General features: G+C 39.9%; 1 long non-coding RNA gene across 2 annotated transcripts; it reads left to right on the forward strand.

Annotated features, from left to right (window-relative positions):
- Positions 1–23,824: 23,824 nt before the first annotated feature.
- On the forward strand, positions 23,825–157,268 carry LOC103278513 (uncharacterized). Of its 2 annotated transcripts, none has more exons than XR_010005974.1 (4): positions 23,825–24,002; positions 86,451–86,564; positions 91,262–91,420; positions 156,637–157,268. It is a non-coding gene; the product is annotated as an uncharacterized LOC103278513 (long non-coding RNA). The 2 variants fall into 2 exon arrangements; XR_506105.3 differs by lacking the exon at positions 156,637–157,268 and adding an exon at positions 122,013–123,059.
- The last annotated feature ends 114,799 nt before the right edge of the window (positions 157,269–272,067 follow it).

Here is a 272,067-nt window from a genome sequence, read left to right on the forward strand (position 1 = left end):
GTGCTTGGAACAAAATTTATTTCCACAGACAGGTTATGCTTTTTAATGGCAATTTTATGTACTCTTATATGTTACCATGGGTGTTGATGAGGTAATATCAGAGATAGCTTCCATTCTCATGACCATGAGACGTTGTAGGTGGGATTTTTTTCAGGGAGGTGGTGAGTTTTAAATGTAATTTTAAATGTATTTTAATTTTATAGCCATGCACAAATATTTAATTGTTTTTAATTTTTGTATGTGTTTTGTTTTAAATTGTTATTAAATTGTGTGATTGTTAGCTGCCTTGGGTCCCCATGAGGAGAAAGGTGGGATTTAAATAAAGTTAATAAGTAAAGGTAAAGGTTTTCCCCTGATGTTAAGTCCAGTCGTGACCAACTCTGCGGGATGGTGCTCATCTCCATTTCTAAGCTGAAGAGCCGGCATTGTCCGTAGACACCTCCAAGGTCATGTGGCTGGCATGACTGCATGGAGCGCCGTTACCTTCCCGCCTGAGTGGTACCTATTTATCTACTCACATTTGCATATTTTCAAACTGCTAGGCTGGCAGGAGCTGGGGCTAACAGTGGAAGCTCATTCCACTCCTGGGACCTTTCGGTCTGCAAGTTCAGCAGCTCACGCCACCACCAAGTTAATAATAGTCATAGTAATAATAACTATGAAAAGTAGTCTTGGGATTCAGAAATGGCTACTAGTTTCTTCTATGTATATCCTGCTCCTCACAAATACTTTCCTAAATAAGATTTTACCTACATACATGTTTTAAAAGAGAAAATGTATCATTTTAAGATGTAAAATGTATCTCCTCTTGCACTTTTATTGGAAACAGATTAGTGCATTTGACAACTAAGCTTATTAAGTGATAATTTCTTCCAGAAGAACTGAAACCTTAAATGAGTGGAATCTTAATGAACATCCATTTGGTGAAGCATGAGTGTGTAACTTGCATGGTGGATTTTCACTTGTTGAGGAACTACAAGTGATAGAGGTAATTCCTTGGTGTCCCTGTGCTCCAGCTGAAGGGTCTTATCAATTGTATCTGCAAGTAGCTGTTCAGATTCTGGGAGGGAGCCATTTTTGGGAGCAATAGGCTTTTCTGAAGTCTGACTCCTCTGCAATTGATTCCTTGAATTCCCCAGGTTGAGTTATGATCATAGAGATTCTTGTGTGCAGCACAGTAAACAATGACAATAGATTATTCTCCTGCTGGCAGGGCTTTTCACCCTGTTGGCGTGGCTATTGGTTCAGTGAAACAATTTGGTAAATCTAAGATGTATTTCAAACAAAGGATTTGCTAAACTGTTTACTGATGCATTACAATCCCTTGAAGAAGATACTTCTGTCTCATGAAAAATAACAACAATAAACCCTGAGACAAAATGTTTCATTTACTGATAGATGTTCACAGACAGAGAGATATTAAGTTCAGAATAATCCAAATCATTGTAGGTCAAACCCAGCAGCTTCAATTCAGAAGCAAATTGGTACAAGACCAGACATATGTGTCTTTACAACTCACACCAGGCAACAGTCTGGCTGCCACACAGTTAACTGTGAACAAAACTATTCTAACAAATATAAGTCATTACCCCTATATAGCATTGCTACGGCAGAGAGATTATAGAGCACAACTGGTGCTCTTTCAAAGCTGGTTGCATTTAAATCACTCCTTTATCAGAATGAATTAGGATACGAGGAAAACCTTGCACAGCTGAACAAGAAAAAGAACAAAGCTGTGAGAGATGGCTGGCATGCTGCCCAACGCATTGGTCTGAAAGATTAGCTTTGACTCTGCTAAGTCAAGGAGCAACTGGAATTCTGCTGTTTATCAAGAGAATGAGTGTGCCCAAATCCCTTGACTCTGTCTGACTTAGGCTGGGACATCAGGTCCCCTGTGTGCGCGGACCCATAAATATCCTCCTGATTTCCTTCAATAAGCATGAGCTGGAGGTTAATGCTGTGGGGATGTTTGATTCCCTGCTGTTTTAAATAATTTCATGGGAAACCTAATGCAGTAGGACACTAGTTTGGAGAGGTTATTACCCTCATCAGATTACAGCACTTTTTCCCTATTATTTTCTACCAATTTCCTGGCCTCATCGGTCCTCTCCCTTCATTTACCACAAATGATTCTTCAAAACGACATTCCGTGGTTGGGTGGAGACAGTATTGGAGAAAACTTAATCCCTAATCAGTGGCCTGTCCATGCTAGTAGTAGTGTGAATCTTTCTTCCACCTTCTGCTTGCTTGGATGTAGAAATTCATTGTGTTCTGTTGTCATTGAAAGCATATTTCCTGCCCTCTGGCTAAGATGTTCAGAAATGTAATCCATAGGAACATGGACAGCCAGCACAATATTGCTCAAGAGTGCACGTGAAGGCTTCAAAGCCTATCAATGGCCAGAGTGCCCTGGATAAAAGCAATGTGTAAAAAGCTGTGTGTATAAAGCAAAAAACAAAACAAAACAACAACCCCAGTACCTTTTTGGAGCTTTGAACTGTTACTTTTGTAGACCGTAACTCCTAGAATCCTTAATTCAGGATAGGTTTTCTGAATTGTAGTCCTCCAAAATGATGTCCCTCCCATCTACAAGCTCTGTAGATGTTGATTATTATAGTCTGCTATGTATAAGAGACCCAAATTTGGAGGCAATCAACATAGACAGCAGGATACATGTGTCAGCAGTCATTCACCTTCTAGCTGAGCTCTCAGCTATTCCACTGTGTTGGAAAACAGAACTAGATATGTCCCTTGGCTTATACTGGTTTTTCTAAACTGGCATGTGGGTCAAAGTACTGTAGAGGATGCAATCCCAGTCATATCAGTGTTGAAGTAAGATTCAACCACCTGGCCATTCAGTTTCATAACTTTGAAGAGAGACAGAGCAATTTTGTCCTTTGCCTTGGGCAGCAAACTGTCTTCAGCCCAGTCTTTTGAGAGATGTCAGACAAGGGAATCAACTTTGGCGACTCTTAAAAACCTTCCTGCCATGACCTTGTTGACCTGATTCCCCATCTTCAAGAAGTACTGGAGAAAGATTCTCCTCACTAACCTGAATCCCATTGTGCCAATATTTCTCCCACCCAAGGAGGTTAAATATGGCCATTTTTTAACCCCGAAGACACGGTCACAAAAACAGCCTCAGTTTTCTTACATGACCAGAGTCAATTATTTTTGGAACAGGCTCTTTTAACGAAAACACTTTTCACATTGATGTTGAAATTAGCCAGCCCATGGAACAGAGGCTCTGTTTCAAGCTCAGTGTGGGGTTCCTGGACACTAAAGTTATTAGGGGAAGCCGGAAAATGGTGGCACTGAAATTCCCCTGTCCTGCAGTCACAAGCAGGCGCTTGTAAACATGCATCCCTTTTACTATGTTCCTCTGCTGCTCTTTCTCTCCCTGCCTCTTTGGTTTAAGCGCACTGGACCACAGCTTTCAGCCCAGAGCCCTGGGCAGTTCAAAGACTATTATGGTTCCACAGTATTTACATGGTACTCACTCCGACAGCCACAGTGGGGGATCGATGCTGAAAGAGAGGGTGAGTGACCACATGGTGTCTTATAACAGAATCTTTATCTATAGTTACCACCCTCCAGACATGATGCTGCTTGACTGGAAGGTGCCCTCGCCTGGTCTGTCTGGGGACTCACCCAGACATCACCTTAATCTTTTGAAGACCTGTTGCTTCTACTAACACATGCCTTAAGGGTGATTTTTCCTAATGCATATAACTCTACCATTTCATCAACAGAAGTAACATCTGAGGCTGCTTCCAGTGATTTTCAATGTAATTTTCCCACTTAGTTATATGCATTCTAAAATCTTGCCTAGCTTTTCTAGACCTGGATTTTGTTTTACTTTGTTTAGCTTTGCTCAGCATTGGTCTTTCTTAACATCACTTAACTCTGTTTTACTGCTTTAGAATTTTGGTAGTGAACTTTCCATTTGGACCTGAACCTTCATAAAGCTGTGAACCTAAGAGTTGTGCTGGATCAGACCTAAGGCTCATTTCATTCACTATTCTGTTTCCAATCCAAAGATGTTTATGGAAAGTTGGCAAGCAAGACATGATTGCAATAGCTTTGCAACCTAATGTTCCCCAGCAAGTAGCATCGACAGAGACATACTGTAGTGCTTCTTAACCTGGAAGAAACAGACCAGGCTGTGGCACAGGCTGGTTAGTAGCCAGCTGCAATAAATCACTATGACCAAGAAGTCATGAGTTTGAGGCCAGCCTGTGTAGGAGTGAGCACCCGACAATTTAAAAATAAAAAATAGCCCTGCTCGTTGTTGACCTAAGCAACCCGAAAGACAGTTGCATTTGTCAAGTAGGAAAAATTAGGGGCCGCTTATGCCGGGAGGTTAATTTAACTGATTTACAACACTGGATGAGGAAGTATTCCATCAAAAAAGGACTTGTCATCACAGTGGATGATGAAGCAGCAGCTTCCCTCACAGAGCATACCCTCACAGAGCCAGAAGCTGGGAAGTTAAATAGCCTCTGTGTCTGTCTGTCTCTGTGTTGTTTGTCTAATGGCACTGAATGTTTGCCATATATGTACATTGTGATCCGCCCTGAGTCCCCTTCGAGGTGAGAAGGGCAGAATACAAATACTGTAAATAAATAAATAAATAAATAAATAAACATAACTAGTAGCCATTATTGGATGTATCTTCCATACATTTGACAAATTGGAGGACTACATATGTGATTAATAATAATTTTGATCCACATTCCATTGCGCTTCATGGTGCACATGTTTCCAGTAATTTCCAATGTGGAACGATGTAACATTCAAAAGAAATCTTGCATTTTACTGTTATAATTCAGGAAATATGAAGCTTTATACAATCGTTGAAATAATCCAGTGAGTGTGATGACTCATGGGCCTTGTAGTCCTGCTCATGACATTGTAATGCCTGATGAAGAAGAAAACTTGGGTTTTTTACCTTCCCAGTCAGAACTGGAATCTTCTCAGCCAGATCTTTCCCAGGCAGATCTGGGAACCTTGCACCTGCAAGAAAGTTGTGTCCCAGAAGTATGTCAAACAAACCCTGAGCCTACATCTCCCGTGTTCTCTCGCCATGAGTTTTGTAAACAACAGAGGGGTTTGGAAGCAGCTTCGCGCAGGAGTGCTAGAATAGCAGCTAAGAATGTAGCCAATTAAGCCTGCTTTTCGTGAGAATCTTTAAGGAGTCAAACATCTGGTCTCAGAGTTTAGCTTTCGTTTCTGGTTCCCAGAGAACTGCTTCGGCGGGAAAGTTAGACTCTATATAGGTGTTTTACCCGCGAAGTAACTTCGCGGAGTCAATTCGTCAGCCTCCGGAGCGAGTTGTGTCTGGACAGCGCGCTCCGTTTCAAGCCTCGTTCCTGCTCAAGCCTTGTCCTTGTTTCCAGCCTTCGCTCCTGTTTCCCAGCCTTTGTTTACCTACGGACCTTGCCTTGTTTCCCAGGACTAAACCTTGCCTTGTTTCACGGATTTTACCAAGTTATTCCACGGACCTAGTTCTTGTTCCTCGTTACCTTGTTCCACGATTCAAGCCTTGTTTCAAGTATCAAGTTATTTCCTAGCCTTGCTCAAGTTCATGGACTAAAGGACCTTGTCATCTCCCCTCACTTTGCCTGGCAAAGTGAGTGTTTCGGTTATTGGATTACAACTTTGGACCTTAATATTTCATATTGGACATTGTTTCCTTGGACTAATTTTGACCTTTCCTGAAAGGTCTGCTTCTGGACTAACTTTTACATTTGCTTTTATTAACTTTATATATTTCCTTAATAAAGATATTAGATAGAATCTGGTCTCTGCGTATGGTTATTGGTGCTCTGTAGCCTGGGTCGTGACAGTGAGCAACACCTCCATTCAGAAGGAAGAAAACAGGACATAGGGTAGTAATTGGTGTCTATTCTCATCTATAGTGTTCTTTGAAAAAAAATGTTTAAAAATCTCTTTTGATATTTTTTTCAGTCTTCTATTATTTCTCCTGACTTAATGTGTGGTTATAATGCTAGTAAGAAGATTACTAGCAAAGCACCAAAAATCTCTTTGATCCAGAGGAAATCTGTATGAATTCCACAAGGGGGTTGAGAAGCAAATGAAAAGTGGCGGGAGGGAACTCTCTGAAGTATGATTGCAAAAGCTGGTTACAATTAAATGATCTGAAATTTTTATGAGGTTCTACTTGGAGGGGCAAGGAAGAGGTGGGCCAAGCTAAACAACCACTCCCAAGTGGTATTAGTCAGAGGGAAAATGGGTGAAGATCTCTCCGACTGTTTTGCCTAAAGGCACATTTAACTGGCAATATTATATAAAGGGTATTTCATTGGCAGTACTTGCTGCAGTGTTAGAGCTGATACATAGAAGCAAAAATACTGCACTTTGAATACCACGAGGTTTTGCTCATAGGGAGTCACTTCTCTACCTATGATGAACCATATTTTCAAATGCATTAGGAGAGTTGAACTAATAATGTGAATGACATTCAGTGAGATTGCCAAATGCTGGTAATTTACTTTCATCTTCACATTAATGCAGGACCACCTGTGATGAATTGGGAACTAAATAAGCACATCAGTTCTAATTAGATATTGCAGAGGCTGGATTTTAGTTAAATAGAAGCATTCAGTTTTACCAAATTCTCAGCCCATTTTCTTCACAATGAAAACTTAAGTCACCTCTTCATGCACTTTTAAAAATTGAGCATCCACTTTCATTAAAACATACTTGGTATATATGCCAAAACAAATTAGTTATCTTCCAAAGTTCTTCCACAATCCTATTATACTCATGTTTGGGATGGCTAAAATATGTGACTTTATTATGTGATAGTTCATTGCATGATTTCATTTGGTTAGTTTCAAATTTGATCTTATCTTGTCACACGGTATCGTGACTCTCCTATTGTTATATTGCATTTCCATTATTATTGAATCACATATTTTCATTGACAGGAAAAAACTAATCAATAGTTCCAGTATCCCTGCTATTAACTAATATTTTGCTTGATGCAGTTGCTTTGTTCCACTGTAGTTCCAATCTTCCAGCACTCATGCGATGTGTGTGGGCATGGTTCTATACTTCTCCAACACCCTTATTTCAAAGCAGGGTGAAGTCACATTTTATTTATTTTTGGCCATAATTGCACAAATGCTCAAATGTGTGTTATGTGTATGAGAGGTCACAGCATGCTGTAATTATGCACTTAGGCAATTATGGCAGCACCCTCCATTTGCTATGCAATTGCAGCATAGAATGAAGGAAAAATTGAACTGGGTGCATATGCCATGTAAGGGCAGACATGGGTAAGAAGGTGAGGTCAAGTGTGGCATTGCAAGAATGTGTATCACTGAAGTGACACCATAGCACCATTGGAGAGAAAGTGTGAAAATGATTGTTTTCATACTTGTATGTTTCCGGTTGCTTAAACAATGTGTTTGCTGTGAGATAACAGACTGGTGTGATAAAACCCAGTCAGCATGTGGATTTGTTTCACATCACCAATGCATGTTCTGGGCAAAGTACTTGGTAATGATCATGCTCTTTGGATTAATAAGCAACGATGATACCAGTAGGTGTAGATGTCTGTTGCACCCCAAGGCAGCACGAACACTCGAAAACCAGACAAGAGCCAATATACTGAGCTAAAGGTCTGTCTCTTTGAAACAACCACTGAAGTTTATGGCCGGCTGCTTCTTGAGTGTCCTGAACTCCCCCAAGTGTTTCGAAGATGATCTAGGAATTCTCTGGCGGAGTTGATAGACAAAGACTGGGAATCGAAAAGTGCCATAGCCTATGCAGCGGCTGGTCCATCCAGGAGACTGTAAATCCAGGTCACTTTTAGATCTTCTTGAGGAAACTCTGCAGCCTGAGACTCAAGATAAGCCAAACACTGGTGCCGAAAAACTTGCACCTTTTGCGCTTCACCTGTGAACTTCGTAGGTAGCACCAAAGGGGGATCGCACAGCTCGATCCGTTAAGCTGTGGATCTCACCCTCTTGGACCCGGATCCGTGTCCCTTATTCTCCAGTATTCTTCTTGGGAGATTTGGTACTGGGGTACCGGTGCTGGTGGCGCTGCAGCTGCAGGTCGGTGGAGGCCTGGGCCTCTGCTTGATCCGTTATATTGGTTGTTAGTTTTCGAAGTGCTTATGTGGCGGTGTCAAACTGTTGCACCCCAAGGCAGCACAAACACTCGAAAACCAGACAAAAGCCAATATAACACACTATATTTTAAAGCAATTATATATCCAAAGGAAATCAGGTATAATGTCTGAGTAAGGAATAGTTCTTTTTAGAAAGTCAATGGTAGTTCCAAATGGGTAAAGGAAAAGGTCCGATATTATAATCCACAACGAGAACTCGATAGCTCTCCAAAGAAATCAAAGTGTCCATGAGTTGAAACAGAGAAACAAGGCTGGCAGAAAAAGAGTTCAATCCACTGGAAAAACTTCGTAGCAATCAAGGCAGCAAGGTTGTCAAGGCTGAGGCAAACTTGAATCAGGAACAAGGAATCAACTGAAGTAAAGTCAAGGTCTACTCGAGAGTCGTGACACGGCACGGCCCAACTGGAACTGGGAAACTTGGCATGGAAACAAATAAGAGATGGAGACGGAGAAAGGAAGAGCAACGTTGACACCGCAACAATTCTACTGATCGAAACACTTTTAACAGATTCCGGACTGTTCACAATTTAGGGAGTACGAACTCCCAAAACTTTCTCATGGGAACGCTACCCATTATCCCATCTATTTACCAGTCTCAGGCGAACCCCTTGTTTTGCACTTCTCTCTCTGGTCACAAAATCAGGATGATTTAAAAACCGCATTCCCAGGCGTCTCAGCAACATCTGGCTCTATCTGCAAGGGAGGAGTAGAAGAATCTTCCCCAATTAGTAAGTCTCCAAAGTCAATATCTTTGGGAACTTGCAGCTGCAAAGGCCCCTCCGTGGAGGGTGAAATGTCAGTATAATCCTCAGCATTATCTGTGTCAAAGTGCATGTCCTGAAACACTGCAGGCCCTGGTGCCATGGGTGGCTTGGATCTAACAATGTCGAGTAACAAAATGGTTTAAAACTTTCTGTTGATACAGACAATACAGTAACAAACCCAACTAGATCGGCTTAACAATGTGTCTGATACTTCAGCAAGAGGGATGGTGCATAAATATGGACTCAGAGCTATCAGGTAACTATTTTTTTGTTCAAATAGAATAATAATAATAATAATAATAATAATAATAATAATAATAATAATAATAATAATAATAATAATTTTATTTTTGTATCCCACCTCCATCTCCCCACAGGGACTCGGGGCAGCTAACATGGTGCTAAACCCAAATTACCACAATAAAACAAGATAAAATACATTCAGAACAAAAACAAGCAGATGTTTGTGACGAAAATCTGTTACTTACCCTCTGCAAGGTCACCGTGCTGATGAGTTTGTCCCATCTTTACACTTCTTGTGACCTATTATATGGTGATTAAGGGCAGGAAAGGATCTGGAAATATTTGCTCCAAACAAATGAAGTGAATCAAAGCTCAATATTCATTCACTTCATTTAGCTATATATTACAATGAATGGAGAATAGAAATCAAGGACCATACAAATGATTGTGTAAGCAGGACAGCTGCCTCCTCAGATATAGTTTTGCTAAAATGTGAAGTATCTCATAGGAAAGGCAATAACAACTGGAAGCTTTGAGACTGTACAAGGCTGTTTTCCATCAAAGTTGAAAAACTGCTTAGTGGGCTTGGAAAGCCAAAACATCTGAGATTACAGTGAAGTTGATACCATTGCTCTGGAATCTACTGTAGAGTGTCTTTATACAGAGGAAGAGCGGGTAAGCATTTCTTCTCCAAACATTTAATATGCAATCTTATGTGAAAAATTTCTATATATGGCCTTACATGAATATTGTATTTTCAAAGGTTGGGAAAAATTACGTATTGGGTTAAAACTGGCTTTACTAACTGAGGGATTTTGAGAGTTGTAACTCCAAAATAGTTTATGGTCTAAGGAGGGAAGGAGTGGCTGAGAGAGAGAAGAGAGAGAGAGGACCAATTGGATATTGCTTTATGTAGGCATGTTATGTTAGATGTTACATTATGCATATGTATGCATGGAGCCCATCAGTGTCCATAGTTTAAGTAAGTGTGTGAAACGAAATTGCCAAACCCTTCTACATCAATGTAGTCTAATATCATTTTCCTCTTAAATATCTTGTACCTAGAAATTCTTCTACATCTAAACATTGCAGTGCTGCCCTAATAACACAAGTGGATTCTTCTTTATGATTGTTCTCCAGAGAGCTACTGGCTTTCATCACTGAGAACTGAAGCATTGGTTAAAGGAACCACCTCTACCAGGTAGTTGGTAGAGCAAAGAGGCCCCTGTCTTAGCACTACATAAACTTACATCTACTAAATAAGAAGTAACATCCATCACTGGCATGAGACACACACACATTGGGCATTTCTTCCTGTTCATCTGGTTCACATTTAGGGTTTATCTACACAGTAGAATTAGTGCAGCTTAACACCACTTTAACTATCAAGTCTCAATGCTATGGAATCAAGGGAGTTGATACCAGAAAAGAAAGATATGCAATACTTGGAACTAAATACATGATTCTGAATAAAATTTCATGCAACAGCAGAATTGTGATTTCCTGACTCTGTACACGTGAAGAAACAGGCTTTTGTCCATGAAAACCTATGATAAATAAAACCTATAAGGATGTTATCCTATGGGTAACAGTGGAAGGAAGCAAGGGAAAGTGTGGGAAAGTGTTTGGAAGACTGGAGATTCATCTTCCACTGGAAAGGTTTGTCTTCGGGGATGGCCAGCCATCCCCATGTTTTTTCCCCATCTTCTCCCTGCTTCCTCCCATTTTCCCCCTCTTACTTCAATCAGAAATCAGGTAATACCCAACTCCTGAAAATGGGTAAGGCAGATTCCCATAGGCAGCCAACAGAAGTGGCCATGCATCATGGAATGCCCTTGATGGGTTTTGCCAGCGTGTGGTATCAGAGAAAATATGGGAGGAGGGGGCAATTTACATGGGATAAGGTCCTAAGTCTTTATTATGTCACAAAACTCTTTGTCATTTCTATTCTTTTAAGACAGCAATACCGACTCTTTGTGTAACAGTGGTGCATTTTAATGTTCATTGTGATATCTAACATGTTCAGTAAGAATCTATGCTGCAACAGAGCAGTTCAGTTTCCATCTAGTGCCGCATTTTTGCAGTTTGATGCTTATTGAATTGATGGTGATGGTGGTGGTGGTGCAATCATGTTTGTGGAAATAATGTCATTGGGTGGAATATGCACCATACTAGTTATGGGCTAGTGTATTGCTAATATCATCTATTCAGCAGTATGCAAACATTCATTTGTATGCTTGATAACCATCTGCATATAATGAGTGGCTATCATCACATTTTATGGCACTGAATTCCACATGCTTATTATGTGTTACACTGTCTTTCTCCAGTCTTAAGCCTACTACTAATAAAATTGTTGTAGTGTGACTCTGATTTTTTAGTATTAAGATGGAATATTGGACAGAAAACATCATTTTTTGTTCTCTTCATTATAATATTTGATACTATAGCATGACTATGCCTATCATAAGATCCTAATAAGTCTTTAGAGACTTATTGTCAAATAAGCACTACACTCGAAATCTGATTTGATAGCTTTATTGTCTAGTCAGTTAGTGCAGGACAAGTTATGTATTTGTTTCAATATTATCTGCACTATTTTAATTAAATGTATATTAGAGTAATTAGCCTAGATTCTAGAATGGGTCCTCTAAAATATATTTAAGTGTGTCTATGTACATGATACTAGTAATTTAAAGTATATCTTATTAGGATTGGATAAACATTTCGTCCTTATCTCAGTCCTGGTCCTTCTTCTGTTTTCCAAGTGAAAGCCCTTCTTTCAGATGCTTGAAGGTTTTAATGAAATTAGAAACAATCTTTTTACTCCACCTCTTACTTCTAGGGAATTTTTGTTTTGTTTTTACATGTGTGTCCAGAGCTCTGGATCAGGGTTAGGGTGGCTTCGAGAGGTTGGAGACAAGTTTGTGTTGTTTTGGCATCCTTGTTTCCCATGTGTGGTATTGTTGTTGTTGTTTGTGTTCAGTGTATGCATATGAATAAACAAAGAATTGAGATTCACTGCGGTCTGTCATATTTTATTAAACTCAATGAGGATTCAGTTCTGGGTTCTACTAAATATGTCTTGGATCAGATTGCACTTCTAAACCCATTTACTTGGATAAGAGTGCATTGTCACAGGCACTTATGACCAGATGAGAGCCAGAGAGAAAAGATGAATGCCCAATGCTTTTGTCCTATAGTGTGATTTTATGCAGTCTTTCGCAGAAGTAAGTCAAACTGAGTTCAGTGGAATTCCCAGGTAAGAGGGCATGTCTTACCAGGTAATTGAATATTTTGGACTTGGCAGAATATATGTTCAAAGAAGCATGGGGAGAATCGTGCTGGAATTTTGTAGGTCATGATGGATAGGTTTATGAACTTGTAGTTGCATTCTGTAGGTTTTTCTAAACAAACAATCCTATTAATCTTCAGGAAATATAATGTGGGAAAATTTTAAATGCCATGGCTTAAACTGAACGAGGAGGCATTTAATTCTCACAAACACATACATTTATACACACATACGGGATGGTTGTAGGGTATCAAAGAGAAGACAAAAGGAAAGGAAAGGGAACAAGAGAGCTTGGAGAGGAAACTAGGTAGAGGCCTGCCAATGGAAATACAAATCATGATGAGAATTACAAGAAAGCAAGAAAGGATTTGGGTTTATATGAAGATGTAGCTATATGTACAGGAAGTCCAAGTTATGAACAAGATAGGTTTTCTAGGTGTGCTCTAAAGTTGAATTTGTTTGTGAGTAGGAACAGTTGCATTTTTTAAAGTGCAACTCCAGCCAAAACTATATATATATTTAGCTTTGGATAGCATAAGTGTTTGTTTCTATCTATATCCCTGTTCAAAAGATTTCACCTCACTTTCTTTCACTGTGATAACTGGATTTTGAAAAAAAATGGCTTGTAGGAACATGGATTGGTGAGAAAGCTTCTTTCGAGACCCCTTTCCCTCATGATAACTCTTTCAGGAATGAATTTCCTTTCTGAGGGGTGGATTTCTCTCACTTCCTGTTTTCTCACCTCCTTCTTTAATTATGAGTGGCTTGTAAGTCAGATTGATAACTGGCAAATAGAGGGAAAAAATGTGGAGGCAGTGACAGACTTTATATTTCTAGGTGCGAAGATCACTGCAGATGCAGACTGCAGCCAGGAAATCAGAAGACATTCTCTTCTTGGGAGGAGAGCAATGGTGAAAAATAGTGAAAAGCAGAGACATCACACTGGCAATGAAGGTCCGCATAGTTAAAGCAATGGTATTCCCCATAGTAACCTATGGATGCGAGAGCTGGACCATAAGGAAGGCTGAATGAAGGAAGATAGACAGTTAGACACATTTGAACTGTGTTGTTGGAGGAAAATTCTAAGAGTGCTTTGGACCACAAGAAGATCCAACCATTCCATACTCCAGGAAATAAAGCCCAGCTGCTCACAGGAGGTTAGGATATAGGAGGCAAAGATGAAGTACTTTGGCCACATAATGAGAAGACAGGAAAGCTTGGAGAAGGCAATGATGCTGGGGAAAATGGAAGGAAAAAGGAAGAGGGGTCAACCAAAGGCAAGATGGATGGATGGTATCCTTGAAGTGACTGGCTTGATCTTGAAGGAGCTGGGGCCAGCAACAGGGAACTCTGGCATGGACTGGTCCATGAGGTCACAAAGAGTTGGAAACGACTGAGTGAATGAATAAGTAGTAAGTCAGGTGTTTGTAACTTAGAGACTGTGTGTATATCTGCATCCCATGTCAAGAAGAAAAAGAAATGTAGATGCTACTGTTGTGTGACCTATGAGAATTGGTGGCATGCTCCATTTTGCCACCCCTTTAAGCACAGAACCCGCCGGCTCCCATTACACTATGTACTACTACCTGCGGGGGTCTGTGCTTAATGCGACTGTGAAGAGGAAGCTTCCTGTGTTGTCTTGGAGTAACGTTTACTGCATTGGATTTGGAATGAGGGGAGCCAGATGGTCAACACTTGCCCTCGTGGAATCACCCAACAGTTAAGCCAGGCGATGCGGCACATGAGGTGACCCCACGCCCCCCGAAGGTGGTTGCCAGATTCGCCACAATGCAAGGTGATTCCAGGGGCCATTGTGATGAGGTCCCTAGAATAACCCAATTCAGTGGACAGGTGAGCACCCTTTTGTAGAAGCACCCTTTTGTGTGGGGGAGACTTTCAATACCACATTGAATTCAGGTTAAAATAGGCAAGTGATGTTAATGTTGTCAAAATGGGTATGATACTGCACACTGGAGTTGGGATATACCCCTCATGTGGATTCAGCCTGGAATGTGTTTTAGAGCATCATAGCATAAAAGATAATTACAACTGATTGGAACAGTTATTTAAAGATATAATCATTGAAATTTCAAATTTTTTTACCCATCTTCATTGGTAATTTGAGGTGCTATTGTATCTCATGGTGTTTTACATGGCACAAAGTCATCACCATCTTTCTTTTATCTCTCAGAAATAGGCTTGGCCTACTTATTGTGTAGAATAATTTCACTGCGTATTATGAGGGTCAGATGTATGTTACGGACAAAGATTTAAAAATAAAATCCACTTATACTATGCTTTGTGTATTACTAGTATTATAAATGAGCTTTACTTTAAAATGCCTTCTATCTGAATGAATACAAGTTCTCTAAGCAGAAATACATCATAGTCGATTTAGTACCCAGCACTCTCAGCTTTTCAATTAGAACTTTGAATCACATTCCTTGATTAGGAACAAGCAATCAATCATAATTAATTAGTTAAAATGTTCAACCGTTAAAATCATTACCATTAATTAAAATAATTATCTCTATTTTGGCTGCACTTCATTACCATTTCAGTGAATGCCTTGGTTAACAGTACCTTTTGTGAAATGAAGGATTATGCAGAATGAAAGGCACACTGTAGGTGGTGTAGTTACTCCCATTAGTGAGCTCTTAATATCAGGTGTCTGCTTGGTAGTTTTGTTTTATTATTAGTTCCATACTGAGTACAAGAAAATAAAAGCAACTCTATCCCGTTGAATAGAAAATTAATATAGCCCAGTACATTTTACTAACCTGTCATATTGTACTGTTTTCTCACACTATTTTAGAAACACTTTAACAACTTCTAGAATAGTCTCAGGAGTACAGTAGTTGTTAATATTGTTTTATAAAACATATTTATTAATGAGGTGATCTAAGTGCATGAAGCAAAGAAGAGTACGACAATACCCTTCCTCATTCTATATACAAAAGCCAACTGAACTGGCATTGGAATCCCACCTCTACACTGGTGATGAAACATTGGACTCATCCACAGTATACATGTATACTTTACGTATCTCATCTATAGCTTGCAAAATCCCCAGATCGTCTGTGTAGTGAAGAATAGAGAATGGTTTGCTAGAGACCTTTAGTGCTATAGTTGTGGAGTGATCTATAGTTGTATCTAGCAGAGAATCCTAAACACTCAAACTAAATATTCAAAGATTTTGTAGAAAGGAGCTATGATAGTTCAAGTGATAAGCACTTGGCTATACCTGCGTATTGTAAATACCTTCAGTAGCCCCCATACTTAAGGCTAGTTTAGGGAAGTACTGAACAGGCTATACAGAACACCCGGGTCCATTCTCTAAAATCTTGCCACTGCTTAGTATCCCATATTTCCCGAGGTGGCTGCCTCATTCTGTCTGGCATCCTTATTGCCTTGTGACTAAAAAGTAACCTGATATAGGTAACCTTATTACTTATAACATATTGCTTTTAAGCTCTGCAGAATGTACAGGTGATAAATCTTCTTAGGCTACCTCAAAGTTGGTTTTTAAACAACTGATTTTAAAGTGGAGATCATTGTTTTTTTGTGTTTATGTATATTTATAGTTTCTTTTATGTTCCAGTATTGAATGCTTGCCATATATATGTTGTGCTCCATCCTGAGTCCCCTTCAGAGTAAGAAGGGCGAAATATAAATGTTTTAAATAAGTAAATGAAATCTACACTGACAGTTAGATATGAGGTCAGTCTGAACCTCAGATGGGAAAGCACACAAAAGTTGGGATGGGATGTACCAATTTTATTTTTCCTGAGATTATTAGAAAGGGAAAAAATTGATCACCTCCTCTACTCCTCCACACCCTGAGTTCATTGAGTATGAACTACTTTTGCACTTTGACTTAGGACCCATCAGACAGGGGGAAAGTGTGGGAAAGTGGAGGGAGCCATCCTCCTTCATTTCCTACCATCTTTCCCTATCTTCTGGGATGGCCTCCCATCCCACGTGGTTTCTCATTCTTTCTCCTTCCTTTCTCGCTTTCTCTTCACTTTCTTTAATGAGGAATCTAGGGCTACCCAACTCCTCCAAAGTCATTCTGGGCTCTGTTTCTATACATTGTCAAAATGGAGCCCCACAGAGTCCTACCAGAACTTGCTCTGCATTGTATGATGGGCTCCATGGGACTCAGCATCGTGCAGAAACAAGGAGAAGACACGGAGAAGATTGCATTTGATAAGGTCTTTAGTTTGCAACAACTAAATTGAACTGAGGACAAAGGAAAAAACTGGGGGGTAGGAGAGATAAACTGGGATATTTGAAAAGTAGGTACAGAAATGGGATGGCAGAGGATTAATTGGGAATATTCTTATCAAATGAAGACAGTTGGGTGGGGGGGGGGTATGTAATATCCCAAGCATGAAGCTATAGAAGATGCACAAAAGTTGTAGGAATTTGTTTTTTTAGCATTGTCCATCTATGTTTGACTTCAGAAAGTTTTAAAATCACCACAGTACTAATGTCTGGTTTTCTGTGAGAATTACCGGACCCTAATTTGCACAATCAGTCTCCTTCTCTGATATTACAGAAAGAGAACAGAATTTGTGGCATTATGAGTCATGAACTTCATGTGTATATGTTTGACTTTTGAACAAGACTTAAGTAACTATCATTATAAATTACATCTAGATATTCTTGCATTCACTGTTTAGTTAGGACAAACGACCTTTGCAAAAAGGGTTTCAAACTTCATTTCCAGAACAAATGAATTCTGATCGCCCATCAAGGTCTTGATTTTATCAACATCAAAGTGTTTCTCAGTAAGACTGCCAGACTTTGTGCAATTCACCCTTCTTCCTCCAATGATCTTCACTCATTTTGACTTTGCAGAATACTGAAGATGAGAGATGGTTCAGGACCTGACATATACTTATTGTGAACTCAGAGAAATGCCTGAGCTGCCAGGCCCAGAACCTGTTTCAAATTTGTGGCCCTCCTTTTTTGAGAACTCTTCACAGTTCATCAAAATGACATTCTCCTATATGTGGCCACAGAAAATATTCCAAAGCCATTTATACGTCAAATGTGATAATATATATATGGATCACCTCCTTAGGAAGGAGAACATAACAGAAAAGTTGCTAAAAATTAGACTTGCCTATTAACTCAAGAATCAGAGGAGAAATCTGTGTTTTGATGACCCATATATATATATATATATATATATATGGGAGCAGGAGGCAAACTGTGGATTCTCTGGCTAAGTATAAGGGTCATCAAAACACAGATTTCTCCTCTGATTCTTGAGTTAATAGGCAAGTCTAATTTTTAGCAACTTTTCTGTTATGTTCTCCTTCCTAAGGAGGTGATCCATGCTGGATCAAACCAAGGCCAATCCAGTATCCTCTTCCCATAGTTGCCAAGCAGAGCCCACAGGGAGGACATGTGCTAGAGAGCAACATCCCACACATATTCCTAGCGACTAGTACTCAGAAGAACATTGAGAGATAGTACTGCCATTGATAGCTTTAGCCCCCATTAATTCTTCAAATACTGCTTTAAAGCCACCCTAGTTGGTGGCCTAGTTAGATAGCCAGCATGGTGCACATCCATCACTGAAACCCACCAGATGTCCTTGAATAAGTCACACTCTCTTCGCATCAGAAGAAGGCAAAAGCAAACCCCACTTTGAACAAATCTTGCCAATAAAACCTAGTGATAGGTTCACCATAAGTTGGAAATGACTTGAAGGCAACAGTTCATGACCATCCGTTATTACATTCCGTAGTAGCAGATTCCAGAGTTTAACAATCCATGCTCTCTGAAGAAATTATATGATCATTTGTTTATTCCTTTTTTCTTTTTGTCTGTCCTGAATTTCTCACTACTCAGCTTTTTTGGATACCAACAACTTATGATCAGCTTCACTTCAGCTGTGATTCCACCTACTTAGCTAGCTAAGTAGTGCCTCCCAACCTGATGCCCACCAATCCTCACTTTCCAGACAGTAGTCACTACAAGTAAGAGAGGTCTGTTCCACTGTCAATTGGGAAGCAGCTGATGAATGTTTCCATTCCCTCTTGCAAGTGATCTCTGGTATGATAATTAGAAGCAGGGTCCTTGCTGCAATTCCTCCTTGCATCAGATCTGGCCTCAGGTGGGAGGTGGAAACATCAGTAGGGATGATGATTAAGAACAAGTCATGAAATTGAAATAAGAGAAGGCACAAAAAAGCATAGACTTACTAAAAAAAGAGACAACACTTCAATTCCAGAGTATACCAAAGCTATCAAATATTTCCTAGAATCATAGAATCATAGAATAGTAGAGTTGGAAGAGACCTCATGGGCCATCTAGTCCAACCCCCTGCCAAGAAGCAGGAAATCGCATTCAAAGCACCCCCGACAGATGGCCATCCAGCCTCTGTTTAAAAGCCTCCAAAGAAGGAGCCTCCACCACAGTCTGGGGGAGAGAGTTCCACTGCCGAACAGCCCTCACAGTGAGGAAATTCTTCCTGATGTTCAGGTGGAATCTCCTTTCCTGTAGTTTGAAGCCATTGTTCCGTGTCCTAGTCTGCAGGGCAGCAGAAAACAAGCTTGCTCCCTCTTCCCTATGACTTCCCCTCACATATTTGTACATGGCTATCATGTCTCCTCTCAGCCTTCTCTTCTGCAGGCTAAACATGCCCAGTTCTTTAAGCCTCTCCTCATAGGGCTTGTTCTCCATTTGAAGAATTAGGAAAGGCAAACTCTTGCAGTACAGGATTTATGGGCATTTTCTTTCAACACATTGCTTGCCTTATTCTTCGTATTCTTGCTTGGAGATCCACAATGTTACACATTCATAAATAGGGAATCTCACCCCTCGTTTCCAAACTACCACCAAACATTTTTAGTTCCTTACTGTTAATTTTTCTTTGCAATAGTAACATGCTATTTTTAATGTCCAAAGGTATTCTCAGGGTCTGGTAAATGAAGAATTATTATACAGTTGGCCCTTAGTATCTGCAGGGTTTTGGTTTCAGGACCACCCCCTCCTCTTCATGCTTCCATAATGCATGAATGTTTAAGTAACAATAGAAATAATATCGTAATAAAATGGTACCCTTTAGATAAAATGGCAAAAGTCAAAGTTTGTCTTTTGGATTAAAAAATGAAGCAGTGGATGGTGGAATCCATGGCTACAGAATCCATAGATATAGTGGGCCAACTGTATATGTATTACTGCACTTGTATTCAGCTTTGAAGACTCTAGTACATTCACATCTATGTTTGGAAGGCTCATTTTGTTGAAAACCGGTGCTAGGCTATCTTTGTTTATTTCTGTGAAGTTGCTTTTAAACAAGAATCAGCTGTCACCATCACCTTCATCTTTCTCTTTCAATACTTTGTGAACTATCTCAGCAGACCCTCATATGTTACAGATGTTAACTTGATCCCACAAATTTCATTATTAGAGGTTTAAACATGACATGCTTTATAGCTCTGCTCATAGGGTTTGATGTATACGCTGTAATGAAAAGAGCTACTTGAAGAATTAAAAGTACTTGTGTGTCAGTCTATTAATTGAGCCTCATGTCATGAAGAGGCAAACTGTGAAGGTGACAATGGAATGAGAGTTTCATCTGTTCAACTCTGGATTATCAATGAAGAGACTGAAGTTCACTACACAGCCTGTTCTTTCCCAATTTTCAAAAAACCGAATAAAAGAAATTCACCACTATAATGGTAATTCTGTGTAGCATTAAATTAATAGTGAGAGGAATTTTTTCCCTTACAAACAAAACAAGAAGAACCTTTTGTGGGATCTTGAAGTAAATGAAGATGAAGTTAAACAAATATTCTAAATGCGGCAGGCATTGTTTCAGTACATATTATATGCCCTGCAAACAGATGTGCTGGGATGCTTGAACTTCAGACACATTCTCCACACTTCAAATGTTTCATCTGTCTTTCTCGTAAGAGGTTTTATAAAAACACAACTTTGTGGAGGTGAAATTGTCAAGCCACAAATATATGTTGACACATAAAATCACCTCTAGTCAACCATGTCATATAGTGACAATGACTTGTCTGTTTCAGTCAAAAAATCCCTTAATTTAAGGATTTTAGAAATTTTCTAACACAAAGTGACAAAGACCAGTGAAGTCCAAAAAGAAGGCTGCCATGTTGCCCTTGCCTTTCTGCCACTCCAAGAGAAATGTTTGCCCCTTTGGGGAGAAGGATTGCTGGAGTTTGAAATTGGGGCCCAGTGTGGAACTTCAGTAAATCAGTGATTGCATTAAAAACCTAACAGTTCTGTCTTATGGACATTTATTACGGATATAATAAAGACGAGATAAGCAGTATTCATTAACGATCTTTATCAGCTGGTGCAATGCTAGCTTCTATGAACAATATATCATATCAAACCATGAATGAAAAAGTAGGTTTGCTGTTAATTAGCTGTTCTAGGAACAAGGTGCACATTCATGGTACATAATACACACAGAAATGCAGGGATGAATTGAGTGGGACACAGAAAAAATTTGCATGCTCAAGGAAATAGATGAATATTTTGGAAGACAAAAACTCACAAACCATCCTCTTTGTTGAGTATGCTACACAAGAAATTTTTCAAGGAAGTTGACTTGTTAATATTAATCTCTCAGGCCCCTTCTAAACTGTCATATAAAAGTCCCCCCGGGTGAGAAAAGCGGGGTAAAAATGCTGTAAACAAACAAACAAAAACCAAATTATCTGATTTGTAATGGATTATATGGCAGTGTAGACTCAGATAATCCAGTTCAAAGCAGACAGTGTGGATTAATGGCTTTGATAATCTGGATTATATGGCAGCGTAGAAAGAGCCTCAGTCATGGCATCTCATTTTCCAAATACCAGCAGAAGGGATTCTACAAAAACGTCTTTCCCAGAAGAGGAGAGTAGAAGAGGAACTCATGAACACAATAATAATAATAAAAAAGGGGGGGGGGAGAGAAAAATATCTCTCTAGGCAAATGAAACAAACATCTTAGGGCCCTTCCACACAGCCATATAACCCAGAATATCAAGGCACAAAATCTCATAATATCTGCTTTGAACTGGGTTATCTAAGTCCATACTGCCATATATTCCAGTTCAAGTCAGAAAATGTGGGATTTTATTCAGCTGTGTGGAAGAGGCCTTAGAAACAGTAAGATGCAATGCAACAGTGAGTACAATTTGATGCAGAATCAAGGTTACCATCTGTGAACATTGATTCTGCATCCAATTAGAAGTTTACATCCACTCAGTAGTCCTATTCCGAATTTGCCATCATACTCTGATTCAGTTGGTTTTGGCTTTTTTGCATCTGTTGATCTCGCTGGCTCAGATTGGGTGTATTACTTTTTATATTTTTGTATTTTAAATGAATGTTAAGTGTTGTTTATAATATATATTTACTGTCTATTACGTTAGAAGTAGATAAATTGATTGCTTTATGTTTCTATCTATGTGTTGGATCTGGCATTGAATGTTCGTTGTCTTTTGTTGTAATCTGCCCTCAGTCCCTTGGGGAAGAGGGGGGCGGGATATAAATAAAGTTATTATTATTATTATTATTATTATTATTATTATTATTATTATTATCATCATCATCATCATCATCATCATCATCATCATCATTACTACTACTACTATTAGGGGAAACAGGGAAAGAGGAAGGCCATATTATAGGTGTATGTAATCATGGAAAACATGTGCCTGGATTTGTAAGACTTGAGCTAGGCTGTTAAAGATAGGGTGGTCTCTTACTCATAGCTTTGCCATAAATCAGTAAAGTATCTTGTAGTATATAGATTTTTCAAAAAGCTATAAAAGATTTTAGTTATTTTATTTAGTTATTTTCAAGAAAAATAAATGTAAAAAAATGCTTCAAAAATTCCAACTAATGGTAACTAATTACCGTACTTGGCCTTGGAACTACACCAGTAGATAGTTATTATTTTAAGAATGTCTCTCAAGGCTCCGACTTAGGCCCCTTCCACACAGCTATATAAAGTTCACATAGAATTATGTGTGAACTCAGGGCCTTTCCACACAGCCATATAACCCAGAATATCAAGGCAGAAAATCCCACAATATTTACTTTGAACTGGTTTTTCTGAGTCCACGCTGTCATATATTCCAGTTCAAAGCAGAAAATGTGGGATTTTATTCAACTGTGTGGGAGGGACCTCAGATAATCCCGTTCAAAGCAGATACCGTGGATTATCTGTCTTGATATTCTGGGTTATATGGCTGTGGGGAAGGGCTCTTACCTGGTATGAATGGGGTTAGCCCATGTTGACCATTTCTTATGCTTCTCTTGGTGACCTCATTTTTTGTTACTTCTGCTGTCTGTAAATATTTAGGGATCCATTAATTTCATCTTCTTGTGTCAAAATAGATGGGAAAGTCAGGGCCGTTCTGCACTGCCATATAATCCAGAATATCAAGGCAGATATTCCACATTATCTGCTTTCAACTGATTTATTTGAGTCTACACTTCCAGATAATTTAAGTCAAAACAGATAATTGGGATTTTATACAGATGTGTAGAACTGGCCTTAGATGCTGCTACAGACATTTTCCCCTTCCATACAGCTATATCAAACCCACACTGAACTGGATTATATGGCAGTGTGGACTCAGATAATCCAGTTCAAAGCAGATATTGTGGATTACCTGCCTTGATATTCTGGATTATATGGCTGTGTGGAAGGGCCTGTTTAGAAAATAATACTCATATATCTTTTCCTAATATGTACCAATATTTCCTATAATTAATTCAAACTAATGCATTTATATTTTGAAACATTCCTGAGAAAATCTTCACAAAATGTTAAAACAAAGTTGGCTATATCTGTATCTATATTGTGTGTTTGTATGTATGCCTACTTGTCTGTCCATTGAAGCAAAACTGTATTAGTAATGTCTTTAAGGCCACTTCACAAGTTGATTTTTTTTATTAAAAAAGTATGTGCTGTGACAGACAAGTGGATTGTAATATTCAAACAGGAAAGAAAATAAGTGGGCGGGTGCATATTGGAGTGAGTAGAACATTTTGTGCGGCAATGTGTTCCTCCTTGCTGAATTCACAATTCTTGAACAAATACTATAATTAACATATTGCCATTATCAATCAGTGTAACTGAATGCAGGATTAGAATAACTGGCAGAGTGACTGCATACTTGTATAGAGTCCAGGCCCAGCAAGTACAATATGGCTGTGTTGCCAAATGACCGTTACAGAGGGCAGAACTTGGTATTCTGGGTACGAGTCTTCTTTTTCCTCCTAAGCCCTTTGGTTTCTATTGATTCCATTGGCCTCCATTCAAGTTAAGTTGGCATGTGTTGTTGCTTAGCAACAGCATGCAGTCTACTTTTGTACTATCCCATGGAAATGCTGCCTGTCTGGAACGTGACATTCAACAGTATGGCTCTATTAAAGAGAACCTTTCAGGAGTACTTCCCACTTCCACCACTCGGGTGGCAGAACAATCTCCAGGTAGAGGCTGTTCTGTCATCGTGCCCTGAAATGACCCAGATGTGCAAACCAGGTAAGGCAACATCTGTTCTTGAAGCCTTCATCTATTAACTGGAGTAGGGGACATTGAAACTTAATCTTTGCAGTGGCAGACATTGGTTCAGCCTTCCCAAAATGAACATCCTCCAGATATGTGGGATGTAGCTTCCATCATCCCTAATGGCCCATGGTAGTTGGAAGATGCTGGAAGTTGCAACCCAAGACACCTGAAGGGAGAAGGCTATAGTAGTCTAATGGAAAGCACTGAGGGTATGACTATACTGTAGAAATAACACAGTTTGAAATCACTTTGACTGCAATGACTCATTGCTATGAATTTTTTTTTTACTGTGTCAGAAGTGACTTGAGAACATGCTGCAAGTTGTTTCTGGTATGAGAGAATTGGCCGTCTACAGAGATGTTGCCCAGTGGACATCCTGATAAGTTACTATCCTGCTGGAAGGCTTCTCTGAAATCATTGGGGTTGTAATTTTGCAAAATTTTCAGCCTTCTTTGCCAAAGAGTGCTTATGCCTCACCAAACTACAACACTCTTGTTGGCATCTTTGGATCAAGCCCAGTAGAAAAGAAGTTTTATATGACAGCTGAGACCATTTGGGACATCCATTCTGGCATTCAGCCATTGGCATAGAAGAACACTTGACACTTCAAAAGAAAACAAACATTTATCCAAACCTTTTTCTGGATTTAAAAAGAAATCCTTTCTGATTCTGTCAGGTATTTAGTTTCTCTGATTAAGTTGGCTATTGGAGAAGTCTTGATTCGTATGACAGCTTGGAATAATAAGGGTCTCCCTTCTTTTGAATACTTTGTTTTGAAAACTATTTCAAAGTTTGATAAAACACCATTACCAGTTACCGGAACTAAAATATTTTGTTTGTGAATTATGCAAATATTTAAAATAACAATATAATAGGTGATCTTGGATTATTATTTTTTTGAGAAAAACTGCAGGATTTGAGGTATCAAGTACTGGTTAGTCATTGCTTTTTGTTATCTTGTTTCTCTTTCTCTTTTCTGTACCTTTTCTATGTATCTTTTTGTTAAAATGTTTAAAAATAATTTTACAAATGAGAATAATGAAAACAATTTAAAAAGAAGATGGGCAACAAGGGTCCTTACACACTTTCCTCCATTTTAATGGCCATGGCAACATTGTATAGAGCAATGTGTCAAATCATGATAATATATTTTTTCTTGTAATCTCAGTCCCCTTCTACACCTCCATATAAAATCTAGATTATCTTCTTTGAACTGGATTATATGGCAGTGTACACTCATATAATCCCGTTCAATGTAGATAATGTGGAGTGTCTGATTTGATAATCTGGATTATATGGCAGTGCAGAAGGGCCTTAGACTCCAGACTGTGTTAAGACTGATCCTATGAACTACTTCTGGTTTAAGAGGTTCCATAATATTACCCTCCTCTTCACCTTTCTAGTTTTTATTTGCTTGCATTTTGAGCAGGAATGGGCTAACTTCAGCCTTCCAGGTATTTTGGACTCCAATTCCCAACTCCTTACCAGATGTTAGGAATTATGGGAGTTGAAGTTCAAAACGCTAGGAGAGCCAAAGTTTGCCCATGCCTGATCTAGAACGTCCTCAAAAAATGAAGCTCTCATAACCTGTAGTTCTCTTAGGTCCCTTCTACACTGCCATATCTGCTTTGAATTATCTGCTTTGAACTGGATTATCTGGCAGTGTAGACTCATATAATCCAATTCAAATCAGATAATCTGGGATCAGATCCTGGGATATAAGGCAGTGTAGATCCAGACTAAGATAGGGATGGGTAGATCTCAGTTTATCAGTATATACAGCAGGGGTCCCCAAACTTTTAAAGCAGAGGGCCGGTCTACAATCCTTCAAACTGTGGAGGGGCCGAATTATCATTTGGAAAAAAAACCGAACAAATTCCTGTGCACGCTGCACATGTCTTATTTGTAGTGCAAAACAACAACAATGAAAGAACAATATTATATTTAAAAATGAAAACAAGTGTAACCAACATAAACCTATCAGGATTTCAATGGGAAGTGTGGGCCTGCTTCTGGCCAATGAGATAGTCAAGTTAATTAGGATTGTTGTTGTTGTTGTTGTTGTTGTTGTTGTGTGCCTTCAAGTCATGTCAGACTTTGGCTGAGCCTAAGTCTAAAATTATTTATTCATCTACTACATTTATTTATTACATTTATATCCCCCCCTTCTTACCCCAAAGGGGACTATTGTATATTGTATATGTATATACAATATATGATATTATTAGCATAGCACAATATTAGCATTATACATTACTATATTGAACTATACCACTATACTGTAATACTATATGTAATATATAACATATAATTAATATTATTATATGGTATTATTATTAGTTCTGTATTATATTGTATAACATTATAATATTTTATCAATATTATATGTATATACAATATATTATATTATTAAAACGGATATAAAAATATATTATAAAACTGAGGGTGGGGGCCAGGTAAATGACCTTGGAGGGCCGCATCCGGCCCCCGGGACTTAGTTTGGGGACCCCTGATATACAGTAATCCAAACTGGAAAAACAATTTTGGAGTCTTGGAAATTTGGGGGTACAGTGTAAAAAAATAACTATTTCAAGTTCTATTCTTTGTTACACCAAACCTACTCCATTTCAGTTGTATAATATAATGTATATGGGGAATGGGGTCATTTTTGCTGTTATTTGTAAATGTGTATATCTGTTATCACATGTGGGAAACAATTTTGTGGATTCTCAGAAGCCAGAACATCCCATATTGCCTCCTGCAATTATGTGATTTGTCAATGCATATCTGTATCATCTAAATATATACTAAGCAAGGAGGAATGTTGAACAAATCCATGTGTTTGTGCTAGCAATGAGGAAAACATTGTTAATTCATAAACCCCTAAGTGACTCACAAAGGTTTTCTTCACGGGAAGGCTAAAGCTAACAGCTGTTCTATCACATTCCGTTTGCTCAAGTCAACAGACCTGTGTTAATAGTTTGTTGATTGTTGTCTATTTGGCCAATATTTGGGTGCTATTACTCTGTTTTCCATTTTATTACTCAGAATGACATTTTCCATTTGAGAGCTGTGAGATACTAAACTGGATAACCATTAACTAATGCTTCAGGATTTCTTATGTCTATTTGGTTACAGTGTTAGTAAAGTATGTCTTCTTGAGGTCTAGCGAGTATCATCAGCTGTCAGATGCATCTTCATGGGTTTTCTGTCCTCCATCTGTAATTTTCTTTCTGCCGTTACTTATGTTACTTATGGGACAAACATGTAAAACCCTATGAGAAACCAAGCATAGTGTGGCAGATAGAGAATTGGGCTAAGACTGGGAAGACCCAAATTTAAATACCCACCCACTCATGAATTTACTAAGTGACCTTGAGTTAGTTATCTTAAAACCTAACTTGTCTCACAGGAGTGTGGCTATTATGATGGAAACAGGAAGCCATATATACTATCTTGGCCTCTTTGGAAAATATAAAAGCTATCATCATTGACTGGGAGATTGGCCATAAAGTTCCACATAGGCAGAATTACAGAATGCATTCCTGCTCACCTCAGCTGACCTTTTACATGCTGTGGTTCCTACATAAAATGCCAATTTACTGGTTGATGGAGAGTCAGGGTGGAGCAGAAGAGCATCTAAGTACACTCCTAGAGCAAAATGCACCACAACAAGCCAGCCTCCTGGACTTCCAGGTTGCTTTTGATACCATCGACCATGGTATCCTTTTGGCTCATTTCACTGGGATGGGACTGGGAAGCACTGTCTTACAGTGGCTCTGATCTTCCTGGAGGGCCGCACCCATAAGGTGGTGCTGGGGGACTCTGTTTGAACCTTTGGCCGTTGACCTGTGGAGTTTCTCAGGGTTCCATTTTGTCCCCCATGCTGTTTAACATATACATGAAACCACTGGGAGAGGTGATCTGGAGTTTTGGAGTTTGTTGCCACCTATAACACCCAGGTCTACTACTCCTTTCCACCAAATGCCAAGGAAACTGTCTTGATCCTAAACCAGTGCCTGTCATCAGTAACGGGTTGGATGAGAGCAAACAAATTGAAACTTAATCCAGACAAGACTCCTGGTCAGTCAGAAGGCAGATCAGGGAATAGGAATTCAGCCTGTGCTGAATGGGCATTTGGTGTGAATTTGGTGTGATACTCCTTCTGAACACAAAGGTTTGCAATTTGGGGGTCCTTTTAGATTCAGCATTGAACCTGGAAGATCAGGTATTGGTGGTGGCCAGGAGGGCCTTTGCACAATTTAAACTTGTGTACCAACTGCACCCATTCCTTGAGAAGCCAGATATGGCCACGGTGGTACATTCTATAGTTATATCGCATCTGGATTACTGTAATGCGCTCTATACGGGGCTGCCTCTGAAGAGTGTTCAGAAACTTCAGCTGGTCTAAAGAGCTGCAGCCAGGTTGCTCACTGGGGCTGGCTACTGGGAACAGACAACCCTCTGTTGCAGTAGCTCCCTTGGCGGCCAGTCTGTTTCTGGGCACAATTCAAAGTGCTGGTTATGGCCTTTAAAGCCCTAGATCAGGGGTCCCGAAACTAAGGGCCGGGGGCCAGATACGGCCCTCCAAGGTCATTTACCTGGCCCCCACCCTCAGTTTTAGACTTAGGCTTGTCCAAAGTCTGAAATGACTTGAAGGTACACAACAACAGCTCCACTGCTGGTCCCAATTCAAGGTGCAGGTCATGACCTATATGGCTCGGGCCCAATCTATCTCTGTGATGGCATCTCTCCCTACTAACCGGCATGTGCTTTAAGATCCTCCAGAGGCTCTCTTGCTCCCACCACGGTTGGTGGGGACGAGGGAGAGGACCTTCTCGATTGTGATTCCCTGGCTCTGGAATGCCCTTCCTAGAGAGATTAGGCAAGCTTACTTTCATTTCGTAAGGAGCTGAAAACCTGGTGGTTTAAACAGATCAAATTGAATAGAGCTCCTTAGACTCTCTAGCTATGCCTCTGCTTAGCACTTTATCAATCCCTGACCACACTGTATTGGAATACCTGGCACGTCTAGCACTTTACAGTTGGCTGCTCCAATGTTAAATCCTATCCACTGTTTCCAGTTTTATCGATGGAACCCTATCATTAGGTTTTAACTTGGGTTATGTGTTTTATGATTATCGGTTTTAAGTATTCTTGGATATGTGTATAATGTTTTAATTGTTGTATGTTTTAAATTGACTATATTTCCTGGTATGCTGGAAATCGCTCTGAGTCCCTTGAGGAGATAGGACAGTATATAAATAAAGTTTTATTATTATTATATTATAACAACAACAATCCTAATTAACTTGATTATCTCATTGGCCAGAAACAGGTCCACACTTCCCATTGAAATCCCAATAAGTTTATGTTGGTTAAAATTGTTTTTATTTTTAAATATTGTATTGTTGCAAAGTGTGTTAAAGCACTGAGCTGCTGAACTTGCAGACCGAAAGGTCCCTGGTTCAAATCCTGGGAGCGGAGTGAGCGGCCACTATTAGCTCCAGCTTCTGCCAACCTAGCAGTTTGAAAACATGGCAATGTGAGTAGATCAATAGGTACCGCTCCGGCGGGAAGGTAACAGCGCTCCATGCAGTCATGCTGGCCACATGACCTTGGAGGTGTCTACGGACAATGCCGGCTCTTCGGCTTAGAAATGGTGATGAGCACCAACCCCCAGAGTCAGACATGACTGGACTTAACGTCAGGGGAAAACCTTTACCTTACCTATTGTTCTTTCATTGTTGTTGAGGTTTTTGTTGCACTAGAAATAAGACATGTGCAGTGTGCATAGGAATTTGTTTTGGTTTTTTTTCCAAATGATAATTTGGCCCCTCAATAGCCTGAGGGACCATGAACCGGCTCTCCACTTAAAAAGTTTGAGGATCCCTGCCCTAGATGGTTTAGGTCCAGGCCATTTGGTTGACCGCAACCCCTTGTACGAACCTGCTCAGGCCCTGAGTTCTTCAGGAGAGGCCCTTCTCTTGCTCCCACCTCCATCTCAAGCTCAGTTGGTGGGAACAAGAGAAAGGGCCTTCTCGGTGGCTGGCCCTCGACTCTGGAACTCAGTGCCCAGAAAAGCCAGAATGTCCCCTTCCCTGCTATCCTTCCAGCAGCAGGCCAAAACCTTTTTATTCAGACAGGCTTTTAAAGATGGTTTTAAAGATCAATTCAGGGGGTTCTGTGACTTTTAACTTAGAATTTGTTTTAATGGTTTTTAGCTGGGAATGTTTAAATACTGTTTATATTTAATCCCATTTTGATGTGTGTATATTTGTATATTTTAAATAGTTGTGCTGATGCTTTTATGTTAAGCTCCTTTGAGTCTCCTTCAGGGGAGATAAAGCGGGATATTATTATTATTAATAATAATAATAATAATAATAATAATAATAATAATAATGATAATAATAGTAATAATAGACTTCTGGAAGTCCTGGATGATTATGTTTGCCAATCTGCTATTTGCCACTAGCCAATGAATTGATGTTGGAAGAGCTACAGCAGCTAAAAGTGGAGTCTGGATATTGCATATAGGTGGTAGAGAATTCCAACCTCCACAATGAGAAAAAAGACTTATGCTGGTGTCGATTAAAGTCCAAAACACTTGGAGGATCAAAGGTTGGGAACCACTGCTCTAGCTAGAGAAAGGAGAGGATGAGGCAGTACAGAAAGCTTAAAGCAACATTGAAACTGTTTGTTATGCTTAGAGGCAGTATGGCCCTGAATTCCAGATATTGAAAGCCAGAAGGGAAAGAAAGCCATTAACTTGTTTCCATACTTGTGGACTTTCCAAAAGTATCTGATTGATTCACATTGGAAACAACATGCTGCATTAACATTGACTTTCATCTGATGGAGCACAGTTGCTCTTATCTTTATATTTTCTAACTTGCAGTGTTATTACTGTGTTCTAACTTCCAGAGAACATCTCAGATAACACTGATTCATTTCTGGTATTCCATATTGTGTCTTGGCACTAGAAGTCCTTAGATAGTTTAACTTCTGCCCTTGCTTGTGGTGTGACAGCTGCTTGTTCATTTCAGTCTGAAATTTAGCTGGACAGTTTCATTGAGGCCTTATCTTGCATTGGGCTGGTGCTAATTCCAGTGGTTGTGGCTCTAATTGGATATAAACAATGCTGAGGCAGGCCAGGCTATTTCCCAGTTGAGCTGAATGAATGAAAAAAATTAAAATTGGAAGATAGATAATTGTGGGGCGGGGCCACATTTGTCTTGGTGGAATGCTGGAGTTGTGCTGGAATTGGCATTGTTTTATGTGATGGGAGTAGTTTTTAACAGGAAACGTCTAGAACAAAACTGATTTGGGACACTTGCAGGTAAGCCACATATAATAGTTTTGTTTAACCTGGTGTCCTCTTGATTTATTGGGCTACTATTCCTTTTATTTCCAGCCCATGACCAGTGGTTTCTTAAATGCTTTTTCATGATGGCAGAGTGCAGAATGTTGATTTCCAGTTCTTACAGTCTTGCTTATCACAAGGCACCAAGAATATCTGATTTGTTTAGCTATTAAGAATCAGGCAAGGAAACATGGAGTGAGTGAACCGTCTTATTTATTTATTTATTTATTTATTTATTTATTTATTTATTTATTTATTTATTTACAGTATTTATATTCTGCCCTTCTCACCTTGAAGGGGACTCAGGGCGGATCACATTACACATATAAGGCAAACATTCAATGCCTTAACATATGCCAAGAATTGAAAAAAATGTAATAAAATGCCCATAACACTAACAAGTATAAACTCTGTTGCATAGTTCTGCCATGCTTATTGATGAGGAAATGTTGGTTCTGTTTGAGAGAAATTGAAAAGATGATCCATTACATGTTACCACTGAATCCAATAATAATAATGTTTTGCCATTAAAAGTTATAATGGACCAGAAGTTTGTTATTGTCTTCAATTTTTTCCTGAGTTATAGTTAGTCGTGACCCTATCACAGGGTTTTCTTGGTAAGATTTGTTCAGGGGAGGATTGTCATGACTAGTGCTGACAGTAAGGATGTGAGTAAAGGATTACTTCTCCCATCATTCAAGTTGGGCTTAAATACAGAGCAGCAACCCAGTGAAGAAACCACCACTTCCAAACAATAATAACAGCAACCCCAAATGGACAATGAAAAGCTTACTACTCCACAGGGTACAGAGCAAGGGCAAGATGAGGGCCTTGAGACAGAAGACCAGGAATTAAGTATTCCAGGCTGGCTATAATTAAGAACAGATAGTATTTAAGTGTTGTAGATCAAGTCATTTGGCTGAGAGAGGGCCAGCAAGTGGGATCACCTGAGAAATCTGCATAAATTGCTGGAGTTTGGAGTAGCTTGTTGCTGGTAATAACGTTGGTGTTGGGAGCTGCAGCCTGAAGTTCTGTGTGCTTACACTTGGATCTTAAATGATGGATTGTACCTTGGATGTTGGATTATGAATTATGGATTATACAGGCAGTTCCCAAGTTACAGACATCCAACTTACAAATGACTCATAATTAAGAATGAAGGTGAGACAACAGAAAGTGAGAGCAATCTACCCCTCGGAAGGGAAATTCACTCCTGGAAGAGTAATAATGGCTGGAGTTACTAAAAAAGTACCTGTTCTGACTTACATACAAATTCAACTTAATTATAAACCTAGAAAACCTATCTTGTTTGTAACTTGGGGACTGCCTGTACTTGGAAACCATATTGGTGAGATATCCTGACTTTAGAATATGGGAACAGATTTACAGTTTAGCCTCCTCCTTGTTTGGTTGAGTGATTAATGTGTTGACCTAAGTCTGCCTAAGATTACATTCATGTGCTTGGCTGAGTTACAAGAAACACTCTGGGCAGGACTCTGACAAGGATTGCCATTTTCTTCCTCAGAAGCTGAGGGACTATGACTTATATATGGCTCAGGTCTAGGCTATCTGGCTGATAGCATCTCCTCATATAAGCCTGCCTGGGCCCTGAGAGGCCCTTCTCTTAGTCTCATCTCCATTATGATCTTGGTTTGTGGAAATGAGAGAGCGGGCCTTTTCAATGGATGCCCCTCAACTCTGGAACTCCCTGCTCAGGGAAGCCAGAATGGCCTTTTCCCCTTTTGTCCTTCTGTTGGCAGGTTAAAATCTTTTTATTCAGGCAGGCTTTTAAAGAAGAAAGTTTTAAAGATCAAGTCTAGGGGTACTGTGGTTTTTAGCTTTGAATATGTTTTTATAGATTTTAACTGTAATCTAATGGATACCATTGTTATTTAATTCTGTTTTAATTTTTATATATATTTATAGATTTAAAATTGTATTGAAATGCTTTTAATGTAAGCTGTTTTGAGCCTCCTTGTGGAGAAAAAAGCAGGGTATAATGAAACATAAACACTATTATTATTATTATTATTATTATTATTATTATTATTATTATTATTATCCAAGATAACTTAATGATTTTCCATAATGACCAAGCAAGGATTTGAACTCTGGTCTTCTAGAGTCCTAGGGTGAGTCTACACAAGCTGGGAAATCCATGTCCTGTCTGATAATCTGGACTGGCCCTGAAGACAGCCGCAAGTATTCTGCTGTGTAGCAGTGGATTGGCATCTACATGGTCCAGCCATACCAGGATCACATCAGTCCTGCTAGATTATCACCTCACATTCCGTGCCACTGTCACTATTCCCAACTGGCCACAGAGCTTCATGCAAATTCTCTCCTCCTTCATGCCGACATCTCTGCTGATATTGCATGGAGCTTTCTTACTGCTAGGAGCAGTAATGGTGGTAACACAGACATAATCCGTCCAAGTGCTGATGACGGTGCCCTTTGTAAACAGCAGACTGTTCTGAATTGGACCAGATTCAGTTGTCCACATTGCCCCAAAGCCAGAGGATATTGGAGTTTCATGCAAACATTGAAGTATCCTCAAGTTTTCCTTGAATTGTATCAAAGGCAGTTTAACCAAGGATAACTCACAATACTCACAGGAAGTACAATAATACAGTGAAATCAGCCAGGAGCCAAGTCTATGTTTTATGCTCATATAGACTCACCCCTGCTGTAATCCTCAGACCACTGCACCATGTTGTCTTGATGGATTAGTGCATTTCTAATAACTGGGAGAAAAACTTACACTTCAATGAATACAGACTAAATACTGAGGATATGGAATACTGCTTATATGATAAACTTGTCTAGTTTCATTACAACAGAAGAAGAAAAATATTTTACAGAGAAGTAGTCTTTATTCATTACTGGAATGACAACTTCAAGATAAGTTTTGATCTATGTACATTGAATATAATATAATCTCTTTGGAATTACTAGTTCAAGTTTGTCTATCTTTTTGTGTATCAATATCAGTACAATCAGGGAAAATACAAACTTTGTTTGCTGTGGCTTCTGAAGACCTTCTCATCAACACCAGATTTATGGTAGTTACATTTTCATTCTTGCAACTATAAGAGATGTAATGATTTACTGTAATTAAATCTTCCTTTACTTGCTTTATCTTGGCACATCTCAACTATACATTTTCTCTTTTCCACTGTCTGCAAGGTGATGGAAGATGACAGAGAGGAAAGATATTGCTAGACAGTGGCACAAATGCCTGAAGGCATATTAATCTCAAATTAATCTGAAAAACATAAAAAATAATCTTGGCATCTAATGACTCAGTCTTTGAATCTGAACAGTGTAGGTAAGGTAAAGTATTTTCCCCAGAATAACTTTTGTTGCTGAAATATAAAGCATGTTTGTGAGTTCATACTAGGGTTTCAAATCTTCACTAATTTCATTCTCAAAGGAAGAAATGAAATTTTTTAGCAATTTTCTTCCCACAATTTACAATTTTTGACATATTCTGGTTAAATTGACACATGGTTTTCATATCTTACTTTCTACATAGAAAACGCTGTTTCCTTCACATAAAATGCTGTAGTAGTTTTATTTTATGCAAACATTTATGTAGTTTTTTTTGAGGTAGAGAACAGCATTGTCTATAAACAGCACATTTATGCAAGTGTTGTTTTTTGTATAGAAATTTATTTTTAAGGAGAGCCACTATAAATAATGAATGTGGAAAAATAGAAGATGACAACAAAAAAGATGAACAAGAGATCTTTTCCACAAAATCTGAGAAAACAAAGGGAATTTTAAATCAAGAGTGGTGATGCTTTACAACTAGAAAGGGAATCATGAATGTTGAAAACTGTTGATGGCAACATCTGAGCCTGGTGTTAGGTCTGAATAACACAGTGAGCTTTATTGTGCCTAATTGTGGTTATTGTTTTTCAACAATACTGCAAACTCTAGTGGCTAGTCTTATAAGGACAAATTTAGGGAGCTGGACAAATGATATCTACCTTTTGATATGTGAGGGTCCTTCTACACTGCCCTTTATTCCAGGACCTGATCTCGCGGTGGCGCAATGGGTTAAACCCTCGTGTCAGCAAGACTGCTGACTTGAAGGTTGGGTTGCTGATCTGAAGGTTGCTGGTTTGAATCCAGGGAGATGAGCTCTCTCTGTTAGCTCCAGTTCCCCACGTGGGAACATGAGGATGGTAAAACATCAAAAACATCTGGGCGTCCCCTGGGCAACATCCTTGCAGACAGCCAATTCTATCACACCAGAAGTGACTTGCAGTTTCTCAAGATGCTCCTGACATGAAAAAAAAATCCCAGATTATCTGCTTTAAACTGGAGCATATGAGTCCCCACTGTCAGATAACCTGGGATAAACAGATAAACTGGGATTAGATTCTGGGATAAAGGGCAGTGTGGAAGGGCCCTGGAGGAGTGTTATATAGAAGATACAATCAGCTTGTTTTCTGCTCTAAAAACTAGAACATGAACCAATGGATTCAAATGGCAAGAAAAAGGATTCCACCTAAACATTATGAAGATCTTTTATTACTATAAGAGTGGTTTGACAGAAGAATAGAAGGTTGTTTCTTTTCCAAGTCCCTAATTTTAAATGTTACCAGTCTGCTTTGCATTTGGAATTACATTCAAGACAGGATACAATAACAAAACTATTTTATTATAGAGGGTGAGGGGTTGTCAACTTTCCATCTTTGGAGTTCTTTAAATAGGATTTGGATTGGCATAGGGTTGGACTAGATGATCTTTTTGATCCCTTCCAACTTCAAAATTCTATGATTCTCTATGCCAGCTCAGGCCAATCATGTAGCTATACAAAAAGTACTGCTGAACCATTACATAATTAAGGAAAGTCTCATTTCCGTCCTCTGTGAACATAAAAGATGTAACATATAAGTTTGAGTAATTAATAAACAGCACATCATTTTCTCAGGGATCATGCTGTACCCAGGGAATGATAATTATAATGATTCAGGTGACATAAGGTACTGAATATGATCAACATTCTGGTGTACAAATTCATCAGCAAGGGGGGGGGGGAGACTTTTATTGCAACATTTCGAATTGAGATGTATCACTATATCAAAGTGCAACTAAGTAGCAACTGTAGCAAGCCATTATTACATTTTGTACTTTTAAAGGTAACTTGTTGCAATCATTCGGGCTATTTATATAATCCCACAATTCAATCAAGCCTCTTTGTTGTCAGTGTCATTGGGAAAGTATCCTTAATGTTACCTAAACTTACTTTTACATGTCAAAAACATGGCTAACATAGGAAAGTGTGTGTGTACAATTCAAAGTGCTGGTTATGACCTTTAAAGCCCTAGACTGCTCAGGTCCAGGCTATTTGACTGACCACATTTCCTTGTATGAACCTACCCGGGTCCTAAGATCTTCAGGAGAGGCCCTTCTCTCAGTCCCATCTCCATCTCAAGCTCGGTTGGTGGAAACGAGGGAGAGGGCCTTCTCGATGGCTACCCCTCGACTCTGCAACATAAAGAAGAAGGTTTTTAAAATCAAGTCAGGGGTTGCTGTGATTTTAGTTTTGAATATGTTTTATGGATTTTAACTGAATTTTTAAATACCAGTGATATTGAATTCTGTTTTAATGTTTGTGTATTTGTACTCTTTATGTAGTTGTGAACATATCACAGTGGAAGCTCCTAATTGTGGTTCTAAAAGTCAGAGCTGGGTATTGCTCTCAGAGGACTCCAAATGACCTATCCTGGACATTTGGTCAGTACGAAAGAATTTATTCTTGTTTGCAGATAACCAACCAACAATCTCATCACATTGAGAGGGGGAAAGCATGGTTGACCATTCCTTTAAGGTAGTGAATTTCCCCTCTTATATCATCAGCGGTCCCATTGTGCATTCTGCCTCCCCATCACACTCACATTCACATGTGGAAACTTGAGAGCTGGCAATACATTCATCTTACATTCATCACAGTATTACTTTTTTGTTTTTAATCAGGAGAAACAATACCCCAAAACCAAGAGATCCCTTGCCCTGTCCAAAGCCCATTACATTAAAGGAGACTGATGCCAGTTTAAAACCTCATCTTTCCATGGGAAGAATCTTGAGGATACACGAGGCAGTAATCTAGATTAAAACCATTGCTTCCCATAGGATCCTATTGTTCTGCATCGAGTCCCATAGGATACAAGAGACTGCTGATGGTTAGGACTGGAAACTTTTATGGTTCCTATCACACCTGTTTTTCAAATGTAAAGATGTGAATAAAGTGTGATAAGAGGTAGGAGCTCTGAACATGATTGCTGGCCCGTGTTCGGAGTTCCCCCCTTTAAGGACATTTCAGCCTCTTTTCAATCCTGGAACATGTAATAAGTTCAATGCCTCTCCATGCTAGAAAAGAGGCTGAAGTGTCCTACGTGGGGGAAATTTCTCAATGTGATGAGGTTGACTGCCAGAGTTCCCTCCTTTCAGGACACTTCTGCCTCTTTTCAGCCATGGTGGGCTATGCATGACTGCCAGAAGTAGTTTAACTCAAGTGACAAGCTCAGTGCCTCTCCATGTTTGAATAGAGGTGTAAGTGACCTACAACTGGGAAATTTCTCAATGTGATAAGGTGGCAAGTTAGCTGTGGTTCCCTGAAAATAAGGCTGTCCATAGATTCTTACTTTATAAAAGCCAGGTCTTGATTTCAGAAACTGTAAGAAGATAATCCTCTGTTTCAAGACATCCTACATCCAAATGCCAGCCCAGCTCACATGTATTTTAATGGGAAAGACCAGTAGGAAGGTAGAACAGAGGCCCTATCAAGAGTTGGGCCTTAGATATCAAACTGAGCAAGCATGCCAGTGCTTACCTGATTACTGCCTGACCCATTCTAGTGAGATGTTTTATATTGCTTTTAAAAATCGTTGTTGCTTCTAAAATTAGTGTCAGTCAAGTTATCTTGGGCAGAATGAGCAAAAAATCCTCTCCTCATCTCTAGCAGTACAAAAAGCAACAACAACATTGCTAACAAACAACAACTTGCCCTTTCAAGGCACCCCATATTTGCTGCCTATGATGGCTTCCTCACTCTTGTCTTGTGGACTGGTGATAAACATCTCACCACTATTCCCCTTTGGATTTACTGTTTTTCTATATTACAGTGATCTGGAAAAATGTGGTATTAATACCTTGGTTTCATTAATAATGATTTGCATGCCAGCTGTGGGGGTCAATGAGTGAAATGCAGGGATACAGACTGAGTTGTGTGTAACTTCTAGTGAGGTCAGTGATGTTTAAGTCTGAATAGACATAGATAAGCTCACATCCACCCTATTGAGGCAATACTTTCACAATGGACATGTGAAAGGAGGAGCAATGAGCCCTGCCCCTTCGAATGTCACTTTCTTCACATAGAAAGAGAGAAATCTGAAATGTAGTTCCTGTATGCATGGGGAGTCTCCATTCAAGCAAGAACCAAGATTTTCCAGTGTCTTTACTCACTTACTTCTCCCTATGAAGAGGACCCTCTTTAGACTGCTCTCTTTCCATACAAGGAAAAAGTGTTGGGAATTAGGAGATCTTAATATTTCTTATCTTTGCATGTTGATTGAAGTTGGATAAATAACATTTGAACATGGCTACTGTTACAGCCTAATATGTTGTCTATCCCTATCCCTGGCTTTCACCTGTGGACAAGCAAATATCAACTAAATACCTTTCATCTCTCAATCAGTTGTTTTCTAGCTAGCCAATGGTTGGAGATTCTGGAAATCAAACATTTTCCAAAACCCAGTTTTGGAAAGATGAAGAATTCTGCCTTCTTTACTCCTTTCCAGCTCTCTGAAAGCTCTTGCAAGGCAATTCTGAAACAGAGTATTGCTCAGTATCAATGTGCTGTTGACTACTGCTGCCTTGGATTCAGAAAAGAAGCTGTTCCTAATGTTAGAATGGATGGCGGTGGCAAATAAGCCTCTCTCCCTCCATGTTTATAAACAGGTGCATGCATGATATCCCTGTGCAACGTAGGTGGTATCCCACTGGTAATATAATGACTACAGCTGCTGTTCTAAATAGGAGCTAAGGGCAAAACCAGGGCAGAGGGACAAAGAGCCAAACACTGATACTACACACAGCAAAAATAAGATTGAAAAAATGCCAATAAGTGACTTTTGTTTAAACCAAGTTTTCCTCTATATAGATAATATAAACATTTAAAAATTTCAACCAAGATTTCTGTCTCTGTACATGCATTCATTCCTCCAGAAAGCCGAAGTACAGCTATTCTATGCATGTGGTTGTATTCCAATGGCAGATTGTGTTGTGTATGCACTCAGAAGGCTGACAGCACAGGCAGAAGAGCAAGCTTGGATACACATGCTTTCTGCTGTGGCTAACAGATAACCTGAACTACAACAAAAGTGTCTTTCTTTGAACTGTGCCCTGATGTATGTCGGAGCAAATTGCTTTCTCTTGTTGTGCCAAAAAGTTGTCCCCCTCCCACCTCCAAAGACGCCCTTTTCTTTTGCTTCATCTTCTTCTTCTTCTTCATGACAGACTAAAGAACTCACTGGGGTTATAATGAAAAGCAGACCACACTCCCTGTCATGTCAAGAACAGTGCAGTCGGGAAAGTCGACATGATTTCATGGCTAATGATTCACTCGCTAATATCAATGTGGGCTGCAGTGAGGATAACCAAGTTGAGCTGTCTTAGATCAAATGATTCAATTAGGCCAGCTGTCCCTATTTGTCATGGCTCAACTCGCTTTCAAATTACCTTTCCAAAGTGCATACGTGCCTTAGCATAGAACTTAACAGCTCGACTGTTTTTTTTAAAAAAGTAGTATTTAGGTTATTGCTGCCAGGGAATAGTGCTTCAACCAAAAATTCATGAAATTGACCCAGTAATTCAAGGAGAAAATGTTTCATTATCTCCCATCCCTATCAGTTTTAATCTCAGTTTTAATCTATAATCTCAGAAGGGATTCCCTCATAGTGCTATGTTTGTGCAAATTTTTTCACTATATAAGATCTTAGTCTGCTTGAAAAGCTAATGCATCCAGCAGGCCTGTAGCGAGGGGGCGGTTTTAGGGGTTCAACCCCCCCCCCCCCGAAATTTTTCAGGTTATAAAAAAAACCTGGTTTACTCATGAATTTTAACTGGTTAACCAAATCCCCATGCTAAGTCTATGAGACACAAAACATTAAGAGTCCCTCCAGGCATTATCTCAAGCAGATATTGACAGGTTTGTAGCGGGGAGGGGTGTGTGCTAGGGGTTAAACCCCCCCCCCCCCGAAAATTTCAAAACCCCACCCGAAATTTTTTTCTGGCTACGGCCCTGGCATCCAGTATATAGGCTACTTTGGCCTTGAAAGTTTGTGGGTGTCATATTGACATAACAGTTGTGCTGTTCTGTACAATAGTACTTGACGATTAATAATATCATACATACAGTTTCTGTTTGGCAATGGAATTTTATGATTGCAATACAAAGCAAATCATACTATTGTTCTTTGACAGGGTGGTAGGTAGAGGAATTACTTTCTCATTCCACTGCAGGAGAGTCAGGATTGGTTAATTTTCCTTTAGTATAATGAATGTTGATCTACTGAATGCTTAGAATTGGTTGGCAGCAGACTAACACAAAACACTGTATAGTGTGACAAGCATTAGTAAAGACTCTAAGACTCTTGCCCATCCCATACAAATTGTTTGTTTGGAAAAAGTATCAGATTCATCTCATACTGAGACCAAAATCTTTCGGTCAGTGCATTTTCCATGATCTGTAGTTGTACTGAACTATATTCAATAGCTTCAAAGTTCCACTGCTTGAGTCACTGGATAATTCTAACACGCATTCCAAACATGGACAAGAAGACCAACTATAAATCACCCAAACAACCTGAAACAAGATGGTCATATTTGCAGGAGACTTTTCTAAATTCTGGCATCATTGGGGGCATATTGGTTAGGAATGGAAGACTGGACTTTCTTGGTGGCTGCTCCCATGCTATGAAGCTCTATCAAGGGAGCCTAAGCTAGATACCTTTTTATTATGTTTTTGCCAGTGGGAAAAATACTTTTTCTGCTCAGACAGTCTTCTGCAATCCAGCTGGATTTTCCAAGCTAGCGAGCTGCTGTTTATTCTTTTCTGTCTGTATTTAATTGTGTTTTAATACTATTGTGCTGTAAAACCAACTGTTCATTCATTCAAATACTTCAAAAATATCCCTCTATAGCCAGGGCAGCATACAATATAAACAATTTAAACCAATTCCCTATAAAATGGGTTAAAAACATATTAAATACACTACCTGCTTAAAATGGCAAAAAAGGTTAAAACAGTTAAAACTATATACATGTACAACTTAAAAAGTAATAGGATTAGACCACCAAATGCTTATTTTTATTTTGTGAATCTTCACTGCTTTGAATGCAGTTGAGTAGAAAAATAAGATGTAAGCTTAATAAGAATACAATATTACCTTGCTTCACTTCTCCAGCATCTAGCAGATCTTACCTAAAGACCTCATCACATTGATATTTGTCCCCATGTTCTCTTCATTTTTGCACACTGGTGAAACGGAGTCCCTTGGAAGCCATCCCATGAGGCACAGCCAATTCCAGTGGCCACCCAAAAGACACTGTCTTGCCAGCGTGCTACAAGGAAGAGAAGACTCCCTTTTCAGGATTTGTTTGTTATCCAATTCCTGCTTCCAGAAAGTGGGGGAAACAAAAGAAAGCAAAAAGAAGACAGGGAAAAGTTGTGGGATGGCTGGCCATTCCCAAAGGTGAACCTTGCTGGGAACTGCCCATCTGATGAAGTCCTAAGTCCTTACTGATGGTTTTCCCCAGTGGCAGATAGTGGTATGGAATGAGTCTGGGGCCATAAAGATATTGGCACGTAGCAAACTGTAGTCAAAATGAAAGCCAGGTAGGACATAGCCATTTTCAAAGGCAGTTATAAATTAAGTGATAGCATCTTTCATAGATTTCAATATTGTTAATATTCAGAAGTCATGTGCAGGCCTTATAATCAGGAAAAATAGTTGTTCCTTGAGCCAGAGAATGGCTAATCATTGTAACAGATGGAGCAGAAACTGACATATCAACAGGCAAAATATGAAGAAGATTAAAAATCATGGTATATTTGGATGAGTATTAGGATAAGATAGGGAAATGCTATATACTGATAATAAAAAGGGAATCATTTTTGATTTGTTAATAATAGATGTATATTTAATTAAAAACAAAACAAAAATGAGGCTTGCCAAATGTGTATGATGGGATAAATCTTATCCTTAAGATTACTCTGCCAGGCATATCAATTCGCTCCACGAAGTATCTAGTGTGTTGTGACACTTTCCTATAGGCAATCCTACCTAAAAAAAGGTCTTTCAGAATCTTATGTGTTCATCATCTTCCTTGTGTTCTGGCAAGGGGGGGGGGGGGCAAGCAAGACTCACCTGGAGGCCAGCAAAAAATATGAAGCAAATATTTCCTATCTTGCCCACCTTTTAATAACTGCTCTGCATTTTTGGCTTCCTGGAAAATTGCCTTGCAATGGTTCTCCATGAGTTTTCTCACCCATTTTCTGTCTGATCCTGTGGGAAAAATGAAGAATAATAGAGATGAGCTTTGCTCAGAACAGCCTGATATGCAACAAAGGCAATACACATGAGGGCCTGACTTTCCCATTATGTAAAAGGTAAAGGTTTCCCCTGACGTTAAGTCCAGTCATGTCTGATTCTGGGGGTTGGTGCTCATCTCCATTTCTTAGCTGAAGAGTCGGCGTTGTCAGTAGACACCTCCAAGGTCATGTGGCCGGCATGACTGCATGGAGCGGCATTACCTTCCCGCCGGAGCAGTACCTATTGATCTACTCAGATTGGCATGTTTTCGAACTGCTAGGTTGGCAGAAGCTGGAGCGAACAGCGGGTGCTCACTCTGCTCCTGGGATTTGAACCTGGGACCTTTCGGTCTGCAAGTTCAGCAGCTCAGCAGCTCAGCGCTTTATCATACTTCGCCACCGGGCATTATGTAAAAGTGAATTTGCCTGGAAAGCAGTCTAGCCCGCAGGTAAAGAGGGACGGAGGAAGGGATCGGTGGACATACAGACAGATAATCCCCCCTTTCCCTGCAGCACAGGACACTGACTTTGGGATGGAACTATAATGTAGGTCATTGCAACCCATGAAGTTACCTATTGATTGCTCTTGTCTTCATTCCGATCCTGTTTAATCTTCTGCTTCTTGTGAATTCAGAGAGAGTTGTTTTTAAAAAGAAGGATATACAGAGCTATTTTCAGTCCACCCAAGGAGCTGGTTATGCTCAGTGAGAAGGTTCCTAACCTTCAGAAAACAGACTTCCGTGCTGTATTACAAACTGCCTTGGAGGCCTCTTTTTAGTTTCAGCAGTTTGCTATGGGGAGTTGGCACTGAAGAGATATCATGTCCCTTTGGGTACATGGAAGTAACAGCACCATTTATTGGACCCGGGCCAAAGACTGAATATTGATGCCTTTTTATTTTATTTTATTTTTGATCCTGGTGGACTCATGTTGCTCTTGCTGTCTTCACTACATAAAACCCTTTGCAAAGATTTTTTTTCTTTGCCCTGTCTCTTAGGAAGCACCATCCTCCTCCCTGGGAATCATAACTTGAAAGCCTGGCATGTCGGGTTTGGCATCTGCATGACAACAAGAGCTTGGAAAGTGCTAATGGTGTGTGTTATGCTGCATAAAGGCTTGCCTGCAAAGGCTGTACAAAGTGGAAGTGAAAAGTGTAAAAACAGCAAAAATATGAAAACTGTAAAGACATTTAATGTGCAAAAAGAACCAACGAATGTGTGCCAGCTCAGCCAGTTGCCTGCAGGCAAATCTCTGGATGGGATGGTGCTTCAGCTGTCAAGGTGCCTGAGTGGACTTGTGGTCATCATAATGATTGGCTGTGGACTGAGAGAGTGTGTTTCCACCTCCCTCCACCCCTCCCTCCCTCTCAGAAAAGGCAATAAACAGAAAAGGTCAAATTTATTCAAATGAATTGACCGCACATTTGGATAAAGACGCAGGCAGGCTCGTTAACTCGATTCACATCTTTTGTGTCAGGTTCCTAACATACCATACATCTGGAAAAATGTAGTGGTTTATAAAAGACCTCATAGGCAGCTTCTCTCAAGATTTTGTTTATAGGCTGTAATGAAATATGATGCCCCTTTTCACAGAGATGGACACATACAATTTGTTTAGTCCCATTATGAAAGTATCAGTCTGCTGGAGTGTGTTTGCCAACAGCAGTGGGGAGAATAACAGCAAGATAAACCAACTCAGAATTATGTTCACCCTGCATTTAACTAAAAGGAAAGCCTAGTCAAAATATACCTCTAAATATACTTGCCAGTATACTTAATTAATATACTCATAGGGAAATGAGATTTCTCTTGAACAAGCTGACTGTCAAGAGATTCTGAAGTAAGGGAAAATAGCTTTTCTGCAAGGAATGTACTGTACACACAGCTTTTGGTGTGACCTAAATAACCTAATTGCCGAAGCCACTGAAATGCAAACAAAAATGCCATCCTTATGGTGCCTTCAGAGCTGCTCTCAGCGGCTGTCTTCCATCTTCTCCCATGTTCTCTTATTGCTTCTGTTATGACTTTTCCGGGACCTTTGCCATTTAAAACATTCTGCAGGGGCTCTGACTACAGGATGGAGATTCATGATTCCTTGGGTGTATATGTGTGTTATATGCCATTAAATCAATATGCATTTATCATCAAATGATCTTATGATTCCCATCTTTTTCAGGTCTTGCAAACTCAGGACTCCAACTTTGTTGTTGAGTAAATCCATCCTTTATGTGATCTGTCCCTTTTCCTACAATTTCCCCCAGCGTTTTCCAAGGAGGGGGGAAGAAAATAGTGTAGTGGGACAAGATTCCTAGAGAAAAGCTCTTTCTGTTTCAAAGTCCTCAAGGCCAAAACTGAATCTTGTATTTCACAGTCTAAGATTCCATCAGCTTGCAATTATAACCATATTTTTTTTCTTTAAGGCTTCAAGAGCACTGAATGGAAATTGGCCCCATTCTCAGCTGTGCTGAACCAGTACTCCTATGTGGCCATAATGTAGCCCTGATCATTTCATACCAACTCGAAGCTAGATTATGTGCCTGTGTAGAACCAGGCTAAGTTTGGAAAAAGAGGTTGGAAAATTACTTTTTTGAACCAAAGAAAAAGAATGCTCATGTTTGCAAATGCCTTTAGCATACAGGTTGAACCAGCACAAAAAATTGACATACAGTAGAGTCTCACTAATTCAAGCCTCGCTTATCCAAGTCTCTGGATTATCCAAGCCATTTTTGTAGTCAATGTTTTCAATATATCGTGATATTTTGGTGCTAAATTCATAAATACAGTAATTACAGCATAACATTACTGTGTATTGAACTACTTTTTCTGTCAAATTTGTTGTATAACATGATGTTTTGATGCTTAATTTGTAAAATCATAACCTAATTTGATGTTTAATAGGCTTTTCCTTAATCCCTCCTTATTATCCAAGATATTCGCTTATCCAAGCTTCTGCCGACCCGTTTAGCTTGGATAAGTGAGACTCTACTGTATTTAAATTTTTAAGGCAGTTTTTGATTTAAAGTAGCCATAAAGGGACTTGATAATGGACTTTATCACATTGAATTCCAATTTGCGGGAGATAGCAGGAGGGGGATTTATTAGGCATGGTGGCAAATCTGGCGGGTACCCCGCATCACACCCCCCCACCCCCCAAATTGGTGCTTTTTCCATCCCACGGGAAAAGCGTTGCTGCCCTGCTTGTCTCCATTTTTATCAGTGAGAACACAGGAAGCTTCCTGTGTTCTCTGGGCAGTGTCCTAGGACACTTGGAGGACACTGGGAGGATGGAGACCCACTGGAAATTGTGCATAGTCTGGTGGGATCTAGCAGGCTCCATCCTCCCAGCATCTTCCAAGCATCCTAGGACGCTAAAGCTGTCTAATGTGATAAGGTCCTTAGACCGTTCTCCCATTATCTCCATGCCATGTCCACATTTCTGATTATGGGAATCATTTTCTTTTGCAGATGTTTCTTTGAGGTGCCAAAGGAATAGCAGCATTAGGTGCCATTTTAGTTTGCTTCTCATTAATTTTCAAAATAGTCCAATACCATGCACATTTCAATAAATTACATTCTCTCTTACTTATTTGTCTAGTACATAAATACAAATTGATTCTGCCTAATCAATCATTTTGTAAAGGATGCATGGGTTTATCTATGTGAGAGTACTATGAAGATACTGCCCCTCTAAATAAGAATTTACTCCACCATGAAATTTTCCTTCAACATTCCCTTGAAAATTTTTGCTTCCCCTTTAATTTTGGTGGCTAAGCAGTATCTGTAAATGTTTAACTGAAAATGTAAACTATTGCATTGGTATAAACGTGAGAACTGAATGAAAATTTCATGGCAAGGGCAGGATTCTTATTTGTGGGGGGCAATGCATCCATGCATCCCTGTAGCTAATCCCTGCTATAAGACTGAAGTGCTGAAATGGTGCTTAAAACTCCACTTAACCCACTCTTTTAGCTGATACAGATAGTCCTTCTTTTTGAAACCACCTTTGTTACCACATCCACTTGTATAAATCATCAGCAACATAGATAAAGATGAAAAAAAAAACTTTCACCTCTACCCCCTTTTTCTTTTTCTTTTATTCCCATGTACCCATAAGGTAGAGGCAAATATGACTGGTGGGTGGTCATTAGCAAATATTGTTCTCTAGGAACTTCACAACACTTGCAGACAGAACCCTGGCTTGGTAAATGTGTGTCTCAATATGTTTGATTTTTTTTCTTTAAATGAAGGCAGTTTTGCTTTATGTGTGTCTACATTTACTAGCAATGAAGAGGGGTGAACTATGGGATGGAATCAAAGAACCATTCCTTGTAAGCATCTGAAGTATTTTGGGGAAGCCCTGGTTATTGAAGGTCTCAGATCCTTCATTTAATTCTCTGGCTGACCTAACTCTTAAGATGCCATCATTGAGGATTCAGAGAATGCTGTGTTCCCCAAGCCACAGATGTCACATCACTAAGGAGTTAACAGGCAAATTATGTAAAGTATTAGTATTCTACCAAATGCAATGCGCATGTGAAACAGAGGGAGGGGGGAAAACAGGAGAAAAGATTATATTTGTCAGCTGTGCTGCCATATGTTCCTCTGGCAGAATCGCAACACAATGGTGACAATTTCTGTTTTATTGAATGAAGATCTGCTTTGAGTCCTATTCTTTGAGAGTGACTATTCTTTCTGCTGTTCCCATCAACACTCACCTTTAAACAAATGCTCACATCTGCAAGCTAACTTCACATGTGCTAGATTGTCGATCTAGCAGCAGCTTAACTTGGAGTGTAATAATACAAGATCTCATATAATTATCATTTGACTGCTTCGGCTTAAACCACACTTCTCATTTGAATTTGCTTAGGGTGTTGGTGATACTATGGATCAGAAAGGAAAACTCAGGCAAAGGTTTTATTTACTTATATTATTTATACTTTGAATTCACAGAGAGCATTATCTATCTATAAATAGCAAAATAAGTCACTTTTGGCCTCAGATTGTGCATAGTTTAAAACAATACAATATAAAAGAAAAAAGGGATGAGGAGAACCAGAGGCCCCCATCTCAATCTCAAGCATATATTCTTAATATTATGAGATAAATAATACAGTGTGACTGTTGTATCCATGGGGGATGTGTAAAACTGCAGATAATAGTGAACTCTTGTCAAATGAGGGGCTTCCAGCCCAAGAATACCATACAATTGCACTGGAGGATCTAGGAAATGCCTAGAGCGGACGTATTTTGTCAGACGTGGATAAATGAAATTTAGGTCTAGATCCTGAAGATATTGGGGTTGTACTGTGTTAATACTACTATAACGAAAAACACTTTAAAAATTAAAATATTTGAAATGTATTTTCAATAAAAGATTAAAAATGCAGCATACCTCTTTACACACACACACACTACTCTTCATAATCAAAATCCAGGAGGCCTGCCTGAATCAAAATATCCTCACTTGCTGGTGGAAAGAGAGCAATGAGGGCATCAACTGGACCTCCATGGGAGGAAGTTCCAGTCTAGGAGCAGTCATGGAGAAGGGTCTCTTTCAACCTAATTTATTGTCCACATGCGCACTGCTGCTGTCACCTTTCACATGTACTGTTGGGCTGTCCTTGTGTCACTGTTGCCACTGCCTCTTTGGCCAATAAGCTCCATGCAAAAACCTGCTCACCCTGGTCACATCTGCTGAGGTCAGATTAGAGTTTCCAACCATGTGGCCAACAAAGAAGGGGTTGCTCTATCCCCTCCATGTTGATCTAACGGATGCCCCATTATCATCTCAGCTGATGTGACCAGAATGGCCAGGCTCTTGCAAAAACGTCTTTGGCCAGCGATACATAGGAGAAGGAATGGGCAAGCAGGGCCCATGTGGTCTTGGCTCAGCTGGACTTCATTAAGGAAAGGGGAATAGGAGGCAGAATCTTATCATTCCCAGGAAGCTCAGCCAAATCAAACTATTGCAGCCTCTCCTAGCTTACATGGCATCCCTTAATGACTTTTGCCATCTTGATTACACTCTGATGTTTGGCCTGTTTTTCATCTGTGAAATGTTGGAGGGCATGAAGTTCCAGTACTATCAGTTTGAAACCAAATATTAAGCAAGAATCCCTATTGAAAATACTGTGTTATCACCATCTTTCTTCTGAGTTTCCTCATAATCAATTCATTACTTCTTCACCTCTTCTTCCTCCAGTCTCTTTCCCCATCTTTTCATTTTTTTTGTGACCCAGGTTATTTTGTCTGTCATCTTACAACTGTGTGAGAATTGAAACATAACCAAACTGAAAATTGCCCTTTCCTCAAGGAAGCTTGATGGCAAAAGCTTTGTTTTCTGAGCAGCTGAACATTCTGTGCTGCCACATTAGCTCAAGCTAATCAGCGTCAGAAGCTTTACCGTAATTTAATATAGATTGATTATTTGAAGCACTTTACATGCATTAACTCATGGCTGAGGAATGTGTGATTTTTGTATTGTTGGACTACAGTTCCAGACACTGCTGGACTGTGACTCCCGTCACCCTTAGCCAGCATAGACAATAGCAGGGAATGATGGGAAAGGCACTCTAGAGGCAGGGGAAGGCTAAGGCTCAAATCAAGGTTTCAACAAGATGCTTCTTGATTTACAGCTTGATTCACAGCTCCATTCTACTATTTATTTTATTGGTATCCAGTCAAAGAGGACAATAGCTACACTACACTATTGATTGTCCAAACAATTCTGTGAGAGAGAGATCAAAAGAAATACAGTAGAGTCTCACTTATCCAACATAAACAGGCCGGCAGAATGTTGGATAAGCAAATATGTTGGATAGTAAGGAGGCATTAAGGAAAAGCCTATTAAACATCAAATTAGGTTATGATTTTACAAATGAAGCACCAAAACATCATGTCAGACAACAAACTTGGCAGAAAAAGTAGTTCAATACGCAGTAATGCTACGTAGTAATTACTGTATGTATGAATTTAGCACCAAAATATCACGATATATTGAAAACATTGACTACAAAAATGTGTTGGATAATCCAGAACGTTGGATAAGCGAGTGTTGGATAAGTGAAACTCTACTTTATGTTGATCAGCTGAGGATCACCTTATAAGGTTTAGTGGGAATATGAACCTGACTCTCCTTGTTCAGCTCCAGTCTCTACCACACACAGAGAGTCAAACAGTTTGTCCTTTTCTTAGCTATAACCATTGCTTCTTGAATTTACAGTCAGTCCTAAATATCCACAGATTCTGTAGCCATGGATTCAATCATCCGTGGCTAGGAATTGTTTTCAAAAAAAGTATTTCAAAAGGCATTTTGCCATTTTATATAAGGAATGCCATTTTATCTCACCATGTATTTTGGTTTTCAAGGTGGGTCCTGGGACCAAACGCCTGTGGATACTAAGGGTCCATTGTACTATGCTTCCTTTTCTTTTTATTGACAGTCCGAGAATAAAGGGGGGCAGTGTAGTGCCTTCTCAGAAGCATTCATTTCTAGTTGCTGTTCTGTCTGTAGATCAGTTAAAAGAGATCATGTCATTCTGGCAGAGGGCAAAATACTAATTGAACTGCATAATTCCAGAATTTCCTGTCACATTCATTTTCAGTTTTAAAATTTACTTATTTTACTGCCACTGTACACTGAAAAGAGGCTTTAATTGGAATCTCCATAATGAGCTTAGATCTTTGACTAATTACTTTTTCCTGAATCTGAGCCATCTAATTTGGGATAAAATTCCTGCTAAATAGTTGGGGACATTATTAATAGCTATATCTCCGGTAGCTTCATTGGTGCCTTACTGAACTAATTAAATTCATTACTAAACTGAAATAATCTTTGAAAATTAAGCATGTAAGACATTGTGCAGTAAAAGTTAGACACAACTAAATCGTCCCTGAGAATAAAGTAGACAGCAAAAATTCATTAACTCCAGTGAGGGGCAGGCAGCAATCCTTTCATCACTTACCTGAGAACAGGTCCCATTGAATTCAGTGGGACATACTTCTGAGTAGATGTGCCATGTGTAAAAATGCACTGTTGTGATTAATTCTGTTTGCGTCAGTCCTTTGTTCAGACTGATACCTATTTTATCGTATGTTATATACCTGCAGTTCCAATTTGGTTCCGATATAGGAATAGAATGAATGCTTGTAACCATTCTCAGGTCTGGTATGCTGGGAAGCATACTAGGCCAGTAAGAAGTTTGCACCATTTGTCCTAGTGTTTGACATCACAAAATGTTGCAGAGGAATTCTTCTATGGAGAAAGGCAGGGGAGTTTTATTTTTGGACATACATACACCTCTCATCTTGTTTTCTGATCAGAAATTGGTTTTTTAGACAGAAAACATTCTAGAAAAGAAACACCTGCCCACTGCAAAAAGGCATGGTTGAGACCCTGCATTATCAGACTTCGCTGTGATGATGGAGGTCTATTATTGTAGCTATATCTAACAATGCAACTCTCTAAAAACCTATTTCTTAAATTAGATAGAGGCAAACCAAAAGGTTAGGTAAAGGTAAAGGTTTCCCCTGACATTAAGTCTAGTCATGTCCAACTCTGGCAGTTGGTGCTCATCTCCATTTCTAAGCTAAAGAGCTGGCATTGTCAGTAGACACCTCCAAGGTCATGTGGCCGGCATGACTGCAGGGAGCACCGTTATCTTCCCACAGAAGTGGTACCTATTGATCTACTCACATTTGTATGTTTTCGAACTGCTTCTTTGGCAGAAGCTGGAGCTAATAGTGGGAGCTCACTCCGCTCCCCGGATTCGAACTGCCAACCTTTCGGCTGGCAAGTTCAGCAGTGGTTTAACCCACTGCGCCACTGGGAGCTCCAACCAAAAGGTTATAATGCAGTTAATAAAACAATACACTGTACAAAATGTTTAAAGCATTAACCTATCTAATTAAAACGATTTCAATACATTACACACACATTAAGACATATTACAAATACACCACGGTTTATTTGAATGCTGTAACATTGTCTATCCTCAGACTTCTTTTAGCATGTGTCCATCAGAATGAGGGTCAATTGTAAGATCCCTTTGCATAATATGCTGCCTGTCTACAACATCATGTGATAATTTGCATGTACTGTATGGAAGAAACCCCCCCCCCTCAAAAATGCCATATTATTGCAAGTACCAGATAATCTGAATGATATGCCTAGAGATGTGTAAAGGTGTGAATCAATTTTATGCCAAGTTTCCTCTAGTCAATGCCACTTGAAATGGAATTGGTGCCTTCCCTTACGCATGTCAATATTGCATCGTTTCTCTGCTATGAGCTACCTGGCACATTTTTTTACAGTTGGCGATAGATACATTTTATATGCCTTCGGTTATCACAGTTCAAATTGGTATTTGAACCAGCAAGTATTAAATTTCATGAGCAAGTAGCAATTGACTAATCTGAACAAGAATAAATTGTGTGCTGTAGTGGCATAATCAAATAATTTTCCTCATGGCTGGTATAAGATAAATGTCAGTGTCTTTTGTGCTTGTGGTCACTTCAGGTTCCTCCTGCCCTTGCTATTTTTGGTTGTTGATTATGCCAGTTGACTATCCTATACTATCACTGTATGTTGAAGTAAAATGCTTTAGCTCAATCAATGCTGTATGTGTGCAAAAAAACAGAGAAAGAAGAGGATGGATTAAATAAATGGATTTGTGGTCCTGGAAATATACTGGTACTTTTTGGCAAATGAAAGAACTAATTGCGTCTAACATCCAAGCTGAGACCAACCTTGCTAAATATGGACTCAATGGGTCCTTTTACACTGCACAATTATACAAAGTTTTTGAAACAGTTTTTAAAAAATTAATCAGATTACAGTGGTGAAAGAAAGACACCTCCCATAATTCTGAACTTAGTGAGAATAAAAAAAAAATCAACAAAAGAGCAAAAAGCATCCTTATACACTACAAAACTGTAGCACTAGCAGTTAACTTTAACTGCTCTGGAAAGTCCTCTGGAATCAGATATTTGCAATCTATTAGAGAGAGAAATTTTGCATTTGGAGGGGGGGCGAGCTTAGCACAATAAGCTAAACCGCTGTGCTGCAGAAAATCCTGCCATTCGAAAGATCAATACTTCAAGCCTAGGTCGGGGTGAGCACCTGCCATCAGCCCCAGCTCACCTGCCCAACTAGCAGATCGAAAGCAGAAATGTAAGTAGATAAATAGGTACTGATTTAATTTAATTTATAGGAAGAAAATAAACTTATTTGAAATGTACAGCTGGAGGACAATTTCATGGATACCATGGACTGTCAAAAAGACAGTAAGTAAGTAAGTAACTTTCTTTTTCTATCCTGCCACCATCTCCCGACAGCCACTCGGGGTGGCTAACACGGGTCAGAGGCCTGAAAACAAAAAAAGTACAACAATTAAGACATATTACAATAAATAAAACAGTAAAATCAACATTATAAAAACAATACATTACATTAATCATAAAAACTCATTAAAAGCATAAAATGAGTAAAAAAAAAAAGAAATGAACCACAAGGTTGATGGAGGGGGATGGCGTGGAGGGGACATTTGAACTAAAGTGCAGTAATATAGTTATAGAGTGCTTTGGGGCAAACAACAAGATGAAAACATTTCTTAACCGTTTGATGGGTTAACCAAGACATTAAGGCCTTAAGACCTTACTGATGAGTACTGAATTTAAATGGAAATATTTGGATATCAGCGTAACTATGAAGATTGGTCAAAATGCATCCATAAATGTACATTCCAGAGGAAAATACAAAAATCTGGACTTTTTGAAGCTATGTAAAGTAGTTGATGAATCCGATCCAAAACCCTTATATGAACTTTGTTTTGGTCCCATTGCATAATACCAAATTTGATGGCCTTGTGATGAAGCAATGTGGTTTTGCATAGTACAGGGGTTGTTGGACCACAATTTGCAGTAACCAGAGGCAGTTCAACCGCCAAGCAAACCAGGCACTTGCCTGTGGCACCATTCTGTTGGGGGCGCAGTTGAGGTGCTTCCAGGTGCGCGCGCATGCGTACATGCATGCGCGTGCACCCCCACCTCCTCTTGGCTTTGGTTTGGGCCCGCTCGCAGGCCAAAGCCTAGTGGGCTGAGAGACCTTGGTTGGGAGGTGTTAGCTGGCCCTGATTGTTTCCTGTCTGGAATTCCCCCATTTTCAGAGTGTTGTTCTTTATTTAGGTTTTTCCTTAATCCCTCCTTATTATCCAACATTTTCGCTTATCCAGTGCTTTTATTTTTTAGTGATTGTTTTGGGGTAGGGGCACCAAAATTCTCTTGAAAATTGCCTTGGGCCTGCCCTGGCAGTAACCATAGTCAGCACCATGATTGTTGGATGGCATCTGTCAGGAATTCTGAGAGCTGCAATCCAACAATATCTGAGGACTGCATGATTTGCACCCCTGGTATGACATAAAAACATGGTTATGGACATACTGTACATATGGTCTCTGCATGCCATATTCACCAATTAAAAATCTCATGTGCCTGAGAATGTCATATTTTTAAACATATGTAACACCTAAGGTAGAAAACATAAATGTTCATATTAAAAGTGATTGGGTTTTGAGAAACAGGTATGTACATTCCTGTGTTTCAGAAGCAGGATTGTTTCCATTGGAAACTTCTTTATTACAATATAAATGAAATGGCCAAGTCCCAGTATATCTTCTGGAGTTAATATCCTCTTCCATATGAACCTTCCCGGGCCCATCTGTTTGGGGAAATTAGATCATATTACCCCTGGGGCAGGCCTTCTCAGTGGAGGCAATCATTGAACATTTTCCCCAAGGAGAGTCAACAGTATCAGCTGGATTGTCATAGCATTTGTGTTGCATTCTTTACTGGTGTTGGTGTGTTTAAGAAAAAAGAAACAAATAAAATACAAATACATTTTGGAGATCTTGTCTAGAGATCTTATAGGTGGTACTTAATAATAGGTATTTTTTTAAAAGTGAATTTTAAAGTTTAACTGCACATTCCTTGATAGCAAGACAAAAAGTTTGACTCTACTACACTCTAAGACAATCAAACTCAGCCACAAGTGATCACCTATGACACAATCTTAATTGACATTGTTCAATGCAACGGAATCCTGGGATTTGTAGTTTGGTGAGCCAACAGCATTCTTTGGCAGAGAAGGCTGTAAAACTACAACTTCCATGATTCCATGACATTGAGCCATGGCAGTTAAAGAGGTGTCAAAGTGTATCAATTCTGCAGTGTAAATGGATTCTAAATTAAATCCTTAGAAGAAAACTCCACTCTGCTCAGTGTGGGTTATTACGAGACAACCATAAGATTGCAAATGAGTCCCCATTCCCACCCCACACAATGAAGGCAATGACCTCAGTACAGTATAGATAAAGTTGATGACACCCCAGTGATATTACTCGAAGTTAAGATTTCCTTGTGTATATGCTTTCAAGTCACCTGTCAACTTACAGTGATCTCATTAATTTGATAGGAATTACTTACATAGGTGATTTTGCCAGTTTCTTTCTCATAACCTGTAGCACCTGCTATTTGATTAACTGTCTTGCTTCCAGGTATGACCCAGGGCTGACCCTGCTTAACTTACAAGACCAAGCATAACTTGCTTCCTTTGATAATCACTACTAATGTGTAGTTTCTTTCCAGTTGGATGCAAGTGTTGGTACTCCCTTCAGTTTGGAGGTTATCCTGGGTTTTGAGATCTCTGGTGGCTGTTTTGTGCTTGTTAACTGTATTAACTGATGAATGAACCACATGGCAAACCTACCATTTCATAAGAATGGGATATGAGTTACTTGCTTTTTAGTGTCTGCATCTAAACCCTCTTCATTTGACCGATATTCCCTTGACCAGCTTTGGACATCTCATGCAACAAACTCCTGATCAAAGAACAAAAGTAGTGAGTGCAGCACTGACCAATGTAGTGAGTAATATAATACACTCATGGGATATAATGAGTCTTCACTAATAAATGACCAGTGAATCACCTGCATAATGTTCTATTTGTTGGCATGATTAAGAACCTATTTCAGATCGTGGTATTAATAATTGTCATTTCGGAATAGCACATCATTAACTTCAACTTTGGGTTATTGCCTACTGTATAATGAGAGCAACATTTTTGTTATGTGGTCTTCTTCCTTCTGTTCAACTCTCAAGGTATCAACAAAAATAAATACAAATAAAATTATGAGAACACCTTTCCTTCTGCCAAGAGCCTGTTAAGAAATCAACATAAAGGTTGTGTGTGTGTGTGTGTATGTGTGTGTATACACATGCATATACACATTTTTAAAAAGTTGAGTATTGCAATTTACTGCTTTGTATCTCAAGCTTATTTTATAAATTATTTATTTTAATACATAGCATTTTATTTTATCTTTCAAAATAGAATCATTGTTGTGTGTTCCTCACTTTGTGGATCTTACACTGACTTTCCCAATCTTGCTTTAGGCCAGGAAACCTTATTTTAGGACCAAAATAAACAGAGCACTGGGTTTCATTTTGCAAAGTATCTCTTTGCAGTTCCTGTTTTATTTACTCCACTTGGCTGAAAAGTATGAAGCAGCACACATCTGGCAATGCATGTTTATTTCAGGTTCCAGTTGCCCTTATATCTCTTCTACAATCCTGCTGGTTATTATTCTGTTTTGTGACATGTTATTGTTTCTTGACCCTACCACAATGAGAGATTGGCTTCTTAGAAACACTCACCTTTCTTTGCAAAGTAAAGACTACATCTCGGGAATAATCATTCTGACCTTTCTGTCTAGTTGTGGCACCAAAAATTAAGAAGGAATTTGTATTACTTCAGTATGGCATTGTTTTGTAGCAGAGCTGTCAATAATCACACTCAGAAAGCAGTCTTTCTGGGTGAGCCAAGTCTGTTATGAGATCGATGAAGAGCTCACATTCCTATTTATGCATTCAATTCACTTTAATAGCTGCATGAATGTGAGATAAGAACAGGGCTATTGTCAAACACAGAAAGAGTTACAGATTAGTGAAGACACAATGAACTGGAATTCCTTTTTTGCATCTTCATTAGTACAAGGCATTATTGAGTCTAACTAACCACGTACTTGGGGCAGTGGGGGAATTGGAATAAAAACGGCGTTTCTTGGTGTGCTACTGGAAAGTTAGGAGACACCACCAAAAAGGATTTAGAATACAGTGAGCATTTTCGTTTAGTAATTAAAGTTCTGTTTTAGACTTTGAGTATTGTACTCACAAATTGCCAACCTTTTATAATAAAAATCAGACAATAAAATGTTAAAGAAATTGAAATTATCATGTTAAAGTAGTATAGAATTATTTAATAGGCATACAAAAGTTGAAAAATAAAGCCTCCACCTCAATGTGAGTGATTACATATTAAACAAAACATCTTTGTATGTGGACAAAAGGAGTCCAAGGAGCTAGTCATCATAGCCTTTCACAGAAAGAAAGTCCAAAGGTAGGAATAGCTACTTAGACCCCTTCCACATAGCTGTATAAAATACATTTTGAACTGGATTATATGGTAGTGTGGACTCAGATAATCCAGTTCAAAGCAGATATTGTGGATTATCTATCTTGATATTCTGAGTTATATGGCTGTATGGAAGGGCCTTAAGGGAGAGCTTATAGTCATAGGCAGAGTGATGGGATCACTGAAACAATTGATTTGGGGTTTCTTGAAAGACTAGAAATGATTGGAAGTCACTGTTGTATTATTATTCCCAAGGAAAGGTATCATTGGATTTTCTGCCTCAGCAGCCATGATAATACATAGTACCCAAAGCTGGTGAAATTTTCATCTGATTACTACTATTAGCAACAAATTTGTTTGGCAAAATGTTTGGCTATTCTGATAGTGAATTTATGCCATTGATAAACAAATTACAGTATAGACCAACACAGCAGCCATTTCTCCACCTTCATAGAATCATAGAATAGTAGAGTTGGAAGAGACCTCATGGGCCATCCAGTCCAACCCCCTGCCAAGTAGCAGGAAATCGCGTTCAAAGCACCCCTGACAGATGGCCATCCAGCCTCTGCTTAAAAGCCTCCAAAGAAGGAGCCTCCACCACAGTCCGGGGCAGAGAGTTCCACTGCCGGACAGCTCTCACAGTCAGGAAGTTCTTCCTAATGTTCAGATGGAATCTCCTTTCTTGTAGTTTGAAGCCATTGTTCCACGTCCTAGTCTGCAGGGCAGCAGAAAACAAGCTTGCTCCCTCCTCCCTATGACTTCCCTTCACATATTTGTATATGGCTATCATGTCTCCTCTCAGCCTTCTCTTCTGCAGGCTAAACCAGCCTAGTTCTTTAAGCCTCTCCTCATAGGGCTTGTTTTGTGTACTGCAGCAAAATACTTGCTTTGGAGAGGGCCATGGGGCTTTCTTATGGTGATGTTTTCCAGTTCTTCCCAATTCACTGCTGTATGTATAAATTAATTACACTAAGGTAAATCTTTTTCACTTGCGGATGAATGATAATGAACACTATTTCTGTAGTGTTCGGTCTCTGGCTACTTTTTCCTACATGAAAAGCATTGTTTGTGGTTGCAATCACAGATTGATAAACATGTGTGAAAAAATTCCTTATCAGAATTTTGTTTTAAACCTATCTAGCTTGCACATCTTGGGTTTATCATAACCTAGATCCCATTTCCTAAACAGAAAGCTAGCAACTGTCTGAGTCGAAACCAAGGAATCCAGGCAAGAGGCAACAAACAGCAGGGAATAACACCAGGGAAGCTGATAGTCCGTTCCAAGTTCCAAAGACGATTCCAACAGAGTTAAGAGTCAAGGGTTAATCCAAAAATCTGAATACCAGAGTCCAAGAGATAGTCCACAGTCCAGACATCACCAACAGCTGAAGTCAAAGCTCCAAACACTGAAGTTGCTGCCAGCAACAAGATACCATACTTGACCACATTTTAGTCTAGCTTCTCAGGTGTTGCTTATTGACAGCATGTTTCTCTGCTTATCTGGAGGACCTGTGAAGTTGAACCCTCTCCTCTTGCAGGTCCAAAAGAGCCAGAATACTTAGCCCTTCCTCTGCTTGCTCAGAAAAACTTACTTGTACTTATTCTGCAGGCTGAGAAGTGATAGTTTCCTCCATAGGCTTTTCTTCTGAGCTCGGCTCAGCTGGCTGCTGCTGGGATCCAGCTCAAATGCTGGCCTTTCAAACAGTATCTCCTCATCCTCACTATCAGAGCTATCCATGATAGGTTTGAAACTACCATACTAATTTTGATCTAATCTATAGCTATATGTTGGTTCTTAACTTGAAAATAGGACAGTTATGATGATGTAAACTGTCTTGTGTCAGAAGGGTGGGGTGGTGGATGATAGATAGATAATAATAATATGGTTGTATATATTAAAATAACCTGATTGTTGAAATTTCCATGTAACATTGATTCATACATCTGATATTTTCTGAGGTGGAATTTGAATGACCCAAAAATCATAGCACTTTTTGAGCCATAGCTGTTCATCTGGAAGCATTTCAGCTTATGACATTAATATGTACTATTATGACACCAAAATATAAACTGGTGAGGTAAAAGACAGCATCACCATAACCAGCACCATCAATAATGATACTTTTATTATCTTTGTTGTTTTAATTTTCATTATTTAACATAGTGCCAGAGAGATTTCATGAACTGGGGAGCAGAGAAAAGCTTTAAAAATGATCATTTCTTTAGTTTCTAGCTACTGCTTTAAAAACCACTTTATTTTCTTGAAACAAGCTGAAACTGTCAGGGGGAAGAGAGAAGGGGAGGAAATCCTTCCTTAGGTAACCTCGGAACAGAAGAACTTTGTGCATTATGCAGCCTAGGCCATGCCAAAATGCAATTTGGAGGGTGTCCAGCACTTCATTGGAAAGTAATGGTTTTCACTGAACTGAGTTATGACCAGCTGTTTACAGACAGTCTGTGACATACTGATAGAGCAGAACACCGTATGTTGCTTTCCAAATCAAATGATACAAGAAGTGTGACAGAGTGGAGAAACATCTGTCATTAGCAATTTTCAGCACGCTTCACTAATTCTGGACAAAATACGAGTAATGAACTTACCGCAGGAAACTTCAAATACTACCACTGCTGAAACAAGGATATAAACAGCTAGTTCTTTTAATGGTGTCTAATTTAATTCATTTGCAGTAAGAAACAAACAAAGTGGGTTATTTGCTTTTGATCGTGGGTTAGCAAGTGGATATGCTGATCAAAAACATACATTTTTCATCCATTTTTTTTAAAAGTATCAAGGACCTCAGCTTCCTTCAATCTTAAACAAAATTAGACCTGCTCTCAACTGTGGCTTGTGACTTTTTCTAAGTATGAGAGACAAACAGCAAAAGTAGGTCACACCAAGTTTTCTGGGATCTCATGCCTCTTAATCAGACTCCCTCAGTCCAGGGCCTGCCACTTGCTTTGGACTACAGCTGGGCACGATGGCCATTTTAGTCCAACAGATGGAAGGGTACCATGCTGAAGAACATTGCTGTTAATCACAGGTTTGTGAGGTTGTGTTGAACAGAACACATTGAAGAATAGCATGTTGAAGAAAGCTACTTTAAATCATGGGTTCTGATGAACAGACAGCTCTAAGAGGGAAAATGGTGGCCAGAGGAGCCTGGGTACATAGCCAGGCCTTTCCTTATCACTTATCAAACCAGAATGGGTTGTGAATTCTGTATTGTTGGTACTTCCTGATGTGGTGGGGTGGAAAACCAGCATGTCTTTGGCAGAAATGATCAAGGTGAATAACTGCCCTGGAAGTATACCGAAGCCTTGCTACATAAAGACATAAAAATAAAGGAATCACCAGAATGACCAGAGTGTTCGGATCAATGCTAAACACCATGAATTATAATAAGATTACAGTAATATAATATTAGACAGACATCTAGGACAAAAACTTTAAACTTGCTTATTCCTGTTCTGGAAAAACTCTTGTAATAAAAGCCCTTCTTGCATTATTCTATTTGACCCCCTTTGAAAATGCAGTAATGGCTTCTTTTTAAAAACAAAATAATGTGTGTGTTGGTGTATAATATGATAAGAGCATATTTCCCTTCAAAAACCTACATAGTGCAATTGGTTTCCTTACCAGTATATCTATGTGGCATTTGAAAGTCTAAATTGTTATGATTGAGCCTCATGGCTCTGTTACTGACAGACGTGGGCGTAAGACTCCTCGAGAGTCAGATACTCTCGAGGAGCGAGAGAGAAAAAGACTGCGAGACATATTTGCAGCACCATCTGACGAGGAGTCTTTCGAAGGGTTTACGGAGAGAATGGAGGAGGGGCTGGTTAGCTCAGAGGAGGATGAGATGGATTGGACTCGGGTAAGGGAGGAAGTGGGTGCCACTGGCCATGATGGGACAGAAGATGAATGGGGACCTTCAGGATTAGACCCATGGTTTAGCTGGAGGGATGGGACGGGATCCACAGCTGGAGATGCTGTTGGGCGTAGTCAGAGGTGTTCCAGCTCTGACGAGGAAAGTGATGAGGAAACGCCCGGGTTAAGGAGGACAGCTGACAGTGATGAAGATTTGTAACTGGCATAAAATGGGGCTTGAGAGCAATTGCAAATTGCGTTGGGCAAGGTAATCTGGGCAAACGCTTGGGATCCGTGTGTGTGTGGGACGTTTCCCTGAAGACTTGTGTGCTTTCCTGTGCTGTGACGTAAGTTGATTGGAATCCAGGGTCAGACGGCGGGAGGGATTGTGTGGGCATTTGTTTGTGCAAACCTGTGCTTACTCTTATTAGCTTGACCTTCCGTCGTCTTCTTGACGGACGCCATCTCCTGCTTTGAGAACTCGGACTGAACTGACCACGGCTTGTCTTCCCCCCTTCTTGGACTTGGAAAAACTACAAACGTCTGCTTCTGGCTTTGATCTACGGAACGGAACTGGTCTACTCAACTGCTACAATCCTTGGCTGATTTACTCGTGTTGGAGATCCTGTCTGCTGTGTGTGTGGGGGAGCGACGCAAGTTACTCTAAGCACAGTGTTGGCAGCAGAGAGGAATCTGCTGCCAATTAGTTGCATTCTTTGTATCTTTTGTTCCTTGGCTTTCGTTTCGTTTATACCCAGGCTGAAGCAAGCAGTTTGTTTTTACCCGGATTAAACTCCGGTTTAATCCGGTTTATCTTTTGAACATTTACTTTTGCCCCTTTTTGCTCCTAAAGGCAAAAACTGCCTGGCCCTTGTGTTTTACGGGCATTTTTGAGTTCTGTAATCTAATAAACTCTGTTACTTTGAATCTTGTGGCGTTCTGTCCTTGACAGATTGCCCAACGCCCATAAAAAGTTTATTGCAGCAATAAACCCGTCAGGAAGACGATGGATGAGTTAAGGGCCAAAGTAGACCAATTGCAAACGGCTTTTACCGTTATCCAAACAGCTCAGGCTGTGAAAGGACATGTTTTGACTCCTGAACGCTTTGACGGAACCAGGTGCAAGTTGCCAACCTTTTTGGCACAAGTGGAGCTTTATTTTTCTCAGCTCAGTGCTCATGCTTTTCCTACAGACACTAGCAAGGTGGCCTTTATTTTGAGTTTGTTGACCGGTCCCGCAGGACAATGGGCCACTAATTTAATTTTGGGAAATGACCCAGTCAAGGACAATTTGAATAATTTCAAAAAGTTGTTAACTGATACTTTTGGGGATCCTCTCCGCACGGAGAACGCTGGGTGGGCTCTGTATCGGTTGAAACAGGGAAAGGGGACTGTTTTGGATTACTTAAATAAGTTTAACCTGTATCGCCACCAGCTGGATTGGGGGGAAAATGCATTCATGCTTTTATTTACTGCCGGGTTAAGTGATATGCTCCAGGATGAATTAGCACGCTTGGAGCCGGCTGAAAGCTGGGACGCCTTAGTAGCTAAGGTGCTGCGTTTAGACGCAAGGTTCGAGGCTCGTAAACACTCAAAAGCAATGTGTGCGCCACCCATGCATGTAACCAGGGCACCTGTGGTGATGGGGGAAGAGCCCATGGAGCTTGGGGTCTTTAAAAAGCTGTCTACAGAGGAAAAGAGCCGTAGGAGGCAGCTGGGCTTGTGTTTGTACTGTGGGAATGCTGGGCATTTTGCCAAAAATTGTAATGTGAAACCTTCCCAGCTTTCGGGAAAAGGCCAGCCCTAGTGCGACGTGAGTCCAACGCACTAGGGCTCCTCAAGCAGTCAACTGAAGGGAGGAAGCATGTTTTCGTACCCATTACATTATCTGTTGGGGGAAGGGAACTTGTTTCTACTTTGGCACTGCTGGACTCAGGAGCTACGGTCTCCTATGTAGATATTGAGTTTGCTAAGAAGCATGGCATTCCTAGAGTGCGCAAGGCATGCGACGTGTGGGTGGAAGGAGCAGATGGGAGACTGCTGGAGACTGGGGTGGTTAACCATGAAACCTCAGCAGTAACGTGGGAGGTGCAGGGAGTAACGGGAACGTTTGTGTGGGATATTACGAGCTTGCCTAGATATGATGTGATCCTGGGGATGGATTGGCTAGCTGTAGTAAACCCACATGTAGATTGGGCAACACGTAAAGTGATCTTAAAGAGGCAGGATTGTTGCACTCTAAATGTTTCTCATTCTGATATGGAGGGAGTGCCTGCTGAGTATGGGGAGTTCTCTGATGTATTTTGTAAAAGAGAAGCGGACAAATTACCACCGCACAGGCCATATGATTGCGCCATCAAGTTGGCAGAAGGTGCGAAACTGCCAGCAGGGAGGCTGTATGCCTTGACTGTACCGGAAAGGCAAGCTTTGCGGGAGTTTTTAGATGAAAATTTAGCCAAGGGGTTTATTCGCCCATCTAGTTCTCCAACTGCGGCACCGGTATTCTTTGTAGCCAAAAAGACTGGGGAACTTAGGTTGGTCTGCGATTATCGGATCCTAAACAAATACACCATTCGGGATAGGTACCCGCTGCCTTTAATCTCGGAACTGTTATCAAGGGTGCAAGGGGCTAAGGTCTTTACCAAGCTTGACCTGCGGGGGGCCTATAACTTAATCCGTATACGGGAAGGGGATGAATGGAAGACGGCATTTAACACGTGTTTCGGATGCCACGAGTTCCGAGTCATGCCTTTTGGGCTTTGTAATGCTCCTGCGGTATTCCAGAGGTTCATGAACGATGTGTTCAGGGACCTAATTGACCAATTTTTAGTGATTTATTTGGATGATATCTTGATTTTTTCTAAGGACGAGAAAGAACATCGTCAACATGTCAAGCAGGTTCTGCACCGACTGCGGGCTAATGGGCTTTTCGCCAAGGCTTCCAAGTGCGTCTTTCATGTGCCTGAAGTGGAGTTCCTAGGTCATGTAGTGTCAGGTAGGGAACTTAAAATGGACCCACATAAGGTTGACGCCGTCAACTCATGGCAGGAGCTGAAGACTAAGAAGGATGTACAAAGGTTCTTGGGTTTCGCTAATTACTACCGGGAGTTTATTCCGAATTTTGCAAAGCTCACGGTACCTTTGACGCAGCTTCTGCGCAAGAAACAGCCATTTGTGTGGGGGCGGGAAGCTCACGAGGCGTTTCTACAACTAAAGTCTAGTTTTCAATCGGACAACATACTAACCCATCCTGATGTTGACAGACCGTTCGTGGTAGAAGCGGACGCTTCTAGCTACGCGTTGGGGGCTGTATTGTCTCAGAAGGATTCCTCAGGGACCTTGCGTCCCTGTGGATTTTACTCGCTGCAACTAACACCCTTCGAGCAGAACTATACCATATGGGAGAAGGAGTTGTTGGCGATTAAGGTGGCGTTTGAGGTGTGGCGGCACTGGCTTGAAGGGGCACGGCACCAGATCGTGGTCAGATCTGATCACAAGAACTTAGAGCACTTGCAAACAGCAAAGAAGTTAAACCAGCGTCAAATCCGCTGGGCTTTGTTTTTCTCCAGGTTTAACTTCAAGGTGCAGTTCGTGGAGGGGAAGGCAAACTTGCGGGCCGATGCTTTATCCCGCAAGCCGGAATTTAAGACCAATGAGCAGGTAGTATGTCAGACCATCTTGCCTACTGCCTCTCTGTGTGTTGTAGATAATGAGCTTGGGTTACATGACCAGATCCTTGAGGCTCAGAAGGATGATGTATGGACTCAGGAGCAACTGATGCTGCTCTCTGCAGGTAACCGTACCATACTGCCGCATCTCCAGGATCAAGACGGGGTATTGGTGCGTAGGGGGCAGGTTTACGTACCAGTAGGGACCCTCAGGTTGGAGGTGATTAGAGCCCACCATGACGAACCCATGGCTGGGCACTTTGGCAGGTTCAAGACCGTACAGCTTATCACCAGGAGCTACTGGTGGCCAAAGATGCGGCAAGACATTCTGCGCTTTTGTGACAGCTGCGCCGTTTGTCAGCAGAGTAAGACGCCTGTTGGGCGCCCTAGAGGGTTGTTATCGTCTTTACCTGTTCCGGAGAGGCCATGGCAAATCATTTCCATGGATTTTATTTCAGATTTGCCTAAGTCTGGGGGTTATACTTGTATTTGGGTGGTGGTGGATTTATTTAGTAAACTGGCTCATTTTATTCCTTGTTCAACCATTCCGGCGGCCCCTACGTTGGCCTTACTATTTACAAAGCACATCTATCGTTTGCACGGAGCACCCGAGGTGATTATTTCAGATAGGGCTCCGCAATTTGTGTCACGCTTTTGGAAACACTTCCATGAGTGTTTGGGGACTAAGTTAAACGTGTCTTCAGCTTTCCATCCGCAAACGGATGGACAGTCGGAACGGGTTAATGGGCTCTTAGAGCAGTATCTGCGTTGTTTTTGTTTAGATCAACCCACGGCTTGGGTAAAGTGGTTACCGGTGGCGGAATTTGCTTACAACAATGCGGTGCACACGTCTAGTCAGCATACGCCATTTGAGCTAACTTATGGTTTTCACCCACGGGGAGGTGTGGCGCCGTCGACCAATGTGGTCTCTTCGGACCCTGTGTACCGCTCTTCGGAAATGGCTGCATTGCATGATGTTGCCCGTCGCTTACTGTTAGAAGCTAAGGCAACGCAGAAGACTCAGGCTGACCGCCACAGGCAGGCAGGGGAGGAGTTGGAAGAAGGGGATTTGGTGTGGTTATCTTCCAAACATATTAAACAGGCTGGGGGAAAGTTTGCGCCTCGGTATTTGGGTCCCTTTCCTATCGTTAAAAAGATTTCTTCTGTTGCGTTTCGTTTGCGTTTACCGTCTAGTTTAAAGGTCCATCCAGTCTTTCATCGTTCGCTGTTGAAACTTGATACCTCTAGTCGTCGTGGTGCTATAGCGGAGGGTATCACTGCCACTTCTCCGCCATCGGGGGAGGAGGCCTTTGTGAGAGGGGATAGTGTTATGATTGAGCCTCATGGCTCTGTTACTGACAGACGTGGGCGTAAGACTCCTCGAGAGTCAGATACTCTCGAGGAGCGAGAGAGAAAAAGACTGCGAGACATATTTGCAGCACCATCTGACGAGGAGTCTTTCGAAGGGTTTACGGAGAGAATGGAGGAGGGGCTGGTTAGCTCAGAGGAGGATGAGATGGATTGGACTCGGGTAAGGGAGGAAGTGGGTGCCACTGGCCATGATGGGACAGAAGATGAATGGGGACCTTCAGGATTAGACCCATGGTTTAGCTGGAGGGATGGGACGGGATCCACAGCTGGAGATGCTGTTGGGCGTAGTCAGAGGTGTTCCAGCTCTGACGAGGAAAGTGATGAGGAAACGCCCGGGTTAAGGAGGACAGCTGACAGTGATGAAGATTTGTAACTGGCATAAAATGGGGCTTGAGAGCAATTGCAAATTGCGTTGGGCAAGGTAATCTGGGCAAACGCTTGGGATCCGTGTGTGTGTGGGACGTTTCCCTGAAGACTTGTGTGCTTTCCTGTGCTGTGACGTAAGTTGATTGGAATCCAGGGTCAGACGGCGGGAGGGATTGTGTGGGCATTTGTTTGTGCAAACCTGTGCTTACTCTTATTAGCTTGACCTTCCGTCGTCTTCTTGACGGACGCCATCTCCTGCTTTGAGAACTCGGACTGAACTGACCACGGCTTGTCTTCCCCCCTTCTTGGACTTGGAAAAACTACAAACGTCTGCTTCTGGCTTTGATCTACGGAACGGAACTGGTCTACTCAACTGCTACAATCCTTGGCTGATTTACTCGTGTTGGAGATCCTGTCTGCTGTGTGTGTGGGGGAGCGACGCAAGTTACTCTAAGCACAGTGTTGGCAGCAGAGAGGAATCTGCTGCCAATTAGTTGCATTCTTTGTATCTTTTGTTCCTTGGCTTTCGTTTCGTTTATACCCAGGCTGAAGCAAGCAGTTTGTTTTTACCCGGATTAAACTCCGGTTTAATCCGGTTTATCTTTTGAACATTTACTTTTGCCCCTTTTTGCTCCTAAAGGCAAAAACTGCCTGGCCCTTGTGTTTTACGGGCATTTTTGAGTTCTGTAATCTAATAAACTCTGTTACTTTGAATCTTGTGGCGTTCTGTCCTTGACATAAATAGAATAGTGCTGCTTTCTGATGGCTTACTTCTGTGGGGATACTGAAATCAGCTGAAGTGCCCTCCTTATTCAGAGTGTAGATTCCCCTCTATTATTGTTCTAATATAGTAGAAAACTGCTAGAGGATAAAAAGTAGAAAATATCAAATGATCGGTAGCAATGCAGTTTATCCGAACTTTCAACTAATGTTCACAAAAAGCCGTAATAGAAAATGCAGAGGGTAGATTTAGTTCAATCTATTGGTGTTCCACCTGGGGGACCTACTTTGGAATTTATCCCAGACCAGAGAGACTAGAAACCATTCAGAACTGATGACTGTAAAATGAGGGCAGGGGGATCTTTGAGTTGCTGCATAATTACAAAATTATTCATGATTTTTTTAAAAAAATGCTAATCCAGAAACCATCAGCTTTGGAGGGTAAGTTGAAGTGAGGCGCTGGAAATGCAAAAGCATCTGCCAGCGAATAGGAGTAAGACTGAAGGGAAATATAGGTGCTGAGGATGCCCACCAGTACATTTGATCTGGATAATAAAAGTAAGCAGACCCAAGCAATTCACTAACATGAGCGCTATTCTTTACATAAACAGTAAATGTTTAGATTTTCCTGTTCACTGACTAACAGCACACATATCATAAACACTAAGCTGTTAGAGTACGTTGCGTGTGTTGATTCACTTTAACAGTTGTTAGTGTGAAGACAGGAAAAGAAAAGTGGGTGTAATGAGACCATGTGCAGTATGCTGTGAAAACAGAGGCCCTTATTTGGCATAATGGGTTGCACCATAAGGGCCATAAAATTGTGCATGTGTTAGTATCATTTTAATTATTACGGGTGCCACATGTTAAGCAGAATAGCGGAACTACTAAAACAGCTTCAAAATCCTTACTGCTGATTGCTGCATTTAATTACAAATAGGAACATTTGGAGATAGGTCACCATAAAAACCCTTCTGTTGTCAAATGAGCTCAAATCTGATTTTTGTAATTATGTTCTTATACCACAGATCCTGTTGAATAACTGTAGGGAATAACATTTTAATAAGTGCTGATTAAACGTAGGTACATCTTGCTTCCCAAGAATATTTATGAATGTTCTTTGCCACTTAAATCAAAGCAACCTCATTGTTTTTGTGTCGGTCAGTACAGATCATTCAGATTTCATGCAAATAAACAGAATAACTTTATGTGCCATGAAATATTGGGCTTCTCCCTTGCATGAAGCGTAAAGGTACTATGTTTTCAGTTATTCATTCTGTTTGCTTATAAACCTTTGCAAGATCCCCGGTTCTGTGACACTTATTACGCTGCTACATGTCATCCACACAATAGTATGATAATTATTCTTCCTAAGGCAGAGTTTTATCCTAAGAGTGACACATTTTCTTGATCTCTCTTCTTTTTCTATTATAGCAACATGTTGCTGAGATTGCAGTGTAATGGAAAAACAATGTTCTCCATTAATAGCAAAATAAACAAGGTAAATATATCAAACTTTCAGCAAAAGATGGTAGAGTCCATTGAATAAAAGGAAATTAGGCACAATCTACTTTCAATTTAGACCCCACTTCTTTGGTTTTGCCATTGTGAACTCTGATGCTTTTAAAATGCTGAGAAGTTGATGATGTTGTTCAGATTAAATATGCAAATTAAAGACCCAATGTCATTAAATCTTCCTTAAGCAGGGAGATGTGCTGTGTATTTAGTTTTGTATCTCAGACATTGATAGTTATTACTATCTATGATCGAGATGGGGCTTACAGTGTAATGGACCTCTCTTCCTATGAAGTATCTACATAATACAATGGTGGCTTAATGCAATGGACTCAGGGAACTGTTTTCTGGCCAAGGATCCTTTGGACCCACATGGACTAGCAAAAATGTAAATAAAAAAACAAATAACCCCAAGGTGGTTGGAAGTCCCTTTCTATTGGTGAAATAAGGCTATTTGTTGAGTGTTTAGCTGGGTTGAGGACTGAAAAATAGCTGGGGAGGGGCTATATGTAGTCCTTTGGTTGTACTTTGCCCACCCTGGTTACATAAAAGAATGACAACTGGAGTATGGCTAGGGCAGGGCTCAGTTTGCACTGACTTTTCGTATTTTTCAAGTTAGTTGTGGGATGAATTTTCACTTTTTCTGACAAGAAAAAATGGACTGGGGATGAGAGACAGGGCCTTCTCAATGGTGGCTCCTCGGCTGTGGAACTCCCTCCCTAGTGACATCCGGCAGGCTCCATCCCTTTTGAATTTTAAAAATAAAGTGAAGACCTGGCTATGTGAGCAAGCATTCAAAGAATAAGTTTCGTTGGCTTCGACTCAGTCTGGACTAAGGTTTATGTACAATGTTTTGTGGATGAATGGCTCAAGTATTTTGTATTATTTTAAATCTGTATTTAATTGCTTATGTTTTATTCTTTTGTATTGCTGTGTATTGGCATTGAATTCTGCCAGTTGTGTAAGCCGCCCTGAGTCCCTTCGGGTGAGAAGAATGGGATAGAAACAATGGAAATAAATAATAAATAATAAATATTCTATCAACTATCAGGAGAATATCTCTCATTGTATAAGAATCCATTTGGTTCCACTGGTCTTATTGTAATTACCTTTGTATCAATGTTACAAATTGAGGATCTATATCAGTGATCCCCAAAGTGGGCGCTACCGCCCCCTGGTGGGCGCTGGAGCGATCCAGGGGGCGGTGATGGCACCTATTAGGACAAGGGGGCGGGGTCAGAGAAGGGGCGGGGCCTCTTCCCAAGTGCCAGAGACAGGGCTGAGCACCTGAGGCGCCTGTTAGGACACACAGGGGGTGGAGCTAGAGGAGTGGGCATGACTTCTTCCCAAGAGCCCGAGACAGGGCTGAGAATCTATACCTCTCCTGAGGCTCTTGTTGAGACACAGAGGGTAGAGCTAGGGAATGAGGCGGGGCCTCCTTCCAAGAGCCTGAGACAGAGCTGAACCTCTATACCTGTCCTGATAGGCCTTTTAGGACTAAAGGGCAGGGCTAGGGGTGGGGCAGGGCCTCTTCCCAAGAGCGTGAGACAGGGCTGAGCCTTTGTATACCTCCCCTGAGGTGCTTGTTAGAACACGGGGGCAGGGTATAGAGGTTCAGCCCAGTCAAGCACTTGGGAAGAGGCCCCGCCCCTCCTCTAGCCCCACCCTCTGTGTCCAGGACAGAGAGAGAAGCTCAGCCCTGCCTCAGAGCTCATAACTCCGCCCATCCCAGCCCTTGCAGCCCATTTGTGGCCCCGCCCACCTCCCCCTCCCATCCGTGCATCTTGGACTGGGGAGAGGTTCAGCCCCGCCCTCTTGAGCAGGAGCCACGCCCACCCCTCTAAGCCACGCCCCCTTTCAAGGGGGTGATGAGTAATATTTTTTCTGGAAAGGGAGTGTCAGGCCAAATAAGTTTGGGAGCCACTGATCTATATAATCCACATATGCAGTCTATTTTGATGAAAACTGTGAATTCAAAAGATACTATCACTTAATTGGACATTTGTTTACTTTAAAAGATAACATGGTCAACCTTCATTGGTGTTTCCACGAATATGCAGGTATAGACGTACACCAGAACCTGGAATATTACTTGTCTCATGCATCCTATTACACAACTTCCAAAAACTGTTTTTTTCTCCTCTTCACATGAAAATCTTTTTAGGAAATTGTTATATTCTTTGTACATTTTCATGTACATTTTATTTGTGTGTTATCATTGTTTTTGTGAAAAACACAAACTATATGAGTATTAAAATTGTGTGAAACATGGAAAAACTCTGTTCAAAGCACCTGCTAAAATGTAAAAAATGCTCTTAAAAGTAACTAAAATGAGAAAACATTACTTCTTATGTAAATAAAATAAGTACCACCATTCTTACTTGTTACATTATACTCTTACAGTAGAGTCTCACTTATCCAAGCTAAACAGGCCGGCAGAAGCTTGGATAAGCGAATATCTTGGATAATAAGGAGGGATTAAGGAAAAGCCTATTAAACATCAAATTAGGTTATGATTTTACAAATTAAACATCAAAACTTCATGTTATACAACAAATTTGACAGAAAAGGTAGTTCAATATGCAGTAATGTTATGTTGTAATTACTGTATTTACGAATTTAGCACCAAAATATCATGATATATTGAAAACATTGACTACAAAAATGGCTTGGATTATCCAGAGGCTTGGATAAGCAAGGCTTGGATTAGTGAGACTCTACTGTATTTCCAAACATGGAATAAATTAAATGGTGACTATGTTGCCTGTAACTTGCTCCTTCCAAAATTTCCATGTACACAACTGTATTTCATGTTCTTGCACATGTGCATAATACACTAAATCACACTGTATCTTCCTATATAAGAGCAACATTTTGTGGATTGTTGTTGTCCAGCTCTAAAAATTATCTGAGAGTTATTACTGTTAGTGCAGATAATATTGAATAGCAAGTGATATAGATGGACTATAGTTCGAGTCAGAGTGTGCAAAAATAAAACAGTTTTCAAAATCATATGAATGATTCATATTTCAAAGAAGCTGAGGAGAAGTATAGCATATCCACTACTTTGTTATTTGTGAAGAATCTTCTCATTCTCATCTTGCCAGGAACTACTGAAGAGTAAACACAGTTTTTTCCTTCAACCCTCCCTTATCCTTCCTTTTTGTGTTATATCTTCTTGCAATGTCAAACTATGGCAAGGCTTATGTCCTCTGTTGCCTTTCTAGGGTACTCATAACAAGTTGTTAGTGTTGAAAGAAGTATACATGATGACATGATCAACTGGCTGTCATCTTGTCCTATATTTATCATATCCATATATTGTCAAGTTCATCATGCTTACTGATTGAGTTACTAATTCACAACAGTTTTAAAGACATGCAAAATTGTATATTACGTTGGATAAAAAGGGGAATAAATGTACACACATGTATGCATACAAATTCTGTTAAGAGTTCCTCTCACTAGATGCCACATTTCCTTCTCCAAATACCACCACAGCCATGTCATGAAATGAAAACCCCAATTACCCTCTTATTTGGACCCAATCAAAGAGCCAGTTTCATGACGTGAAAGTGCCATTTCCCATCTAGGCTGCCTTGTAAAGAGATCGACTGCATGCATTATCCATGACTGTCATCAACTCTCAGTGAATAAACCTCATTAGTGACTTCCAGAATGTAAAGTGAATTTCCATGAGTATTTGTTGCCTACGACATTGTGCTCACTCTGAAGAATCTTGATGTTTGTGGAGACAGCTGATTGCTCAAATTCATTGTAGCTGTGTTTGCCAAAATACATCAGCAGCATTGCAATAACACTGCAGGTGATTTTAGTGTAAACTATAAATCTGTCATTTAGCTGCATCAGTAAAGCCATCCACAAATAAAAGAAATAGAAAACGTTTGTGATATTGCTGTACAGATTCCAATGGCAAATTTTGTCAGCTTTGTTGTCCTGGAAGCAACCCCATCTACCCCTTTGTCTAATATACTTAACAGTTTGTTGCATTCAGCATGTAAATGAAAGCTTAGCTCCACGACACCTTTTGGAATGGAAGTACATTTCTATAATCAGTTCTTCCACATCATCTTTTTCACTTTTGTCTATGGAAGCTTAAGGCACATATGAGTATGTGCGCATACATACACATATATTTTCTCTGCACAGTTGTCAGAAGAATATTTCTGTCACCTAGTAGATTTGAACATTTTATATGTTCTATTTTTTAACACTAAAAATGAATAAAAATGTCTGGCCTTCAATGAAATCCATGACAAGTTGGAATATGTGATAAGAATTGTGTTGCTGTTTGCTATACAGTGGGGCTGTGCAAACAGTTTGGCTGAATTTTGAATCACAAAATAGATCAAATGGATTAAGATCAATTTGTATATGCTTCAGATTGTAATAGGATGACTTTATTGGTTCCTGAAGTAGTATGGGCAGTATCTAAAGCACTCTGGAGGCCTGAGTGTCAAAAATAAGTGGGGAAAACCCAGACAGTGTCTCTCCGGCACCTTCCACACAGATTATATGGCAGTGTGGACTCAGATAACCCAATTCAAAGCAGATATTGTGGATTATCTGCCATGATATTCTGGTTATGTGGTTGTGCGAAAAGGCCCTCCCATATGTCCATATAAGGAAGATTCCAAGGTGATATGATGCAGAGGGGAAGGGGCTGGGCTTTGCTCATTTAAGGCTCTGAAAGGTGGCCACCAGCACTATCCAACCGCAGTACTCAAGAAACAATAATGTGAGAGACTGAGGCTTTATAAGTACTGCTGTGACAGGCAGTACATGGTTGCTGATTGTCATCCCAAAACTGCTGCACTGAAAACCAGTATGATAGTGCTTTTTTGAATCCCATCTGTATTATAATTTGAATGAAAGTCAATTAGATGAGGGACCTCAGACACTGAGCTGAGATGGTCATTTGGGGGGCCCCAATTTGATTTTCACCTCACCCACAGCCATCTTTCTTCTTTGAGCTCCTGGAGACTGAAGGAGCAGAAGAGCACCCATCCCTTCGCTCCAGCCCTCCATTTCCCCCAAATGGATCCCCCCCCCCCCCGCCTGACTTCCTGACACAATTTTTGCTCATCAGGAATATTGTGCAGAGGGGCCTATGCTGCCGGCAGGCCCCTCTGGTAAGTTTTTTTGGGGGAAAATGAGGGGGGGGGTTGGAGGAGGGTCACTGAATGCCATCCCAGATCACATCCCAAGGGAAAGCCCAGCATTTGGTTTGGAGATGGGGACAGAAATCCAGGAGGAAGCGGGTTATTTTAACCTGCTTCCTCCTGGGTTTCTACCATGTCTGACTGTCTTCCATTCCAAGATCAGGCACATCTTCTTTGAAAATATATTAGCCAAGAAGTTGCAATATTATGACACAGAACAATGAGCAAAGATTAAATTAATTATGAACCTCTAGTTTTGCCCCTTTTAATCCTGTTAGAGTTTGAGACTCCTTCTACAGTACCATATAAAATCCAGATTGTGTGCTTTAAACTGGATTATATGGCAGTGTAGACTCATAATCCAATTCAAAGCAGATAATGTGGATTATCTGCTTTGATAATCTGGATTATATGGCAGTGTCAGTTTCTTGGCTGTACTACACTATTATACAAAGTTGGGAACTAGCAGGTGCATGCATAAATACATGCATACAACTGCTTCTTATATAAGTAGGCATAAAATCATATGGAATTCCTTGAAAACTATGGTAATACAGGAAATAAAAAACTGCTTAGGTCACTGTTTATAGATAATGGCAATGATTTTTTAATGAGTTTAACTCTGAGTATTTTTATCCTATCCACTTTTGTATCATATTTGCAATAAGCAGAAAAGGTAGAATGGAAATAAACAAACAAACAAATAGCACTCATTGCTTCTTGGAGAAAAGTCAGGATATAAATGAAATAAATCAAATGAAATTTCCATAATCCAGATCTGTTTCTATCCCCTTTGCTATACATTTGATAATTGATATGAGAAATTAGAAGCCAAGTCTGGAATGCTATGCATATCTCATTGAGGGCAAACACCATTGATCTTAGTGAGACTTCCAAGTACGTATACAATTAATTGCTTAAAATGTCTCTACGAACGCGTGTTTAGCAAGATTTCTATAAACTGACTGACACTTTCTCTACAATTTTATCAGCGCATGGCATGCCAGGATTTCACCTCTCTCCCTCCCTTTTTATACTTTCATGTTTTTATTACATGATTCTTGTTTGTAAATGTAAAAAGACAGGAGGTGAGTTCACAGATGTGGGGGACCTGGAGACTAAAAGTCTGAGGTCATTTCAAAATTGTAAAGGTATTATTCTCACATGCACTTATTTCTTGCAGAGTGTGAAAAACAGCAACTCTTCAACCTGAGGTAGTGTGAAAAAGCTTCCCAAGAATGATGTGCAGACATATGTAGAAAGCCACTTATACAAGTCACAGGCGTGGGTTCTGTCCCTAATTTTATGAGCACTGAAAAGAAAAATGGGGTATTTTGAGAGAGAGAGAGGGAAGAATCCAAAATGTACGTACAATCAACAAAGCCTCTGACAGTGAAGCTCCTTTTTAAAAACATTTTATGTCCTCAGCCATACCTTTTCTTTGTCATTCTTCTCTAACTGGAAAGGGTATCCCACAGATATATTTATATACTCCACTTGCTTTACCACCATCAGATCCTGAATATGCCAGCCACAGATGCAGGCGAAATGTCAGAAGAAAATGCTGCTAGAACACGGCCATACAGCCCAGAAACCATACAACTCCCCAGTGTTTCTGACCATGAAATAATAATAATAATAATAATAATAATAATAATAATAATAATAATAATAATAAATAAGTGATGTTGACCGGCTATATCTGCCTAGAAGATCAGGTGGCAGAGGACTCTTACAAGTAAAACAAGCAGTCAAAGAAGAAGAACATGCCCTTGCAGAATATGTAAAGCAAAGTGAAGAACCTGCTTAGATTGAAATCAAAAATCAGAAACTCCTCAAAGCACAGCAGACAAAGAATCAGTACAAGAAAACCGCACTACAGACTAGAGCTGACAGCTGACACAACAAAACATTGCATGGAAAGTCGCATTGACGAAAAACAACAGGAAAAACTCAGCCGCTATCAGGACCTCAAGATTGAACTTCAAAGACTCTGGCAGAAACCAGTGTAGGTGGTCCCAGTGGTGATGGGCACACTGGGTGCAGTGCCAAAAGATCTCAACCAGCATTTGGAAACAATAGACATTGACAAAATTACAATCTGCTAACTGGAAAAGGCCACCCTACTGGGATCTGCTGCATCATCCGAAAATACACCAAACAGTCCTAGACACTTGGGAAGTGTTTGACTTGTGATTTTGTGATACGAAATCCAGCATATCTGTCTTGTTTGCTGTATCATAAAATAATAAATAATTTTAAAAAATCTTTATTTATATCCTGCTTTTCTCCTTCACGGGACCCAAAGTGGCCCACAACATATTAAAATCATATAAACGACAATCCAAATACATCGATAAAAAGTATGAAACATTATAAAATAAACAGTTGAAAAGAACAATTGTATACATTCACAGTCTTGTGGCATCGTGTCATATTATATTACACTTTGATCCAGTCCACAAGCATTATGGTGTTTCTTATCAGTCCAATTTAGTTTCCTTCACTAAAGGCCTGTCTGAACAGGAAGGTTTTTAATTGGTTCTTGAAGGAAGGGAAGGAGCTGTTTTGATTTCTATTGGGAGGGTGTTCTACAGGGTCAGGGCAGCCACTGAAACTGGCCTCTCCCTCATCGATGTCAGTCGCATTTGCGATGATGGTGGAAGTGAGAGTAGGGCCTCATCAGAAGATCTTAGAGAGTGGGCAAGTACCATATATACTTGAGTATAAGCCGACCCGAATATAAGCTGAGGCACCTAATTTTACCTTAAAAAACTGGGAAAACTTATTGACTCAAGTATAAGCTTGAGGGTGGGAAATGCAGCAGCTACTGGTAAATTTCAAAATAAAAATAGATACCAATAACATTACATTAATTGAGGCATTAATAGGTTAAATGTTTTTGAATATTTACCATATTTCAAAGAAAAACAGTAAACTAGACCTGTAAGTAGAAAAGTAGGGTCAACAAAAACAATATGGTATTAACAACAACAACAACAACAACAACAACAAAACTTCATTTGTATCCTGCCCTATCTCTCCATGGGGACTCAGGCCGGCTTCCAACATAGTAACAGGCAAACATTCAATGCCTATATAAACAATGCAGAGCTAGGTATAGATCTATGATTATATATACTAATTTCCCATATGCATTTGCCCCTGAAACATTTGCAAATTCTCTCTCTATATATGTGCATCCCCCCCTGCAATATTTGCAAGCCCTATCTATATTCATATATCTACCTATCTCGACATCTCTCTCTATATAGATAATTATATCTGTACAGGATTTGCAAAGACTTGCAAACATGTGAGGTGAAAATTCATATATAAAAATAATGTACAGTGTTCCCACACTTATCATGGGTTTTACATTGCAAGACCACCCATGAAAAGGGAAAATCTGCGAAGTAGGGATGCTATATTTATTTTAATATTTATTAAGTACTAGCTTGGGGACCCGGCGATGCCCGGGTCACTTGAGAATGGTATTATTTGTCTTTTAATGTTATGTATTCTGTTTGGAGTGGGTGAACTACAATTCCCAGAATGGTGACTGAATCCTACCCAAACCCTGCCAGTATTATAAGTTGTCCATTTTGGGCGTGTGTACCAGGTGTGGTGCAGTCCTGTCTGGATGGGGTGAACTACTGCAACTTCCAGATTTGGTCTGTTTGTTGTGCAGAGATTGGAAAGGAAAGGGCAGTAGGTGGGGCCATGCAAATTCCACAGCAATGGAAAACCCTGGGATGCCTGCCTGTGGTGGAAGAAAAAGCAAAAACTAGGATGAAATAGTCCCCAAAGGAAAGCATTCCTTGGGTGGTGGGCTGTAGTGTTTGGGAAGGACATTGGCAGGGGCTGGGCTGCATGTTCATGGCGCTCGCTGTAACCGAAATGTCAGTGGAAAAGAGTGACTTGCTAGATTCTTAACCCTGTGAAGTATAGCCTGTTTGTGGAGGCCGGAGGCTGTCTGTGTGAGTGGACACCTGTGTCACATACACATATACGGGTTTTCGCTTTTATTATGGATATAGATTTGCAAACATATGAGGGGAAATTTATATATAAAATTAATGTATATAGATAGATACAAATATTTAGGTACATAGGGATTACAAAGGCTTGCAGGGGGAAATGCATATATAATTGTAGTAAAGATTAACAAATATTAATGGGTATATATATATATTCTCCTGACTTGCAAGGGCTTCTTTCCATTTTCAAAACATTCTCTTGGTTTAGAGTGAGGGAGGCTATGGATAATAAAACACACTGATAAGGGGGGGGGGGGAGAGATAAATATATCACATATTGCAAGCAATGGCCTCCAGGCTCCACTCCCGGCTTGACCTTGATCCCATTATAAGCCGAGGGAGGCTTTTTCAGCTCATAAAAAGGGCTGAAAAGCTCGGCTTATATTTGAGTATATATGGTAAGTGAGTTGGACCTGAACCTTTTGTGGAAGGCTTATGTTACCTAGGTCATTCATTTCATATGTTCATATTGTTAGTTTTGAATAAAAAGTTTGCTAAACTGCTCTTCTTTGTGATATTCTTTTCATGTTTTTCCTGCCTCTGGTACCACATTTTCTGTTAATTGTGAACTAGATTGCATCCTAGTTACCCCATTCCAATATCGGATTATCCCATTGAAAATCAGGTCTTGGGGAATTCTGAAATTGCTATCAGTTTGAGCTCTGAACAAGCCCCCAAACACTGCAAGCCTGTTTTATTAGATTATCCTATTTCCATTGTATGTTGAATTAATTCAATTTTGAGATCTGGTTTCCACAAATGGATTAAAAAAATTCAAGGGAAATTTGAATGTTCTCCATCTGATCTCCCCACACAATTTATAGCATTGTTATGAAATTTTCCAGAGAGCCAGTGTGGTGTGGTTTGAGCATTTGACTATGATTCCAGCGACCAGGATTCAAATTCCTGCTCATCCATAGAAACACACCTTGGGTAAATCACACTCTCCCAGCCATAGAAAAAGCAAAAGCCCCCCCCCTCCCCCGAACAAAAATAAGGTTCATCTCAGGGTCATTATAAGTTGAAAATAATTTGAAGGTACACAACACTAACAACAACATGACATTTCTACAGAAGTTGTGGCTTTCCCTGAAGTACTCATCCAGAACTTGGAAAAATTATGTTTTTGCACTCCACCTCCCATAATTCCTTAAACAGTATGGAGGATTTTGGCAAATGTCACCCAAAAAACAAAATTTTCTCAAGCTCTGCAGTGGAAGTAGTGACTGATACACTATGCAGATCTTTGCCAGAGGAACAAAAGGCCAACTGGAAAGATTCCCTTATCAAGTTTGTCTATGCTGCCGCAACGCATATGCTCTGAAACTTGTATTTTGTGAGATTGCCACAATTGCCAATGCACATTACATCTGAACAATCTAGCCACAGCAGTTTCATCAAGTAGCCACAGAGGCAATGTAGACAGATGAACAAAAACAGATGAGAGAAGCTTATGAGCTGGCATCACAATGTCCTTGAACATCTGCTTTCCAGGCAGAGTGCTTTGTCATTGTGTCCTTAGTGAGGTTCTGGCCCCAGGTGATATGCACTGGCCAGGAATCCTTCAAACTGGGAAGAACCTGGCAAATTTTTAATTTATTAGGAAGATTTGTGAATATCTACCATGGTTTTAGAGAATTGGATGTTCCTATTTGTAACATGGAGGATGGAATATGTTAGAACCATCATAACTCATTTGTTCCATATAATTTATTGCATGCAGCTTTTAGCATCAGAATCCTCAAAAGAAAACCAGAATACTACCTTGAAACTGGATACCAGCAGAAGCATGCGAAGACAAATATTTTAACATTGCTTCTTACTTTTGACTCCAGTCATGTTAATGATGAATAAAAGGACTTGTGGCATGTCCTCTGGCCTCCACTGTGTGCTTTTAAGTGTGAGAAGGAAGCTTCCTGGGTGCTGCTTCCTTTTTTTGCTTATATATGCTCCTGGCTTGACGGTAGAGTCAGTGCTTTTGGGGACAATGCTTTGGTGACATTTTTATTAGCAGGGATGATGCTCCCCTTCAAACATCCCTGTTCTCTCTGACTCAGTTGTTGTTGTTGTTGTTGTTGTTGTTGTTGTTGTTGTTGTTGTTGTGTGTCTTCAAGCTGTTTCTTACTTAAGGCAACCCTTAGGGAAACTCTATCATGGGTTTTCTTGGCAAGATTTTTTTTTCAGAAGGGGATTTCCTTTGCCTTTGAGAGAGTAAGCTTGTTTTCTGCTGCCCTGGAGACTAGGATGCGGAACAATGGCTTCAAACTACAGGAAAGGAGATTCCACCTGAACATTAGGAAGAACTTCCTTACTGTGAGAGCAGTTTGACAGTGGAACTCTCTGACCAGGACTGTGGTGGAGGCTCCTTCTTTGGAGGCTTTTAAACAGAGGCTGGATGGCCATCTGTCGGGAGTGCTTTGAATGTGATTTTCCTGCTTCTTGGCAGGGGGTTGAACTGGATGGCCCGTGAGGTCTCTTCCAACTCTATGATTCTATGATTCTATGATGATGAAATGTTCAGTAGAGTGACCAGAACTAGGAAAAGATTTTTTGGGGGGTGGGAGCTGCAAGACCAATGGTTGTTCTGACTAGAAAATATTGGGCATTGTAGTCCAAACAAACAACATTTCCAAGCTCTGAGAGAAGGGCAAAACAAAATTTAATGGAGCAAGATGAATATGGAAAATTCTATATTGCCCATACAGAGAAAAATGTGAAGGAAATGATAAAACAAATATTTTATTTGATTAATACTAAACCATCTACTATTTGGAAGTGGGCAAAGAGGTGGGGAAACAGTAGCTTTTTGCATCCCATCTTTTGATGGGTAGTTGTGTGCTTGTGTCTTCATGAAAGAAAAACCCTGACTGGAGCCCTTTTTCCCTGTCTGGTCAGTTGGCAACCCTTGTGACGAGTAGTCTTGCAGTTACATTATTTTATTGTTTAGCCATGTGCTGGTCTATGTCAACACAGATTGTCAAAGTCATAGAATTTTATTGGACAATGTGAAAACTCATTTGCACATTTTATTGCCGTCCATCATTGCCTCCATTCACAGTCCAGAGGCCTTCCATTGTTGTGAATAACAACTGGGAACAATTTCTGGCTATGGTCAATATAGAGGTTGCATTCTTCCACCGACAGGTGTTCTTTGCTAATTGCTTCCATTAGTTCCTCTTTATTGCAAGGCTTCATCAGCCGATGAATGTAGTGCTTCAACAAATACCAAACTAGATCTATCAGCTACAGTATGTGGCATAGTAATCAGCGTTCTCTCGTCAAGCACCTCCCTAGTAAAATCCCCAAGTCAAATGCATAGCACTTACTGCACAACAAAAGATGCATTTTTATACAAAGCAATATTTCAGTCTGAAAAATGTATTGGTACACAATAGAGGGAGATGCATGAAACAAAACCCCCAGGAATTGACATTGTGTGAATGTGCAGAATGGATAAAGTTTCATTCCAGTGAAGAGAAGAACCACCTTTCTTAAAAGGAAGAGACATAAACAGATAGGGGACATCTATAAGCCATATAAATCTTTACCCACTCCTACTATTCTAATAGGTACCTTATAAAACTATTAGTGCCCTGGGAGCCTCATTGCAAATAGTATTGGATCCTCCTTAGAAACTCTTCAATTTATGCAAGTGGGAAACTTGCATCCAGATGTTGTTTCACCACAACTTCTGTCATCTCTGGCCGTTGGCCATGTTGATATGAGTTGATGAGAGCTGGAGTATTACAAAATCTGAAGAGCCAAAGTGTATGCTATATTCATGGACAGAGACAATGGGTCTTGATCAAACTAATCAATGGCCTTTGATCAAGCCCAAATTAGTCATGACTAAATCCCATTGGTGTTAATAGAAGAGCTAGTGTCAGGGTCATAGGTCCTGCCATACTTACTTGCCATGCTTCTGTGTATGCTTTGTTATACTGGATAATGGAATTTACTATACAGCTGGTGATGCTGGGGAAAGGGATTGCTTATCATTCATGGCTTGGGATACTGAGCAGATGTGTGGGGAGGAAAGTGAGCAGTGAAGTGCTAAGGTCATTCCTGTGAGAAACCTGGTATGAAGAGGAAGCCCTGGGAAGACAGAATTTTTTTTGGGCTGTTGACAAAACAGAGCAAAAGCCTACAAGCGGCTTTGCACTAGAGATATCTGTGTAATTTAGAGGCTTTTCACTCTCTGCTATGCTAGAAATTTGGGAATGGGAGGAAAGTTTCATTAGGGAAGCACACTTTTTATTTTTGAAGGGGCATTTTGTCCTCTCCATAACCACACCTTTGAGCTGAATGCATTAAAAATGATGAGTGTTTATTTCTGTCTTTAGTTAAAGCATCTGAAATTGTATTGAAATTGATATTTGTGTGAATCTTGAGAATTAAGGATGTGGTTTGCAACACTTCTCTTTCTGTAACACTCTCGTAGAAGCAGCCATAATCATCTTGTTTCCTTTATACCTAAAGCCAGGCCTGCCTGTATTCCTGATACTGAAATGACTGAAAGTCAGCCCATCTCCTTGATTTTGTGCATGCCAGGCGATACTCTGTTCATGTACTGGGGTGAGGTCGGCTGTGTTGCTTTCACTTACTGCCTCCTGTGCGACCACCTGCCAGAACGAGCCCTGCTTATCCAAATGCCGGCTGGCATAACTGGAGCATGAGGGGCACGGCTCCTCCCTGTGAAGGTGGGGTGTGTTGGCATGAAAGGACGACAGATCCTCTCCTGCTCCAATGTGGCTGGCACCCAGAATCAAAGCAGGAGGCATTTAGGCCAAGGAGTTTCAGCCAAGCCAAGTTTTGGGAACTTATTGTTCCTTCATTTTGATTACATGGTTGTTTGTACGGCAGAGAGGAAATCTTTTCAGGCTAAAACTCTTAGCAATGACATTAAGGAATAATGTGGGCTTGGTACCATGAGTGATCAATGCTGTTTTAATCTGTCTTTTATTTTCAGTTCATTTTAACGGTGTGATTTTAGGATAGGTTTTGAGCCAAAATCAGCAAAGCCTGTAATTCAGCCAAACACCGCAGTTCTATGTTGGGATTCGGATATATTCAGACAGCCATTTTGAAATTCTGCATTTTTTTGACAAATCTGCTTGAGTCTCGTGTCAAACAAACTGACACAATGCATCATTGAAACATTTGAATTATCAGAGTAAGTCCTCTCCCAAATGAATAAATAAACAACAACAAATAGTCTTAGGAAAATTGAATTTACTGCATACATTTGCCATCCAAGCTATATGTATATATGGATACAATATGATTTTCTGAGTTGTAAGAACTGACTTCAAAATTTTGAAGCTTGACCAACTATAATAAATACATTTCTCATGCAAGTTTAGATAAACTGTTCTGAAGTCATCTTTGAGATGCAAAGTGAACAATTAACTTCTTCATCTAACATAGCATGGATTTAAATTGCAGATTCAAGCTTTTGTACCTCATAATTAGGTTTTATCAACATTGTTTTATATGCTACTGGTAATGTGACACTTATGAAAATTGTTCCTTCTCCCAAATCACTGATAAAAAGATACTGCTCTAAAGGCCCTAACTGTTTGGGTTACATTTTTAAAAGTACAAATATTTTGTAAATACATCAATAGCACAAAAATACATTGGAAGAATAATAAAAGTTGGAATGAATCCAGGAAACATGTAAGAAATATTGAAATATTCCAATATCAGCTGGATATCTCATGCAATCTACTTGAAATCCTTTATACATTCAGTGTATGAGCTTGGTATACTTGATATACCTTCTGAAAGTCTCCTCTCTCTATTAACACATGAGCATAGTATGCCACATGCTAGATACTGGCTTTTTTTTTGGTTGTTTGAATTCCCCCACTCATTGAATTGGGCCTTAGAGTACAGGCAATCCCCAAATTACAAACAAGATAGGTTCTCTAGGTTTGTTCTTATGTTCAATTTGTTTGTAAGTCAGAATACTTCACAACCTCTCAGAATGCCTGCCGTAGATGTGGGCGAAACGTCAGGAGAGAATGTTTGTGTAATATGGCCATACAACCCAGAAAACACACAACAACCCTGTGATTCCTGTCATGAAAGCATTTGACATCAAAGTGTAACTTGTTTTGGATAACAAATCAAATATCCCTGTAGGTGTTTATGCCCCATTCTCCTCTGTCTGTGCCCCGTTCAGAGGATTTTGCCTCAATTTCTGTCCCTGTGATAATTGGATTTTGAAAAAATTGTCATGTTGTGGAAACTAGGATTAGTGACAAAGCTTCAGTGGAGACACCTTTTCCACATGCTAACTCTTGGAGGAGTGAATTTCCCTTCTGAGGGGTAGATTTCTCTCACTTCTTGTTGTCTCACCCCTGTTCTTAACGATGATCTGTTTGTATGTTTGTAAACATATTAATATAAAGATAACACCGAGAGTGAGAGTGAAAAAGTGCATTAATTCAATAGTATAGATCAGGCTTACACAAACTGCGGCCCTGCAAGTGTTTTGGAATTCAGCTGCCAGAATTCCTGGCCATTGGAACATCTGGATAAAGCTTCTGGGAGTTGGAGGCCCAAACATCTGGAGAGGCAAAGGTTGTGCAGAATTGGTATAGATGCAGCTCTTGTCAAAGACTTTTTAATGACACTTATTCAGAACATTTGCTATTGCCTTCTTGTTGGATGAAAGAGTGTTTCGTGTTCAATATCGCCCAGTGAGTTTTCATGGCTGAGCAGAGATTTGCAGCCTGGTCCTGCAAATCCTTATCCAATACTTAACCCACTATACCAGTGGTTGTCAACCTGTGGGTTCCTAGGTGTTTTGGCCTACAGGTCCCAGAAATCCCAGCCAGTTTACCAGCTGTTAGGATTTCTGGGAGTTGAAGGCCAAAAACATCTGTGGAACCCAGGTTGAGAACCACTGATTTAAAGACAAGGGCATGCAGGGAAAACTGCTGATAGTGAGAGGAAGTTAAATCTCATATTTGTCAAGCACAATAATGTGCAACTTGAATCTTACTGCTAGTCTCAACTAGAACTAGTTGAAGGCCAAAACATCTGGAGATCCACAGGTTGAGAACCACTGCACTATAACCACATTGGCCCTTTTCTAAAAAGGAATACTGTTGGTATTAAATGGGAAGGGATAGTCTGTCTCTGTGCATTAAAGCAGTGGTATTCATGCTTGTTTAATGTTGGAGGTTGTTAGTGGCAATATCTTCCAAGGATCAAGACCAACAGCAGGTTTGAGGGGTGCCAGGCACTCTCTTCTTTGGCAGGTCCCTCCTTCCCATTGAAGACAACAGTCAGTTTGCTGCAATTCTCCAGAAGGGACCTGGTGGTGGTATGTTTTTATTTTAATATCTCACTATGCCCCAGAGCGATGCTGTGTTGTGGACTCTGAATGGAATTCAAGTCCAGATGGCAGGTGCAGCTTTGAGACACAGGTCAGGCCTTTTATTTTAAAGGAGTATTTAAGGCAATAATAAATGTTGTCTGACCTGTCAAAGCATTGGGGCCATGGCTGCTATCAAAGGACGGCAACTACTAACACTGGCTATGCAAAGATGCATTTTTTTTCCGTGTCAGGAGCAACTTGAGAAACTGCAAGTCACTTCTGGTGTGAGAGAATTGGCTGTCTGCAAAGATATTGCCCAGGGGACACCTGGATATTTTGATGTTTTACCATTCTTGTGAGGGGCTTCTCTCATGTCCCCGCATGGAGCTGGAGCTGATAGAGGGAGCTCATCCACGCTTTCCCCGGATTGGATTTGAACCAGAAACCTTCATGTCAGCAACCCAACCTTCAAGACAGCAGTCCTGCTGTCACAAGGGTTCAATACACTGCACCATCGGGGGCTTCAAGATGCAATATGGGAGTGGCTTTTGGCATTACTACAGGGGCTTGTTCGACTAGCATTGTTTCTTGCTTTTCTGTTGGAGATCCTTGGGTTGCAATAACTTAAGGATGCCACGATGCTGAAATAATAGTGGTACAGAGAAGCGGGGGGAGGCAGAACCAAATATTAGCCTTTTTACTTTTTATATCACAATCCTCAGAATTCCTTAGTTAGAATCGCCGTGCTGGATTATCTTTTTTTTTTTCTTCAGAACTGTGTGGTGTAATTTATTTATATTAACCCCATTGAATTCAGTAGAATTTGTGGGGAGTTGGTATTGTGGGGAGTCTTCTTTGACTCTTTATAGACATGGGATTACACTGTTCATGAATTAATAATTTCCAACTGTTTTCTTTAGGTTACCTCTGAACATGAAACTAGAGAGCTCCAAAAATATGTCCATCAGAAGATGCAGGAATACATGGCGAGACATCTGTGAAGTTGGTATTTTTTTCTTGAGCTTATATTAATGGTGAGCAGCTTTCAACCAGTTTTCTAATCACTCATATAATCAGCAATACTTTGACAGAGACTCTGAAGACACCCTGCTTATTTAGACCGATAAAACAAGACAGCTGCCCATATGCTCCAGGGTCCTCAATATAACTAACGAAAATTATAGCCTAACTCTAACTGTTTAAGATAATTTTTTTCACAAATCTCCTTAGAAATAGAAGTCTGGCCATACTATACTGTATTCTAACACTTTTAAAGAAAAAAAGGACTAAGCAATACTAACCTACTAGGCAATGGGCTGAGAGGCCGTGGCATTTTATGCTTGCTTCTACTATTAGGCAGAGTGAAGTGATTGCTCAGTAGTACATGCTAGGGGACAAGCAATAACAGCTATGGCTTTCCATTGGAGAAGAGAGTTTGGGGTGTCTCACCAACCATGCCCATTTGGCAGTGACGTTTCCCCTCATTCCAGTCCATTATTGATGGCAGGCACTGGTTTAGGCCCAAAAAGCATCCTCAGCTTCTGGTGGAAAGGAAGAAGCCAGTATGGCTCAACTTCATTAAAGGGAGCAGTCAGGGGTGACTATTCCATGGACCTGTCCATTTCTTTATTCTAGAGGTTTATTTATTTATTTTCTGCATTTGTACCCCACCCTTCTCACCCCAAAGGGGACTTGGAGTGGCCTTACAACAGGCAACATTTCGATGCCATTCATTTATCTATTATAAAATAAATAAATACATTCAAATTTAAGCAGTTAAAAATATCAGTTATTAAAATATCAATTAAAATCACATGATCTGAATCATAATCCATTTGTCAATCATATTAATTCATATCCCTTATTGCACTGCTCAGATTTGTTGTCTGGACTTTGATATAATCACCTGTCTAGGCCCTCAGTGGTGCAATGGGTTAAATCCTTGTGCTGGCAGGACTGTTGACTGACAGATTGCTGGTTCGAATCCAGGGAGAGCAGGGGAGCTCCCTATGTTAGCTCCAGCTTCCCATGCAGGGCCATAAGAGAAGCCTCCCACAGGGATGGCAAAACATTAAACATCTGGGCGTCCCCTGGGCAACGTCCTTGCACACGGTCAATTCTCTCACACCAGAAGCGACTTGCATTTTCTCAAGTTGCTCCTGACACATACACACACACACACACACACACACAAAACCCATCTAGGCAGCACAAGGCTTCCCAAGCGCCATCACAAATTCATCCATATCCATAAGCCTTCTGGAACAGATAATCTTTACAGGTCCCCTACCTTGAATTTTAAGTGGATTCTTGAATTTATTTTTTAATTGCTTTTAATGATAATTATTTAATGCAACTGTTTATTTTAACTTACTGTATGATGTTTAGTACTGGCTTTTGTTTAAATTTTTTATAGTTTTTTGTTTACATAGGCATTGAATATTTGCCTGTTACTGTGTTGTAAGCTGCCTGAGTCCTCATGGAGTGATAGGACAGGATACAAATAAAGTTTTCTATTTAGTATTATTATAAAATAGATACTATTGTTGCAATAACACAATTGTGAATACAAAGCTGTGTTAATATGGAGGGGTGTATAACTCTAGTTTATAAATCTGTAAGTTCAATCTGGTGATAAATGCAGGAGAAAATCATATTAAGAGTGCTTTTCAGGAATGTGCAAATCTCATGTTTAAATATGTATTTCACTGAGATTCTTATGCCACGGTTGCAAGTTACTGTCTTGCAGAGTCCCTTACCTCATGGAGTTGTTGTGAGGTTAAAGGCTGCTCTGGGTATTTTGGAGGACAAGTGGACTGTAACAGTAAGAAATCCATATTGCAAATTTATGTCATACTTGGGGAAGGGGGGTGAAGCTGAAAGAAATCACTCTGCCTCAAAGATTGTCTTGGCAACACCTTGAATGCCTTCTGGAGTTTTAAAAAATAGCCATATGTCAGGTAGAAAGTGGTTTAGTTCAGTAGAGTCCATGGCATGAAGGACTTTAAAGGTGAAAAGCAACACCTGAGACAATATATGTTAAGTCAAAACACAGCTGACTCTCATCGGCTTACCAAGAACCCGGCATCTTCCTTCAAGGTTGCTCATTAAACCACATTTCTCTATCATTGAACCACAGTATTTAGTTTCTGGAAATATGATTCTTTCCTCAGAAATGGCTAATTGTTAGTAGATTCTACTCAACTGTCTAACATAATATGCATATTTCTGTCTGTTTGTTCAGAGGGTATATTTATATTCAACAAGAACTTCATAGTTTTATATAGCCTCTCATATAGCATTGCTGATGTCAGGAACATGCCCGTAGAAAGAAAACTTGATGAGATGTACAAGATTTATGTATGAGCATATTGTCATAAGGAGCCTTCATCACCTGAAGTACCTGATGATCGCAGTTATATTTGCATGAACCTGGGTGATTGTGTGAGTAGCTGAGTGCTGCTTCTGAGAGAAAACATCTGTTGTGAATCTTATTTCCCAGAATATTGCTGAAACTAAAGCAGAAGATGAAGAAAACCAGGATGTTAACCTAACTTTGAGCGTGGGTGTGATGAGCATTGGGTTGGGATACCAGAAAACCAGGCTTTGAGCTTCTGTTGGCCATGCAAACCTGCTGGGTAACCTTGCACAAGTCTAACCCTCTTAGGGTAAAGGTAAAGGTTTCTCCTGACGTTAAGTCCAGTCATGTCCAACTCTGGGGTTTGGTGCTCATCTCCATTTCTAAGCCGAAGAGCCGACGTTGTCCGTAGACACCTCCAAGGTCATGTGGCCAGCATGACTGCATGGAACGCTGTTACCTTCCCGCCAGAGCAGTACCTATTAATCTACTCACATTTGCATGTTTTCGAACTGCTAGGTTAGCAGAAGCTGGAGCTTACAGTGAGCACTCACTCCGCTCCCCGGATTTTAACCTTGGACCTTTCGGTCTGCAAGTTCAGCAGCTTAGCGCTTTAACACACTGAGCCATCGGAGGCTCCAACCTTCTTAGCCTCTGAATAAATCTTGCAAAGTAAATCTTAAGGTTGCCATCGGTCAAAAATGTCTTGAAGCTTTGCAACAACAGCAGCAAAATCTCAATACCACACTCTATGGAGTCAGGAGTGAGCTAGGTAAACCTTGCAAGTTGCACAGAAATCAGATTTCTTGGACCGCCTATATATTAATGTTTCTTTCCTAATTTATTCTTGCATCAAAATGGTGAATTGGATGCACTGAAGTCTAGAACCACCAGGGAGTGGTTTGCCATTTAAATATAATTCTACTTGGCCTAGGCATTTGGCATGGGGTGGGGGTAAACTAAAGCAGGCAAATGAAGGGGGAGTATGTTCAAATGGGAAATTGCACCCCTCATAGGGTTCACTGCAGATGCAGACTGCAGCCAGGAAATCAGAAGACGTTTACTTCTTGGGAGGAGAGCAATGGCCAGTCTTGATAAAATTGTGAAGAGCAGAGACATCACACTGGCAATGAAAGTCCGCATAGTTAAAGCAATGGTATTCCCTGTAGTAACCTATGGATGCGAGAGCTGGACCATAAGGAAGGCTGAGCGAAGGAAGAAAGACGCTTTTGAACTCTGGTGCTGGAGGAAAATCCTGAGAGTGCCTTGGACTGCAAGAAGATCTAACCAGACCATCCTCCAGGAAATAATGCCCGGCTGCTCACTGGAGGGAAGGATATTAGAGGCAAAGTTGAAGTATTTTGGCCACATCATGAGAAAACAGGAAAGCTTGGAAAAGATCACGATGCTGTGGAAAATGCAAGGAAAAAGGAAGAGAGACTGACCAAGGGCGAGATGGATGGACGGTATCATTGAAGTGACTGGCTTGACCTTGAAGGAACTGGGGGCAGTGACAGCCGATAGGGAGTTCTGGCATGGACTGGTCCATGAGGTCACAAAGAGTCGGAAACGACTATGCGACTGAGCAGCAGCATAGGGTTCTGGGAATGTATTCTTGCCATTTGGAAAAGCATTGGGGGAGATGCATTCCACCAGTTTCTGGGAGAGACCAAAAATGGCCCCTAGTTCCCAAGAAGCTGCCTTGCCCTGTGCTAAGTCATGCTACTTTACACACAGGAAAGTCCCATGTGGAATTATATTGACATGGAAGGCTGGATTAAGATATAGAATAATGTTTACCAAGTTATATAAAGTAGAAAGAAGGCTTAAAAGCAAGGCTCAATATCAAACTGGTGGAAATTTCTTTCCACAAACAGTTTCTGTACATACTGGCCTGTACCCGAGCCATGCCATTTTGAGACCGTAGGTAATGGAGATAACTACAGTAAAGTCTCACTTATCCAACATAAAAGGGCCGGCAGAACGTTGGATAAGAAAAAATGTTGGATAATAAGGAGGGATTAAGAAAAAGCCTATTAAACATCAAATTATGTTATGATTTTACAAATTAAGCACCAAAACATCATGTTTTACAATAAATTTGCCACCTGATTGGGAGCGTGGTTGCACTTGTGTTGTTGTTGGGTGTGTTGGCTCACTGCATGTTGCTGCCTAGAGAAACAGCTGTGGATCCGGGCGGGAAGCAGACTGCTTTGGATAATACAGAATGTTGGATAAGTGAAGGTTGGATAAGCGAGACTCTACTGTATAAAGAGACTCCTGTGACTGTGCAAATGTCTGTTTCTTTGTATTTTTTTTAAAGAATGTGTTTGTATATTGCTGTGTTCATAAACATTTCCTTTTCCATTGTAGGGTCCCCTATTGATTTTTATTACACCGGATAGCATCAACATTATGTGGTATGGAGATGGAAGAACCGCTGGAAGAAATTGGAGGCACCCTGACAAATTTCTTTTTCCTGTCATAACTTTGAGGTTTTGCCTCTGTTCTAGCTATAGCCTGGGACTAGTGGTAGGTAACATAACTTTGCATCTAGTGACATATTGTGATAGGAATGACAGATGTCAATGGTTTCAAGGTTGAATAAATATGTCTGACCTAGAAATCAACACCCCACAATAACCCTTCATGAAAAAAACCCACAGTGCACGGTTGAGGGATTACTCTTTGGAAAGAAATAAACATTCACTTTAAATGTTTTTTTTTAATCATACTGAAAGAAATAATCACCAAAAACATCTCACCCATCTTGGAATGTCAATATTTGTGTACCTCCTTCCCATCTATTGTGGGTTGTATCCATATCTGTTTGCTTCTACCCTATGGTATAATGCCTCAATAGAGTTAGAGTTATACTGGACTACTTAGAATTATAACCTGTTTAAAACTCAGCTATTAAGCAGATAAGGAGCAGGTGGAAAAACTAGCACATTACATGAGGCTTCTCCTCCCTAAGCAATAAATCCACAAATGTCTGTTGAAATAAAGTTATTTGTCTGCTTGCAGCAGAATACAAGGAAGGTACTAATCCAGCCTTTCTGGGAAAGAAGTCCCAGAGCCTGGAAGAAGCAGCTCAAAGGCCCGTCCCTGTGTTTCCATCCAATATACCTGTGTGGTTAAAAATCAGTAAAACAACAGGAACCTCTTCTCCTCTAAAACACTTTCCAGATCAGAAATACAATGATGGCAGGGGCTATTATTCAGGTATGGGGAGTAAAATCTGAACAAAGCTGCTGTCTTTTGTGTTACCTTTTCATCAGAACTGATTTGTAGTGATTCTTCAATATTCAAAATGCAGTGCCAGCATACTCGGTGCGAAATGGCAAGGCATTCATGAAGTTTTATTTAATTCCTGCATGAATTTGTGTTTCATGTTAAGTGCAACTTTTCTGATGAATTCCTTCTGTTAATGGATTAATGGCCGCAGAGCTTGAAACTAAGACCTAGCAAATTATCTTGTTACCTGTAACATCCTATCTTTTTGGAGATAATAACTGCAATGTTCCTCTGGAAAAATAGTAATTTTGGTAATATTACCACTTTTTCATGTAATGGATAATGTCTATTTGTGAACCTTTTCATTATGTGAAGGGAAGACGTTAAGCCATTATCTTCCTTTGTATAAGGATTTTTCAAATCCATCCTAAAAGCAATGAGCAATGTAATATGTAATTAGCAATGAGAATAGTGTTTGAGCACAAATCCTGACAGGTTTATTTTGGGACTTTTGCACAAATTTATATATTGTACCAACTTAAAAAAATTAATTTGCTAAACACTAATTTCTGTGTCTACTGATTGGTTACTACTGATTTCCTTATTTCTATCTTTTGCAGTAGACTCTCAGTTAACCAGAACTCAAGTAATCAGAATTCTCAAGGAAAAAAAATCAAAGATATAATACTTTAAATAAAAAGAAAACTTTTATAATATAGTAAAACAGTCTAATTGTGTAACATTAATTTTGTATTTTTTGAAGTACTGTATTTCCATATTAATATCAAGTCAATACAGATTTTATGGAATGGTATAGTATAGTACTGGGTAAAGTAATAGTTGGGCCTAGTTTTAATAGTAACTCTCAAGCAACCAGAAATTAAATGTGTCCAGCATCTACCAATCCCCATGTGTGCCAGTTAACAGAGACTCAACTGCATTTTTTTTAAAAAAAATCATGAAATACAGTAGAGTCTCACTTATCCAACATTCTGGATTATCCAACGCATTTTTGTAGTCAATGTTTTCAATACATCGTGACATTTTGGTGCTAAATTCGTAAATATAGTAATTACTACATATCATTACTGCGTATTGAACTACTTTTTCTGCCAAATTTGTTTTATAACATGATGTTTTGGTGCTTAATTTGTAAAATCATAACCTAATTTGATGTGTAGTAGGCTTTTCCTTAATCCCTCCTTATTATCCAACATATTCGCTTATCCAACGTTCTGCCAGCCCGTTTATGTTGGATAAATGAGACTCTACTGTAGTACTATTTTGCAATAAAGGAATGTAAGAGGATATGAGGAAGTAATAAGGGCTGTATTATGATAAAATATATAAATCATCCTACTCCTATGTTAAGGGGAAATAAATTAGAAGCAGACAATGCTAAATGGAAACTTCTAATTAAAATCTGGATGATCTTTCCCAAGAAAACTTAATTCAGAAGGACTTTGGTTATGCAGACCCCACCCTTAAGATAGCAGAAAAAAGTGCTAAAACTACCTGACAATTTCTAATATAGAAAAAAAAATCCCACATGTATTTATGTTGCTGCTGCCAATGTATCTCAGAGGCTTGAAAGGGAGTAAGAAACAAGGAGAATGAAGGTGGAGAAAGACTTTGAGCTATGGGGAGGTGGGAGGAAGACCCAGGAAAGAAGCAAAGTGTATGTTCTAATACTCTTGGGTGTGTCTTTTTTATCAAGAGCAAGCTTTTTTTCATATCAAGAGCGACTTGAGAAACTGCAAGTCGCTTCTGGTGTGAGAGAATTGGCCGTCTGCAAGGATGTTGCCCAGGGGACGCCAGATGTTTGATGTTTTACCATCCTTGTGGGAGGCTTCTCTGATGGCCTGCATGGAGCTGAAGCTGATTGGGGGAGCTCATCCGCGCTCTCCCAGGGTTGGATTTGAACTGGCAACCTTCAGGTCAACCACACAACCTTCAAGTCAGCAGTCTTTTGACACAAGTCTGTTGCACCACCAGGGGCTCTTCAAGAGCATGCTATGAAAGATAAATGTCCAACATCTGACACGACAGAAAAAAGTGCAGCTGCAGCTTGCCGTGCATTGTGGGGAGGAAATGTAGATATGTTGTTTGTAGATAACAAGAAGAGAGTGATCAGGGTCTTAGTTCCTGCTGCCAAATGAGTGCAGGATCTGCGTTGGAGATGGACCCTCTGTATATCATCTGGTCAAATGTACCCTCTGTGTCTTGTAAATCTAAGTAGCTGGGGCTGCACTGCTTTTTGTTTTTTAAAAACGACATGAATAAAACCGCTCACGCTGCAAGAGCAGCAGGCAGGCTTGAAACTGCCCTCTGCCATATTGAACGGAGGTTTCATGCAACTGCCCCCTCCCCATCTTAAATGAAACGACTCCAGCTCTGTATGTGTGGTAATAATCTGCACATGAGTGACTGCAGTAATGCTTGCAGTTGCAGTTGCCAGCAGGGAAGTAAATGATCACTTCTGGCACACACAATGGACTCCAGCTTTGCCTGGGTGGCGTTTGTGGCAGAACAACAAACGCAGCAGCAAAAAGAGGGGGTGAGGTGGGGTGGGCGAGCGAAATCGCCCCGGAGGTTCAACAAATAGTGTGAAGTTTCCAAGAAGGAAAGGGGTGGGAGGGAGCACGCAATATGCACTGGGTGTGTGGCTCAAAGAAAACACACCCTGCCAGACATGACAGGAGCGTTAGCAGCCTTTTGCTTTTGACCTCTCTAGCTTTTAAGAGAGGTGGCAAGGCATATGTCACCAGAGCCATGCTGTGTCAAGGGAAAGTTATCTCTCTCCTTTTTTGTCTCCTTTAGTGTTTCTTTCTCCTGGTTACTGGTTGTGTGTGGTTTGATATTCAAATGAATCTGTCAGGAACAAGAGTCTGGTGCTCAGGCCTGATGACATTGATTTGTGAGCATAATGCTCGACTACGGGATGTGTGACAGATAAATTTTATCAAAATTAAGGCACAATTAAACATTTCATCTTCCTAATTACTGGCTGTAGATTCAGCCTGATGACCATGTGCTGTAAGAAATCAGCGACCATTACACATTTTAATGGAGCACAGCTGTCTTACAGCTTGGTAATATTTGCACAGTGCCACAGAACTGTAATTTATGATAAAAAGAAAAAATGTGTATTGGCTCTCTTTTGCCAAAATAGATTAAGGATTCATATACTTTAATGAGATTTGGACCTAGTCTTGGATTATCATTATAAATGATTTATGTGCATGTTGGTGGACTCCTGTAGTTTTGAGTTGATTTGTGTTTTGGTCGACCAGTATGTAATTCTGCCTTGCCTTGTGTGCCAATGTTTACACTTTCTCCTTGGTCTCCTTGATTTTTCTCTCTCCGTTCCCCAGTGACCCATGGAAAAACAGAGAGCAGGAAGGTCAAGAGACATGATATCAGCACCTTCTTTTGTCTCAAAGGTTGGCTGTTGGAAGAGCATATTGGGAAATTTCAGGAGAATTATAGAGTAACAGAGTTGTAGGTAGCTTAAAAGGGTGTTTTCTATTCAATATTCCTAGTAGAAAAGAAGTTATCACAATTCTGTATCATGGTGCACAAGCAGAAAGCAAGGGCAAGCAAAGTCTTCCATTCAAACATGGGGAAGGGAGATGGAGTGGGGGAAAAAAGAAAGATACGTGGTAATGCATTTAAGATAAGTGGTTCTTATTTTAGAAAGAGCCTTTAATAAGTGGATATAAACTCACTTCTTTGTATGCATTGCTAAGCAGTTTTTAGGCATCAGATATAAAACATATTTATATGCTTTATTTTGGCATGGGTTTTCATGAATATAAACATATTTCCTTGGATGCAATACTTTGTGGTATTAAGACCCCTGCTAAAATAAAAAAAAGTCTTAAAGATGCTGTCCCATTCCATTTTTGTCCTTTCCCTTTCCTGTTTTTTATTCTGCAAGAGACAAACATGGCCATTTCTTTGTAATCTGATATAAGGAAATATGTCTATGACAAGAGACGGCTGAAATGTAGTAGATGAACGGCCACCCACTTGCAGGATTTTCAGGCAATAATTTATGGGAAAACTGAGGAAATGTGGAATTGAACATGGATTATTTGAACTTCAATAATTGATACTTCACATAGAATTCAGTCTTAATATGAAGCTGGAATTTGCAGGCTACCTGATATAAGGGGTAGAGTGTTATTTGATTTCTGCAGAAATGAACTTTGGACAGCTATTGATAGTAACAATGACATAAAAAACCCTAAAGAAATAAATTCATATAGACCAATTAGTTTAATAAGCCAAGATTATAAAATATTCACTAAAATGGGTTGGTGTGAGTTTTCTGGGCTGTATGGCCATGTTCCAGAAGTATTCTCTCTTGATGTTTAACCCACATCTATGGCAGGCAGGTTGTGAGGTGTGTTGGAAACAAGGCAAGTGGGGTTTATATACAGTAGAGTCTCACTTATCCAACATAAACGGACCGGCAGCATGTTGGATAAGCAAATATGTTGGATAATAAGGAGGCATTAAGGAAAAGCCTATTAAACATCAAATTAGGTTATGATTTTACAAATGAAGCACCAAAACATCATGTTAGACAACGAATTTGGCAGAAAAAGTAGTTCAATACGCCGTAATGCTATGTAGTAATTACTGTATTTATGAATTTAGCACCAAAATATCACGATATATTGAAAACATTGACTACAAAAATGTGTTGGATAATCCAGAACGTTGGATAAGCGAGTGTTGGATAAGTGAGACTCTACTGTATCTGTGGAATGTCCAGAGTGGGAGAAAGAACTCTTGTCTGTTGGAGGCAAGTGTGAATGTTGCAATTCGCCAGCTTGATTAGCATTGAATAGCCTTGTAGCTTCAAAGCGTAATCAAGGTTTACCTCAAGAATCTACAATTTAACAACACTGTAATTCTATGAATACTTACTTAGAGGTAATGTTTTAGCAGAATTCATTCAAAAATCATTGGGTTTGCAGTTGCTTTCCTAAACTGAGAATGACAGGAGAAGATGCAGAATTGTGCGTACATTTCTTGTACATTTTAAAAAAATATTAGCCAGCATTCTGTATCAACTACTTAAATAATCTAAGTATTCTGGCCTGCTCTGACCACTTGAAACATGAAAAAATGTTATTCATCTGTGTTTTGACAATTGGCAGAGTGGACCTCCTTGTCTCCAAGCAGTTCATGGTAAAGTAGGTTGGGAGGTTGAAAGGATAGTGGCAATGGCATAACAGTAAGTAGCAATATGGAAGTAGCTAGCTTCTAGAGAATACTTTACTTGCCATTATATTTAAAACTCCATAGTCTGAACAACTCCCTTAAATTTCAAGGAAATTATAGTTGAATTTTTCTTTGCTCATGCCCAAAATGAAAATGTATAAAGGAAAAGAAAGGAAAAAGAATATATTAATAATATAAAAATCACGTGAAAGCTTGGTTTATCAGTACTCATATGCTGGAATGTTTTGTACTATACCAGGTTGCATATGCTTGCACACTAATTCTCAATTGCCGTATGCAGTTTTGTGACAACCATCTGCTAAGACCTCCCTTAGAGTTCTTTCTCCCACTCAGCCCAGCTGAAAGGAAAATATGGACCAAATAAGAACAAGAAAAGAGAATAGGAAAAAAAAGCCAACTTCTGCTTTTATATGAAAAAAACATAATTGGGAATGCAAAATTGTTGGGAAGTTGGGGTTGGTCTCATTTGGAGTAAAGTTTTCCAGAAATGTATACTATTTTCCAGAAATGTATACTATACATAAACTATTTCTGGAAGGTACAACATTAAATAAAGTGTAAAGTAACATCCCACTTCTCTTGATAGACTTCAAAAATAATAAAATATGTACTCAGGGCATGTGTGTCGTATTTATGAGGTAAATTTCACATAGTGGCTTTGTTAAACAGATGGGTGGACGCGAAAGAGAATGTATCTTTCACTTTAAGAACAAATTCATCCTCATCCTTGGGACACTGTGTTCTCAAATCTTCCCTCCTCGATTTCCACTTATACAACTTTTGTGTGAGTGCAGAAGTCTTTTCCACATGAAATCTTCCCCATAGCCAGTTTGGAGACAGTAAAGCTTCATTGGTTACCACAGTAATCATATGAATGAGCCATAGAGATGTGAACACCACTATTATCTTGCCTTTCAGACAAATCACCTTCTGCCTCTGCTTGCTTTAAAGGCAGACATTCCAAGGAATGGTAGACCATAGAGCAGGTACAAGGGTGTGGGTGTGTGCACATACATGTACACACTCATGCTTACATATACAGACACATATAGCCCCACTAATCAGTCCCAGTAGACAAGATTGTTGAGATACGCAGTAGCAAGGTACAGCTGGAGAGTTCCTTATGAAACAAAGACAATACTGGACTAGATCATACTGGATTTGTCAGGCAGCATGGATCTAGGGATGTTGCTCTCCGTGGCTCACTGAAGCTTTATATGATCTTCTAGAAACAAAGGTGAAGTCTCATTGTCCCAGAAAGCACCTGTGTGGTAGTTTAAAGAGGCTTTCCTCTTGCATATATATGTGTGCTCCAAGAGGACTGAAATGCTTCCGGCATCCCATAGGCATGTCTGGATGAAAGAGGATGGTTGTATAGAATGGCAGGCAGTTCAGAGGGCATGCAAACAAGAATGCAGAGCTACCATCCTTTAAGCCATCAATGAAGGCTTTGCTGATGGCAGTGGCTTGTTTTTATAGACATCTGCTGGAGTCATCACTTTGCAGACAATTTCCTGCGAAACTTCAAGGAACCAGTCATCATCATCCTCTGCGTAAACAGCATGACACAAACTTTTCTCCATGATGAATTTTTTTTCTAGGAAGATTGAGGAGAGGCATCAAATATCTAGATTTTTTATGTGGTCCACCTAACCACTTTGGTCAGAGTTGACTTAAGGATGCAAATCTATGCCACTGCCATGATCTGATTCCAGGTAGTGGTTTCAAAGACCATCTTCAGTTTCAATTGTAGATTTAAATTCTCACTTCTTATATCTTTCAAAAATCCATTTTTATTTTTACAGACAATAAACTAAAACCATAGTATGCTTCCAGATTCAGGGTAGTGGTTTTAAAGAACATTATAGGGCTTAGATTCCCATGTTTTTTTCTTTTTCAATTGTTTATGTTTATAATTCTTTTACATACCATAAACTAAGGACAAAAGAGTTCCGTTCTGGGTCCGGTTCTGTTCAACATCTTTATTAACGACTTAGGGTTAGAAGGTACGATCACCAAGTTTGCAGATGACACCAAATTGGGAGGGATAGCCAAAAGGGACAACAAGGACAAATGCAAGATACTCCACTTAGGCAGAAAAAATGAAATGCAAAGATACAGAATGGGGGACGATTCTGTACGTGTGAAAAAGATCTTGGAGTCCTTCTGGACAACAAGTTAAACATGAGCCTACAATGTGATGTGACAGCAAAATAAGCCAATGGGTTTTTGGCCTGCATAAATAGGAGTATAGTATCTAGAACCAGGGAAGTCGTGCTACTCCTCTATTCCTCAGACCACACCTTGAATACTGTGTCCAATTATGGGCACCGCAATTGAAGGGAGATGTTGACAAGCTGGAAAGTGTCCAGAGGAGGGTGACTAAAATGATCAAGGGTCTGGAGAACAAGCCCTATGAGGAGTGGCTTAAAGAGCTGGGCGTGTTTAGCCCGCAGAAGAGAAGGCTGAGAGGAGACATGATAGCCATGTACAAATATGTGAGGGGAAGTCATAGGGAGGAGGGAGCAAGCTTGTTTTCTGCTGCCCTGCAGACTAGGACACGGAGCAATGGCTTCAAACTGCAGGAGAGGAGATTCCACCTGAACATCAGGAAGAACTTCCTCACTGTGAGAGTTGTTCAGCAGTGGAACTCTCTCCCCCGGACTGTGGTGGAGGCTCCTTCTTTGGAGGCTTTGAAGCAGAGGCTGGATGGCAATCTGTTGGGGGTGCTTTGAATGTGATTTTCCTGCTTCTTGGCAGGGGGTTGGACTGGATGGCCCGTGAAGTCTCTTCCAACTCTATGATTCTATGATTCTATTTTAATTTTCCTGTTGATCTATTTTATTTTTTAATTCATGCCATACTTGTTTTAACGGATTGTATCAGCCATCTTTGCATTGTCAAAAGATTGCTTTCAGGTCTCTATAATATTTATGATCTCAAGAGCTTTAGTTGACAGATCCTATGTCAGGATTCAGATATTTAATCAATGTGACAGCATCATTCATATTTTGAACCTTGAGGCCTTGAAAAAAGTTGAATGGTGCCTCCAAGTAAGGCTTAATCCACAAGACTGAATTATCTGAAGAATATTTTGCAAAAAGATGCTGTCTTCATACAGATGTAACAAGTATTGCATTCTGTTTCATGGTCCAAGAAAATAGCAGTTATGGAAAGTGTAGAGTAATATTTATATACTGCACATCTGAATCCTGTTGACATGAGTTAGTCATTGGTAGGTGGTTCAAGAACTGTGGCCTGTCTCTATTGTCTTCCATTTTGCTATCACTACAATCTCAGATCAATATTTTTTCAATTACAAGGGGAAGGGAACACTCAGTGGCCATAGGGATGAAAATGCAGAAGTGAGAAGCCCCTTCCTTTGTTTACCTGTGGGTATATGTGCATGTGTTTGTGTGTGTGTGTGGGGGGGGGGAGTAGGGGGCAGTATCCAATCCTTGATGTTTTATTTGTAGTAATACACTTGGGATTCCTGTTGGGTACAGGATACTTGTAAGTGGTTCAAGAGGACAAGTGCTTATAATATAGGGTGATTGATAGGTTATGAACCCATTAATAAAATACATTAATACATCTTCCCTCCCTATATTTATTGCTAGCCTTGCTTGTTCTCAACTAGCTTACTTGAGTATTCCATACTCTGTTGAGATAAGGAAACAGTAGAGGTATGCAGTATTTTAGATACATGAACCTATAAGAAATATAACCACAAAATGGTGATTGTGGTGTGTAAACTGGGCCCTTGGTATTCCTAAGGTTTGTCCCCTCCCGATTAGACAAATCTGTGGATGCTTAAATCCCATGATATACAATGGCATGGTAATCTGGTGTCCCTTACATAAATGGCAAAATCAATATTTGCTTTTTGAATTTTCAAGCATGGGTAGTTGAATCTCCGAATGACTTTATCCATGTGCAGAGGATGATGGTGGTGGTAATAATAATAATAATAATAATAATAATAATAATAATAATAATAATAATAATAATAATAAGACTTTATTTCTATCTCACCCGATCTCCCTAGTGGGGACTCAAGATGGCTTACAACATATAGAGAGGCAAACATTCAATGTTGTATAAAAATGCAAAATAACAGAAAGGAAAAGATAAAACCCAATGTACATTTACACAAGCAACAAAGACAATCAGACAATTGAACACAGACAAACAAATCCAGTTTAGAAGATTAAATTAAAAGTATTTAAAAGTCATAATAATAATAACTTGCCTCTTCCCTCAGATTGAGGCAGGGAATAACAAATAATAATAATAATAATAATAATAATAATAATAATAATAATAATAATAACAATAGACATTGACAAAATTACGATCTGCCAGCTGCAAAAGGCCACCCTGCTGGGATCTGCGTGCATCATCCGAAAATACATCACACAGTCCTAGACACTTGGGAAGTGTTCGACTTGTGATTTTGTGATATGAAATCCAGCATATCTATCTTGTTTGCTGTGTCATAATAAAATAATATCAATAATAATACGTTATTTTTATACTCCGCCCCCATCTCCCCGAAGGGACTCGGGGCAGCTTACATGGGGCCAAGCCCAGATAAAACAATAAAACATAGAGAAACCTCAAAATGCAAACACAGTTATTAAAATCCAACATTCCAAAACAAAACAACAGAAATAATCATGTTAAAAACATATTAATATGTGGATTTGGCATCCAAGTAAAAGGATAAAAATGAGCTGGGTAAAGTGCAGTGTGTAAATATTGAGTCACGAGGTAGTTGAATGAATACAGCCATCGACAATGGGGCAACTTACACTGTACAGTACGTTAAAATGTATAACCTAGTTAAAACATTTGTTTATAAGAACATATATGCTCAATACATATTTTAAAAGCCAGTACATAATTTAAAATCCATACCTTGAAAATCATCTAGATAAGCCTGCTGAAAGACACAGGCCTTTATTGCTGTCTTAGATTCAGACAGTGTATTCAGTCAAATGGAATAGATTCAATTCAAATCTATTCTGGCAGGTCATTCCACATTCCAGGGGCAGCTGAAGAAGAAGTCTTCTGGGTTGTCACCACCCTAGTTCTGGTTGACAGGAGTAAATGTCTCCCAAGAACCTGAGTATACAGAGTTATATAGAAGGAGGTGATCCAATTGGTTACCTGGACTCAAACTATGTAGAACTTTAAGTATAATAATCAACACTTTGTGCTTTGCCTGGAAACTAACTGGCAGCCTGTGGAGTGATTTTAACATAACATTGATATAATATGATCACTCCTGGATGAACCAGTGACCAATCTGACTGCCATGTTTCAAACTAATTGACAAGCTGGAATGTGTCCAAAATCCTTGCTAGTAGTAACAATACTGACATATCTATGTAAATCAGCATTTGTAAAACAATATTTTTAAGGATGACAGTATTCAGAATCTGCTAGCCATGCTAGGCCAGGGATTCTGGGAGTTGTACTTACACTGTCAAAGAATAATCAAGTTGGATTCAAAAAAGTAACTTCTATCTTTGTCAATATGAACTTGTGTTCCAGAAGTGCAGGAGGTTTTAATACCAAGCTATTTCTCATGTAGTGGTGGACGTGACTTGAGGATAGGATTGCAGTCTTTCCTTTCTTATTCACATCTCCTAGCCCAAAATTGGATTGCAATGTTGTTAAAAAGAAGAAGAAACAACAGAAGAAACAACGGAGTATTTTCGCCCATTTATTTCTTCTAAGAACAATAGACGTAATATTTCATTTGTAATCGTTCCATTTTAACTCCAGCACAGCATTCTTATCACTGGCAAGTTTGCAAGTCTAAAGTCATTTGACACAAACACTATTCTCTGTGTTATTAACATGGCAAAGAATAAGAGAGTTCATCTGACAGGTCCTGCTGCTTTGAGTGTTTGGTAGAAACAAATTGCTTAATTTTTTTAATATAAGGGAAAGGAGGCATTTCCAGCCTTACCGACCATACAAATTATAGCTGCCCCAATTCAAAACCCTCATTAGAACCCAACCGTTTGCGTTCATTTCTGTCATAAAATTGCATCGTGTCTGTAATATCTTGCATAAATAAGCTGACCTGTCAGGTTTAGGGCAATTTACGAAGCTGGTCAGACTCTATGTTTGAGCTATTCACCCCCCCCCCAACCTTTTGTTGCAATGAGATGTAATGGCTTTTCAGCATACCATAAGCACAGTTGTGACCACAGGCTCACTTGTGTCATTTTGCGTGCAGTAATGAAGCCTGACGAGTGGTCTCCTGCTTACAGATAGCCGGCTGTTGTCCTAAAAATGCAAACCATTGCCTCAGGCCATGGAATCAGGAACAGGCAAAGGACAGCGGCTCAGGCAGGGCTTCCCACTGCTCCTCCTCACTTTAACACACTTAAGAGTTGGAAAGCAGAAGAGCTGCCTTTATCCTTGGACAGGAGGCTGCTGGTACAAAGGAGGAAAAGTGACTTGGTAGCCTATTACATGACTTGGTAGCCAATGTTTGATAGAGACAGTACTGTAACTCATGTAAGGCTTGAAATGATAATCAATCACATTACACATTTTAAAGTTTCTACTATACTTTTAAAAGCTTCGAATGTATTTCACCCATGTTTTCGGCCAGTTCCCAAGAGATAAGAACACTTCCTTTTTGAATCTGTGCATTCTCTATTGAACATATTGATTGATTAGTGTATTGCTTTATTTAATTTATATCTTGCCTTTCTTTCAAATGGATTGCAAAACAGTTTACATTATAATGAAAAACAGAACAGCTAAAATAATGTTGAGTACTAAATAAACCACCAATTCAATTAGAACACAACTTTTAAACATTAACTTAAAAAACAAAAGCTGGAAATACTTATTACATAATAAAAATAGTATACCTAATTGCATGTTCCCCTACCATGGTCAGTTGCAACTGCAGGTTTGTTTGAACATTTGGCAAAATGTCAATGGGAATAAAATAAAACTTTTTTTGTGAAGTAGTTCTATAGTCTGTTAGCAGCCATTAAGAAGGTGTTCTCAGTGCCTTTATCCGCTAGGCCTGGGAGGGTGATGGGATGCACAGACAGCCGCCTCAAAGATTGTAAGGCTTAACCAGGCTCATGTGGGGAGGTACTGGTTTTCAAATAGTCTGTTTCTAAGGCAAACTTTCTGCCATTTGGGAACCAGGCATGTTTAGTTCACATTTTGTCATGTAATCAAAGGTCAGCAAAATTTTGTTTATGTGCAATAAAATCCTAACATTAGCACCACTGAAATTTGGAGAAGCTTTGTTTATAGCTTCCAGGCTTGGTGTGCTATATCTCAAAATTCTTCAGGGTTAAAAAGTGTGCTTGGTTATCATTATTCTTTTGACTCCAATGTTTAATGGATTAATCTGCTGTAGAGTACAAAGGCTTTTATGGCATGGCTTTAGGAATCTTCAAAGTTGCTGTCAGTGCCTTTTTGAATCTCTGAGCTGTGCCAATTTAATGCAGTATTAACAAACTATTTTGGGCATACATAATACAGCATGCTTGTACTTTTGGGACAGAAGCTATTTCTATGGATACAGTATGCTGAACAGACACAGACCAAAGAAAACCAAAATAGTTCATTCTGTGCTGTCAAGGAAACAAGCTGCTCTATCTGTTTAAAGATCCTTTGCTGAAAGGATATGCAAGCCACCTCTGAGAGGGCAGGGTGAAGTCAGGTTTGTAGGGAACATTATGTCTCTAGCTTTCAGTTTTTCCACTAAAAGACAGCAGTGCAACTTGCATTCTACTACTGAACCTGGTTGTTGTCAAATGTCAGCATCAACTCAATCTGGGGTGCAATCCACTGGTGATGGAGACCTAAAGACATTTCTTAGACATAACCAGGATTATTAAATTGGATTTAATCTATGAGATATGAATCAAAGGGAATTTCATAGATAAATTCTTATACATATTCTATTGATTTAGTGCCTTTATTCAAGTTTTAACCAGACCTCAATGTACATACAAGTTCCATTAATGTCAATGAGATTTACTTGTGCCATTTAGTAGTCGCACGCATGGCCACTGTTGTGACTCAGTCTTTGTGTGACTCTGATGAGGATTCTGGGATGCAGTTTCCAGATGATGGGATTCAGGTTCAGGATGAGTTTCAAGATGACTCTGATGGGGATTATGGGATTCAGGTGCAGAGTGTTCCTGCTGTGGCAGATGAGGAGCAGGGAAGCTTTCCCATGGGAATAAATGTTGTTGTTAATGATGATGGTTTTCAGATGCAAGAAGCAGAAAGGGAAAGCGGTTCCCAGCCTCAGTCTGATAACACTAATGAGCCCTGTGGTCTTGAAAGCGGAAGCGATGAGGCCGTGCCTCTAGATTGGGCTAGTTGTTTGGAATTTTGGGGGTTGCGCAGGAGTCTCAGAATAGCAAATAAGAGAGAGTTCAAAGGGCAAAGAAATGCCTTCATGTTATGCTATTAAAACAGTCTGCTGAGAGGGAAATCTTCGTCAAAGCAATTTCCTCGCTTGAATCAAGAAACAAGTCTGCTTTCCTGTATTATCTTATAGCCTGGATGTATCCTCATTTCTGAGACTTTGGCTTTGTTTTAAGGACCTTGTTTCATGCCTAACGTTTCCATGGATTTGTTCTTACAGCCTTCTTTTTGTAACTATCTTTTAGAACTGAACTTTTGCTTTTTATGAACTATATTTTCCCTATTTCCTAATAAACTACAAAAGACTATATTTGGTGTGCAGTCTGGTGTCTTTAGCAAGGTGAAGCTAACCTGAGGTGCGACAGCCACAAATTACAGCCAACGAACCATTTTGTCATGGCACCATTCAAACCAATTGGCCACATTCCTTTCTAATGATGCACTGAATGTTTCCAAGGGTAAGGATCTGTATGTGACAGATCACATTATGTAGTTCCTCTCCCCATAAATAAAACTAAGCTAAAAGTAATCTGTTGTTAAGCTTGCTGTGCCAATGGTTCCACTAGATTATAAAATGACAGCTCTCTGAATTCATGTTGTTGTGTGCATTTAAGTTGTTTCTGATTTATAGTGACCTTAAGGCAACCCTGTTATCACGTTTTCTTGGCAAGATTTGCCCAAAGACAAGTTGCCATATCCTTCTATTTTGGCTGAGAGTGTGTGACTTGCCCAAGGTCACCCTAGTATCTTGAAATTCTAATCAAAACTCTCAAACTACTACATCAATTTGTTTCTAGGACCTGCCTTAAATGAACAGTTCTCTACATGTCTTGTTATTACAACATGGATGTCAAGGAATATAGTTACTCATCAGTGTAGAATTGTGTATGAAACTGGCTTCAAATGACCCCATGAATTTTTCATAGTGTTTTCTTAAGTAAGGAATATTCAGAGGTGGTTTTGCCAGTTCCTTCCTCTGAAATATAGCAACAGCATCTGATTTCCCATCCAAGTACTAAAAAGTGTTGACCCTACTTAGTTTCCAAGATCAAACAGGACCTGCTGCCTTTTTTAGGCCTTCAGCTCAGAATCAGTAGAAATAAAATATGGGGTAACTCATGCTCCATTCTAGCCATTAAATCAGAAGCAGATATTGTACTTCTTTTTTCTAAGCTATTTTCCCAATGGAGGGGTTAGTATTGTGACTATTGTTTCCTCAGGGCTTTGTTCTGGGCATCCTCGGGTCTTAGGTTGGCAGCACACATGTCTTCATTGATGGTGCCTATTCAGCCTTTCAATGGCCATCCATGTGGTTGTCTTCCTGCAATCTCCAAATGTAGTGCTGTTTGTACTACTAATGTTGGTTGTCTTCTCATGGCATAGTCGTACCACTGCTTGCTTGCTGATTGCTTTTATTCCTAGTCTTTGATTCCTAGTCATCATTTGGCACATGGTCAAGGAGTGTCAAGGCAAGTGTCCTTCTCAGTATTTTCATTTCCATGGTGTTAAGGGCTTGTTCATGATTCTTTATTGCTGCCCAGCACTCTGTCCCGTAGAGGGCTACTGGGTGAACAACTGTCGTTTATTTTTTTTATTTATTTCAATTATTTATACCCCGCCCTTCTCACCCGAGGGGACTCAGGGCGGCTTACAAGTGGCAATTGATGCCGTTACACGGATATACAATAAACTAAAATGATTAAAACAGTTAAAACAATCATAAATCGTTGGAGGGCTGCATGTTTTTGGTGGTCAAGCGCTATGTCATCTGCATATAGGAGTGTCCAGGGATACATAGTCTGCAAATCTGCTATAGCAGTGTCCATGCAGAGTATGAATAATAATGTTGAAAGTGTTGATCCCTGATGCGCGCCAACAGTGATGTTGAAGGGTGGTGACATCCCTGCAGGGCAGCGGACCATACTTGTTGTATTATTGTATAGTAGCTTTATCCATCTTACATAGTCTTCTGGTATTCCATGTTACCACAGAGCTTGCCAGATCAGTTCATGGGGAACTTGATCAAATGCTTTTTTGAGATCAAGAAATGCAAAGTGCAATGGTTTCATCTTTTCCTGATGTTTTTACATGAGTTACCAGACAGCATCCAAAATGAGTAGCCTATGCTGTGTAGTTATGTTTTCAGATGGGACAATTTTTTGTCTTTAAGGAGTTTCAAATTCATTCCACCCTATCTTCCCTCGGGGAGATAGGGCGGGATAAAAATAAATTATTATTATTATTATTATTATTATTATTATTATTATTATTATTATTATTATTATTATTGACACAATGATGTTGTATGACACAGCAAACAAGATAGATATGCTGGATTTCGTATCTCAAAATCACAAGTCGAACACTTCCCAAGTGTTTAGGACTGTATAGAACATTTATTCAAAATGGAATTCCACTTGTTAATGAAATCAGTGTTGTCAGTAAACATAATACCTTTGTAAGTGTTGCTGAGTGTATTCCATTTATGTTAAGATTCATACTAATGTAGTCAAAGAATACAGGTAGTGGATACCTAAAGTAATATTCATTGTAATATATACTAACAGTAAATGTAAGAGATTCTAGAGGGCTATGATCCACCACTGTTTCTAATCAAATCCAATTCTGATTGATGTTAATAAGATACCATAATCCCCTTCTTTGGCAGCTTGCATAACAAGTGCCACTAAAAGTTGTTTATATAGAAGATAATATTACATTACTAACATAGTACTCACACATTACTATCCTTTTTACGTGTCGCTTTGGTTTTCTGCCATTTCTAGTCTCTGTCTCACTCATTTTATTGCTGCCTGATTCTTAGAAAACCGGTGGGTTGGTTTAGTTCCCTTTTTTGAGAAGGTACATTTAGGAGGGATTATGTTACTGTCCTGGTTGTTTCCACATTGTTCAGTAGGATCACTTGCTCAGGTAGCAGGAGTCTCTCTAAGAGCTATGATAAATCCACCTGTATCCTTAATCTTCTTAGGGTGGACCATTTTAAATCCTACAGAGTATCTGAATTCCAAATTTAAACTTGACCAAGAAGTGAATTGTCCATGACAATGGAACAAGAGAAAGCTCCTCAATTTCCAGCATCTTCCTGTGGATAAAACAAGGTCTCGAGTATGTACAGCAGCATAAGTGGGGTCAGGTACCACTTGGGACAGATGGGTTGTTGTCATGGTGTATATGCAGTCCTGAGCCACTCATAACAGGGTACCTCAGCATAGATGTTGAAGTCTGCCAGCATCATAAGCCACAGAGACTCAGACACCACACTGGGGACTCTCCCAAGACTACCCTGGCTAGATCTGTATGGAAGCAGTTATGAAGAATGGAGATTGTTGAGCACTGGAGTGGACAGTACACCAACAGAATCCTTAATCTGTCCTGGCAAACTACCATTCAATAAGCATGCTCAAACATTGCAGATTGAGAGATAGGGCACATGGTCAGGGGATTACTATCCCAATAGCCCCCCTGCAACTACACCTTTATCTCCTCCAAGTCTTGCCAGCTGCTGCACAGAGTATCCAAGTGGGATCTATGTCAAGAAACACAAATATCCTCCAAGCAGATTCTATGAAAGACTAGAGCAGACCCTGGGGATTAAACAGGTAACAGAAATGCCACACTGGCTGCTTGCCCAACAGTATGGCCCCTCCTAGTCCAACGGTAGCTATGTCCCCGCTTTCTCTACTTTTCTCACTTCATGCATATTTTTATGCAAAGCTAATTATCACCAATACTTTGGACACATTTCTTAAAATCTTCCCTTTTTTAAAAAAGTAGTAAATTGTCAAACTACACTTTTAAAAAACATGAAAGATGTGTTAACACCATCCAACTCTCACAAAAAGTTGAAATCAAAGTTGTCCTCAATTGACCTTAATATGTCTATACCATGGGAGCATGGTATGGCAATAGAGAAATATGCTGTTTTAAATTTCCTTCCTCATGCTAGTGCATGTGGCAACTTCCTGATTACTAAAAATCTGTCTTTTCACTTTTTTGTATAGTTGATCTGAACTTAATAATTTGTATGTGTGAAATATTTTATGTTTTAAAAAAACGCACACAAACAACTATTTTTCTAATACTTTCTGCTCTTTAGTACAGCACAGCTTGGTCGCACTAGGTACGTCTTGTTGAAAGTATGTCCATAAATATGTCCCTTGCAGCACAGAACAGCTTGTCAGCTTGGCAGTGTTCAGCAGCATGTCTCCAAAAGTTTGCTTTAAATGTGATAGTCCAACTGTAGGACAAATGTTGCCATAACTTTTCTTCTCTTTTGAACAAGTGATGTATTATTTTTCTTCTCACAGATATCTTCTTGGGTTTAATATGTTTTTAAGTAGTGTTTTCATATTTTTCATTTTAGTTGTTGAAATGACAGACTCAAACAGTGAGAAATATGGTCTTACTATTCAACCCACTAGCACTTTACAGATAGAAACAATCAAGCTGTTTCCCATTTTTAACTTTTTTGCCCTTCATTGAGAACCACTTGGTCTTAGCAACTGTTCTGATACCCAGCCCTTCCTCCCAAATTTCTCTCTCCCTGTTCCTTTCCTGTGGCATGTTCCATTATGTTGCCAGCGTACAATGTCTCAACTTCATGCCCTTATCATTCTCCTAATCTTAGTGTTGGTAAGACCATGTGATACCTTTTTGATCCATACGTGATTTGAACCCTGTCTTCTCAAAATGAACACTTCAACACGTATCTCACATAGACAATAAATCTGAAATTCCAGAGCTAATTTGTTGGTTCAGTGGCGCTTCTGAACACAGAAGGGTCAGAGGTTTCCATAGTGCCACTGCTTTTCTTTTTTTTAAAGTTCCAGTTTTTTGTCTCCATCTTCCACTTTCTCCCATTATCCACAGCAAAAGGAGTTTGTCCTTACTGGAGGCAAACTTATCTATCTACACTGCTATTATGAGTACAATGCGGATTGAACTGGATTATATGGTAGGGCATACTCATATAATCCAGTTCAATGCAGTTCAGTATGCATTATATGAGTGTACACAGACCATATAATGCAGTTCAAACTGCATTATATAGCAGTGTAGATGGGGCCTAAGGCAGCAGCAGGGAAAAGGAAGGAGAGAGTAAAATCTTGTTCTCCCAAGTAAGCTCAAGTAAAAGCAAACTGCTGCAGCCTCTTCTAACGTTTGCATTCTTCCGCATCAGTAGCTTCTGCCATCTGGACCATGCTCTGATGTTACTCGAACACATGAGTCCCAGTTTTCATCTGTGAAATGATGGAAGGTATGGCTTAAGGCTGCAATCTGAGCACACTTAATCAGTTGAACTTCATTGAGGCTCAGTGGGACTTCCTTCATAGTTTAGTCGAAGGTAAAAGACACATATGTTTTTATAATAATTACAAACTGCAAATAATTTCAATTTCCCTGTGACTTTTGTTTTAAGTGCATTAAAACTATGATGCAAGATGCATTAAACTGGGTTATATTTAACAAAGTATGGGATAATAACCCTTCATCATTATTTTCTTTTTCAAGAGGTCTCATTACTCCTCTGGGCACACTCCTTGGAATAAATTAAAAGGATCCACAGAGAGTAATTTTGCTTTGGGTTTTTTTTAATGATTGCCAAAAGCTGTTTGCTAGGATAGTACAGAATGTTTACAGATGCCTTAGGAAGAAAACAGCAGAATGTGGAACTAATTGTGTTTATTCAAGATAATTATGAAACACAAATGACCATTACTTACAACAAGTCCCCTGACAACTGGAGTTTAGCTCCTGGGACTCAGATCAAACTAGATAGAGAAAGGCCTTGATTCTAAGCTACAGTATCTGTGTCTTCAAAATCGTATGATTCCAGCCATTGTTGAAGTGTTTTAAGCAGCTGCTGTTCAAGGAAAAATACAATTTTCCAAATGACATAACAAAGCAAATCTGTTTTGTTTTGGATTTGGAAATCAATATGTGAGTTCACATGGTCTGTCAAATAAGAACAAATTCTGCAGGAATATAAAAAGAGGTAAGATCCCATTCTGAATGTAATAAAATCACTAGCAGGTTATCACACATGTGAAGACTGCTCCCACATAGAGATCTAGTAAGATCATTCTAGCCAAAAAGACTTTACCTCAAAGACAGAGGTGCTGGGTGGGGACAAAACGGGCTAGAGGTATGATGTCGCCATTTGTCTTCCAGCATGTCACTTATTTGGTTCAGATTGCATCCTCTATGGCAGAGCTTTCCAAACATTTCATGTTGGCGACAACTCTTTAGACATGTATCATTTCACAACACAGTAATTTGGTTTTACTAGCAAATCAGAGATTAAATCAGTCCCTTATATGGACATGTAATTGTAATAACGAAATGTATGCGGACACAACATATCTAATGAAAACTCATTTATATATAACTAGCTGTGCCCGGCTTGACCTTGAGGTCAAGGTTCACTGGCAAAAGCTGGAGGAGATTAATACGACTTTGAACATTTACAGAGGGTTTGGGTCATATTTGGAGTCCCTGTGACATAGCCCTGGGGCCGGGCTGTGGCGCAGGCTGTTGAGCAGCTGCAATAAATCACTCTGACCATGAGGTCATTAGTTCGAGGCCAGCCCGTGGCGGGGTGAGCACCCGTCAATTAAAAATAGCCCCTGCGCGTTGCTGACCTAGCAACCCGAAAGATAGTTGCATCTATCAAGTAGGAAATAAGGTACCACTTATAAAAAGTGGGGAGGCAAGTTTAACTAATTTATGACTTGGAATGAGGAAGTGCCATCAGAATGGATGATGAAGCAGCTGCTCCCCCCTGTGGCCAGAATCGAACATCCCCTCAGGAAAAGGTTAAATTGCCTCTGCGTCTGTCTGTCTCGGTCTCTGTTTGATGTGTTTATGGGCATTGAATGTTTGCCCTATGTGTATATAATGTGATCCAACCTGAGTCCCCTCTGGGGTAAGAAGGGTGGAATATAAATACTGTAAATAAAATAAAATAAAATAAAATAAAATAAATAAATAAAATCACTGCTGTGGCTTGGATAAACTGAAATAGTACAAGTAGAAAACATCCGCTAAAAGACAGAAGCATGAAAGATCACCCAAAGTTTTCTAAAATGAAAACATTCTGAATCTATTGCAACAGAAAAAGTAAATATTTGATTTTTCTTCTTCTTGCATACACATTTACCAGGTCCCAAGACAGCTCCAAATAGCCTTGCATGAAAAGAAAAAATGCAATAACATTCAATATTTTAAATAACCGAGATTTTTTTAAAATCCATAAAATGGGAATCCTGTGTAGCTACCACAGTTTCAGGTCAATTTGAAGCTGCATTAAATGGTTTGGTGTAGATGAGACCATATGAAGATAGACTTTTAAAAATCCCATACATATTATAATAGTGTAGTGATGGTGGTGGACATTGAAGACAAATGTCCTCTATAACAGTAGCATCAATTATTACCATCCTAGAACTCAATGACAGACCAGTTATCAGACTCGAAATGGGCCAATTGTGTATTTATATGTATATTTTATCAATGTTTAATGTATTTAATTTTAACTGATTGAATTGTCTGCAATATTTTTATATTGTGTTTAATTGTAAGCCACCCTGAGTCCCCTACGGGTGAGAAGGGCGGGATATAAGTATTGTAATAAATAAATAAATATGCACTTACCTGGGAGTTAGTCCCACTGAATTCATGGAACTTATTTCTGACTTGATACTTATAGGATAGACTGTAAGACCAATTAACTGATTTGCTAGCTTAAGTGCAGTGACAACAGTTTAGGGTTGTGGAAGTTAGTAAAAACAAGTGGAAGGTCAAAGATTCCTTGTGATTTAAATAAATTGAGAGCCCAGTCCCACTCTCATTCCAGTTCTCTGGCAATAATGTTAGCTCTGCAGCTCATGGGGTACTTCCAATGACAAAGCAAACACCTTTGTTTAAAACCTTGCTATATCACCTTTCATCAAATCAGATGTCAGGACACTGTGCAATTGTCTAGGCAATAAACAATTTAAAATTTAATATGATAGAATGAAAAATGCTAACCTCAGACAATCATAATAAAAGCTGGCAAATCAAAATTACAAGGCAGAGAGAGGGATCATACAAATTAAAATGACTAGGTGAATAAAAACATCTTAAACGGATACCACAAAGACTGTAAAGTAGACACCAGGCATAGCTCTTTAGGAAGGGCATTCCAAAGGTTAAGCATCAAAAATGGGGAAGGGTGGAAATCTTTATAGCAATGACACAGGGCTGTGGGAAGGTAGGGACACTGAGAACTCCTGAATAAAACAGCTTGTTAGTGTGCCATGGAGGTAGGAAAATCATCGATTTCAAAACAGAGTATGCCTAAGCTGTATGGTAATCTACTCTTCCAAAAATTTGACATGTTCAGTGGGATGAAGTTTCCAATGGCAAGTACAGTAGAGTCTCACTTATCCAAGCTAAACGGGCCGGCAGAACCTTGGATAAGCGAATATCTTGGATAATAAGGAGGGATTAAGGAAAAGCCTATTAAACATCAAATTAGGTGATGATTTTACAAATTAAGTACCAAAACATCATGTTATACAACAAATTCGACAGAAAAAGTAATTCAATACGCAGTAATGTTATGTTGTAATTACTGTATTTACGAATTTAGCACCAAAATGTCACGATATATTGAAAACATTGATTACAATGTTTGGCTTGGATAATCCAGAACCTTGGATAAGCGAGTCTTGGATAAGTGAGACTCTACTGTAGTAGCTGTTGGGGGATGGGAATCCTAAGGACACAAGATTAACGTTCTCCATGCATACTCTGACCCCACTTCTGAAAGGTAACTTCTACTACAATTTTTAATAAACAAGTAAACACCACCAAACCAGGCATTTAATGGTCAAATATATAGTCTAACAGTAATAATTGGCTTCTTTAAAAAAAACAAAAAACCTTCAAATAGTCCTTTAAGTTATCAATCAGATTGTTTATCATAATCTGTAGTTTGACCCTAGGCACTTGGATGGGACTTCTCTTTACAAATTAGAGCCTGCTGTACTGGACATCTTGTTACTGGTGTGGTGTGCTTCAACAGTTCAAAGATAAAAATCAAGTGGCTGAGCAACATCAGAGTGTGATGAAAATGGCAAATGTTACTAATGAGTACACATAAATTAGGAGAGGCTGCAGCAGTTTGATTTGCTTACTGAAAAGGGCAAGTTTCCAGTCCATCCTCTCTTCTCTTCCCTTTTTGAATTAGTTGAGTACAACTCAACTCATTTGCAGTTGGAATTCATTTTCAGGAATTGAAGTAAGTTGAGGAAAAATGGGAGAAAGTAGGACGAAGTGAGAGAAAATGGACATTTAAAAGCATCTGAAATTATGGGATAATAGAGGATTAATTGGGAATATAATTAGAAAAAAAATGGTTTGGGCCCAGCCTACTTAACTGATCGCATCTCTTCTTATGAATCGAAATGAGTCCTGAGGTCATCTGGAAAGGCCCTATTCTCGGTCCCACCATCATCCCAAGTGCAATTGGTGGAAATGAGAGAGAGCGTCTTTTTGCTGACTGCCCTGCTGCTCTGGAATTTTAAAGAAGTTAAAGTTTTAAAGAAATGGCTTCCTCCCTGGTATTGTTCAGGAATCAAGTAAAAGCTTTTCTGTGAAAACAGACCTTCCCTGAAGGAGAATAATAGTGCTGGAAATGCTAGGTCTATCATATGCAATGTTTGAACTGAAATGGTACTCTGGAAATGGACCTGACTAGATCCTAAATGAGTTGATATTAGATGGGGTTTTAACCTATTGAATGTTTAATTGTGTTTTTTGTTTAGATGCTAATTATGTTTGATGTGGGTTTTAAATAATTTTTATTAGACGTGATTATGCTCATGATGGTGCTGTTTATTTTTATTGTATGTTATATCTTTGCTTTTATATGTTGTTCGCCTCTGAGTCCCAATCTGGGGGGAAAAAGGGAAATAAATAAATAAATAAATAAAATCCTTTGAAGGGTATAAAATACTAGTGCTCACCCCACTTAGAAGTTAAAATCATTGAATCAGCTGCTGAAAGCTAAACCAATACCTATGTACATTTTACTGAATTATTTAGATAGTTAGATTATTTAGATAGCACCTTAATCTTCCTTCTTGTTTACAAGTTCCACTCAGTGCACTTTGCCCAGCTCATTTTATGTTTTTATTGCTGTGTTTTTCATGTGTTTTATAATGATCGTGATTTTAATGCTTTTTAAATTTACTTGTGTGTTTTTGTAAAACCGTATACTGTATGCTGGTTTTATATCTGTAAGCCGCCCCGAGTCCCTCTGGGGAGATGGTGGCGGGGTACAAAAATAAAATTATTATTATTATTATTATTATTATAGTTCTAATTGAGACTAGACCAGTCATTGGTTTTAGGCTTAAACTTGCTATAAGAGGCAGATGGGAGGAGCATACACTGCTCTGTCTTTTAACAGGAGGGAAGAATGAGTGGTCCAGGAGAAATGCTCCAGTTCTCTATTGTTGTACCTGTTTCTAATGCTCCCTCTACCTAATGGCAGGGACGGCTCAGGTGATCTCCAAAGCAGCACTGGAGGAGCTGCTACTGGAATAAGAGAAGAGAAGCCATTTTCCAAAAAGCATGAGAGACATTAATGGGGTCCTGAGCAAAGAAGGAGAAGGTGGCTTTCAAAATCCCTTTCTCATATAATGGGATCCTTCAATCCACTGAAGGTTCAAAAATTAGATATATTAAAGGTTCAATATATCTAATTCCAATTGACTTTCCAAAAGAGGCTGCGGGGAGTGGGGAGAGGGTAGTCCAAAAGCTGTTAATTTATTAATTAAACCAATTAAAGAAAGAAAAGTGTGACCAGGTCCTTGGTGACTGATACGCCTGTAAAAGATGACTTGCCCCCCTAGATAATTTATTATTTGTATTAATATTCACTTTTCACTTTTCAACTATAAAGGTCAGCAGGGAAAGATGTAATCTAGAGTAGATAAGAAAGAATTTATTGTTTAACTTTTAACATTTACTTAGCTGATTAGTAGCTACAATCTGACGCTCAGCAGGCAAAACAGCACTCATGTGGAGCTTAACGGATTAGTCGCTCACTATCTTAATCAGATTAATCAGAGATTTTGAGCACAGCCTATAACTCTAGCTGAAAGAGGGGATACTTGATAGCCACATGGTAGTCTAATTTGAAAGAGGGTGCTCAGCACACACCAGCTGATGCAAAAGAGGTCCCAACACATTAGCAATTACTGCTCTTTTACACCAGGCTTAGACGTGCTGAAAGGGTTCATTTCCCCCATTCATTCTGAAATGCTATTTTTGAAATTTCTATCAGTCATGCTACTTTCAGTATTGAAAGTGGGGAAAACCAGTCAGGACAAATCCAATGTAATAACATAGAGGCTGCTTGTTTCAGAACACTTCCAATAATAGAACAGTTGCAAAAGCAGAGCAAGAGGAAATCAAATGACTTGTAGTCACAATCAGTCACTATATGTAACGTTCTCTCTTAGACTAATTGTGTGTACTTGGGTTTCCATGTTTCTTTCTAATTCAGTAGTCTTCTTATAAAATAGCATGTTATGTTGTATCTACACTTCAGCCCGTTGACACTACACAATTATAGCACTCTGGGCTTGTGTAAACAGACCAAAAATGTATTTATCTCATCTCTGCTGCGATCCAGGCACATGACATTCTTGACGTTTTGCTTGGAATATGGCTCATTTTGACAACTGATGGCTTTAATCTGATGCAAAGAAAAGCTTGCCTTAGGATTTAGTGGTTTGTAGAACAGATTGGTAGATATACAAGCTATTTTATCCAATGGGAATACAATGCGTGGGACAAGAAAAGCAATTTGCTCCTTATAGTTAAAGTGGGAGAATGTATAATTGCATGCATGCCAAGGGGAAAAACAGAATGGCCATGTCAATGTGGCCAAAGATAATGTGAAGAATTGAAGATGTGGACTTCCCCTTTACAACCAAGGGGGTTTGCCAGCAGGAAGCAAGTGGCTACTTTTGCTGATCTCACCATGATATGTGGTGCTAAATGGAACCATTGTGGACCGGCACAATAAGATACAATATAGTTTTTTCCATTAGTGTAGACAATCTTTATAACTCCACTTTCACTACCATAGTTTTGCCCTATAGAATCCCCAGTTTAGGGCAGTGGTTCTCAACCTGGGATCTCCAGATGTTTTTGGCCTACAACTCCCAGACATCCCAGTCAGTTTATCAGCTGTTAGGATTTCTGGGAGTTGAAAGCCCAAAACATCTGGGGACCCCAGGTTGAGAAGCACTGGTTTATGGAGAGATAGTTTCATTCAGAGAGCTCAAGTGACTCACCAGACTAAAAATCCTAGTGGAATCCTGATGCTATAAGTGTAGTATGAAATGGACTATGGAGTTCTTTCATGTGTTATGGTCCCCTGATTAGTACAGGATGATGTGGGGTTGCATAGAGGTTGGAGGGTACCACCTTGTCATCAAGTGGCAAAACATCTTGGGCTAGTCCTGAAGGGTGCCATATAAGTGTGTATTTTAGTTGAAAACTGGAATTCATAATGAGGGATTATTATTATTCTTATTCTTATTTCATTTATATCCTGCTTTTCTCCCATGGGTGGGATTCAAAGTGGCATACAACATACAAAATCCATACAAATACATCAGACAGTAATACATAATCAGTTAAAACATCATATCCCAATATAAAAACCCAATTTACATATCAAATAAAACAATTCAGAAAACTTACAGCAAGCACCATTTAAAGATATCCATAACCTCCGGCCATTGAAGTTATTTGTCAAGTATTAATAAAAAATTTTTATCAGACTGGCAGTGTCTATTATCATTTGTCTGAGAAGGCCTGGCTCCACAGAAAGGTTTTAATTTGTGAACAAAAGGCCAGTAAGGAGGGGGCCGATCGTGCCTCATTTGGAAGGGAGTTCCAGAGCTGTGGGGCCACCACCGACAAGGCCCCCTCTCTTGTTCCCACCAAACACACCTGCAATGGTGGCGGGACCAAGAGAAGGGCCACTCCTGAGGATCTCGGGGCTCGAGTGGGTTCATTTTAAATCTTTTAAATCTTCAAGATACATCCACTCACTACATTAAATTTTTATTTCATATTCAGTGTTTTTAAAAATGGTCGCAAGTTGATATTGAAATATTTATTTATGTACAGATTTACTTAAACCATTTATTTATTTGTGTATTTATTTAAAAGTATATCCCACGGAAACGTACATTTTAGGACACACTTTCACCCTAAACAAACATTTTAAAAATATTTTAACCTCCAATGCATATATTTAATCTATAGTTTGATATGGTTTTTGAGATGAGAATTGCATGAAAATTTCCAAAAAAAGAGCAAAACTTGATGGATAATTTCATTTTGAGTTTCAGATTAGTTCACGGAGTGTGAATTGGGTAACTTGTATCAAAATTGGCAAAGCTCAAGTTCCACATGTATTCCTACTCACAAACGTAGGGGTTTAAAGCGATTTATGAAAGTCTGACATCTTTAGTATCTGTAAGATGTGTGACAATAAAATTGCTCAAATTTATGACATCTAAATGTAAAAGTGTTCTTTCTGGAATGAAAGGAAAGGTATATTTGATATTAGAGTTTTGAAAATGCTTTGGTAGGGCATGCCTTCCAGATCTGATGTAAATTCAGCTCGTTTTACTCACAAACTATGAAACCCCTCTTGACTAACACAACATAAACCCTTTTAATCTGTCAATTGAAGAACAACCTCATTCTTTTTCAATTTTCTTGAAACTATCACAAATATTTCTGAGATTATTTTAAAGCATTTTGTTAGGATTGGCAAAAGAATCAGCTTCATTTTTAGTAAAAGGGTGGAAAATAAGAGGGCTCTAAACAGATTCTTGATCAATGATATATATCATTTTTGCAGGCAATTTTAATGCAGTAGAAAGATAATGGGACTCTAGTTTCTATGGACACCAAAAACTATTATTAAGAGCCATCCCGTTCAATCAGGAACTCACCATTTTATGGTGGTATTTTATATATTTTACTTTACATGAAGAGCAGTGTTTAAAAAAAATAAATCACTGGGCATGATGTGGAGTGACAACAGGAAGCATAGGGCGCATTGGGAGGAGCAAACTCATCTGTCATGTGATGAGTCAAATTGTAGTATTTCTGAAAAGTACAGAGGGAACAGAAAAGTTTTTGATAGGCTCCCATTTGCATCCCATATGCACCCACCAATCATAAACTAGAAGTACCATTTCCTGCTTTGTTTATTATGAAGTCCTTGGAGGTTCCACATGCAAGCTTCCTCCAAGACTCTGGGCTGTACTTTATGAAACTGTTCACTATTGTGATTTTAATTCTAGCCTTCCTTTTCCATGTGGTCCCAGATATTTCCTTAGGAAAACTATTATTCTGTGGCTTTTTATTTTTCTGCTGTTGGAAGATTCAAACCTCTCCCAGATGGGAATTCAGAAACATTTTGCATATCCTGTAACCAGAATCATGGTATTGGCTGTATGAGCAACACATCCTATGTGCCTGATAATGTATGCAGAATGTATCTATGATGTCATCATGACTATGTCACAGTGAAGCTATGTAATTTGCTGGTATGTCCATGATGCAAACATTATTGTGATGAGTAGGTGGAGCATAATCATTGTTGCTATGCTGATTTCTCTAGCTATGTTTCTGTTATACTGTGCTTTAGCCTTGTGTTTGGGAGAACGCTTGATAGGTTGGTTTCAGTTTTGACAATTGACAGCCAACTTAGCCAGACCATAATATCACCCTGGTAATCAACTGATAATAGACAGACATGAAATTGGTTGTACACTGAAAACACACATTAAATTAACTGTAAACTGAAAATAATGTTTGAATCAGTTAAAGAGGGAAAAACAATACTGCTCTCCTTTCCAAGTTTTCCCTCCCTTTGCCTTGATTGTGGCCTTTTAACATGAGATTACATTGATATTTGCAGATTTTTCTCAGCATCAAAAATCGAACGTTTTTTCCCCTCCACTTAGCCTGCCTTGAGAAAGATCTGTGTTTCAGAAATGAGAGCAAAAATAATAATCACCATGTGTTTTAGGAAAGATGCTTGAAACTGGAAGGGGGCCAAACTACTCTGAAAGACATTCCAGTCTTGGCAACACACATTTGTACACGCGCACACACAATTTTTATTGGCATTTACCCCCATTTTGGGGGGTGGGATAAGCACAGCCAAGCACTGTAGCACATACTACTCTGTTGTTTATAATTTAGGACAACTGGTTGTAGAAAAGAATAATAACACTTGTTTGGCAGTATATCTGATGTTATACAAAGACTGCCAGGCTGGATTCTACATGAATGCGCATACAGTAGGCTGAAATTCCTATAAAGTTTTCTTCAGAGTAATCCTATTGGAATCACATAGATCTACTCTAGAAATGACTGTAATAAGAGATGGTGAATTTTATATGCATTGACATGTTTTCCTTTTACAAGAAGAACTATAGAGATCTGGATCTTTGTGCAGAGGAAAATGCAACCCAACTTTTTGTGCCCTCTTTATATGTGACTTTTCTCCCCAAACCCAATTCCATAACAGCAGGAGGGTGGGGTTTCAGTGACCTATTGCCTGCTGCTCTATTCACAAACTGGGTGCAAGGTAATTCCTTTCTAAGTCAGGCATCTCACTTCCAATGCTTCCCTGAGACACCTGCATAATACAAACACACACTGTGCCACTGCTTTTGCTAAAAGAAAACCTCCGCTTTTCTAAGATGAGACTGGTGTGCATGCAGACAACAGGATAATCAGCATTTGTGGTGGGAGGGACTGAGGACATTTTATCTGGAATAAACAGTCTCCTTACCCTCTCTTGTGATGTTTAAATAAAACACAATTGATGAAGAAGAGTCTCTCCTGATCCTTACAACGTTTAATCAACTGAGCCTGTAACCCTCCCAATAACCTTGTTTTATATTTAATCAGAAGCCCCTGTTAATGCCATCTATTTGCAAACAAACTTGCCTCTACTTTGTGCTGACAGTCGGGGAGAGGAGCGTGAAGCCGGGGGGGGGGGGGGTGTGTGCTTTGTGTGAGAATCGTTCGCCTGTCTCTTGCTTCGGCTGATGGAATTATTGTTTATTTTTTTAATTTTCAGAGGTAGGTTGATGATGACAGCTGAAGAAGACTGTATTTGTCGAAAAGCTGCATGATGGTCGAGGGGAGCGGGGTTCCTGAGGGAGATCTAATGGTGCCTCTTTTTCCTGCACAGAGATAAAGACTTATAATAAGCGTGTATGTTCACCATCTGGCTCTGTGCATGTGGTCCTTATGGAGGCGAAAGCAGCGCAATCTGTAAATGATCAGGAGCCATCGTGCCCTCTCCAGAGAATCCACGATGCAATCAAGGTGACAGATGGCATGGCCACTGCTGTGGCCTCGTGGAGAAGATCAAAATCACCTTCAATAAACTCTGACTGAAATGGGCATGAGCACCTCAAAAAAGTCAGTTTGTCAGTCAAACTGCGACAGCAAGCTGCATTGGGAAGTGGAAGGGGGGGGGGGGAGAGAAACATAGCGGCCAGTTCTCTGTTTTCAATCGTTTCCATCTGACTGAGCCTGAACTATGATCTTTCTCAAATTGTCCTTTCTGTTTAGCTGAAGCAGGCCAGCAAATTGCCAGATTCATAGCTTTATTGAAGGAAATTGAAAACATGATGTCCTCAATTCAACAGACAAACAGCTGGCAGGTGTTTTGGATACACAAATGCCAAAAACAGACCTGTCATCTTTAAGATACGTTCAGCTGACTTTATCAGATTTAAAGCAGAGATCAATAATAAGATTCGAATTTATGCAGGGTGTGAAAGATTCAGCCAATCTTTTTATAAGGTGGGAAATAAACACTGCTTCTTATATTAAATGTTGGGGTTTTTATTTTTCCATATCATCTACATGTCTGCTGTGGCTGAGTATCTTTATAAATACATTTTCCTTAAACTTCATAGGGTCTGATCACTGTATCAGGACTTACATCAAATTATTTATGCATATCTACAATATTATTTAATGTAGCTGCTTATACCAATGCACATCTTTTGCTTATATGTGATGCAGGTGGGCATTACTCTGGGACTTTTAGTTTGTATGAATACCAAGACATTCAAATATTGGTACTGATCAATAAATGTTGTTGGTTTTGCTACACTGCTGACACTTTATTTTTTATTTTTTTTTAAAAAAAGAAATTTCCCATGACTATGCATTTATGGGAACTCTCTTGACAATGGGTCTAATTGAGCCCACAGAGCTCTCCAATACAAACCATAAACACTTTCAGAAATCCAATCTTTCTCTCATGTGTCACACCCTCCCACCTTTGTTCTTGACTTCATCTTAGCTGTAGAGATGGGAAGTAAGAAGGCCTTTCAGCTTTGTTGCATGGACTTGGCATATGTTTCTTGAGATCAAATTTTTCTTTCAAGTGCTTTGCTCCCCTGCCCTTGCCTTTCCTAATTGAGAAAAGTATGGGAAGCAAAGGCAGGTACAATCCTGAGGACCACTTTTTAAGATGATCTGACATACTGCTTTGCTTTCCCCATACCTTTTCTGTAGAGTAGGGATACATAAATTTTAGCTCTCCATATGCTGATTGTACTGGCTGGGGCTGATGGAAGTTGCAATCCAACAGCAGAACACATTTTCCATTCCTCTCATTGGCAAGGTGCACTGCAGGTAAAGGTGTATTTGACTGAGCAGATCCTCCTGCTGGTATGAGGCTCAGTTACAGCTGTTGGCAAAAGTGATAGTAGTGAATTTCTCTAGCAGAATAATCAAACTGGCAAGGTAGAAGCTCAACAACTGTCTCCACATCAACCCACCTTGGGTCTAGCAGAGAAAAGAAACAAGCTTAGTCTTCTTTGTAAAAGGTATAAATGTTGCTTTAGTTAAAATATATGTTCATGATCAAACACATGATGTAATGGAGAAGAGACACAGAAACAAAAATGACTCAGGAAAGAGTGATCCAAGAAGAGCACAGGTGTGCTAAAAGCAAGCAAAAAAGAATTTTGTAAACATGCAAAAATTGCTGTCAACAGTTTTGCCTGTCCTGTGTTGATTGCAATGGGACAGTGGTATAGTGATCAAAGCAACCTTTGATTGAGCTAGTGCTCCTACAACTGCACATCTGAATCATAGTTTGAAACAAGGCAGGAATAAAGCAGGAGAAGATATGGGTGAGTTGCATAGCCTGGACCAACACAAATTTTGTGTTGCTCAATCTATTTTACCCTAATGGGGCAGATGAAAAAAGGGCAATCTGTCTTCTTAGAATAAAGAGAAATCCCTGAGTTGCTGAAGGCCAGATGATTTTAAGATGGCATCTTGGATAGGGCCATGGTTCCTGATATCTTTATATCTAAAGAGGGCTGTGGAGATATCTGTTTTGTCACATGCAGAAAACATCTTACCTCTTATATAGATATTTTGGCATCTGATTTTAAATCTGTTTTGGCTTTCAGAAGTTGTAGGACTATAGCTCCCAACTTCCTGAGTACTGGCCATGCTGGCTAGAACTAACAAATGTTGTACAAAAATGGAAAGTTTGCATTCCTCCCACTATTATACTCACACTTTCTTCCTCTCTGAGAGATGTAGGCTATGTCTACACCAAGAAAAATAAGCCAGAGTATTGTGCTCTGGAACTGACCCGGATACACCATAGGAGAACCTAGAAGCCATTTTTCAGCCAAGACTGGGCAGTCACTGGGACATTGTCCTCCTGTGGGCTGCCATTACTGTTTATCCACCCAGAAAGAGCTCCTCACAGGGCCTTACTTGAGACATTGCTTCTGGTGTAATGGTGACAGTATGGCTTTGCTGAGGAACTGTTTCTGGCTGGTGCAAGAGTGGTAGGTCTTTTTGTTGTGTGGACACTGCATCAACCCAGTTCTAAGCCAATCCAGCTGTCCAGAAGTCAAGAAACACTGGGGGTCACTCTAGATTAAGCTGTGGTTCTTATAATGGATTAAAGGCTAGAAGAAGCACATATGCTGTGGAACTGGCTGTAGGTCATCTGGACTTCTCAGTGGGTTTGAGGTGAAAATATTTTATTGGATTCATGTGGACATGGAAATAGTTCAAAATGAGCACATATTGTTATTGTTATATCCATAAGCTTACATTATCTACTTCACCAGTGAGGAACTCTGCAGTGCTGCATTATCTCACACCAGCTCTAATTGTAGACATCCTTTGTCCATGTCTCATCTTGCCTGCTCCACTGTTCATCAGTTTCCAAATCAGCCTTATATGTTTGGAGATGGGGGTTTCTCATCTGGGCTCCAGTGAAATCTGTGATGGCTGTAAGCATCCACGGACTGACAGTCAGTCATATGCAGCAAATGAGATTCCCCAGTGCTAACTTTCTCCATTTAAATGCCCAGTTGTACAAACATAATTTACTGTTTCCCTTCAAGCACGCACCAGCATTTATTTCCTCCTGAAGAGGGGAAGGATATCAATCTGCATGTTGACTTTGAAAAGCAAGTGGCTTCACTGCTCATGATCAAGCAGATTATTTGCATACAGAAATGAGGGATTCACAGCCTTTCTTTAATACCAGGGTTTCATCCTGCAAATAAAGTAACACATATGGGCAAAGCTCTGACATTTCTACCACAGTTTAGAAGTTACTAGCTACATATTAACAAATTACTTTTCATTTAATTCTTTTAAAATATAAAAATTATGGTCTATCAACTTCTTTTGGAACCTCAGGGCGGTAACTGTAAATCATTAATTTTAAAAAGAAAACTCTGATCTCTGTGTAGAAGTCCAATTAATTCCAAACAATTCACCATGTTTGCTTTCTCCAGTAATACTCTGATGGTGGTTACGGAACAATTAAGAATGATTTAGTTGAGGTGATGATGACCCTAGCAGATTGTGGTGTAATTTAAAAGAGGGAGGAACAGAAATAGTAGGCAGCAGGCCCATGAGATTAGGTCCAGATTTTGATCAGTAGTATTGCAGTGAGAGCAATCAGAATTTTAAACATCAGTAGAGTTTACCTAATTCACTGATGGAGATGAAAACGTGCAATTATTCTTTCCCTGTGTGATTCAAGGATTTGGAAGGGAGCCTCGATATTGCTGTACTATCTTGAATGAATCCTTTCACTGATCCCTCAGAATTTTGTGTCAACTGACTTTAAAATGTGGGATCTCCTGCAACACAGTGTTGCAATGTGTGCACCTTCTCTGTGAACAATATTTCTGTTCAGTGCACCAAATAGTCTGGAATGAAACTATGAAACTTTGCTGTTTAGGTCCTTCATGGATTAGAGGTGAGTTTCAGACATCTGAAGAGAAGATGCAGGATACCTACCTCAGCAAGATGCTTCCCTGCTCTGAAAGCATCCAGAAGAATCAACTCACCTTTTAAGTAGGTTGATGGCCCACTTTGTTGTTTTCCACATGTCAGCATCATTTTATGGTTACCGTATAGATGACAAACCTGCAAATGTTTAACTTTTGTGCTTCATTGGATGATCCATGGCACTAGTATTATAAAAGAGAAGGAGGATGGCTCTCTATTTTCTTTGCTCCACACTGTTCGTCATTTGATATGCCTCCAAAATTTGCTCCCTTGACTCATGCTTTCTAAGCCAAAGAGTCCCAACCATTGCAACTGTTCTTCTACTTTTAAGTTAACCTTTAATGCAAATGGGTCTTGTGCAGCCAGTCGACCTTACCAGTCATTCTGAAAGACTAGAGTGAAAAGAGATGTGAGGAAAGAAAATATACAGTATGGGATAATAAAAAGGTAGCTTCTTTGTTTGACAGACCACCCCTTTTCTTTTTTTTAAGCGCACAGCAACCAGATGGCTGTTTCACTTTGAGTGAGGCTGTGATCCAGGCAATATGGCAATATTAAGGAAAAAAGCAGCACCCTTTCTTTCTGTATTCTTCATCTCTAAACAGTCTTCAGGGGGAAAACTATATACACTGAATTTTTCAATGTCTGAAAAAGAATAACTAAAGAAAACAGTTGTGGTAATTATTGTTTTATTAATAATTATTGTATTATTATTCTATGACTGTTTTGCTTTAGATACAGTTAGACTAATGAACAGGTTTGGGTTCGCACAGGAATCAAAAGGAATTAAAATACAGTAATAAAAGCAGGCAGAATAAATAGCGGTAAGAGGAATTCAAAATTGTACCTAAAAAAAACAAACCCATAAATATTTGCTACAATTCTTCAAGTTGCTGTGGGTATGCATTTACTTGCTCTTGGTCTTCCTGTAACTGATTGGCAACAGATTCAGGACAGCTAACAATAACATCTTGGAATTCATTGCTGAGGATGGATCTACTAATGACTGTTACAGAGCCTAGCAAAGTGTTTACAAGTAGGAAGCCCCTGTAGTGCAGGTACAGATCATTTTAAATCTGGGACTTAAAAGACTTATAAGGAAGGGAAGTTCCTTAAAGGATAATAACTTGAGCTCATTTCTCTTGTTTCAAAATGTGGCTAAGACACTCCTGCTGCACTGAGAGAATTTTCTGTTCCTTTGGCTGAAGAGGTCACACATGCTTGGCTCATTTTCATCTCTCGTGTCACCATTGGCCACTGTCTGCTCCAAGGTAACAGATGTGGACGGTCAGCAGTGGAAGATGGTTGATGGACTGGTATCATTTGGTGTGGTAACTCATGGTTTCAGCCTCCTGGACCTTTTCCATATCACACCATACTGTTAAGCATCCCTGGGCTTGAACCAAAGTTAAGCTAAGAATACCTCAATAAACTAAAATACCAGAAATATTTGACCAAATCAACAACTATAAAAACCAGGAACAATGAAAACAACAGTGTGTATAGATTCCATGTAATTCAATGTGTCCTTGTAATTGAGTAATAATGACAGCTCCAATCAGAACTCATGTGCATTACGTTAGCCATCACCTGCGGCATCTGCTGATGTCAGAATGGAGCTTCTGTACAATTAGCAGGAAGAAGGAGAGATGGGCTGGTTCTTGGTCATGCAGGAACACCATTATAACATTAACCAATGCAACCATGAAAGTTGGGCATTTAGATGGAGTTTCTGGTCAGCAGGAAGTACTAGTGATGTGGGCACAAGCCATCCACCTTCCCATTGATCAGCATGAGGAAGGGTTGGTGGCAGCAGTATCTACCTAGACGGGATCTGTCTAAAACAGAACTGACCCAGCTATGTAGACTGCCAGAATACTCCAAGGTTTTCAGTAAAATGTGGAGTATCCCCGACCTTGCCTAAAGTGAGACAAAGTCAAATTAAACCCCCCAAATCTAGGATAATTACCAGATGTTGCTTTGGATTATTGAGGCATACTGTACTGTATAACAGTGTATTTGCAGTGAATCTAGAATTTTCATTGGAAAAATGTCAGTTGATAGTAGCTGGCAGTATGAATCCATTCTGCAGGGCTCAATCAGTGGAAAACGGTGTCCTTTCCTGCCTTTTGTGTGTCAGACCATTTAGAATCTATGCCAAGAAAATTACAGAGCTATCATATTTCATAGACTATTTTGTGTCACACCTGGTTTGAATATGAATATTACAGAAGACATTCTTAACAGTAAATCCATTTGGAACTGCAAACTTTGCCAAACCTTTGAAAACAAGAATAAGAGCATTTGGATTTGTATAAATTATTAGGGAATGGAATTGTTATGCTGTATGAAAGGAGTGGGATATAAATAACTCACCTTTGGGAGTATAAACTTAGTTCATAATATTTCTATCTAGAGATACTTAGATTAATAGTTTACAGTCTTCTTATTTGAATTTGTGGCTTAATAGCAAAAAGTAACTATTGTGGCTACTTGAGCTGATACTTAAATATATGTCACTCAAATTCATATTATGGTATCATGAAAAACCCAGGAAGGGGTAACAACTTTGAAAAATAACCCATTTATGGTTTTTGCTTCTTCTTCTGGTAACTTTTTTGGTTGCCAGAACGTTGTTCCTGAGGCTAATTACCTTCTCCACACAACAGCAATAATAATGATATTTTTAAAAAATCAGAATTACTGTAGAGATGTTTATCTAAATAACATGAAAATAATGGGATACCATGCATTCTAGTACACCTGACCCATATAACATGCTGGCTGTGATCCTGCATCATTTGGTGGAACATTAAGTTTCTTTAGATAGAACTGTGTCCCTCCTCTACTTCTGCGCTATCACCAGACTATTTAGTGGTTGAAGGAGGGGAGGGGACAGCTGTAAAGTGGCCAGTTGTGTTCCTATAGCTGGACACACAATGACAGCATTATTCTCTGATACCTTGGAGGATGATGCCTTTATGTGTCGAGCTATGAGAGTTATAAGCCAAACTTATTTTGAGGCCTGGAAATATATCTATATCTCTATCTTCTATATATCTATATCTAACCTAAAGTATAAATACCAAGTTTAATCTATAGAATATAACATAGAGTGTGAGATATAATGCACAAAGCTATGTGTATTGGAATGTGTGTATGTGTGCATTACTGGGAACAAAGAGAAGACTACTGTTGGGCAGGGTCAAGATCTAATATGTAGGTAAAGGAGAGGTATTATCAGAAAGAGCTTGTTCTCTGCATTCCAGGAGATTGATCATATGGGCACTGTTTGCATAGAGAATGATGGGTAGGTTTTATTACCCAGTACCCACCACATTTTGTCTGGTTTAGACAAATGGCTCTGAAGATAGGGCTGTGCCCCCTTACTCCAACATGATATTTATTTGTTCACTTTATAAATGCCTTTGTAAAGCAAATTCTTAAAACAAATAAAACAGGGGCAAAAATTTAGTAAATACATGAAAAGTACAATACCTTTTAAAAATAAAACAAAAGCACAGTGTATAGTTAAAGGTCCCACAGAACGCTAGTTTGGTTGTGAAAGACTTTCCCACAAACAGAAAGACAATAGGGAGGGAAGCAGCCTATCCTCTCTTTGTGGAGAATTCCAGAGCCATGGGAAAATCTCAAGAAACCCCCTACTCCATTTGCCTAATGTGGCCTGAATGTCCCAAACAGAGTTTTAAAGAACTGGACTCTTGGACCAGTTCTTAAACACGCTTCTGGAATGAGCTTCGTGTATTCTAAGTAGACTGGCACGTACCTAGTCTTAATCTTTTTTTATGCTGGTTTTAAACCACTTCATTGGATGTGTTGCAATAGCAGATTCCCAGATTAGCTTAGTATTTACACCTTATTTTATTTTTTGGTTATTTAATATTTAATGTTTATTTTACTTAAGTGATAATTGTCTTTACTGTAGCACAAATCCTATGTAAAATCATATTACGTATTTTGACATTAATATTGAAATATGAAATATATACAGAATGTCAGAATGAGGTTCTGAAGCCGGGCAACAGTGGGGGGATTTGCCAGGCAGCGTGAGGAATCCATGGGGCAGAGGGGGAAACAGTTGCCCTGCATCACTCACTGCGGCGCTTTCCCCATCACCGCTCGGCTTCCCCCCATTTTATCTAACGAACGCACATGGGGAAGTCTCCTGTGTTCTCCGGGAAGTGTCCTAGGACACTGCCAGGATGCTTCCTGTATGAAGTCCCACCAAAAGTAGCCTTGTGCTGTATGATGGGCTCTGTCAAGGAAGCGTCCTGGAAGCATCTTAGGATGCTTCCCAAAGATAATGTGATAAGGTCCTAAGACTGCTGTTCATGACCACGTTGCCTCATATTTTTTTAAAAAAACAAGAAGTATTTTTCCACAGTCATAAGCTTTTTGGCATTTCAAAATACTGTTTAGATGACAATTACATGGTCACTGCAACACAATGTTTAGTCAAGTTTGTAGAATCAAATCTTATCCAGAAAATTGTTTTAATATGTATCTTCCAATGTTCATTTTCTCTGACACTGAAAGGAGGAAACAAACAAGCCCTACTTGAAGTGCATTGGATATGACACAAAAGATGCTAAACAGCTCCTGATAATGAAATGTGGAAATACATATTTTAACAATTTCTAAATTGTGCATTTTAACTTTAGTAAATTATTATGGCCTATTTAGCAGATATGATTGGACCACATCGGTCTGCAAAACAGAGCTGTTACATTGTTGATACAGAGATATAAGCAACGACTGTGGTGTTGCATTGATACATTGATTCGTTCTTGAATTTTTAATAAGTTCTCAGTGTATAGCTGATATATCAGAATGATCTTATTATAAGATCAAAAAGCTTCTTCTTTTTTTCTTTTTTTCTTTTTTTCTTTTGCTTTCTTGATTTAGAAATATGAATGTCAGAATCTATCTACAGGTTGGATCCAGGCTTTGTCCTATTTCAAGTAGAGTCTGTATACACAATGGAATATGTGGCTAATATGCCCCATTGATTTTAATTGTACTATCCTACCCAGGATTGTCTGTATTCAACCCATTGTTTTGACTAGAGATGGGACTTGTGACACTCCAGATGTTAAATTGTAGTTCCTAACAGTCCCAAAGAACATAGGTAATGATGAGGAATGCTAGGAATTGAAGAGACAGTCTCCCCATCGTTGACCTAGAATGCTTATTACCTTCTGTCTGCTAAAATATGGTCATATATGATCTTTTGAACATTTTTATAATGTTGCTAACATTAAAGGAGATAAGCATTTTCATTTCAAAGATGCATGTCCTCTTGGTAGAAAAAATTCCCGAAACATCTTTAGCAGCTCTACTGAAAAGCAGATTGGCATGTATATATATTAAATGTATATTACACAGGAAAACACGGCATGCAGGAGAATGAAATGAAATGAGCCAGAAACTTCTCACATTTTCCTGGCATCTGTGGAGTGTCGCCATATGAGAACCATATGACTGCTGGCAGATTGGCATGTCAGCTCAAGCATGTACAACTTGACCTCACTGAGCTCTGTGTTTGTCAGTTTATAACAGGAATATTGATACAATTTTAACTGCAGCCTTTCTGTACCAGAACTCTTTTATCCCTTTCCCAGTCTTCATTCTCTTTTTAATAGAGATGAGCCATCCTCTCTTTCAAAGTCACCTCTTCCTTGCATGACAAGGACTATAGAAAACTGAATGAAATGGTTGCACGCAGCGAGCATGCATGTTAAATAATGAGTGAAAGAGAAAGATGAACTAGAAATACAAGTGGATGATGCTAACAGTTGGCTGATGAATGAAAACATTTAGGCAAATAATATGCAAGGTAATTGTTCTGTTCATTTATTTGAAATCCATTTAATTCATTATTCACTAATTCCATTTATTCATTTTATTCATTTTAATTATTGACTTGGAACTGTATTTCCTTTGTTTAGATAAGAACCATTCATTTATATTTACCATTGCTTTCGGGAAGAGAGCTAACCAGTATTGTGTTGCTTGTAATTTTGATGTTATCCATCCATGTTGTGCAAACATTTCAGGTGTTCTACCTCAAGAAATAAGATTTTTCATATTTTAGGCAAATACAATCAGGCAATTAAAGAATGCACGCCTATGATTCTTCATAGATTTCCATGAGAGATTTAATTGGTCTTCTCCTGCTTCAAGATATTCTTTAGATATTTTTCAAAATATTCTTTAGAAGTCTTTAGAAGTCACTTTTTTTTTTAGCCAGACCTGGAAAAATTCATCTTTCAGTTCGTCCAAAGAGCAGTAACCAGACTGCTAACTGGGGCTGGCTATAGGGAGTGTGCAACTCTTCTGCTGCAACACCTCCACTGGCTGCCAACACATTTCCAGGCACAATTCAAAGTGCTGGTTTTGACCTATAAAGCCCTATATGGCTCTGGTCCAGGTGATCTGAAGGACTGTATCTCTTTCTATGAACCTTGTAGATGTCTACAATTTTCTGGGGAGGGCCTTTTCTCTGTCTCACCACCTGTTCAAGCATGTTTGGTGGGAACATGGGAGAGGGCCTTTTCAGAGGCTGCTCCCAGACTGTGGAACTCCCTCCTAAGAAAGACCATCTATAGATGGCCCCATCTATGCTGCCCTTCCACAGGCAGGTCAAGTCCTTGTAGTCCCAGCAGGCATTTGGGGAAGATGGAGGGGTATGCTGCTGAGGAAGTGTGGACGGGATTCTGGTGGGGAAGGGATGACATTAAGTTTTAAAGGCTAATTTAAATGTATTTATTATATTTTAATATGTTTTTTATCTTAATCCACACTGTATTATTTAATTATTTTTTTATTTTTGTACTGTGTTGTTTTAAACTTTGAACAAAGGCAATCCTTCTAGGGCCCCTGGTGGTGCAATGGGTTAAACCCTTATGCTGGCAGGACTGCTGACCTGAAGACTGCCAGCTCAAATCCAGGGAGAGCACGGATGAGCTCCTTCTGTCAGCTCCAGCTCCCCATGCATGGACATGAGAGAAGCCTCCCACAAGGATGGTAAAATATCAAAACGTCTGGGTGTTCCCTGGATAATGTTCTTGCAGATGGCCAATTCTCTCAACATCAGCAGCAACTTGCAGTTTCTGAAGTTGCTCCTGACAACGATTTTTTTATTTGTTATGTTTATACCCCATATTCCTACAAGGTGGATACATCTTCCTATCTTATCACAAAAACTCTATGAAGGAGAAAACCCTTTGGGAGTGGTGGGCTGAAGGTTACCCAGTGAGTTTCATGGTTTAGTGGGAATCTGAACTGATATATTCAGATAAGCCCCCTGAATACAGCAAGTCTTCTTTGGGAATATATATGCATAAGATAGCACTGATATTTGCACAGAGCTTGTACTGTTGATGTTTTTCTCAGAGATCTTGATTAAATAAATGGTGGAGTGTATTGTCTGCATGTGTGGGCCATTAAGCAAGATCTTTGTTCATTATTGTGTACAATCAAAGGAAGCTCTGTTTGGATTTTAATTGATTTACAAAAGATCCTGGGTTAGACAGTTTTTATTCAAAGGAAAGAGAACCTTTACAGCAGCATGTGAATCAATTGGAGGGAGAACAGTTTTCCATCTTGAAATGAAATATGGCCTGAAAGGAGGAGACACCAGCCTTTCTCCAAACAAACTATGACAGATTACAAGGCCTGCAGCTGGAGTTAATCCAGATTCCTGTTTAATTAAATAGTAGCAGTCATTCTGCCATATTATATCAGAATGCACAAAGGTGAGATGAAGGTGAGATGCAGCATATATGTGTCCCTTCCTCTGTATTTCCATCAGAAATGAAGAAAGCATTTGGGTCTAAAATATAAAATAATTGACTATTTTGTGTATGAGTTTGAGTTTGCTCAATTCTGAAGCTTTAGGATAGGCAGGAAGATCTTTACAACCTGCTAGTATAATGTACAGGATTGTTATTGAATAATTTTATGTGATTTTTCTTGGCACTGAAAAGTGAGGCCATCTACACATCATCCAAAAAGAGGAAATGTGACACAAAGGACACAAAGAAAGATACTGATTAGTATTACAGTGACAAATCTATCTATCTATCTATCTATCTATCTATCTATCTATCTATCTATCTATCTATCTATCATCTATCTATAAGTGAAAAGATGTATGTATGTATGTACAAGTCTCCTACATGGCTTGATGGCTCTGGAGCAAACTTGGTATACACTAGTGTTGTGCTTATGTTTGGATTGCTGTTTGCTTTGTGTAGTTTCATTTGTGTCCTTTCATTTTCATATTTGGTTCCTGCCAATGAAAATGGGCCACCTATAAACACAAATTTTCATCTGGCTAACGAAAAACACAAAAATTTTCGTGTCATTGGTGGCAATGGGAGGGCTTCAAAGGCTCATTCCCCCCCCCCCCTCGGTTTTTGGGCTAGAGGGATGAAAATCATCACACACAATCTCTTTTAGCCCACCATCTTTTAAAACATTTGGATCTTCCCCAGAGTACTATTGTTATTATTATTATTATTATTATTATTATTATTATTATTATTAACACCCATTGGCACGCATCAGATGTAATGCGGAGGCATTCCTCTCCCAGGCTCAGCTTAGATTCCCAGAGTAGCTAGCTATCCTTCTTAATATTTATTATTATATTAACACCCATTTCCACAGATCAGATGTAATGCGGACTCAGAGGCATTTTCCTCTCCTAGGCTCAGCTTAGGTTCCCAGATATAGGAAGAAGGCATACCCAGGCAACATCAATTTTATTTTATTTTATTTGCATCAATTGTGCAAATGTGGAACCCATTACTATTATGCAAATAGAAGCGTATTGTATCTCCCCATAGTGATCAGAAGCCAATTCACACTACAAATCAAGAACAGCAACAAAATTTTATTTCTTACTCATCTCCCCTCATGGCTCGAAGTGGGGCACAACATAGCTAAGTCTCACAAGTGCAGATACATAGAACATTTATTTATAGCACTTTTACCCCACCTTTCTCACCCGAGGGGACTCAAGGTGGCTTACAATAAATAGGCAAAAATTCAATGCCTGCAAACAATAAACAACAGTTCATATAAAAACAACATAACATTACAGAATAAAAACACATTATACAAAATTTAAAACATATCCAAGTTAAAATCCATTCATTCAAAATCCTCATAAGTAAATCTTAGTCCAGACCATGTGAAATCAATGTTCTCATTCATTAAATGCTTACATGTTAAAATGCTTACATTTAATACATATTCGGATTCATCTTTTGCCCATTAGTTATAGTAAATAAGTACTTGTACTGTAAAAAGTTACTCTCTAACCAAGCAATTTCCCCTTGAATACTCAGCCACCCCTACTATCCTATTCTAGGGAGTTTACCCATGTTCATGCTTTGGAACCTGAAGACATTCAATTTATTCATTGCTGAAGGTTTGTAAAGAAGGGGTGGGGAACCTGTGGAGGTCTGAATGCATTTAGAATATTACTACTCCAACTCTCCCTGTCTCTTACTTTCTCCTTATTTAATTCTCTAAGTTGCTTCTCCACACAACTTTGTGGTTGCTGAACATCCCATTTTGCACAATGACAGTGTAAATATGGCATCATACTCAGGAAGATCGCAGTTCTTGTCTGCATTAATCACCCTTAAGAGTTTGATATAAGCTTTGGGAAGATGTGGGTCCAGGCACAAGAGGCTTGTTTCTCTATGATGTCAAAGTTTAACTTCAGTCTGATATGTAAGCAACAGAGGCATAAATCCAGTTTTGGATTTCTGAATGTCCACTTACATGAGAGAACTTTCTTCCCCCCTTGTAATACTTGACATCAGGTGCAAACCTGTCCTGGATGTTCCCTTATCTTCCAGAGCAGAGTTAGAAGATGTGTAAGGGACAATGGGTAGATAAGTAATATCCCCACCTGGTTCCTTTAATGGAATCGGTGAACTATTAGCATTGCATCCCATTCATTGCCTGAAAATTGTGAGTAAGGAAAGCAACATCATTCCAAAAACAAGTCGAAACTCAGGCAGCTTCAGCCCAGTTTTGAATGATGGACTGAACAGAAACACGCAGTATATTGTAAGAAGCCGCCTAACCTAGCCTGCCAAAAAGGCACTACTATTTTTTCCAGAAAATGTAATTTATCAGTATTTCAGCTGGTTATAAAGTGAATACATTAAAAAATATGAATGAAAGGATAATGTTTATCGCTTGTCCTGCCTAACTCTGAATAATACTGCTCTTAAAAATCAGGTGGCTGTTCATCAATCAGTTGTTAACTGCCATTTCGTTCTCAGGGTCTGTCTACCTGTGTGTGGAAACAGCATACCTTTGAAGAGAGCCGCCAGAGGTCACTCGACCAGCTAGAGTTGAGAGATTAAATGTCTTCACTATATTCTGCTGGGCACTTTATCATTTTAATAACACTTTCATTCCAGAAAGTTTCAGCAGCTACAGTCATGATGCTTAATTGCTCTCATTTATCTCTCTAATAAATGATGTCATTGACTTAGTGCAGTTGTAGGGAGACAATTGGCAAGCCAATATGTAAATCGACTACGTTTAACCATGGAAACCAACAGTGAGCATGCAGGCCTATGGAGAAGAGCAAGTGTCTTTAAGCAGGATCAAAGCTGTTTTTTGCTTAAATCATCTACATTTACTATAAAACATCCATGTCATACAACTCCCATGCATTTCTCAGGAAATATAGTGCATGAAAAAAAGTACAGACACAAATGCCTTTTTCTGATTTGGTGGTGGTGGTGAAGGGTATATCTGGTGGTGAAGGGTATATCTGGTGGTGGTGGTGAAGTGATATACACAGGTATATCACTGGTTAGCCATCACAGATATTTCAAAAGAAAAAGAAAATGAACTAGTATTCAGATATTCATTCAGGCCCTTTCTACACTGCCATATAATCCAGATTATCAAATCAGATAATCCATATTATCTGCTTTGAACTGAGTTATAGGAGTCTGCACTGCCATATAATCCAGTTTAAAGCAGATAGACTGGAATTTATATGGCAGTGCAGAAGGGGCATCAGCCACCACGAATATTGCAAAATCAACTTTTCCAGTTCCTTATTTGAGATCTTACAAGCCAACTCCAAATCTAATTGGCAGAACATCACTTCTCTGTCGAAACAAGCAACCAATCTGGAACAAGCAATTCAAACTCAGGACCTATAAAGCCTTATACAGTTTAGATCCAGACTATTTGAAAGTCTATTTCTCCCTCTGGTTCAGGCCTTTTTTCATCCCACCTCCCTTCTAGACTCCTCTGGTGAGAACATGGCTGCTCCTGGGCTACAGAATTTCTTCCCAAGGGTGATTCAATTGGTTCCTTCCAATAGATCTTGGTCCTCAGAATGGAGGGATCTCTGGGGTTGGTAGGGGGTAAGGCGGTCCCTCAGGTACATCGGCCCCAGACCGTGTAAGACCTTAAAGGTAAGTACCATCACTTTGAAAGTGATCCGGTGCTCAATTGGTAACCAGTGCAGCTGCAGTAATATTGGTGTTATGTGGCATCTCAACGGGACTCCTGCAAGAAGCTGAGCAGCTGCATTTTGTACCAATTTGAGCTTCCAGATCACCGACATAGGAAGGCCAATGTAGAGGGCGTTACAGTAGTCCAGTCTTGAGATGACCGTAGTCTGGATCACCGTAGCTAGGTCATCCCTAGACAGATAGGGGGCCAGCCGTCTGGCCTGCCGAAAATGAAAAAAGGCGGTTCTGCTAACGGTGGAGACCTGGGCCTCCAACGTCAGCAGAGGGTCCAAAAGGACTCCCAGACTCTTTGCCAGTGAAGACGGATGTAGTGCTTTGCCATCCAGGCTAGGCAACTGGATATCCCCATTGCCCAGTCGACCCAGCCATAGGATCTCCGTCTTTGCTGGATTCACCCTCAACCTGCTGGCACGCAACCATCCAGTAACGGCCTCAAAGCACTGATGAAAATTATCTGGTACAGAGTCCGGTCGGCCTTCCATCTTCAACACAAGTTGAGTGTCATCAGTGTATTGGTAACACTCGAGCCCGAAATCTTGAACCAGCTGAGCAAGTGGTCGCATATAGATGTTAAACAACAGAGGGGAGAGAATGGCCCCCTGAGGAACCCCACAAAGTAGAGGGGACCAGGCCTCCTCCATTTTCATTTTGTGTTGTATCTTTTGATGTTGTGAACTTTAGGACAAGGTATTGAAATGTAAGCTGGCAGCAGTTTCCCTAATAGCACCTGCTGTGAGGAAAGTATTCTTGTGATCTCTGTGCATATCATATGAAATCAGAGCACCTTTCATGCAATAGTGGTCCACCTGCAAGCCCCACTGCATGGAAGAATTTAAAAATATGGATTAACCCTTGAATAATTCAGTAAGAATCTTGTAGTGCAGCTTGGAGATGTTTCTCTTTGACTATAGCTCCCCAGTCCCCAATGCCTTTTGACCTTGATGACATTGAATTCCTAGGAATTGTAGTGCAAAAAAAAAAAGCTACTTGTTAAGGAAAATCAGTGCTGTTTTCAAAAGTGGTTTCCAGCAAGTGTTAACAATTAAGGTCAGTATACTAAAGATCTGTGGTTGGATACAGTGGTCCTCAAAGGGTGAAAATTATGCATGAATATTTTTTTTCATCCTGCTTTTCTTGTATGGAAATTATAATAATTTAGGGAGCTGAAATGATATTACATTTCCAGACAATGTGAGAAGCTATTTATACTTGGTTGTGCATTGACATTGCTGAAATATTTCTTCTTTATATGCACAACGTCTCTGTCTAATACACAACCAATTTGAGGCAAAGTGTTTGGATTATTACACAATTGACTTCAGTTCAACCAAATTGACTTAGTGGAGTTGGTGTGGAGGCTGAGAGACTGTGGAGGAGGAGTAAATTACTCATAGATGTTCCTGTGCAAGCTGTCTGCTTTGTCTATATTTCCAAAATATGTTCTGAGAGAATGGCCATTTAACACTGAAGAGGGTAGATTTCAAACAATTGTGTTTAGGAACAAAACTAAATCTTTGGGCATCAAAATTCTCAGGCATAAAGATTAAAGACAAAGCAGTTCTTGAATACAGGAAAGAGCATGGATGGAGATGTCCCTACTAGAACTTAATTTAACACCTACTCAACTGCCCTTCCCAGTTTTGGGAAATGGAAGCTGAACATACCCACCCTGGCAGAATTTATTTTCATTTTGTTATTAGAAGATACATATCCATCACTTTATCAAAACACAGAAAGCAGCATACAATAAAGTCTACATGACTAATTTAAAACAGTATAAACAATAAAAATAATATTCATTTGATTTATTCATTTATACTCTGCCTTTGCCCCTATAGCAAGACTCAACACAACTTCCAGATGCTTGAATGACAACTGTTATCAACCTCAACAACCATAACCAATTATCAGTAACTATGGGGTTTGCAAACCAAAAGATGTCAGTGTATGGAAAGATGCACAACCCTTTCTCATTCACAAAATAATCATCAAAAATCATTTAAATCAGCTTGAAGCCTTGTGTTCTACAAGTGGGCAGAGGGAAGCCTAAGTAATTGTATATATTGATGCTTTCATATGGTACTTTGAAGAGAACTGGTGAATGATTATTGAGTGTTAGTATACATCATACAATTCCAAACCCAATGGTCTGGGAAGAAGCTCTACCTACTAAAACTATGAGATGCCAATGTAGGTTGAAAGAGTTTCAAAAACTTGGAAAGTTATTGTAAAAGCAATCTGTTTTGGATATGTTTTTTATCTGAGATGCAAAAAGCCTTACGGCTTATGTTCCGAGGGTGGCTCTGTATGAAACTCACAGTTTGATTAATTGATTACTACATCTAACTGTCCAGTGTCTTTTTAACTGGCAGAGCAAGGGTGAGCAAAGTGTAACCTTTGGTTTCATGATGATATTAGGTCTCTGAAAACTTTCCAAAGTTACCAGACCCACAAAAATATAAACAACTTTGCTAGATGGTTTTTTTCTCCCCATAACTCCCAAATTTGGCTCAAAATTGTTGTAAAATACAATGGGTTGGCTCCTTTAACTCCACATATATCTTATTAGACCTCCTTTCACAAACCAATCAAAATGCTAGGTCAGATGACCTGACATAATACCTTTACTTTCCAAGTCCTTATTATAATAATGTAATGCATATGTGTCCTGATGCCTCAGTTGTAGTGGCAGGTTGAAACTTATTGTACATAGCTAATTGAAAGGCAACAAGTGCAAAACTATTTCAAAACATTTTAATATATATATCTTGCATACTGTTTGGTACATTTTTATGTCACCTTTCCTCCAGTGAACTCATGTGTTGCCTGAGACAAAGCAGCAAAACTCCTCCAGCCATGTCAAGTTGCACAATAGTCCAAATCATCAAAGTTAATTTGGAACATGAGGCAAAAAATGGACTCGGTATCTTTGCACCTCCTTGATAGTAAAAAAACAAACAAACCTGCAACAATAATAGATTCAGGACTGAAAATGCGCTTCCTTTTCATAATAGACTAATAATGGTTTGAATGGTGAAGACTTTGAATTCACTCTCCATGTGAGTTTGTGACTGAGGTAAAATGTCAGGTTCGCAACTCATCCCTGTATCCTTTATAACAGGCATGGGCAAACTTTTTTGCCCTGGGGCCACCTTGTGGGCTCAGCTGCAAGGGGCTGGGCTGGGAGGGAGTGTGGGTGGGGCCAGAAGAGGCGGGGTCATGGGCCAGAAAGGGCGGGCTGGAGCCGGGAGAGGGAAGGGATGGGTCTGTCTGCAGGCCCAGGAAGGTAGCGGCCCACATTCCTCAGGCCCAAAGAAGGGAGAGAAACACGCGGCTGTCAAGCACACTTCTGTTCTGGGCCCTGGGAAGGCAGCAGCCCATCTTCCCTGGGCCCAGAAGAGGGAAATAAACACATGTTTTTCTCCCTGAATCTTCTTTGGGCCCTGAGAAGGCAGTGGTCCACCTTCCTCAGGCTCAGAGAAAGGAGAGAAACACGCTGCTGCCAACTGCTCGAGAGAGAGTACTTGGCAGAGGCATGTCTCTGCCTCAGCCCTTCTCTCAGCCTGGGGATGCGGTGATCCACTTCATCCGCATACTGAAGGGGAGGCCGAAGCAGATGGGGCCAGGGCCAGGAGCCCAAAGGGTCCTGTGTTTGCCCATGCCTGCTCTATAACAACTGGTGGTGGTGGTGGTAGCGACAGTTGTCCTTTTTCTTCTAAACCATATAAGTAATATAACAGTTCCAAATAGACGTTTCCTTTTACAACACCAATTTGATCCCAGGATCAAAGTCTGCCAATAGGAGACACCTTCTGTTACAAAATTCACCACCAGAACTCATGAATGCTACACTTTGGTATACAGCAAAAAACCTTTTACATCGTCTTTTAAATACTTTCAGAAATTGTGTGTGTGAAGGTATAAATAGCTGCTTCTTTTCTTATGAAGCCATTCTGTCTAGTCCTGACAATATCTACTTAATAAACCTTAGCTTGAATAACCAGTGGAGGGTGCTGGTGGCAGAAGAATAAAAATTACACTGAAGGATGCATTTTTGAAGAAAAAAAAATAGAACATCTGAGAGATAAAGGTGTAGAGAACATGACAGTCTGTCAGCTGAAGTCTAGGCTGATAAAGGCAGCCATTTGTTGAGCCGTTGTGTTTTACCCAAATACTGGGAAGGTAGCAATCCATCCATGAGGGGGGGAAAGGGGGCTGAATGAATGCTTTAATTAATTCATGTGCAATTTTAATTAAAAACATAATGTGTCAGGGAAATGAATAATGCCTTTGGGCAATAAAATAGCTAGCTATCCTGTTCAATTTTCTGCTTTGTTTCTGATACTGAAGGTGATTGCTTTTACGAGAAGATCTCTTCCCATCCTAAGCACTATCCTACCACCTGCCTCTAGTAGCTTTAACAAATCTGATGGTGGAATATTACAGCATAAAGGGAAAAATACATTTCATCTCTATACGTTGTCCTTAATTCAGTTTTGTTGGCTTGTTTTGCATGAAACAATGGTGGGATATATGGTATCAATTCTAACAGAACCATCATCTGTTGGGCTAATGGTGGGCATTAGACAACTTCAGGGATCAAGGGGCCATGATCCCCTCCCATCCTATGGAGGCCGTCACTTGCTGCCTACTCCAAAGCCCCAACAGCCCCATGCCTCCCCAGTGCCATGCCAAAAAATGTATCTTTGGGTGTCTGTCTTCCTTCATTTTTTTTATTAAGGATAGAAATAACTTTTGAAAATATTCAGAAATGTTCAAGAATGTTCTTTTTAAATGTCAGGAAACTCTGAGGAAGAGAATCCTGGACTGATGAGAATCTTTTTTTCTGCACACAATTCACCCACGTCTTTTTTGTGCAGGTAGCAGTCTTTTCTGTACAGCAAAATATATCCATGCACAGAAATACTGTTTTTTTCTGCACACACAAAATGTTCACATGCAAATTTGGTGAAGAATACATATCTAATCACAGCTAATATTTTTTCACAAGAAATTGCATTATCTGTGTATATCACATCTGAGCAAAAATATTATTTCCTGTAAAGAAAATGCTATTTCCAGCAAAAAATGTGAATTTTGTGCTAAATAATTCCTGAACTGCAGATATTTTTTGAAAATGAGACTTTTTGAAAATGTTCTTGCCAAGTAGAAAATTGTTAAAAGTACTTGTTTATTCTTCTGATAATAGAATTAATGAAGAATTGTATCCATACTGAACTGAAGCTTTAAGCTACCCATTTGGATACTGAATTAGTATCCAAACAGGGTCTTTTGAGTACTAGCTGTGTAGCTTTACCCTTCTGTGTTAAGTGGGTAGAGTGGCCACTAAAGTGTTATTAAAACCAGGGAATGCACCACCAAAACAGAGGGCAAATATAGAATGCATTTCATGAAAACTGCATATACTAATTTATATGCATAGATGCAAACATGGAAACAATCACTATAAATTAGGGACGGGCAAATGGCAGTTATCCGGATGTTGTTAGATTACAGCCCTAGCCAGCAAAGCCAATGGTGAGGAATGTGAGAGTTGTGGGCCAACAACATCTGGAGTTGTCCAGTTCAGTTCAAAAAGAAATAAAATATACTCCAACATAAGCTGTATATGGATGACCTCTATGTTTGCTCAGTTTGTTCCTTATGTGGACGTGCAAGTTCAAGGCTCCTGCTGTCTTTTCTTATTTTATATTCTTCTTTATTTTTATATTGGATTTACACTGGTTCACTCTTTGAATTAAGGATTGCTTCCATCATGCAGTGTCCTCTGACATCCCTTAAAACACAGGGTTGCCTTCTGCAAAATAGGACTCAGGATCTTACTTACTCGATTGTTGACTCTCTCACTGAATCCACACATTAATGAAGACACCCTATTATATTATAGGTGTATAGATTTCTAAATAAGACTTGAATTGTTCTATCTCACTGAGATTTCAGAATATCTTCTCAGTTGTTTTATTTATTGTCAGTTTTCTAGAGTGTAATTTGAAGGTTGTTAGCTCAATGCAATTATTTACAATGAGTGGTAATTTCCCCCAGAATTTCTCTCAATCTTATTCTCTCATCTCTGCTCCCAAATGCTTCTAGCTCTTGTTTCCTTCTTTCCCTCCAATCTGGCTTCACTCTCTTACATTGACTTTCCAGAGTCCTTCCTCTGAAATGTAATAATCCCTTAAAGGGATATCACCACAGGATCTATGGAAAGTAGTGGGATAATGGCAAGGCTGTTACTGACGGTCTAAACACAACAGGGGAAATTTGAGTTTCAGTGGCATAAGGCTGGCCATGCAGGGGGCAAAACAGATAGTTTGAAAATGATATCAGGGAAAGGGAGGAAAAGGAAGTCAGAATTGGTATATGAATTTGCTTTGCTGGAGGCAAAGGGATGCAGACAATTCATCATTTTCTGATTATGAACATTTTGTTTTCTAAGAAATCAAAAGTCATCCTTCTGTCACAGAGAAAGAGGAATATCACTTGAGTAGCTACTTGCTGTTTATGACCACAAAATAGTATACATACCTTTACAGAACTAATGTTCTACCATCCAGAAATCAGGATTGGAATCACAAATAGGTGAAATATGGGACAAGGCTCCAGCACCTTCAATGGTTGTGGAAAAAAGGGAATTGCGTGTACAACAGGTAGTTATGTAAGCAACACCTGCTGCTGAAATTCAATTTTTTTCTATCTATATCTCCATCAAAGACAGATAAGTCCATCTTCATATTTCAACTCTCATTAATATATTAGGACCATTTGATACATATATTAAGCAGAATGCAGTACAATATGAACTTGTGTTAGAAATAAGATAATTACTCAGAAAGTTTTTGTAAGATACAAAAGGAACCTTCGACTTATTGCCTCAGCAAATCCATCTTAGAATAGGAAAGAGAAAGGCTAAAGTAGTTGACCTAAACCTGGTTAGAAGAGTCTCTAAAAGCAGGGCATACCATAGACACTCCTTTCCCAAAGGGGAAAAAATAAACCAACATCTTGAGAGAAGAGGAAAGAGATCTTTGCAGGTAAGAAAGAAGCAAAAGGCTTGAGTACATAGACCGAAGAAAGATAGCAATAGATGAACACAGAGAGCAGGCATTACCTAGACTCCCATCTTATACTAATCACCTTAAACAAGTTTTGATACCTATTTACTTCTAACAAACATTAAAAAACCAATTACCTTACCAGATCCCCAAATGTACCAACTATTGACAGAAATCTGTCATCTAAAACAAAGGGCAAAATACCTAGAGTGTAATTTAAAGGTTGTCAGCCTTAATGATTTTGACTAAAGAGATTTTTTACATTATAGAATTGTCGAATTGGCAGCTAACAATTTGTTTCACAATCAGAAACAAAACAAAACAAAACAAACCAAACAGGCTTGGGGTTCCAGGTTTCCCCACAAATGCTTCTAGTAGCCCACCTATTTTCCAAAATCCAATTGCCCTGAAATAAATGCATTTTTCAGTAAGTGTGGAATATATTGTCTTTTATCACATACAGAAATGCACTGCTTTCCAGACAGACTGTGCTAGTTGAGGTGTGAATTTCTGACATTCATTTTAATGGGGTGTTAAGTCTGAAGCCTAGTTCTGTCCAATGAAATATTGTGCTAACAATATTAAACAAGTTGTCCAAATCATAAATCTGGTTAAGCCATACTTTTAAAAATGTTATCAGCTACTGTTTCATGAACATGTTAATTTAATGTCATGAAGTTGTTTTTTAAGTTTTTGATAACTTCAGTCTTAGATGGAAAGAGGCAGAGCCTGGGAGAGGGTTATTCATTTCAACGACAACTCTCAGGCTGGATGTACTCTGCCCTATAATCCAGTTACAGAATGTGGATTAACTGCATTGATTTGGATTACAGGGCAGTGTAGAACGGGGGTTATCAAACTTTTTTTAGCTGCAGAGCCTTTTTTGAAGCAAAGGTTTATCATCGAGCCCCAAAAAATGTTATTATATTATATATCAGGCATGGGCAAACCTTTTGATGCATTGCGTTTTAAAATTTGACAGATGGGCTGGGCCAGTGGCAGATAGAAAGAGAGTGTTTGTGTGAACTAATTGAAAAAAAACAACGAATGAATTCCTATGCATACTGCGCATACCTTGTTTGTAGTGCAAAAAAAAGAGAGAAAAGAAAGAGCAATACAATATTGAAAATGAAGATCAATTTTAACCAACATAAACTTAACAGTATTTCAGCGGAAGACCCAAGGGACCATCCAGTCCAACCCCCTTCTGCCATGCAGGAAAAGCACAAAGTGCCCTTGGCAGATGACAATCTAGCCTCCATAGTAGTAGTTGTTGTTGTAATAGTAATAGATATAGTTATAGTAATAGGAGCAACCCCAGGGCCATCCAGTCCAACCCCCTTCTGCCATGCAGTAAAAGCACAAGCAAAGCACCCCTTGAGTGGTGGTTGGGAAATAGGATTCTGGAAGCAAGGAAGACATGGGGAAAAGGGTCTGCATGGTGAGGGGGCGTGGAGTAACAGTTTGTGCCCCAGAAGGACAATGTTCCTGAATTCAGAATCCAACTTTGGAGGGGGCTTGTATGTTTAATAAAAACACATTTGGTTAGCACATGGTTTACATGTGGACATTTCCATTTAAAGGATTATCTAGAAACAAGCCTTCAGCCTTTGAACCCTGAGAGTTACTAAAAAAAATAGAAAATACTAAGGGATATGGACAATTTCAGTGTACAGTAGCTTCCTTTTTTGTCATTGCCTCCATTCTCCAGATTCCGGGCCCCTGCTAGGGCAAAAGGAAAAAAGTGCCTGATTTAACAAAGTTTATGGGTTTGTGAGGTTTGTTTCCTTAATGGAATATTTGACTAACAAAGGCACTAACAAGATGGACAATTCCTGCACCGCAAAAAAGAGCAGTTGAACACATCCCAGGAAATGTTTTATCCAAAATAAACATTTTCTGTTGTCGAAGACTTTCACGGCCGGAATCATTGGGTTGCTGTGAGTTTTCCAGGCTTTATGGCCATCTGGAACATGGCTATACAGCCCAGAAAACTCACATAAATCCGTAAACATTATTCTCATGTGAAATAAATGTAAGCCTTCCATAAGCAAAAAAAAAAAAAAAAAAGTGAACCTTCTAGCCTGCCTTTGGAGTCTTCTTCCAAACTACCTCCAATCTCCACTTTCCTTATGATTTAATACATATTTGGATGGCTAAACTTATAGAGCTATGATGTTTAACATGTTGGAGATAGCTAGGGGGATGGCAGGCCTATCTGCTTTCTCAATTTCCTTCTGTTTTGCTGTTCACTCATGCTTATTAAGAGATTCTGGAAGCAGGTGATATTTACCTTTCCCATTGTAGGTAGGCACACACAGCTAGATCTGGCTATGGTGGTACATGCCTTAGTTATATCCCATTTGGATTACAGTAACATGCTCTAAGCAGGGCTGGCTTCAAAGAGTGTTTGGAAATTTCCTCTGGTCCAAGAGGTGTGGCCAGGTTGCTGACTAAAGGGAGTTGACAAATCTTTGTTGCAGCAGCTCCACTGGCTTCCAGTTTGTTTCTGGGCACAAATCAAAGTGCTGGTTATGATCTTTAAAGCCCTAGACAGTTCAGGTCCAGGCAATCTGCTGACCACATCTGCCCTCCCTGAGTTTCTCAGGAAAGGCCCTTCTCTCATTCCCAACTTAATCGCAAGCTCAGTTGATGGAAATGGGAGAACAGGCCTTCTCTCTTGGTGGCTGCCCTTCGACTCTGGAAATCCTTGCCCAGGGAAACCGGAATGGCCCCCTTTCTGCTATACTTCCAGCAGCAGGCTAAAGCCTTTTTATTCATGCAGGCTTTTAAAGAAGGGTGTTTTAAAGATCAAATCAGGGGGTGCTGTGGTTTTAGCTATGAATAGGTTTTTAATAAGTTTTAAGGATTTTAACTGTTTATTTTAATACTTGTGATGTCTTACTTAGCTTTTCTCTCCTTTGCTCTTTTCCTGGTTTGGCTGCTCTTGGGTGGACTGTTCCATTTGCTCTTATTTAGGGGTAGAGTTTAAAACTCCCCTGTAGGTTTGGGTCAGAGGCCTTTTCCCCTCCTTTTTCATTCCAGATCAGAGCTTCTTAGAGTTAGGCAAAAAAAATTGTCTGGGTTCTTTTGGCCTGGCAAACCAAACAGGCAATCTATATCATGTGCTTACCATACCTTATAGCTATTATAGATTAAAGTATTTACTTTAAAGCCTTAGTGTGCTTACCATAAAGATTAGAGAATTTTACTTTAGTCTTTAGTTCTGTAATTGCCTTATAGTTACCATATAGCCTAGTGCTTACCAATATAGAAAAGTACTTACCTCACAACCTCTGAGGATGCCTGCCATAGATGTGGGCGAAACGTCAGGAGAGAATACTTCTAGAACATGGCCATACAGCCCAGAAAACATACAACAACCCTACTTACAGGGGCCGGGCTGTGGCGCAGGCTGTTGAGCAGCTGCAATAAATCACTGACCATGAGGTCATGAATTCGAGACCAGCCCGTGGTGGGGTGAGCACCCGTCAATTAAAAATAAAAAATAGCCCCTGATCGTTGCTGACCTAGCAACCTGAAAGATAGTTGCATCTATCAAGTAGGAAATAAGGTACCACTTATAAAAAAAGTGGGGAGGCAAGGTTAACTAATTTACGACCTGGAATGAGGAAGTGCCTTCAGAGTGGATGATGAAGCAGCTGCTCCCCCCTGTGGCCAGAATCGAACATCCCCTCAGAAGAAGGTTAACTTGCCTCTGCGTCTGTCTCAGTCTCTGTTTGATGTGTTTATGGGCATTGAATGTTTGCCCTATGTGTGTATAATGTGATCCGCCCTGAGTCCCCTTCGGGGTGAGAAGGGCGGAATATAAATACTGTAAATAAATAAATAAATAAATACTTACCTCATAGCTTGTGCTTACCTTACCTTATAGTTATGTGATGACCCATGGGCCTTGTAGTCCTGCTCAGGACATTGTAATTCCTGATGAAGAAGAAAACTTGGGTTTTTTACCTTCCCAGTCAGAACTGGATTCCTCTCAGCCAGATCTTTCCCAGGCAGATCTGGGAACCTTGCACCTGCAAGAAAGTTGTCTCCCAGAAGTATGTCAAACAAGCCCAGAGCCTACTTCTCCCGTGTTCTTGCGCCGGGAGTTTTGTAAACAACAGAGAAGTTTGGAATCAGCTTCGCGCAGGAGTGCGAGAATTGCAGCTAAGAATGTAGCCAATTAAGACTGCTTCTCGTGAGAATCTTTAAGGAGTCTAACATCTGGTCTCAGAGTTTAGCTTTCGTTTCTGATTCCCAGAGAACTGCTTCGGTGGGAAAGTTAGACTCTATATAGGTGTTTTACCCGCGTAGTAACTTCGCGGAGTCAATTCGTCAGCCTACGGAGCGAGCTGTGTCTGGACAGCGCGCTCCGATTCAAGCCTCGCTCCTGCCCAAGCCTTGCCCTGCTTTCCAGCCTTCGCCTTGCTTCCCAGCCTTGTTTACCTACGGACTTTGCCTTGTTGCCCAGGACCAATCCTTGCCTTGTTCCACGGATTTTACCAAGTTATTCCACGGACCTTGTTCTTGTTCCTAGCTACCTTGTTCCACGTTTAAGCCTTGTTTCAAGTAACAAGTTATTTCAAGTTATGGACTAAAGGACCTGGTCTATTCCCCTCACTTTGCCTGGCAAAGTGAGTGTTCGGTTATTGGATTACAACTTTGGACCATAATATTTCATATTGGACATTGCTTTTTTGGACTAATTTTGACCTTTCCTGAAAGGTCCGCTTCTGAACTAACTTTTACATTTGTTTTTATTAATCTCATATATTTCCTTAATAAAGATATTAGATAGAATCTGGCCTCTGCGTATGGTTATTGGTGCTCTGTAGCCTGGGTCGTGACAGTTTGACTCCGCCAACCCTAAGCACCAATTAACCTCGGCCAGAATGTCTACCGGAACCGTGCCCGGTGGGCAGCCACTGAGCTACACCATCAGCAAGGACGAAGTGGATCGCATCCGCGACAGACTCAACGCCCAGGATGGAGAAATAAAGGGTTTGCGGGAGCGCGGAATCCGCCTCCCGGCCATGGCGTTGCCAACCAAGTTTACTGGAGAAGCTTCCAAGGTTCATGTTTTCCGTCGCCAATGTCAAGCTTATCTAGAGGCCCGTGCTGCCGAGTTTCCCCAAGAAGACATCAAAGTGGCGTGGGTTTACAGTCTTCTAGACGGGCCAGCGGCCAACTGGGCGACGGCACTGTTCGACCAAGCCTCTCCACACCTAAGATCAGCGCAACACTTCTTGGACCACCTCAAGGAGACTTGGGGAATCGAGGACAATTTGGAGGCAGCCGGTCACAAACTCCGCCGCCTTTTCCAAGGAGACAGACCTATGTCTCAGTATATAGCCGAGTTCCGAGTGCTGGCCCACAACACCGGCTGGAACGATGTAGCCCTCAGAGGACAATTCCGGGAGGGTCTCAACCTTGAAATGCTGGAAGAAATCTCCAAGGTGGATCCTCCCCAGACCCTCGAGGCGCTCATTGATCAATGTTTACGGGCTGAAGTCATGATTGCCAACAGGAAACAGTGGGTTCGAGGCCAGAGCGGTAGAGCCGGGGCAAAACCCCCCGCTCCCGCCAGCGTTCAGCCACGTCCAGTGTGGAGACCCCCACCACCAACCCCATACCCCAGAGGAAGCGAGGAGGTGCCGATGCAGTTGGGCAACGTGCGTCCCAGACTAGATGCCGCCGAGAAGGCCCGTCGTCAACGCTTAAACCTCTGTTGGTACTGCGGGAACGGGGGCCACTTCGCCAGAGAGTGCCCAGCCAAAGGGAAGCCTGCCGCCCGTCTTGCGGCGGCGTCCTCCACGGAGACGAAGGCGTCTGAGCCGACTGGCACACAGCCGGCGGGGGAAGCCAACGACCGGGCGTAGAGAGGCTCGCCAACCCGGTCAAAAAATCCATTCAAGAGCCGCCTACTGGGGTCCTGTTCCTTCTCGTGGTCACCTTATGGTCAGCAAAAAGGGGACCCGTCATGATCCACGCCATGATAGACTCTGGAGCCACCAACAATTTCATTGATAGAGAGTATGCCGACTCTCTGGGATTACAATACCATGATTTCAAGAATGCCCGTGTGGTGCAAGCCATAGACGGCCGCCCCCTCAAGACGGGCCCCGTAAGTCAGTGGTCGGAACCCACCAGGATGTGGATAAGGGAACATATGGAAGAGATTTCCTTCTTTGTTACCGAGGTTCCCCATTTCCCTGTGATTTTGGGAATTCCATGGCTGACTCTCCACGACCCTAACATCTCCTGGTCCAACAGAGAACTGCAGTTTGCTTCACAGTACTGCCAAAACCATTGCCTTGTAGCCAAGGTCTGCCATGCCACAGACACCGAGCCCATCATCACCCTGCCCAAGAAGTACTCCGAGTATTGGGATGTATTCAATGAAAAAGAAGCCGAGAAATTACCCCCACATAGACCTTATGACTGTGCCATTGACCTGGTGGAGGGGGCCCCGATCCCGCGAGGGCATCTATACTCTCTGACTGAACCAGAGCAAGAAGCTCTCAGGGAATTTATAGAGACAAACCTTCGTAAGGGATTCATTAGACCCTCTCAATCCCCAGCCGCCTCCCCAGTGATGTTTGTGAAAAAGAAGTCAGGGGAACTACGCTTGGTGGTGGACTACAGAGCATTGAACAATATCACCAAGCGGAACAGCTATCCCCTGCCCTTAATCTCGGATCTACTGGATCGGCTTCGAGGAGCCAAGGTTTACACCAAACTGGATCTTCGGGGGGCTTACAACTTAGTTCGCATCAGAGAAGGGGACGAGTGGAAGACCGCCTTCCAGACCAAATTCGGATTATTCGAGTCCCGAGTTATGAATTTCGGATTATGCGGAGCTCCCGCAACGTTCCAGCATTTTGTCAATGACATTTTTCAGGACTATCTAGACAGGTTCTTGATAATCTACCTGGACGATTTTTTGGTGTTTTCTAGATCACAATCAGAACATGAGAACCACGTCAAAATGGTGTTACAACGATTGCGGGATCATGGACTTTATGCCAAGCTGGAAAAATGCGCTTTTGATCTACAAGAGGTAGATTTCCTTGGTTACCGCATCTCGCCTCTAGGGCTTTCCATGGATCCAGCCAAGGTTTCAGCAGTATTGGAATGGCGGGCGCCAACTAACAAGAAAGAGGTGCAGCGTTTCTTGGGGTTCGCGAACTATTACCGCAAGTTCATTCCAGATTTTGCCCGCTGGTCTGACCCCATCACTAGCTGCATCCGTGGAAAACAGCCTTTCCGCTGGACTGATCAAGCAGAGAACGGGTTCCAGCAACTAAAGAAACTATTCACGTCCCAGCCAATTCTACAGCACCCAAATCCTGGAACCCCTTTTGTTGTGCAAGCGGACGCCTCTGATGTGGCAATTGGGGCTGTACTCTTACAACCGGTGGGAGATCACCTCCATCCCTGTGCCTTTTACTCTCGTCAACTAACCACACCAGAGAGGAATTACACCATTTGGGAAAAAGAACTACTGGCCATAAAGGCAGCCTTTGAAACTTGGAGACATTGGCTAGAAGGGGCCAAATTTCCCATTGAAGTCCACACTGATCATCGTAATCTAGAACATCTAAGAACTGCCCGCAAACTGAATCAGAGGCAGCAACGTTGGGCTTTATTCTTCGAACGTTTCAACTTCCAGATTCATTACGTGACCCCAGCCCAGACCAAGCAAGCAGACGCCCTGTCACGTAAACCGGAATACGCTGCAGGACGTAAGGAGACCTTTGAATCCCAACTATTACAACCCGAGAACTTTGCCACGCTCACAGTGGGGAACACCAAATCCATTTCCATTGGTTCAACTTCCTCTACTCCAGGACCCATCTGTGCTCAAGAAATCAGGGCTAGTCAGCAAGCAGATGCCTGGGCGCAGGACCAACTTCGCCAAGGTCTGCATTTTCCCTTTTCGCTTAAAGATGGGCTGCTTTGCTATAGAAATCATGTTTATATCCCACCCGGACCGGGCAGGGAAAAAGCGCTTCGTCTGTGTCATGACTGCAAACCAGCAGGACACTTCGGACTATTTAAAACCATGCATCTGATCCTAAGGGATTTTTGGTGGCCCAAGATCCGCAAGGATGTGGAAAAATATGTCAACACCTGCCCAGTATGTCAGCGCTCCAAGATAAGAAGGGAGAAGCCCTCAGGGCTTTTACACCCCCTTCCTACCCCATCTCGCCCATGGGAAATAATTTCTGCGGATTTCATCACTGACCTACCACCTTCCTGTGGATTCACCACGATCTTAGTGGTGGTGGACCTTTTCACCAAGTTAGCCCATTTCATTCCCTGCGAAGGCCTCCCCACGGCCAAAGAGACTGCGGATCTATTCCTTCAACATGTTTTCAGACTACATGGATTGCCCAAGAGTTTAGTCACAGACCGTGGATCTCAATTCACCTCTCGTTTTTGGAAGGCACTACAAAAACTATTGGGCATAGACTCTCGCTTATCTTCAGCTCATCATCCCCAAACAGATGGGCAAACGGAGCGCACCAATGCCACTTTAGAGCAGTATCTTCGCTGTTATGTAAACTACCAACAGGACAATTGGGCTTCTCTGTTACCACTGTCAGAGTTTGCCTACAACAATGGAGTTCAAGCTTCTACAAAAGAAACGCCGTTCTTTGCAAACTACGGCTTCCATCCACGTTTCTTTCCCCCTGTCATTGAAACTTCAGAAGTTCCCGCAGCAGAGGATTGGCTGCAGGAACTCACAGCGGTGCAACAACTTTTGCTCCAGCAACTGGACCAAGCCAAGGAGGACTATAAACGCCACGCTGACAAACACCACCAGCCGGGCCCCGAAATCAAGGTAGGAGATCGGGTTTTTCTGTCCACTCGCTTTCTGCCCTCCCACCGCCCTTGCCGGAAATTAGATGCCCGTTTCATTGGCCCCTATCCAGTGGTGGCGCAATTAAACCCCGTGACTTTCAAACTCCAACTTCCGCGTTCAATGCGCATTCACCCAGTGTTTCACCGTTCCCTGCTCCTTCCGGCGGATGGTGTGCGTCCTGATACAGACCAACCGGCCCCCCCTCCTGTTTTGATGAATGGGGAGGAGGAGTTCGAGGTTGAGGACATTTTGGATTCTCGCTTTCATCGCCGCCGCCTACAATATCTCATTGACTGGGTGGGTTTTGGCCCTGAGGAACGCTCTTGGGAAGACGCCTCCACAGTCCATGCTCCTGATCTAACCCGCCGCTTTCATCAGACCTATCCCGCCAAGCCGCGACCTCGCGCCTCGGGGAGAGGGCCCCAGTTTGGGAGGGGCCTTGAGGAGGGGGATAGTGTGATGACCCATGGGCCTTGTAGTCCTGCTCAGGACATTGTAATTCCTGATGAAGAAGAAAACTTGGGTTTTTTACCTTCCCAGTCAGAACTGGATTCCTCTCAGCCAGATCTTTCCCAGGCAGATCTGGGAACCTTGCACCTGCAAGAAAGTTGTCTCCCAGAAGTATGTCAAACAAGCCCAGAGCCTACTTCTCCCGTGTTCTTGCGCCGGGAGTTTTGTAAACAACAGAGAAGTTTGGAATCAGCTTCGCGCAGGAGTGCGAGAATTGCAGCTAAGAATGTAGCCAATTAAGACTGCTTCTCGTGAGAATCTTTAAGGAGTCTAACATCTGGTCTCAGAGTTTAGCTTTCGTTTCTGATTCCCAGAGAACTGCTTCGGTGGGAAAGTTAGACTCTATATAGGTGTTTTACCCGCGTAGTAACTTCGCGGAGTCAATTCGTCAGCCTACGGAGCGAGCTGTGTCTGGACAGCGCGCTCCGATTCAAGCCTCGCTCCTGCCCAAGCCTTGCCCTGCTTTCCAGCCTTCGCCTTGCTTCCCAGCCTTGTTTACCTACGGACTTTGCCTTGTTGCCCAGGACCAATCCTTGCCTTGTTCCACGGATTTTACCAAGTTATTCCACGGACCTTGTTCTTGTTCCTAGCTACCTTGTTCCACGTTTAAGCCTTGTTTCAAGTAACAAGTTATTTCAAGTTATGGACTAAAGGACCTGGTCTATTCCCCTCACTTTGCCTGGCAAAGTGAGTGTTCGGTTATTGGATTACAACTTTGGACCATAATATTTCATATTGGACATTGCTTTTTTGGACTAATTTTGACCTTTCCTGAAAGGTCCGCTTCTGAACTAACTTTTACATTTGTTTTTATTAATCTCATATATTTCCTTAATAAAGATATTAGATAGAATCTGGCCTCTGCGTATGGTTATTGGTGCTCTGTAGCCTGGGTCGTGACAAGTTACCATATAGCCTAGTGCTTACCTTATAGTTAGCTCATAGCTAGTACTTACCTTATAGTTATCTCACAGCTTGTGCTTACTTTATAGTTACTATAGCCTACAGTATTTACCATCATAGCTTTGAGTGCTTACCATATAGTTATTATAGCTAGTGCTTACCATATAGTAATCAATAGAGTAAAGTACTTACCTCATAGTCCCTATAACTTTTAGTTCTGTATTTACCAATATACCACAAAGCTTATAGCATTTTACTATTATCGGTTCTGTATTTCATCATCATTAGTTTATATTTTACCTCATACTATTTCAAATACTGTAAAGAGTTTATTTCCAATGTGATTGAGCTCTATCTACAAGCTTTGATTCTGTTATCTATTATATTTGATTCACTATTCAATAATCCTGACTGAGGTTAACACTGCTTTTGTTCAATAAACATATTCTTGGTTATCTTTAACCAGTTTCAAGAGTGTTTACTTTAAGGTTTTGAGGTACTAATCAAAGGGTAAACCGATAACCACTGAGTAGCCAGACATATAGTTACTTTTCCCTCAGTGTGCTATCACAATACTGTTAATATTTAATTCTATTTTAACATTTGTATACATTAGGTTTTAAATTGTATTGTTGGTTTTGCTGTAAGCTGCTTCGAGTCTATATTCTATAGAGAAAAGTGGGTTAATATAATAATAACAACAACAACAATAACAACAATAACACTATGTAACAACATTTGAAAGTTTTTCTATTCCTCGTTTGAAATTATTTCTCTTTAATTATGTGGTACTTACTTTGAAAGTAGTTGTTATACCCCAGAAACTTCATTTTTGTGGCTGTCATAATATGTTGAATTGGTTGAGACTAGATGAGATATTCATTGAAAAACTACAGAAAATGTGCTGCAGTTTAATAGATCTTTTTCCATGTTTTTATGATAGACAATTAGGAAATGACATTTATAACCCAGGAACAAAAATCATGTTACATAGTAGGTAAAAAGGTAAAGGTTTCCCCTGATGTTAAGTCCAGTCATGTCTGACTCTGGGGGTTGGTGCTCATCTCCATTTCTAAGCCGAAGAGCCGGCGTTGTCCGTAGACACCTCCAAGGTCATGTGGCCGGCATGACTGCATGGAGCGCCCTTACCTTCCCGCCGGAGCGGTACCTATTGATCTACTCACATTGGCATGTTTTCGAACTGCTAGGTTGGCAGGAGCTGGAGCTAACAGCGGCCGCTCACGCCGCTCCTGGGGTTTGAACCTGGGACCTTTCAGTCTCCAGCTCAGTGCTTTAACACACTTCGCCACCGGGGCTCCTATGTTATATAGTATAATAATAATAATAATAATAATAATAATAATAATAATAATAATAATAGGATCAGCTGGAGCTACAGGAAAGAATCTCATTTTTTCTAGAACAAACTTTATTGCAATGTTGACTGCAGATACACTACTGCTACTTGACACTGAATCTTTGTGTTTTTTCCAGGCCTCTTCACCAGTCTCCCAGTGTTGAAGCTGCTAAAAAGACAAAGGAGAGAGGGCTGAGCAGACATTTAAAAATATTTTAAAACAATACTTCACCATCAGGAGCTTTGTTGACTAAGGCATGTCTTTATTTGCCTGTGCAGAAAAATGATGATTAATCTCTCAACAGAATGCTAGCATCTAGTTCAGGATCCATTCCAAATGCAACCAGCTGATTGGAGTGTGTTGAGAGATTAGTGACCAAATCCTATTTTTTTCTGTGTATGTAGATACTTGATGCATTTGAGAGGTGGTTTGGAGCAGAACAGTAATTAGAGTATTATTATAAAACCAAAACATATTTAAAGGAAACGCTACCCAACACAAGGACTTAAGCATCCTAAGAAAGTATGTATATTTTAGTGCTTTCCACCATTTCCATAAAACTTTCACTACATGAAAGTTAAAATTTGAAGAGGTGAAGCAAAATGTGTGACTGTTAGGGAGGCAAAGGATATTTGCAAGTTTCCTCGATAAATTATTAACTGCCACAATGTTTTTCACCGTTGGGTAAGAGAAGAAGGAGCATTTTGACTGTGGAGTTCGAGGGTGAAATTCCTACCCCAAAACTCTCCAAATACAAAAAACCTTCTATCATGTTTGCACACAATAATGAAATAAATTAAGTCTTATGTTATTTGTGGGCAAGTTCAGGTGTGAGATTAATCTTTAACTTGCCTATCATAGCTCTCTCTCCACAATGTCTCCTGTTGATATTGTTTTACAGGGATGAATTTAGCTCTCAGAATTTCCTTCCATATGTTTATCTCTAATATGTATAATATGTAGCTGAGCTCTAACCAGTAGTGATTAGGTTCCTGGCAGGATCAAAATTTATAACACATATATGTTACATACATACATACATACATACATACATATGCACATAGCCAATATAAAGGTTGATGTTTCTATATACTCTAGTTTTTTTCTGCAAAACCTGTTTGTTAGGAATGCAGGAACTGAGAGACTGAACATCTGCAATGAACTGTGTAAACATATCTATCTTCTTTTCAATATCTTTCATGCTGTGGCATGCCTGTAATGGCATGATCTCTTAGTGCCACTTTTCAAAGCCTGACACCAAGATGATCTAGGCAGAGGGAGAACTGAAGGCAAACAACTCATACTGCATAATTTGCAATGAAGTTTTCCTCTCTGAGATCCATTGCAACAATGAGTGCAGCAGTTGAGCTTGTTGATAAATATTAATAATTGAGTTGGAAGAGACCACAAGGGCCAATCTAGCCCCTGCCATGCAGGAATGCATGCTTCTAACAAATGGACATCCAGCCTCTGTTTTAAAAAAGAAATGCAACAAGGCAGCAAATTACTCTGTTCTATTGAGCTATTACTAGGAGAACTTCCTGATGGATTCATTATCTCATGTTTCATTGTCCTTGTGTGTCATAGGTCTTGCCTGTTTTGGGGTCAAATGATATGTCACATGGGAGACCTGTGATTAATTATCCATTTTTAAATATATATATATGAAAAATTAGAAATGAAATGATCAACTAAAATTGAAGGGGTTTGCTAAACTGTTTGGAGGTCCCCTATCTTCAACTTTTCTCTTCTGCATAAATTTCATGATCAGAACTTCTCACATATCCTAAATTTATGATGGGATGCTGATGTGTGGTGCAGACTGAGTGGACGTACACGGAGGCTTTGATGCCATTTCCAGCTTCATCCCTGTCCTCACTAATAGCTGTTGCCTTTCAGTTGGCTTAAAACTGTATTCTAGTGTCTGGGTAAAACCGGCCTTTGATGTAGATATGAACAGGTGGATATTAACAATACTGTTAACAATATTCCAGGTGGACAAATCTATCTGTCTGGGTTTTTACAACTTACAATTTTTCTAATAAAAGTTCAATTCATCCTGAATTTTGAGAATTTTTCTAGTCCTAATGTCTGTTAATCTCAAACTCTGAAAATTATTTAAATTGGATAATTTTGTACCTATTTTTCAATGTATGCATTTGAAGGAATTTTTCCTAATGCATGTATTTTTTTCCAAAATATTCATAATATTATGCATTTTGGATGGTATTTTCAGGGTATATTTTATGTGCATTTTCTCCATAAATGCACATTTTATTGGACACTTCAATTGCAAAATTCAGAGATTTCAAAGGATAATTTAGTTTGATTTACACATTAATTCAAAAGTAGAAAATTAAATAAGTCCACATTAAAATGCAATGGAAAAATGCCACACTCATAACTGAAATCAGTGGAAGGCAAGGGCATACATTTGCTTAGGTCAGATGCGAAGCTCAGAATTTGTTTGTAGCTAAAGCAAATAATCAGAACAAAAATAAGCAATCAAAAATTCAAAAGATTTAGGTGCATACAAATGGTTAATGTCTGCTGTTGCAGATGTAAAGTTAATGAATGTAATCTAACACATCTTGAGATAAACTAATATGCATATTGATATAAACAATAATTCCAGTCTTTTAAGAGTGGAAATCTGGTGTTTATTAGAACAGTTCATAATCACTCCCATTTCAAGTTCTGCATGAGAATATGCTATAATGAAGGATTTAAACTCTTCTAATTAGACATGTTTTTGAAAAAAAAAAGCACAGATTGATAATTAAAATAGTGAAGGCTACACTTGAAAGCACACAAACATTGCAAAAAGCTCCCAGAGAAGGAAGCACACAGACATCCCTATGCAAATTGTCTCATGAGTTCCAGGGATGTTGCATTTCATTTCATGTTATTCATTGTCAAGGCTATCATACTGCACCCCACCCTGGGGAGAAAACAGGAAATATGAATAAGGTAAACAGTCATATTATTGACTTAATAGCATCTGTAACTAGAGCAAAACATGTTAAATTTTGATCAGAATGCTGTTAGTGAATGCTCCAGGCAAAATGGAAAGGCATACTATCCTAGCCCCCCAGCAAAGGATCATTACCTTGACATGGTGCTGGGGCGTGCGCACCTCGATGAAGCCATGAGCTATACCGTGCAGGGCCACCCAAGAAGGGAAGGTCATGGCAGAGACCCCTGGGGAAGGCAACGGCAAACCACCCCAGTATTCTAGCCATGAAAACTAAGTGGATCAGTACAACCAGAGAAATGTCGGTATACCATCGGAAGATAGGACCCCCAGGTCGGAAGATGATCAAAATGCTACTGGGGAGGAGCAGAGGACTAGTCCAAGTAGCCCCAGATGTGATGACGCAGTTAGCTCAAAGCCGAAAGGAAGGCTAACGGCCGACAGTGCTGGAGGTGAAGGATGAATTCGATGTTCTAGAGATCAACACACTATAGGAACCTGGAATGTAAGATCTATGAGCCAGGGCAAACTGGACGTGGTTATCGGTGAGATGTCAAGATTAAAGATAGACATTCTGGGAGTCAGTGAACTGAAATGAACTAGGATGGGCCACTTCACAAAAGATGACCACCAAATCTACTACTGCGGACAAGAGGAACACCGAAGAAATGGAGTAGCCTTCATAGTTAATAATAAAGTTGCGAAAGCAGTGATTGGATACAACCCAAAAAATGATAGAATGATCTCAATTCGAGTTCAAGGCAAGCCGTTTAACATTACAGTGATCCAAATATATACCTCAACCACAGCTGCTGAAGAAGCAGAATTAGATAAGTTCTACAAGGATCTGCAGCACCTACTGGATAACACACTGAAAAGAGACATTATTCTCATTATAGGAGATTGGAATGCTAAGGTGTGCAGTCAAACGACAACCGGGATCACAGGCAAGCATGGTCTGGGACAACAAAATGAAGCAGGACGTAGGCTGATAGAATTTTGCCAGGAAAACTCTCTGTGCATAACAAACACTCTCTTCCAACAACCTAAAAGACAGCTTTACACGTGGACTTCACCAGATGGACAACAACCAAAATAAGATTGACTACATTCTCTACAGCCAAAGGTGGTGGACATCCATTCAGTCGGTGAAAACAAGACCTGGAGCTGACTGTATAGATTTCAGGGACTAGACTTGATAAATAGAGTCCCAGAAGAACTATGGACAGAAGTTCACAACATTGTTCAGGAGGCAGCAACAAAAGAAAAAGAAAAGCAAGAAGGCAAAATGCTTGTCTGCTGAGACACTGGAAGTAGCCCAAGAAAGAAGGAGGGCAAAAGGAAACAGCGATAGGGGGAGATATGCCCAACTAAATGCACAATTCCAGAGGTTAGCCAGGAGAGACAAGGAACTATTTTTAAACAAGCAATGCATGGAAGTGGAAGAAGGCAATAGGATAGGAAGGACAAGAGATCTCTTGTCGGAGGCAAATTTCAGGCAAAAATGGGCATGATCAAAAACAAAGATGGCAAGGACCTAACAGAAGCTAAAGAAATCAAGAAAAGGTGGCGGGAATATACAGAAGATCTGTATAGGAAGGATAATAATATAGAGGATAGCTTTGACGGTGTGGTGAGTGAATTAGAACCAGACATCCTGAGGAGTGAGATTGAATGGGCCTTAAGAAGCACTGCAAACAACAAGGCAGCAGAAGACGATGGGATCCCAGCTGAACTGTTTAAAATCTTGAAAGATGATGTTGTCAAGGTGATGCATGCCATATGCCAGCAAATATGGAAAACACAAGAATGGCCATCAGATTGGAAAATATCAATTTACATCCCCATACCAAAAAAGGGAAATGCTAAAGAATGTTCAAACTTCCGTACAGTGGCACTTATTTCCCATGCCAGTAAGGTAATGCTCAAGATCCTGCAAGGCAAACTCCAGCAATACATGGAGCAAGAGTTGTCAGATGTCCAAGCTGGGTTCAGAAAAGGCATAGGAACGAGAGACCAAATTGCCAATATCCGCTGGATAATGGAGGAAGCCAGGGAGTTTCAGAAAAACATCTACTGCTTTATTGACTATTCTAAAGCCTTCGACTGTGTGGATCATAATAAACTATGGCATGTGCTTGGTGGTATGGGGATACCAAGTCACCTTGTCTGTCTCCTGAGAAATCTGTATAAAGACCAAGTAGCCACAGTAAGAACAGACCACAGAACAACAGACTGGTTCAAGATTGGGAAAGGAGTACGGCAGGGCTGTATACTGTTGCCCTACCTATTCAATTTGCATGCAGAACACATCATGCGACGTGCGGGGCTTGTCAAATCCAAGGCTGAAGTTAAAATTTCTGGAAGAAACACTAACAACCTTAGGTATGCAGATGATACCACTCTGATGGCTGAAAGTGAGGAAGATCTAAGTAGCCTTATCACCAGGGTGAAAGAAGAAAGTGCAAACACCGGGCTGCAGTTAAACATCAAGAAAACCAAGATCGTGGCGACCAGACTGATTGACAACTGGCAAATAGAGGGAGAAAACGTGGAGGCAGTGACAGACTTTATATTTCTAGGTGCGAAGATCACTGCAGATGCAGACTGCAGCCAGGAAATCAGAAAATGTCTACTTCTTGGGAGGAGAGCAATGGCCAACCTTGACAAAATAGTGAAGAGCAGTGACATCACACTGGCAACGAAGGTCAGCATAGTGAAAGCAATGGTATTCCCCATAGTAACCTAAGGAAGGCTGAGCGAAGGAAGATAAACGCTTTTGAACTCTGGTACTGGAGGAAAATCCTGAGAGTGCCTTGGACCGCAAGAAGATCCAACCAGTCCATCCTCCAGGAAATAATGCCTGGCTGCTCACTGGAGGGAAGGATATTAGAGGCAAAGTTGAAGTATTTTGACCACGTCATGAGAAGACAGGAAAGCTTGGAGAAGATCATGATGCTGAGGAAAATGGAAGGAAAAAGGAAGAGAGGCTGACCAAGGGTGAGATGGATGGACGGTATCCTTGAAGTGATTGGCTCGTTCTTGAAGGAACTGGGAGTGATGACGGCCGACAGGGAGCTCTGGCATGGACTGGTCCATGAGGTCACGAAGAGTCAAAAACAACTGAACGAGTGAGACGAGGACGACGACTATCCTAGCCATGGTGACTTCACTGCAGCCCAATGGGTCCAGGTTGGTCAATTTTAAACAGTAATCTGACTGTGCTATTCTGAGTGGCTAAGATCCTAGATATCATGGAACTGACAGATCAATGGTCCTATGGTCATAGTATCTGGCTTTCCATCTCTTCTCCACCAGTCATATATCAAGGAGTCAGAAGGAAAAAGAAACATTTATCCTGGCAACGAGTCAAGGTGGTCACCATATTAAACTTAGCTTCAGATTCACCCATCTTGGGTTTCTTAAATCCACCAAGGGCTCCATTCTCACTGCTATAATTTGATAGCAATCAATGAGGTTCTTGCCTTTGCCATAAAAGCAATAGCTGTCTATGGTGTGGGGTTGTGCAAACAAGCCTTCTGGCCTTGCAGATTGCTTGAGCCAGGAATGAGGAAAGGGTGATTTGGGTTTTTTAACAGCAGTCTTAATTTTAGTGCTTTGCTTCCAGTGACAATAGCAGTGGGCAGCTAGGGGAGTGGAGGCCTCAAAAATGGTAAAGTAGCAGGTGTAGCCCACACCTGGGAATATAGGTAGGAAGCCATCTTGAGCAGTTCTGGAAAAAATGGGTATCCTTCAAAGTTCTTCTAATGGCGTTTCCATTCACTACTCTCTCTTTCTCGTTACTGGTGTTTGTCAAGCATCTGTTTTCTTTGTCCTCTCTTAGGGAGTAGGGGTGAACTTTCACTGGTCTGGAGAACACCGACAACTATAGTCTGAAAAGGAAGGTATATTTTACTAAACAATAAAGGAACTGGTTCCATGGGATTGAAGAAAACCAACTTCTTTCAGTAGTCATTCATATTATAGAGATTGTTTGTGGAATAGATTGTTACCCTGTGTGTTGTGGAACGGATTGGATGAATGGCCATGTTAGGCATAACTGAAATCCAATTATTTGCTTCAAGAATAGGTCTTCTCCGACTATTCTAGTTTCTCACTTTGTGTAATATTCTTCTCAGTGTCTGAGAAGAAATACTAATGAAAATTCCACCTCAGATCAAACTGAAATTGACAAATATCTATGACACTCATAAGTTTTGGAAAAGAAAGTTATGTGTTTGCATATTTGACATAGTTACACATCACATACCATGACACAAACTGAAAATTCCTCAATGTTTGTCCTATTTGTAAAACTGTTATTTGATCCACCTGAGGTGTAACAAAAATTAATAGGTTCAAATGGAAAGTGTCATCATCCAGTGATTTTGGTTTGTTCATTTCCCATGATCTCATGTTGGGTCATTCTGTTGCCACATTTCCTTTCACATTTGCTCTGCCTGTGTCAGCAATTTATAAGGAGCCTCCGGTGGCCTAGAGGATAAAAGCCTTGTGACTTGATGGTTGGGTTGCTGACCTGAAGGCTGCCAGGTTCAAATCCCACCCGAGGAGAGCGCGGATGAGCTCCCTCTATCAGCTCCAGCTCCATGCGGGGACATGAGAGAAGCCTCCCACAAGGATGGTAAAACATCAAAACATCCGGGTGTCCCCTGGGCAACGTCCTTGCAGATGGCCAATTCTCTCACTCCAGAAGCAACTCAGGTTGCTCCTGACACGAAATTAAAAAAAAAAGCAATTTATAGGAACAGCCCTTTTGAAAACTTGCAAAATCAGTTTAGGAACTCAAATACTGCAGTAGATACTGAAATGAAATTGCTTCACATTTTTTCTTCAAAAGTAGTTTTAGTTTAAAACCTGAGCAGACTTTTTCACATGCACAATCGTTTTAGTTTACAAGTGACAAAGTGTGCCTTCCTACCTACCATCTGTGCCCAGATATTTTTGACCAAACTCATTGCAGCGGACACAGCAGGGTACATTTTCTGCTGCCCACTGCAATGAATAGGCTTAGAGGGATGAAAGATAATTCTTCCGTCAACGTTCATGAGTTGTTGTTGTTTTTTGCCAGAGCAGCTTATGCCACAATCCAGCCAGAGTTAGATGTGCTGAAGGACATTAGAACTCTCTCTTTGTGTGTGTGCATGTGTGCACATAAGTCTGTCTTAGACAAAGTTAGACACTGATTGTGTTTGCAGTACTGAAGCAGCACAATGAAGCAATGGTTTCATGACTTTTCAAAGATTCATCTCTCATTCTAAAGACAAAAGAAATTAACAGAAATAATTGCTTGATCTAGTTAAAATGCAACTAAACCACACATAAAGTTTTATATGTTTATATACCATTTAATGGATACATGTTGTACCTTTGTCCTCCTGCTCTCATGGGACTCAAGGTGGCTCACAGATGAGTGGAGAAATATAGAATTCAAATAAATCCCCATATTGGAACACAATTACTGTATGTATATACTCATGTTGATCTCATGTATAAGTTGAATTTTGGACCAAATTTATGGATTTTGATATGACCCATGGATAAATTCAATGTAATTTCATGGAAAAAGCAAATGTCAGCGTCATCTCTAAGGGTCAACCACTTCTTATTGCCACCATTCCCTCTTCTGGTGTTCGAAAAGACCTTTTACTACTTTGCTCTGAGATCTCATCCATTACTTTCAAGGTTTGCACCGAAGAGGTGATTGGGACAGATGCCACTTGGCATGCAAGAATCAAGAAAACTGCTGCTCCTGGAAATCCTGTTTCTGATAACTGTGGGCACATCTACACTGGCCCTTATTTTAGGGCTGATTGGTATTCTAGAGGCTAGCTTGGCCCTGAAAAGTGTCCCCACAAGGATTCCCCAACTACTTTTGGACAGCCGCGCTAACTGCCCCCCCCCCCCCCCCCGCGCAATACTAGTCCTATCTGTTGCATGTTACTTGTCTTGATGTCAATCAGAGCGATGGGGCACTCAGGAAGGGAGGAGTGATGAGAGTAGGAAATTCCCTCTCTTTCCCTCTCCCTTTGTCCCATCTCTTTACATCTATATCTATATATATAAAAGAGTGATGGCATCAGGGCAGCGGACAAAACAACAAAACTACAGTACTCCCAACCTCGAAATCTGACAACACAACCTATCATCCACGGCTCTAGGTTGATACAACAAAAAGAAAAGAAAAATAAAGTCCTAATTACAGGGAGAGGAATAATAGTTTTTATCCAATTGCTGCCAGTTTGAAGGCTAGGCTCCGCCCATTTGGTTTCCTAGCAACCTACTCAGCCCAGGGGACAGGCACAGTTAGGCCTCACTTAGGCCTCTTCCACAGATTATCAGATTTTAACTGGATTATATGGCAGTGTAGACTCAAGGGCCTTCCACACAGCTATATTACCCATTTAGATTCTTATATTATCGGCTTCGAACTGGATTATCTTGACTCCACACTGCCATATAATCCACTTCAGTGTGCATTTTATCCAGCTATGTAGAAGGGGCCTCATATAATCCAGTTCTAAGCAGATAATATATTCAATATACAGTAGAGTCTCACTTATCCAACATAAACAGGCCGGCAGAACGTTGGATAAGTGAATATGTTGGATAATAAGAAGGGATTCAGGAAAAGCCGATTAAACATCAAATTAGGGAATCATTATACAAATTAAGCACCAAAACATCATGGTATACAACAAATTTGACAGAAAAAGTAGTTCCATGCGCAGTAATGCTATGTAGTAATTACTGTATTTACAAATTTACCACCAAAATATCACAATGAATTTAAAACACTGACTACAAAAACATTGACTACTAAAAGGCAGACTGTGTTGGATAATCCAGAACATTGGATAAGCGAATGTTGGATAAGCGAGATTCTACTGTAATATGAAATAATTACTGTGATAGAATAATACAGAACAATATAATCTCTAAAACCAGGACAGTAAATAAAGAACAACACTTTGAAAGCAGGGAAATTGGAAATTCCACAAAGGAAACAATCAGGGTCAGCTAATATCTCCCAAGAAACGATTCTTCCTGAAAAGAAGCTGAGAAGGCAGTGAAGCAGTGTGTATTACTATTCCCATCACCAAAGTCTGGCAAATCCTCTGTTTTCTGAGGGCCACAGACAGTAGAAGCACATAAAATATTGCAAACAACACCACTCTGAAGACAAGGGAATTCCAGACAGGAAACAATCAGGGCGAGCTAACGCCTCCCAATGAAAAATTCACTGAGGGAGGAAACAGCCAGGCTTTAAAGCTGCAAGGCCATTACATGCTAATCATTTTCCCTAATTGCAGCATTCATACTTGCCTCCAACAGACAAAAAAAATCAGAAATATTGTATATTCACAACCTTTAGGAAATAATATCCCAATTGCGCAGCATGCTAAAGCTGCTGAAATTCTGGACCGAAAGGCCACAGGTTTGAATTGGGGGAGCGGAGAGAGTCCCCACTGTTAGCCCCAGCTTCTGCCAACCCAGAAGTTTGAAAACACGCAAATGAGAGTAGATGAATAGGTACTGCTCTGGCGGGAAGGTAATGGTGCGCCATGCAGTCATGCCGGCCACATGACCTTGGAGGAGTCTACGGACAACGCCAGCTCTTCGGCTTAGAAATGGAGATGAGCACCAACCCCCAGAGTCAGACACAACTGGACATAATATCAGGGGAAAACCTTTACTCTTTACCCTAACTACTACCAATTCCTCAATACTTTATTTCCCATACCACCATACTTTGCCACAGCAACGTGTGGCCATGCACAGCTAGTGTGTGTATATATATATATTGTAGGAGACATACAAACCTCCAAAATAAGACATATGTAAGACACCATAGGATACAAGCTGGAGAAAAGCTTTAAAAGAAGATAAACATTAAAAAGTCTATATCTACCTGCTGGAGATCTGCTGAAATAGTTTAGAATTATGCCAAGACTGGGAAGGCGTGTCTTGTAATGTATGATACTCAAGTAGTTATCAACATCTCCAGAAAGCATGTAGGGGATGATAAGGGAAGACTGATTTACAGCCCCTCCATACCTGAAAGGTGTAACATTATATTTATCAAATCATGGTTTTCTGGATTGGAAAACATTATGAACACATGGGAAAGCCCTCAGCCTAAGATCATAAACCATGTTCATATGTATGGGTCCTTTTTTTTTTTTTAAATAAAAGCTTTTAATTTAGCTATCTGTTTTGCATTACATTAATAAAGCAATGAGTTCCATTTTCCTTTTTAAAAATAAATCAATCTGCCAAACATTAGAATTACTGGTTAGCAGCACATTATAAAACTGCACCTTTAAAAGAGAGAACAACATTTCTCAATGAGAATCAATCAGTTTCGAGTGACCTTCATGTTGATCAGTAGGGGGTCAGTCCTGGCATTAAATCATTTTGATTCACAGATGAGATCAACATATTCATATCTGTTTGCCAAATGTGTATTTTAATTTAAGCCTCCTTTGATTGATACATGTAATTTATGCTGCTTAGAACTAAAGCCTCATAATTTTTCCCTTTTTCTTTTTTCCTTTGCTTTCTAACTAACCAGGGGAGACTTTCTTGGAAGCAGATAAAGGAAAGACTGTAGTAATTTGTAGCAATGTCACTGTAGCCACACATGTTCTAGAATTAATGTTCTTCATTAGGGTGAGAAGTATCAGCTGTATACATACATCAGACTTTTAATTAACCAATGACCCTCAACAGGATACAACACTAAAATGCATTAGCTTCCCTCACCCATCAAAAATAAAAATAGAAATATTGCCATATTTTATATTGGTATTTTTTTTAAAAGAAAACCTACAAACCACGAGTGCTTTGACAAACAGTTCACCCTGAAACGCAAATGAAAGATGGTTTTGTGGTCCCAAGTGACTTTCAAAGCACTGAGATATGAGTGGTGCTACGTTTTTTTTAATCAGCCAGTTCATTTATGACCCTAAACCCTAGGTCATAGCAAAACTTACATACAGCTCAATAGACCCATTGCATCATATTTCCTGTGCAATACAAAATTTATCACCATCTACAGGAAATGCATATACTGCTGTTATAATTATTTGGATAGTTGTACATGCATTTTAATAATACACTGTTTCACAGCATCATAACCATTTCCATATGAAGACAGCAAGTAGGATGGCCAAGGCCAAAATCACAGTTGAGCACATAGTAGAGCCCAGAATGCTTCACTGTCTGATTTATTGTGAGATGCTGAAAAGGACATATATAGTTATATATTATGATACTGGAAAATAATTGGTCGGATTGGATTAAACAGTTAAATGAATTGATGTAAGTTTTTGCTAAGATAAAGGTATCAGTGAAAGTTGTTGTGTCCCTCAGCTTGGCTTGCTTTTGGATCAGGCTGCGCACCTGAGGTGGCTAAAGGTATGGCAATGCTTTCATCATTCAATGCTTGATATAACAACAGGGGCCATATATGCAAAATTTAGTTCACAGAAGAATATACTGACTTAATTTTGCATATATGGCACCTTTTTATATTGAATATTGGATGACTGGCTGGCATCCTGTTCATGAATGATGATGGTAAAAGCCTAATTTATGCCATCACAACTCACTTTTACATTGCGCAGGTTGGAAGTCTCTTTGAATCATGCTGTTGCGGAATTTCATTTGGACGCGGGTGAAGAAAGCATACTGACAGCAGAAGTTGTCTTCAATATAGTTTACTTTTGGCTAAGAGCAGGTGACAATGTTAGCTAATGCCCAGAAAATGCAATGCCACCCCTTGTCTGTAGTGGCTTTCCAATTTATAGAATTTTACACAAGCATGCGCAGAAAGCTAACTGACAATGGAATTTGCTGACTATTATAATCCTTTTGGACATGCGTAGTTGCCTTGTAACTTATATAACCCATTACTCATTACATCAGGTGAAGTGTCCATAGTTTGTTCCACATATGCACTATCCTCAGGTGACATGTTCATAGTTCATCCTGTGTATGCATTATCCAGCAAGCCAAATCATTATTGCAGTTTGCATGACCTTATATTGTGAGCAAAGAGCAAAGAACATGCCCTGTCAACATTTTCATGGAAAAACAAGATTTTGAGTAAGGGACATCTAGGTAAGGGATTTTCAGGGTTTTTAAAAGAAAATATTCAAGAGCTGCTGCCTTAATGCAACTGTCAAAAGTGTCCCAAATGTACGTTTAAAACAATGCATCCTCCCCAGGATGCCTCTTTCCATGTTGCTAGAGAGTAGTGGCATGAGCAGCCATGTCCAATTGCTTTTCTGCTCCTAGATGAGCTGTAAGAGGCATCTGTTTTTTTGGGGTGGGATGGGGGCAGTAGTATTGGGAGACGTAATTACAGAGAGGTAGCTTCATCTTCATACCTCTTGATCTCCTGATGCAGGATCTCAACCATTGTCTTTAAAAAAATATAAGCAATAGATGCTATGATCACAACAACGTGTACATTTCCATTCTCTAATGATGAGCAACTCCAATGAAAAAAATCAGGACATTGTGCCAAGGGGTGAGGAGAAATTTAACAGGAGAAGCTAACATTCAAGACGGTTTTATTAAATCTTCAGCACTTGAAAGGGATTATTACCCTGAAGCCATTTTGGCAACCAGGTCACAGACACCCTTTGTTTATGAAAATAAAGTATGTCATTTGCAATTGTCAGAAAAGAATTTAGGGACACAGGCAGGCGCCAGCCACCTTGACATATACTCTGATTTAGTATACTGTTCAATGTGCTACTAGTAGGGAATATTGTCAGATATTTCTGACAAGGGGATATGTGCACTGTCTCTGTGTGGGTTGATTAGATACGCCTTTCATATATCGGAAATCTGACTAGTTTCCAACAACTTGATTTCACAAATGGAAAAACAGCATCTGTTTTCCTGCTGCTTCACATATGGCTATCAATGTTGTTTAGGCAAGCTGAAGCAGGTAGACCACATGAAGAGGTCTCTCTGGAGCATGGTGGTCTCTTGGGATAGGGTCACCATTGTCTATTGTGAAGGGGCAATGCCTCCCCAGGTAGATGAAGTTGCACATTAATCCGCATAAGCAATATCTCTGCCTAAATGGCTATTTAAAGTTAAAGTGGTCTTCCAAGGATATTTTTGCATTACCATTTCAATAGGTTCATATGCCATGCCTTGTCAATTTAGTGACACTGGAAAATAACAGCCTAGTCATACATGGTAAGAAGACCAATTTATTTATAGGCATGGCAGCAATTATTGAAAAACACAGTATTTCATCTCTGCTACAGTTCAAAGGAAAATATGTTGTTTGTCTTCCTCTCCAGCCATCTTCAGGTGTCTTTACAGGTTTGCACTACATGTGACCTGCTCCTCCTTTTGTCTCTTCTTGGCCTGCATCCCATTTGGAAGAACTCAATGCTGAATTGAGATTTTAAAAACTACCTGTGTGTGTTCCCTAGATTTTGTCTGTGTTTATGTCTGTGAAGGTCAAGAGATTGGCAGCAACAGAGAGAGTGTTCCTGAATCCATCCACAGGCCAGGTATTTTTTCAAACAGATGCTCTCTTTCTCAGATTACGTTGCCAATGACCTCAACCCTGAGTTGGAAGGACAACTCAGTCAGCTACAAAGATGCAAGGAGATTTTTAATCTCCAGCCAAACAAGCTGCCTTGGAGTTCTCTAGACAGACACTGACTGTATTCTAAAGCATGGTTATTACCAGGTTGGAAATTAACAGCACTTGCTTTTATCAGAGTTAGGGAACAAAACCAATCATTAAGAATATTTTAGTTGTTTTCTTAATATTCATAATGCATGTATGCGGTCCTTTTAGCACTTGGATTTTTTAAACTACGGACTCCTAGAATCTCCTGGTCTGTGGCTCCAAACTGTTCATAAAAATTATTTTTCCAAGCGTCAGTCAGTTACAAATGATGAATGATAAAGTTACATTTACAAGTGTCTTACAGTCAAGAAGGAGACACCAGGGGTAAAATAAAGGAAGAGACTACACTGTCCCTTTTTCTTCAGCTCTCTCACAGGACAATAGGACAGTTCAAAGCAAATTGGGAAAGGACTAAGGTTTTTATTTCATGTCAAAAGCATTGTACAGCAAATACATTTCAAATAATGGAAATAAAAAAAGAAGAAGAAGAAAATCACAAGCAACTAAATAGTTTTGGACCAGAAGCGGGCAACAGCAACTGCATTGTCTGTAGCTTTAAACAACTCCTCCTCCGTACATGAGGCAGGGCATTGTGGGCAAGCATACATGTGCTGAGTTGTTTGTTCAGCTCCACAGTCACACAAGGTGGAGGATTCCTCTAGGTAATGCCACCTTGCCAAGTTGTCTTTAGATCTGCCCACTCCACTTCTGAGTCTGTTCAGGGACTTCCAAGTTGCCCATTCTTGGTTTGCCCCTGGAGGAAGACCCTCTTGGGGGGGGGGGGCATCCAGTTAGAATTGCCAGGTTTAGCTGCCCAGAGGGACACCCTTGCTGCTGCTGGAGGAACATCAAGAGGAGTGGTGGTTCTCATGAAGCTGTGTCTGAAATTCTGAAGATGAGCAAAGGATAAAAGAGCATAAGAGCAAATGTGCATATTTTCCCTTTCCATCTCTTATTCTTTATCTTAAAAAATTATGAACAAATCTGCTTTGTTGTCAGTAATCATCACATTTTATTTCATGCATCAGTTCTTTCTGTCCCCATTCCATATCAGTCTACAAGTGCAATTTTTTAAGTTCTGCATATTTCTACAAGTGTTCATACAGTCTAGCACAGGCCTGCACAACTTGGCAGCAGTGAGGGGCCAGAATTAAAATATGCTAAATTTCTTTGGGCCGAGGTTTTTAGCACCTCACTCAGGGTTTACTAGAGGCTCTTTCCCTCAGAGCAAGCAGCAGGGTGGATTAGTCTTGATTTCCCTGCTTTCCTCAAGCATGGTGGCAAGTTGCAGTCCATTTCTGGGAGAAAAGAGAAATGCCTCACTACTTGCCTCTGTCAGTCTTCCTTGTTCCTGGGTTACCTCTGTTGTCTTCTCCTCTTCTGGAGGGAAAAACTGCCAAATCTGCACCGTTGAAGTCCCTCACTTGTGAGGGAGAAACTTAGGTTTGCATGAAGATCCCACAACAACTTCATGATGGAGCTACGTTTCTCCTTCACAAGCGAGAGAAAGGAATGGTGTGGACTTGGTGGTAATGTCACTAGATGAGAAGGAGATGACAGAGGCAAGGAGAAAAGAAGAGTGCTAGAGGCAGAGAACTGAGCCCTTCTTCTTTACTGCCTCTCTCTTCCTCTAAAATGCCCAATGAAATGTTACATTTCAACATAACCTGGAGCTCAAGATTCCAACATCCCTGAATAATGGTCTGATACGCCTTAAAATTTAATCTCCACTCCCCGCTCCTCCAACCTGAGTTCAATAAACTCCAAGCATTTCCAGCCAAGACCACCACATCCAGCATCCTGACTGGATTTGTCAGTGGTGCTCCATTGCCACAAGTTCGTTTTTTAACTTTGGTGCATAGAGAAAGGAAATGTGTAGAGATTAACATTTGGAACGGGGGATGACAGGTCCAGATTTCTATTCTGCTGCAGCCCTGTGTGTCACTTCCCTTTCTTAGGCTTAGATTCAGAGTCTTTATGGGCCGCATAAAATCCTCACTTTTGGGTATGTGTTGTGCCTCCGCAAGAACTCTCATTGTTTACTCCTTTTTAGCCCCTTTTTTAGTTAGAGGGGATTAGCATTGTATGTATAGTTATGTGGGGGGTCAGTCTAGGTAGCCTCTTTCCCTTTGAAGCATCTGTCGCCCTGCCCTTTTAAGAATTCCTTCTGGGGTGGAGCCTCGGGCAAGGCACTTCTGGTTCTTGGGAAAGTCAGCCTTTTCATGGTAGGTGAAGAGAGAGGAAGGCCGGAAAGTCTACAAATTAGCACGTCCAGTTGGAGCTGTATTCATGTCCAGTCAGCGTTGTATTCAAGGCCAGTCAGAGTTAAATATTGAGACCATCTTAGAGATAGTTGAACCACATACCAGAAAAAGGCAATACGAAGAAACAAAGATTCAAGAGCCTCGGTTCGGCCAGAATTGTGTCTATCTCTCAAAGACTCTACCTCTCCTCAGGAGGAAAAAAGTCTAAAATTCTTGTTAGTTAATAAACTCTTGTTTGACTCAACTATATAGCCCCTTCTAAATAGTTAATTTAGTGTGGGGGCAGAACAATATGGGACAGACTGGGATTTTGAGATAAATCAAGATATACCCTATTTACTCAAATCTAATGCTCACCTTTTGGTCTAAATTACCTTGCTAAAATCAGGGTGCACATTAGATTCATGAAATATGAAGCAAAATGGGGTGCTGCTTCAGGAGCTTCTCTTTGAGGGGTATCATCTCTAACTTAATAGCTACAGCTCCATGCTATGCCATCCTGGGATTTGTAGTTTGGTGGAGCATCTTTGGCAGAGAAAGCTCAAGACCTTACAAAACTACAGCCCCCATGACTCCATAGTATTGAATCACGGCAATTAATTTGGATTTATTCTACAGCATAAATGCATTCCAAGGTTTTTTTCTTCTTGCTGGAAGCTCTGAAAGAAGAAATTCTAAGCAGGGAGCAACTGTAATGTACAGATTCTTTGCGCATTACATTTGGCAGCAAACATTTCTTTTTGGTTTCATGGTTTGAAAATGGAGGTGTGCATCAGCTTCGATGGCGCATTAGACTCAAGTAAATACAGTAGTATATGGAACAAAGTATATATCCCTCTCTCCTGAGATGGGAGAATTCAAAGTGACTGTTCATTTACTGATGGGTCTATGGACAGTAATAAATATTGTTGTTGTAATAGTATATGCAACAAAGTACCTGCTATGGCATAGAATTATCTCAGATAAACTGTTGCCACTTTTAGTCTTTCTGAACAATTAAAAATGGGAACATTAAGAAAGGTTATTGGAAGGATTCTCATGCGAAGAAGCACATATTCTCATTCTTTCTATGTATGAAAACGGTTGCCAGTTAAGAAGTAAATGGAATTCTACCTCTGAAATGTTCAGAGTTCTGATACGATACCATCCATCTTGGCAAAAGTGGACTGAGCAGATGATGAAGATCTACTTAACTTGGACTGAATTAGAGGTTTTTCTGTTTTCATTTCACAGGCCAGATGTAGCTCATCATCACTTGGAGCCGATAGCAGAAGAGGTGTTAGAGTCTTGGAGTCCAAAAGAGAATATGATCCAGCATCAAAGAAGGCCATGAAAGATGTGAGTGTTTGCACGCATGTTTTCAATTGTTCATTCAACCTGCTGTTCAGTTCTGGCAAAGCACCACCACTAGTGAGGAACAAGAGGCACTTCAAACAGCTTTTAAACAACTGTATCGTTCATTTCCATACAAGCTGACGGTCTTGTATTTGGCTGTTGAAGTATCTGGGGAAACAAATGGGGGAGTGGGGAGGGGATTCTGCATGTCAAGTGGAGGAGGAATCAGACTTATGCCAACAAATAGTCAGAAGCATTTTGAGCGGAAGGAGATGGTGGTTATGTATCCGTGACCCTGATTTTGCACACCCACTAAAATCCCATCCCACATCTAATTTAAGAATGGGATAGGATTTTAGTGGAATATATTCATTGATGCAATAAATCTATTGCAGTAGCCTAAACGACCAATAGAAGAAACTCTGGATTCATTTTATGAAAAAATCTTGTCACTTTCTATCATTTAGCAGTAACCAATCCTCACTTATCAATGAAAACAAAAGTTGCTGCTGTTACTGTTGTTTTTGTATTGTTAAACAAATCACAAAGAGAAATTCCAGAGAAATTTCACAAGCCTGCAGGCTGAGAGTGAACTTAACATTTGTTTTCTCCACCTCCATATGCCAACTTTTGTCAAGGCAAAGGTGACTGCTGAACGTTCTAAAGCCACAGACAGAAACCGTCCTGTCAGGCCACAATGTATTGTGTTGCTTCTGACATAAACAGAAGGCCAGCCAATTGCTAGTTTTTTTCTCCCTGTCATTGTACAAATCTGCCCTATTTGGAATCTTTACGTGGAAGGTGTGCAGTGGATTCTGACGCATGTACAATCAAACGTAAGTCCCGTGTTGTTTAATATATCTTATTCTTGTGTTTTAGGTTGCACCCTTACTTAGGAAATAGTCAACAAAAAAGATAGCTAACATAAAATAACTTTGGAACATAAATGCATTTTTAAAAAATCAGAACCATGCTTCTCTGAAGTCCAATCTGGATGTTTTCCACCTTTCACAATTTGCTGTCACATGAGGATAGGTAAAAGGAAAACCCTGTTGGCTTAAACCACTCTTCCGTGTCCCTGTTACTTTCTATTTTTAGGGAAGTTAAACTTTTGCAGAAGAAAACTGTTTTGTATTCATGGAGGATCCCTGAAGCATTTAGCAACTTCCAATATATATATATTTTTCTGTCTGGGGAGGAAAAGCTTCCTCCTGCACACTATCCAAATCCATACAACACCACATAGAAATCCAAACATCTTATTTGAACATCACAAACACCACTTGTAGAGAACAAAACTGCAAGACTAAAAATTAAATGACATAACATGATACGTTGTGACTCATTGGAAAAGATAATAATGCTTGGTAAAGTGGAAGGCTGTGGGAAAATAGGACAACTGTAGATTATAGATTATAGGTGGATAGCTTCAGTCAAGAAGCTAATAGGTTTGGCAAGGACTATTGATGTCCACGGCTATTGGACGTCCCTCATTCATAGGGCCACCATAAGTCAAAGTTGATTTGATGACAACAACAAAAGAAATAAAATAATTTATTATTTTCCTGCCTTTTTATTATACTGCAAAACATTTGTCTTGGGGATGGGATGAAGTTAAATAGTGACCTGTGAGCATAATTCATAGACACAGTGCATGCTGCTACAACACATTTCTGCAAGGGACTTAAATACCCGAAAGACACCAAATCCTGTCTGATCTTGGAAGCTAAGCAGGTTTGGCCCTAATTAGTAGTTGGGTGAGAGAGCGCCAATGAATAGGCTATAGGCTATATTTCAGAGGAAGGAACTGGCAAAACAACCTCTGAAATTCATGGTATTGCCATAAGTCAACAGGTAACCTGAAGGCATACACACACACACACATATGCACACTGTTGCTGTTAATGAATATAATTTTACTGTGAATTTGGAAGTGAACACACACACCATGCAGTGTCTTTCAAGGATTTCATATGTGTGATAGTCCTTACAATGCTCACAGGCCAATTTTACACACTTGTTAGTGAGTTGGTTCAATAACCTGTTACTAGCACTTCCCGCATAAATAATTCTTGTCCTGGTTCCTGCAATCTGCTACTACATATCACACAGTATCTGTGCCCTTTGAGGAATTTTGTGTGCATTTGTGTGTGTGTGTGTGGTGACTCTAGGCTCTTTAATTCTATCTCTTGGATCTTGAAAGACATAAAAGATATGATTGTTTCAGTGGGATATTGAACAAAATTTATAAAAACAACTTTGTCCACTGGAGGCAGTGTCTCTTTAGCAACAAGGTGAACAGTTCTATCAGCACTAGCCTGGCTTACAATGCACTGCCCCAATGTCCAACTCTTCAAATGTATCTGTTACTTTCTTGGGAGGTGACATAACACTATGCAGATATTCTTGTTTCTGCCGCCTCTTCACCCAGTGACAGCCAGGATGTATGTGTGTGTGTGTGTGTATAAGGATGTATTTTCTAGTAATAAAAGAAAAGAAATTCTAAAACACCAGTGCATGAACTACCATCTAAAAATGCTCCAAATCTAGGAAGAGGCGCAGCTGGCATATCAGCCAAAGCTGATTTAGAATTAAGAGCTTGGTCATGGAACAAATTAAACTCTTAAGTCAAGGTATCACTGTATTTTAAAATCATTATTATAATACAATCATTTAATAAAATCCTCCAATATGTTATCAGCAAGTTATTCATCACTTTAGTCATGTCAGCAGTTAGGTAAACTTTTCACTGATATTGTTGACCAGTGATTATCACAGGAGACGGGATAGTATAGGTGGTACAGTAGAGTCTCACTTATCCAAGCCCCGCTTATCCAAGCCTCTGGATAATCCAAGCCATTTTTGTAGTCAATGTTTTCAATATATCGTGATATTTTGGTGCTAAATTCGTAAATACAGTAATTACAACATAGCATTACTGCGCATTGAACTACTTTTTCTGTCAAATTTGTTGTATAACATGAAGTTTTGGTGCTTAATTTGTAAAATCATAACCTAATTTGATGTTTAATAGGCTTTTCCTTAATCCCTCCTTATTATCCAAGATATTCGCTTATCCAAGGTTCTGCCGGCCCGTTTAGCTTGGATAAGTGAGACTCTACTGTAATTCCAACAATGTGGAAATGTTGTCAATTGATAGATAGACTGCTGTAGTGTTCTTATCTAGCTCAGCCCACCTTGTTATACTTCTGGATTTGTGAGACCAGCATGTGTGGAAGATGTTGCTTTCCTTGGCCCTTGGGGATGACACATTAGTAATTCAAGAATCACCATTTTAAATAATGGATCGAGGAGAGGGGCTGCATGATGATAGTGAATTGAGCTGCTTTTTTATTTGTTTATTTGAATGATATTTTAACTGAATTGTTATAAAAATTATAACATGTTAATTCTGTTTCAATATTTTTCTTTGTTTTAATTGTATAGCTATAAAAGTTGTGAGCCACTTTGGATCTCAATCCTGAGAAAGAAGCATGATACAAAACAATGACTTGAATTCTGAAGAACTAATTGGACCACAGAGATCCAGAATAGTGTAGTAGTTTGAGCATTTGACTGGGACTCTGAAACCAGGCTATGAATTCCCCTTCAGCCATGGAAACCTAGTGGGTGGCCTTAATCAAGTCATTCTGTCTCAGACTCAGAGAAAGGGAAGGGCAACCTGCTCTGAACAATTTTCACCAAGAAACCTTATGATAGGTTTGCCTCTCGGTCATCCTAAATTGAAAAATAACTTGAAAGTACACAACAATGACAACAACTTTGAACAAAAAAGACCTCAAGGATATAGATGAAAATACAAGGCTTAGAGAGGGTATAGAAGACTGTTGAGAGGAAGGAATTTGAGGTCTAAATATAACTTGGATATAAATGTTTGCTTTTATATTATTTTTCTTTTCAATGAGAAACTGCAACTCGAGAAGAAGAAAAAAATGCAAAAGAACCTGTGAAAAATAAATGCTCTCAGGGGATGGATGCAAACACCATGTATACTAGGGTTTTTAACTAAGACAGCAGAAGACACAAAGCCAGAGCGACAGTTCTGCTATCACTTGAGGGAGAAAGGGTGCTCTCTCGGGTCCTTTCCAGCTCAGCTCTTAGCATGATATAGTTCTCCTTATGCCTAACCCATAACTGTCGAAGAAGCAAATGGCGGTACTAATAAATACTGTGAATTTTTAATATATCCCAATACTTAAGTTTTTATCTTTTCCCTGCACTTTCTCCTTTATTCATAGTCTGTTGATTTAACTGAAATATTAATTAATATTATTACAAAGTAGCCCTTTTGTATTTTACACACCATTTGCTGTGTTGGAAATACATTTACTAAAGTGCTATGCATGGGTTTCTTTTTATATATCTTATAAAAATGAAGGAACTAGTTCTCTGTATCATCTCTATCTTCGCTGTACAATCAGTATTGAAGTGAGAGGTTCTTTTCTTTTGGCAATGAAGCTGAATAAAAATTCCCATTTCAATGTTTCTATCTGAATTCCATTTATGTATGATTTCTGTCACCTTTTGTGACATCCTAATATTGATATAACGTCTTTATCTTTCAATACATTGACCCTAGGACTCCATGAGTTAGCAAATAACTACTTAGAGGAGAGCACCACATGCACTGCTATCACAATATTGTGAATTATTACTCAAACAGATGTAAGGAACTAGAAAATGTGCATTTCATAGGACTATCCTGTTAAGCTGTTTAGAAGTTTCAGCTCAGACAAAAATTACAGACCAGGATGTATCTGAAATCAGTTTTACCAAGTTAATAACTAGTTGGAATTAGTTTTCAGCATATTGTTAAGCAGAGTATAAAATGATGTGGATATCTTTTATAAAATCCTGGACTGGGACCAGGGACAAAACTGGTCTACTCACTGCATGCATCGTTAGGGAACACTACCCACTGATTTGCGGGACGTGATTCAGGATTTCAGATATCTGTATTAAAGTTTAGATGTTAACTCAGGGCAGATTCATTGTCTCACTGACACAGAGGTCACCAGTAGTGATGGAGGCAGCATGCTCCCTTGAGCCCATATATAGCGACTTTGAATCCCTATATCACAGTGTTTCTCAGCCTGGGGTTCCCAGATATTTTTGGCCTTCAACTCCCAGAAATCCTAACAACTGGTAAACTTGCTGGGATTTCTGGGAATTGTAGTCCAAAACACCTGGAGACCCACAGGTTGAGAACTACTGCTATATCAGATGAAAGATGGGATAAAAATAAATAAATGAATAAATAAATATTTCATGTTTTCATGGGACTGGAAATCTACTCAGCTGAAACACAGAAACAAACCCACTTCTGTAATGTTTATCAAGTTGTGAAATTTCCCCCTACAAGGATGTACCTAATCCATTCTCATTATGAAGGAGCATCTCTCCTTGTAAATGCTTGCCCAAAAACTGAGGTATTCTGAAGGAGTTCTCCTTTGTTTTTAATCAGTGGGGCAATACAAGCTGGGAGGAAATGGCAGAGGGCCTTACTTAGGTTTAGTGCTCTGATTATGGATTTCCCCTCCTGTTGGAGTCCAAGAAGTGTCAAGATAAAAATACCTCTAAAGATGTCTTAAATGCCCTTTAAAGCAATAAAGTTTTTTAGAACAATAAAGTAATTGCACTTCTATTTGTTACATCGCTTTCAAAACATAACTCCATCTCATTATCAAGGGAAGCAACTTATTGTAGGCCACTTCATTACTTGTGACTATTCAAGGGCAGTTGGTAGCTTCCATGTCAGTGGGATGGTGAATCCACTTTGGCTTGTTATATAAATTTTAAAGAGCTGTTCATGGTTCTGAACCTATTTTAGGGTAAGGGTTTGGCATTATTCTTTGACCTTCCTATGTCCTGAATGGTTTCAGCTGTTTGTGCAGCTTCTTAAGTTTGGATCAATACCCACAGCCGAGTCAATGATCCATTTACATGAGACTCACTAGTCAACTCTGCCAATCCAAGTGCCAAGTTATTCTAGGTCTGGCCACTGGAGAGATATGAGGAAACGAGGAAAGAGCTGAACCAAGAGCTAGACTAGAAAAGCAGAACATTTCAAGGACTAGGCACCTGGTTATCTTGAGACATGATGGGAAGAAACTAAATTCTAAATTTCAGTGGGGCTTACTGCTATCCACACAACATTCAGGAATGCATAACCCAAAGATACAGGAGTTGTATTCCATTATTGAACTGCATTCTTCAACATTGGCTATGCCAATTGGGTCTGAACCATTGCTGAAAAACAGCTGAAAGACTGCACACCTCCCATTCTGATACATGAGTAGGATCATTGCTAGAGGCAATGAGGGACCAAAAGAAATCCTTTAACTTAGACATACTCTCAGCAAGTCCAGAAAGGACAGATGGACTTCCTCAAGCCATCTGTCTGAATCCTGGTCAATATAGTAAATGCTACTTCACACATTACTTTTTGATGCATATTCTCTTTGTAGGAAAACATGGTAATGTGAGAAAAGGGCCTAATATGTGTGAATGTTTAATGAGTTGAGAAAGAAATACTACACAGTTGGAGTTGACAAAATAGAGCATTTTTCCAAATTCAGACTTTACGTTGCTGCATTTATCCCCACCAGAATTTAGTAGGCAAAGGGAAATAGATTTTAGTATTATCAGATTCAGTGATGTGTTAGAAAGGTTATGTTTAGTTTTTCTATGATATTTTAGGGGGCAATGGTTCAAGAAGCAATGGACAGATCAATCTGATTCCTATCAGTTTTGAGTGTGTTCATTCATAAATCTTGTCTATTTTATTTCCTAATCAATCTGTTTTTTAAAAAACTGCATAAAATATCTACTTTTTGTTATTATTTTCCATCAAATCAGCATCAACTTCTGGTGAACCTGTCAGTAAGAATAGCTGAAGAAACCTGGGTATTGACAGCCTTGTTCTGGTCTTGCAAACTCAAAGCTTTGGTTTCCTTAACTGAATGTTCCCCTTTTCCTACTGCCTTTGCCAAGCATTATTACCTTTTCCAATGACTCATCATCTTGCAATATGTACAAAGTGCAAAAGCCTCATTTTAGTCACTTTTGCTTCTAGTGATGGTTTTGGCTTGATTTACTCTTGAACTCAATTATTTGTCCTTTTGATAGTCTTTTAAATAAGTATTCTGTATATATTTTATTTTTAAAATACACATTTTATTTTATTTTAAAATGCACATTTATACAAAGTAACCACTTCTAAATGTATTTTAATCCTATTTAGTATGAATTTGGTATTACTTTAAAGATGGAAACTGTGTTGCAAAATTTGGATAAACACACAAAAAAATGTCTACATTGTGATACCAGGCATGTGTGTGTGTATGTTCAACATCCAATGGCATGGATTCCGTTCACTGAATGCAAACTTGAAAATCCCTAAACCAAATATGGCTACTGACGAAGGGACCCTGGGTGGTATTATTGAATAATTAGTTTTTCAAGCTCTGCCTGGGGCTGTATCAGAATGGAGATGTCCTTCATATATACTGCATATAAAATAGCAAGTGTGGTTTGTGTGTTGGACTGGGATCTCAAGGGACCAAGGTTCAAATTCCTACTAAGTCTTGGGCAAGTCACAGTTTTTCAAACTAAGAGGCCTGTTAAGAAAACTCCTATAATAGGGGCACTCTGGGTTGTTATCAATCTGAAGGGAGATATCAGGAACAGAAGTATTTGAAAAAGATGTACTTGAAGGTTTATGAGAAAAGTAAACTAAGGAAAAGGCTGAGGCTTAATTGGTTACTTTCAAGTGTGAGCCATTTTGGTTCCCAACCCAGAGAAAAAGCTTGAGATGATGATGATGATGATGATGATGATGATGATGCTTCTTGGCAGGGGGTTGGGCTGGATGGCCCACAATGTCTCTTCCAACTCTATGATTCTATGATTCTATGTAAAACAAAACAAGAAAAGTACACAAACCTGATGCTATTGTAATGTTTCCAAAACTATTTTTAATTGAACTTTTAACTTCTACTAAAAATTCTTTCTCTACCTCTCTCTTTTATATAAAGAACACTTGAACGTCCTTCTAAAATTGCTGTTTCTCCTCTTCTACCTAAGGGTTTTAGAAAATAAATGTAAAGTTGGGTTTAATGACTGCATAGGCATATGCCTTGTGGAGAAATGAAAATGAATGGAGGGGAACATAGTAAAAGGCAAGGGAAAAGGGGAAAAGGGGGAAAGGGAGAGAGTCCAGACAGATCCCATCTGCAGTGTAACCATGGGCAACTGCACAGACTCATAGGGAATTTCAAAGGTGCCAACACAACTGCCTTTGGGGTCTGCCAAGGAGCCAGATGCTGGTTCTGAGTGAATATTTTCTACACTTTGCCATATTATTTCCAGAATTCTACCTGGCTGCCCTGTCGGGAAAATCTTGCCATACAGCATGTGAAGGAAAACCATTGCTACACAATGGACAGTTTGTTTCAGAAAGAAAGAAAGAAAGAAAGAAAGAAAGAAAGAAAGAAAGAAAGAAAGAAAGAAAGAAAGAAAGAGAAAATGTAGGATGCAGTTTCTTATGCAATAAAAGCAAGAGTGCCCCTCTGTTCACCTCTGAGCAAACACACATAGGCAGAATAGATTGCACTATGACTTTGAAAACAAATAATCAAAATTAAACATGGATTCTAATACACCATTTATGCACAGGGACAGAGCTTAGAAACCCAGTGTTTGTATTAAATCAAAACACCACCCAAATGCTTCTGTAGAACACTAATATAACACATAATGATAATCCATGTATAATGTTGGTTATTGCCTTCATTAAATGAAATTCCATATAATTATCTCATTCAGAACATGTTGTATGTTCTATACAGTATACCTCAACCTTTGGTTTTAGTGTAAACTGCCTGAGAGCGGAAAGCATATAAGGAAGGAATAGCTTAAATGTAAAGGGATAAATGAATTAAATTAATTAAAAGCAGTGGCAGTTTTTCCAAAATGCTTCAATGAAAGATAGAAGGCAATCCCAGTTTGTTTTGTACATTCTCTGAACATAAACAAGTACTTATGATGAGAACTGCAGCTTTAATGAGTAGCAGGGAGTCTTGACTTGCAACCCATGGAACCCTAGACTTTAATACAGTTTTTCATTCATTTGCCCTTCTTTTATGTTGAAATTGGTGTTATAAGATCATGGGAAGGGATTGGGAGAAGTGTTTAGCTTCCATTACAGTTTTGAAGGGGCCCATGTCCCCTCTCTAATAATGTTAAGAACTGCTGGTTCTTAACATGACTTCATAATTTCTTAAATACTGTAACTGACCATAATAATCCAATAGATAAACTTGTTTGTCTAAAGATTGCCAATGCTGAACTATCATGATATAATAGGAAATACAATGTGGACATGCCTTGCGTCTCATTTCAAAATAATTTAACTAAAGAAAAAGTATCCTTCTGTAAGCAAACAAACTCTAGAGCTTACTGTGGAAATTTGGGTGAATTTCAAACAAACTCTCAACATAACTATGGAAATTTGAGTGAATTTCAAATAACCCTTACTTGAATTGTGAGACAGGTACCCGAAGGGTAACAATCTGGATCTGTCTGTTGATCAGAAACAAACATGTGGGACTTTTAAAAAATGTTCTCTTCCCCTAAAGAGAAGAAATGAACACAGTCACCTGCCAGCCCTCCTCCTGCAACGAAATCCAGCAGCCTATTGTCCCAATCACTGCTTTCAATCACTCTAAACGGTCTCCAGAGACGATCATTATTATAAGACATGCTCCTAAGAGTAGATAAATGGAACTGAACCTGCCAGCCTGCATAGGGAAAGATGGACAGTCTTGGCCAAAAATATGAAAGGGCCTGGAGCTTTATTGACATTTACATCAAAAATAGTTAGCAATGAAAGCAGCTGTTGTGGAGAGCTTTTGCTGCTACGTGTTTGGAATATGCTGCGAATTGAAATACAGACCTCCTGACAAGCAATTTACCTTCTGTCAGTCTCCATGTGCTTGCAGCATTACTGGGTACTTGCTGCAATAGCCTACTTAAAGCTGCACATGTGTACAGTTTGGATGAAAGATTAACTACAATTTGAGGCAGGAAATAACGCATTGTGGAGTGTCATTCATAATGGCTAACATTGTCATCTGCAGGGTGACACTCAAGCAAGAAGGTGCCTCTGTTGTGACTAGCTGGGAGAATCAGATGCCATTCATTCTAATGAAGATCTGCCTACCATTCTAATAAGCCATCCGCAAGACAGCTCAGGATTTGAAACATTAATCTGCCTTGTTTGTTGACGTTAACATAATGACTAAAATGCCATTATGCAAGGAATTCTTTCGAAACCCATTAAAAAGGGACAATCTTAATACGGCGCATTAGAGCTCAGAACAAAGGATGTGCCCAGAGTTAATTTCCACATTCACTATTGTCATATTATATGATGTACTTAGTCACCCCTGCTTGCTCTTTTTCTAAATCATGAATATGACATTCAAGTCTTTGATGTTTCTCAAATATAACAGGGACCAATTGATCCTTCTTCATGGCCATTCAAAGCATGATCTTCTAAAAAGATTTTAGTCTTTGCATTTAATACGTATATATGTGGCAAGGAACATAGGAATAGTCAGCCTTATGTCAGAGAGGAATATGGTCATGGCATGTCTTTCCTTAGAATTGGCTAAATCTATACTCTAGTACTGGAATACAACAGGATGGGTATTAGTATCTGGAGATCTTAAGTAGTTACTGGAACCCAAGTAACACTGAAAGGCTCACTGACAGTCATACCAATCTTAGCTGTCATGCTATCCTATTTCTCCACGTATGTGTTTTATCGGAAGTAGTGGCTAAGTCTATGAAGACATCTGTCCAATTGTTAGCCCCCGCGAAAATGCAGCCATTAACTCAATTGTTTTTACATGTGATGACGTACTACTTCACTATGGTTCAACTGATAAAACCTAGCAGGAAGTAACTATTATGATTCCAGTTAACATCTACCTTGGGCTTTGTTGGAAAGTAAAATAGCAATCTTTTTCCCAGATCTAGCTGTTCCCATTTAGTAAACCCAAGGTTAGGAGGGCAGATCTTCAGATTGAGAGTTGATACTAAATGTTAGGAAGAAAATTGATCAATAGGCAGTTACATGTAATTCCAGACTTGGAGTTATCAGACTGGAAACTGCTGCTTAAAATGGAAAGCATAACCCAGAAGCTGGCACTTGACGCACCTTGCCCTGCTATTTAGACACAGGTCATGAGAGAGACTTCTAGAATGTATATATTTATTGAATTAATTTATGTTCTGCTTTCTTCCAGGGTGGGATTAAGGTGGTTTCAAATATTTTATATCAACATGCTCAATCCAGAAGTTTTATAGTACCAAACTCCTTTAAGAGAGCTAATGTTATACCTCAGTTGCTTTCCATGTTTGAAGAGGACCTTGAGGACTGCAAATGTTGTGAATTGGTTGCATGTTTAGGGTTCTTAACCATTTAGAGAGAAGAGCATGAGCATATATGGATGCAACCATATATGCTCATGCTCTTCTCAGACTTTCAAATTATCAAGCATAGTTTGAATTGGAGTCTTCTGTTACAATTGTGTTTCTGAAAAGAACTCTTGCCTCAGGCTAGAACTATTCCCCAAAGTTCCTGGATCAAGTTCTAGAATCTTAAAGAAAGGCATAGATTCAAAATTTATAAGAACCTCATCTCATGATGAGGCAAAAGCAAGGGGAGTTGTCTTCTTATCGCTTTTCTCCACTTTAAAGACAGAGTCCCACGGAACCCATCAAACAACGCAGGACTACTTCCAGTGGATTTTGTCTTTAAAGTGAAGAGAAACTGAGCCTTGTGGAGCTGGGGGACAATCAACTTCACTGCTTTCACTTCACATAGAAACTGCTGACAATGGCAGAAACCAGGCATCTTAAGGTGTGATGGCAACTGTTGTGTTTTAAAGTGGGATGGGAACTATGGTTAAATTCTCAGTTTCCTTTGGAAACTGAAGGCCACTAAACACAACACTTACTATCTCATGACACTAAAGCTTCGATCCACTTTAAATCTGGTTGCTGCCTCCTTCAGAATTCTGGGGCTTGTAGTTTAGGTAGAAGCCTTTAAACTGCTTAGCCAGAGAGATCCTGGGCCTCACTAAACTACAAAGCCTAGGATTCTGCAGGAAGCAGCAACCGGATATAAAGTGGATAGATGCTCTAGTGTGATGAAGTCATAGTTACTAGAAAATTATTCCCTCTGCTCCCTCCCCCTGGACCTCATGGGAAGAGGTCCCTAGTCTAAAACCATTTTACATATTGGAATCTCAATATTGTTATGTCCTAAGCTTTAACCCGCCTTTCAAAGGGATAAATGGTAACTGAAAAGGAACTGTTCATATCTTATTGTGGCTTTAGAACTGAAATAACATATGTTCTACAATCGGGCCTTTGATTTTAATTGCTAGCCTTCAACAAGATCATGTTCCCCATAAACTGGTATAAGGCAGTGGGATACTAGCAATATCATTGTTATAATCTGTACAAGACCAGCCACACTAGACAATTAGCAATAAGAAACTGTGATATGTCTTGTACTAGATTACTACTGAGCAATTATTTTTACCCCAAAATGTTTTAGATAATGTTTACTTTCTACATCTTATTAAAGCATTTCATTGTTTACTATTCTTGCTACATTGCTGACTTCTTCCTTAAACAGTGAACTAGTCCAAGTTTAGGATTAAGTGAGAAATGCTTACTATATTTGAGGTAGTAAGTAAATAATGACTAGGCTTACAGGGCCAAGACTGGAATTAACAGTATTATATAGAGTCAAAAAGGCTTTTTAAAAATATATCATCTTTAGCCTTATAGTTTTTATTAGTATCTTCTTATTAGACACTATTGCATCTTTTTGGAAATAAAAATTTCTATTCCATAAAATATTGGTGATATTATACATACAATATCTACTTCTGTCATATGGTGTAGGCTGTCACTTTCTCATTGGATGTTATTACAACATAATCATTTTGTATTGAAAAATGTTTTGCATTTATATACACATATATTATTTCAAATGGTATCCCTGCAGTGTGACATTTATCTAATGGTCAATGTGGCTGGAACCCCTCTGTTTTTCCTGTTGCTAAATGCCTAATACTCCAAGGCTAGAAAGATAAACATTCGCCTACCTGCCATCCATTGTAATCTGCCCTGACTCCTAGACAGGAGTAGTTCAGAATATATAATAAATATAAAAATAATAACAAGAAAACAGCAACAACAGTCAGAAGGTCTTATTACTTTAGCTTCATAGAATCAAAATTTACAAAAAAATTATGCCTTTATTGGGCTCTGAATTCACAAGTCACTATTTTAGGATACTAACACAGACTGGAGTAGAAGCTCACTACATCCATTGATTAATAACAATAACAATATTAGAAAACCAGCATTGGCTGGAATAGGAACAAGAATTGTAGCCCTCTAGAGTTTTTTGGTGTCATGATGGTCAATGCTGGCTAGAGTTGATGTACAAGTTCAAGTACAACCATATCAGGAAGGCCATGAGATTTCTCATCTTAAGCTAGAGCAAACATTTCAGCATTATCTGTCAGATCTAAATATCCTGAGGGCACCAGATCCTATCTGCATGGGAGACTAGGTGTTTTAGGCTATATTTCAAAGGATGCAATTGGAATCATAGAATAATAGAGTTGGAAGAGACCACACGGGCCCTCTAGTCCAACCCTCAATTGACAACCACTCTCTGAATAGTCCTTACCTTAAAAATGCCTGTGAAATTAATTGGGTCACCATAAGTTGGCAGGCAGCTTGAAGTCACATACACATATATACACACAGAGAAGGCTCTTACTCTTATAGCAATATGTAGTCTGAAAATACTAATATAATATGTACCTTTATGCAAAACAATAATGGTTGACTAACATCATGTTAACTCTCTAGTATGTATTATTACAGGAGATAGTGACAACTATGCTCAGTTCAAATCAAATAACATGTAGCTAATGTGAAAATGATGGGTTTTCAAAAATGAGCACAGGGCTTCATTCAGAATGGTTACTATGATCCCCAGTGCTGGTCACTAAGGAGCTGCCAAAACTGATTTGTCTATTGAAATCAAATTTCATTGGAGTCATTATCAAATAAAACTGATAGGAATTTTTCTACAAATTCCTATTCACAGACTGCTAACAAGAAGATTTTAAGGGTGTTGATCTCTATGCCTAATCAAGCTAGCAGATTTTATGTATATCTGTACATGTACATTTGCATATCATTGATTTGTCATTCTGTCTCAAAGGCTATAACTGATAAATACTTATACCTCTTGTTAAAGAGAACTCCAAGTGATGAAGGCATATGTATCCCAGGATCACTAAGCGTTTGGGTTTTTGCCAAGACAGTAAAAAGGTTAGAGGATTATTTTCCAGAACTACCCAGGATTTTTCAGACAGCCATGGCCAAGTCACATTAGGTCAAGATCTCAGATCTCATTGTGGTAGTGCCCATTATCTGTTCATATCTCAAGGTTTTAGAAAAATCTACTTGCCTTTTTCATTATGCCAAGAAAAAAGCAACCACAGAATCTCACTTGAGGACACTTCTACAGAGAAAATGGCTTCTTGAGAATCCGGGATTTAAAAAGGCCCATGCAGCATAATTTCCAAATGACATAGCAAAATAAGAACAGAGAGAATTGAAAGAAGATGAACAAGTAATCACGAGAAAAGCAACAACGACAACTCTGAAAAACTGAAAACAAAACCCCAAATCCACAAAAATTGATTTATTGGCTAACCAACATACATGAACCATATCATTCAAGATTTTGAAGATCCGCTGCCTTCTTCCTACAGGAGAAGAAAAGTGAAAGGGTGAGAGTCACAGGCCTACATGCTATATCAGATGTTGTTTCTGTCACAGTTCTGAAAAACATGACACTACCACAATGCTCAAAGGCATCATCAATATCCAGCCTAATCTGGTTAGGGTAAAAGGCTGTGTGATCGGTATGTTTAATAAATAATAATAATAATAATAATAATAATAATAATAATAATAATAACAACAACAACTTTATTTCTACTCAGCCACCATCTCCCCAAAGGGACTCAGGGCGGCTCACAAAAAGCACACTATAGTGCTGCGACAAATCCGTATACATTTACATAAACAACATACCATATATACTTGAGTATAAGCCGACTCAAATATTGTGATGACCCATGGGCCTTGTAGTCCTGCTCAGGACATTGTAATTCCTGATGAAGATGAAAACTTGGGTTTTTTACCTTCCCAGTCTGAACTGGATTCCTCTCAGCCAGATCTTTCCCAGGCTGATCTGGGAACCTTGCACCTGCAAGAAAGTTGTCTCCCAGAAGTATGTCAAACAAGCCCAGAGCCTACTTCTCCCGTGTTCTTGCGCCGGGAGTTTTGTAAACAACAGAGAAGTTTGGAATCAGCTTCGCGCAGGAGTGCGAGGATCGCAGCTAAGAATGTGGCCAATTAAGACTGCTTCTCGTGAGAATCTTTGGGGAGTCTCACATCTGGTCTCAGAGTTAGCTTTCGGTTCTGATTCCCAGAGAACTGCTTCGGCGGGAAAGTTAGACTCTATTTAGGTGTTTTACCCGCGTAGTAACTTTGCGGAGTCAATTCGTCAGCCTACGGAGCGAGTTGTGTCTGGACAGCGCGCTCCGATTCAAGCCTCGCTCCTGCTCAAGCCTAGCCCTGCTTTCCAGCCTTCGCCTTGCTTCCCAGCCTTTGTTTATCTACGGACCTTGCCTTGTTTCCCAGGATTAATCCTTGCCTTGTTCCACGGATTTTATCAAGTTATTCCACGGACCTTGTTCTTGTTCTTAGTTACCTTGTTCCACGTTCAAGCCTTGTTTCAAGTATCAAGTTATTTCCTAGCCTCGCTCAAGTTTCATGGACTAAAGGACCTTGTCATCTCCCTTCACTTTGCTTGGCAAAGTGGGTGTTTCGGTTATTGGATTACAACTTTGGACCTTAATATTCCTTATTTGACATTGCTTTTTTGGACTAACTCTGACCTTTCCTGAAAGGTCTAATTCTGGACTATTTTCTACACTTGTTTTTATTAACTTTATATATTCCTTCAATAAAGATATTAGTTAGATTCTGGCCTCTGTGTTTGGTTATTGGTGCCTTTGCAACCTGGGTCGTGACAGTTTGACTCCGCCACCCATAAGCACCAATTAACCAAGCCCAGAATGTCTACCGGAACCGTGCCGGGTGGGCAGCCGCTTACCTACACCATCGACAAGGATGAAGTGGATCGCATCCGCGACAGACTCAACGCCCAGGATGGAGAAATAAAGGGCTTGCGGGAGCGCGGAGTCCGCCTCCCGGCCATGGCGTTGCCTACCAAGTTTACTGGAGAAGCTTCTAAGGTTCATGTTTTCCGTCGCCAATGTCAAGCTTATCTAGAGGCCCGAGATGCCGAGTTTCCCCAAGAAGACATCAAAGTGGCGTGGGTTTACAGTCTTCTAGACGGGCCAGCGGCCAATTGGGCGACGGCACTGTACGACCAAGCCTCTCCACACCTAAGATCAGCGCAACACTTCTTGGACCACCTCAAGGAGACTTGGGGAATCGAGGACAATTTGGAGGCAGCCGGTCACAAACTCCGTCGCCTTTTCCAAGGAGACAGACCTATGTCTCAGTATATAGCCGAGTTCCGAGTGCTGGCCCACAACACCGGCTGGAACGATGTAGCCCTCAGGGGACAATTCCGGGAGGGTCTCAACATTGAAATGCTGGAAGAGATCTCCAAGGTGGACCCTCCCCAGACCCTCGAGGCACTCATTGATCAATGTTTACGGGCTGAAGTCATGATTGCCAACAGGAAACAGTGGGTTCGAGGCCAGGGCAGTAGAGCCGGGGCAAAACCCCCCGCTCCCGCCAGCGTTCAGCCACGACCAGTGTGGAGACCCCCACCGCCAACCCCATACCCCAGAGGAGGCGAGGAGGTGCCGATGCAGTTGGGCAATGTGCGTCCCAGACTAGATGCCGCCGAGAAGGCCCGTCGCCAACGCTTAAACCTCTGCTGGTATTGCGGGAACGGGGGCCACTTCGCCAGAGAGTGCCCAGCCAAAGGGAAGCCTGCCGCCCGTCTTGCGGCGGCGTCCTCCACGGAGACGAAGGCGTCTGAGCCGACTGGCACACAGCCGGCGGGGGAAGCCAACGACCGGGTGTAGAGAGGCTCGCCAACCCGGTCAAAAAATCCATCCAAGAGCCGCCAACCGGGGTCCTGTTCCTTCTCGTGGTCACTTTATGGTCAGCAAAAAGGGGACCCGTCATGATCCACGCCATGATAGACTCTGGAGCTACCAACAATTTCATCGATAGAGAGTATGCCGACTCTCTGGGATTACAATATCATGATTTCAAGAATGCCCGTGTGGTGCAAGCCATAGACGGCCGCCCCCTCAAGACGGGCCCCGTAAGTCAGTGGTCGGAACCCACCAGGATGTGGATAAGGGAACATATGGAAGAGATTTCCTTCTTTGTTACCGAGGTCCCCCATTTCCCTGTGATTTTGGGAATTCCATGGCTGACTCTCCACGACCCTAACATCTCCTGGTCCAACAGAGAACTGCAGTTTGCTTCACCGTACTGCCAAAACCATTGCCTCGTAGCCAAGGTATGCCATGCCACAGACACCGAACCCATCATCACCTTGCCAAAGAAGTACTCCGAGTATTGGGATGTATTCAATGAGAAAGAAGCCGAAAAATTACCCCCACATAGACCTTATGACTGTGCCATTGACTTGGTGGAGGGGACCCCGATCCCGCGAGGGCATCTCTACTCCCTGACTGAACCAGAGCAAGAAGCTCTCAGGGAATTCCTAGAGACAAACCTTCGCAAGGGATTCATCAGACCCTCTCAATCCCCAGCCGCCTCCCCAGTGATGTTTGTGAAGAAGAAGTCAGGGGAACTACGCTTGGTGGTGGACTACAGAGCATTGAACAATATCACCAAGCGGAACAGCTATCCCCTGCCCTTAATCTCGGATCTACTGGATCGGCTTCGAGGAGCCAAGGTTTACACCAAGCTGGATCTTCGGGGGGCTTACAACTTAGTTCGCATCAGGGAAGGGGACGAGTGGAAGACCGCCTTCCAGACCAAATTCGGATTATTTGAGTCCCGAGTTATGAATTTCGGTTTATGCGGAGCCCCCGCAACGTTCCAGCATTTTGTCAATGACATTTTTCAGGACTATCTAGACAGGTTCTTGATAATCTACCTGGACGATTTTTTGGTGTTTTCCAGATCACAATCAGAACATGAGAACCACGTCAAAATGGTGTTACAACGATTGCGAGATCATGGACTTTATGCCAAGCTGGAAAAATGCGCCTTTGATCTACAAGAGGTAGATTTCCTTGGTTACCGCATCTCGCCTCTAGGGCTTTCCATGGATCCAGCCAAGGTTTCAGCAGTATTGGAATGGCGGGCGCCAACTAACAAGAAAGAGGTGCAGCGTTTCTTGGGGTTCGCGAACTATTACCGCAAGTTCATTCCAGATTTTGCCCGCTGGTCCGACCCCATCACTAGCTGCATCCGTGGAAAGCAGCCTTTCCGCTGGACTGATCAAGCAGAGAAAGGGTTCCAGCAACTAAAGAAACTATTCACCTCCCAGCCAATTCTACAGCACCCAAATCCTGGAACCCCTTTTGTGGTGCAAGCGGACGCCTCTGATGTGGCAATTGGGGCTGTACTCTTACAACCGGTGGGAGATCACCTCCACCCCTGTGCCTTTTATTCTCGTCAACTAACCACACCAGAGAGGAATTACACCATTTGGGAAAAGGAACTACTGGCCATAAAGGCAGCCTTTGAAACTTGGAGACATTGGCTAGAAGGGGCCAAATTTCCCATTGAAGTCCACACTGATCATCGTAATCTAGAACATCTAAGAACTGCCCGCAAACTAAATCAGAGGCAGCAACGTTGGGCTTTATTCTTCGAACGTTTCAACTTCCAGATCCATTATGTGACTCCAGCCCAAACCAAGCAAGCAGACGCCCTGTCACGTAAACCGGAATACGCTGCAGGACGCAAGGAGACCTTTGAATCCCAACTGCTACAACCCGAGAACTTTGCCACGCTCACGGTGGGGAACACCAAATCCATTCCCATTGGATCAACTTCCCCTACTCCAGGACCCATCTGTGCTCAAGAAATCAGGGCTAGTCAGCAAGCAGATGCCTGGGCGCAGGACCAACTTCGCCAGGGTCTGCATTTTCCCTTTTCGCTTAAAGATGGGCTACTCTGCTATAGAAATCATGTTTATATCCCACCCGGACCGGGCAGGGAAAAAGCGCTTCGTCTGTGTCATGACTGCAAACCAGCAGGACACTTCGGACTATTTAAAACTATGCATTTGATCCTAAGGGATTTTTGGTGGCCCAAGATTCGCAAGGACGTGGAAAAATATGTCAACACCTGCCCTGTATGCCAGCGCTCCAAGATACGAAGGGAGAAGCCCTCAGGGCTTTTACACCCCCTTCCTACCCCATCTCGCCCATGGGAATTAATTTCCGCGGATTTCATCACTGACCTACCACCTTCCTGTGGATTCACCACGATCCTAGTGGTGGTGGACCTTTTCACCAAGTTAGCCCATTTCATTCCCTGCGAAGGCCTCCCCACGGCCAAAGAAACTGCGGATCTATTTCTTCAACATGTTTTCAGACTACATGGATTGCCCAAGAGTTTAGTCACAGACCGTGGATCTCAATTCACCTCTCGTTTTTGGAAGGCACTACAAAAACTATTGGGCATAGACTCTCGCTTATCTTCAGCTCATCATCCCCAAACAGATGGGCAAACGGAGCGCACCAATGCCACTTTGGAGCAGTATCTTCGCTGTTATGTAAACTACCAACAGGACAATTGGGCTTCTCTGTTACCACTGTCTGAGTTTGCCTACAACAATGGAGTTCAAGCTTCTACAAAAGAAACGCCGTTCTTTGCAAACTACGGCTTCCATCCACGTTTCTTCCCCCCTGTCATTGAAACTTCAGAAGTTCCCGCAGCAGAGGATTGGCTGCAGGAACTCACAGCGGTGCAACAACTTTTGCTCCAGCAACTGGACCAAGCCAAGGAGGACTATAAACGCCACGCTGACAAACATCGCCAGCCGGGCCCCGAAATCAAGGTAGGAGATCGGGTTTTCCTGTCCACTCGCTTTCTGCCCTCCCACCGCCCTTGCCGGAAGTTAGATGCCCGTTTCATTGGCCCCTATCCAGTGGTGGCGCAATTAAACCCCGTGACTTTCAAACTCCAACTTCCGCGTTCAATGCGCATTCACCCAGTGTTTCACCGTTCCCTGCTCCTTCCGGCGGATGGTGTACGACCTGATACAGACCAACCGGCCCCCCCTCCTGTTTTGATGAATGGGGAGGAGGAGTTCGAGGTTGAGGACATTTTGGATTCTCGCTTTCACCGCCGCCGCCTACAATATCTCATTGACTGGGTGGGTTTTGGCCCTGAGGAACGCTCTTGGGAAGACGCCTCCACAGTCCATGCTCCTGATCTAACCCGTCGCTTTCATCAGACCTATCCCACCAAACCGCGACCTCGCGCCTCAGGGAGAGGGCCCCAGTTTGGGAGGGGCCTTGAGGAGGGGGATAGTGTGATGACCCATGGGCCTTGTAGTCCTGCTCAGGACATTGTAATTCCTGATGAAGATGAAAACTTGGGTTTTTTACCTTCCCAGTCTGAACTGGATTCCTCTCAGCCAGATCTTTCCCAGGCTGATCTGGGAACCTTGCACCTGCAAGAAAGTTGTCTCCCAGAAGTATGTCAAACAAGCCCAGAGCCTACTTCTCCCGTGTTCTTGCGCCGGGAGTTTTGTAAACAACAGAGAAGTTTGGAATCAGCTTCGCGCAGGAGTGCGAGGATCGCAGCTAAGAATGTGGCCAATTAAGACTGCTTCTCGTGAGAATCTTTGGGGAGTCTCACATCTGGTCTCAGAGTTAGCTTTCGGTTCTGATTCCCAGAGAACTGCTTCGGCGGGAAAGTTAGACTCTATTTAGGTGTTTTACCCGCGTAGTAACTTTGCGGAGTCAATTCGTCAGCCTACGGAGCGAGTTGTGTCTGGACAGCGCGCTCCGATTCAAGCCTCGCTCCTGCTCAAGCCTAGCCCTGCTTTCCAGCCTTCGCCTTGCTTCCCAGCCTTTGTTTATCTACGGACCTTGCCTTGTTTCCCAGGATTAATCCTTGCCTTGTTCCACGGATTTTATCAAGTTATTCCACGGACCTTGTTCTTGTTCTTAGTTACCTTGTTCCACGTTCAAGCCTTGTTTCAAGTATCAAGTTATTTCCTAGCCTCGCTCAAGTTTCATGGACTAAAGGACCTTGTCATCTCCCTTCACTTTGCTTGGCAAAGTGGGTGTTTCGGTTATTGGATTACAACTTTGGACCTTAATATTCCTTATTTGACATTGCTTTTTTGGACTAACTCTGACCTTTCCTGAAAGGTCTAATTCTGGACTATTTTCTACACTTGTTTTTATTAACTTTATATATTCCTTCAATAAAGATATTAGTTAGATTCTGGCCTCTGTGTTTGGTTATTGGTGCCTTTGCAACCTGGGTCGTGACAAATATTACCACAAAAAACTGGGAAAACCTATTGACTCGAGTATAAGATGAGGGTGGGAAATGCAACAGTTACTAGTAAATTTCAAAAATAAATATAGATACCAATAAAATTACATTAATTGAGGCATCAGTAGGTTAAATGTTCTTGAATATTTACATAAAACTGTAATTTAAGGTAAGACTGTCCAACTCTGTACACACTTGAGTATAAGCCGGCCCGAGTATAAGCCGACCCAAATATAAGCCGACCTGGACCCTTACTTGAGTATAAGCCAAGGGGGGCTTTTTCAACCCTAAAAAAGGGCTGAAAAACCTGGCTTATACTTGAGTATACATGGTACGTTTAAATAAAAACAACATACATTTACATAAAACAGCATACTAATATAAACTCTACTAATTTAAATCCAACAGATGCAGCAAAGCTGCAGATAAAAATAAACTGTGTACCATCTCAGCCCATAAAGTGCTAGCATAAATCAGTCACTAAGCCCTCAGGTGTTATGGTTAAGGTACTAATCATGGTCCAAAGGCTTGTACAAAAAGCCATGTTTTCAGTTGTGATCAGAAAGCTAGGAGGGTGGGGGCTACCCTGATCTCTTTAGGGAGAACATTTCAAAGCCAGGGGGCCAGCACCGAAAAGGCTCTTTCTTTTGTCCCCACCAACTTCGCTTGAGATGAAAGTTGGACCAAGAGGAGGGCCTCCCTGACAGATATCAGAGCTCGCGCCGGTGCATAGGGGGAGATGTGGTGTCAAAGATAGGTTGGACCCAAAGCGTATGTGTATGTATTTATCATTCCTTTTAAATTCATTTTAAAAGTAAAGTTTTCATTGGCTCCACCATTTAATGCTGTTTTAACATTTGTGCCACATATTTCTTTAGCTGTTTGATATCATATACATTGCAAGCCTCTTTGGGCACCACTTTTGGAAAAAGTCAGGATACCAAACAAACAAAGATTGGGATCTATGTTTGAGAGCAAGTTGTAACAAAATTGTACACATTTAATGTTTTCTCAACAGAGGTCTATTTTGCTTTTTTAATTATATGAAGTAATGAGTGTCACATTGGCATCCTCTTCATTGCTCCTGGAAAGCTGGCAGTCATTTTCTGTTTACTATGAAAAGCAGCCCTAGCAAAGGGCCTTTATCGTCTCCTTTTGCGCCGGCTTTCCTGGGGGGCGGAGGATCAGTCTGAGGCAGATACAGACAGAGTGCCTTGAAGTTCTCGCTGGCAGCTGCAGAGGGGAAGTTATTTCTGGTTCAATCGGCAGCAACTTTGCAACATATTTCTAACTAGAAACATGCTTGCTCCCAAGGGCAGCATACCTCAGAGAGCAGCTGTTTCCCGCTCAGTCTCTGCACCAGCTGTGCACTTCCTAAGCTGCCGAGCACCAGGCAGATAGAGGACATTTTCATGGTGTCAGGAATAGGAATGGCTGTGAGGGTGGCAAAGGCGGCATGCTTGAATGACTCCTCTGGCCTTCCAGTCTCTCCTCCAGGTCCAAGGGAATGTGTTCTCCTGCATCTTCTAGACTCAGTTCTGTTGCCCTAAACAATATGCCCTTTATTGGTATTAAAATCCATTGTATTTTGCCCCACCATAGACCGAGGAGTTAGTTGTTGTTTTAAATCTCTCTGATTTGGAGTTATTTCACATCATAGCCTTCAACTGACCAGTCTTTGTTTGGAAATCTATATTTAAAAACATAGCAATTCTTTGCATAGCATTTGGGTTCAGAACACCAGAAGCAAGTTCAGAATGTTAATTTAACATATCATCTGCAAAAGCCAGACTAATAGTTTCAGGCCAGGACTATGCAATCCTGGCTTCCAGAATCTACTTTCTTTATTGCTAAAATGAAAAAAAAACCTCTAACCAAAGCCAAGTGCAAATCATATATACTTACAACAAAAGAATACAAGAAAAATTATTATGTGTGTGTTTCTGTGTCTGAATGTTTTTCTGTCTATTATCTGTCTAGCTGTGTTTTCAACTGATTCACCATGGTTCCTTCGAAATGAGAGCAGAAGAACAGCCAGCCTAGGGTTGCCATATGAACTATAGGACAAGGTGCCTGTACCTTTATTGGCTGTGTAGAAGAAGGAGATGTTCCTTGCCTTACAATATGCATCTACTGAAATCCTTTTCCTAAATAACCATTAAAGGTATATGAACCCTGTTTTTTATTGCATTTGGCAATTCCTTTTTTGTTTTCTTGTGATGTTGAGGGGTTTATCTTCATGTGGAGGCTTTCTACATGAACAAGATCCCTGTTTTTACAGGGTTTTAGCTCAAATTGAGAGAGCCCCCCTTTTTAAAGAGGCCATTTCCCATTTAACAGAGCAAAGGAAGTCTGGTTATTAATACCAGAACATAGATGAAAGTCTAGGAGCAGAAATAGATAGAGTGAGCAGAGCTCACCATCTGCCCCTTCGATGTCTACTGCTATTTAACTTTCCCCTGCCACAAGCTTTCATCTCTGCAGTTGTATAATTTAAGTCATTTAGCTATTGATAAAAGGGAAAGTATATTTGTTAGTGTTAAAAAACTACTAGTGAGAAACCATTGTCTATTTGCAAAGAAGTGACATAGCACAATGAATAGTGGATATCTCCTTGTATAATGCTTCCAACATTACATACACTGGCATAGCCAGGGGTTATGTTACTTTCTACAATGTATCTCAAACTATCTGATGTGGGGGTCTGGCAATTTGTCCCCTAATGCATCTACAATTGTTATCATTTTTGTGTCTATTGGCTCCAATTATACATTTTTTTCTGGAAAATCACCAGGAGTGGCAGCTGGTGGCAAGTCCATAGACCACTACAATAAATAACACAGAACTACAGGATTCCAGTCACCATTATTCTATTTCTATCTTTTTAAAAGCTTGTGACCCCCTAAAATAAGACATAGCCATAAAATAAGCCATAGAAGGATTTCTAAGCACTTGTGCGATATAAACCATACCCCGAAAATAAGACATAGTGATAGGCATGGCTATGCAGCATACAAGATCAGCTCCTCCCGTCAGGTCCTGGCCAAGCTGCAAGGTGAGGCATAGAGGGAGACATTGAAAGTCTAAGTAAAAATCTCCTCAGTGAAGTGAGGAGCAGGGCGCTCTGCTTTAGGTATTGTGTGTCCTCAGGGGGAAGACATAAAGATGTGGCTGCCGTTTTGCTCAGCACTGTGGGCTTCTCTCCCCCACCACCAGTCAGCAACAGTCTGGAGGTCTCTCACCCTCCACAAACACCAGTAAAACTGCTGCTCCCCAGCACTGACCAGCAACAGTCTGTGAATCTCTCTCACCCCACACAAACACCAGGGGGTAGGGGAAAAACTTCAGCATGCAGTCTGCTACTTAGCCCAGAGAGATCATCCCAGAAATGCAGATTGTTGTACCATACTTAATAAAAATGGGACATCCCCTGAAAATAAGCCATAGTGTGTCTTCTACAGGAAAAATAAATATAAGACAGTCTTTTTTTGGTGAAACACGATGCTACCTGCATGTGTATGCAAATGAAATGTTGCATATGACTGAGGAAATTTAATAGTTGCAGTTCGATTGTCCACAGATAAGTAGCCTTAGGGGCACAATTGCCAGGAAGAGACATTTTTGCATGTTAAAATTGATTGCTAACAAATTTCTATGAAGTGGGCAAGTGACATGATTTAAAGTGCCTCATGCAAAGGTTGGAGAAGTCTTCTTCTTACAGTCATCCTATGCCAGTCTGGACTAAAGCTTCAGATCTTCTAAAGAGAAATGGTGGGATTAGATCAAGGTTGAATTTTGCATCTTGTACTTTTAAATCCCACTTAAACACCCTTGAACCCACACCTTTATGGAAAAGTGCTGTAAGCCACATACTAATACATGGGTCACATCACAGCAATGTCTTGTTTGTTTCTGAAATGCCCCTCCTGCAAACCTGGAGCGCAGCCTGATTACCAGTGAAGATATCAAGAATTGTAAAAATAAAGACCCAAGAGCTACATTTTCCCTTCTGGTAGCCACTGGGGAAAAATGGCCAAGCTAAGGAAAAACCGAGTCTCAGACAGGCATTGCCTAACATCAAAAACCTGCTTGTCTACCAACTGACAGAAATCTTCTTGACATGGGTAAGAAATGGACTATAGTGTAGCTGCTTCCAGATAAAAAGCAGGTCAGAGAATAAAGCACCCAAAGGCATTAGTGCCTCAACTTTAACAAATGCTGGTGGTTTTCCTAAACACGTCTCTCTACTGTCAATTGCAATATGTCGGTCAGAGAGGCAATGATATAAACCATGAGCTTCTCTTCTTCGATAGCAGTCGCAAACAGCAGCAGACATTATAATAACCATGTTTATATTAGAAAAAAAATCTCTTTGTGAATGAACAAACCTCTTGGTTTCATTTTCTCTCATTACATTTTTAAAATATAAATTTCTTTCTCTTGCATGTATGAAGAAATATGTTGATCTGTGCTTATTAAAAATGGAGCCAAACAAAATTCTTAACCATTTCTGCTAGGTAAATTCAACAGGTGTAGTGATTGGGTTGGTTTACATACCTGACTGCCTGCCTAGATGAGCAGAATTTTTTGAAGATCTTACAAGTCTAATTTAGCATCAAAACATCCTTGAATTTGTATCAGTTTCAGTTAACCTTCACAGGGTTCCTTGGAAATAAGCCATGTCACTAGAAGACAAAGACAGCTACCTCTTTGCCTCCACCTTTCCCACAGCCCTCAAATGTGGGTTCCTGATGAGTCTATAAATTTTGCTTCATTGTGGAATATGATGCTTCAAGCTGGTTTTCACTTCCAGATGTGTGTCCTGTGTTCCTGTAGTTATGTTTGTCTCTATCTACACTTGCCAAGATACTGGATGTTTCCTCCAGAAAACTTCACTGTTTCCTTACCCTGTTGAATTTTGTGTCAGGGTCTGTGGGGATACCATTTTCACTTCGCTAGTAAATGAAGTACATAAGCCCTTTCTACACTGTCATATAATCCAGTTTATCAAAGCAGATAATCCACATTATCTGCTTTGAACTGGATTATATGAGTCTACACTGCCATATAACCCAGTTCAAAGCAGATAATCTGGATTTTATATGGCAGTATAGAAGGGGCCATAGTTGACAGTGAAAGGGGGAAGAAACACAGCATCAGGAGAGCATGATAATAGGGAGATCCACCATGCTGTAGTAGTTTGAATATTGGGCTATGACTCTGGAGACCAGGGCTAGATTCCCCAGTCGGCCATAAAAATCCACTGGGTGTCTGTGGATGAGTCACACAATCTGTTGCAGAAAACCCCATGACAGGATTGTCTTAGGTTGTTTAAGTTAGAAATGAACTGACGTCATAAAACAACAATAATGGGCATTCAGATAAACTACTGACACCCCATAAATATGGCAGTAGTGGCTATCTATCTATCTATCTATCTATCTATCTATCTATCTATCTATCTATCCCCAGGAGAAAAGTTAGAAGGCAGCATGCTGACACAGCAAAGAAGTAGATTAAAATTAAGTTTGAGTATATACAGTTGTGTGGAAAGACACCATGAGAGCATTAACAATTTGGCTAAAATTAGGAAGAGTGCAAGAGAAAACAGGGCGTGCACAAGGAACTGTTCTGACATTGTAGAATAATCCCCCTAACTCATACATTATCTCTTAGAAACAATTCTGTGAAGATATCAGGTTAGTCTATGTGAAGCCTCTGTGTAGCTAAGCATAGAATGTCATAAAAGAGATCAAATGCAACCTTCACACTGGTGAGGGTGAAGCAGCATGAACAATTAATACAGATTCTCAAAAGGGTGTACAGTAGTGTTGTGCATTTGTATAAAATCGCTATCTGTTTCTGTTTGTACCATTCATATGGCCCCGTTTCCTGGTCCGTCCACCACTTCCAAAACTGGTGCCCATCCGAATGAGATCTTTTGTTTCACCATCCAAATGCATTTATCCCATTGGCAGCAATGGGTCAGCTGCCCAGGCTCCCCTTCAACTCAATTTTAGGGCTAGAGCGGTGAAAATCACCATTTTACTCTTGATCTGCAAAGGAGACCTGAAGTTAAAGAATAAGCAGGCTACAAGGCAGGCAGTGAGGCAGGCAAGAGGCAACAAGTACGGCAGGCAGAGGAATGAACAGCAGCAAAGCAAACGGTTTTGTGCTGCTTTCACTTTCATTTCACTGCTTCATCCATGTGGGGAGGAGTCTGCCATACCATACAATATTAACGAATGGTACGGTACAGAAGTACGAATAAAACATGAAACAAATACCAGGCCCTACTCTAGTCTACCGGGGAAAGGGGGTTATGCTTATCATTACTAACCACAGTAATTTGTTCAGCAGAAGAGATGATCAGATTTGGATGACCAACAGAAATTAAAATATTTCAAAAAGACAGAAAGGTTCAGAGGTGGAAGGTGGGAATCAGGGAGTCCAATATAGATGTTCCCACACATCCTTCCTCCCTGGCTCAGCAGAACTACATAGCAAATGGGATATCCATGGCTAAAAAAAGTGGAGTGAACTACCTTACAATACACTCACTTCCAGGTTCCAATCTGATATCTTATTTATGATGTGGAGGAGAAAAAAACAGGCACAAATGGGAAAAACTGTGGAAGAACTTGTGAGTCCTCTGGATTTCCTTGAAGCCAACCATACTTTTCCATGACTTCCAGTTCAATGGAGCAAACTCACTTGATTTCCCTTTCTTTAGACAAGCATTATTCTCTAGTCTTAGAAAAGTGTTTGGCAATGCCAACTCTTACCCCCCACCGACTAAATTGATGTTAATTTGAATAGCAGTAGGTGTGATTAGCAATCAGAATTAGAAAAATCAAAAATGATTTATAGTAGACCAACTATAACAGTAGAGCTAGCGTGTTGATTGCTTTGTGCGTTGACTATGATGCTGGAGACCAGAATCTAAGTCCCTCTTGGCCATGGAAATCCACTGGATAACACTGAGGGAGTCATACTCTCTGTCCCAGAAAACTTTGTGATAGGGTTGCCATAATTTGGAAACAATTTGAAGTGACACAACAACAATAGCAATATCATTTTTGTACCATTTAACTGCCATTGTACTTAATATAATTTCATAACAGTTCATAATAATTCAGTACAATTGTAATTTAAATGCACCTTCAAATTAACATAGGAAGGGAAAGACAAGAGTGGGTTTACTTGTTTATAAACATAGTAATAAAATAATGCTTCACTACATTAGGATATCCCAAAGACTGCATGAAGTATTGCCATAAGAAAGAAAAGTTTATGAAAGCTCTTTAAAATATTTATGAACCACTGACAGTGAGGTATTAATTGGCAAACAACTTAATTAAAATGCTTTCTGAAATAATTAGAAGCAAATACTTTCCTATTGGATATGCATGCCATTTGCCTGGCACTGTGTTTGTTACAGCCTGTCTGTCAGTCAAACTTGGCTTCAGGTAATATTTTCATTCTGTGGGGAGGCTCTTCAAAAATTACATCTGAATTTTAAAATATTTTGATTATCATTTTTTTAATCTCACAAATCCTCCTTTTCACTTCATTGTCTCTATGACCCCAGCAAAGCAAGCATCCTGAGAATCTAGGGCCTGAAGATGAAATTCTGCATCAAGGCACTACTGAGTTTCCAAAAAGCACTCTCCTGAGAACAAACTGAATCAATCTAGAATAAACAAACAGAGCAGTTAATTAATGAGAACACCATAAGGGAGCTTTTTTAAACAATGTCAACTCCTGCTGCCTCAGGACCAATAGCACCAGAAGTTATTGCGGGTTTGAAAGAAGTCTTCGAGATCCCCCAAGGCACCTCTTGCTTACATTAGCTATTTACTACAACTTTTCCTTTTATTTCCACCCATGGGAAACCATCCTTATTTGCTAAATTACTTTTTAAGTGATGCTTCTTCATGCCAGTAGCCTGAGGTGAATCAGTGAGGATGTCACAGAGTAAATACTAACAGAAACAAACTGAACAATATGATAGGAAAAGCCAGGCAAAGACATTGACCTGCTATCTTCCAACAAGTGGTCAAAGTGATGGTTGGAACTTTCTGTATTAGAAAGATTTATTATGATTTTTAGTTGTCCCTCAAGAGTTGTGAATGTAAAGGGAAAGATACTGGGATAATCTTACTAGTGAGCTTCTTAAAAAGTATGAGAGTAATTAAAATTAATGCTCACGAATTATTCATTAAGTAGAGCGCTAGATATGAGATTCTCATGTTTTAGTGAGCTTCCCACACACTATGGCATTGTAATATATCTTAGAGGACGCAAAATAAAAAAGACAAATATGAGATTTCCACCCTGATAGCACATTATTCATAAGTGGATCTGAAGAAACAACAAGGGCAAGTGAAGTAATACAGTGTTTATAAAATGTAATTGCAAGAAATATCAGTTGCATTATATCCATAATGGAGAACTTGCTGAAAGTGCATATGCACTTTCTAATATATGTTTTAATCATGACCTGTTGAGCAGGAAAACATTTTCAGGAATCAAGTTTTCAACACAAATATTTGGAAAGGAGTGTTATGGAAATCTGTGGGAATTACATCTCAGCAAATGAGAACAAGAATTAATATCAAATAGATCTGAAATTTGAAGGTCATTGATTTGCAATTAGTGTAATCTAGTTTACATGGTTTGGTTGAGAAAGAGTCTCAGGGAGGATACAGCTGTTAATAGCTACTAGACCTAAAATGAATCTGTCCTCCTTTCTGTTTTCTAAAATTTTTCAGGATATTGTTTCTATCATATTTTAGTTCTACTGGGACATGCAATGTGTTTTCCAACTGCCTTAGTTTAAATTTCCCTTTGATTTCTCAGATCTTGCAGAAAAGGTCTCTTGTTTATTCTTTTCTGTTGATATTATCTATTTATCTCCATTAATTATTATTGTAGCTTCTATTCCTGCAGAGAAGTCATTGAACAGTTATATCCATAACTGTTTGATGCATTTCAGCCATCATCTACTGATCTCTTTCTTTTTGGATGCAGATAGTGCTTTCTTACATTCCTCCTGGGCAATGTCTCCAGCTTCTACCCAGAGTTCTTCTGGCTACTGGTTAATTGGCTTAATAGTGAAAATCTATTTTTTCATTGTTTTAAAATTCTACAGGGATGTTTTTCAGATCAAATTTTGTTATTATTATTTGGTTTAGTATTTTTCTTGAGCTTTAATCGATTTTTTTTTAATATCAGCAATGATGTCCATGTGTAGAATCACCTCTTTAGTTGTTGGCAGAATGCGTTTGCAATGATGAAACTATTGTTTTCACAGAAACATACAATCCCACAAACATGGAAAGGAAATGCCATTGGTTGAATTATTAGAATAAACCTATTACAATAAATGTAATTTGAATTACTTCAAACACAATTGTGTTCAACATATTTCAACATACTTTAAGTATGTCTACAAAGTCCAAAACATCTATTTGATTTATACTGAGTTAACAATGCTGACTTGAAATGAATGTCACCATTTTTTCTTCTTTAGATCAAGCTGTTTTATACAGAAAGTAACAAGTGAAAATGAATACAGTTAGAAATGACTAAAGCAATGCCTTCTTCCTTTAAGCAGAAAACAGCTGCAGCAACTAGGAAAAAATATTAGAAAATATTCAAAAACTGATTAAAAACAGGTTTATTGCGTACAGTGTTCCCTCACTACTTCGCGGGTCACTTTTTGCAGATTTGCTGTTTCACAGTTTTTCAATAAATTGTAAAAGACTATTATAAATCATAAAAAATTACAATTTACAGCCTAAGGAAAGGAGGAAGGAGAAGCCAAAGGGAGAGAAAAGGAGCCCAAGCAGCAACAGGAGAAGAAGGAGGCGATTTATCAACACACGATTGGTTGATAAAGACTTAAAATAGTGTATAACTACTAAATAATGTATAAATATTAATATAAATGGAACCCCAGTGGTGAAGTGTGTTAAAGCACTGAGCTGCTGAACTTGCAGACTGAAAGGTCTCAGGTTCAAATCCTGGGAGCGGAGTGAGCGTCTGCTGTTAGCCCCAGCTTCTGCCAACCTAGCAGTTCGAAAACATGCCAATGTGAGTAGATCAATAGGTACCGCTCTGGCGGGAAGGTAACAGCATTTCATGCAGTCATGCCAGCCACATGACCTTGGAGGTGTCTACGGACAATGCCGGCTCTTTGGCTTAGAAATGGAGATGAGCACCAGCCCCCAGAGTCAGACATGACTGGACTTGATGTCAGGGGAAACCTTTACCTTTACCTCTTATTAATATAAATATAGTGTCCCTACTTCGTGGATTTTCACTTATTGTGGGTGGTCCTGGGACCTAACCCCCGCGATAAGTGAGGGAACACTGTATCTGGATAGTGAGAAAAATAATTCTAAATGGGCATTAATTCTGTAATTCAGGATTTATCCCACAAGAAAAATGCATTTCTTTTTCTGTACAAAATTCATGTATTGAAAACAGACTTTTTTGTGCACAAAATATCATTTCTGTATAGAAGAAGCTGTTTCCCATATAGAAAGTGTGTTTTATGTGCAGAAAATAAACCACATGCACATTTTATTTGTACAGAATAAGTGAACAGTATTTGTAAAATATGCAACGTTCTATTATCTTTTTTGCAGCAAGGGTAAAAATGGTAAAATTATTTGTTCTTGCCTGCAAGACTAAAACTGATGATTTATATTTCTAGCATCAACTTGAGCATTTAATGCCCTGCCAAAAACCAACTTCACTTCATTGAAGAACTACATCAAGACTGCATGAAGAGAAGGGCTGCTATTCCCAGTTCTTGTAACTGTTAATTCAAAGCTTGGAAAAGTTATCTTTTGTACTACAACCCTGTGATATAGACTAGAAAGTATGGCTACCCAAGGTCATCAAAGGACTATGACTGGAGAGTTGGCTGATGGGGGAACTCCAGGCAAGCTGTTGCTGCATCAAACTCATTCTTTCTTAGCTGTTTTGAAAGTTTAATTTTATATAAAAATGTTTGAGATCAAATTTAATAATCTAGTATGTTGGCATTTATCCATAAATTGTAGGGTACAAATTATGATTAAACCAAACATAGTTTGTATCCTCCTATTTGGCTAAGCATTACCTCATGACTCTTTAAACTTCATCTGATTAATAGATTTATATTAATGAGTCTTTTGGAATAAAAACTGTCCCTCCTCCAATTTTCTTTGGTCAAGTGACAAAAACGCATTTAGCTGTTTATGTGCTAAACTATAATTTCCACATTATTTGAGCTTTAGATTGGGGCAGAGGAGACATCAGCTATAAAGTCACAAGGTAATCTTGGGGCAGTCATAACCTCTAGTCTTGCTGCCTCATAAGATTTTTGTGAAGATAAAAATGGGAATGATGATATTGTGGCACTTTGGGCTTCTTAGAAGGATACAAATATATAAAAGAATTTTTTAAAATTCTATTCTAAGTAAGCTTCATTATACCACATAATAGGGAAAATAATGTACTATCCCTTAGTGTCTATTAGCTTGATGGTTAAAGGGTTTTTTTTAAAAAAAGAAAAGAACGAAAGCTCAAATAAATGGCTCAGATCACTCTCACGAGGCACCACATCTGCTACCATCAGGGCTAATGCCATCTAAACCCAATAAGTTAAACACAACCATTTAATTCTATTACATTTATGTCTGCTTTTGTCAGTGTTGTATAATCCTAAAGCACTTTTGCAGCTCAGTCACCATGACAGTGTGACCTCAGCAATGGACATCTGCTTGAAGGAAAAGACCCCATGTCATCAAAGCTCAAGTGCAGGATCTGAGACAAAGACAAGCTTGGTGCTGCCACTATGAGCTTTTTCCTCTGAGCAGAGAATCTTAATAATGCTCTTTCGTACCTTATTTATTTATTTATTTATTTATTTAATACATTTATATCCCGCCCTTCTCACCTGAAGGGACTCAGGGCGGCTCACAATCAGGCAAAATTCAATGCCGTATACAGTACAAAAAATAAAACTTAGGCAATTAAAACAATAAATTAAGCATAATACAATAAATACATTTAAAACAGTACAGTAAAAATACTTAATCCATTCATCCACAAAAACCTTGCACGTAACCCTTAATCAGGACCAAGTCAAAGCCAACATAATTCATTCATTAAATGCTTGTTCACAAAGCCAGGTCTTCACCTTTTTCCTAAAACTCAGAAGGGATGGAGCCTGCCGGATGTCACTGGGGAGGGAGTTCCATAGCCGAGGAGCCACCACTGAGAAGGCTCTCTCTCTCGTTCCCACCAGCCGCACTTGTGAGGCAGGTGGGACCGAGAGCAGGGCCTCCCCAGACGATCTTAAAGTTCTCATAGGCTCATAGGAGGAGATACATTTGGATAGGTAAATTGGACCAGAACAGTTTAGGGCGTGTGTGTGTGTGTGTGTGTGTGTATGTGTGTGTGTGTGTGTGTGTGTGTGTGTGTATGTATATATATATATATATATATATATATATATATATATATATATATATATTAGCTTTGCCCGGCCACGCGTTGCTGTGGCTTATTGGAATCCTTTGTTGGCCAGGTGGCCAAGTGCCAAGTGCCAAGACCAGCATTTTGAATTGGGCTCGGTAGCATATTGGCAGCCAGTGGAGCTGACGCAAGAGAGGAGTGGTGTGCTCCCTGCACGCCGCTCCAGTTATAAGCCTGGCTGCCGCTCGTTGTACTAATTGAAGCTTCTGGGCTGTCTTCAAAGGCAGCCCCACGTAGAGCGCTTTGCAGTAACCTAAACGGGATTCATAGTTTCCACAGATATGCTTCAGTTGTTGCAAACGGAAGCAGGTATTTTGACACTCCTGTTCACCAAAATGGTGAAGCAGCACATTGGATGACAGCTCTAAAAGTCTCATGAAAGGTGGGTTCTCTTTTTTGTTGATTCTTTTGATCAGCCCAAGATATCTTTGTACCTGAGGAAAAGCAGAAAATGCCATACCAAACTCACAGCTGCGTAATATTCTAGGCTACTCTGGTAATACTGACACTAGGAAGGAAATCTCACAAACACCCCTCTCTCTGTTCCTTGCTATAAAGGAAGAATTACAATAAATTGAACAGCTAATAATGGACATCCTTCCATGAGACTAAGGGTCCTTCCAGACCCTAAGGGTCCTTCCAGACATTTTTATGTTGCTCTGTGAAGGAAGATTGCACCAAGTTCTACTGGAAACTACTGGGCAGCTTTGGGGATCACAAAATTGGAGTTTGGGGACTCCATGCAACCCACAGGCTGTATTTTCCCTCGCCTATGCATACCCATAAGTGGACAAAGAAAACGAACCAAATATTCTTTCAGTAGCAGGTTAAACATAAAACAGCAATAACAAGTATTGTCAAGGCTTTTTCTCAGTGGTATGGTTGTATGAAATAAGCAACTTTTATGTGGCATGCTGATACTAAATAGATTCATGTTGACGCTAGATAGATTCATTGCCTGTTTACAAATAGTGACATTACCCATGAATCACAGTTTGGTATTGTATTCTAAATTATCTGTATCAATATGGTCCTATTTTCCCAAATCCCAGTGAGACATTTTATTGGCAAGTTGAGGATAGATTGAGTCACCTATTAAATATAATTAGTAGATTTATATTATGAAAACACAAATGGGACACAGCACAAAAGGGGCTAAACTATATATAATGGGAAATAACAGCAGATACTGACCCTTTGATCGTATGAACTTACTATGAGCATGTCACAGTAAATAATTCTAAACTGACTCTTGATTTTGTCATTCCGGCTTTTATTTTCAATATATTGCAATTCAGAGGGTAGCTCAAATGGTATAGATTACACAACTATATGAGATCTCTAACATAAACTATTTCATGAATATAGTAAATAAGTAAATGAATTGTACCTGCATGGAGAATGTTGTGGCTTATAATATGCTTTGCTTTCTACATAGAATATTTGTTTTCTACAATGTTTCTACATAGCTGTTATTAAAGACCTCCAGCTCTGGGCTATAATATAGCTTGCATTCCTAATAATTAGGCAAGACAGTTTTCTCCAAAGCATCTTCGAAATGTTAGGCTCAATATAGAATTATGAAACTGTACAGGGTATATAAAGGGTATCATGGCCTTTGTGGTCTCTTCCAATGCTATGATTCCATGAAGATCTGAGCTATGACAGCCACATTTTGGGGCAAACTAATAACAGATTATGTATGTGATTTTTTTAAATCTATATATTCTTTCCTTAGGGGTGTGGTTTTTCTGTAGTCCAAGATGGACAAAGTGTTTTCAGGGTTATTTTTTCAGATTAAACAAACAAACAGAAAATAATAGTGATGATGGTAGTGGGGGTTATAGCTGAATTGTTCCTTCCAAGTAACAACTTGTCTTTTCTTTACATCCAAGAAGGCATGTCATTTCCTTCTTCCAAATTATAGCCTTTGGCACTTGGTATTTCCTGGCACTCTGCATTCCAAGTACTAACCAGATCTGACCCAGCTAAGCTTCCAAAATCAGACAAGAAGTGTGTCTTTGGGATATTTAAGGGAAATTATACTCAAAATCATACAGCTCCATGTTTCTGTAACTATCAATGCTGTGGCCTTGGAGAGAGGGAAGAACTTGCAGGCATATCTCCATTGTGTCTGAGGCCCTTTTTACACTAGTATTTAATGTGTGGCCAAAATGATAACGTAATCTAATAGAATGAAAAAGTTTTACCAGATCAGTGAGGGTCCTAAATGGATCAATTTGGGGTGTGGGAACAAATGATAAGCCCTTATTGATAATAAGGGGGGACGATGACAATATCCTATCTGATAAATTGACTATTATTAAGTCTTCTATTTCTGACTGGAAACCCCCTTGGTTTGATTTTTGACTTGGCCAGTACATCTAGACGCAAGGGTGCTATCTCTGCTAAAGGTAGAGTCATTGATAGAAGAACCATCAGAGAAAGAAGTAGAATCATCCTCTGAAATATAATCATTAAATGTACCGGCTTTTTAGGTTTGTGAATGTTGGTGTACAACCAACGATAGACTCTGATGTTTATATAGTCATTTTAGTCTCTCTCAAATTTCTTGAATTTAAAAGTTTTAATTTGCTGTGAAAATTCCTTGCGTTTGTTAAATAAGGCTGTTAAGTCCACTTTATATTGATCATTCACATTGACTCTAATAATTATTGGGATTGGATCTTAACCTTCTCAGTTGAATTTTAGGGGGTTGCTACCTTCTCTAGGGCCCCTGCTACACTGCCATATAATCCAGATTATCAAAGCAGATAAACCACATTATCTGCTTTGAACTGGATTATATGATTCTACCCTCCTATATAATACAGTTCAATATCTGATAATCTGGATTTTATATGGCAGTGTAGAAAGGGCCTAAGTCCAGCAGCTGATGGAAGACCCTCACTGTGGTCTTGGAGGGAGAGAAAAGTCTGCAGTGCCTGCTGGACATACTGCCCTCTCCCACTGCCATTCCCTTTACCTCCATTCCTCGTGTCTTATTTAAACAGTAAGCCTGAGGGCAGAGAACTGTCAAATTAACAATTTTCAAGCCCCCCTTTTTAGGTGAAGGTTGGAATATAAAAACAATAAACAAACAAACAAATACATGTGTTTCTTCTTCTGAATAACTAATACTTTCAAATATTCTCACCTGTATTGTGATCTTTACAATGTGATTGTAACATCTTTTTTGATACAGTAGAATCTCACTTATCCAACACTCGCTTATCCAACGTTCTGGATTATCCAACGCATTTTTATAGTCATTGTTTTCACTACATCATGATATTTTGGTGCTAAATTCGTAAATACAGTAATTACTACATAGCATCACTGCGTATTGAACTACTTTTTCTGTCAAATTTGTGGTATAACATGATGTTTTGGTGCTTAATTTGTAAAATCATAACCTATTTTAATGTTTAATAGGCTTTTCCTTAATCTTTCCTTATTATCCAACATATTCGCTTATCCAACGTTCTGCCGGCCTGTTTACGTTGGATAAGCGAGATTCTACTGTACTATATTCTTTTGAAGAAACAGAGAGAAAAGTGATGAACTATTTATGTCCATAACTGCTTATGAAAAAAGTGTTCAGATCTATACTCTTGGGCTTTTAAAATCCCATTCAATAGTCTTAAAGTAGGCAGTGTAAAAAGGCACAACCTTGGCACATTATAAAATGGAAAAAACTGTACTGCTTCTTTTTTTAAAAAGCAGCTGTTGTAGGAATCAGGCCAAAGACAATTATACTGTGATTATTGCCTAAAGATGGTTAAGGCTTAAATGCCTTACAGAAGAAGAAAAAAGTAAAGGCATCTTATGAAATTTATAGTTTCCTAGATATTCTGAACTAGTTCTATGTATACAGTATTCACATAGAATATCTTTTCAGTAATGCAGCTGGCTTCCACTTAATTATATTCTGATTAACTGTATAATCCACTTGGGGGCATGGACAGTAGAGGAGTTTTGGCTTGATGATAAAAGGTTTAATAACTGCAGGCTAAGATTAAATCTTGACATTATCATTATTTCAGATAAGTGAGTGGCAATTTCTGAACTGGGCTCTTCCACCTACTAAAGGTTAATTTCCTGCTGGTGCAATTGCTTGTTTTAGTAATCACCTGGTTTCAGGAAGTTAATTGGGATAAGAAGAGTGACTTTTAATACAACTTTGATGAAATGGCTATTGAAATCACATTTATTGGGATCTTGTATAATGTGAGGATACTTTGACTAGTACTAACTGGTTGGCTATGGGTGTTGGTGCTTGTCTTCTTTAATATTCTAGAATTATAGAATCATAGAGTTGGATTGGATGGCCCGTGAAGTCTCTTCCAACTCTACGATTCTATGATTCTATGATTCTAGTGTGCATAGGTAAAAGGAGAATTCTAGCTATGCTTCAGGGAAGTTAGAAGTAGACTAGTGTGAGGCCAGTGCCCAACCCAATACAATGATCTGGAAATTGCATTTGGACTACAACTCTCAGAATTCCCTAGCCAGCACAGGCACAGGGGTTTCTGGGAATTAGAGTTTAAATATTATGTTTCAAGCTTTGCTGATGAAATAAAACTCTGAACTGTTGAAGGGAGGACCAACTTTATAGACTAGATTACTAAAGTCAGAGTGGAATGGAAAGTTTTAGAGAATGCCATGATGGAGGTTGAAATTATTCCTTGTGTAATCATCAGCAGATGACTGCATTTAGCTACTGAAGAAAGAATGAAACTGAAAAAAGAGCTTTTTTTATTAATGGCTCAATACTAGGCACACAACCTACTCTTTTGTAGCAGATATTTTCTCTCCCATGCATGAGATCCCATACGTTTAGCTCAATGTGGTATGTAAAAACAATACTGAACACACAATAAAATATTACATTAAGAGACAATACAAACAACACACATATAACATACAACTGCAAATCCTCATCAGCCATTTATTTATTTATTTATTTACAGCATTTATATTCCGCCCTTCTCACCCAGAAAGGGGACTCAGGGCGGATCACATTACACATATAGGCAAACATTCAATGCCTTTTAACATAGAAGAAGACAAGACAAACATAGGCTCCGAGTGGGCCTCGAACTCATGACCTCCTGGTCAGAGTGATTCATTGCAGCTGGTTGCAGCTGGCTTGCTCTCCAGCCTGCGCCACAGCCCGGGCCCAATTATCAAACTTGAGCTTAGAAAGTTCTTCTTCTGTCAACAGAAAGACAACAAGGAAGGAGCCACCCCAGCGTCCTTTGGAAGAACCAAGGAACAATCAGTGAAAAGGCCCTTTCTTTCATTTGAATTAAATAAGTAAGTGATTGTGGCAGGATTGAAAGAAAGCTATGAGGACGGCATCAATAGAATGTACTGCAGTGGTTCTCAACCCGAGGTCCCCAGAGGTTTTTGGCCTTCAACTCCCAGAAATCCCAACAGCTGGTAAACTGGCTGGGATTTCTGGGAGTTGTAGGCCAAAAACATCTGGGGACCCCAGGTTGAGAACTACTGTACTATGAGATCTATGTCCTTTTTTGCCCTTGTCTAAACTACTGTTTAAAAAATCCAATAAACCTAGAAAAGCATTTAATCCCACTTTTCCCTTGCATCTTATCCTGGAATAAAAATTACTCAACTTCTAGGTAGGAATAAATTGTTTCTGTTTCTGCTGGGAATTGCTTCTGTAAGTTCTGTAAAACATTCAAGATTGTTTGGTGTGTGTGTGTGTGTGTGTGTGTGTGTGCATACACACACACACACACACACATACATATATACACACACACACATATTGATGAGAACTGAGCACCACCAACAGATACACCTTCTTCTATTTTTGTCCTCTTTTATCTTCCTGTATGTATAAAGCTAGAAAGGAACATTTAGGTGAGCATCACTAATAAACAAAATTAATACATAGATAATGGGCTTTAGAAACATTAGTTGCAGAAGGGAATAATAGAATTTTACTGATGGGTACAGAAGCCTGAGAGTATGTAGCATCCATAAAGCAGTCAGAAGAATCTCCAACCTCTAACTGTAACACAAAGGTGAGGTGTTGATCAGCACAGCTTTTCTTCACTGCAGCTGTCTGCCTTTGTTTGGATCTACACATAAGCCAATGCTCTTGATGACTACGAAGGTGGTATTCACACTGGTAGAAGCACATGTTGTTGATGCCATCTTTACAAGTTAAGGGAATTGTAGCACGTAATGCAACAAACTATCGCTAGTGTGAAATTTAGGTCATACCTGACATTACAAAAAATAAAGGAGATGACTTCTGGGAATCCACAGTCCCTACAGCAAAAGAGATAGCTAGAACAAGGTTCTCTTAGTTTGCCAGTGATAACTAGAGGAAGAGCGATGTCATGTTCTATGGCTGTCAAATACAAAGTTGTCTCAAGAGAAAAGCAGATGACAGTGACAATGACAGCCATTGCAGAACTTGTGTACAAGAGTTTGTCCTTCATAAAACAGCACCACAAAGGAACAAACTGGAAATCTGACAAGATGTATTACAACCTTCTTCAACCTAGAGTCCTCCAGATGTGATGGACTATAACTCTCATTATCCATTTACCATGTTGCCTGGTGATGATTGAGATTGTAGTTCAATACTTCTAGAGAAAGATAGTTTGGGGATAGATATCTTGTGAGTTTTCTTTTCAAGATTAATTTTAAAATTATTTTTTTTTAAAAAAACCCAACTAATCTGGGTTTTTAGTGAAGCCATGTTTCATTGTGTCCCTTCCTTCCATCCTGTTGCTCTTACTGTTTGCACAAAATACCATAAAAAGGGCATATGGATAGCCAGACATGTGATTTTTCTTTCTTGACCCCTATATTGTTCAGATTAAGTCAAAACATAGTAGTGATTAATGGGCCAAAAACATTGCTCTGAAAGGCATTGGATTGCTTCTGTTATACAAAAAAGTAATATTATTTCAGCTGTTTATCATTTAAAGTAACTAGTTACTAAAAGCGACTCATTGAAAGTATACTGTTTGCAAGCTCTGGTTAGTTTGCATGGCAGTGTTTTCACAAAAATATTCCTAGCACGTTGGATTGATTGTGACCTTGACTGAGCCCAAATAGTGGATGCGGAAGATAATTAGGTTTGAATCCTCTGGCTGTCTGGGAACTGAGAAATGCAAACATTTCACAGAAAACAAAACTTTCACAACAGATGTGCATATAGAACCATCCACATTTGATTAGGATACCCTGTAGCCGATCCAGAAATACAGGCATCTTGCATAGAATGTTCAAAGGCATGGGAACGGGTGGAATGGCATTCAATCTGAAACTGACATGTAATCATCATTCTGTTTTCTCTAAGAATCTGGTGATTTCATATTGTATCAGTTATCGCACACAAAGTTATGTAAGGTTAGCTTTGGATATTCAGACAATGAGAGGAAGATCTTGAATTTCCTGTTTTCCTGCTTGTTTGATAAACTTCCAACTTCCTATTGTAAGGAACTACAATAATCTTCATAATAAAGGCTGAACATCTCTTATCTAAAATTCCAAAACCCGAAATACTCCAAAGGTGGCATAGTGACCCTTGCTTTCTGATCGTTCAATGTACACAAACTAAGTTTTATGCACAAAATTATTTAAAATATTGTGTATAAAATTGCTTCCAGACTATATGTATAAGGTGTATATGAAACATGAATAAGTTTTGTGTTTAGACTTGTGCTTCATCTCCAAAATGAGACTCATCTAAACAAGTACAGAAATATTTCAAAATCTAAAAAAAATTCCCAAATCCAAAGCATATTGGATAAATATACTCAACCTATAATTTTCTGAATGTCTTTAGGGGGTATGGGGAAAAATGCAATTCTTGATTACATTCTAAAGTCATATATCTACACTTGTTTCATAGGTTTTTTCCCCTCTTGATTTCTGGCATGCAGATTTATATTTGATGGAACCAAGTAGATACTAAAAAATTCAGTTCTTTAACATTAGTAAGATATTACCCATATTTTTCAGCATTCAGTTTCCAAAGAAAGGAAAGAATAAGATGGAAAGCACACTTGAAAACTCAATGTAATGTTAGAATTTCTGCACAATTGTCAATGAAGGACCAGTCGCTTACATTGGTAATTAGTTCTTACTTAATGCCAAATGCAGACAGAGAGAATAAAATAACTGTATAAATTATTGACAATATTTTGATGGGTGCATCATATCACTAGACATCACATCACATGATACTCCCTTATTATATCCTTCTTATAATAATAACATGGCTTATGAAAGTTAATTTACGATGTGTGGTGACACTAGGCCATAAAATATTGATGTGAAATAGTTGAGTTAGTTATTGGAGGAGTAAAATGGGCTCATTCTATTGACCATGTGGTATGGTCCCATCTGTGACAACTGCTCTTTCTCATTCCACTTGAAGCCATTTTGGTGCTTGCAGAGCAGCTGGAGCATTAGTTTTCTGTGGAGAAAAACATGTGCCTTCAACAGACCAAGGCCCCTTGCTGTTCTGTGGTTCCCAACAGTGTCTTTGAACTAGCAAACAAAATTTTTCCAGCTCTGGTCTCATAAAACTATGTAATTTACTCACTTGGAGGCCATTCTCTTATTAAATAAAAATATGACAATAGACAATAGTAAGTGGACATTTCTCATCCTGCATGATTCCCCACTAAACAAAGAACTTTTCTATGCTTCACATAAAGGCATATGAGTTTTCCCCACATTCTATGTCTTGGAGAGACAAAAAAAATGAAGTTAGGGTTAAATATAGAAAAGTGACATGGCGACTGCTAATGAAAATTATTTATGTAATAATATAATTCCACTTCATGTGGAAACCTGCCACTTTTAAAAATGTACGGTGCTATCATTTTTTTCTTGTATCATCCTTGGTTTACCTGAAAGTTGTAGTGGTGTGGATTTACTTTGAGAAATGGATCCAGGAAACATTATTAGAGAATCAAATTGAGAAGTTTTACTGCTCCCTTTTCCCTTAATGGCTACCAAGATCATCTGAAGCACCTTTTCTTTTTATTATCTTTAATAATAAACTTTAAATACATATTAAAAGGCAACATTAAGAAATTAAATAGTTAATATTTTGTTACCTTTGATGATTCAAAATGTTTGATGCCACATGTGGTTGCATCATTTTAACCTAAAGAAGGGGCCAGTCCTGTCTGATTCTAACCTGCGCTGTATATAATAGACTGCATGTGCCTCATAGGTTATGCAATCAAGATGACTCAGAAAGCTCATCTCATTGATTAATCCATTAGAAATATATAAGTATCCACAAACTCATGAGGTACCCTAACTCTGCTATCTGTTCTGCATATCATGCTATGCAATTAGAGTATTAAAATCCCAGTTTAATTGTCATGGCTGCATCCTAGGCAATCCCGGGATTTGTAATTCAAAGAAGCACTAGAGGTCTGTGGCTGAAAATTCTAAATCTGCCTCTCTTCACTGTAAATCCCAGGATCACTTAGAATGGATCCTCAACAGGTAGTGAAATTGCGATGTAATAGATGTCTACTGTGAAATGCCCCCTGGTTGCAAAGATTAGTGGGATGATATTTTGAGCAGGTTAGTACCGAATCGAAATATCCTGGTCCTCTTGGTAACTTCATTATCTTCTTCATAAACTGCAAAGTTACGAGCAGGACCGGCCCGAGGAAATTCGAAGGGGTACGCAACTTTTTTTTTGCGCCCCCTCCCCTGCGCCGCAGGAGGCGGGGCCAGGACTGGCCCCGCCCCCCGCGCCCTAAGCCCGCCTCCAACGCCGGGCGGCCACGCCTCCCGCGGCGCGGGCGGCATGGGAGACGGGGCCAGGGTGCGCGGCGCAGGAGGCGGGGCCAAACGTGGCCCCGCCTCCTGCGGGGCGCACCCTGCCGCAGCCAAGCTGCGGCAGGAGTTCTTCCAGGCCGCAGCCTGAAAGGACTCCTGCTGCAGTGGGCGCGCGCCGTGGGAGGCATGGCTGGTCCTGCCTCCCGCGGGGTGCGCCCTGGCGTAGCCAAGCTGCAGCAGGATTTCTTCCAGGCCGCAGCCTGAAAGGACTCCCGCTGCAGTGGGCGCACACCATGGGAGGCGTGACCGGTCCCGCCTCCCGCGGGGTGCGCCCTGGCCTGGCTGCACCATGGCGCGCCCCGCGGGAGGCGGGGCCAGAGCTGGCCACGCCTCCATATCACATGGCCCCGCCTCTGCCAGGTGTGGCCCCGCCTCCCAGGGGTTCAATAGCGCCCCTGGGAAGGTGGCGCCCAACGCGGGGGCGTGGCCAGCGTGCCGTGTTGGGCCGGGCCTGGTTACGAGGTCATAGATGTGAGCATGGTAGATGGAGATGCAAATGAAGGTGAAATGTGGAGCAAGCATGTCAGTGGCAGGGACAACATTTCATTCTCAGGTAAGGCTGAGAATAGATCTGGAGGGGAGAGTTTTTTTAAAATGTCCCAGAATCCTAGTCAGTGACTCTTCAAAAAAAATAAAAGTTTCTAAACTTGATTCGCAAGAAGGATACGCAGCACAGTTCTCTGACTGCTTAATGTTGAAGCCATGTGAAGCTGCTGCATCTTAATAAAGTCAAATCAGAGTGAGGGCAATGCCATCTGCCAGCATTCTGGGAGGGTAGAAAGAGCACCTTTTAACAATAGTACAATTGTTGCTCGTGATGATGTAATGGAAGCAAAAAGGATCTCTGTTTCCAAGCCTCAATTCTGAGGGGGGGGGGAGTACTGTGAAGATCTTTCAGCTCAGTTTTACTTCAGATGGCAAATTATTCATTTTCCCCTTGTTGTTACCGGACAACCATCTGCTTCTGAAAGTCTGATGGGATGGTTCTATAATATGAGGATATAAATTGTTTCTCATTTCGTTTCAGACTTCAGGATACTAAAAAACAGTTTCTCAGTCTCCTCTTCCTAATTTGTGTGTGTGTGTGTGTGTGTGTGTGTGTTGGGGAGTTTAAGAGTTAGATGGAAAATGGTGCTATGCGCCTGTTTCTTTCTCTGGCCTAGCAGTCAGAGGGCAGACGATCTCATTCTGAAAAATTTTGCTTTCCACAGCTGAGGAATAATTGCAGTTTGAGCCAAAATATTATTAAATAATAATGAAGCTGTTCCCAATAGCTGGAAGAATAACAGGAGGTCCTAATGTACTAAGCCAATGCCTGCCAGAGTCATAGACTCCAGAGACTGTTATGGGAAATGGTTTTTAGGCTTTGCTAGTTCTATATAAATCATAAAATGCTACTGAAATCCAGCCATGCTTTCTGCCTGTTGCTGGAGCACCTAAAGCTTTTACTTGGTTGCAGAGCTGGTCCTAGGTATTTTTCAAGTGTAGGCGAACAGAATTTTGGCACCTCCCCCCAACCAATCACTGAAAAATAAAAGCATTGGATAAGTGAAAATGTTGGATAATAAGGAGGGGTTAAGGAAAAGTCTATTAAACATCAAATTACATTAAGATTTTACAAATTAAGCACCAAAACATCATGTTTTACAACAAATCAACAGAAAAAGCAGTCTTGACTGCGCCCCCGTATGTTTTGCTCCCCAAGCGACCGCTTAATTCGCCTCATTGTTGGACTGGCTCTGCTTGGTTGCACTAGGCATATACACGGACAGGCATGTAGAAAGTCTGTGTGACATCCCTAATGGTTGCCATCTCATTTGCACCAGCGGCCCATTCGTATTGCACAATTATAGTGCTGTTATTCCAGTTTCAATACCATGGCTCCATCCCATGGAGTAGTTTGGTGAGGTACTGGAATGTCCTGGCTGGGAATGCCCCTCCCTAAATAGCCAATCTGTAGGACAGAATCATGACTATTAAAGTGGACGGATAGTACTACAACTCAGAGGTGCAAATGGGCCCCAGGACTCTTTGCCTGCACTTACATTGACAAGAGGCCAGAACCACCTAAGCCACAGATACACAACATGATTAAAGACATTGCTACTTTTTACCTGAGAGAATAATAACTGTCACTTCCTAATTGGTTCTGTCACAAAAACATGGCAAAACTTTATTACACTGGCAGAACTTTGTCTTTGCGCAAGGGACATCCTGCTATGATAGCACATTATGGTTTGCTGGGTATCCACCAATTTAACAGAGTTTCAGCCACAAAAACAAAGTTTCTGATGTAGAACAAGGACTTTAAAACTAAAGATAACCCAATGAATCAGGAAATAAGACTTTCAAACCAGGAACAGATTTCTGCAATTATTGAAAAATGTTTTTTATATAAACTATGAAAATTCGCCAAAACTCAGAGGATAGGGGATACATTCTGAAATTTAGTGAGCTAGCAGTAGTAAATGTATTCTACCACTGTAGCAAGTTTGATCAGGATAGCTAAAAAAATGAGGGCAGGAGAGTCCTCTAAAGTGCTGTTTTTTACTATTGCGTATGCCATTAATGAATTAACTACAAATATTCTGAATTTTCGGAAATTCCTGATTTTTTTGCTTCAAAATTCAGAAATGACTTTAGAAATGAAGCACCAGAGTTCCCTACTTTCGAATAGAGTTTAGAACCATTTTTTTCCCTGGATTGCACATGCCTACTCTTTATGAATTCCTAGGTTTCTCAGCATGACTCTATTGTTGAATTTTATGAAGATGGTCATAAAATTGTATTGGAGGACCTACAGATTCCTAGAGAGATGTTCTCTCTAGAAATGTCTAGGTCCTCCAGTATGACTAGAGGGTTGACCACTGAGACACATTGGAGGACTCAAAGAATCAAAGAGAAAAGATTTTGATCGAATCTGCAAATAAGCAAATTGCAAACATCAAAGCTACGATTGTGGAGGGATGAGTGTAACATGATAGTATACCTAAATTTTAAATATTATATAATGTGAACTTTCAGTGGTGTCTGTTTTAATTTCTGTAAGATGCCTTGAGTCATAGAATGACAGAATATACATAAATAGAACAATAAATATAATAAGAGATGCATCCAATTGATTCTAGTTGTAATTAACTATAGGATATGGATGGACCTCTGGGTAAATAGAATGCAGCATAGGAATGTCTTGTGTGCCCAGCAGGTGGCATATATTAAAAATAAGAGCTAAGTAAAAATATCTGTGTGGTTTGGAAAAAACTTTTTAAATGTATTTCGTAATGAAGCTCATTCACTGTAATAATAATAATAATAATAATAATAATAATAATAATAATAATAATAATAATAATAATTGTTTTTCTCTGCATACAGAGATTCAAAGCGGCTCACAATTAAAAGCATTACAATACAACTTAAAATATACAAATATACAAATATTAAAACAGTATTAAACATCATCAATATTAAAAAACAACTTAGATTAAAACCATAAAGCACACAGATCCACAGCACACTTGATATTGCTGTTGTTGTTGTTGTTGTTGTTGTTTTTGTTATTTTATTTCTTACCCACCTCTCATCGTGGCATGTGATGACTGGCTTCCCTAGTTTTACATAACACTTCTGTAAAAGTTTCTGTTTATAATCAAAAATAGGTTAGGCGAGAGACCGTAGGATCTTTATTCATTGTCACACAAAAACAAATTGTTTGGACTTTAGATTACTAAAACGATGAGCAAGATAACTGAGATTTATCTTAGAAAAAAATGTGAGATACTACTTATTTTGGTGTGTCAACATGCTTTGATTCCATGTTGGCATACGATCATAGAGCTTCAAAGTATATACTGAAAAGTTCTAGCAGACACTAGACTGTCTCTTTTTTATTGGTTTCGTGAGTATAAGTGGATTAGTTGCTTGCTCCTCTTCTGAATTTAGCTTTTTTAAATTATATTAAAATAACTATAAGTAAATAATCTCTTGTGTATTTATGATACAGAATCTTTGACAATCAATTAAAGATTTTATAACCCATTAAAATATTTTCTGACTGCAGAGCAGGTATAATTTCTTCAATTTTTCCTGTGGCGTATTTGTAGATATCAGCAATACCAAAAACGTTCCACACTGTTTGACAAAGGCCCAATTGGAGGACAATGCTTTCCTACTTTAGGTTATGCATTTTGCATTGCTTTATATTGAAATTGCCTCTTGGGCAACATCCATGCATAACTTTTATTGCTTAATTCATGAAGAAAGGAGTGAAATAAACTTTTTTATTTCCTGGTGGAAATTTTCAATTACAAAAATACACACACTTATGTGAGAGGAATAAATGCCTATTTCCTTTAGATTTTTAGTACAAATTAAATTTAAACTTTCATAATCAGACATGAAAAATGTAATTTTTTTACCATTGTTTGTTTGTATAAAGTATGTTTTTCAACATCTGCTTCATCTATTGTAAATGACAGCAGAGTTGTTGACAATTCAATAGAAAACCTAGAATAGCTATGAGGCCTGTTGTCACAATAAATGTGAATGGATTTTTTAAATATTTGTCATTACCCCCACAACCACCATTGTGTTCTGGTTGTATTTTGTGCAAAATTATGATAGATGAAACCTATGTGAAGTTGAAGATATTTTGGATAGGTAACATAATGGAGATTATTCTTCAACAACATGTGGTACACTCTAAGAAGAACCATGACTTTTGTATGTGTAGAATTGACATATAGAGAATATTCTTTTCAAGGGTGATGATGACTGATTTTGGGAAGCAGTAGTGGGTGAGAAAAATTAGAAATATCCTGTCAAATATCCACAACATTAAAAACACAATACCCAAAAAGCATCCAATAGCCTGGGCAAATCACATGTTATTTGCCAGGAAGGGTAAAGCTCAACCACTTTGACGAGATGATGCAATACCTGGGATATAACTATTCTCAGGAAGCATAATACGGCAGATGTTGCACTGGTGTGAAATTATGTACATGTCTCATCATTAAAACAAAGGAAAGGGGGCATTTACTGTGCTTTTCTGCCTAGACACATAAACCTTCACAGTGAAAATAAAATTAATTTTCATATCACATTCCTTATAAATTGATACTACAAAAAGATTCCCGGCTTTACGGTCCAATTATAAATTGCCACAATTTCTTCAGTGTTATGTGTGCTATAACATCCCTGAAAATCTAATAGTACCAACTTGCACATCTGATGAAGTGGATTTCTAGCTTACAAAGGCTCATAGCATAATAAATCCCTTAGCTATAAGATGCTATGGGACTGATTTAACATTTAGAAGTAATAACAATTATTATTGGATAAGTGTTATGAGCTGTATGACTTTTTGTGGAATGTAATACGGTAACTTCAGGTAAGTTAGTGGCTTTGGATGTATGTATGTATATGTATGCTCATTGTTCTTATTCTTAAGTAAGTTAGTAACTTTATTTTTCTACCCTGCCACCATCTCCCCGCAGGGATCCAGGGCGGCTAACACGGGACAACGGCCCAAAAAACAGTAAACAAGTACAACAATTAAAACATATTACAATGAATAAAACACAGTAAAATCACATTATGCAAACAATACATTACATTAAAACATAAAGTAGGTAAAAGTAAAATAAAATAAAATGAACCACCAGGTTGGTGGAGGGGGATAGTATGGAATGGCCAAATTGAACTAAAGTGCCATAGTAAAGTTATGAAGTGCTTCAGGGCAGAGGACAAAGTGCAACTATTTCTTGACCGTTGGGTAGGGATAGACGTCCAATTTATTATAAGAACTGAGAACGATGCAGAAGAATACGTAAGTCAATTTTGGTCATTTATTTATTTATTTATTTACAGCATTTATATTCCGCCCTTCTCACCCCGAAGGGGACTCAGGGTGGATCACATTACACATATAGGCAAACATTCAATGCCTTTTAACATAGAACAAAGACAAACAAACATAGGCTCCGAGCGGGTCTCGAACTCATGACCTCCTGGTCAGAGTGATTCATTGCAGTGATTCATTGCAGCTGCTCTCCAGCCTGCGCCACAGCCTGAGCCCATCATGGGGAGTAATTACTCAAAAGCGCAATGAAAGAACCAAGTATTCAATTGCTTTTTAAACAACTCCCTAGGGAGGGAGTTCCAGATCTGGGGGGCCACTACTGAGAAAGCCCGCTCCCTCGTCCCCGCCAACCGATACACGGTTTGTGCCTTCAAGTTGACACCAGTTCATGGCAATCTTGCCATTTTTTGGTGTGAAGTATTATTATTATTATTATCAACACAACGACGTTGTATGGCACAGCAAACAAGATAGATATGCTGGATTTCGTTTTGCAAAACCACAAGTCGAACACTTCCCAAGTGTCTAGGACTGTGTGATGTATTTTCTGATGATGTATTTGCTGCTGATTCTGGACATCCATCGACAAGTGGGCTACGGAATCATCAAAACCCAAATGAACAGTCACAGAAGCGGCAAAAATATACAATGCCAGAAAACCGCACAATTATTATTATTATTATTATTATTATTATTATTATTATTATTATTATTATTATTATTATTATTATTATTTATACCCCACTTTATCTTCCTCAAATGGGACTCAAAGCAGTTTAACATAAAAACATCAACATAGCCACTTAAAATATACAAATATATGAACATTAAAACAGGATTAAATATAAATAGTATCTAAAAATTCCCAGTTAAAATAATTAAAACAAATTCAAAATTAAAAGCCACAGCACCCCCTGGATTGATCTTAAATTACTTCAATTTTAAAGGCCTGTCTAAATAAAAAGGTTTTAGCCTGCTGCCAGAAGGACAGCAAGGCGAGAGCCATTCTGGCATCCCTGGGCAGAGAGTTCCAGAGCTAAGGGGCAGCCACCAAGAAGGTCTGCTCTCTCGTTCCCACCAACCAAGCTTGAGATGGAGGTGGGACCAAGAGGAAGGGCCTCTCCTGAAGATCTCAGGGCTTGGGCAGGTTTGTACAAGGGGATAGGATCAGCAAAATACCCTGGACCAGAACTATCTCAGTGGAGTTTTCCATTGTTTTCTTCTAAGGCAAAGCGGTTGTGACTTGGCAAAGTTCATCAAGCCGGTTTCCATGGCTAAGCAGGGTTTGAATCTTGCTCTCCTAGAGTCCTAGTCCACCACTCAAACCATTATACCACACTTTTAGTGTGTGTGTGTGTGTGTGTGTGTGTGAATATATATATATATATATATATATATATATATATATATATATATTCAGTGTATTAACTCTATTACCACTAATGACAATAGATTATGCCTTCCTAGTTTCGAGTGTCTGTATTATTTTTTACTTTGCTTGGAATATGATTAGCTATAATGAGAATTTTGGATTCAATGAAGACACAGCCACTTAATTGTGAAGATTTAGTGCAATTTTACAATCTGATTATGCTAAAAATGTTTCAACTTACAGCTTTTCCAGGCAAGCATAATAGACGTTATTCAATAAGTATGCTTAATCAGGTGTTGCGTGGGAAGATATATGACACTTCCTTTTAAAATAAAAAAGATTATGTTTTCATGTGATAGTTTGTAATAGTTCTGGAATCATTTTCAAAGACTACCATGAATATTGGATTTTGCAAGAGCCAGATGAAATAATGCTTCTGAAGCTTAAGTATGTAAGATTCAAAAGATATTACAGGCTACCTTAGACCTAAGAGACACCTTTTCCATTACCTGTGATCCCACCAGTTCTTTACTGCTGGGAGGTGGTACTTGAGGCATAGGTTCCAATGAATCATTTGGGCCACATAGTTGTGCCTCTGTTTGTAGTCTGTCTGTGTGATTTTCTTAGAGCAGCTGAGGATATGATCAATGGTTTCGTCAGCTTCCTTGCACAGTCTGCATTTTGATTTTTCGATCTTGGCCTTAATTGCATTTGTCCTGATGGTTGCTCCTGGGCTGCAAGGATCATGCCTTCTGTCTCCTTCTTCAGTGTCCCATTTGTGAGCCATAGCCAGGTCTTCTCCTTATCAGCTTTTCTTTCAATTTTGTCAAGGAACTTTCCATGCAATGTTTTGTTGTGCCAGCTGTGAGCTCTAGTTTGTAGTGTGGTTTTCCTGTACTGATTTTTTGTCTGCTGTGCTTTGAGGAGTTTCTGATTTTTGACTTCAATCAAAGCAAGGATCTTCACTTTGCTTTACATATTCTGCCAGGGCATGTTCTTCTTCTTTGACTGCTTGTTTTACTTGTAAGAGTCCTCTGCCACTTGATCTTCTAGGCAGATCTTCTAGGCAAGGGTGCAGTGAATGATGAATGGTCATGAGTTTTCTTGTTTTTCTGTCCAAATTGTCCATTTCCACCTGTGTCCAGTTTATGATACCAGCAGTATATCTTACGACAGGTATGGCCCAGGTGTTTATGGCCTTGATAGTGTTGCCTCCATTGAGCTTGCTTTTGAGAATTTTTCTGACCCTTTGTGTGTATTTTTTGCTGACCACAGTTTTCACATGTTCATGCTTGATATTGTCCAGTCGTAATATGCTCAGATATTTATAGGCCTCTGGCTGGTGACACTTTATCGTTTGGCCATTAGACATACTATTATTATTATTATTATTATTATTATTATTATTATTATTGACACAACAACATTGTATGACATAGCAAATGTTGTTGTTGTTGTTGTTGTTGTTGTTGTTGTTGTTCCAAGATGGACCTGGCTTAGCCAATGTCTTATTGTATTAGGGGCAAAACGGAAACAAAAAATTGCTAAACTGAAAAACCTGGGAAAAACCATCTTCTCCATATCTTTTTCCCTGACTGATACCATTACTCTCTTTCTTCACCAGTCTTGTAACCCACCTAGAACTGCCCAGCTAGTTCTGTTGAGTTCAGTGGGACTGACTCTGGGACAGAGCTTGGGAAAACTGCCTTTTGGATTGCAACTCTCAAAATGCTCCAGTTAATGTGACCTCAGTAGCAGAGGGATTATATTGGGGTTCTAATCCAAGACATCTTTCAAAGATTTGCTCCTGGTTAGGTATGAATAGGAATCCAACTTTTGTATACACTCACATGCTAATGTGAGTGTATGTGACATACTTCTGTGTCACTCAAAATAGATTTTTCATCAGCATGTTTTCTGCCCATATATTAAAAAATGCATGCGGAGAACAATAATTTCTGGCTGTCATTTTTCTTGTGATGGTGGGGCATGGTGGTTAGATACCCCCCCTCCATTTATCATTTGTCAACCTCAAAAACATTTAAGTGACTGTCTGGATTTATTCCACATTTTGAAGTTAACTTTAGTTAATTATTTTGAATTAAAACTTTAACACTGGAGCACTTGAGAATTTACGCAACACTAGGGAGGGTAGGAAATTGAAATGTCTTAAGGGAAATTCTCTAAACAAACCACCCCTGTGTTTAAACAGTGAGTGGGAAGGAAGCAATGAGCCATTGACAACATAATCTTTTCCTACAGACATCCTGTTTGATTTCTTTTTTAAAATAATAGGAATTGCAGAGAATGTATATTTCCAAGACAAAGGAACCAAATATTTTATCTACACCAAATAAGTGCTCAAGCAGTAAGTGCTGTAGCTGGGACGGAACCTAGTTTCATATGGCTATGTTTCCATCTGCTCTAGGAGGATAGTATATCAAGATACTGGTGCTGCAGTGGTTAAAAGCTTTCCATTTATTGAGATGCTTGGTTCCTCTTGATAGTGCACAGCCTCCAATATTTTCTTGTCCAATGTTAGAAAAGCAGGAAGTCACACTACTCCCATATAGTGTTGTGGTTCAACTAGAAATGAGAAGACTGTCATTTAGGACTTCATCCCATAGGATAAGTAAAACGTTTGGGGTCATTGTTTTCCCCCTTAAGCTTTGCAACATCCCATTTTGAAATTAAGTGTATTATTTTCCTACCTCTATCACATGGCTTCTCTTTTTCTGCTTTCTTTCCTACTTATTCGTTTACCTTCTTATCACACGGGAGACATAGTTCTCCTCCCACTGTCTCCTCCCCCATTTTTGGATATTATAATTCATCTTTCTAAATACAGAAAGTTCTCAATTCAAAAGGTAAGTCTATTTTATGTTTAAAAAGAGATATAAAATAAATTAGTGTTCTTTCCTCCTCTGTCCCAAAATGGTAATGGAGAAAGAAAGGAGTCAGTACTGTCCATCTCAGCTCCTCCCTCCATGACGATGTCACCATTATGATTACAAGTGGGTAAGGGAGAATTCCCATCACACATTGAATTGGGCAGTTTTACATGTCTCTACACAGAGAATTGAAAAAGAAGTCAATTGCTGGGACTTCCGGTGAGCGTTGATGGCGGCGGGTCGGACTTTCTGAGAGCTCTTGTGGATTTTCTCGGAAAGCCACCGTTCCGGATGGTTGGGTAGAGCTGTCGGCTCCCCTCTCCCTGGGGAAAGAACCAGGGAGGGACGCAAGCCTCCCCTAGCAGTAGTTGGGGCTCTTAGGAAGAGAAACCCGGGCGCGAGACTGACTCCTAGAGGTACGCGAGGAAGTGACGTGGCGGCTGGCTGGGAAAACATCCAGCGAATCCAGGATTGGAGAGGAGAGGACAAATGTGAGAGACTTGCAAAGTGGGACAAATTTCCCAACGGTGATACTCTCACAATCAGCAAGAATAACTGAAGGAAGAAACTTTGGGGAAACCTTGGGAGGTCTTTAACAATTGGGTTCGGCTCCCAGGGGCAGTAGAGCAGTAGAGGTCCCAGAGTCCCTAACGAAAGACACAAATAAGTATAGACCATAACTGTAAATATCGGGAACGGGACAGAAGACGGGACGACAGATTACAGAGGACGGAGGCCAGACGAGGGACGGCAGACATCAGAAGTCAGATGACGAACGGAGGATGGTGGTTGACAGACGGCGGGCGACGGACAGTGTGAGTGTGAAGTTAGAGGGGCCACCTAGTGGTTGGTCGCGCAAGAGGGGAGTATAGGAAAAATCAACGCCTTGAGGAGGGACCTCAGCTTACCAGAACCCTATCTAAAACAAGCTAAAGGAGGGATTCCCCCCCAAAGGCCACCTTAGGAAATGGCAAGCCAAAAATCAAAGTTGGATAAAGATTTAAAGGATATAAAAGGCTTGGTCCTGACCAGAAGACCTTCGGAGGAGGTAAGCATGAAAGATATCATGAAGGAAATCCAGAAACTAGCAATGACAAATGAGACGTACCAAAAAGAACTCTGTGCCATGTCAGAAAAACATAATGAACAACAAAAAGAACTCTATCAAGAGATGGTGGAGATGAAGAAGGAGATTAAAGAAGAAATAGGTCAATTAAAACAGGAAATTAAAGTAACTCATGAAGAAATTCTCGATTTGAAAAAAGCCAAAACAAAACTGGAAAAAACACAAACCAAAATCCAACAAAGAGTAGAAAACCTTGAGGGGAGAAACACGAAGCTGGAGAGATTATACGAAAAGATGGAACTGAAGGAAATGGAATTCCAACTCCGCTTCAGAAACATAAAAGAAGATGCCAATGAGAACATCAAACAAATCATGACCAAATTATTAGCGGACTTATTGAATTGCCCTGAACATGAAATGGGAAATGAAATCGACAGAGTCTACAGAATTCAAACGAACTACTCAAAAAGAAATAAAGTTCACCAAGATGTAATAGTACACTTTGTCAAAAGAAGAATTCGAGACGAAATTTTGATCCAGAACAGCCGTGTCTCAATATTCTTTAAAGATACCAGAATTATAGTCTTGAAAGAATTCCCATTAACCACCTTAAATAGACGCAGAAAATATTTCTTCTTAACTGACGAGCTTAAAAAGCAAAAAATACGATTCCGATGGGAAAAGTCTGAAGGGATTATGGTTACCTACAAGAACGAAAAACACTGGCTTACCTCTGAAGAAAAGGCGAGGGTCTTCTTCAAGAAATTAACACAACAATCTAACACTGAGAACCCATCTGAATCTCCTCCAGAAAAGGGGAAAAAACCAAAAAGGGCCAGATTCCACTCCCCTGACGATTCGGAAGCAAAGGCAGAACTAGACCAGATGGACACTGACCACAATAATGACGAACGAGAGGATGATATCCCCACAGAGGAAACCCGGGATGATGAGTGACTTTAATGGACACCTTAAATGCTTTATGAACAATATTAATGGGCTAAACTCTCCTATTAAAAGGAGAGCTGTTATGAATTCACTAATAAAAGGTAAATTTGACATTGTGGCTCTGCAAGAGACACACATAGCACAAAATCATGTGTCTTATTTGAAAAATCCCAAATTGGGGAGGGAATTTTTTTCTGCAGATGCGAGGAAAAAGAGAGGAGTTGTACTATACATTAAAGAAAAGATAGAAGCAGAACTAAAATTTAAAGACTCAGAAGGGAGATTCGTGGGAGTTGAAATCTCTCTTGGCAACCGGAAAATTCTGATATGCAATGTTTATGTGCCAAATGGCCCTAAAACTCAGTTTATAAAGGAGCTAAGAGACCAGATCACAAAATCGGAGGCGGAACATATTATGATCTTCGGCGATTTTAATGGAGTACTGGACCCTATTCAGGACAAAACGCGAAAAACGAAAAGACCAAAGAAGGATGATTGCAGGAGACTACCAGGAAATATGCTCCTAATGAAAGAGGAATTCCACCTACAGGACATATGGCGTTATCATAATCCCACCAAAAGAGACTACACATTTTATTCCAACAGGCATGACTCATGGTCGAGGATCGACATGATCTGGGCTTCAAGCTCCCTTTTAACCAACTCAATAGACATCAAGATTCTACCCAGAGATAAATCTGATCACTGCCCAATCACTATGTGCCTCAATAATTACCCAGTATATCACAAATGGAGATTAGATGACAACTTAATTAAATCAGAAGAAGACATAAACAGATACAAAGACATCACTAAGGAATTTTTTAAGTTCAACACCCAGAAAGACACTTCACTTCAAACAATTTGGGATGCCTATAAAGCAGTTCTAAGAGGCCACTTAATCCAGCAGAAATCCAGAAAGAATAAACAAAAATTCCAAAAAATTAATGAGCTAAAAAGAGAAATCGATATCATAGAAAAACAATTGAAACAGAACTCTCAGGACAAACAAGCCCACCAGAAACTAAAAGAATTGAAGAAAGAAAAGGAACGAAATGAATTAGAAGATACCGCGAAAAAACTTAAATTCATAAAGCAGTACAATTTTGAAAACGCCAACAAGCCGGGCACGTGGCTAGTTAGGAAAATCAGAAAGAAGAGACAACAACAATTTATAACAAAAGTAAGAACCCATAATGAAGATCTTACCACTAATAAAAGCATCATGAAAGAATTTCACAAATTCTATACCCAATTATATAAACAGGAACAAGTGGACCACTCAAAAATAGCTCAATATCTAGGAAAACAAAAATTAGAGAAAATTACTGAGGCCCAGAGAGAACTTTTAAATAAAGAAATAACTCAAGATGAAATAAGAAAAACAATAAAATCACTAAAAGGAAATAAAGCACCTGGACCAGATGGATTCCCGGCATGCTTCTATAAAACCTTTCAAAATGAGCTAACTCCGCACTTGCAAAAAATCATGAATCAAACTTTTCTAGGCCAGGAAATTCCAGATTCCTGGAAATCTGCAGATATTATCACAATACTAAAGGAAAACTCTGATCCCACAGAAATAAGAAACTATCGCCCAATATCACTTCTCAATCTGGATTATAAAATATTCACAGGAATATTAGCAAACAGGTTTAAGGATTTTCTATGTACATGGATTTCGGAAGAACAAACTGGTTTTCTATTAAATCGGAAAATAGGAGAGAATGTAAGGTGTATTTTGGATATTATTGAGTATTATGATAAAAATCATCAAAAGGAATTGGCACTTCTATCCATCGATGCAGAAAAGGCTTTTGATAAGCTGAATTGGGTCTTTTTTAAATTACTTTTTAAAGAATTGGACATCGGATTCCACTTCTATAATGCAATTGATAAGATTTATGATAATCAGACTGCAAAACTATCAATTAATGGGCATTGGTCGGATGTAATTAGGATTGAGAAAGGTACCTGGCAAGGGTGTCCGCTGTCACCACTTATTTTTATTTTTGCTCTGGAGATCCTCCTAAAAAACATATATGCTGATAAGGACTTAAGAGGGGCAAGAATTAACTTTAAGAATTATAAACTAAGAGCATTTGCCGACGATCTCATTTGCATTGTCGAGGAACCAAGAAAAAATCTACAAAAATGGCTAAATAGGGTGCAAGAATTTGGAGATCTAGCAGGCTTCCATTTGAACAAAAATAAGACAAAAATACTGACCAAAAACATTACAAAAGCTAACCAAAAGGCTCTTCAAGATGAAGTAGGTATCGAAGTGACGTCCAAAATTAAATACCTGGGGATCTGGATAACGAACAAAAACGCACAACTTTTAGAAAATAACTATTTCGCAAAGTGGAAAGAGATCAGTAAAGATCTCAAGATCTGGTCTAACTTAAACATATCTATACTAGGGAGAATTGCGCTCATTAAGATGAATGTCCTTCCGAAAATGCTCTATCTCTTTCAAAATCTACCCATTATTCGGAATGCCAAGATTTTCAATGATTGGAACAGAGAAATATCCAAATTTATCTGGAAAGGGAAAAAGCCCAGAATCAAATATGTAGTGATGACTGACCTAAAAAATCGAGGAGGTTTCGGACTACCGAACTTGAAATTATACTCGGAAGCTGCTGCATTAATATGGGTAACAGAATGGGCCCTACTAAGAAATGAGAAATTGTTGGATTTAGAAGGCTTTAACCTACGGCGTGGTTGGCATGCATATGTCGGATACGATAAAAGAACGATCGAAAATACCTTCGGAGACCATTTTGTAAGATCCCCAATTATAAAGATCTGGGAAAAATATAAAAAATATATGTATCTCAAAATCCCATTATGGATCTCCCCTTTGGAGGCCAACCAAAGGAAAATTCTCGGATGGGAAAAATGGCCTACCTACAAGGAAATCCTTCTAAAAAATAATGGTCAGTTCTATTTGAAAGATTTAGATGAATTAAAGAAGATATACACTAAACTGTCATGGTTCCAATATGCTCAAATGAAAGAGCAATATATAAAAGACTCCAAAATAGGATTTAATGAAATTGAAACAATATGGGATAAACTGCTGAGAAATGAAAAGAAAGGCATTACACTATTGTATAATAAGCTTTTAGAATGGTCGACAGACACAGAAACTGTAAAGGCATGTATGGTGAAATGGACAAGAAACCTTGGCAGACAAATCAAATTTGAGGAATGGGAGCTAATATGGAAAAAAAATTAAATTATACCTATGCTATTGACCTGAAAGAAAATTGGTTAAAAATTTTCCACAGGTGGTATATCACGCCGGAAAAATTAGGGATAATGTATCCGAACATGCAAAACAAATGCTGGAAATGCTCGAAGCAGGTGGGATTTTTCTTTCACATTTGGTGGTCCTGTGAGGAAACCCAAAAATTCTGGAGAATGATACACATGGAGTCTCAGAAAATTCTAAAAAGAACCTTCTCTCTAAAGCCTGAATACTATCTCTTGGGTATCACTGACACCGACATAAAGCTTAGCAGAAATGAGGACATTTTATTTACATATATGAGCACGGCGGCAAGGATCACGTTTGCAAGACTTTGGAAATTACAAAACATCCCAAGTATTAAAGATTGGGGTGATAAACTTGAGGAAATATATGACATGGACTCCCTAACATTCCTGGTTAGGATGCACAGGGGAAAGACAATCAAGCGCACAGATTGGTCATCTTATGAAGAATATAAGAAACATATGCTGGACAATTAAAGTATAGACTAGCAAGTCCAGACTGGATTTGGCAGGCAACATTATAAGCCCACCCGGGGAGAGTACGAGAAAGAGACTAGAAATGAAATGACAACCCGAAACGTTGAGAATGGAAGATCAACAATCTATCCCACCCCCCCCTTTTTTTTCCATCCCCCCCCCCACCTCTCCCTATCACCCGTTCTGTCCCAGCCTTTGTTTATGTTTTTTAAATAACTGTATATAAAATCCTTCAATAAAAATTAAAAAAAAGAAAAGAAAAAGAAGTCAATTGCTGATCGACTTAGAAAGCGTAGGAAAAAACCTTGAACTCACGGTATGAGCTTGCGTCATGTGATGGGCTCCATTGGTAACCATTTCTTAGATGTGTAGAAATGCTGATTTCATTGCGGGTGATTTTCTTTTTTGTCTTTTTTTGTGTCAGTAGCAACTTGAGAAACTGCAAGTCACTTCTGGTGTGAGAGAATTGGCCGTCTGCAAGGACGTTGCCCAAGGGATGCCCAGATGTTTTGATGTTTCTACCATCCTTGTGGGAGGCTTCTCTCATGTCCCTGCATGGAGCTGGAGCTGATAGAGGGAGCTCATCCGTGCTCTTCCCGGGTTGGATTCAAACCGGCAACCTTCAGGTCAGCAACCCAACCTTCAAGTCATCAGTCCTGCCAACAGCTCCAGCTCCTGGCAACCTAGCAGTTCGAAAACATGCAAATGTGAGTAGACCAATAGGTACCGCTCCAGCGGGAAGGAAACGGCATTCCATGCAATCATGCTGGCCACATGGCCTTGGAGGTGTCTACAAAAAACGCCGGTTCTTCGGCTTAGAAATGGAGATGAGCACCAACCCCCAGAGTCGGACACGACTGGACTTATCGTCAGGGGAAACCTTTACGTTTATCTTACCTGAATAGCACAAATATTTCTTAATTTACTTTCTTTTTTTCTTTTGTTGTTAGAATTCCACCTTTCCAAGTTTATAGATGAGAATCCTTTGTTTGTAGTTTGAAGGGGAAAAAAAGATGAACGCATTCCTATGCCTGAAGCAAGCAGGGCAATTGGGGTGACTTCCTTTGCAAAGAAATAAAAAGTTGTGGGGGAAGAGAGAGAGAGAGACAAAGCGCCACTGGGATGGGATGCCCAATGCTGGAGCCACCCGAGGAGAAGGCAATACTTAATCGGGGTGAAGGGACGCAAGAGGCCGCCATCTTTCTTTCTCTCTTCTTGAGGAACCCACCTTTTCCAGGGCCCTGATCCCCAAGAAGGAACAAACAAACAAAAAGAGGAAGGAAGTCAAGAATGGGAGGAATGGAGGAAGTCAAGGAATGGAGGGAAGGAAGGAAGGAAGGAAGGAAGGGAGGGAGGGAGGGAGGGAGGGAGGAAGGAAGAAAGGAAGGAAGGAAGGAAGGAAGGAAGGAAGGAAGGAAGGAAGGAAGGAAGGAAGGAAGGAAGGAAGGAAGGAAGGAAAAAAGCAAGAGAGGGAGGCCTGGGGAGAGAGGGCTGGTGGAAATTTGAACAGGGGCTGCAATTGCTCCCCAGAACAGACTTTGGACATGCCTGGTTTAAGCATAGAATGTATTATGTAGTTTTCTGTTTGCTAGTCTAATCACACAGTCCTTTCCTGCACCCTTTCTTGCAGTCTACAGTTAGTCTGAATTCATCCTTCATTTGGTAGTCTGCTGTTTTTTTTCTCTGTTGCTCTGTTGACCATAGAATCATGCTGGAGGATCTTTAGGCATCCTCTCAGATAAAAAGTTTTCTTAATTTGCGTTTCTCCACTTTCACAAGTGCCCTGTATCCCTAGCTCCAGAAAAAGTTGAGGGCTGACTTGTACAGGCAGAAGTAAACTTGTGGCCACTGTCATAATCTTTGAGAACTTCTGGAGTACAGGAGAAGTCCCAGCAGACTGAAGGAGGAGAAATGTTGTCCCCATATTCAAAAAGGGTACAAAAGAGGCCCCAATCAGATCATTAAACAGACAGTTTGTAAGCATTTCCAGAGGAATATCCTGCTCATTTAAAGTCATCATGGATTTTTCAAAAGCAATATAAATGAATTCAAGTCTACAGGGACAGATGAATTATATCAACAAGAATTAAGTTGGACTGAATGGCCCTTGTGGTCTCTCCCAACCCTGTAATTCTGTGATTAAACCTGCTTTATTTTTTGCACCAAGCCTGTATATATGGGGGTGGCGTGGGACTGTTGTAGTTCCCCTTCTGTTTATGAGTAATTCATATAATTGGAGAATTGGAGAGTTGAAAAAGACAACAAGGGCCATTCAGTTCAATCCCCTGCCATGCAGGAAAACACAATCAAAACACCCACAACAGATGGCCACCCATCCTCCAAAGAAGGAGACTTCACTAGACTTCAGAGCAGCATATTCCACCGCTGATCAGCTCTTCCTGTCAATAAGTTCTTCCTAATGTTTAAGTGAATTTTTTTCCTGTATTTTAAATTCATTGCTTCAAATCCTAATTTCCAGAGCAGAGGAAAATAAGCTTGCCCCATCTTAATTGTTATTCTGCCTGTGAGATCCATTGGGTAATGGAGATATAGTAGATTAAGTGGCATCTTTATTTAATTCAATGCTTGATTCCATGTCAAACTAAGGAGTCAGAATGAAGTGGTTTTTCCCTCTGAACTAAGAATGATGCACAATTAACTTGTAGTATATCTGCCTTTACTGATGCCTCTGCTTATATTGCTGATCCATTACTTCCTATTAGTTACTACTCTTCATGTAGGCCTCTCTGTCTGTTGGCCTACCCATCTGTCTCCTTTTGCTGGTGATGCTCCAAAGCCTCCCTGCCTCCTTCCCTATCAAAGTAAGACAGGATTTATGGGTGCTAAATGTCACTGAAACATTGCAAAAAAGCCACAACCCAAGCTGCTCTGAAGCTTAGAATAGATGGCTATGGCAGACCCCATCCTAGTGAGTTGGAAGCGTATCACTCTGAGCATCTGCACCACTCCTCCTTGGAGAGCGCATACTAATCATCTCTCTTCATGGTCAGTAACCACATAAGGACAGCACCAGACGATGCCAGTGGTTTTGGTCCTGTAGCATTTATGTGCTTTTCTGAAAAGGAGAGCCATGCCAGGGAATATTCGTCAGCCTTGTCTGTTGGTCTCCTTTCTTGATTGAGGCAGATGTTTATTTTCCATCTGCACTATATGTTCAGTGCAACTGCAGCCTTCATCTGGCAGAGGGGGCCTCTAATAATATGAGGCCATTGCATGAAACTGCCGGAGAGATCACTCTGGTGAATAAAAATCAGGTTAGAGCGGGAAACATTTACTCTTCATTTTAAGCAGCCCTTTTAACAAATGAAAATTTCCCTACTTATACTTTTGCCAAGCATAGGGCCATGTTTATTTCCAGCTATATGGGTCACAGAGGATTCCCAGCTGTTAGACAGAGTCAGTTGTGCATTGCTGCACTCAACAACATCTGTTTCACAAAAACAGTATCCAGCTTTTAGCGCTCAAATGGAGGTTATACCATATGCCAGCAGACCACTTAGTTTTTACCTTGGGAACCAACTTTACACTAGTCAAGGTAACAGACAAAGTACTGAGTATTTAAATGGTAACGGGCTTTGGTTGCATCTTCATTTGCTCCAACTATATATAGTAAAAACGAGTTTTGAGCACACTCCACAAGCTGTTCATCTTTTCAATTATTCATTGGGAGAAAGTTTGTTTGCAAAACCATTCAAAATGTTATTTGAGATTGACTCCGATATTGGAAGTGCCACCATAAGATGCTTTGGCAAACACAGAATCATGTTAAAATGTCAAGCCATATCAGCAATCAACAAAGACAGATCAGGCTGAGAAGCCTTTTGTCAGCAAACAATATTTTGAAAAGCCATTACAGTGTAGGGGGTTTGGGAGTCTCAAAGAACATTTGAAATGCTTCTTGCCTTTTTTTGTTTTGTTTTGTTTTATGGGCACATTGTTGTTTTCTGTTATGATTTTTATTTTATTTACCATAGACATGTTTTCTGTTCCTTACTGAGTGTTAATCATAAAACCTCAGAAAATTAATTTACCAAAAAAAGTTTATTTCGTTTTGTTTACATTGATCTATTTACCTAGGTCCCAGAACATCTTACAAAAGCATAAGTAAGAAACAACATCAAATAGACAATATTATGTATGGACATTGTATCCTGAAATGTAAAATGTCTTTCAAAATAATAAATCCCATCAAAAGAACATTGATACAAAAAGGTATTGTTGTGTCACCAGTGAAATCCCAGCAAGGCCAGACTGAGATCAATCGGTTTGGTGGGACTCTATTCCCCAATGACATTATTGACCTATAATTAGCCTAACCAAGCACATTTGTCTTCATTCTGTGTAGATAAATTTTTTGAAGAGCAAGAACTGTGAAATTCCCCCAGAATAGTAAACAAGGGTGAAGAAGCCATATCCTTCTGTGTTACTCAAGTGAATATAAAGACACATTTGGAAAACACCTTTCTGATTGTACCAGATTGACTGCCTGTTTGCCTACGTCTTGCATTCAATTTCAGAGTCCTATTGAGGAAGATAATAAATTGTTATCTTAAGAGAAGTACTGGGCTCTTTTTTTTTTTTTTTTGCATAACAAAAATATAGGTGTAGCCAGTGCTGACTACGTTCATTTTCACTTGTTGCCTGGAAGCTGCTAGTTCAACAGTTTCTTGGACTGATGCCTCTTGAAACTTTGTGAGCTCAATTACTGTGGAAGACCAAGAATGATCCACAATGCATCAGGGTCTCAGTCTAGATCAACATGCCTCATGTCCATATGAGACAGTTTTGGAAAATTACTTTTTGGATTGCAACTCCCAGAATCTCCTATGTTGGTTGAGGTTGCCAAGAATTGTAGTCTAAAAAGAACTTTCCTATACATTTTCATGCAAACAATTTAACCACATCAGTTCTCCAGTTTATAGAATAACTGGACAATCATAGATATCTTTTTCTGCTTAGTAAATCCTTTCATTTACCTATCATTCGGTTCTTATCCATTTTTCAATTGTCTTCATTTTAAAAGTTCTTTAAACATTGCATCAATTCAATAATAACCCCATTAGTCATGAAATCATAGAATAACAGAGCTGGAAGAGACCACATGGGCCATGTAGTCTAACCCTTGTCATGAGAGAAAAGCACAATCAAAGCACCCCTGACAGATGGCCATCCAGCCTCTGTTTAAAAGCCTCCAAAGAAGGAGATTTCACCAGTCATTCTATCTGGTATTTTTACAGCTTTAATAATAAAATGTCCTTCTTTTTATTTTTTAAACAAAGAATTGACTGAATGTTTCTTCTAGCTATTTGGCTGCTTGGTTATAGATATGGATATAGTGTTGAGAAAAGCTTAAAGTGGGAATGTTTAAAATGTTCTTAAAAGACGATATAAAACCAAGCTGGTTTTCCAGGTGGTTTTTCCCCAGCTCTCGTAGCTCTCATTTGAATCACGTTTTTACAGTTACATCTGTGCAAACTGAAAAACTAATACAACGTAATGGCACAGAGATGGAGGAAGTTAAGCTTACCTCTTCACCTGCCAAAGCCCAGATGTGGGGAATAATATGGCACAGAAACCTCAAATACAAAACAGGCAACAATAAGTTTGCAGTGGAAATGCTTCCAAAGTGGGCCGTTTTCTTTTTCGGTTGAAGTTGCCTTCGCTTTGTTTCATTATTGTTGCATGTTTGTTGCATAGGAACTGTTAGAAAGAAGCACAAGATGGTTTTGCAGTTTGATTTCTCCATTTTTGTTTCTGAGTATTTTTCTAAAATGTGCACTCCATTAAGTCTCATTATGCAAAAGAATGGTTAACACTATCCTTTTGACCAACAGCCATAAAATGATTACTAAAATTTACTGTCTCCTACTCCTGAGGTTTTTTCACCTTTTCATGGTAATGTTAATAACCTAATGCATTTTGAAGAAATAATGCTAGTTTATTACCTTTACTTAATATATTACTGCATTAACATAATGTCCTTATAAGAAATTGAACCTGGCTCTCCCTTGTCCATATTCAACACTATCGATTAATACATATGTGCCTTCAATATGGTAAATGTTTCTGCATCATATTCTTAATACTGCATCACATGGATGCTTGTGTTCATTCTTTCCCTCTGCCACATTGTGGAGCCACTTCATTTGTCACATGAAGCACAAACAAGGAAGTTGGAGTCGAAGCTAACTCCATGAGCTAGTATACCTATATAATATAATCAGGCCTCTGTATCCACTGATTTAACCATCTGTTTGGAATTTTAAAAACAATATATGATTTTGCCATTTTATATCAGAAACATCATTTCGTTGTATACAAATGGGACTTGAACACCCGTGGATTTTGGCATCCATGGAGATCCTGGAACCAATGCTCAGCAAATACCAAGGGCCCGCTACATATCTTATATTCACGCTTTAGATCAAGGGCGGGAATCCTATGACCCAGCTTTCATGGTCATTTTTGTAGATCCCAAAGTTCTTATACTGCTAGTTTTGGCAGCAGTCTTAAAATTATGGTTCCTGATTCTGAAAACCTTTAGTGATAGCAATCCTGCATTAAACCAAGACAGAGAGTCCTAGTTCCTTTACTTTTATAGCTGATGTGGGTTTTACAATGTATAGGTTTAGGTCTCATCTGAAATGCTAGAGGAATACATGAGATGTGCAACTACAAAAGTCATCATGTGATGATGTAGTCCCACAATCACTCATCAGTGTGGTCAACCTGTAGTGCCTTAACCCTAATACATTAAAATGTGGTGTGCATACTATTAAACAGTATTTTCCTATAAATAGCAAATGAAATTATAATGTAATATTTATTAAATTACCTTTCAATGCTGTTTTCTTCCAAGAAGCTCAGATTGGTGGGAAACATAGTTGACTTCTCCCTTGACTTATTAGTCCTCACAAGGCCCTTAGGAAGGTTAGGCTGAGTCTCTAGCATAAAGGTACTCGGTGAGTTTCATAGTTGAAAAGTAATTTAAATCAATGATTCCATGGACGTTACCTAACATGCAAACCAATACACCACACTATCGCAATGGACAATTTCCCCCCTTAAGGATGGTAGAATCAAAGGAATTAATCTGTAGTGAAGTGGAAGGACAGCCTGAAGGTAATTTGATACAATATTTTAAATAATTTTGTGCATGAAGCAAAGTTTGTGTACATTGAATCATCAAAAAGCAAAGGTGTCACTAAAAATCTCAGTTACCTATGTGGACAGTTTTGGATATTGGAATATTTGAATTTTGGAATTCCAGATAAGAATAAAATAAAGAACCTGAAATACAAAACACTTGTCCCAAACATTTCAATTGGGGGATACTGAACCTGTGCATGTACTTGAGATTCAGGTTTTAGGAGAAGGACAACTGCAGGCCTCCTTGAGTGAGGGAGCTGCATGCCCTAAAGGCAAGGCACAGTGAGCATGGCTCTCTTGGCACTTCAGAGAGTGCTAGGAGCAGCAACACCATTTCTTGGTGGTCTCTCAAGGAGGCAGCAGCTTTGCTATAGGCTATAAGCACATTCTGTGCTACAGGGCTTTTTGACACTTTTGAATGCTCCATGAACTGAAATTAATTAAAAGTTAGCTTTTGGGGTTTTTTTCTTCTTCAGTGGAATGAAAACAACAACCACAATATTCATTTTCACAAGAACCTTCATGCACATATGTGTGTGCCCACATGGTACTGATGGATCTAGAACTTTCCTGATAAGAATGAGCAAAATCATCTGAAAGTAATAAAAATACTACATAAATACAATTTTGCATAAATAAATACAGTACCTACAATGCCTTGTACTCATCCATGCATCACTATCAGATCGATCGATCTATTTATCTATCACAGGATCTGCTTCTGTGATCTTAAATTCTCTAAGGCTGGTTCAATACTACCATAAAATCCAGTTTCAGAATTCAGATTAACTACATTGAACTGGATTATATTATACACTGCCATATAATCCAGTTCAATGCAGTTAATCTGCATCCTGAAACTGAATTATATGACACTGCAGATCCAGCAGTTTTCTCTTATTCATCTTATAGGTCAATTACAGCAGTATAGTTCCACTTTAACTGCCAGTTTTCCACCTAAGGAATCCTGGGATTGGCTATTTAGGGAGGGTTACTTAGAATTCTCTACCAGAAAACTACAAAGTCCAGGAGTCTCAGGATGCAATCATGGGAATTAAAATGAAATCAAAATGCATAACTGTATAGTGTGAAAGGGCTCAAAGACCATGAACACAGCCTGGCCAAGGTCTAATTAAATCCAAATGATAGACCTTTATTTAGGTATGATTGGAGCTGACTGACAAATCATCCTTCAGCAGCTAGACTTCCAAAAGGAAAGGTTATGGTAATTAACTGAGCAATCTGCATATAAGGGTGATGATAGTGACAGTGATGGCAATGATGTTTTTTCAGCTGGAAGTGAACAACTCAGAGGACATCCAGCACTTTGCCTCTAGTGAAGTGGCATTACATTTCAAAGTTTGTTTGTTTGTTGCATTTCTATGCTGCCTTTCTCTCAGAGAAGCAAGGTTTTTTTATTCCTGAGAATTAAAAATAGCAGCAACATAATGAACTCACTCCCACCTTAAATTACCCTGCAGACATGGAGGAAATTCAAATAACCAGGAGTGGATTTTTGTGTGGAATGGCTGTAGGCTGCGTACTTGTACTCAAAACAAATGTCTGGGCTAAGATATTATGTACTTCTAAGTGTAAGTGCAGGATCTAGTCAGTGGATATCAGGGTTGAGGAATAAACAAGATAGATGCCATAAACCTTAAGGACTTCATCAGATGACTCTTTGCAAAGCGAGGGACAACAAGAGACAGCAGGGGAAATTGTGGGGCAGCATAGATAACCTGTCTAACTGTGTTTCCTATCATTGGGATCCATCCTCTGCCATCTCATGATGTTTCCCCACTGTCCCCCACTTTCTCTTCAGCTCTTCTGCCTTTTTTGTATGCCGCCCTATGGAGCCCCGCTGGAGGTAGCCCTGTGTCATGCGATAGGACTCCTGGGGACTCCGTGCTGGCAGCACAGAGAAGCGGGGAGAAGACTCTTCTCTGCCTTCATCTGATGAGATCATAAATCTGTTTATCCCTCACTGGATGTTAACAGAAGATAACAACAATGTTTCCATCTCTTGGAAAAGTTTGCATTTGAATACATTACCATTGGCCTAATAGTGTGGTACAAAAATACCTTAGGCAACATTATGGAACTAAAAGTTGGACATATTGTCTCAATTTCCTGTGAGGGAAACCATGAACAATAGACATTCTTCCTGCCTTTTTCACAAGGTGCTCCTCACAAAAGACCCAATTGCTAGTTTGTGAAAGTTGTACCTTATTTCCACTGGTAACACATCTCTTGGGGATCTCCAATCTGTCTCATTCCAAGGCAATAGGTGCAAGAAGCTGACACTGAGCCAGTTAAATTTATTGGATCAGAATCATAATCCAAACTAAGACTGTAGGAGAAAGCAGAACTATTCCTTTCAATTCAGAGATTTTTTTGGCTCCACAAATTCTTGCCAATTTGCTTCTTCTCTTTTAAATTGCTATTCTAAATTAATCTGTTCTGGATACTGCGTGCTTGCATCCTTTTGTGCACGTTTTGCTTTCAAAGTCCTTGATGTATCACTTCCCATTCCTTCTCCTGTTTTGTGGTCTTAAGGTGCATCTAGAATTAAGATAGTTTGATACCACTTGAACTGATCTAGCCCAATGTTATGTAATCCTGAGGAGTATAGTTTGTGCTAGCAAGGAACCAGCACATTTTGGCAGAAAAGCCTAAAAACATTGTAAAACCACACTTTATGTGATCCCATAGCATTGAGCCATGGAAGTTTAAAGTGGTGTCAAACTGCATTAATTCCACAGTGCAGAAGCACCTTCAGCCATTGTTACTTGTTATAGTAGTATGTCTTCTTCCACTAGAATCCATTGTTCTGAATGTGTTATAGTTAGTGACTGATGGTGGAACCAAAAGCTGCATAGACATTAAAACTGATTAGTCTGTTAGCTAATGACTGAAGAAACTGCTCCAGGTTGCAAACAGATTAAAACTGATTAAAATTAATTAATGTGTTTTCTAAATCAAATAACCTCAAGGTGCATTTCCCTAGTGGTCCTTTAGTATGCATGCAAAGTTGCAGGTTCTCAATTTCACAATCTTGACGCTATGGCAGACACAAGCAAATGGTTTCTTTTATTATAAATGTATTAATCACACACACATATCTTTTTCTCCTAGGGACTCAAATTGGTATTTCTTCCTCCTCAGTTTATTCTTACAACAGTTTCTGGAGGTCATTAAGGCTGAGAGAGAGCGCGCACGGCAGGCTCAAGTTCACCCTAAAGGATGCATGTCTGAATGGGGACTTGAACTGGCATCCTTTAACTCCCAGTTTGCAAAACACTAGCAAACATATCAAACATTGGCGTGAAGACTGAAATTAACAAATAAATTAGCAGCCATCCTTTGGTTACTGAACAAGCAAGGCATTTCAGAGCCATATTGTAAGTAGTTTATCTTTCCCAGATCTCAAGTTTGCTTAAAGCTAAATAGACTTCCTAATCTACAATTGCTCACAGACTAGCTTCCACATTGCATCCCATCCCCTGTTGTTTCTTCGCTGTATGTTTGGCTTGATAGAACTTTTGTTTCTTTTTTTCCCCAAGGCAAAAAAACAAAAACAAACCTATTGCTGATGAAGTGATTTCATTTAGCAGAAATGATCCCTGTTAGTTACATGAAAGATGGAACACTTGTACTCTTATGTGGGTACGCAGAAAGCCTCCTAAATACGAAATACACATCAAGGGCCAATTACACATGAAAAACCACTGATGGTATGAGAGCTGGTTAATATTTCTGAATTATTAAGGCTGACAGCATAATCATGGCTTTTTGTTGTTTGTGCTGTTGATACCAGATGTTGATCACACAGCAGAATGTGGAAGCATAATATGAGACTTTTTAAGGTAGCACTGTTCTGCAGAACAGAAAAAGAATCGCTTTAGGTAATGCCAAATGTATAAAAACAGATGCTGGGTTCCAATAAAGGGGAGGTTATTGGATTTTCACATTTTGTTTCCTTCTCTTCAATTGAAGCAGGATCTATTGCTGCATTGACATCAAGGGTAAGTTCAAACAAGCAGTTTCTTCTCAATGCCTGATAATGACTACTGAACTTACTGGATTTCCCACCAAATGATTTTTGACTGAGCAATGTCTTTTGTTCATAGTAAGCAAAGATTTCTGTAGTTACTGAAAATGTACTAAGATATAGAAAGAGATTCTTCACTGTCTAAACTTTTCTTCCATCATGGTTTCAGTACATGGTGATATTCAGACATGCAGAGATATTTTGTATGGATCCATATAAAGCAGGGTTGGGCAAACTGTCCATGGGCTGCATTAGCGCCCCTATGGACATTTTTGCTATATTGTCTTCTCTCTGGTTTAGGTCCAGTCATTCTCGGTGATTTAAAAATGTCTTGTAAAGATAATAAGAAATAAATGTCCAACCCCCAAGATAGTGTTTGGGCATCTGGGAGCAAAAAAAAATTTTTTTTGCAGGAGGCATGAGAGCCGAGTGCAGTGTCTTGGTCTACTATAGTTGTCCACCCCTGATATAAATAAGCATTATTTACTCGCCATTAGAAGAAGTGTTTTTGATGCTGTTGTAAACCCAATGGGTCATAATATTCATACAAGACCAAGCAACACCAAAATATTTTGCATTATCATAAAGGTAACTCATAACAATATTTTTTTTGCTCAGAAAATCTCTTCTCCTCCAAGATACTGTTGCTAAACTCCAAAGGCACAAGGAAGAAGCTTGAAGCTTGTGGGGCAATACAGATGCCATAATTACCATTCCTGCTAACCCAAAGACCCTGGTACTTGGACAAGTTACTGGTTTTGACCTTTAAAGTCCTACATGGTTTGGGTCTAGGTTACCTACAGGATTGACTTTTCCCATACAATCCATCTCAAACACTTAGGTCTTCTGGGAGGTGGTTACTCCAACCAGCCAGAATCTGACTAGTGACCATCACCCAGAGGACCCTTTCATCGGCTGCCCCAAGACTATGGAACGATCTGCCAGAAGAGCTCCAACAGCTGAAAAAGCTGTTGGAATTTAAAAACCATCTAAAGACCTATCTCTTCCAGACAGGGCCAGTTCATCATTGAAGCTGTTGAAGCCGCTGCTTTGGGGGGGGGGGGGGGCGCTCTCTAGGCAGCAGCAGCAGCGACCATTGGGTCGTTCACCACGGAACTCGGGCTCGGGCTGTGGCGCAGGCTGGAGAGCTGCTGCAATGAATCACTGCAATGAATCACTCTGACCAGGAGGTCATGAGTTCGAGGCCCGCTCGGTGCCTATGTTTGTCCGTCTTTGTTCTATGTTAAAAGGCATTGAATGTTTGCCTGTATTATGTATAATGTGATCCGCCCTGAGTCCCCTTCGGGGTGAGAAGGGCGGAATATAAATGCTGTAAATAAATAAATAAATAAATAAATAAATAAACGAGGAAGTCCTCATTCTTCTCGCAAGATTTCTGTGAGATCAAATGAAATATCGTGAGATTTCTGCGAGATCTCGCAAAACATTGCGAGATTTCTGCAAGATTTCACAAAATCTCGCAAGAAAGCGAGGCCTTCCTGGAGGTCTTCATGGTTCCACGGCTGGAGAGCACGCCGCTGCCGCCAGTAAGTTGGGGGGGCATAATTTAGGGGGCGGGGGGCAGCCCTAGGTTTGCTTACATGCTTCCAGAAGACCTATCCAGACAGGATTTAAAAAAATGAATTTTAAAAATGTGTTCTTTGTTTAATTTCTGTTTTGTATATTTGAATACATATTATAAAGAAATAAATTTTAATATGTAACTTTTTATAGAAATACATTTTAATATCTGTATCTGTGGTATTTTTACAATGTTCATGTGTTTTAATTATTCTGTAACCCACCTCGAGCTACAAGGAGAGGTGGGTAAGAAATAAAATAATAATCATTATTACTAGTGTACCTGAACAAGGTGGTACAGCTATTGTCTATGACAGCTAAAGGGAACAAAAATGGCAGGTAACTTGATTCTTTGTGTCACTTGTGTTGCAGAATGGTTCGCACAGCAAAAAAGTAGAATAAGTATTTCTGTTCTATGTATTCCTGGAGGTCAAATAAGATAAGATACTGGAACAGATTAATCTTGCAAACCTTCCAAAACCAGAATTCTTTGTTATTATGGAAGAGAAAACAAGTGTTCTCTGGCATTTATCTGGCAAGCAAGCTTTCTCTGGCCAGTATAGTTCTCACAAACAGTGTTCAAATGGGCTTCTTGGTTTTCGGAAGTGGTTTTCCTTGTTAACTCGAGGAGATACAGTGTCAAAACATACATGTACCCTAAACATAGACACCTGTGCAAGTCCACACACATGCCCACACACACACACACACACACACAAAGAAAGCAAGCACAAGCTCAATGTATACTTTATTACTGTTTATACAGACAGTTCCTTTGGACCATGGCCCAGATGTACACAGTAAAAGTGCATCTGGTAGAAATTCCTAGAGACTATTACAATTTAATATTTGTTTGTTAAATGTGTTTATTGTTTTATGAAAAGAGAACATCAAGGGGGAGAAATGAATATCAAGAGCTATTTGCATGTGAAATATTACTGATGATTATGAGAGCTGATTAATATTTCTGAATTATTAAGCCTGACATTATAATCAGGCATTTCTCCTTGTTTCTGCTGCTGGCACCAGATGTTTAATGCTGAGTAAAACGAAACTGTAATAGACTCTGTAATTAATGGCTAGAAAACACAAAAGTATATATTCTGCATTTATATAACTATGAAGATGTTTTTGTATAGTTAGCATGAATAAACAGATGTTCTTTTGCAGGATTTTCAGTGGATGTGCCTAGCAGCTCCCCTGGGAAGGTTGGAATTTAGGAAATTTTCCATGACAAAAGAACTTAGCTTGATTTTTTGAAACCAGAAAATAAACAGTCAGCAGAACTCCTACAGAATTGGAAGAGACTGGGAAGACTAACAACATTTCTGTGAATATCTTCCATCCAATCAGATTGTAGCCATTGGAGAGCATTGAAACAGAATTAAGAAACCAGCCCCAGTCTGCTCCATTCCCTGAAAAAAAAAAATCAACTTGAACTGTTCATTACAAAATATCTATAACATTTAAAACATCTTCCAGTTTGACTTCCATTCTAAACCATATTTCCTTTAACATTGTGTCTTTTAGATCACAAGCATGACAGGAACAACTTTTAAATGATCAGTAAACTAGGTAAAATGCATTAATTATTCATTCTGTTCTTTTGTACTGTATTGTATAGAGGGTCTTATTGTTATATTGCATCATTTTGTCTGGAGGATGTCATCATCATCGTACACCCCACACACACACACACACACCCCGGTATAGTGTGTGTACATTAATGACAAACAAAATTGAAAAATACATTACTGTGGGTCATCCATGGTTTCACCGATCCCACATCTGACAAAATACATTCTCTCTTAGAATTTTCTTTGTCTAGAACTACTGTAGTTAGAATTTTTTGGAAAGTAACTTCTTTCAAGAACTTTCCCAGTTCTTAAAAGCATGCAAAATAGTTATTCTTTAGTTGTTTTTTAAATGTCTGAATGAAAGATAGTTCTGGCCTATGGAGCAAAACATATTCTAATACCAATCAACCCCATAGCAGCCTCAAAACTCACAATTTACTAGAGCTCAAGTAATAAACCATGTGATATCCCCCCCACACTATTTTGTGAAGCCCCATAATTATAAAACAAATGTAAACATTCTGTGAAGAAAGAGTGAAATCATTTCTAGTAAAGTTATGATCATAGTGCAACTTAGTTGTGCCTTCTTTATTGGAGAAAGAAATTAATTATAAGTAACTAGCTGTTTGTAACTAGCCACGTCCAAGCTGTGCTAATTTCAGCTGGAATCCGCCAGAGGCATAATGTTTTCAATAAACACAGAAAGTGTCTTTCACTTTCTCCTGTTAATACCTCTAACTCACTCATTCTCTCTACATTTAAATAGGTTTCCCAATCCTTTATTGCACAATCTGCTAATTTGGGGGAAGGGGGAACAGCTGTTTGGTAGACAGATGTTTCGTTTAACGAACAACTGAGAAAACTGCTCTCTTGGATGTAGTAAACAAACAGGAAAATTTTTGATTTAAAATTGTTGGGACTCGGGCAATTGCACTGCTGTGTTTGCAATGATGAGACATGGGAGTGTGTAGATGTTCATCCCACTCCTGTTGCGTCCTAAAAGCATCTTTCTCAGGAAAGCATCCTTAGTTTATTGGCAAACACTGTAACTCACTGACTTTATAAATTAATCCTGGAGCTTGAGTGGCTTCTAATTGAGGCAATGGGGTTTCTGAACTCCCTTCCAATCCTTCATGAAAACCCTCAAATGCATGAAATGGGAAAAGACCATGACTCTAAGTGTACCAATCTGGTTCAGCTGTCATGGTCAGTGTGTGATGTCATGGACTTGTATTGGGAAATGTTTAATTTATTGGCTGTATAGCAGAATATAACTGAAGGAGATGTTGGGAGTGGGGAAAGAATAAAATGTTGGAGTAACTGCGGATTGAAGAGAGTTGCATAAAGCTAGTAAGTGATAGTTGGTGAAAGACAGTTAAACAGTTGGTGCTCAGCATAGTGTAGTGGTTTGGGTGTTGGACCACAGAGACCACGGTTTGAGTCATTGCTCAGCCACAGAAACCCAATGGGACACCTCCTGCAAGCCATACTCTCTCAGTATCAAAGCAAAGACCCACACACTCCCTCCGAATAAATCTTGCCATGAAAAGCCCATGATAGGTTCACAACATTCCCATAATTCTGAAAATATTTGAAGACACACACAACAACAAAATTTGATATTAGTTGGTATATGGAAGTATTATGGGTGAGAAGGTGAGATAGATTTAGGGTTAAGAGTCAGTCAGGTTTAGAAATAAATGAGAGGCTTACAGGTTTGAGCTAGCTAGGAATGAGTATTTATGTGAGAGAGTAGGTGATATTTTAATGTAATAGATATTTAATCTGTTTTGCTATATTTAACTCTTGCAAATAAAGAATTGCTTTTGTTTTTATACACTTTTGGCCTTCAGGAATGTTGACTAACTGAACTACTGGATTCAGACAAAGCCCTGGTGGTAGGAGTGCTAAATTAAAGTGAGGTGGTGTCTCTTGGGAAGAGAAGTTGTATAGATCCTCAAAGGATTCTTGAGGGAATTTAGATCTTCCTCACAGTTGGTATCACAGAAGGTAAGGGCAGGAGGATCAGGGACCCAATCTTGTGTGATAGCAGTTAATTGCCTGGCTATCTTCACATTGGTGGGTTAAAAAATAGAAACCCTACATTTGGCCACTATGGTGGGATTTCCTGGAGTGGGGGAACCTTCACAGATAAAAAAGAAGCCCACACACTGAGAAGCAATGTGGTGGGATAAAGGATTAAAATGCCCCATTTGGTGACAGTGTAATGAGATAAGGGCTGGAAAATCCCACACAGTATAAATTACCACACAATGTCAACAGAAAAGAAAACCAAAGCATGAAATAAGAAATAACTGTTTGGTGATACCAGTTGTGCCATGATGCCAGCACTAAAACCTTTCCATGATTTTCTTAGGCTGTTCATCATCTATAGGATCATCTGTAGGACACTAAGCAGGCAGAGAGCACACACTCTCTTTCAATCAGATATGATCCCCCATTTTGGGGAAATAAGAATACAATGCACACTGGGAACATGATGATTTCTGAACTGCATAAAGAAGTCCATGGGCTCAGTAAGGCAATGCTGTGCCTCATTTTTAAAGTTCCTGGCACACTCTGGAGGCAAGAAAAGCTACAAAGCAAGTTAAAAAGGAAGCTTTTACTCTCTCTTCCCACTCCTAGGCTCCCAACTTTCATTCTGTCAAGAAAACCTCCAGCACTATTGCTATGTTGCAAAAGAGACCTATATTTGCATGGATGGAGATGGTGGAGTTTAGCCATGCCTGATCCCATAATTTTGTGTTTCATGATAATAATACAAATAATACTTTATTTGTAGCCTGCCCTATCTCCCCTAGGGGTCTCATGGTGGATTTTCGGATAAGCCTTTAGCTTTTAAAGAAGCAATGGAAAACCCGTGGCTCTCCTGATATATCTACAACTTCCAGAATATTTGACCATAGTCTATGCTGTCTGAGGTTGGAGGGAGTTGGAATTCACTAACATTTGAAGAATGACACTCTTGTTTTAGGGCTTATGGCTAAACCTCAGGGAACGTCTGATCCTATGAGAAAGCATAGACAAAGGGGGCAAGAATATAACTCTCCAGATGTAGTAAGGGTTTGTGACTCCTTTGTAAATGTGATGGCAAATTTAATTTAAAGATTTTGATCCAAAATGTTTGGACTAAACACTTTCGTGAAGTGTTGAACCTTATCACACAAAAAGGTTCAATACCTTGGATAGCTCCTATAACATTCAATCTTGGAGACACTAGTCTGCTGACTTAAAGGTGTTTTTTTGTTTGTTTGAAGAAGATTCCAGACCTAGCTAATGGTAGGGAATGGCTGCAGCTGCCACAATCTGGAAGGCTACAAGTTGCCTACCACTTCCTTAGTCTCAGCAAAGTCTAGTGAGATTTTTTTCATGTCAGGAGCAACTTGAGAAACAGCAAGTTGCTTCTGGTGTGAGAGAATTGGCTGTCTGCAAGGACGTTGCCCAGGGGACGCCCGGATGTTTGATATTTTTACCATCCTTGTGGGAGGCTTCTCTCATGTCCCCGCAGTCTAGTGGGATGAATTTGATCAATACAGGTCATTTTCACAGCTCTCTGGATAATATGTATTCCCACATCAAGGTGGGAAACAAAGGTCACAGAACTACTTGATTGAGCCTGGCACATCTACACTTGGATTTGAAAAATTTCAGATGACAAGGCTGAGAAATAAAACCTCTTCTGAAACATCACCATGTATTGCTGGTAAAGAAAGCTACCCTCTAGGTCAGGGGTCCCCAAACTAAGGCCCGGGGGCTGGATGCGGCCCTCCAAGGTAATTGACCTGGCCCCGTCCTCATTTATAATATAATATTTTATATCAGTTTTAATAATATAATATATTGTATATACATATAATATTGATAAGAATATTATCATTTTATACAATATAATACTAACAATAATACCATATAATAATATTAATTATATGTTATATATTGCATATAATATTACAGTATAGTGGTATAGTTCAATATAGTATAATGCTAATATTGTGCTCTGCTAATAATATAATATATTGTATGTAAATACAGCTCCTCTGAGTTTCCTTCAGTGTGAGAAGGGCGGGATATAAATGTAGTAAATAAATGTAGTAAATGAATAAATAAATAATTTTGGACTTAGGCTCGCCCAAAGTCTGAAATCACTTGAAGACACACAACAACAACAACAATCCTAATTAACCTGACTATCTCATTGGCCAGAAGCAGGCCACACTTCCTATTGAAATCCTGATAGGTTTATGTTGGTTAAAATTATTTTCATTTTTAAATATTGTATTGTTCTTTCATTGTTATTGTTGTTTTGCACTACAAATAAGACATGTGCAGTGTGCATAGGAATTTTTTCGTTTTTCCCCCCAAATGATAATTCAGCCCCTCCACAGTCTGAAGGATTGTGGACCGGCCCTCTGCTTTAAAAGTTTGGGGACCCCTGCTCTAGGTATTCATACTGTGATTCACGATCTATTTTATACTATCAAAATGTAACTTGTCCATCAGGTTATCCCCCCCTCCCCCACTACTCTGGAATTCAGTTCATCATTTATAGACCAAATAGCAATTTAGATTGATTCCCGAGTTCTGAATCATAGAAAATCCCTGCGCCTCCATTCTTATCCATTTTCATGTACATTGTGCTCTCTGATTTTTAATAACAAATTGTAGGGATGTCTCAAACATCATTAGACTGTGCCACCATATGGCTGAGATTAAAAATGAATACAACGACAGCACATCTGTCAAAAGCAACTTACTATTTAATGAGAAATCAGAACTCTGAGATAAAAAGTCTTTGTTTCCCATGTTGCAATACAGATTTATTTCTCTTGGCCATCTGGTCAAGTGAGTATTGTTTTGATTCAGACATGTGAAACGCTGGGGTGTCAAGATAAATATGCTGGAAAACAACAAATAGGTTTCAGGGTTTGTGTATTGTTCAGATATCGGTACATTTTAGACCATGATATGTCCTGTTGTTTATGGTTTATGGTGAATGACATATAATTAGCAGAAAGGGAATCTGGGAAAGGTTAGACTGTCTTACATTTTAATATATAAAGTGCATATAGATTAAAGCAAAAAGGAGACAAGAGGAATGCAAATTCATTCTAAAATGTTAGAAAATTAGTGATGTGCTTTCCAGTGCCATGACATTAACCATTTTCATTTTGTCATTCAGGTGCTTGCCATTTGTCTTAGATGAGTACAAAACAGCAGGTCTGCAAATCATAACTGATGTGCTCTTATTTGTTTGTCTTTGAAGGATTGTATGCTCCCTTATGAGCCCACCTGTGTTTTCATATCTGCTGGTTAGGACTTTCTTTCTGTCCCACTATCCTTCCAGATACACCTGATAAGAGAAATACAAAAGAGGACCTTATTAAGGTGCCTTCTACACCGTAGAAATGTGGTTTGACTCCATTTTATCTGCCATGGCTCAATGGTATGGAATTGTGAAAGTTGTAGTTTGGTGAAGCACCAGCAGTCTTTGGCAGAGAAGACTCAATACCTTATAAAACAGGATTCTAAAGCATTGAGCCATAGCAGTTCAAGTGGAGTCAAACCACATTCATTCTACAGTGTAGATGTACCTTTAGTAGCTGCCCCAGACTTTGGAATTCCCTTTCCAAAGAGGTTGAACTGGTTGGCACCCTCCATACTTGATTTCTGTAAATAGCTGAAAACTTTTCTATTTTTAAAGAGATAGGCCTGTACAAAATTTAAAATTTATTGTCTGGCTATGCTATTTTTATGACTTACATTCTTAAATTACATTGATTTTTTTGATACTTTAATCACTTTTTATTTTAGTATTTTGTGAATTTTTAAATCTTTTTTAAAGTATTGTAAACTGCCTTGAGTCCCAAACTGGGGGAAAAAAGGGAAATAACAACAACAACAACAACAACAACAACAACAATAATAATAATAATAATAATAATAACTTTATTTATACCCCGCCACCATCTCCCCAACGGGGACTCGGGGTGGCTTACATGGGGCCATGCCCAGAATAGTACAATATAGCAAAATATAAAAACAACATATCATAATACAATTAAACAATACAATAAATAATCATGTACAGTGCAACACAAAAGACAAAACAAAAACCAAAAAAAACTCAATATAACAGGGCGGACCGCATGAGACACTTAGTTAAAACTTGGGGTGAGAAAAGGATAAGAATACAACCACAATGACATGGATTGCCTAATGCCTATGACCCATTTAATCATCTTGTGGATATTTGTGTGTGTGTTTCAGAAGAAACACTTACTAAGTTAATTTATCATCTATGAAGCCTACAAGACACTTAAGCCAATGTGTATATTCATGCTTGGAACAATCCCATTAAAATGTAAAACACACACAATCTTCCAATAGACTTCTATGTGATTAAGCTTATCCGCCTTATGGGATTTGAAGATACTTAACTCTGTGCTGAATTGTAGACAAAGAGATTAATAGATTGATTCAGAGCAGGCTGTAATACAAGAGGGAGAATTTAAGATGATGCCACCATAATGTATCTTGACATGCTCCTTTTTAATAACATTCCTTTATTTCCCAATTTGAGTCCTACCAGAAGTTAAACTGGGATGGGACCTTTGTAATGCAGATTGTCTTCTGGCTCTCCCTATTTATTTCATTTCATTTATTTCATTTATATGTTGGCTTTCTCTTCTATGAAATGTTGAGAAATAGTGAAATGTTGGAGGATATGCCATGAATTTTGAGGATTATAGACCCCACCCCCCATATTACTACTTAAATAAATTATTATTTTAAGGTACTACAAATGTGATTGTCCTTTGTCCTTCATAAACCATGGCAAAGATCCTATTTGGGCCTACAACTCTCAGTTTGCTCCAGCTCTTTGTGAACTTTGTGATTTCAGTTTCTGGATAACTACAGGCCCAGATGTCATGCTATGATCAAAATCTGTGTTAGACAGATAATTCAGCATAAAGGCTCTCCTGCCTACTAGCAAACATCAGATAAGCACTGGCCTGAACCAAAAATAAAGATCTCTGAGCTGTCCATCATTTTAAAGCATAGAGGCCAAGAATATTCACAAACCTTCTTCTGCTCAATGAAACTAGATGCCTTGATATGTTGAGACACCTTTATAGAAAGAGGAGAGGTGGTTCTACAGGTCAAAAAAAGACCTGCAAGATTTTTTTTGTCTTTCTGTAAAAAGTGAAAGAATAGTACTTTCCTTTCTAGTTAATCTTCAATTTTTCAATGCAAAAAAAGGCATCTTGCACAAAAATGCCTATTTTGCATTTGTCGCTCTGTATTGAGTGAACACAAAATTTTGTCATTTTTCTATTTCCAAAATAACTCTTGAAACGTGGGGGGAAATCGCCAAAAATGTGCCAAAACCCTCATAAGCTAACTCAGTGGGAAGGAAACCTTTAAAAAATCATTCTCACATATGAGATGAAATAAATGAAGATGTACATCCCTAGTTTAAGGCCAAACATGCCCACTTCAGTGGTTTGTGATCACAGCCCATATGTTCTTAAATCAAGTTGATTGCTTTGCCTTTGGAGGCATATAAATATATGAAAAAGCTGTCTCCAGAACTTCCCCTAACCTCAGTTGTACTTTCCAAGGATGCATCATGTGTGCTCTCACTGCTAACAAGCCAGCTTGGCATCACAGAACACTTTGTTCATCCCCCAAAGATGAGCCGCTCCAGGGGTGTTGTGTCAAGATAACTTACCTTGTTTAAGTAGCTATGCCCAGAGAAACAGAAAGCACCAAAATGTTTCATAGAAGACATGTTTTTTAAAAGTCTGCTTGAAGTCAGGTATTTGTGTCTCTTCAATTAGGAGCACAGTCTTTGTGATAGCTTTTGCTTACCTGCATACTGTTCGGGTCAGTGTAGCTAACTTTACCAATTTCATTTATATTTGTTCCAGTACAAACCAGTGAGAATTCAGGCAATGTAGCAGCATTCCAAGGACCTCTTCTCCATCATAACCCTAATACTTTCTTCCACAAAAATGTTTTTGGAATTATTCTTTTGATGTGGGAAATATGACACAATTGGCCATTCGTTTGGCTTTTTTCTGGCAATCTTCCATGCTCATGCTCAAGGATCAGGAAAAATCTGCTATCTAATCATTCTCTTCCAGGCAAACAGGACAATATGGCAGGACTTGGGGGAAAGTTCAGTTTTGGACTGTAATTGTAATGCTGACTAATAGAGTCTAGATGTATTTTAAAGTCAGACTGAGTTTTCATGCTTTGCAGTCTGATGATGCATAGCAATGCTGATTTTCAATTTGAGCATCAGCTGAGCGCTTTGAAACAAATGAAACAGACATTATGCCATGCTTTTTGTGTTCTCCTTGGTGCCACTTAGGCCCCTTTTACACTCTAATATAAAATCCAGGTTATATGCTTTGAATTGGATTATATGGCAGTGTAGACTCATATAGTCCAGTTCAAAGCAAATAATATGGATTATCTGCTTTGATAATCTGGATCATATGGCAATGTAGAAGAGGCCTTAGATCAGTGGTTCTCAACCTGTAAGTCCCCAGGTGTTTTGGCCTACAACTCCCAGAAATCCCAGCCAGTTTACCAAAAGGCCAAAACTTCAGGTTGAGAACCACTGCCTTAGATTATCAGAAGCAAGCATCTTTGAAGACATAAGCTTTTGTAGAAGAAGACAAAGGACACCTACAAGTAAAAAAAAGACAGCTTAGAAGATGTTTCCCAGTTGGAGGTATTCCTATTCTATTACCAAACTGGCATAGCTTTGGACTACAGTTCCCACCATGCAAGGCTGTGGAAGAGGGGAGTAAATTAACACTGTCCTTTTCTACCTATGAGCCCCGGTGGTGAAGTGCATTAAAGCACTGAGCTGGAGACCGAAAGGTCCCAGGTTCAAACCCCGGGAGCGGCGGGAGCGGCCGCTGTTACCTCCAGCTCCTGCCAACCTAGCAGTTCGAAAACATGCCAATGTGAGTAGATCAATAGGTACCGCTCCAGTGGGAAGGTAACGGGCGCTCCATGCAGTCATGCCGGCCACATGACCTTGGAGGTGTCTACAGACAACGCCGGCTCTTCGGGTTAGAAATGGAGATGAGCACCAACCCCCAGAGTCAGACATGACTGGACTTAACATCAGGGGAAAACCTTTACCTTTTACCTTTCTACCTATGACAGATGATCAAATCAACTCATTTTTAAATGCACACACATGTACACACACATTTGAGAACACTGCTAAATTGTGATATACTGTACTAGATTTCATTCTCAGCACAAGTTGTAGTATCCACAAAACCAGTTTACATTACTTTCATCTTCAGAAGAAATAAAAAAAACAACAATATAATTTCTTCATGTGATGCTGCCCCTAAAGATGACTTTCAAGTTATTGCAAAACTCAGCAGCAGTGACTGGAGAACCATACAGAAATGATATATAAGGAATTGTAGCAGTGGCCAATATACTTCAATAATCTTCTAGTCTGAATCCAAAGGGCTGGTGATAATATTTAATCCTGAAAATGGCTTGAGACCTCAGTAGTTGAATGAACAGCTCACTCTGATTTTAAGAACTAAGGTCTTTTAATGAGGTCCTTCTCTATTTCTCACCAGTGGGAGCAATACACCATGGAGAGGAATAGCACATTGGTTGTTCCCTTTTTGTGGGATGATCTCTTAGAGATACAGTTGGTACCAAAGCTGGTTTCATTCAGGCACCAAGCAAATATATAGCATTTTATTACAACCTTTGGGACCTGACTGATTTCATTCAAAATGTGCATGCACATGATTTAAGCTGCTTTAATCTTTTGTTAAATTGCAAGTTGTTTTAGCTTATTAAATAGTTTTATATGTTTTAATCTAGATAAATTATTCTTTATGCCTTCAGAATTCTAAATAGTTTTGAGCTATTTGACTTGATTTTACTTGTACACCACCCTGAGATGATATAATACAGACCTGATATAAATATTTCAACAAAAAAATAAAATGTAGGAAAAATGGCTGTACATATCAGTTCTAAGGCATCCATGAAACTAGTAAAATGTAAAATGATGAAATAAAATTAGAAGGGGGACATGCAAATAAGAAAAGTTAGCTTTATACTCAGTACAAGATGAATATGACATGCAAGGGCAACCTATGTCTTTTCCTTTTTCTATCTGATTATGAAGAGGAACATAAGGTAGAATCTGCCCATGCATGAACAATCTTTTAGCTGCAAGGGAAAACAGGAGGGTGTACCCTATATATTCATGTATAAATCTATAAATATTAGTCAAAACCTTTACCCAAAAAACCTGGATTGACTTATCCACAGGTCAGTGTAAAACTGTATCTTAACTCTTATCCAAAAAAAAGGATTAATACAATTATCTGGTGAAAGCCAAGGGCTTAGTCCATCCTAGGATAATCTAAAACAGGGGTCCCCAACTCAGGCCCATAGGCTGGATGCAGCCTTCCAAAGTAATTTACCTGGTCCCCATCCTAAAATTTAGACTTAGGGTTGTCCTAAGCCTAAAGCAACTTGAATGCACACAACAACAATCTTAATTACCTTGGCTATCACATCAGTCAAAAGCAGGCCCACACTTCTCATTGAAATACTGGTAGGTCTATGTTGGTTTAAATTGTTGTTAATTTTAAATATTATATTATTCTTTCATTTTTGCACTACAAATAGGATATGTGCAATGTGACATATTTATATTGTTGAACTATAGTCCAGTCCCCCAACAGTCTACGGGACTGTGCATTGGCCCTCTGCTTATAAAGTTCAAGGACCCCTGACCTAAATCAAGCACTGGCCCCCTCTACTTTCTCTGCTGTGGTGCCTTTTCTGGCCTTTTTGAATGTTTGGGTATAGAAATTGAGGACTGGTACTTTCTCCTCTCTGCAGAATGTCCCTCTACTTATCCATGAGTTAAAATCCATAATTTTGGCCTCTAAGGCTACTCTCAATTTATACATGATTAGATACTAGAATAAAAACCTATATTATTTGGCTTTGTCAAAGTTGCACTGAATTATAGAAGTCAGTGGTGATGTGCAGTCAAAAGAGGATATATATTACTGATGACCTCAGCAACAAGGGGAATTTCTGAGAAAAGAATGTAGACTGGCTAACACACACACAAAAGCAGTTGGGATGTTGGCCAAAAGACTTGGAAAGGCAGCTTAGTTAAAACCAAGATCCAAGAACAGGGGTTATGGATATAAAGTTGGTATCTCTGTCGGAATGATGTTAGGGTTGGAAGTCTCACCAACACTAAGAAGTTTATAGCTGTAACTAATAATCACACTGTTTCAGAATCAGAAAGGTGAAACAGAACCAGAAAATAGAAACTAACCAAAGATTTGAAAAGTTGTTTTTTTCTTTAATCATAACTGCTAAAATCCCCCACTAGCACAGCCAAAGATCAGTGAAAAGCTCATAGAGTTACAGCCATGAAATCATGAAATCATAGAGTTGGAAGGGGCCTCATGAGTCATCAAGTGCAACCTCTTGCTCAATGCAGAATTTCCCAATAAAGCATCCCCCAGCAGATAGTGTTTAGTTTCATTTTAAAGACACCCAGAGAAGGAGACCCCTGCACAACTCAGTCTTAGTTCATTTGCTGAACTGCTATTACTGTCAAAATGTTTTTCTAATATTCAGTTGAAATCTACTGTCCTGTAAATTCAGACCATTCAACCTAGTTCTATCCTCTGAGGCCCCTTCCACACAGCTGAATAAAATCCTACATTATCTGCTTTGAACTGAAATATATGGCAGTGTAGACTCAGATAACCTAGTTCATAGCAGATATTTCTGCCTTGGATATTCTGGCTTATATGGCTGTGTGGAAGGGCTCTATGTCCATCCATGAATCCTCTACACCAGAATTTCTCAAACTGTGCTCCTTCAGATGTTTTGGACTTCAGCTCCTACAATTCCTAACAGCTGGTAAAATGGCTGAGATTTCTGGGAGCTGGAAGAGCACAGTTTGAGAAACATTGCTCTATACCATGTTGGCTGTCTAGAACTAACTCTGCTTAGTTTCTGAAATATACTGGTAGACTATGAACCAGACACTGCTATCATAGCCAGTGGTATAGGCCACTGAGGAGTTATAATCCAAACAGTTGGTAGTTTTTATCTCAATAGCGTAATTAACTTCCTTTAGGTTTTAGATACTGAAGACCTGGCTATGTGCGCAAGCGTTTAAAGAATAAGTCTTTACTGGCTTCGACTTGGTCTGGAATAAAGGTTTTTGTACAAGGTCTGGTGGACGAATGGCATAAGCACTTTGCACTATTTTAAATTTTGTATATTGTATATTATAATTGTTTTAACTGTTTTAATATGATTTTTTTGTACTATGGTGTATTGGCATTAATTGCCAGTCTGTAAGCCACCCTGAGTCCCTGCGGGTGAGAAGGGCGGGGTAGAAATGATAGAAATAAATAAATAAAATAAATAAATTTAGCCCAGCCCTTACCAAAGCTATTCAAACTGCTGTGCCCTAGTCTCAAAATAGGATTGGCATCTTGGAAAACCCTGTTAATTCAGAACTGAACCTTAGAGTGGATCTAGAATTCCATTGACATAGAAGATATCAGATATTCCTAAATCCAGCAACAGTCTGGAATGCTGAATGTTCCTCAAGTATGACAGAGCCAAGAATAATTTATATAGGCATGTGTCTTATCTTCTTGTATATATATTTGTTACTTGTTTTGTTCAAATAACTGGATATATGAATAAAACAAGAGCCACAATAGGGGTGGGGTGGGAGAAGAATGGAAATATGGTGTGACTTTCAATTCACTTTGGCTGTTGGCTATTCTTCTTCCCAGCCTATGAGACTAAGGGAATGAGGCAGATTCAAAGGTTGGTGATGAGCAGAGAGGCTAGTCCTTGAGGTTCTTCATTAGGAAAGAATACATTACATTTCCAGGCAGTACTTTCACTGAACATGTTAGGCCATCTGCTCTTGAGGCACTTGGTTTCATTTCAGGCACAACTGGCTCCAGCCCATTTATAGCAGTTGATGATTAAAAAAAGTTCCTCCAAATGAATCAGGGTCCCAAAACACAAATTACTTTTTTTGCAATTTTAAGTAAAGTTTCAAAATAATGCCTCAGAAAGGGAGAGATAGTATGCATGAAGCCCTGAGGAGGTACAGATTCCTATTGTAGCTTTCTGACTCCCATAGTGCATATGTAGTTTCAACTAATTGTTTCAAAACAGCACTGCTCAATATTTTAAAAAGTTTTAGAATATAAGCATTGTTTCTCTAAAAGCATTTATGTTGGCAGGCTCCAGGTGACACTTTCGAGGTTCAAGTTTCATAAGTAGATTTATGATAATAGCCAGAATGTCCAATTTTAGGAGAAATGTCATTAAAAGTCACAGATAAACATAGAATAATAGGTATGAAAAATCAGGCACTGATGAGGCCGAAATGTAGAAATAGTATATTTCTCACAATTAATGTGTTAGTCAAATTTGTTTATTCATATCAAAGGCTGAAGATGTTACTTTTTGGGCCTGCAACTCCACTGGACAACATAGTTCCGGATTCTGGGCACTCTCCAATAAACTTATTTTTCTAAGCTTTGATTCACCTTGTTGAGATATAAAATGGAGAGCAGGGTCTGCTTTTAATGTCAAGAAGGGTGCATGCATTCTGAAAAGGTATAGACCATTGGCAATATCCAGCCCCTTGGAACTGTTTTTGTGACCCACAACCCTCCAGGTGTCATTTTGGTATGGTGGGTTTGGCTGAAAGGGACCCAAATATGTAATATATATATTTAGATTTTTAAAGGAATTCCATCTCCTTGGAAAACTTTGCAATAGTATTACAATTTTTAATAATGTAAGTTACATTTACATGTGGAAGAGCTTCCAATTGCCCAGGGATGTTGAGAGAGGATGAGCAGTTATGACCATGTGCTACTGCTGAGAAGTGAGAGCATATCCAAAAGGATAGGAGGTGAGGTGGCCACAAGCAGTGGCACTGCCCGCAGTTAGCTGCAACTGCAATGCAAACCCAACTAGACAAGTGGAGAAGATTAACTAGGAGATAAAAGGGCAGGACTTGTAGGGCTGTGAGGGCTTCCTTTCGGAAGAGGTCTGTAGTGATGACACCATGAGTTAATGCTCTGGATCAAACACACTTAAGTGATGGCACTGTGATTTGCTTAACAAGACAATAATGCTTAGGAAGGGAAAAGGCAACAGAAAAAGAGGAAGACTAAATGTTGTCGAAGGCTTTCATGGCCAGAATGCAACTGTGGGCAAGTCTACATAGGGACCACCAAACACAGCATTGCCCAAACACGAATCAAGGAACATGAAAGGCACTGCAGAATAACTCAACCAGAGAAATCAGCCATAGCAGAGCACTTAATGAACCAACCTGGACACAGCATATTATTTGACAACACTCTAACAATCACTATGCCAGACTATACAGAGAAGCCATTGAAATCCACAAATGTGGACAATTTCAACAGAAAGGAGGAAACCATGAAAATGAACAAAATCTGTCTACCAATATATTTTTTTAAAAACTCTAGAATCAGAACAGTAAATAAAGAACAACACTCAGAAGACAGGGGAATTCCAGACAAGAAAAAATCAGGTTCAGTTGATATTTCCAAATAAAGGATTTCCCCAGGCAATCAGCCATGCCAAGCTACAAGGCTTTTCAATGCTAATCAAGGTGATTAATTGCAATATTAAAACTTGCCTCCACTAGGCAAGAGTTCTTTCTCCCACCCTGGACCTTCCACAGATATATAAACCTCCCTTGCTTAGTTTCCAATATACCTTGCAACCTCTGAGGATGCCTGACATAGATGTGGGTGAAATGTCAGGAGAGAATGCTTCTGGAACATGGCCATACAACCCGGAAAACTCACAGCAACCCAGGAAGACTGTACTCCAGATGATATCAAGTCAACTTCAATTCATGGTGACCTTATAAATGACTTTTAAGTCCCCCTATCTTCATCTGCCTCCTCCGGTCTTGCAAACTCTGGGTTCTTTCCCCCCCTGCTGTCTTATCCTTAGCTAAACTGACAGGACCATTGTGATATTTTAATGTTTCGGTTTCCATACACTTAGGGATTCAACAAGAAGGGGTCAATAAGGGTTCTTGCCTTAATCTCTATGCATCAGGGATGAGTATACTTCCATTAATGATGGTTACATGAAGGATGAAAGTAACACCTCCACCTTTGTCTCTAAAATAGCTTGAGAAAGTTACTGGTGAGGGGAGCGGTACAATTGCCAGAAGACATCCCACCCCCCAGGCATTGGTTATAAAGAGTTTGGGGGATTCTGGGAAATGTAGTCTAAGGGCCCTTCCACACAGTCCTATATTCCAGAACAACAAGGAAGAATGATGCCATAGATGTGGGCGAAACGTCAGGAGAGAATACTTCTGGATCATGGCCACACAGCCCGAAAGACATACAACAACCCCAACATGGAAGAAAATCCCACAATGTCTGATTTGAACTGGGTTATCTGAGTCCACACTGCCATATATTCCAGTTCAAAGCAGATAATGTGGGATTTTATTCAGCTGTTTGGAAGGGGCCTAAAAAGTATTCTCCCCCCTTTCCCCAGGCTCTGGTGGAGTCGTAACAAATATCTTTTTGCACAGGGGAAATGAAGGAACGAGATTGCCTTTATCTGTGGATTAGTTTGCCCGCAAAAGCTTCTACAAGTCTGCTGAAAAGTCCAACCCATTGGGTGAATTTGGACTCCGATTTCTTCTTCTCCTGAATGTAAATACGATCAGCAGCCTTCATAGCTTTGAAGGATAGGTCATATATTGACAAAGAAAAGCAAAAAGGCACACGTGACCAGAAAACCAAACACAGACAATATTACACAACCCAACTGAAAAAAAAGGCAGCGGTAACAGGAAGAGAAACCGGCAGTTGGAGTTAGTTGGAGTTAGTGCCTCCTCTCCCTCCTTCTTTCCTTGCCTGCCGCTCGCCCTCCGCCTCAACTGCGGCTGACCTTTGGCGCGCCACACAAAAAAGAAAGTTCCTCTCGGCGCCCAGGAACGTCTCGCTCAGGTTTGCCTCGAGTCGGAGGTGTTAAACCTCCGCTTCCCTTCTCCCACTTGTATTCCCCGCGGGGATGTTGGCAGCTCGCGAAAATATGCAATGAACCACAAACAGAGGCAAGAGCTGCCAGCCCCAACCGCGCCGCCCACCCGCCCGCCTGCCTGCCTCCACATGTTCAGGCGCCGCTGGCTCCGCAGATCTCCGCCAGGCGCTGCAACTCGGGAAGGAGAAGCTTAGGCGCATCTACACCAGGCATGGGCAAACTTGGGCCCTCCAGGTGTTTTGGGCTTCAACTCCCACCATTCCTAACAGCCGGTAGGCCGGTAGGCTGTTAGGAATGGTGGGAGTTGAAGCCCAAAACACCTGGAGGGCCCAAGTTTGCCCATGCCTGATCTACACTCTGGAATTATTGCAGTTTGACGCCACTTGAACTGCCATGGCCCCGTGCTATGTGTATAGGAGTTATCGTTAGCCCTTTCTGGTAAAGAGTCACCAAACTACACATACCCCAGGATCCCATAGCAATGAGCTATTGCAGTTCAAGTTAGTGGGGTCGAGCTGTATTAATTCTATATAACCATTGAAACACCCCCACTCCCTTCCAACTTTGGGAAGGATATTTATTCATTGAAGGGGCCTATCTCGAAGAGGCCACAGGGTCTTCTTCTTCTTCATTCACACAGTCATCTCCGACTCATAGTGACCTCATGGACCAGTCCACGTCAGAGCTCCCTGTTGGCCGTCGCTGCCCCCAGTTTCTTCAAGTTCAAGCCAGTCACTTCAAGGATACCATCCAACCATCTTGCCCTTGGTCGGCCTCTCTTACTTTTTCCTTCCTTTTTCCCCAGCATCATGATCTTTTTCCAAGCTTTCCTGTCTTCTCATGACGTGGTCAAAATACTTCAGCTTTGCCTCTAATATCCTTCCCTCCAGTGAGCAGCCAGACATTATTTCCTGAAGGATGGACTGGTTGGATCTTCTTGCGGTCCAAGGCACTCTCAGGATTTTCCTCCAGCACCAGAGTTCAAAAGTGTCTATCTTCCTTCACTCAGCCTTCCTTATGGTCCAGCTCTCACATCTATAGGTTACTATGGGAAATACCATTGCTTTAACTATGCGGACTGTTGCCAGTGTGATGTCTCTGTTTTTCACTATTTTATCCCAAGAAGTAGATGTCTTCTGATTTCCTGGCTGCAATCTGCATCTGCAGTGATCTTTGCACCTAGAAATATAAAGTCTGTCACTGCCTCCATGTTTTCTCCCTCTATTTGCCAGTTATCAATCAGTCTGGTTGCCATAATCTTGGTTTTCTTGATGTTTAACTGCAGCCCGGCATTTGCACTTTCTTCTTTCACTTGGTGATAAGGCGCCTGAGCACCTCCTCATTTTCAGGCATCAGAGTGGTATCATCTGCATACCTAAGGTTGTTAGTGTTTCTTCCAGCAATTTTAACTCTGGCCTTGGATTCATCAAGCCCCGTACATCGCATGATGTGTTCTGCATACAGGTTGAATAGGTAGGGAGAGAGTATACAGCCCTGACACACTCCTTTCCCAATCTTGAACCAGTCTGTTGTTCTGTGGTCTGTTCTTACTGTGGCTACTTGGTCTTTATACAGATTTCTCAGGAGACAGACAAGGTGACTTGGTGTCCCCATACCACCAAGAACATGCCACAGTTTATTATGATCCACACAGTCGAAGGCTTTAGAATAGTCAATAAAGCAGAAATAGATGTTTTTTTCTGGAACTCCCTGACTTCTTCCATTATCCAGCAGATATTGGCAATTTGGTCTCTCACTCCTCTGCCTTTTCTAAACCCAGTTTGGACATCTGGCAACTCTCGCTCCATGTATTGCTGGAGTCTGCCTTGCAGGATCTTGAGCATTACCTTACTGGCATGGGAAATAAGTGCCACTGTACGGAAGTTTGAGCATTCTTTAGCATTTCCTTTTTTTGGTATGGGGATATAAATTGATTTTTTCCAATCTGATGGCCATTCTTGTGTTTTCCATATTTGCTGGCATATGGCATGCATCACCATGACAGCATCATCTTCCAAGATTTTAAACAACACAGCTGGGATCCCGTCGTCTCCTGCTGCCTTGTTATTAGCAATGCTTCTTAAGGTCCATTCAACCTCACTCCTCAGGATGTCTGGTTCTAATTCACTCACCACACCGTCAAAGCTAACCTCTATATTATTATCCTTCCTATACAGATCTTCTGTATATTCTCGCCACCTTTTCTTGATCTCTTCAGCTTTTGTTAGGTTCTTGCCATCTTTGTATTTGATCATGCCAAATTTTGCCTGAAATTTACCTCCAATGTTTCTGATTTTCTGGAAGAGGTCTCTTGTCCTTCCTATTCTATTGTCTTCTTCCACTTCCATGCATTGCTTGTTTAAAAATAGTTCCCTGTCTCTCCTGGCTAACCTCTGGAATTGTGCATTTAGTTGGGCATATCTCCCCCTATCGCTGTTTCCTTTTGCCTTCCTTCTTTCTTGGGCTACTTCCAGTGTCTCAGCAGACAACCACCTTGCCTTCTTGGTTTTCTTTTTCTTTGGGACATATTTATTTTATTTATTTATTTTATTACAATATTTATATCCCGCCCTTCTCACCCAACAGGGGACACAGGGCGGCTTACAATAAAACAGACATATAAAAACAGTACAATACACTATAAATCAGTTAAAAAATTAACTTACATATAACATTCATAAAATGCATTTATAAAATATAGATAGGCGTGTACAAGTTTAAAAGACTGGGTCTGTCAATTGAGTTCCAGTATACATAATAGTAACTAATGCTGCTGATTCTTATTCGAAAGCCTGGCCCCACAACCAAGTTTTTACCTTCCTACGGAAGGATAGGAGGGAGGGAGCCTGCCTGACTTCAATGGGGAGGGCGTTCCATAGGCGGGGAGCCACTACTGAAAAGGCCCTGTCTCTCGTCCCCGCCAGCCGCACCTGTGAGGCTGACGGGACCGCGAGCAGGGCCTCATCCGACGATCTTAAGCTTCGAGGTGGGTCAGCGGGAGACACGTTCGGACAGATAAGCTGGGCCGGAACCGTTTAGAGCTTTATAGGCTAAAGCCAGCACCTTGAATTGTGCTCGGTAGCTAATCGGCAGCCAGTGGAGCTGGCGTAACAGAGGAGTAGTACGCTCCCTGAACGCCGCTCCAGTTATTAACCTGGCAGCTTCCCGTTGGACTAATTGAAGCTTCCGAACAGTCTTCAAAGGCAGCCCCACGTAGAGTGCGTTGCAGTAGTCTAAACGGGATGTAACAAGGGCGTGGACCACCGTGGCCAAGTCTGGCTTCCCAAGGTACGGTCGCAGCTGGCGCACAAGTTTTAATTGTGCGAAGGCTCCCCTAGCCACCGCTGAGACCTGGGGCTCCAGGCTCAACGATGAGTCCAGGATCACCCCCAGACTGCGCACCTGCGCCTTCAGGGGGAGTGTGACCCCATCCAGCACAGGCTGTAACCCTATACCCTGTTCGGCCTTCCGACTGACCAGGAGGACCTCTGTCTTGTCTGGATTCAATTTCAATTTGTTGGCCCTCATCCAGTCCAACACAGCGGCCAAGCACCGGTTCAGGACCTGAACAGCCTCCTTAGTGACAAGTGGGAAGGAATGACAGAGCTGGACATCATCTGCGTACAGATGACACCGGACCCCGAAACTCCTGATGATCTCTCCCAGCGGCTTCATATAGATGTTAAACAACATGGGAGACAATACAGAACCCTGCGGGACCTCACAAGTCAACGGTTGTGGGGCCGAGCAGGCGTCCCCCAATGACACCATCTGGGACCGACCCTCCAGGAATGAGTGGAGCCACTGCAGGACAGTACCTCCAAGTCCCATTCCTGCGAGGCGTCCCAGAAGGATACCGTGATCGACGGTATCGAAGGCCGCTGAGAGGTCCAGCAGAACCAGCAGGGACACACTCCCCCTGTCCAGTTCCCGGCGAAGATCATCGACTAAGGCGACCAAGGCTGTCTCGGTACCATGCCCCGGCCTGAAGCCAGACTGTGCCGGATCCAGAAAATCAGTGTCCACCAAGAATCCCTGGAGCTGCGAGGCAACCACATGTTCCAAGACCTTGCCCAAATAGGGAAGATTGGAAATAGGCCGAAAGTTTCCGAATTGAGTGGGATCCAATGATGGCTTTTTCAACAGCGGCTTGATCACAGCCATTTTTAGGCTCGCTGGAAACTTGCCCTCCCGAAGGGAGGCATTCACCACCACCTTCACCCACTCGGCCAAACCCCCTCTGGCTTCTCTCACCAGCCAGGATGGGCAGGGGTCTAGGATGCATGTGGTCGGTCTCGCCTTTCCAAGGATCTTGTCCGCATCCTCGAGCTCAACCAATTGAAATGAATCCAACAAAACTGGACAAGCAGGTGCACTCGTTACATCCTCAGAGACTGCTGTTAATATGGTGTCATACTTTGTTGCCGCCTCCTGAACAATGTTGTGGACTTCTGTCCATAATTCTTCTGGGATTCTATTTATTAAATCTAGTCCCTGAAATCTATTCTTCACCTCCACTGCATATTCACTAGGAATATTTGTGACATCATATCTAATTGGTCTGTGTATTTTCCCCATTCTCTTTAGTTTGATTCTAAATTTTGCAATAAGAAGTTCGTAATCTGAACTACAGTCAGCTCCAGGTCTTGTTTTCACTGACTGGATGGATGTCCGCCACCTTTGGCTGCAAAAGATGTAGTCAATCTGATTTCGGTGTTGATCATCTGGTGAAGTCCATGTGTAAAGCAGTCTTTTAGGTTGTTGGAAGAGAGTGTTTGTTGTGCACAGTGAGTTTTCCTGGTGAAACTCTATCAGCCTACGTCCTGCTTCATTTTGTTGTCCCGAGCCATGCTGTCCTGTGATCCCAGTTGTCATTTGACTGCCCACCTTAGCATTCCAATCTCCTGTAATGAAAATAATGTCTCTTTTTGGTGTATTATCCAGTAGGTGCTGCAGATCCTCATAGCACTGATCTAATTCTGCTTCTTCAGCAGCTGTGGTTGGGGTGTATACAGTAGAGTCTCACTTATCCAAGCCTCTCTTATCCAAGCCTCTGGATTATCCAAGCCATTTTTGTAGTCAATATTTTCAATATATCATGATATTTTGGTGCTAAATTCGTAAATACAGTAATTACAACATAACATTACTGCGTATTGAACTACTTTTTCTGTCAAATTTGTTGTATAACATGATGTTTTGGTGCTTAATTTGTATAATCATAACCTAATTTGATATTTAATAGGTTTTTCCTTAATCCCTCCTTATTATCCAAGATATTTGCTTATCCAAGTTTCTTTAGGCTCATTTAGCTTGGATAAGTGAGACCCTACTGTATTTGGATCACTGTGATGTTAAATGGCTTGCCTTGAACTCGAATTAAGATCATTCTATCATTTTTTGGGTTGTATCCAATCACTGCTTTAGCAACTTTATTATTAATTATGAAGGCTACTCCATTTCTTTGGTGTTCCTCTTGTCTGCAGTAGTAGATCTGGTGGTCATCTGTTGTGAAGTGGCCCATTATTTATTTATTTATTTATTTATTTACATCATTTCTACCCTGCCTTTCTCACTCAAGGGGACTCAAGGCGGCTTCCAATAATAGGCAAAAATTCAGTGCCTGATACAATACATTCAAACAACAGTTCAGATAAATAAATAACATAACATAGTAAAATAAATAATACAAAAGTTAAAAAAACATATCCAAGTTAAAATCCATTCATCTAAAATTCTCATACGTAAACTCCAGTCCATTTCAGTTCACTGACTCCCAGATGTCTATCTTTAATCTTGACATCTCACCAATAACCACGTCCAGTTTGCCCTGGCTCATAGATCTTATATTCCAGGTTCCGATGATCTTTAGAACATCAGATTTGTTGTTCACCTGCAGCACCGTTGGCCGTTAGCCTTCCTTACAGCTTTGAGCTAACTGCGTTATCACATCTGGGGCTAGTTGAACTAGTCCTCTGTTCCTCCCCAGTAGCATTTTGACCATCTTCTGACCTGGGAGTCCTATCTTCCAATTGTATACCGACATTGTTGTACTGACCCATTTAGTTTTCATGGCAAGAATATTGGGGTGGGTTGCCATTGCCTTCCCCAGGGATCGTATTTCGTCTTACCTCTCTGCCATGACCTTCCTGTCTTGGGTGGCCCTGCACTGTTTAGCTCATGGCATCATCGAGGCTCGCAAGCCCCAGCACCACGACAAGAGAACGATCCTTTGCATGGGGGCCACAGAGTAGTGAAGTGATTTTATTTATCGTGTGAGAAGTGAATTGAGGATACAGCTATAATGTATTTAAAAACACAAACAAACTTAAACCTGGCACTATAGAAAATGTCCATTGACCAGAAGCTAGCCACTTGGAGTGCCTCTGATGTCACTGTGAGAAGGTCCTCCATAGTGTGGCAAAGCACAGACTGCATTGTAATAAGTGGTCTGTGGTTTGCTCTTCTCCGCACTCGCATGAGGTAGACTCCACTTTGTGGCCCCATTTCAGAAGGCTGGCTCTGCATCCCGTGATGCCAGAGCGCAGTCTGTTCAGCGCCTTCCAAGTCGCCCAGTCTTCCGTGTGCTCAGGAGGGAGTATCTCATCTGGTATCAGCCACTGATTGAGGTTTTTGCCTGCCACTTTTGGACTCTTGCTTATTGAGGTGTTCCTGCAGGTATCTTAGGAAGCTATTACTTGATTTAAGGCATTGGCTTGCTGGCTGATATCCGAACAGAGGATGGGCCAGAGATTTAAATGCCTTGGTCCTTTCATTGCTTTCAGTGCTCTCAGTGCTTTAGTAC

This window comes from Anolis carolinensis, chromosome 4 (genome assembly GCF_035594765.1).
Source record: "Anolis carolinensis isolate JA03-04 chromosome 4, rAnoCar3.1.pri, whole genome shotgun sequence".
Lineage (NCBI taxonomy): Eukaryota > Metazoa > Chordata > Lepidosauria > Squamata > Dactyloidae > Anolis > Anolis carolinensis.